This window comes from Panthera leo, chromosome D3 (assembly GCF_018350215.1).
Source record: "Panthera leo isolate Ple1 chromosome D3, P.leo_Ple1_pat1.1, whole genome shotgun sequence".
Classification (NCBI taxonomy): Eukaryota; Metazoa; Chordata; class Mammalia; order Carnivora; family Felidae; genus Panthera; species Panthera leo.
In genome coordinates, this window is record NC_056690.1 from 55,090,457 (window position 1) to 55,378,814 (window position 288,358).

Sequence of the window (288,358 nt, forward strand, 5' to 3'; positions counted from 1 at the left end):
AACAATGGAGATTGAAGTGTAACATTTTGTAGGCTTATTTTCCTCAGAGACTGTGCACATCTTTTCCTCTGTAGCAGCCAAGATGAAAGACCGATTATTTAGATTCCTCTTAGAGTCAAGCTAAGCTGATGCTCTTCTTAAGTTTTAATTAGTTTGGTGTCTCCAGTTATGTCCTGAATACCCAGCCTCTCACATCTGCCTCTGTAATGTAGTCACTATTTGAACTGGGAGAGGGTAGCTGCATACTTGAGTCACTCAGTTTACCAGTGAATTCAGCTTAGGGCCTTAGAATTCAACCACAACAGAATGCACAGGACTAAGCAAGTTCCCTCTGGTTTGATCCCACTTTCCACTCCTGTTTTCTTTGTAGAATTTGGGAAGGGAAGCCATCTATTGCGAAAGAATTGTTGGATTGATCGATTCAGTTTGGTTTGGGGGTTCTTCCAGATCTTGACAGGCTTCCCCAACCCAGTTGATGCCTTCCTATTCTTGCAGTCTATCCATCTAAAGCGGATTGAGTCTCCGCTTGTCTGAACTCAGACTTGATGTTCACGTCCATCTGTAGAACTTCCCGCAGACCTGTGTTCACCTATGCAGGGTTTGTTCCTCACCTGGCAGTGGCTATAGCTGTTGGTATTACCATGGAAGCAAAATCGTATTACTACCATCCTACATGACATCAGAAACAAAGTCTCAATTTACTTACTATTTATCTTTTTGTTTTCTAATAATACCATTAAGTTCTACATTTTCTCCGAGCTACAGTTTTGCACACATTTTATATATAGGTAGTTAGCTGTCATTTATTTTAAATCTAAATTTTGCAATTTCCATTAAGATGTTTTCTTTAGCCCATGACTTCTTCTTTTTTCCTAAGTTCACTGGACAACATTGTTATCAGGCAAGATGTAGGCTTTCATTTTGTGGTTTGTTTTTATATTTATTGCTAACTGGTCAATATATATATAATGCATAGGCTATTTCTCAATTATTTTGTAATTTGTTCAAGATGATTATGATGCTACTACAGTTACTTTTATCTTTTAAAATTTTTGAGTGCTTACAAAACTATAGCATCTATTTTGTGTGCAAATAATTCTATAAGTAGCTATCAATTAGATCAAACTCATTTATGATATCCAAAACTTTTAGTGTTTTAATATATTTCATGTCTACTAATAAAATATTTTTAAATCTCCAATATGACTGAATTTGTACCATTTTTCACTGAATTTTGTAAGTTTAGTTATTCTGTAGGGATCACGACCACTATATTATTTTGAAGAGGATAGGGGCGTCTGGGTGGCTCAGTCTGTTAAGCGTCTGACTTTGCTCAGGTCATGATTTCACGGTTCATGAGTTTGAGCCCCATGTCAGGCTCTGTGCTGACAGCTCAGAGCCTGGAGCCTGCTTCAGATTCTGTCTCCATCTCTTTCTGCCCCTACACTACTCACACACTATCTCTCTGTCTCTCCCAAATATAAGTAAGCATTAAAAATAATAATAAATTGGGGCACCTGGGTGGCTCAGTCAGTTGGGCATCTGATTTCATCTCAGGTCATGATCTCACGGTTTGTGAGTTCGAGCCCCACATCAGGTTCTGTGCTGACAGCTTGGAGCCTGGAACCTGCTTCAGATTCTGTGTCTCCCTCTCTCTCTGCCCCTCCTCTGCTTGTGCTCTGTCTGTCTCTCTCTCTCAAAAATAAACATTAAAAATATTTTTAATAATAATAAATTAAAAATTATTTTGAGGAGAGTTCCTTTTATAAAAAAAGGTATCTCTCTTTGATCCTTTTAATAAGCTTTTTGCCTTGAATTACCTTGAATATGTAAACTATTTTCTTTTTGTTAGTATTTGCTAGGATATTTTTCCTTTTTCTGTATGTTCCACCAGCCTGTGTCATTTTGTTTTAGACATGAGTCCAGTAAACAAAATATAGTTGTATTTTTAGTACAAAGAACTGACATGCTTTAACCAAACTCTATTTATTGTTATTGTTAATTTGAACTTATTCCTGCTGTCTTATTTGGTGGTTCATATTTATGATACTCTCTTTTTCTTTTGTTTTTTAACATTCTATTATTGGCCTGATTGCATTTTTTGTTCTATTTACTTCTCTCTATATATAGAAGTTTTACAGTCTATTTCTAGAATAGTGGTTTGCTTTAAATTTTTATATACATGCAGGATCGGATTTTTTAATAGCATCAAGATTTAATCTGTACTCAGTCTTTTTCATTTATTTAGTTTGCCATCTTGAAGCCAGATGTCTTTCCCAGATATGTGGGGTAATACTTAGCTGAACTTTTGGGGGAGATACAATTTTATTCATATGTCAGCAGTCATTTATGCCTTTAAATTTTCTCTTCTCCAAATCTGCATTTCAGTTCCCAATGCTTTGCTGAGTTCATACTTTGGTTCCTGAACTAGTAAAAATAGCAGTGAGATAAGAGAGAAATTTCCCACCATCCTTTTGAGATAGATACACAGTGCCAAAATCATGGCAATTAATAAACAGGAAAGAAAATGAGTAAGTATTTGTTTTACACACAAGCTTTTGGGTAAAGATAATTAGTTGCTACATGCTTAAAATTCAGCAGGAAAATATTTCAAGGAAAATATATCTTGCTGTAGGTTATATATAGGGATGACAGTGTAATATCTCTAAAACTGTAAGAAGTAACCCAAACTTCAAAGATTCAAGATGTATTTACTGAGTACCTATCATGGTCTAAGGACTGTACTAATGGCTAGTTGTAAAGAGGTGAACAAAACAGGCATGGTCTGAAGACTTTAAGCGAATAAGCACACACATAATGCATTTGTGGCAGGATGTCCCAGCAGAGATGAAATGTTTAGTTGTTGTTTTTTAATCTTTTGCTTAGACAGAGATATCAAAAACCACAAGAGAATCATGGAAGAAATCCCTTTGCTTTCTAATGAATAAGTTTAGGGACTTTGGAAGCAATGAACTATTCAATTCACTTTTCCAGGGAAAGTTAAAGTAATTAGGCTTTTTTGTTGTTGTTCTAAGGGTTGAGGAAAAAAAAATAGTTTTTACCTCTGAGGAGAGGATTCCATATGAAGAATATAATTCCACATTCTCCACCCCATCTGTTAAGAAATGTGTGTTCATCTGAGTTACTATAGGTGCTCATTTTCACTGGTGGAGTCAATGATTGTGCGTACTTAGGCAAATTTACTAGATATAAGTCCTTTGGATATGTTTAGACTGAAAATTTTCCAAATAAAATGTTGAAGATAGAAATGAATAAAGCACTATTCAGATAGTATCAGATTAGTAAGTCAGTGCAATATAAATTGGTGACAGGTGGGCCATGCCTTTCAGTGATAAAAGATCTGCTTTCTGGATGGGATTATGAAAAGCTGTGAAACAGGAATCATATATTTGTCGACATGAACAATTAATTAAACTAGTGTCATTAGCAAACAATTAAACCGGGAAAACTAAAGCCATGTTCATTAATCATTTTAAATTAATTATGACAATGATGTTAATAACAATTTGGCATTTGCATTTGTATGAACACTTTAGAAAAGAAATATGTGTATATTGGGGATTAAGGATTAGTGGCTCTTAAGATGTAATACGAAACGGAATATCCTTGAGAGAGAAGACTTGTTAAAAATGTAAATTTTGGGGTCCCATCCTCCAGAAATTTAAATTCATTAGATGTGAAAAGCGCCCATGAACGTGGGTTTAACAACCTCCTCCCTCTTTGCACACACACATACACATGTACACACACTCATATACACACAGAGAAATGTACATTATGACGCAGGAGACTGGGTAAAGAACACTTAAAAAACATTGCTTAGATAAGTAAAAACATTGATAAGAATAAGAATTGTTATCTATTGAAGAGTTAACATTTATTTGAATATTTTCTTCATATATATTTTATTTTAAAATAGTTATTTCATTGTTAGGTAGGGAGGTTTAATTATCTATAGATAGTAATACACATAAATTTATAAACTTATCACATTATTACAAAAAATAAACTAATATAGTGAACTTAGTTCTTGATCGGTTTTGTTTTAATATTTCTTTTTTTAAGTTTATTTATTTTGAGAGAAAAAGAGAGCATGAGTGGGGGGGGGGGGTGGAGAGAGAGGGAGAGAGAGAGAATCCCAAGCAGGCTTCACACTGTCAGCACAGGGCCCAGTGCAGGGTTCTAACTCATGAACCATGAGATAATGACCTTAGCCAAAGTCAGATGCTTAACCGACTGAACTACCCAGGCATCCCTTGATCTGTTTTCTTATAAGATGTTAAAATGTTTTAATAGTTTGCTCCCTCTTCCAAGAGTAACCACACACAAACTAGATAGGGAAAATACCAAGGAAAGAGAAGTGTAAAAGTCCTCTAGGGTAGTAAGGGGATTATTTTGCAATTGTGTGTTTAGGAGGCTGTTGACTCTAGACTTTAGCTAGGACAGAGTTGGCAGCCTGGGATTGTGGTGGGAGAAAAAAGTGAGAATAGTGTAGCTGGAGTTCTGCTTTTGCTTCCGCCCCACCATTGTCACAGTAGGGTTGATGCAGAGTTCTGGTACAGGTGTCTGCAGGAAGAAGTTCCCACAGGGAAATAGTAGAACTTTGGGTCATTAAATTAGCCAGAAGTGGAAAAAAATGTAGTCTCAATAGATGACACATTTGCTAAAGTTTGAAGCTATCTGGGGTAGGAAGCGAACAAGCTGTAATAGAAACCAGAGCTCAATTGTATGCAATCTCACAAAAACAAAGAACATTCAAGGAAGTGGCTCTGGTGAATATACCACGACCAGTGAACTGATGATCAGAAGCCAGTTTTACCAAGGGAAGATTTTACTGATATGGGGGAGTTGGTGCTATAGGCTGACTCTTGGCTTCACAGGACAGAGGGCCTTTGCAGGGAAAGCTAAGCGCTCAGCAAGCACACAAGATTGGAGAGACAAAGGCAAAAAAATGTGGGGTCTTGATGTCTTAAACACATAATTCTGAAGCTCTTCAGTGCAGAAAATTAAAAAGTTAAGCCAAAAACCTCTCAAAGAGATACAGAATTATCTGTCATCTTGCAGTGCTAAGAGGGCAAAGATTAAACAGCAAAAGGAGTCCTGATAAACACAAGCATGCTCTCATTGAAAAGCCCCAGAAGGCTAGGCTCTTGTGTCAGGACAAACCAGAGGTAGACTAAGGCTCATGAAAATGGCAACCAAGCACCCAACTTCTGCTGCCTAGCATTAGAAAAGGTAAAATACTCTGGACATGATAACATCATCAGAAAGAGTCAATAAAAAATTATTAGCTATGCCAAGAGATAAGACAATATGACCAAGCCATGGAAAAATGAATATAAAATAATAAAAGAATCAAATGTAGCCCAGATGTTGGAGTCAGCAGACAAAGACTTTCAAATAATTATAATTAACCTATTCTGGAGAATAGAGAAAAAGTTGTAGAAAATACATGAAAATGTTGGGAGTTTCACCAGACACTTGAACTAAATAAGAAAAAAATACATAACTGAGATTCTAGAACATAAAACATAATGCCTAAGCCTAAAGTCTATTAAATGTGTAATAAGAATCTTAGAAGAAAAGAAGAGAGAGAATGGACCAGAAGCAGTACTAGAAAAAATTCACAACTAAACATCCTCAAAAACCTCTAAGAATCCCTGAAAGCATAAATTAAAAGGTAACCTATTCTAGGCATAGCATAGTAAAACTGCTGGACACCAGTGACAAGGAGAAAATGCTAAAAGCAGCAAGAAGGGGGAAAGAGGGGTGCCTGGGTGGCTTGGTAGGTTGAACATCCAGACTCTTGATTTTAACTCATGTTATGATCCCAGGGGGTGTCAGGCTCTATACTGGTTGTGTAGCATACTCTTTCTAAAGAAGAAGAAGAAGGAGAAGGAGAAGGAGGAGGAGGAGGAGGAGGGGAGGGGGAGGGGGAGGAGGGGTAGAAGGAGGAGGGGGAGGTGGAGGAGGGGAAAGGAAAAACATATTACTTTCAAAGAAGGAATAGTAATAGTGGTGATGGGCCCTGGAACACAGTGAAGTGACACAACTGAAGAACTGAGAAGAAAAGTTGCCAACCTAGAATTTTTCACCCAGTGAGAATATTCTTCAGTATACCTTTATGAAGGTAAAAAAAAAAAAAAATAGAGACTGCAACTATATGTTGCCTGCAAACCTTCACTAAAAATATAAAACAATTAAACTTATAAAGCTCTGCTTTGTAAAGAGTTTAGAAGTCATCAGTTCTGTCCCTACAATAAGACAAAAGCTGAACATACTGAGGACCAATGACTTTTCATAGACTCAAGGTAGAAATGGGGACACAGAGCAAAACACCACCCAGAAAACTAGAGAGAGACGTGGATACAGAGAGTCACAATTCAGAACTGCTTACCTGGAGCTGAAGATACTAGAGCCCAATCTGGTGGAAACACTTAAATGGAAATTTTAATGAATTGCTGGAGGCTGAGGGTTCACTAGCTTTAGGGTGAGACACTCCTGGGGACCCCCACACTTTCATAGGTTTTCTCTCCATGGATCCTGCCAGATCGCAGCCCAGAGACTTAGGCCCACTTAAAGATCAATTTTAATTAAAAGATTATAGAAGGCTTCCCTTCCTCCTCACCTTACTACTACATCAACAGGCCTACAGTATAAGAACAATGAATTGCAGCTAAAATTGCTGCAAGATCCAGATCTGTTCAAGAAAGAATTCTTAGAGAAACCCAAAGACAACAGTGAAGAAAACACAAAAACACTAGAGAAAACTGAAGTCTCTGTGTATACAGCTACAAGAAACATTAAACACAGCCCAACTTTTTAAAATTTACTTAGTATCTATATCTATATCTATATCTATATCTATATCTATATCTATATATTATTTTTAGAGAGAGAGAGAGAGCATGAGTGAGGGAAGGGCAGAGAGGGAGAGAAAGCATCCTAAGCAGGCTCCATGCTCAGTGCAGAGCCCGATGGGGGACTCAGCCTTACAACCCTGAGTCATGACCTGAGCAGAAATCAAGAGTAGGACACTTAGCCAACTGAGCCATCCAGGTGCACACCTAAACATAGTGCAACTTTGAGCTAGATTAATATATTATCTAGATTAATATAAATGCTCAAACTAAAGGCTTATGTACCTCAGATCCTATTACTCAATATACCATGTTCAACTTTCAACAAAAAGTTACAAGTTATGCTGAAGAGCAAGACAGAACAATCTAAAGATATAAAGCAAGCATCAGAACCATACTCAGATATGACACAGATTTTGAAAATATTAGGGATTTTAAAATACCTATGATTAATATGTTAAAGGCTTTAGTAAGAAAGGAAATAACATGCATAGTAGATGAATAATTAAGGCAGAAAGATGGAAGCTCTAAGAGTCAAAAGGATATTCTAGAAATCAATACTGTAAAAGAATGAAGTGAGGCTCATCAGTAGGTTGCACGAAAAGGAAACCAGCAGTTTGAAGATACATCAGTGGAAACTTCCCAAAGTGAAATGCAAAGAAAATAATAATAATTATATTATTATTATTATTATTATTATTATTATTATGAATATGCAATTATGAGATTGTGGGGCATTTACAAAAGGTACAACATACATGTAATTGAAATACCAGAGGAGGAAAACAAAATAAAACAAAACAAAACGAAATATTTGAAGTAATAATCTTTGTGAATTTTCCAAAATTAATGTCAGACACCAAATTAGAGATCTGACAGATCTGGGAATTGCAGAGAACATCAAGCAGGATAACTACTCTATCTCTATCTCTATCATCTCTATCTCTATCTCTATCTCTATCTCTATATCTATATCTATCTCTAAAACCTGGGCCTATCATCTACAAACTTCCAAAAATTAAAGAAAAAGAAAATATTGAAAAAAGCTGGGAGAGAAGGGGGCATACTATATATAGGGGAAAATATGATGATTTCATCAGAAACAATGGAAGGAGTAAGAGAGTAGAGTGGTATATTTAAAATACCAACCTAAAATTCTATATCCGGCTAAAGTATCCTTCAGAAATGAAGAGAAAGAAGGACTCCCTCAGACAAACAAAAATGAGTGGATTCATTGCCAGTAGAATTTCCTTGTAAGAGAGAAGTTCTTCCAAGAGAAGAGAAATGATGTAGGTCAGAAACCCAGAGAAACCCAGATCTACATGAAGAAAGAAAAAGTGTTATAGAAGGCATAAGTCAAAGTAAAATAAAACCTTTTATTTCTCCTATTCTTTGCTATTAAATAAGTGTTCAAAGTAATAATAGTAGCAATGTATTGGGTGATTATAGTTAATGGATAAACAACATGAATGGCAGAGATGTTGTAAAGGGTGGGAAAGAGAAATTGGGACTACTCCGTTATAGTGGATTAGAATATATATAGTATTACAGTATTCAAGTGGTCTAGGACCTATTTTGAGGTATCTATACTACTCAGGAAGTGATAGACTGTCATTTGAAAGGGGACTTATATTAGTTAAAAAAGTATATTGCAAATTCTAATGCAACAACAAAAAATTTTTGGAAGTATAATCAATGTCAAGAGAAGATATGGGGTGCCTGGGTGGCTCAGTCGGTTAGGCGTCCTACTTCGGCTCAGGTCGTGATCTCACAGTTTGTGAGTTCGAGCCCCATGTCAGGCTCTGTGCTGACAGCTCAGAGCCTGGAGCCTACCTCTGATTCTGTGTCTCTCTCTGTCTCTGCCCCTCTCCTGCTCATGCTCTGTCTCTCTCTGTCTCTCAATAATAAATAAATAAATGTCAAAAAAGAAAGAGAAGATAGAAAATGGAAAAATATAAAATAGTTAAAACCAGGGAAGGAAGAGGATGCGGAGAAGATTTTAAAAAAAAGAAGGAAGAGGGGCACCTGGGTGGCTTGGTCAGTTAAATGTCCAACTTTGGCTCAGGTCATGATCTTGTGGTTTGTGAGTTCAAGCCCCACATTGGGCTCTGTGCTGACAGTTAAGAGCCTGGAGCCTGCTTCGGATTCTGTGTCTCCGTTTCTTTCTCTGTCCCTCACCCATTCACACTCCGTCTCTTTCTCCCTCTCTCTCTCTCAAAAATAAATAAACATTTAAAAAAATTAAAAAAAGAAAGAAAGAAAACTTGTAACGAATTGGAAATGCTTACAAACGTGGTACATATTAATCCAGCTATATCAATAATAACATTAAATGTGAGTGGCCTAAATGTGCAATTTAAAGACAGAGACTGTCAGAGGAAAAAGAAACAAGACCCAACTATCTGTTATCCCCCAAAAGCTGTTTTAATATAAAGTCGCAGACAGATTAAAAGTTAAGGAATGTAGAAAGATAAAGACACTCCATGCTAACACTAATCAAAAGCAAATGGGCGTAGCTGTATTAATTTCACCCAAAGCCGACTTCAGAACAAGGAAAATTAATCAGGGATAATCAGAAGAATTATACAATGATGAAAGGGTCAATTCTGCAAGAAGATGTGACAATATTTAACCTGTATGTATCTAAAAGTAGAATGTCAAAATACACAATACAAAAAATGATAGAACTGCAAGGAGACATAGACAAATCCACCCTTATAGTTGGAGATTTCAACACTCCCTTATCAGTAATTCCAACAGTGAAAAAAATCAATAAAAATATATAGTTGAATTGAACAGCACCATTAATCAACTCAGTCTATAAACTGACATTTATAGAATAATACATCCAACGATGGCAGAATACACATTCTTTTCAAGCTCACATGGAATAGTCAACAAGATAGACCACATTCTAGGCCACAAAACACAGCTTCACAAATTTAATACAATAGTAATCGTTCAAATTGTATTCTTAGATCACAGTGAAATTAAACTAGAAATCGATGACAGAAAAACAAATATATAGTGGAGATCAAATAATACTGTCCTAAATAACATGGGGATCAAAGAAGTCTCAAGAGAAATTTTTAAATATTTTGAGTTAAATTACAATGAAGATACAACTTAAATCTGTGGGATGCAGCAAAAGTGATGCTTACAGGGAAATCTATAGTATTGAATGCACATATTAGAGAAGAAAAATACCTAAAATAGAAAATCTGAACTTCTACCTTAGGAAATTACAGAAAGGAAAACAGTTTAAGCTATGGCAAGCAAATTAAGTCAGAAGTGAGCAGAAGAAAAGAAAAATCAAGGCACAAATCAATGAAATCAAAAGCAAAGAAATCAATAGACAGAATCAATGAAACCAAAAAGCTGGTTCTTTGAAAAGATCAATTAAATGTGTAAACCTCTAGCCAGACTAACCAAGAAAAAAATGTTTAGCAAAGGGAAAATGATTCTAAACAGCTACTTGGAAATGGACGACGATGAAGAGCAATAAAATGGTAAGTAGGTGGGTGGGTACTTGTAAAAGTACACTGACTATACAAAATAATAATAGTAATGTGTTGTGGAATTCAAAATGCATGCAGAATTAACCTGTGTGACAATATTCGGACCAACAGTGAAAGATCGGTAAATAGAATTCAAGTGTCCCAGAATCCAGCATTATCAGGGAAATGATAAAGTTAGTCATTTTTTTGGATGCATTAAGTTGCCTATCTGCTCTCTAAGATATCTCTAAAAGAATAGTGAAAGAGGGGCGCCTGGGTGGCTTGGTCAGTTAAGCGTCTGACTTCGGCTCAGGTCATGATCTCACGGTCCGTGGGTTCGAGCCCCGCATCGGGCTCTGTGCTGACAGCTCAGAGCCTGGAGCCTGCTTCCGATTCTGTGTCTCCCTCTCTCTCTGACCCTCCCCCGTTCATGCTCTGTCTCTCTCTGTCTCAAAAATAAATAAACGTTTAAAAAAAAAAAAAAAAAAAAGAATAGTGAAAGAATGCATAGCCAGTTAAGGATGGAAAAATAAAATGATTTAAAATGTTTTATTAATTTAAAGAAAGACCAGAAAGGATAGAGAAAGGAACATAAGGAGATCAGTCACATGTAAAGCAGATTGCAGGGTGGTAGGTATTGCTCCATGTATACGAATTATTAAATTTAAATGAAGCAAAGATTTCATTTAAGGAAGGTATCAGACTCCACTTTTAAAAATAACATGGTAATTAGAAGAGATACATCATAAATGCTGTGACACAGAACATTTGAGAATAAAGGAATGAGAAGCATTAGCAGTTGCTTGGAGACCTTTGATAATGATAAAAAGACAATCCAGCAGATAGACATAAAAATCCTAAGTTTATGTGTGCACAATTATGTAGCAAAACAAAACCTGACAAAACTAAATGGTGACCCAAACATATTTCAATGAACTTTCTTTAATAGCTACCGGAACAATGTAATGCAGATTTTAATGCACCTTCTTTAACAGTTAATTGAACAACATAAGGAGTCATCCCTCTTAATCTGACTTCTATCCAAAAGACAAAATTTGAAACTCTAGTAAGAAAATTTTTCACAAATGAAGAGTAATTATTTGTGGTTTTCTGGTGTCTGGACCCTCTGTAATCACAGACCATATCCTTCTCCTCCCTTGGAACGTACAGGGTTTTATAACCTGAGGTCTGACCTTTCATACTCATTATCACACAGGAAAACTGATACCTCCCAGAGGAAATGTCCTCACAAAATGAAACAAGATATTTGAAGAGAACAACTTTTGCAATGCAAAAGAATGCACTGCATGAAAGTCTTTCAGAAACAAAAGCATTGCAATGAACAAAGCAAAAATTTTAAACAAATCTAATAAACTAAGGTGTATTAAAAGATAAGGTATTTTAAATGTGAAATATAATAAGCGTACATTTAAAAAGCAAACAGGAAAAACTGTCTGAAAACAAGATGGTTGATATAAAGGGCAAAATGACTATACAGGCTGAAGTTATATAAGTGAGAGAGAAATTAGTAATCGGAAAGCTCACTTGAATATCCAGAAGGAAGAAGTAAAAGATAAAGAAAAAGGAAATATTTATACATGCTTATGGATATGGAAAATAGAATAAAAGGATTTTAAAATATATGGAAAATGAAACCCAAGAAAGAGAGCATAATAGAAACTGAAAGGAGGCATTTTTTTTAATAATGGAGAAAGATTCCTGGAATTGAAAAATAAATGAAACAATTCATACTGCAAGCATTCACAGATAATTTAAAGAAGAAAATAGGGGCACCTGGGTGGCTCAGTCGGTTAAGTGTCTGACTTCGGCTCAGGTCATGATCTCATGGTTTGTGAGTTTAAGCCCCGTGTCAGGCTCTGTGCTGACAGCTCAGAGCCTGAAGCCTGCTTTGGATTCTGTGTCTCCCTCTCTCTCTGCCCCTCCCCTGTTCATGTTCTCTCTCTTAAAAATTAAATAAACATTAAAAAATTAAAATAAAATAAATAAAGGAAGAAAATAAAGGCGGGCGGGTGGGGGGGGGAACCCTGGGAATTAAAGAATATATCAGAGACAAGAAACTTCTAAGAGTTTTAAAAAGAGGGAGCATACCAAGGGAAAAGATCAGATCAACAACACATTTTTCAATGTCAGTGGAAGCAAGAAGACGATGGAAGAGTATTTTGAAGGTATCAAAAGAAAGAAATTTGAACACAGGTTCTTAGACTCAACCAAATGAATTCAAATATGAAGACCTGGTAAAAAATATTCACATGAATTCAAAACTTTGGCTTTTCCCAAAAAAGACTTGCATTTAAAATAGCTTTGGTGTGCAGCAGCTTTATCAACAATAGCAAAATTATAGAAAGAGCCCAAGTGTTTATAGACTAAGTGGATAAAGAAAGAAGATTATATATATATTATATATATATATATATATATATATATATATATATATATATATATATATATAAAATCTTCATACACTCAATGGAACATTATTCAGCCATCAAAAATGAAATCTTGCCATTTGCAGTGATGTAGATGAAGCTAGAGTATATTATACTAAGCAAAATAAGTCACAGAAGGACAAATGCCATATGAATTCACTCATATGTGGGATTTAAGAAATGAAACAGATGAACACAGGGGAGAAAAATAAAGAGAGATGCAAACCATAAAACAGACTCAATAGAGAACTGAGGATTGATAAAGAGGACTGGGTGGGGGATGGGCTAATGGGTGATGGGCATTAAGGAAGGTACTTGTGATGAGTATGAGCTGTTATATGAAAATGTTGAATCATCAAATTCTACTCCTGAAACCAATATTACACTCTATGGTAACTAACTGAAATTTGAATTAAATTTGAAGAAAAATAAAATGGGAATGGAATAAAAAAATAAATAAAAGAGTTTTGGATAATATTTTTGGTAGCATTTTAAATCATATTCTTATCCTTCAATAAATCTATGAGATATTATAAGAAATATGAAAAGAAATTAAATATGTCAGTCAGTAAAATTTGTTTTCTTTAAAAACACAAGTGAGCATCAGAGAAAAGAAAATGTATACATATTAACCCAAAATTAGATGACATCAAACTCAAAAGGAAGGAGGGAAGGCATGGCAGAGGGTTGAGAAAATATGGTAAATAGATCATCTTGTCAGAAATGAGAGACACAGATAACAGTTGAAGACAATACATAAAATAAATTTAAAGTAGACATAGAAAACATAGAATAAGGTAATAAACCAAAATATTAGAGTTAGATAAAGTATCTTAAGAAATAAACTAATTGTCTGTTAAAGACATTTTCAAATTGGAGTAAGAAGATAACAAAATCAAGGTATGTGGTGTGTATAAGAGAAATATCTAAAGAATAAAGACATCCAAAAGTAAAAACTTTTTAAAAAGGGAAAACATTCCATTGAGTAGCAATCAAAAGAAATCTGATTTAGGTAAACCTACTATTAGAAAATTGTACTTAAAACCTAGTAATATATACACACAGGGTATAAACTACTTTGTTAGGTACCACTATCTCTCCAGCTTTTTGCCTAAAGGCATTTCTGCTATGTGATACTGGGAAGGGGAGCTAAAACCATGGCAGGCAGTATTACTGAGTGGAGGAGAGAGAGATCAAAATCCTAGGAGAAATTGGAACAAAGTCATTGGAACAAAGAGGAGGGAACCATGCAGGAAAAGGGCTCCAGATGTCAAGTCTGTCCAAAGAATAACCAAGAAGGTGTAAGCTGGGGGGTGCCTGGGTGACTCAGTCAGTTAAGCATCTGACTTTTGATTTCTGCTCAGGTCGTGATCTCATGGTGAGATTGGGATTCTCTCTCTCTCTCTCTCTCTCTCTCTCTCCCTCTCTCTCTGCCCCTTCTCCACTTTGTGTCTCTGTGTCTCTGTCTGTCTCTCTGTCTCTTAAAATAAATTAGCCTAAAAAATAAAGTAAGCTGGATATTTCACAGAGCTCACCCAGAGCTAGACACATGCATATTCTAGTCAGTCAGAAAACAGAATCTGTGAACACCCAAAGCATTCGGTAGAGACCCTGAAGGGGTGTGTGTTAGTAGATGGCTAACTTCTAGAGAAGGCACTATCAATGTGCCATAAAAATCTTTAAAACACGTTTCCAATGAAAAAATAGAAAATCTAAATAGCCCCATGTCTCTTTAAAAAACTGAATTTATAGGGCACCTGGGTGGCTCAGCCGGTTGAGCTTCTGATTTCGGCTCAGTTCATGATCTGGAAGTTTGTGAGTTCAAGCCCTGCATCGGGCTCTGTGCTGACAGCTCAGAGCCTGGAGCCTGCTTCACATTCTGTGTCTCCCTCTCTCTCTGCTCCTCCCCGCTCATACTCTGTTTCTCTCTCTCTCAAAAATGAATAAACATTTTTAAAAAAACCCTGAATTTATAAGTAAAAAGCTTTTCATAAGAAGACTGCCTCAAATGGCTTCAATAGTAAATTCTGTGAGACAGTTCATAAGGGATAATACCATTCCTATACAAAATCTTTCAGACCATAGAGAAAAGGGGAATATGTGCCTTAATGAGAAAGCATTGCCCTGATATCGAGACCAGAAAACTGTATTACAAAAAAAGAAGAAAAAAAAAAAGAACGTTATAGGCAAACGTCCCTGTTGAAATTAAAAGGACACTTTGTCAAAACAATATTTTATATTGTCCTTTTGTTAAACATTCAGATTTGATCTTCTCAGGACAATGCACCAAAGTTAAGTTTCTGAGTGGATGAAGAGCACATGAGAAAGAAGAATCGATATGGTTTTAGGAAATGGTCTTTATGCAAGTTCATGATTAGGAAACTGATACTGTTAAAATTCTTGTTACCCCGATGTACTAATTTTGTCATCAAACTGAATTGTTAGTAATATTGTACGAGTGTCTGCCCTGTTGCCTGAACACGGCTTAAAGATTCTTCAGAAAGGAGATCAAGTCTCCTAGGACTCTGTTCTGCTCTGCCTGTTAACTTGGTTTACACTTGTGTTTTATTTACCTTTCATTTCAACTAGAATTTTACTCCCCAACATAATAAGCACAGAGATAATTTCATTTAAAAATCTCCAATATAATGTTATCTTGAAATATTTATAATAGCTGTTATTGTTAGTTCATTTAGGCATGAGGATCCTGTACCCACCCAACTGGCTAGATGATGATCTTATCGTGTTGTTAGAATATTGGAGCATCTGCCTCCAATAAAAGTTTTATGCAAAGTACTTATCACAATTCCTTAAGGAGAGAGAGGTGGGACTTCACCAAGTCAAAAAGAATAGTTGCTTAGTATTTTTATACTTGCCCACTAATAAATATTTAATTGTGGCAGAATTTGTCTGAGAATTGCTTTTATTGCAGCATACAACACAGTAGAAGATTTGTGGGGAAGGTCTCTAAAGCTCTCACCTACCTGGGATTATTGAAGAAGGTCATGATTCTAGATGGACACCCTGGCTTGGGTCAGATCAGAGGACAACATTGCTTTTAAATCGGTAATAAAAAATCTGATTTCTTCTTATTCCCTTGCTTTCTTCCCCCTTCTATTCCTTCACTTCTCTTCCCATAAGACAGATTTCCAATGTATGTGTCTAGATATTCCAATGTATTTCATCTCCATTAAATAGGTGCTTAATGCTTTTTCCAGTTCTAAACAACCTCCTAAAAATTACAGCAGTGTGATCATTCGTAGCTGGAGCACCTCTTACGGCAATGCTACAGTGGCCTAAAAAATGTACTGATATTTTAAAATAACATAATTTAAATTTTAAAATATTTAAGCACTAGCAAAATCAATTTTTAAATGTTGATGAATTGCATTGACTTTTCCACACCTGCTGCACAGCGATTCTGCTTCTTCAAGTAGAAATCAAGAACATTTTTCTACGTAAAAACACATACTACATCTACTTCGTCTTTGAAACTGCAACCTTAGCTGCCAGCAGAAGTTCCTTGAGGGTTTTAAAAACATCAATCCATTTCATAGCTAGGGAGAAAGCACTTTTTCTTCGTGAACAATCTTAGCTGAAAGAAGAATAGGCTTTGTCATTTTCAAAGGCATACAGTGGGTTAACTTCAAGAAATTGCGAGAAACAACTTTTTTGCTCACAACGTACTTTGTGTGAGAGAGAAAAAAAGTAGAGTAGGCAAATTGACTAAATACTCTATATCCGAGTTACATCTTAAGACTGCAGACAGTGAGTGAGCTGTGATGAGGAACACGGGGCAGGCTGGGCCTGGAGACACTGTCATTTCAATCCTGCCGAAAAGCCTTGATGTAACAGCACTGAAGACAAAGTGCTTCTTTGTATGTGTAGGTCTGATTCTGCTTTTTGTTTGTTTGTGTATTTGTTGGTTTTGGTTTTTAGATTCTACAGTTATAGAATGAATAAATCATGAGAATAAAAGGTACAGTATAGGGATTATGGTCAATGGTATTGTAATAGAGTTGTATGGCGACAGATGGTGCTACGTTTGTGGAGAGCCCAGCACAAACGTTGTTGAATCGCTATGTTGAACCCCTGAAACTAAGGTAACATTCTGTGTCAACTATACTCAGGAAAAAAAAAAAAGAAACAAAGGAAAAAAAAACAGCCAGATCACTTTATGATTCCTACTTCTCTCTGAGATGATAGGTGTTTCAGCCTCAGATTTGAATCCTGAAAGAAAAGGAAATCTAAAATTTCAGGTGAAAGCATTGCCCTTTACTTAGTTTACAACTTGTGTTTTATTTACCTTTCACTTGAATTAGAGTGTTTTTACTCACAGATAAAATAAGTACACAAAGATAATTTCATACAAATCTCCATTATAATTTTATCTTCTCATATTTAATGCAGTATTATTAGTTCATTTAGGCAGGATGTGGTAGTGAATTCACTGTATCTTCTTGGCATTTTAAAAGAAAACAGGGTTTTTTTTTAAAGGATAATTATTTGACATATCCATTAAAGCTTGGTGCAGAGTAACTATGTTTTTGCCAGTATTTTAAGCAGGATAATTTCCTTCTCTACGTCATTGTCACAATATTTTGATCAATATACAGAAGAATCAAGGGGATACTTTTAGTCAATGAAGATAAACGTAGAAAGGTACTATTGAATAAAACTTGTTCATTTTTCATTGGTTCATACATATGAAAGACAAATACCCTGTTGTATAACAATTGAGCCATTGCTCATTGAAAAGTTTATAAATCTGTGTCAAAAATGTATTCATCGATGTGGCTAAAATGTGAACTAATAATTTGGTAATTAACATTTAATTTCACCTGAAGAATTGTTTTAAATAAATCACAGAGATTTCCCTCAGAAAAATCAATCAAACTTAGATGCAAAGAAGAATGTTTTATTTCTTTTGTAATTTAACTAACTTTTATGTCTGAAAATGGAAAAAAAAATAGCATCAATTGTGAAGATGGATTAATGTTAATGAAATCATTTGAAACCCTCATTTTTACATTTATTATGTAAATATAAGTTTATGACTGATAAGAACTGAGGGTTCTTTGAAAGAACAACTTGAGACTTTCAGTTCTTTATTACAGATGTTTGCTCATATTATTTGTCTTCTGTTATTGGCTCTGACTGGCTCTAGTCTGAAATTACACATTTTATTTGGAATTTATTTGTCAGAATTCTCTTTAAAATTCAAATGTGCTATTATTGCTATCATTTATTTAAATAGCTTACTTTTACCATCAACAAAGAAAATATGAACTGAGTTGGAAATAAAATAGCCTGATGATGAGTGGGGAGACAGTGGGAAAGGGCAAGAGGGACACGGAGCCTTGTAAAGAAGGAAAACACTAGTTGGCATTTATATGGAATGATTCTGGGCACTTCATTTTTAGCCCTCACAGATATGTTGGCAGGTAATTATTGTTTTCCAGCTTTTACAAATAAAGGAGCAGGGGATCAAGAAGATGAGGTAACTTGCCCCAGATCAATTAATAAAAGCAGAGCTATTGCATGCAAGCCAGGATTGGCTGACTCCAAAGCCTGCAAGATGACTGAATACAGTGTTTTGATCCTTCTGAGAACTCCTTCAGAGTTCTGTAAAGGTGAGCAAGGACCATCTCCAAGAGAAACTGAAGTGGACAAAGTTTCGGTTTCATGTTTCAAGGCTCTTTAATGCTTCATTTCCTATAACATGCCCCAAATGCAAACAAAGGCACTCTCGCGTTCACCCCAAGAGCCATCGGTAATGCCTTTCCAGTCCCTCCTGTTTCTCCCTGCCCTGCCTTTCACTATTCACTTATTTAATTGTTTGTTCATTTATGCATGCATTCATTCATTAAATATTGTTTACTATGTGTGAGGCACTGTTTTGGCACGGAGGCTACAAACATGAATAAAAGGGACCCCATCCTTGCCTTTGCAGAATTACCGTCTAATGGGATCTGAGAACAACCTTAGGGAAATATTCTAATTACACAAATAGCAAATATTTAAATTACAATCATTTCAACCTACCTATCTCCATCATCAGCCCCCGTCAATGTTGTTCCTCAGAAACCAATCTGAAAACTCAAGTAAAATGTAAATCTGTGCATTTTATCCTGTCACGTTCTCATAAGAGTCCAACTACCAACGGAAAGGTGCCAAGGGTAAGGACTGGGGGGGCACATATGAAGGGGAACCTCTAGAGTAGGACAAGAAAGGCAGTACTAATCAAAAAAGTAAAAGGAGATGGAAAATGCATAGATGATGGGTCAGGGCTAAAAAAAAAAAAAAAAAGGCAGAAATAGAGATAGTCCAGAGAAAGTGATTAAGGAGAGTCCTGATTGGTAGAATGAGCTGTGTACCATCTCTCTCTGCAAGGTTCTGAGCACCTTGAGGGAAAGACTGGGTCTTACTTTACTTTTACTTGTGTATTTATCATCATGTCACCTAGCATTCTGTCTGTCTTATACACAGTATACATACTCTAATGAATGAAAGAAGAAAGGAGGGGAGACACCCAACATATTAGCTTAATATTACTTATTAATATTAAATGCGAGTGATAATTGATAGGCAAGTTGTTAAGTACATAAAACCCCATGCCTTCTGACTCCCACAGTAATGGTGACTTGAGGAATCTGCTTTTGCCTTTTAGCTCTTTGGCCTATTTTCTGTGATAATCACAAAATCCATGAATTAGCCAGTGCTAAAGATTTTTTAGCTGTGGATTTAGCAGAGGAACATGAATGCCTATAATGTGCAAATTTCCTAACCACCATGACTGACAAAGTAGTCTCTTAGCTCTTTACTCTGATCCCTCAAACTTTCCAACTGACTAGCTGGATATTGTACATTTAAATCAGGCTCACCCAGGGCACCTGGATACTTTAGGTAACCATAACATGTAATGCTAATGGAATTGCATTTCAACCAGTGTTACCTGACATCTTGGTCAGACCTACTCCTCAGGAAGAAGAATTAAACCGTGACATGCCTAGGCCTGTCTGAATTTCCTGCCTATATGGGTGAACAACTTGAATCTTGAATTTTGCTTGATACTATTGTTGGATCCTCTCACTAGGAGCAAGCTCATCCTTGCCTGTGTACTCATATGCTCACTTTATTTTTTTTTAATCTTGCCTCCTTTATCTCCTCAGGTGTGGCTGAACTGTAAGGTCAGCAGAGGAACAGGTGTCCAGTGTTTCTTAGCCAGAATTTTTTTTTTATCACCATGGAGTCCTTCTGCTTCTTAAACTCTATGCCTTAATATCCTGTGAAAATATCTGGAAAACCAATTGACCCTCAAATTGGGTAGACTGTAGTTGGCCATTAGGATTTCCTATACCAAAGAATTTCAGACTTCCCTCATCTTTCTAGAATTATTCAAGAAAACTCTATATCATCCAGAACAACACCATCATTAGAATATTTCTTAAATCTTGACAATTCAACCTGATCCTCCCAAGAAAAATCTAGCAAAAGAGACAGAGTAGGTTTTACCATTTTAAAAGGATACGAATATAAGGCTTTAGCCCTAGAAAATACCTTACTACTAGAGGGAATAATAGAAGCCCTATGCTGTCTCTTCTCTCAGCTGGTATCCTATAATTCTCAGATTTAAAAAAAGATATAGAAGAAATACCAAAAAAAAATCTCTTTCATACCTCTCAGTATTAGTGAGTCGAATGTTGGCCTGAATATCTCTATGCATCTTTGTTATCGCTTTTCTCTTTCCAGAGGTACAGGAAATAGGAAAGAATTGATCGAGTTCAACTGTTACTTATTTCATTGAGGCCAATACAGATTTATCAAGGTGCAAAAATGTTTTCTGGTTACAACTGGCACCCAAATTAAAATATCTGAATACTTACCAAGAGGACTTTATCAATTAAGACATTTGCTTAAAAGAAAAAAAACAATTATCTAAGTCTACCCATAGGAATATTCTATTTCAAATTCCAGAATATCATTGTACCAACAGCACAAATTACCATTTTTTCGATATATTTACAAATATATATGTTTCTTTATTGCCTAAGGGGAATGTTATGTCTCCTTTTCTATTGAATAAATGCATATTTAGTTGTGTTTGTAGAAGAATAGAAGAACATTTGGGCAGAAAAAAAGGAAGGCACTCAAGGGCAAGTGTGACTTTCTGACCTGAGATTTATGGTCTCTCCTTGATGTGGAGACAGTTCTGCACGTAAATCTTTGTGCACTAAGAAGTGAATCTATTCCCTAAGCTCTGTGTTAGGTGGGGGAAAAGAGAGCTCAGGAAGAACAGATGTGGCCATTCGCTCAGTTACCCAATGAAAACGAGTAATTGCCATGGCAACTGGAGAATATCATGTGAGACACAAATGGACCTCTAAGACTCGAAGTGCTTTATGGTATAGAGATTGCATATGCATACTTGATTGTCATGTAGATTTCCTTCCTATGTGAGCCTACTACAGCGTTAAGATAATTCTTTTTTTTTCTTTCTCCTTCTAATACCCTCTAGTTTTATTTTGATCGAAAATGAACAAATTGGAAAGGGTGTATAGTCCTTGATGTAAGAACAATAAAATATAGCATTAAAAAATGTAAATAAATGGTGAACCGGCATAAAAAGATGAAAGGACTCTTTCTTACAAACTGCTCAGGAGATAAAAACCTCAGATTATGTTTGAGAGTATTTCAACTACTCTTCAAAACAGCTGCACACTGACCCAAAGCTGTATTCTTAGTCTTATTTGTTTAATTCCTATACTAACCACAGGTTCTTTCGACTGGAAAAGTAACAACAAGACTGAATGGATAAATTGAGTCCTGAATGGATGTGTATCTGTAATGTGGATACTCTAAAGGAAAAAGTAAGTAGTTAAAACAGGACAATTACATTGCAATTACTCCGTGGTTAACATTCTCCATGTTATGAACAACATCCAAAACTTAACTTTTGCATGTGGAAAACTGAATTAATTCAGCCTTTGCAAGAGAATTTCTCTAAATGTGAAAACAGTTTTCTAGGGGCTGAATTAGGGAAAACTTCTTCAAGTTAGAGTCATTTCTGTTCCTTGCCCCCTGCTGAGTGGAGTCACCAGGAAGAGCAGTGTGTGTGGAGGAATGTGCGTACTTGTCCTTCCTTTTAACTCACTGTTTTAAAGGGCCTAATATTAATCATGCTCTTTTCTTCCCTCATTACAAAGAAGGTTGGTGTTACCTAAAATCAGAGTCCTAACTGTCCAGTGTTACTCATTACCAGAAAGAAAGGAAGCCCACTAGTTAGAAATACCATACACTTGGATTCTAAAAAGTGAAATACATCCATTGGCTTTTGGAGCTGTTTTGGTTGTGATTTAATGGAAACTGACCTGAACTGGGAATAAACAGACATTGGTTTTGCCCATATACCTCCATGGATACTGGCTCTATGGCTACAACGTTCTCTGGACTTTAGTTCTATCATGTGCAAAGGGAGAAAGATGATCTCTAAAGGGTTCTTTCAGTGCTAAAATGTCGCAAGTTTGTGAATATAATTTTTAAAGTTCTGTATCTTTTAACAATTCAAAGCTCACTGATGTCATTATTCACAGAAGCATAATAACTATATTCCCCAATAAGGTCATTCTTTCAAATACATTTTCCCTAAAAGTTAAAGTACTTCTTTTCAACCTGAATATTAAGCTGGAATTTTAAGTCAAGAACTGAAGCAGGAATCATTGATAATTATGCTTTCATGATCAATCAGAAGAGACATTATAGTCTATATTTTTAATAATTAAAAATAAGTCATGTATATTACTCAGCCCATAAAAAAGAAAGAAATCTTGCCATTTGCAACGATGTGGTTGGATCTATAGAGTATAATGCAAAGTGAGATAAGTCATTCAGAGAAAAACAAATGCCATATGATTTATGTAGAATTTATGAAATGAAACAAATGAACAAAGGAAAAAGGAGGCAAGCTGAAAAAAACAGACTCTTAATTATAGAGAACAAATTGATGGTTACCAGGGGGTAGTTGGGTGGAGGCATGGGTGGCATAGATAATGGGTAAGAGTATACTCACCATGATGAGCACTGAGTAATGTATAGAATTGCTGAATCACTATATTGTACACCAGAAACTAATATAACACTGTATATTAACTATACTGGAGTGAAATTTTTTTTTAAAGTCATGTATATAAAATCCCATAATCAAATTTGAAAGATAAGCAGCACACTAACAAAGATATTATACCTAGGATATATAGAGACTTCCTATAGATAGATTTTAAAAAGATTAAAAATGCAATGAAACAAAGTATTTGAGTAGGGAATGCAGAAAGCAAAAAGTCTGAGGATCAGAAAAAGTGCAAATAATATCATAATGAAATCTCTCACTGGGTTTTGACCCATGGTAAATGTCTGACACCATTATGTGTTGGCAAATAAGTAAGGAAACTGGAACTATTCATGTAGAAATGTACATTGGCACTTCATTCAACACACCTTGTTCAGCTTGGTATTGTGTCTCTATTACCATGTAGGAAGTATTTTTCCATTAGGGTAGGTATCTTGAAAATTGTTGGGTCATAGGGTAATACATATACAGGATTGTTCACTGTAAAATTGTTTATAAGAGCAAAACCTGGCTGCCAGTGAGTAAATAAGTAAAAAAAAAAAAATAGGAGAAGATTAGCAAAATGGAATAGTATATAGCAGTAAATTAAATTAGGTAGTTTGGGGCACCTGGATGGTATGTCAGTTAAGCAACTATCTGACTCTTGATTTTGGCTCAGGCCATGATCGCACGGTTCACGAGTTCCAGCCCTGTGCTGGTTTATGATGTCTGTGCTGACAGCACCAAGCCTGCTTGGGATTACCTCTCTGCTCCTCCCCTGTTCACTCTCTCTCCCAAAAATAAATAAATAGACTTAATTTAAATAAGGTAGTTCTATACATTGGCAAGAATAAAGTTTTTATTTTGTTTTATTTAAAAAATTTTTTGAGAGAGAGAGAGAGAAAGAGTACGAGCAGGGGAAAGGCAGAGAGAGAGGGAGATCCAGAATTCAAAGCCGTCTCCAGGCTCTGAGCTGTCGGCACAGAGTCCAAAGCTGGCCTCGAATCCACGAACAGCGAGATCGTGACCTGAGCCACAGTTGGATGCTTAACTGACTGAGCCACCCAGGCGCCCCAAGAATAAAGTTTTTAAAAGCCAGTTGCAGAAGGACTGAATAATATGCTATCTATATAAAACGTTAAAATACCTACAAGTTATATTTTATTTATGGATGCACATAAATATGTGAAAATATAAAATAAGAACTGATAGAACTTACATCAAATTCATAACAATGAAGAAAGGAAGGGAAGGAAGTGGTGGACAATGGAAACGTTTTTGTTCTTGTTTTGTTTTTTGACAATGGAAATTTTAACTGTACCTATAATTTCTGTTTTGTTCAGGTTTGTGAAGCAAATAACATGGGATGCTAATGCTTATTAATTTTAGTATGTGCACAGTTGCTTTCCTCCTTTTTAATTTTTTCAATAATAATTTTAGATTTATTTGATTTATAATCATACTTAAGTACTTATATTCTTCAAAGTATACATGTGCAGAAACCTAAAAATCTATTTAATTGGGTCGGTCATAGAATCTATAACTAAATCCTTATATATTTGAAACTATTATCTTCTCATCCCCACAGGTGAGAGTAAAAACCAAAATGAACACATTGCCTCTTTACTTAATGTAGAATAGAATGACTTTATTCAACAAAATTGATGAGAAGGAAGCATAATCTGGAGACACAAAATCTACAGGGTGCCAAGAAAGTGTCTTGGAATTCTCAACTCCACCGACAGGAGAGGGGACCTGTAGGATAATCCTCCACATATTTGCATATTAAAAGAGCACCTACAAACTGAAGGACCAAAGAACTGGTGGTCTGATAAATGAATATTTCATATTAAATAGTATTTCAACCTTAAAGCACTGTTAGATTAGGACACTGACGTGCTTCACCTAACTGGAAGACTCAAATTAAGGACCTTTAAAATAAACATTCCATGTGTTGCATGCAAATGAGATGGCAGGTTTTACTGATAGAGGGTGATATACATCAGCCCAGTACTTCATCATAGTAACTCAGCGGAAGGGAAAGTAAACCTAGGTTCTAGGAACTTCAGGCAGAATGCAAAACAATCTCCAGGGATATGTGCCATTTATGTGGCCGAAGAAAATGTAGAGCAAAATATTGTGATTTTATGTAGGATATTCAGATATTAAAATAACAAATTAAAAATGTCTTAATTCAGATACTAAAACACTGCAAATTACAGTGTTTCCTGGATTCCAGGCCCTTCAAATAATCTGAATAACGTCTTTTAAGGAAGCAAGGAAAACATTATCTGTGCTTTGTAAAGAATGGTAAACGAAATGATGAGAAGTGAGTAGAAATCCATTAGAGGATAGTATTAAAGCTTTCTGTTTTTGAGAACTTACCCTCAAAAAGTTACAATCCATCAAGCAAGCAAGGGGAAAAAACTCCAGGAAGCTAGTTCCCAACAGGGCAAAGTTTTTTCCTTTCCTGTTTGTCGGAAACCAGAACCAATAATCTCGTTATTTTTAAAGTCAGTATTTCTCTGAGTGGGATTCGTCTAGTTATGAAAAGTGTACTTCTCTGTCAAAGAGCTTGTTTTCAAATATGGATCTCAAAAGAGTAAATATAAGGCTTCCATGACTGGAGCCAGCCAGTGCATGACAAAGAGACCAGGATAAAACCTGGAGAGCAAAGAGTAGAGTCAGAAAAAGAGAGAAGGAGTAAATAAAAATTAAGTTGGGATTGAAAAAAAGAGAGAGGTAGTTTGGGAAAGAATCCAAGCAGGGAAGAAAGAAGCAAATACATCTGAAAAAAGAGGAGAAAAATGCCTCCTAAGCCAGGATTTTGTTGACTTTTTAAGTAGTTAAAAAAAAACTGGCTTCTCTTAATTTTTTTTTTTTTAACGTTTATTCATTTTTCAGACAGAGAGAGACAGAGCATGAACAGGGGAGGAGCAGAGAGAGAGGGAGACACAGAATCTGAAACAGGCTCCAGGCTCTGAGCTGTCAGCACAGAGCCTGATGCGGGGCTCGAACTCACGGACCGTGAGATCATGACCTGAGCCGAAGTCGGACGCTCAACCGACCAAGCCACCCAGGCGCCCCAAAACTGGCTTCTCTTAAATGGGTGCAGCTAACAATGTTAGGAAGGAGCCAGATCTTCAGGTAAACACACATGTGGTAAAGCACTTTCTTCTAAAATAATTTCCAAATACCTGGGAGCCAGCAAGTTAAACCACATTCTGAAGATCAGGAAAGAGAGGATTTCACATACATTTTAGTACTTAAATTTAGTCTAATGAGCCCCCTCACATAAAAGTGTTAGACTAGAAATTCAGGCAGAAATTTCTGGAAGGATTCCCCTCACCCTTTATTAGCTACAAAATAAAACCCTCTCTAAAACTCCCTTGCTGCATTTTATTCAAATCTACTTGTGCTGTGTTTAAAGTGGGATGAAATCTATTTAAACTGGTTCAGAAGTCTTAGAGGATTCAGGTAACTTTCTCTCAATAAAATGAGTTTATCCTGACGTACTCATAGAAGTTACAAGCTAACAGGTAGATAGCATTTGAAGATTTTCATTAATATAGGAGAAAAAAGAATCAGGGGGAAAAATCTGTCCAGATACGGAAAGAACATCAAGAAAATTTTTGTCTATAGTGTTTTCTCAAATTTGACTCAATAAACCAATGGTGGAAGAAAACCCATGGGATGGGGGGTGGAGACCTTCCACATTAAAGATCATTATTCTAAGACAGTGACATTCAAGCTTAAGCCTGCATCAGCATCACCTGGACAGTTTATTGAAACATAGATTTCTGGTTGTATCTCTAAAATTTCTAATTCAGCAAATATCAGATGGGGCTGAGACTCTGTTCCCATGTGCTGATGTTTCTGCTCTGAGGTTTCCACTTTGAAAATCATTGATATATGGGAAGCCCATAGTTAAACAATGACAATTTTATAATGGAAATTCTGAGTTTCACCTAGCTATTTTAACAGAGTTTATCTTGTCTACTTTCAGCCTTCACTTTTGATGATAGAAAATCAGGAGGTCACCCAGACAGAGGAGAAGGATAATTTCTCCTCACTGAAGGACATTTCCCAATATTTAGACATAAAGCACTCAGAGGTCAAGGGGATATTCTCAGGATGATATGTTCATCAGATCCTCCAGGAAGATCTTCAGAAAACCATTTGGAATTGCCATGGATTATCATCACATAAGACCATCCAGGTATAGCAAGGTCAGTTTTGGGGAGAATGTGTGAGTTTAAGGAGGATAGTTCTGGTTAATACAGTTAGAGTTATCATTTAGAAGCAATGTGCCAGCTTCCTCCAATGTTGGTGTTAGTAGAACATGTTGAACATATCAAACCAGAGAAAAATCTAAATTAATCACGATTCTAACCACCACAAATAATTTATTGATCTGTGTGAAGAGAAAGGACAAGAAACAGGAGATCTCAAAAATGGATGTCCAGTGGGTAAGCACTTAGACATTTATTACATCAAAGCTATACTTCAAATGCCTCCTCTTAAGACATGTCTTATTGCTACTTGTGTTTGAGTCCTTCTCCCAGCTAGATTGTAGATCCCGGAAGGACAGAGCATGCCCAACTTGTCTAATATTTTGCCATGACCATAACTAAGCTATGAGTTTTTGAGAGGGAAGTCCTATTTGTGCAGTACAAGGAAGATCTCTTGTACTCAAACTCTGTTACACTGGAGCTCTGTGGGCTGTCATATTTTCTGTGGCACAGGCAAATTAAATTCCTCTTTTTTTTAAATGCTTATTTATTTTGGAGAGAGAGAGAGCACAAGCAGGGGAGGGACAGAGAGAAAGGGGGACAGAGGATCCGAAGCAGGCTCTGTACTGACAGCAGAGAGCCCAAATGTGGGGCTCGAACTAATGAACCATGAGATCGTGACCTGAGCTGAAGTAGGACACTTAACTGACTGAGCCACCCAGGTGCCTCCAGGAGGACTAAATTCTTAGCTTCCTGATTACTTCAGAGCTCTACTTCTGAAAGTCTTCTGGTGAAATGGGAGTAGGAAGTAATCATCTTTGTATTTTTATATTTGTCTGGTCTTACATTGGTTGTGGATCAGGTGGAAATATCAAGTGACCCAAGCAAGATACAAAAGCTAATCTAAATCCAAAAGGATATGCTCCACTACTTCTCCAAATATTACCTTCAGACTCTTTGAAATTGATGGCAATTTCCAACCAGTGATGTGCTGGGGCTGGATCGCACTAACCCACAAGAGCCAATAGTTCACATCTTTTTCCAACTCTGCCTTCAGTGACAACCATGCCAGAAATTAGAAATCAGACATGGTGAGAAGATTTACAGAACAGAACTGTCAAACCCCACAAATCAGGACTTCTGATTTTCTGGAGAGCCAATGGTTAAACACACTGCTTCCAATACAACACAATAGTACAGCATGTGTGTGTGGCAAGTCGACAAGTTTTGGGACTGAGTGTATCACTGTGTCTTTCCTATTTTAAAAATAGATTGTAGTGTTTGGTGAAAGTATATATGCACTTCAATTAAAGTACTGCTGACGCTTACTCAGGCAGACTACTTAAAGAAATATCAGGAAATCTTTCCTGTGAAGCATTTGTCGATTCCACAAAGGGATAGTGGACGGTCTATATTAAATAGGCAATGTCAGCTGTTTGTTTTATGCCTGTAGCAATAATTTATCCCCAGACCATTTAATGAATAAACTTTATTTGACATGAAAGCACTCTATTTTATAGGAAAAGTTCAGCAATACCAGCAATATAATCTCATGCCCTCTAATCTCTTAGATCCTTTGTTTTCTTATTTAAAACAGAAAAGAAAATTACTTCTTTGTCTCAACTTTGTTGTAAGAATCAGAAAAGGTAATGTAGATGAAAGTGCTATGTAAACTTTAAATTAATATGCAAATATAGTGTGTGAGAGGCATTTCTTAGAAGTAGGACAGATAGCCAAGCAATTTCTCTTATCTCTAACTCACATTTTGAAAATAACACATGTATTCCTATTGGTAAAATAAATTAAAAATGCAACCTTTTCTACTTCAGGATACTATTCGGGTACATCTATTAAGGTTACATGGCGACATCATATATTATTAATATATGATTTAAAGGAATTACTAAAATCATCCTAGATCAAAATAGCAATAGACAAATTTGTCCATTTAATATTCAGGGAGATAAGACAAAGAAGTGATTAATGTCAGCAGTATACATTTTCACTTGAAGGATTTCAAAATACTTTGTAGACAATAAAAGCCCTCACACCTTACAGTATTTATTGTGTTTATTCTCTTCCAATTTGCCTCATTTAATGAAAAAAGCCACTTACTTAACTTCCTAGTGCACTTCATTAAATTAACTCCAAAATGTCTTGTTAGAGGTAATTTAGCTAAGAAAGGGCTCAATATTGTTTTCATTAACATCCATTTAGTCAAAGAGACTGTGGTGGATTTACCCAGAGACTAGTCCAGAATGTGTAGAAGAACTTCAAAGACAGAGCAGTGAATTGATTAGGGGATGAGGCAAAGGAGTTTACTTTTAAAACCTGAATCACCTGGCCAATTAACATCAAATCAGGCTGTGCTTATGACTTTTGCAATCAAATGATTCCCAGTTCAATTTTCCAAAAGACAATTTTGCCTAAGGTACAGTCCTTAGCATAGCTACACCCAACTGTAAGTCAAATCGTGGAAGTGCATGTTTTCTTTAAAACTACCCCATGGATGATTCCATATAAAAGACACAATTAATGCAAGGAAGTTTCAGAAACGAATGAATAATTACCCCAACACTTCTAGTTTAATACAGTCACTATGAAGCCAATCACAGTTCTTCATGTAGGGATACTAGCCTTTTGGCTGTGCTGTAAATTGTAAATTTTTCTCCAGTTTATCACTTGTCTTTAGACTTGCCTTACTGTTCTTTGTCACGCCAAGGTTTTCTTTAATATGGTGAAGTTTACTAATTTTTCAATATGTCATCTGTTTTTTGAGTCCTATTTAGGATGCCCTTTCTATGCCCACGTTATTGGGGAACTTAAGCATATTTCCTTCACTACTCGTACGTACGTATGTTTTGTATTTAGGTTCCGGATCCATTTGGAGGTTTTTTCTGATATATGTTCTGTGACATGTATCTTCATCTTTTTCAAAATGGCTAGCCAGTTATCTCAGCACCATTTATTAAAAATCCTATCTTTGCCCAGTGATTTGTGATCCCATCTTTATTATGTACTTATTTTCATATGTACTCTGGTCTGTTTCTGAAATTTCTATTATCCACTAGTCTATTTATGGGCCAATACTCTACTGCTTTCATTATAGAAGCTATCTCATATGTTTTAATGTCTTGTGAGGCAAGTTTCTTAGAGTTGATCTCTTTCATTGTTTTTCTAGCTATTCTTCCATGATTGTTTTTCCACATGAAATTTAGTATCAAGTTTTCTAGCTGTATAAAACTAGTTTATTGGTACCTTATTGAACTGTATAAAATTTACAAATTACTTTTGGGAGAACTGACATCTTTATGATGTTGACTGGCTCTGTTTTGATTCCCTTGCACAAACCTATATTTGTGATGTTAGAAATATTTCAAGCCCCTCTTCATATTGGTTTCACTCATTTCCTATTAAATTTATTTTTAAGTATTTAATTTTCTTCAATGACTGAAAATGAGGTTTCCACTAACATTTTATCTTCTGGCTGGTTATTTATATATATGGAGATTATTGACCTTTGTATACTATTTGTGCATCCCACTACCTTACTCTTTTTTTTATTGTTTGACAATATGATAATTGATTCAGGTTTTCTAGGTAGACTATCGTATCTTTTGCTGCTAGAGAATTTTTTACTTCTTTCCTAGCTCATAGTTCTCTGTTTGATTTCTTCTAACTGCCTTGAGCAACACCTCCCGTACAGAGATGAGTAATAGAAAGGAGAGTGGGAATATTTCCCTTTTCCTGATTATGAATATGGATACCATGAGAGGGTGATAGCCAACCTTGCATTCTTGAAATAAATGCCGCTTTGTTGTCATTACATAATGGATTTATCTTCATGAATTTTTTATTCACTGGTTTGTAACTTTCTTTTTTGTGCTATTTTTATTTGGTTCAATTATCAATTTTAAACTAGCTTCAAAAAATTCGAGGGCATTTTTTGTTTGCTTGTTTACTCCACTTAATACATTATATGCAGCATTTCAAATATCTGTTCTTTAGATATTTGGCAGATTTCTCCTGGGGAGCTAACTGGACCTGGTGCTTTATTGTAGAGTGGTTCCTTATTAACTTTTTAAAAATTTCTACAGAAATTAATGTTTTTAAAGATTCTGTCTCTAGTGGGACCAATTTTGATGTTATTTTCCTATATTTATTAATTTAAACTAGGTTTTCAAATTTATTTGCATAGAGGTTTTCCAAGTAGCCTCTTCCATGATTTTTTAAAATAGTTCTTCTGTTTCAGTGTCTTTATCTTTATGTCATTTCTTATTTTGTAAGTCAATGTTTTCTTCACCTATTAAGTTAGCTTCAAGTTTGAATATTGTGTCATTTTTCAAAGAACAAAGTTTATTTACCTACTAGAGCTTTCACTTTTCCTGCTTTCCCTCATTAATCTCTTCTTTTAAAACCACTTTACTGAATTATGATTGACATGCAAAAGGCTGTACATATTTAAGGCATACAACTTTACGAGTTTCATATACTCCATGAAACCATCCCAAACAATGCCATAAACATATCTATCACCTAAAAAAGTTTCTTCCTGCCATCTTTATTATTATCGTTATCATTATTTTTGTTGTAAGAACACTTAACATAAGATTTGTCTTCTTGGAAAATTTTTAGGTATTCAATATAGTATCGTTAACTCTGGGTACTATCCTGTACAGTAGATCTCTAGGACTTTTCATCTTGCATAACTGAAGCTTTATACCCTACTTCCCTACTTCCCATCCACCTAGCCCCTTGCAAACGCCATGCATGGTTGTATCGCATGACAGTATTCTTTATGACACTTCTCTGTGAAAATCGATGATACCTTTTTTGCAAACTATGATTAATTTTTGCAAAATGTATGTTTAATATGTTTTAAGACAGAAAAACTGAGGAGCGGTCATCGACTGGAAAAGACTAATGAGATGCAGCTACTAAATGCAACGTGGGATCCTTACTTGGATACTGGAACAGAAATTATATGATTTATTTTCAAAGTTAAGGATTTTGTAATGCATGCCATTCTGTGTCTTTGATATAGAAAATACATACTTTAGCTTTAGTCTTTATTTGCAATGCTGCAATTGTATCATATATATATTTCTTATTTTTTAATGTGTTATTTACTTTTGAGAGAGACAGAGAGATAGAGTGTGAGTGGCAGAGGGGCAGAGAGAGAGGGAGACACAGAATCAGTGGCAGGCTCCAGGCTCTGAGGTGTCAGCACAGAGCCTGACACAGGGCTTGAACTCACAAGCTGAAGTCAGATGCTTAACCAACTGAGCCACCTAGGATCCCCTCATATTTTACATCAACTCTATATCTAGCTGTTCAAACTCATCCTATTTTATATTCATTATTTTTCTAATGTATTTTTTAAGTCTTTATAGTGTGATACTAGACACAATAAGTTCTTTCAGGTTGAAGATAAATAAATAGTCTTGAATATTAAAAAAGAAGACATGGAAACACAGTGTAAACATCATTACTTTATATCATGATAATTACTTTTATTTCCTTTTGTTTATCAGACATCCTCTCAGATCTGATCTAAAACAAGTTTTAATCTCTATTATCATGGTGTCAAATTTGATGTTTAGGTCTTCTGCGCACTGACCTATATTTTGTTCTTGTATTAAAAGTGGTATGTTAAAAATCTTTTATTATTAGCATTTATGTCTATTTCTCTTTCCATCTTTTGCTTTTTATTTATTTTTTTTTAATTTTTTTTTAGCGTTTATTTTTGAGACAGAGAGAGAGCATGAACGGGGGAGGGTCAGAGAGAGGGAGACACAGAATCTGAAACAGGCTCCAGGCTCTGAGCTGTCAGCACAGAGCCCAACGCGGGGCTCGAACTCACGGACCATGAAATCATAACCTGAGTCGAAGTCGGCCGCTTAACCGACTGAGTCACCCAGGCGCCCCATCTTTTGCTTTTTAAAGGTGAATACTGTGTTATTTGGAGCATAAATATTCATAAAAGCTATATTGATGTTGTAAAATGTGGGTTTTAGACTTAAAATATGTCTTTTATTCTCATGGCTTAGTGCTTTTTTATTTGAATTCTACTTTATTTTATATCAGAACTGCAAGCTCTGTTTTTATTTTGTTTTATTGTTTCACTCCTGTCCCCACCCTTGTTTTAGTTTTAGATCTACAACTATCTACATGAAATGCTCGCCATTCTTAGCAAATTTCATTCAAGGTGTGAGCTTCGAGGCTGATTTTCCTGCCTATGAATATCCAATTGGTCCAGCACCATTTGTTGAAAACACTATTCTTCTTCCATTGAGTTACATTTAAAGCTTTGTCAAAAACGACTTAGCTGTATTTATTTGGGTTATTTCCTAACCCTCTATTCTGTTCCATCTATGGATCTATCCCTCTGTCAATAGCACCCAGACTTATTAGTGTAGCTGTAAAATTTGTGAAATAGAGTAAACTAATTCCTCATACTTTATTCCTTTTTTTAAAACAAAATTTAGTATGTTAGTTAGTTAGACATAAATGCTAATAATAAAAGATTTTTAACATACCACTTTTAATAAAAGAACAAAATATATGTAATTCCTTTGCCTTTCCATACAAATTTTAGAATAATCTTATATATGTCTACAAAAAGACATGTTTTTCCTGCCTTTCTGGGGATATTGGAACATTTTTTAGAGTTCCATTTTTATTTATGCGTAGTGTTTTTAGTGTCTTTGTATAGCCTTTTTTTAGTGGTTACTCTGGGTATCACATTACTGTATTTATCCATATTTTTGCTTACTGTGTTTTTTCTTCCTTCCTAATATTCAAAGATTCCACCTTTTATCATTTCCTTTCTGTTTAGAGAACATCCTTTAGCCATTCATTTTTGTTAGGTCTGTTGGCAACAAATTTTCTTAGTTTTTGTTTATCTGAGAATGTCTTATGTATTTTTGCCAGGTAGAGGATTCTGGAGGATTCTTTTCTTTCAGCACGTTAAAAATGTGTTATTTCCCTCCAGCCTCCATGGTTCTTGATGAGAAATTTGTTGTTCATTCAAAGCAGTGTTCCCTTGTAAGTAATGCATTAGTTCTCTGGCTGCTTTCAAGATTTTATTCTTTTTGTCTTTAATTTTCAGAAGTTAGGCTATGATGTGCATAATTAGCATGGATTACTTTGGGTTTGGTGTTCACACAGCTTGAATCTGTAGATTTTTTTCTTTTGCCAAGTATGGGAAGTTTTCAGCCATTATTTCTTTGAGTTTTGTTTTGTTTTGTTTTCAGCTCTACCCTACTTCTTCTCTCCTAGAATACCAAATACTAAACGTTAGATCTTTTGTTAAAGTCCCACATATCCTTAGTCTCTGTTCATCTCATTTTAGTCTATTTATTCTCTGTTATTTAGATTGTGTAATTCTAATGTTTTATTCTCAAGTTCACTGTTTCTTCTGTCCTCCCCATTCTGCTGTTTAACTCGTCCCTTTATTTTTTAAATTACAGTTACATATTTTTGGTCTAGCATTTCCATTTTGTTCTTATTTATATTTCCTATTTCTTGCTGAGACTATTTTTTTCATTTGTTCAAAGTGTGCTTATAATTGTTCATTGAAGCATTTTTATGATGACTGATTTAAATTCCTTGCTAAATAATCCTGACATCTGTTTCATCTCTGCATTGGTATCTATTAATTACATTTACTTATTCAAGTTGAGATGTCTTGAGTCTTGGTATGAGTGAATTTTTTTAATGTTTATTTATTTTTGACAGAGAGAGAAAGACAGAGCATGAGCGGGGGAGGGGCAGAGAGAGAGGGAGACACAGAATCCGAAGCAGGGGCCAGGCTCTGAGCTGTCAGCACAGAGCCCGAAGCAGGGCTTGAACTCACAGACCTCGAGATCATGACCGGAGCCAAAGTCAGACGCTCAACCGACTGGGCCACCCAGGCGCCCCAGTATGAATGATTTTTGATGTATACCTGAACATTTTGGGTATTGTAAGACACAAACTTATTTGAATGTAATTTTTTTATTAATTTTTTAATGTTTATTTTTATTTTTTTAGAGAAGGACTGACAGACCGTGAACAGGGTAGGAGCAGAGAGAGAGGAAGACACAGAATCTGAAGCAGACTCAGACTCAGCTGTCAGCACAGAGCCGGAGGCGGGGTTCGAACCCACGAACCGTTAAGATCATGACCCGAGCGGAAGTCAGATGCTTAACCAACTGAGCCACCCAGGAACCCCAAAAAGTATTTAAATCTTGTGTTTTATCAGGTCTCCTCTGACACTGCTCCCATTGGGGAAATAAAGACTCAGCCTCTTTACTGCCACATGATCCTGGAAGGTCTAGATTCTTCACTCAGCCTCCTGGTGGAGGGGAGGAGTTCCTTGTTACTGTTGGACAGGGTGAGAGTACAGGCTCTCCATATAGCCTCTGCAATGAGAGTGTGGCTGCTAACTCTGAGCCCTGGTGAAAGTCCTGACTGTCCCTTAGGCCTCTTCTGACACCACCCGAACAGGGAAGGAAAAGAGTAACTTGTTATGACCAGTTAGGGGAGAAGGTCTGGGCTCCCTCTATGGTTTTTACTAATATTGCAGAAGTAGGGAAACTCTTTAATACTTGGAATGATTGAAAGTCCCAGATTCCCACTCAGCTTTCTGACACAACCTTGTCTTGAGACAGGGGAGATAAGAGACAAGGGGGTTTGGGGCACTTCATTATAATTAGGTAAGAGTAAGTATAGACTCCCTATGTGGCCTTTGCTAGCATGGATAGTGATGCAGCCAACAGCTTTTTTCTTGGGGTATTTGAATGGAATAGCACAGTAATTCTCTTAAAGTAGTCTGTCTTACTAGACTGTCCCTTTTCTGGCCTAGCTTGACCTTCTCTTGACCTTGATGGTTTTGTTGTTTGTTTGTTTTGTTGTTGTTTGTTTGTTTCCCTGTTGCCTTTGGTGTTTCTGGGTAGTTTACTTCTCCAATACCCTGTTTGGAATAGATGAGGCAAAAACAAAACTGAAGGAATTCATTGCTTTGGGATTTGGGTTCCAAAGTTTCTTACGAATCTTTCTCCTTCTCTCTACCTTTTAGAGTCTTCTTATGTTGGTTTTTATGTAATGCCCATAATGTAATGTTTTTAGCTGTAGTTTGCAAGAGGAATGGGGAAAAATATACCTTATCTATTGTATCTTGCCTGAATCTGCAGTCCCCATAACTACCCTCTTTATTTTATAGATCAGTTCAGTGTAAGCCTACATAGTTTTAAAAATATGAACATTTGAAATTAGATATACTCACTCTTTTATTTATTGAATATTGAGATCTTAAAAGTAACACTAAGGATAGCTACCAGTTATTAAGCACTTATTATCTGCCAAACACTGTGTTAAGAATTTTAAAATATTTTATTTGATCTTCAGAAGAAACCTGTGAGGTAGGGATTAAATAAATAGAAACTCACAATGGCTATACAAATTCCTTAGTTTACACAGTTGTGTATGGTGGGATTTTCTTCCAAATCTAGGTCAGAATCTGAAGTTCTTTTTATTCAGTAGTCCCTGCAGGAAATCATAATGCAATAGATAAAGATAAGCGCATAAAGTAACTTGACAATTACACTGAATGTGAAGTTTGGCTGAGTTTCACCATACTACTTTTCAAAGGCTTCACAAATATTTTAAATAATATCTTATGGGATATTGTAGCATTTTCCTTCTACATTGTTATCAGTCTCTTTCTTGGCTCTTTCTCGGAAGTGCTACAGGTGCAATCTCCTTAAAATTTGGAGCCAATTCTGACCGAGGGAAAAAGTACATAGCATAGCATTTATTATAACACCCAATGTGTTATAATTGGAATAGTCAAACTCATATGTGGGATCTAATAGCCCACCATGGCTACTATGTTCTGTCAGTCCTTCCCACTCCTTTCCCATCCAACTTCTCCACTGTGAGCTAAAGATCTATCAGGTATGCCGGTGCAAGCCCTTCAGGCATACTTGGCTTCTGTTTTCTGCATGCTCTATCTGATTGCTATCATCTTGATTTTTAATCTGTGAGCTGCATGGTACAATACTCTGTTACAGCATAAATGACAGTTTGTTTGAAGTATTATCATGCTCTTTCTTGCCAACCTTCTTTCCAAAGGGCTAGATCTGGTGGGTTACTCCTGGCAGATCTCCTTGAAAGATGCCTTCTTGAACCCTGATCCAAGGTGAGACTTCATGAAGTAGATGTTCTTCAAGACTTATTGTACTTCCTGATACTAAAGATTGCCTGAATCACATCCAAGTTTGAAATATCCTTTATAGCTGTGGTCTTTACAAAAGGATGCACATGTCCCGGGGAACCTGTAAGATCATGGTATGGAGGAGCTGGAAACAATTAGGTTGTCCTTATTTATAACTTTTTTTTCTGATCAAAGAAAGACAATGGAAAAAATATACACGTACCTATTTTTAATGCATAGGGTGATGCTGGTGTATGTATGAAAAGAATGAAGGAAAAGAAGAAAAATAGTGATATGACATGAAGGGCCTGATAGGGGCCCTCTAAATCATTTATTTAGTTTTAAGTTATTTAGTGTACTGTGAAGTAATGGACTGAAAGCATACACGATCTTAAATAGTAAAATCTTTATAACACCTTATAAAGTTATCAGGGCTGACCATGATACCATACAGGAAGATTATCCAAGAGATAATCCATAGAGAAGTACTTAAAAGAATCACTGAGCTTAAAGATGAGCTATGTATTTCCTTTTTTAATAAAAATATGTACCAATACCATACTGTCTTGATGATTACAGCTTTGTAGTAGAGGCTGAACTCTGGGATTGTGATGCCTCCCGCTTTGGCTTTCTTCTTCAATATTGCTTTGGCTATTTGGGGTCTTTTGTGGTTCCATACAAATTTTAGGATTGTTTGTTCTAGCTTTGAGAATAATACTGGTGCAATTTTGATTGGGATTGCATCGAATGTGCAGATTGTTTTGGGTAATATTGACATTTTAACAATATTTATGGTATTGGCACAAAAACAGACACATAGCCCAATGGAATAGAATAGAGAACCCAGAATTGGACCCACAAATGTATGGCCAACTAATTTTTGACAAAGCAGGAAAGAGTATCCAATGGAAAAAAGACAGTCTCTTTAACAAATGGTGCTGGGAGAACTGGACAGCAACATGCAAAAGAATGAAACTAGACCACTTTCTTACACCATATGCAAAAATAACTTTGAAATGGATGAAAGGCCTGAATGTGAGACAGGAAACCATCAAAATCCTAGAGGAGAAAGCAGGTAACAACCTCTTTGACCTCAGCCGCAGCAATTTCTTGCTCGACACATCTCCAAAGGCAAGGGAATTAAAAGAAAAATGAACTATTGGGACCTCATCAAGATAAAAAGCTTCTCCACTGCAAAGGAAACAATCAACAAAACTAAAAGGCAACTGAAAAAATGGGAAAAGATATTCGCAAATGACATAGTTGATAAAGGGCTAGTATCCAAAATCTATAAAGATCTTACGAAACTCAACACCCAAAAAACAAATAATCCAGTGAAGAAATGGGCAGAAGACATGAACAGACCCTTTTCCAAAGAAGACATCCAGATGGCCAACAGACACATGAAATGATGCTCAACATCACTCGTCATCAGGGAAATACAAATCAAAGCCACGCTGAGATACCACGTCACACAGGTCAGAGTGGCTAAAATGAACAAATCAGTAGACTATAGATGCTGGCGAGGATGTGGAGAAACAGGAACCCTCTTGCATTGTTGGTGGGAATGCAAACTGGTGCAGCCACTCTGGAAAATAGTGTGGAGGTTCCTCAAAAAATTAAAACAGAACTACCATATGACCCAACAATAGCACTGCTAGGAATTTATCCACAGGATACGGGAGTGCTGATGCATAGGGGCACATGTACCCCAATGTTTATAGCAGTGCTTTCAGCAATAGCCAAATTATGGAAAGAGCCTAAATGTCCATCAATGATGAATGGATAAAGAAGATGTGGTTTATATATACAATGGAATACTACTTGGCAAGGAGAAAGAATGAAATCCTGCCATTTGCAGCAATGTGGATGGAACTGGAGGGTATTATGCTAAGTGAAATAAGTCAGTCAGAGAAAGACAGATACCATTTGTTTTCACTCATATGTGGATCTTGAGAAACTTAACAGAAGACCATGGGGGAAGGGAAGGGGGAAAAAAGTTACAAACAGAGAGGGAGGGAGCCAAACCATAAGGGACTCTTAAATACAGAGAACAAACTGAGGGTTGATGGGGAGTGGGGGAGAGAGAAAAGTGGGTGATGGGCATTGAGGAGGGCACTTGTTGGGATGAGCACTGGGTGTTGTATGGAAGCCAAATTGACAGTAAATTATATTTTGTAAAAAAAAAAAACAAAGGTTCTGAGAGCATAAACAAGTCATTGATGGTCAAGGTAACTTTATTATGGACTCTTCTTGGCTTGAAGCAGCCATCAACAAAGAAAACAGGGAGGTGTTTAAGATCACTCAACTGCCCTTAGTGTCTCTCCTCCCCGCAGTTCTAAGGAGGGAGTGCATCAGGCACAACATACATTTAGAACCTTGGCTTATAGTAAATTTTCTAACTCCTTGTGAAAAAAAAATGTGTTCCAATTTTGTAGATTTTTTATATGATAATACATGGCTGTCAAAAGTATGCTATCTACAGGGGAGCCAGGGTGGCTCAGTTGGTTGGGTGTCCGGCTTCAGCTCAGGTCATGATCTCACAGTTAGTGAGTTCAAGCCCCACCACGTTGGTCTCTGTGCTGACAGCTCAGAGTCTGGAGGCTGCTTCAGATTCTGTGTCTCCCTTTCTCTCTTTCTCTCTCTCTGCCTCTCCCCTACATGTGTGCGCTCTCTCTCAAAAATAAATAAGTAAACTTAAAATAAAATTTTTAAAGTATACTATCTACAGAGATTAAAACATAAAAAATATACGTACTTAGTTATATTGCTCTAAGGTCCTATCTTAACAATAATTGATAAAATAGCTACTTTTCAAAAGAATCTCATAGAATAAAAGAGAATGTTGAAAATAGATGTTTGAAAATATTATCATTAAGTGAATTTTTTGCTGGAATAATATTAAATACTTCAATTCTAAAGAAAAGATGTTCATATCTGGTCAAATTAAAAACAAAGCAATGCTTGGAAACAGAATTTTCTAACCTGTTAATCTTCCAAGTGAAAAATTTTAGGAATTTATTTTTAACCACTTTGCTAAAATGATTAAAATCCAACACCTTCCAATTAGTTTGCTAAGGCAACTAATTGGCATTGAAGAAAATGGAAATATGTTAGGTGAACTTCAGCAAAAACCTTTTCATTACTGGTAAATGTAGTTGAAAGATGTGTATCATAATTTAGTAAATGCAGCCAATGAAATCTTTCTCCCATTAGTTTTATGCATTTTTGTGAAGTACTTTTTTCAGTTCTATAGCCATTAAAAATAGGGCTTGAAGTAAACCTAATTTAGAACTAATCTAGCCTTATTTCTAATTCAATTAGTTAATTAAGAAGTTAGCTTAGAATTAAACTGTTTTGTTAAAAATAATGTAATATTCTTAATTATTGTGCTCTCACTACAAACTAATATTAATTATTTGATATTCGATGACAGCAAAAATATTTGGTATCATTAAATTGAAAATAAAATAATAAGTTGCTGTTTTGTTCAGGTATTTGTGGTCTAAATTTTTTATTTAATCCTTATTTTTTATATATTTAATCTTTAGAAATTTCTTTTAACTTTGTAATTTATGTATGTTTAGTAATACATAGATTTGCTATTATATAAATATTGCATATAGTGGTATAGTGGCACATATAGTGGATTTCGATTTTTTTTTAAACTCTTTGGGACGTATGCTCAGCAAAATGTATTGCAAAACTCCTGCATTTGACCCTGTAAGTCCCCACTGGGTCTTGCCTAAAGCTAATTGTACTCGAAGACTCCACACCAATGTGTACAGGAGACAAGACAGTTTCCTCATCACAAACTCACAAATTCATGCTAAAGCTATTTACACGTAAAGAGACAAACACACATAGAGCAAGTGCAAAGATAACAATATGTTAGTTTTAATTATTGAATCTAAGTGGACTATGTACGTGTATTCATTCGGCTTTTAGCTTTGTTTAAACACTTTTAAGGTAAAAAAGGTGAAGACTAAAGCTCTTTATGCATACATCTAGCATGAAAAAATTAATTTTTAATAGTAATTTATTTCCTAAATATCACTTCTATTCCATTAGTAATTACTGGACCCCTGCTATATGAAAACGTGTATTTGAAAGGAAATTTCTCTACTATTTACCTAAATTTCCCACTTTAATCTATATTTCTCTGTATATATAGACAATCCTGTTTCAACTACAGCTAGAGTGGATTCTACACTAAGAAATGTCATAAAAAGTATTTTTTCCCCTATAAAACAGTTCTAATACATTAGCAATTCTAACAGGGGATGTATTCTTGGCAGAATACATTCTACAGCTGCTATTTATATTCATTCCATTTTAATATTTTCTTTATCAATTTGTAAACAGGAGGCCAGATAAAAAAGATGAAAAACTCAAGAGGCTTGAAGTTGCCTGAAAAAGGTGCTGAATACCTTTTGCCATGGGAACCATGCAGAAGACAAAAATGTACACACATTTCCAGAACAGCCTTCCAAACCTTCAGTTGCATTAAAGTTGAATTTTATAGGTTTTCTCACTTCTGCATATGTATAAACTGAGAATAGAAACTATTCCCTATAAGGAGGCTTCTATACATATATCAAAGGATTGTGATGACATTATAATAACCAATAGCGTGGAGCTGGGGCAGATTGTGATGATTCTGGAATCTCAAGACATTTACTTTCTGTTATAAAATATTAATGAAACAGCTGACAAGCCAACAAAATTCTAAAGGAGCACATCTCACAGGAGAGAAATTTGTTGACATTGACTTGGGCTCCGAAGTGGGTTTTATGAACTCACCGTTACGGATGTACCTATTGCCTTTGTGTTAATTGTGTATTCAAGGAAGAGACGCTGCACTTTCAGAGATAGACATCATCATAACCTCTTTTATTATTCAATTGTATTTCAAAGCTATGGGGCAGGACAGAGCTTGGGCTGATGCTATTTTTATTTGCTTTTAAATAGAAGTGACTTATCTTGCAAAAATGAATGTGAATAGGGTTTTTGTTGTTTTGTTTAGGCATTTGTGGTTTAATTTTTTTTTTATTGCTGCAAGAATTCCAAGGCATGGTGTTTCTTTTATTAGGAGGAAAAAGATACCTGATGATGATCAGAAACATTTTCATCCGTTGGTGGGGTGTGGTAGCGTAAGTTACTATAGCCATAAAGTTTAGGGCAAGAGGCTGACTCCTCACTGCTGGGAGCTGAGAAGCACTGGGATAATAATGCACCCCAGCAGCAGAATATATATATTTTTTCCTTCAGTTTTTCATGGCACCCTTCCCCCTAGCTCCAGGAGCCAGGATGATGTGCTGCAGTATGAAAAGCAGCCTGCGATTCTGCTGCATACTGGGAAAGAACAACTGACTTCCAGAGTATTCAACATTTATTTGGCTGCTAATTCAGCACATACTTACCTATCCCCTGGTTATCTTTGTTTTGTTTTGATTTACACCCAGCAAGGCAATAAAAACCCACCATCTTCACAATATATATTTGGTGGTACTGGGTTTACCTGAGTAAACTACTTACAATATTTTCTCTTTATAAGCAAGAATGTACATCGGCGCATCAGCAGGCAGAGTTAGAAGACTAGAAAACTCCCAGCATACAGAGGCACATATATTCCAAACACTTTGTTTGTATGAATCCAAATTGCTTTGTCTAAGACTTCAATATTGACCTCATGGCACCATCTTTTAAACAACCAAGTTAACTACAAACAAATAATTGTGTCTCAAATGATCTTTGATAAAGTTGCAAAGATACGTCAATGGAAAAGGAATAGTCTTTTTCAGCAAATTATTATACTGGAACAATTGGAAATCCACATGCAAAAAAAGAAAAAAAAAAAAGCACCTAGACATAGACCTTACACCTTTCATGATAATTAACTCAAACTGGGTCATGCATCTAAATGTAAAATGTAATACTCTAAAACTTCAGCAAAAAAAAAAAAAAAAAAAAGAGAGAAAATGTATGTGACCTTAGGTTTGGTGGTGAATTTTTAGCTGCAACACACGCAAAAAAACACAATCTATGAAAGAAAAAAATTGGTAGATTAGACTTAATTAAAAATTTAAAACTTCTGCCCCAAGAAAGACTCTATTAAGAGAATGAAGAAACAAGTTACAGACTGGGAGAACCTAGCTACGAAATAATATCCGATCAAGAACTTCTATTTAAAATATACAAAGAACTCTTGGGGCGCCTGGGTGGCTCAGTTGGTTAAGTGTCCGACTTCAACTCAGGTCATGATCTCACGGTTCATGTGTTCGAGCTCCACGTCGGGCTCTGTGTTGACAGCTGAGTCTGGACCCTGCTTCAGATTCTGTGTCTCCCTCTCTCTCTGCCCCTCCCCTACTCATGCTCTCTCTCTCTCTCTCTCTCTCTCTCTCTCTCTCTCAAAAATAAATAAACATTAAAAAAATTAAAATAAAAAAATATATACAAAGAACTCTTAAAACTCAACAGTAAAAAAAATGGACAAAAATTGGCCAAAAGATATGTATGAACAATTCACCAAATGAGGCATACAAATGGCAAATAAGCATATGAAAAGATGCTCAATATTGTCTGTCCTTAGAGGAATGCAAATTTAATCAACAATGAGATATGACTACACCCCTATTAGAATGCCTAAAACCCAGAAAAACAACTGGTGAGGATTTAGAGCAACAAGGAACTTTCATTCCTTGCAGGAGGGAATGTAAAATCTTACAGCCATTCTGGCACACAGTTTTTGGCAGTTTCTTACAAAGTGAAATAATAGTTTCACTGTATGATCTATCGATTGCACTCCTGGTATTTACCCAAATGTGTTGATAACTTATGTCCACACAAAACCCAAGTGTTTACGGTAGCATTATTCATAATTACCCCAAACTAGAAGCAGCCAAGATGCCCTTTGAATGATGATTGGATAAACTGTCATACATCTATATAATGGAATAGTATTCAGAATATACAAAAAGGAATGAGTCATCAAGCCAATTAAAGATATGGATGAAGTATAAATGCATATTGTTATGTGAAAGAAGTCAGTATAAATAGGCTATATACTGTACAATTCCCATTACATGACATTTTAAAAAGGCAAAACTATGGAGACAGTAAACTGATCAGTGTTTGCCAGGGATTCAGGGGGATGAGCCAGTGGTTTGAATACATGAAGCACAGAGAATTCTTTCAAGAATTTTACAGTATGATCCCATAATGGTGGATACATGACATTGTAGAATAACAAAGTGGAATGCAGAATACGACAAAGGAATCTAGCTTTATTACAAATGTATGAAACAATGTCATTAAAGGGGTAGAGGGCAACATTATTATGTTTTTGTTGAAGGTTCCCCCCCCCCCCCCCATGGCAGTGCTTGGTAATAGTTCTAATATAGCTTTGCATGTATACTGGAATTGAACAATTAAATAAATACATGGCAGATGGTGGGAACAAGGTTTCTCACTGTCGTAGTGGAAGGTTATAAATAGCCAAGGAGAGGAGGCTAGAATGATCCATGTGGTAATTAATTTCTTGAAGACTAATTATATGAATTCATGTTTAGCTTAACATACATACAGATGGTTACATTCAGATACAGAGATACATGTATGTACCTAGGTTAGTATTCACACATATATTTCCTTACTCTGTCAGTTGAGAAGGGCTAGAAAAAACACCTCAGGTGTTTTTCACACCTGGCACTCAAATCTTGGTTTCTAATACCATTCTCTCATATAAGAATGAGGATTTCTTAGAGAAGTGGCTGATTCTATGACCAGGACAGGAAATATACAAGATGAGACTAAAACATCCTACAGTGCTAGAAAGTAGAGATATGATTTAAAAAAAAATACAATAATAGGGGTATATCAAAAAGATATAGAGGTCATTTGAAAGAGCTCCCAATGGCCAATTTGGAACATTTTGAATACAAAAATAAATAAATTTCCTTTGGTTTATAAACTTTAATGATATTCATAATGATCAAATAAATAAAATGTGGAGGATATACAATTTGTTATGCAGAAATATCCAATAATGTACCTATCTCTCCTTAAGTGTGGGTTGCACATACTAACAACCTTTCAAAAAGTATAGTATGGAAAAGAGAGGAAAAAGAAACTTCACAGTGCAAAAATCCGACAAATTCCATCTCAGATGATCAAGGCCAACAACAGTGATAAATCACGTTGATAGCATGTACTCTTGTAACAATGTGATGAAAATGGTGGTTAACCTCTGTGATCTTCCTCACAAAAATCCCATAACTCCAATCTAAGCATGAGAAAAATATTGGACAAATTCCAGGAGAGGAGCATCCTACAAAATACCTGAAAATATATCTGTCCAGAAGTCCTCAAAAGTCTGAAGCTTATCAAAAACAAGGAAAGTCTGAGAAACTGTCACAGCCCAAAGGAGCCAAGGAAAACTTGATGGCTATATGTAAGGTCAAATCTTTGATGAGTTCCTAGAACAGAAAAAGGATGTGAGGAGAAAACTATGGAAATATGAAAGAAGTATGGACTTTCATTAATAACAATATATCAATATTAATTCATCACTTGTGACAAATAAAAATGGGTGTGGGGCATGGGGAGACTGTTTATCATTGGTTTTTCTATAAATCTAAAACTATTCTAAAATGCTAAGTTTATTAAAAAGTAATTGTCTCAAAGATCCTAAGAAAGTTAAGTACGTGTTGGATATTTTTTTTAATTTTATGTAGTTTTATTTAATTTTTTTCCTTGAATATATTTTTATTGTGGATGATTATTAGTCACAATAATTATTAAATACCTAAGGAAAGTATTGTGCTTCCCAGTTTTCAAAGCTCTTTCCCATATTACCTTATCTGGTCCTTTATCATAAGTAACAAATTATTAGTCTCATTTTATAGCCAATGAATTTGAGGCTCAGAAACGGGAAGAGAGTTGCCTGTGGTCACACAGCTAGGAGGGGCAGAGCTGACAATTTTCCACGCCGATGCAGCAAAGTCCATGTATATTAAAGGACTTTTACATGTGCACACATTTATATAATGCAACCTTATTAAGAATTATACTTTCTTCAGCAATTAACCTAATTTTACTTATTAGTATCTATTTATATCTTGTTGCTATGCTGGAAAATAAAACTACTGTAATTTCCTTACATTATGGAATGCACTTTCATTAAGTTGCACATATGTTATTTTAAATAAACATACCTACTCACACAAAATGAAGAAAACAGGGAAGCACATGCTTCTTTTACTAATGTATATGGATAAGTTATCTAAATAATTTAACTGACTCAGTATCTTTTTTTGTGGCATATATACTGCAGCAGAATCCTAGATATCCTAAAAATATGTAGCCTTATTTTCACTATTAAACAGAAGAGGCAAATATTTTATAGTAGAAAAAATGCACACTGACATGTTGAGGTGCACTTAACTGGAGAAAATTTTGACTCATTGCATAAAGTTTTCATCTCAGCTCTGTCACTCGCAAGTTGTATGAACTCTTGCAAGATTTACTTAATCTCTCCGCAATCTCACTCTCTCATTTTAAAAGGGGTATAATAATGTTGTATAACTCATAACATTCTTGCAAATTACAAGACAAGACCTTATAATAGCCCCTATGGCATAAGTGCTCAATAAACAGTGACTATTGTTACAGTTGGAACAACCCCAAGAACCATCCATTTCCACATATGTATAGTCTTTAACATGGACAAATATTTGACTATATTTATCCATAAAAATAAATCAATAAAAGTCCTCTTAATGTAGCTTTGTAGATGTGATAGTCCGAAAATTCCGTATTGGTCATTAAGGCATCGAAAAGGAAAGACCAAATCTATCTCCTTTCTTCTCTTCCCTTTCCACAACTTTCTCTCTCACTTTTTCCTTGTCTTTTTCTTGTTCTTTTCAAATGTGAGAATGACAGCATTTACAAAAAAAAAAAAAAAAAAAAAAAAAAAAAGGCAAGGGAAAATGGTGAGGTCTTATTAGAGTGTCCTGGCTTGATGGTTGCATTTAATTTTGCAACCCTAGATCCACCTGACGGTATATGATCCCACTAATGTGATGTTCGGAGACACACTACTTAATCAAAACAAGTGAGTAGAACAAATGCTGTCTTTGTTGTGCTTAGCAGTTCGTGTATTAGTTCATTCAGATATTGCTTAACAGCTGATATGTACTGAACCCTGGGCTAATCATAATGCTACGATGCTGGCAATAAAGACATCACCCCTTTCTTTAGAAAACGTGCAGTTAGGGGCGCCTGGGTGGCGCAGTCGGTTAAGCGTCCGACTTCAGCCAGGTCATGATCTCGCGGTCTGTGAGTTCGAGCCCCGCGTCAGGCTCTGGGCTGATGGCTCGGAGCCTGGAGCCTGTTTCCGATTTTGTGTCTCCCTCTCTCTCTGCCCCTCCCCCGTTCATGCTCTGTCTCTCTCTGTCCCAAAAATAAATAAAAAACGTTGAAGAAAAAAAAAATTAAAAAAAAAAAAAAAACGTGCAGTTAGTGGGGAGGGTGGGGAGCGTTAAATACTCAGTAGAAAAACCATTTGAAGATATAATGGCTGACACATTCCTAAATTTGGTGAAAACTGTGAATTCAGATGCAAGAAGCTCAATGAACCTCACACAAGAAACACAAAGCAAACTACCCAAAAACTTTATACTACAGTTGCTCAAGATCAAAGATGAGGGCTACTGCAGATTTCTCATCAAAAGTGACACAAGGGAGAAAACAGAGGAGAGCTTTGATAGGGGCTGCATACCAGCAGCTTCCTTCCACCTCTTTTTTTGGCAGAAACTGACAAGCTGATTCTCACATTTAGGTGAAATTTGAGGAATTTTGAATAGGTTAAACAACTTCAAAAGGGGAATAAAACTGAAGATTTTATACAACGTGATTTCAAAATTTATAATGCTATCATAATAAAAATGTGATATTGGTATAAAAATATATATATTAAATACAATATGTATATAGAGAGAATATCTAGATCTCGATCTCTCTCAACAGAGAGATAAAGAATACATATATATGTAACATAATAGCCCAGAAGAATATCTACATAATTATGGTCAATTGATTTTCAACCAATGTGCCAATACACTTCAATGGAGGAAAGGATATTCTTTTCAACAAACGGTACTGAAATAATTGGATATCCATATGTCACAACCAATGAACTGATAACTTTACCTCATACCATACACAAAATCTACACTAAAACTCATAATCATATACAAACATTTACATGCTGAAATTAGAAAACTAGAAGAAAACATAAGAACGATATTTGTGATCTTAGGTTAGGCAAAGATTTCTCCCCCCGCCCCCGAAATGTTTATTTATTTAGAGACAGAAAGAGGGAGAGCATAATGGGGGGAGGCAGAGTGAGGGTGAAAAAGAGCATCCCAAGCAGGTTCTGTGCCGTCAGCATAGAGCCTGATGCGAGGCTCGATCTTATGAACTGTAAGATCATAACCTGAGCCGAAATCAAAGGTCAGATGTTTAACTGATGAGCCACCCAGGTGCCCCAGGTTAGGCAAAGATTTCTTAGATATGATACCATATAGCTACTACATAAAAGAAAAAAAAAACTGATTAATTGGATTTTATCAAAGTCAAAATATTTTGCTCTTCAAAAGATACCATTAAGAAATTAAGAAAAGTCATAGACTGGGAGAAAATACCATAAATCACATAATTGATAAATGACTCATATAAAGAATACATAAGAACTCTTTTAAAAAAATTTTTAATGTTTATTTATTTTTGAGAGAGAGAGAGCATGCAAATGGGAGAGGGACAGAGAGAGAGAGGGAGACACAGACTCTGAAGCAGGCTCCAGGCTCTGAGCTGTCAGCACGGAGCCCCACGCGGGGCTTAAACTCACAAACAGTGAGATCATGACCTGAGCCAAAGTTGGAGGCTTAATTGACTGAGCCACCCAGGCACCCCGAATATATGAAGAACTCTTAAAACTCATAATAACATAAGTGACACAATAAAAATGGGAAGAATATTTGGATATTCATTTCATCAAAGAATGAATGTCATTTTGGACACTGGTTTGACAGTTTCTTAAAAATGTAAACATAGGGGCGCCTGGGTGGCTCAGTCCGTTAAGCGTCCGACTTCGGCTCAGGTCATGATCTCACGGTCTGTGAGTTCGAGCCCCGCATCAGGCTCTGTGCTGACAGCTCAGAGCCTGGAGCCTGTTTCAGATTCTGTGTCTCCCTCTCTCTCTGCCCCTCCCCTGTTCACACTCTGTCTCTCTCTGTCTCAAAAATAAATAAACGTTAAAAAAAATTTTTTTAAAAATAAATTAAAAAAATGTAAACATATATTTAAACTAAGATATAGCAATTTAAAAGTTTATATACTTATGAGAAGATACAGTAGCTCTACTTGTAGGTATTTATAAAGAAAAAATGAAAATATAGGTCCACATAAAAATTTCCATACAAAATATTCATAGGAGTAGTATTTACAATAGTCAAAACTGGAAACATTCCAGAAGTCCTTTAACTGGTGAATGGACAAACAAAAATGTATGTCCATGCAGTGGAATACCAGGTGGAAATAAAAAGAAACAAAGTACTGACACATGCAACAAAATGGACATATGTAAAATAGATTATGCTAAGTGAGAGAAGCCAGACCATTAAAGACTACACATTGTGTGATTACATGCCCTAGAGGTAAGAGCAGGGTTTGACTTCATCTGGGCATGAGGGTACTTTGAGGGGGTGATCAAAAGTTTCTAAAAATAGATTAAGTTTATGGTTGCACAGCCATATAAATTTACAAAAGTAAAAGCATCCGTCTTTATAATTACATTGGGTAACTTTGTGGTGTGTAAATTAGACCTCAATAAAATTGATAAAACTTTAATAAAATGGATTCAGAGAAACAGTAGGGTGAATTAATAGCTTTGCATGTACTACAGAAAGCAAGAAAAAATAAAATGCATTAGATCAGAAAAGCAGTATAACTTCTGTTATTTGTAAACAACATAATTATGGACATAGAAATTTTCCTTGAATCTATGATAACGCCAATAAGTGAATTTAGCAAGATGACACTATGAGATCAACATTCAAAAACCAGTTTTATTTCTATATATCATCAGTAAATAGCTCCCAAATAAAATTCAAATACGATTTCTGAAAGTATAAGAAAATATCAAAACTTGGGTATAAAAATAGAAGAATATCTTCTTGAAGCTGGGGTCAGCAAAGATTTCTTGGACAATATTCAAAAGCCCTAATCATAAAAGAAACAAATCAGGAATTGGACCTCATTAAATACCAGACACCATTACAAAAATGAATAGACAAGCTACAGGCAGGGGGAAATATTAACAGGCTATTAACAGGCCAAACTCATCTATGGTGATTGAAGTCTGAAAGTGGTTATTTCTCTGAGGTGTGAGGAATGACTGAAAATAGCGTAAGGAAACATTCTAGAAGTGATGGAAATGTTCTGCATTTGCTGTGAATGATAGTTACTGAGGTGTATACAATTATCAGAAGTCATTAAAACACTAGAGAGCTGTGCATTTTATTATATGTTAATTATACCTCAAGTAAAAAAAAAGAACAGAAATAAAAAGACTTAAAAAAATTTTTTACAAGAGCAAAACACTCCTTACCTGTTTAAAGAATGCAGTAATAAGCCCACAAATAGAAAGGGAGAAGGAATTAGTTTTATGAGATGGAAATTAAATAAATGTTTATGGGTGAGGCAGAGGAGTTGTGATCTAGACATTTCGGATCTTTACTACAGAGTTAATCACCTCTTGGTCTAAAAAGGAGGAAAGTCTCCAGAGAAAAGAATTTTCTGCTAAAAAAATGCGCATTGATCAAAGTTCTTACCAGCAACTCAATCCAGATATTGTTCAAATGCATGATTCATTATTTTGACATCTAAATGTCATAACTATCTTTGATCCTTTTCCTTGGGGATACCTTGCCTAAATGTGATAGAGAAAGTCAGGGGGAGTGGGTGAACAAGAATCTCTTTTTCTGGATCTCTCTATTCTCACATAAAAGGCAAATACGTTTAGCTCCACCCCTCACCCCAAGCGTCACTGGGGCAATGAAAATCCTGGGCAGATTTCAGACACTGCAGGGTCATTGTTCCCTCTTCTGAACTACCATTCCGCTGCCTTTCCTCACTGCTAGGTGAGACTCTGAGTGGAGGTGGCAATTTCTGTGCAACTCCCCACCCCCACCCCCCAACTTCTTTTCTCTCATCACATAAACCAGTAGACAATTGGATGGCATTTCCTTGGCTACAATGGGCTCCTAAGAGATCTTCCAGTTATTCCCGCTATTTGGCTAATCAATCATGTCACCCCATGGTTACTGGAAGTGTGTTGGCTAAGATGATCAGCCATGTCCCCTGCAATAAAACTCAACGGGAAAGCAATAAGAATTCTTCAGTTACAAAAGGAACTCTATTTCCCCACTTCACTCCATCCTTGTAAAAGTTGCAGAATGGCCTTGTATCTTCCTTTGAGTTTTCAGTGCTAGGCACAAATGAAGAGGAAGTTCCGCTACTAGATTAATACCTATGGTGTATACTTTATATACCTTACGGTAAAACCTACCATAGCAGGTAGGTGAAAAATTACTGGAAGAAATTACTGGAAGAAATTGGAGCCTCCAAAATTCTGTTTTGGGTGTCTCAACCACAAAAGTCACCCTTTGGTAAGTCACCCATTGTTCAAATGCATGATTCATTATTTTGTTATCTAAATGTCATAACTATCTTTGATCCTTTTCCCTGGGGATACCTTGCCTAAATGTGAATTTGAATCATTTGAATCAGCTGGTAAGAACTTTGATCAATGCGCATTATTTAGCAGAAAATTCTTTTCTCTGGAGACTCTCCTCCTTTTTAGACCAAGAGGTGATTAACTCTGTAGTAAAGATCCAAAATGTCTAGATCACAAGTGGAAACTGAGGCAAGCAGAATATCAGTAACACGGCCATTTTTCCTGTGAATTAGAGTCTGAGACAACAGTTGTAATCAGAATTCTAGTCTTTTCCTTTGTGAACTAAAAACATTCTTTCCACACAAAGATGAATTTAGCAGCATGTAATTTTCCTTCTTATCCACTGAATGTGGGATTGAATTAGAGTTTACCTAGAGAAATCTAATTTGTAGTTTTGAAAATAAGCAAAAAGCTGTTAGACCGTAATGTTGATATTCTGATCACGTTACATATGCATAAGAAGATAGTATCGAGCAAAGCTTTATTTACATTTCCTAAGTGTTTTTTCATTTTGTATAAACTAATGAGTGGTGCTGTTGGGGAATATGTGTATCCCTCTTTGTGTAATGGATTAAGCGTGAGTCCTGTTAAACACTAGGCCATAAATCAGACTGTGTTCTCTATGCCTAATTAAGGGTTTAAAGGGGGAAAAGGTAAATTCTTGAATGAAGGGCTCTACTCAGAAGCAGTGTGTGATTTCACAAAGGAAGTAGATAAAGCAGAAAAAAAAGAGCAATTTAAGTGAAAAAGAAGAAAACTATGAAAATATGTGAGCCACTTTATTCTACTTCTCCTCAGATTTAAGAATGCCTAAATCTCCACATAAAACATGAAAATGTTTATTTTTTAATCAGTGCGATGAAATGTAATAATAATACAGATTGACCAGAGAATTTAAAATGAGTGTCAAAATAGTGCTAATCAACTAAAAAAAATTACATGCATTGAGAATTCAAACAAAATCAGCTACAGAAAAGTTTTGAAGAAAATTCACAAGTGGTTTTTTTCTTTTTAGCTACATGTATATAATTATAGTGCACTAAAATCTCAGCATATTGAACTATTGTAGATTTCGAGTAAAGAAACAAAATAATCACAGTTAATCCACTTATTTCCTAGTGGAAGAATTGCCATGAGTTTTGATAAAATTAGTCTCAGATAATAGTGTTAAAACACTTCTGTATGTTCCTGGAGTGCAGCTAATGTTTATATTCATAGTATAAACTGACTTTGAATATATTGAGAGCCTTGAAAAGTGCATTACATCGCATATGCAGGATTAGAAAAGGAGAAACAAGGTCATAATTCATTAGCCTTTAGGAGCTCCAGTCAGTAATATCTGACTATACATAATTAATAATGCTGATATTTGGCTTTATTTCACCTCGCTTTGTATTACTCCTGATCTGCTCAGTGAAATATAGGAGAGGGACAGAAAAAGAAAACATTTTGCTATGATGAGGAAAAGAAATAGATTTTGATTGACTGGACTTGTATTTACAATAAAAGGGATCAATTTACTAAATTCCCACTTATTTTTTTTATTCAGTAAATATTTATTCTGGACCAGATGATGACAAGTAATTTGTTTCGTGCTAGAAATTCAATGAATTGGGTAGCAGACAAAGTAGACAAGGTGTCCACCTTCATGGAATTTCCAGACAAGTGAGATCCTGATTGATCATTAACAATAGATGTTTAGGAAAAATAAGTTTATTAAATGTTCTTATTTGAAGAATTCAGAGATTCTCAGCTTATACATAATAAATATATTTCAGAAACAAAACTCAGGTTACATGGTTATCAAGACCACTGAAGAACGCTTCCATCCCCCTGGCAACCCTTGCCTCCGTTCTCTCCTCTCAACTTTTATTACTTTCCCACCCCACCTTCTGTTCCACATTGTGCTGCTGGCTGGCATGTGTGTGTGTGGGGGAAGGGTGGAAGAGACTTCCATTAATTCTAGACTTCCACATGCAATGGGTGTGTGGGTTGGCAATGAAAGCAAACCCTGCCTCTTATTCCTGACTGCAACACACCTCAACTCCCTCATATTTGGTCAACACTTTGATGAAGATTCATGGTAAAACCTTGTATTTCCTGAGACCAGTCCTGATACTTCCATCCCCAAATTCTCAGGTCTCTCTTCTCTTAGTATTGGAGTCTCATATGACCGTTAACCCTTATCCAGCACAGCATCACCTGTATTTTGTCTTACATAAATTGATATTTATTACTGTTTGGGTTTGGTTGGTATTGAGTCTTTATCAATTGTTACACATCTCGTAATATAAAAATAACGTTCCTGGAGATGAAAAGGTCTGCTGGGATTGGTGAAGGTAGACATCCACAACGGGAGTGTGAATTGTTGAATTTTGAACCTAAAAGCAGGAATGGGAATAAAGAAAGCTGGGTAATGCAGAGAAGGAGCTGTTACATGCCAAATGAACTTTGGAGCTATCCCTATTCTGTCTAATTGGATGGAGAGCTCAGAAAAGGAAGAATCTATAGGGCAGTTCTCACTGGAAGCTCTGTTCTTTGTGTTATCCCTCCTCATTTTAAGGAAGGGTTCTTAAAATACAAGTGATCTTATATGAAATTGAAATGAATGCCAGCAGCACTTGGTATATTTCATCTACCCATTTGAGCATTTTTCTAGTTCTAAATTGTTCTGACTTTTACTGCACTTTATTTGGAAAAGCTTCTCCTCTGGCCTACAAACGTGAATGTTCAAATCCTTCCCATCTTTCAAATCCCACTCTAAAGGACATCTCTTTCTGAAAGCCTTCTTTAATGTCCACAGCGGAGAGTTATTTTTCTTAATTTTCACATAATTTTACTTGTACGTTTGTGACATTCACTATTTTCTACCTTTTAAAAAGATACTCATATAAGTTACTAAACTGTAAAAGAACTGTAATGGATTCATATGCTCCTTCCTTCCACTACATTTATTGAGAGATTGTCATAAGGAAAAGTATGGCCTGATGTGCAAATGTAAATGTAGAAGAAAGGAATATAACAACAGCAACAACTTCTAGACAATGGTGGCCCACCTCTGTTCTGGTGCTCTGTGAAATAAATTATTTTGGCATAGAACACAAGTCTTTAAGTGGACATACCTACCACAGACTATTTATACTCAAATATCCAAAAGTAGAGATAGAATCTAAGAGTCTTCAGAATATTGATTATTTATATTTAGCTCATGTCAAAGAACAGGTACACGAATAATAGCATTTAGTTTTAGGTTTTTTTTTTTTTTAACGTATAATCAATTTACATCGCTTAAGGGGGATGATATATGTTCTCTTCTGTGATAACCAGAATTGTTTATTAAAGAATAATAAGTTACCGCAAAGCAAGCGAAGAAGCATTTTCCTTTAGCTGGCTGCAAAACTTTTTATTAAGCACTATTTCACTGAAAATAACAAATTATATGCTATGGTCTGATTGCTTAAAATAGGTATTTCTGAATAGAAGAAAAAACATTAGTATGAGAGTACTTTGAAATGTATCATTTACTTTAGTTATAAAGAGAATTGTTGAAAATAAAAGCAGATGTGAACGTGATTCAAATTTAATATATTTGAAATGTAAAGTAAAAATATAATACACCTGGATAGAGTTATGCAAATTGCATGGGTAAATTCTTCCCCTAGGGATAACTTCAGTGTGTTCTCTAAATCCTTTTAAAAAAAGAAAGTAGGAAACTGGAGGTAATTTTGAGATGTTTCCTTCAAAGGATGCATAGCTTTTTCCTATTATAATGAATTAATAAAGTAAATCTTTTAAAAGAAATAAAATAATCAGCTCTTTATGGTTGTGAACGGCTTCTGCTTAATTTTTAGTAATTGAACATTTCTATTACTTCAGTCATTTGACACTATTCTCAAAGGAATCACCTTACTAGTATCGTTCTCATTCTTGGGCATACGTTTTTTCAGTAGATGTAGATGTTCATTTCTAGTTAGGGGTATTTATTTTTAAGTATTGCAGTTTAGAGTAATAGAAACAGCATGGGAGTAGGGTCAAAAGATTTGGGTTCGGTTCTTAAAACTGATTTAGCAAGAGATCTCACGTGCAATGTAATGTTTTTGAGTTTCACTTCCTCCGTGCAGTAGACATAAAGATCTATGTTTGAGCGCCTTGTTTTGAAAGGGTCAAATGAGATAATGTATATGAAAAAATGTCAAGTACTATTTACATACCATTATTATCACATTTAGGAAATAACCTTACATAAATAATCCAGTATGAGTGCCCTCTTTGTTTTTTAGATACTTAAGATAAATGCACGCAAAATTAATGTGTAGGTCATAGGACCCCTTCTTTTCTTTGCTTAACAGTAATTTTCTTGACCTAAACAATTTACCAGTGGTCTAAGAAGTTGGAAAGGTTATAATAAACTTTCAAGTCTTAACATAACATTTTGTAGTTCGCTAACCAGGTTAACAACCCAACTCTTCATGCATCCCAAACCCGGCAATTATAAATAATTTAAAAAACACGCAAGCGTTAGCTGTGCCGTTGTTTACATATGCCTCACGTTTTACGCTACGGGATGATGACCGTACGATATTTAAACATAATTAGCGCTTAGGCACAGCAAGGCACCAATCCACGGCCACATCTCTCTGGTCTTGCATTGTTTAAGACGATGTAGATGGTTAATGTTGAGTCAAGTTGCACATTCGATACGAGTTCTGTTAAGAGGCTGGTTTTGTACCCTTGCAGCAAGGCTCTGGGAATCCACCCAGCCAAGCAGAAAAGGGTTAAGAGTCCAGCAGAGGGAAGTAGTGCGGAGTGACTATGTGAGAATGTGTGTGTGTGTGTGTGTGTGTGTGTGTGTGTGTGTGTGTGAGTGTGAGCGCACAGGACAGAAGCCTCGAGTTGCGGAACTGACTTGTACACAAGTTCCAAAGGCTACCGTGTCTCCGGTTCTCCGCCCTCGCGGGCCCCGGGGCCACGGCCTGCACCCAGCGGGCAGCGCCCCGTGGACTTGGGGGGCTGGGCTGGAGGGAGAGGGGTCTCGCGAGGGTTTCAGGGCGTGGCTGGAGTGGGGGGCGCGCGGCGAGTGTGCGCGGGTGTGCGCGCGCGAGAGGGCGAGTGTGAGCGCGGCGAGTGTGAGCGCGGCGAGTGTGCGGCCGCGTCGCCATTCCCCGTGACGTCAGAGTGTATTGTTGTGAGCGGGGCCGAGCGGAGCATCCCCGGAGCTGTCACCGCGGCGGCCGCGGCGGCGGCGCAGCGCGAGCCCCGCACGAGCGAGCCCGGCCGGCGCCGCCCCCGCCCCTGTCCCCGGCCCCGCCGCCGCCGCCCCAGCCCCCGCCCCCGGCCCGCCCGCCGCGCGCCGCCGCCGCCGCCGCCGCCCGCGCGCCCCCACCCACCCCACCCCACCCCCTCGCTCCATCCCTCCCACCCGCCGCCGCCGCCGCCGCCGCCGCCCGCGCGCCTCCCCCCGCGGAGCGAGTGCGGGTCACCGGGTCACTGGGTCATTGTCTCCGCGCCCGAACCCCGAGCACCCCGTGGAATCCCCCACGTCATCATCAGAACCATCAATGAGATGCAAACATGAAAGACAAGAGGAAGAAGAAGGACCGCACCTGGGCCGAGGCTGCCCGCCTGGTACGTACCGCCCCCCGCCCGCCGCCCGCCGCCCGCGCGTCCCGCCGGCCCCGCCGCTCGCCCCGCGCCGGCCCGCGGCGGCGGAGACGGCCACTTCCAGCCCGAGCCGCCGCCCGCTCGCCGGGCTCCTGCTCTTTGTTATTCTGCGGGAGTGGGCTCGCCCAGGGGCCCCTGTGTGTGTGTGTGTGTGTGTGTGTGTGTGTGTGTGTGTGCGTGCGCGCGCGGAGGGGCGCAGCGATTATCTCGGGGAGCCCCGCGCTAGCGGCGCCCGGGACCGCCCGGGACACTTCTCCCGGTACTTCGCTCTCGGGGCTCGGCTGTGCCTTCGCCACGGGTGAATTTCCGAGCGCTCGGCCCGCTCGACTTCCCTCTCTGCCGATCCGGAGACCTTTGTGTGGCAATTACCACTCCCTCCCGGCCCCTCCACCTCCCGGAATTTCATCAATAACTCTCTGTGCACGGTCTGTGTGTGTGTTCGGCGTTTGTGAGTTCATACATTTTACACGTGCATGCACGGTGTGTGTCTGACACGGACTTGTGGGGCGTGTGCATGTGGGCTAGGTCGTGCGTGTCCGTGTGCCGCGTCGTGTGCATTATGTATGCACACTAATACGTGCATGTTTTGTGTGGATCAAGTTCGTTTGTGTTTTGTAGGTATTGTGTTCTGCTCGATGTTTGTGTGTACATTCTGTGCACGTGTGTGCAATTTGTGAGTGTGTGTGTCGGGGCGAGTGTGTGTGTGTTTGGTGAAGTTGGGTCAGTGTCGTTTGTAGTGGGAGGTTATTAAGAGTGTACAGCTAGGTGTGTTTTAATGCTGGCTTCCTGGGCGGTGTTACTTGGCTGCTTTTCTTTAACCTTTCGGAGCTTACGTTTTAATCATCGAAAGAATGTCTCTATAGAAATGCTGGTTGGCAGAGGGGCGTCGGCGTCTTTGGTTTGATGCATGTGTATGTGTGGGTTTCTTTCTTTCTTTTTTCTTTCTCTCTCTTCTTTTTCTTCTTTTAAAGGACAGCTGTAAACGGATTTTTAAAAAGGATATTTCTGTACTGTGTGCCTCACGGGAATGCAAAGCATTACATTTGAAGCTCAGCCTTTCAGGGTTTCGGCTGCATAAATTAAATATTTACTTAGCAACTTACTATCTTTTATAAATTGGCTGAAAGAAGGCAGACTGCATGCAATATGGGGGGGGCGGTAGGGGGGACGAGACCAAAGAACATGTTATTGGGTTGACTTTGTAAAGATTGTTTTACTATGACTGTGGGTTGGTTTTTGTTTTGTTTGTTTTGTTTTGTTTTTTTAAAGCTTTTGAGTAACTACATCATGCTCAAGGAGAACATTTGTCAAAAGTAATTATCTGAGTTTGGTTGAAGGGCCTTACTGGTTTGTCTCTGGATTGGAGCAAGGGGTTTTAAATAATTGACCCTATTACCCTAGGAAGAAGTGACAAAAGTCCTTTTTAATTGCAATCTAGTTATTGGAAGCTGGAGTGGCTAGGCCCCTTTACCTCATCTCTTAATTTGTAGTAGTGTATGTTATGATTTCTCCCCTTATCTGTGATTGTGTTAATTACTGAATCACTCACTGTCTGTGGATGAATGGGCAGGTGATAGTCATTGTCTAATGAACTGCATCTGGGAAAGGAAACTTATCTGTGAGGAATATGTGAAAAGTAAGCAGTACGTGTTAAGTAGATGCCAGATTGATGTTATCACTGAATTTTTGCTAGAGCACAGTACATTACTTATTGTTTGCTCAGCCATTAATTCAGAATTGTGTGGGGGTGTGCAGGGCTTCTGAAAATGCATTATTCAGTTTCCTTGGAGTGGCAATCAAGTATTATTATAGAGCTTCAGTGTATGTGTTTTAAACAAGCGAAAGAGTTGACTTATAAATATTTTAAAATAATGATTCATGAATTACCTATATCTGCTTGCAGAGAATTATTTAATAACATTATTCTGATGGAATTTAAAGCTAACCATTTGTATTCAACAGTATTTGTTACTGTTCCTGAAAGTACTGTGCTTTATTTGATCTAATCATAATAGATCTGTATTGATAAATCTTGAGATGGATTTTTGAGTCGCATCTTTTTGTTAAAAGTTGCCTTTTCCTCTTGCAAAGTTCATTGATGGGAAAAGACACACTAGGAGTCATCAACACAAAAGAATTAATGATAGACCAGATGTCTCTATTTTAACCAGACATATTGAACTAGTAGTTATGGTAATTTTTCAATTTGGTTCAAGTTATTTTTCCCCTGGTAGTTGCACAAATGTGTATGTATTCAAAATGTGACAGTTGAAATAAAATACTGAATGAAATAGCAAGTAATTGTACTGGAAATATCTTTCTCAGGAATTTGTGATTTGTAATTGTGGCTTTATGATCATTCTTGGCTTACTTCGTGAATAAAAGAGAAAAGGATCCATTTGGGCAATTGTGACTTTTAAGTATTTTCTTTATGATTATATGCATACATATAGACTTAAACTCTCTTACCAACTTACGTGAAAACCATTTTTACTCTTATAATTATAGTTTTAATTTACACGCATTTAAAAAGTAATGCCTTTTGGGAGGGCATTTCTGTGATATAAAAATACTATCGTTACATATTTTACACTGCCCCTGCTGCTTTTGCTGTGGTTGTTGTTATTAAGGACTTTTAGCCTTTTCTCGAGACATCAAGTGTTAAACCAGGTGTCTGATTTTAAAAGTAGAGACTAAGGATGAACGGAAAATATGCATGTGGTTCTTGCAATATGGGAACTGAAAGGAGAGAGTATCCAAATTAATATTAAGAATAACCTTCCAATCATACAGTATATAATATATATCTCCTACTGGAGTGTGTGTGTGAGAGAGAGATTATCTTGAAAGAGAGGGTTTTGGGAGAGGAAATGCAAAATACATTTTTTGAACTGTGACCAAAAGCTTATGTTTAAATGTAGTTTTGCATTCATTTTTAAGAAAAAAAATGTGGAAGAAGAATGGTTCTCTGTAGAGTAAGAACTTCCAGTCGACAACAGAAATTTTGTTTTCTTTCTTTGTGAGAAAAGTGTGTGGTTCGTAAATCTGCAAACTCTGAGTGGCAACTCCAGGGATTTTGCTTTAGATAGAGATGCAGCTATCAAGCCCTACCAGTTTTCTTGCAGAAGTATGTAGTGTTTGTATGTGGTGAGCTTGCTTAGCTCAGGAAAGAAGGAATGGTAGTATAATTTTTCTGTATTTTCAGGAATGTTGTGATTATTAACAGGGTGCCATTTTAAAGCAGTAATACCACATCTTTTTTTTTCTTTCTCTTTTTCTTTTCTTTCTTCTTTTCATTTTTTTTTCCTGCCCTGCATCAGTTGCAGAAATTTCAGCCTTCAGCCTCCCCACTCCCCCTCAGCCTTCTGCAGTTGTGGTGGTTACTTTGCGCATTGCCATTTAATATGGAGGCTGCTCCCAAACCAGATGCATTTTCATTCGTTTTATCTGCTCTTCTAAGGTTATAGAGTCTCAGAGGATCCCACAATCACATGGAAGTATCTTCTGTCTTAATATTTGTAGACCACAATAAGAATAAAAATCAAAACCATAACTCATGTCGAGCTGGGGCTTTGACTTTAATCCTTTTGACTTTTATCTCAAGTCTTCACTCTGTTACTATAAATACAGTTTAAACCATTGTGAAAGGATCTTCATGCTTCTTTGTAAAAAATGGGGATTTGACAAGACTTTGTTTTACTGCACTAAGGGGTTTCTTTGTTACTGGCTTAACACAGAACATACTGTTATTTATATATTTATTCTAGGTTAATTCTTTTTTTTTTTTTGACATGCGAAAATGTTGTTGCTTTGAGAAGTGCTTTTTGATAGTTTCATCACTTTGTTCTATAGGGAATGCTGCTGGTAAGATAATGATTCAATGTATTAATTTGTTCCCTGGGTTTCTTCTGTTTGTTTCATTCCTTACAATCTTTGTTTAGTCTCACTGGCACCTGAAAATAAATCTTAACAATCTTCAATAGCTTTGTGCTTGGTAACATGGCTGATTTATTTGCTTGTAGTTTAGGTACATTCCCAAAGATAATGACTATTAGTAGGGCTTTTTTTTTTTTTGTAGTTCAAGGTGACCTTTGGGGAAAAAAATTTAATGGCAAATTTGCCTCATTCTTAGGAGAAAACAGATACATATCTCTTTATGCCATAGCAGAGTTACTGAAGGTTTTAAGTAAATTGAAATTTTGTAAATCATATTCTATTAAAAATTAAGTGGGGCTTATTAATTAAAGGAAATCTGTGTGAATCTTTAGCACAGACATTCTTTTGCATAATGCATTATATGCTAAATAAACTCTTAGGGTTTCTGTGAAATAAAGCCAAATGGCATTGGTAGCTGTTAAAATAGAAAACAATTCATAATTGTTAACTTAACTGGTTGCCTTGTCTTTTGTCTTTGTGTTTTAGAAATAAATATAATTATTCAGGAATGATGAACATGGGATGGAGGAGAGAGCATTGGTACTGGTTTTGGCATTTTCTCACTGTGCTGCTGGTGCTTAGATTTCAGGTTTTGATCAGGCCTTCACAGTTGAGAACGTTTTGACTTGTGATCTGAGGTAAGCCCCAGAGGTGCACATGAGCATAATCGTGACGGTGATTATTGGCTTATGAGCCTGGCTAACGTATTTGGCAAATGGAGTTTTATTTTCATTCGCTTACATTTCCATTGGTTTGATTCAGCTGTTTTCTATCATCCGTACGTGTAACATCATCTCTTTATGTTTGCATCTCATCATCTCTTCTTTCAGATGTGGAACCTAAATTTTCGTTTTGCAATTTGAAAGATGGAAAAGAGTTTAGCAGTCTCTCTGCCTGTTTTGAGTTTCCAGTTGGGAAAAACGTGTTTGAAATAAATGAGAAATGTGAACTTAGGCCTAGTGTTTAGGTTGTTAATTTTTTATTTCCTGCTGACATGAAAGGGAATTTTAAGAATTGATTGTTTCTTAAGTTTTTCTCTTCTTCAAGAAATTCTTTGGTAGCAGATGATTCCTCGGATGTCAGAAATGGACTCTTGGCATGCTGTCACTTTTAGACTTGTAGAGTCATACCTGTAAAGGAATTTCACCACCGAAAAGCAAACTTACAAAGTAATGAAGTTTAATGTTTAATTATGTAATAATGTCAACTTTCACTGAAATGTACTGGGAATGTGTGGTATGGTCCCTAACCTTTTTGAGGGTTTCTCCATAGACAGCTCAAATGCTAGGGAGGATACGAAGATACACATCTTCAAGGAGTGTTGAGTTCAGTAGAGGAGACGAGGAACACTGGAGGAAGACTGAGCAGACACCATCTGTAGGTGTCACATGAATGATCAAGCAGGTGCTAGTTTACAGATTCACAGAAGGGAGAAGCCGTGTGGTATGAGGTGACTGCAGAAGGCTTAGCGGATTAGGTGAAATTGGGCTTGTCCTTGAAATATGAGTAAGATTGAACAGGTCATGAGAGGAGCACATTCTAAGAAGAGAGCCCCGCAGGCCAGAGGACGGGTTCAGGAGGCAACGCGCAGACAAGTCTAGAAATATCTGAAGACTTGAGAGGGTAGGCACCTCAATAAAGTTGAAAATTACATTGTGGCCAGATTGGGGGGAGGGGATTTGCAAGTGATTTTAGGACAGTTGGACCGTGTAAGTTGTTGCATGGGGCTGGTGCGATAGGTGCTAGTACAAGTAGGATTTTTTTTTTTCAGAAACACAAAATAGAATGACTGTCTCTTGTACAGAGAGGGGACACCAGTGGTCTGGGGATGTCTCTGAATGCTTCCGTTACTTGGTAATAGAGTCTGAAAACAAAATTGATGTTAGAAATATTTTATTTCAAATAACACAACTTTATTCTGTCCATTGCCTTGGCCAAATGATGCAAAGTAAACATCAGTGAGTAATATGCATTCCGTTTGTAGAAAACATACACAGGGCACTGTCTCTGGAGATCAGTAGGTAGCTAGGGTTATTTCAGTAACTCCGTCTCCAAATGTGTGGTTTAATGATATGCCCAATATCATCACCCTGTCTATAAGGAGCAAGGCTGGCACAGGATTAAAAAAAAATACTGTGTCGTGTCTCTCTGATTTGTAGAAACTAACACAGGCACTTTAAAATGATGTGAATTTAGCTGATTTGTTGCATGGAGACATAGGGAGGATCCAAGCCTACATCAGACTTATTATTTCCTGCTTTTCAGATTGCCTGCTTTTCATTTCTCTCTCTCTCTTTCCTTTTCATTAAGTATCTGCACGAAATTATTATTATCATTAATTTATAATTTAAAATCCTCCCGGCACCCCTCCTGCAAAGGTTGTCCATAGCAGATCCTGGCTCCTTTCTGATAGGGCAAGGAGGAGGGGCATCTGTATAGAACCACTTTCAGCTATTTGCCAGCACTGAGTGCCTTGATTGTTCTGCTTTTGTCCCTGCACAGTTGGTAGCTGTGGAAATCTAGCCCGGATTGAAACTTTCCCTGAAGAGCCCTTGGGGAACAAATAGAAACATTATATGATTAGCCACATTGTTTTCATTATTAAACAAATCTACATAAAAGGGTAGCAATTAACAGCTTTATCAGCCTGAACTTAGACACCTACCTCTCTTCTCCCCTCAGTATTCCCACTTGAAGGGGTAACAATTAACTGTTGCTGGTTTTAATGTCAGCAACTGACAACATTAAATTGGGAATAGGCACTTCTCCTGGTTGATTGACATATAGCCCTCTGACACATTCTTATGTGGTTTAAGGCAAATGCATGCCCTGGGGTTAGAGCCAAAGGGCTTGTCAGAACATTGGCTTTAATAGCTAAAATGTATAACTTAAGTGACATCCAAGACCTTAGTCTTTGGTGGAACTTTTAGAACCTCAGGAATCTTGCAAGGCAGTGCAATCTATACTTAGTGGACACAGTTAGAACTTGCAAAAAAATTTTCTAGGTATATAGATGTATAATTTATTTTATAATACTTATTTATCATGGGTTTATTTTGCATGTCTTTAGCATAAGTTAGTCCATGAAAAACTATGTAATGATGTTTAAAAGAATTCCAAAATTGCTATTTGACAAGGGTTCTATTCTTCAGTTATGTGGTTGTTGATTTCTGAATATATTATTTATGACTTAAGGGAGGGAAAATAGGATGGACCCTCTTCACCTTATTCAGAAGACATGACATTTCAAAGATTTTCTTAACTATAAGGCATTAGAACCTATTTTACAGTTTCAAAGAGTTAGAAATTGAGGTAGGATCTTTGGGCTTATTTTCCAGATCAGTCATAGAGAATGCATGATATAGTGAAGCCGTTGGTTATTCTTAGTTTCTTTTTAATGTCAAAGGTAAATGACTGCATATATAATTTGTACATATATGAAGACCTTTTTTTAAAAACAAAATTAATGCTTATTTATTTTAGAGAGAGAGAGTGTGAGCATGAGTGGGGGAGGAGCAGAGAGAGAGGGAGACACAGAATCTGAAGTAGGCTCCAGGCTTAGAGCTGTCAGCACAGAGCCCCACATGGAGCTCAAACTCACAAACCATGAGATCATGACCTGAGCCAAAGTCGGATGCTTAACTGACTGAGTTAACCAGGCACTCCTGTCAAGACCTTGTTGACAAGGCTGAATAACTGAGTTGTTGTCTGGACCATCAGGACTCTGTATGATGCCCTTTCAGTGCTCTGAAACTCAGTTTCAGTGAGGGAAGGGATCCTCACACATTCAACAAGCAGTTCTCAGACACTATCAGGGTATCCGAGTTTTCAACTCAGTTCTGGCATTGTCTGTCCAGAGACAGCATCAGATTCAACACGTTAAGGGTTCAGTCCTGTAAGCGTGGTCCCCTACCCCCTTCAGAAGTCAAGAGCAAGTCCCGGTGGCTGTTATTTGTGCTTCTGACTGACCTACCGACTATAGACTGGAAGTTCCAATGACTCCATGGACGTCAGAGGCCAGTTGCAAGTCTAGGTTGCTACCTGTATTTATAACCAGCTGTAAATCAGAGCTTCCCATGACCTGTTTCTCAGGTTAGATTAATTTGCTAGAACAGTTCACAGAACTCAGAGAAACATTTTAATTACTAGATCACTGGTTTATTATAAAGGATATAAGTCAGGAACAGCCAGATGAAAGAAATGCATAGGCTAAGATATGGGGAAAGAGCTTGGGGCTTCCATGCCTCTCCAGGTGAGGCACTCTCCGTCTCCACGTGCTCACCAACCCAGAAGCTCTCCGAACTCTGCCCCTTTGGGTTTTCCTGGAGGCTTCAGTACATAGTCACGATTGGTTAAGTCATTGGTCATTGGCACTTGATTCGACTTCCAGCCCCTGTTCCCTTCCCCAAGGTCAGGGGATGGGACTGAAAGTTCCAACCTTCTAATCATACGGTTGGCTCTATTGCCAACCAGACCCCATCCTTAGGTGCTTTCCAGGAGTCACCTCATTAGCGTCGTGAAAGATTCTTTTATCATTCGCAACACAAGAAATTCCAAGGTTTTGGGAGCTCTCTGCCAAAACAGGACGAAGACCAAATCACCCCTTCCAGCCTAAACTTCCCTCCACCAGGCACACACAATAGATGATCTTATTTTAAAAAGTATTTATAAGAAAATCTCTTTACTTGAAAATATGTTATATCTTCAAATTCTTGCAACCAGAAGCAGTCTTTTCCTAAATCCTTTCTGTTTAATTTCTTGTCTCTTTTAAAACAATCCAAGAAATTAAATTAAGTCATTTTGCAACAAACGTCTCTGATATTCTCCTTGTTCTCTTTCCATCACTATTCTTAGGCTTGCTTGCTTCTCCTTCTCTCAGTTTCCGCTTTAGTGTTGGTGTATCTCAGAATGCTGCCTTCCCTCTCCTTTTTATTTTCATTTTCCTCCTCTCCTTTGGCCATCTAACCCTTCCTCGGTGGCAATTCTCTCATGATGAGAGCTCAATCTTTGAGCTTTCCCTGTATTTTGGACTTATATTAACAAATCCTTTGTGTATCTCCACATATTCTGGAGATTTTAGATGAAATGTATCTAGTACAAACATTTATTAGATACTCCCCACAAAAGTGTACGTTGGGCACACAAAGAGAAATGTGACCGCATTCTTGTCTGGGATGGGGGAAACTTATCTATGTGTACCTAAACATATGGTGTCTGCGGGGAGTTGTAAATTCTGTCTTAATTATAGCTCACATTTAGCTCTTCCTCTTTTCATTCACTAAATTTTACATAGTTCTGACCTTCCAACTAATTTTGTCTCTACTTTTAAAAATCTTGCAGAGGCTGTATTTCTCTTTCTAGTAGATCTGATCTTACTGAATCATTCCTCTGCTTAAAAACTCTTGTGATTATCTTCATGTTAAAGAACAACAGGTCATAGGAAGCCCTTTTCAATATTGGAAACAATTGTGATTGCTTTTCCTCATAACATGAAGAATTTCACATGTCCATTATACATCACAACAAGTGTTCTAACTTCTACTGCCTTATGTAGATTTATTTTGTATTCTTTTAAAACACAACAGAGGTAGTTAATTAAATTTATCAAGAGGAAGTGAATTTTCAACATTTTATCTGCCTCTGTGCTCAGCTCTATTTCTTGAATCGTACTTTCTCTTTTTTTTTTTTTTTTGGTAAATTGCCTCCTGTAACAGCCTTTTTTTAAATTAAAAAAAAATTTAATGTTTATTTACTTTTGAGAGAGAGAGAGAGTGAGACAGAGTACGAGTGGGGGAGATGCAGAGAGAGAAGGAGACACAGAATCTGAAGCAGACTCCAGGCTCTGAGTTGTCAGCACAGAGACCTATGTGGGGCTGGAACTCACAAGCTGTAAGATCATGACCTGAGCTGAAGTTGGATGCTCAACCGACTGAGCCACCCAGGCACCCCCCCCCCTTTTTTTAATGAGGGGCTCTGGGTTTGTTAACAGTCTTTGTATATCTGAAATGTTTTTGTTTTGCCCATCCCTTAAGAGATCTTTTTTTATTATACTTTAACATTTTGAAGAAATTATAGACTCCCATGAAGTTATAAGAATTAAAAAAGAGAACCATGAGCAAATTGCTACATTCTCTCCCTGTAATTCATACTCTTACCCTAAATCTTTCCTATCCTCATAAATTTAATCTGAGCACAGTCCAGATTGGGTGTATAAAAGTGGCCAAGAGCAGCCTTTAGGAAGATTATCCCCCAAATATGTAGATTACAGTTCAAAAAGCGATCTCTAACACAGCTCAGCACATCTTTTTTCTTTTAAACTTAAGTATTTATTTATTTTGAGAGAGAGAGAGTAGGGAAGGTGCAGAGAGAGAGGGAAAAAGAAAGGGGGAAGGGTAAAGAGAGAGGGAGAGACAGAGAATCCCCAAAGCGGGGGCTTGAACCCATGGACCTGAGATCATGACCTGAGCAGAAATCAAGAGTCAGACACTTAACCGACTCAGCCACCCAGGTGCCCCTCAGCACATCTTTTATTAAAATAAAAGTAGAGAACTTGATAGGAAAAAACTAAAAGGTACAATGTTATCACCTTTGAGTGATAATTTAGCTAGTTACAAAAGTCTTAACTGACAATTTTTACCCTTAATATTTTGGAAATGTTTCTTCATTATGTTCTTGTGTCAGTGGTTGTGATACTGTGGCTGAGGTGAGTTTGTTAGTTTTTAAGAGGTGATATGCTTTTGTGTCTGGGAGTTCTTGCAAGTTCTCTTTATCCTTGAAGTTCTGTAGTTTTAATACTCTATCTTAAGTGTTTTTGGATAGATTTATTTATTTTCCATGATACTGTGTGTGTTTGTGTGTGTGTGTGTATTTTAGAGTATACTTGTGCTTTTTTATGTTTTAAAATTTTAATCATGTTGTAGTACAGAAACTTAATTTTTGCATTGTATCCCCACCAGATCATGAATTCTTTGACATCTTTGAGAGTTGACTCAACATCTAATAGTTTAGTATATTCAGCTTATGGTTTGGAAATGCTTTAAGAACAAAGCAAAAAGGACCTCCATAATACTGAACAGGATGCAGCAATGAATGTGTTAGCTTTATCAGTCAGAATTACAGGTTGAAAGCAACAGAAACAGAAAACAAGTCTTGGTAACTTAAGTAGAAAAGAGTCTTTTGGAAACCATAAAGTAGTTCATATAATTATTCAGAAAGATCCAAACACCAGGCTGGAAAAATAGGCAAGGATCAATAGAGGCTGGGTAGCAGACACACACACAGTCATGCTACAAGAATAGTCTAGTTGAGATATTGCTATGGGCATCATTAATGGTCACCATTGTGACTTAGCATTGTCATAGGACACTGCCATTGCTGCCAGTGCATCCAGGTTCAAGATTCAAATCACAGGCATATGCATTTAATTGTCAGACTCTGGCTCCTGTACCTACACCTCAGTTATTAGGCACTGATGAAAAGGTGTATATGGCCTCTTCAGTACCATAGTGGAAACCTCTCCATCTGTGTCTTCATAGCAGTGATAAAGTCAACAAGATTAAAACCAAATGCCTCATTTCTTCACCACCTCCTACTCCCAGCAAGTCTGCTCTTCCTCTCATCTCTCAGGGAAAGCCATCCTCACAGTTGTTCAAGACAGAAACATTCTTGTCATCATTAATTCCTTTTTGTATTTTTTCCCTTTTATCCAGTAATCACTGAGTTCCACAGTTCTACCTCCTTTTCTTCAAATCTTCAAATCCTTGTTCTTACATCCTACACTTATATCCGTTTCCACTGTAATTTACTTTGATACAGGCATATATAGGTTAGGAAAAGAATATAGAATAATGACAGGCCTGAAAGTCAGGCAGATAATGTTTCAGTCTCAATTCTGCCACTTACTATGTATTTGACTTAGGGCAAATTATTTAACATTTCTCAATTTTTCCATTGTGTATTAAAAGGGAATAACATAAAAGAGTGGTTGGAATATTTAAATACGGTAATGTGTATAACGTACTTAGTATAGTTTTGACATTAGAAGATGCCAGTTAATGTTCATGCCTGGTAGTTTTCCTTTTCTCATTAAGTGGCTGTAACAACCTTGTAACTGATTTCACTGACTACGGGCTTGCCTCCACTCAGAATTATTCTTCTTATTGCATCCATAACCGCTTCTTTAAAGGTGAAACTGGTTTATGGTACCCCTTGAGGCTGACTTAGTTTCTGTAGGAAACAGATGGCATTATCTTAAAGGGGTGATTAAGCAAAGTTAGGGCACAGTTAAAGAAAAGAACAAATCAGGGTGAGGCAAATCAGGGATATCACCAGCAAGAGGCTGTCACTCCCCTTAGTCTTGAGGGACCAAAAAGAGTAGGGAGTGGGTACTGCAGTGATGTGGGCTGTGATTATAGGAGAATTGTGCCTGACACAAACTGTGACCAGAGGTAGTGGGATATCAGCACTGCCAGCTCTCACCCCTACTGGGGGCACTCATCACATCAGTACGCCGACTTCTCTCCCTTCTATTTGCTGATCTCCACTTGACCTCCTGTTGGCTGAACCCATCCAGAAGTCAGAGGACAGGGATCTCTGTTGAGAAAATGTATAGATGTCAGTCTGCTGGGTCACAGAGCTGGGTGGAGGAAGGCAGAGAGTGAATCTGGAGTTGCCACATGGGCATATACAATATATACAAAGTACGACTTTTTCAAAAACCTTTGTTAGCTTTCCTTTATTTAGGAGTATAGCCCACTTGTGTCAACATCTTATAGGCTTGTTTCATTCATACTTCTCCAGTTTCACTGCTTGATTTTCTTCTCTAGTAATATAAAAGTACTGCGAATTTATCATACATTCCCTTAACTTTGTTCACGTTGTTTCTTCTCTGTGTAACATCCTCCACCCACCCCTTCTTCTTTTTATCTGGTAAATTCCTGTGCTTTCTTCAGATTTCAGTCTCCCTTGAGGAGCTTTTATGTGTTCTGAAAGCACTTTGTAGTTGTGACAGTGTATTATAATTAGTTGTGTACTTGTTTATAATTGTTTCCTGAGTGCCTAATGCACTACCTTATTTTAAGATGTTGCTGATTATAGTTGAATAAAGTGAAGAAGTCAAAGAGGGTTGTTCAGGGGAGCTGTTAGAGTTAAGTCTAAAAGTTTGCAACAGATTTGTAGAACTATAAAACTTATGTCTCTTTGATTTATTTCTGTGCCATGCTAAATTGGCACTGTACAATCTAGAGAAGGGATCAAATTTCCCAAGAATCAACTGGACAGCTGATGGATTTTGAAAGCCTGTGTCTACTTTCAGCTCACTAGCACCTTTTACTACTTTGGGATAATAATTTGATAGTCATCATGCTTAATGGCACTGGAAAATATTCAGTTCCTGCCATTAATATGTTAGGTGCCTTGGGAATGTAATAAGATATGGACCTTGACCTTTGGGAAATTAACTTTAAAAAAAAAAACCCTCTTAGGGCCCAAGAGATACTTTGCTATAAATTTAAAGTTATGTAGTGTAGTAGGAATTCAATAGCCTAAAAGTAACCTTCTTCTGTATTTGATTTTAATAAGGTACAATGATGATTTATAAAGGCTTGCTATGACTTCCAAACCAACAGAAGAATTTTCTAGTACATTGATTAACAGTGAAGATTGGAAATGTTTGCAGAGTAAATAACCTCCTTTTACATATAAGTAAAATATTTATAAGCTTGGTGTCATAGCTTCCTTTTAAGAGTATAAGAATCTTATATAACAAAGGAATGAGCCTTAGTATGTCAATTGTCATAAAATATTGCTGTTACTAAAGTGACACTAATTAATAATAATGGCTAGTAAGAAATAATGCTTATTGGGTACTGATAGGCCTGACACTGCCCTAACTTGTTATATGTGTTATATTGTTTAATCTTGAGAGCAAACCTACAAAGACACATTATAATATTAACCACATTTTTTTAAGTGAAGAAATTTAGACTTAGAATGTTTCTTAGTTGAATTTCTCTCAGTTGAAAGTGAAATAAATTTAACTCAAGCTAGTTTAAGTAAAAAGGCTCACATAACTGAGAAATCCAAGGGTAGACTTCAGTTCTAAGTGGATGGAGACATTTAGAGAATGCCATCAAAGTATTTGCTTTCTCTACACTTTTGTTTTTCTTTTTGCTTGTCTTCATACACAGAGTTTAAGACAAGTTTTGGGCAAGAGAAGGTGGTACCTGGCACCCCAGACCTGCCTCCTCTAAGCTTAGCACACCAGTATAAAAGGAATCAATCTTTCTCTCATTATTAATTGTATTATTATTATTATTATTATTATTATTATTATTATTATTATTATTTCAATGCTAATCCCAGGGAAGTCTTCACCATGCCCTACTTGGCTGATGTACTCATCCCTCCCAGCAGTGGCCAGGATCAGATAACATGATTGATTGCCACACAAGGATCACATGGAGCAGAGGAAAATTGCACAAAAGCACCAATAAAAAGCAGATGGAAAGTATACTGGGAAAACAAATTATAAATGCTCTTGTCTTTACTACAGAGAGGGTGAGTTAACTTGCTTAGCTAGTAAGTAGTGGAACAGTGATTCAAATCCACATCTGCCCAGTTTTGGGGCTCTGGTCCTTAAGTGTGTTAATGTAAATACTTCCTCATTCATTTGTCCTGGTATTATTTTTATGACATTCATTTCATATTTAAAAAATATTAAAGCCAAGGCAGCTTTTGCAAAGGTTCTAAAGATTTCTTTCATCTGTTTCCTCAGAAATTTATTTTCTTGACTTAGAGGCTAAAAACTACCATAGATGGTTTCTGTTCTATTTTCCCTCACAGACCAGTTTTAGCATTCGATATGAATAGTCTATATACAACATTTATAACATAGTTTAATGCAATTTAGGATCTGAATTCACAAAATATATAATTCTGGATGAAGCTTCCAGGTACTTTCTGGATGTAAGTAAATATTTTTATTCACCAACTAAATTCCAACTTTTCTTTATGGTGTTGACCATGACCCTTGGAGGATCTGAGCTTAGCAAAAGAGAGCGAACTTCTCTGTAGTGTAAATCCTCATTTATTTCTCTGAATATTGAGATGAGATCAGCAGAATGAGCCTTATTTCACGTAGAATTATATGGGCATCACAATCTTATTGCTGTCACTTCTTGTTTATTCATCTAATGCTATTTCTCTTCTTCTAGAGCTTAAGTGAAACAAAGATAGTACTTCAGGAAATATCTTCTTTTCCTTTGCTCCCACGTCCTCCATTCCCCCCTCAGTCTTGTGGAAATTTGGCCATACTTTCTCATTTTGGATGAAGGTGATGGTCCTGAGTGTTAATGTTTGTGTGGTCTGCTCTAGGCAGAGATGGTACTATGTATAAAGAGAAGAATACCTTTAATCCACCAGGATGTTTGATGAGGGAATGAGAAGAACGAAAGACACTACTAAACAAATGCAAAAGTGTTCTCCAGTTCTTATCCTTTCTCCAATTTTTACACGTGTATCTTGTCACTTTTTGGCTAATGCTGTCTTTACAAGCCAACTTCCAGTAACTGAATAAGAAAAACTGCTAGCGGGAGGTGGGGAGAATGAACAAATACAGATACTGCATTTTTAAAAATCTTCCAGTGACTCTGCCTTTTTTTTTTTTTCCAGACTTCACTGTTTACTGAGTTCACCTTCATAGTAGGAAATGTAAGATGCATGAAAGTTAAACATTTTTTTCCCATTGTTAAAAGCTGCAGTGAAGAATGAGGTTTTTTCTTAATTCGTCCCATCTTCACGCTCTATCTTCTCGTGACATTTTATCTCATTCTCTTTGGTGCTGGGTGATAGTGGTAGGCAGTTTGAGGGAAAAGAGCAACCCCAAGCCATGAGAGGTGTCATCCAGAAAAATGGATGATGAAGAAACAAACAATAGGACTTTAATAAACTTTAGTGTTTTGTTACAGTTTTTTCTGCGTGTTTGTTCGTATATCTTTAATTGTGTTGGATAGAGTCTACAGGGAAGAAAAAAGATGGTCTTCTAAGTTATTTGAAACAATCTTTCTCTGTCTTTAATGAATGGTTGACTGGCTATTTTGTTAGTCTGTAGACTGCTACACAGTTCTTTCATTTTTCCTCCTTGGGGACAAATGGTAGGGTTGCACTTCTTGCCCCCTTGAAGTTAGGCATTAACCATGTGAGTTGTTTTGTCCCCTCTAGCTAGTGTTTTATTCCCCTTATTTTTTGCTCGGTTGTGTTGATCACAGAAGCTGGTGACAAGATGGAATTTCAGTCATCCCGGTTCTTGGTTGGACATAGAAATGTTGAGTGAGAAATCAGCATTTGTTTTAATCCACTGAGATTTCAGGGTTCTTTTTTTTTTCTTTTCTTTCATTTCTTTTGTTTTTTCTTCCTGTTTTGTATCCTTGCCTATCCTGACAGATACAGCCTGTATAGCAAAATGGGTGTTTTTGTTGCAGGACACCTTTTACCTTTGTTTATGAGACACTAAATGCATAATTACATGCTTAAGAGGCAAGTGAGGCAAAGAAGGTTAAATCCCTTTTTTCTTCTCCATTACATGAAATTGCTTTGTAAAATCATCCTCTCTAGTATGTACTCTTTGATATTTTTAAACCAGTAAACAATAGGGAATTTTCATTACAAGGGAAACTCTTTTATATTCTATCTTAAGATAATTCTGTTCATATTTTTGCTTTATAAAATAATTGCTTTTCATTTTATCAGTCTGCTGAGGAGGAAAACTTTCTAACCAGAAGGAGTAGAACAATTATTGTTAATAGAGAATTGAATTCCAAGATAGTTGAAAAGATAGAAAAAGGGCACCTGGACATTTTAAGTTAGTTCAAGTTTCCAATTGCAGACAAATTGTGCTTCATTGAAAAGGTATGACCAGATTTCCAAACCATTGAGAAGAGGAAAGCAGACACTGTAATAACACCTCTTTCTTTCTCTTTCTCTCTGTCTCTCTCTCTTTCTCTCTCTCTTTTGGCCTAGGGCAATGCTGGTAGAGGGAGCACCCCCACTAAGGGATTATATTTCCCAGTCTGTCTCAGAGATTCCTGTCTACATTTCCCTTCCATTGAGGGCTCATTCACCCTCGGGCTGTTCCCACCGGTTTCCACTCTCCTCTAGATATAGCATACAGAAACTCCTGACAGCTGACAGACTCCCCATTGAGCCCTACTCCTTCATGTAGGAAAAGGGGGGAAAATGAAGAAAACTTGTCTTGAAAGCCTGCGGCCATTCACACCACAAGGAATGTGTTGACCATATGCATCTTAAAACCAGATGAACAATGTTTGTCCAGCCCTTCCGGCTCACCAGTGCACAACCATATCTGTTCCATGCTCTAAAGCAAAAACTCAAAACCAGATTTCCTACCAATTTTCTACCAATCTTATGCTCAAATAGGGATGGAGTTATTAGTGCATAGTCCCATACATATTAAATTATATTGTTCATTAAGAAACAATTTATCTGCAGGAGACATTGATTTTCACAGTGTATTCCTTATCTTTAAATTTTTTTGGCCTTTTATATGGGGGCATGTTAATTATAATTATCATAGGCAAGGCCACCTCTGAATTGCTGTGGTCACAAAACAGACTTTCATTTTCCTGTTTTAATTGCAGTGATATGGAGATAATGTGTTTTATGTTTATTTCCCCTTTGCACTAGGATACCTACAGAGTATCCCAATGTTTGTTCTCTTGTATGTTCTTTGTACCTGATGGCAGACTTAGTTATCTCGTAAAACCTGAATGTCAGAGTAGTTAATAGAACTCTCAACACTTTTCCTACAGATAGCTTCTGCGGGGAGGATTTGATTCTTTGTGGGGCTAATGCCTCCTGTTGTAGTTGAGTGAATCTAAGAGAAAAACATCTGGCCTAATTTATCTTCAGGCATAATTTAATAATGCTGAATGGCAACCTCTGGGAAAAATCTAAGTACGACTTTATGTAACCACTAATTTAGAGTTGGTTAATAGGTAATTCTTATTTGTGTTTCTTTCGAAGGAATAGATATTTTGATCACATCAGAGCTAATCATTTTTCTTCATTCTGACATCTAAATGTGGTATTATAGTATAATGAGCTCCCAGCCTATTAGTTTGCAGAACCCAACTGGTAAAATCAGGACTGAGGAAGTCTCAAAAGCAATAGGGACTATCTGATTTCATAAAGAGTCTTTTGTTGGCAAAGGTAAGTTTTAATGCTCCATTACCTCCTTAAAGAGACTCAGCCCATATTTCATATCAACAAATATCGGCTGATTGAAACCAGTTCTGTTTCCTTTGTGCCCTGATAAATATGGCCTTTATTCCTCCAGCACATAGTTTAAGAAACAGGACAGAAAGGGAGGTAGGATGGAGAGGGTTGGAAAACTTGGCTAATACTGAGGTGGGCAGTACATCAAGTGGAATATAAAAGTAATTGCCCCACGAATGTATTTACATAAATCTTTGTGCAGATACTCAAATTATGTCTTCATTACTTGAGTGCAGTGAATCTGGTGGGAGATCTTTGACTTGGTTTCTGTATAAACAGTTATGCTGGATTTTTCTGCATGATTCCAGTTAGAAACAGGGACGCACATATCACATAAGCCTTTTGGCCTTCAGAAGGCCTCTAGGTTGTATCGCTAAAATATTAGGATACCTGCTTCATATTTTTAAAATGTTGGCCCTTTTGCTGAAGCCTGGGATTGAGGAATGTTTTTTTAGCTCTTGCTCATCAAAGTTGTGTTCTAGATAAAAATCTCTTACTGATAGAATTATGTCTAGCTTTGCCTGGTGAGTTCCCACTTTTATACAGTTGTTTTAAATTTTTAACTGTGTCTCTGGATGGTTCAAAGTGCGTATTTCACAAAGCGCTAAACATTCTGCATTCCCAAGTTTCATTTCACTAAGAATTTGGGTTTCCGATGATGAAGAAGTAAGTTTTAGCAGTAGGTACTGTTTTATTTATCTTCTAAGGGAATAAAAAATTAATGTCAGGCTTACAGACATATATTTTGTACTTTAAAAAAATATCCTGTGAAAGGAACCAACTAAGGGCTTAGTAATTAGTATAACACACAGATTGGTCATGAACATTTGGTCATGAACAGTGACTAAAATCCAACTCTAACCAATTTAGTGAGAAGAATTTATTGGATGACGTGTATAAACCTACACCGGTATAGGAGAACAAAGGTCCTTAGCAACATCTGAAAAGAAGGCGTGAACATGTCCAGGGCTCCCTCATCTCTGTTTCTGTACAGAAGCCTTCTTTTCTGGGCCTGGTTTCTTTCACATAGATAGAAACTTGGCTTCTACCAAATCTGAGGCGCTCATCACATAGGGTTAATATCAGAAAGGAACTGAGATTTGTTTTCTCGAATTTTTAAGTAATGTGTCCTGGGGAAGATCAATGATTGGCCCTCCTTGTGTGCCTGACCCCTGCCATCCCACCACCCCATCATTAAGTATCTACAGGAATATGCATTTAAATCAAAGTAGGAAAGGTTATTTTTCAGAAGAAGAGAATAAGGAGTTGTGTCCACACGACAATAAATTCAGTACATCAATTCTTCCTTGTCATTTGTTCATCTTGTTTTCATTCCTTAGGCAAGTTTTTTGAGTGCCTACTGTGTGCCAGGTACTAGAAATAAAACAGTGACCAAAGAGAAAAAAAAAATACCATGATGATTATCATTACTTCCATGTAATACCACCACTGGAAATAGGGTAGGCAAGGGTCCTTTCTATATAGACTAAATTAGCATTTTGAATGAATATGAAAGAAGGCATATGGCTTGGTCTCCTTCCTTTTATTTTAAATCCATTTCTAAATAAATTAGCTGTTTGCCACCCTCCCCTCCCTAACTGTAGTAAACCAGAAGATGGGTGTCTCTAGAGGTGGTGGTGACACGTTTTATTGTGTTTCATTTTGGTGTATGTGTGTGCTTGGTAAATATTTGTTAAATCAATGAATTATTGAAGAGGTGATGTTGTTTTGTAACTATAGTCAGGAGAAAAAGGTTACTATTAACTGGGACAAAGAAAGCATCATTGTCTTTGTCATTCTTCAACATTTAAGTGGTCAGAATCAAATCATTCCATATAACAAAGTCATTTTCTACAATTATCTCAAGATATATTTTGCAACTAATTCCTTCTGGCAGCTACATCTGGATGCTGTGTCATTTCAAAACAGTCTGTGAGTATAACACTGAAGAATTTTCCTGACTCCTATTGAATGATGAGTAATATTTGCTTTAAAAAAAATTCAATATACCTAGATTTTATTTTCTCCACTGTGCTTTTCAGTATAAGGTGCATAATGGTTTTTGTTGCTGTTTGAGTATTCATTTTTATTATGTTTGGAACTGATTTTTAAATTATTGATTAGGTATATGTTATTTTATATGGTATATAGATTATATAAGTTATGTAACTTATATTATGTAATATTGACATAAATTAGCTAAATGACACACTGTATTAATATACAATTTAAGGATTATAAAAGGCATTTATGCTTCTACATACACAAATATAAATAAAAGTATGCCATTTCCTCCTTGAACTTTTCTACCACTCTCCAGAGTAATATTTAACTACTAGAATATTTTAATGTGTGGATGCGTGTGTGCGCATGTGTATGTGTGTAAGGACACCACATAATTTGAATACATGCTTTGTCTATACATCCTGTTCTTCGGCTTGTTTATTTTTACTCATCGCTTTCTCATGGACATCTTTCTATGTCAGTGCGTATTTTCTTTGCAATGGCAGTATATTATTTTATGGTATGTATGTGCCTTCATTTATTTACTTATCTCCCTCTTAGATTATGTCTTGTGCTTTAAAAAATTCAAACAATACTTCATTGAACCTGCAGAATGGGCTGTGGATTTCTGTAAGAAAAATTCCTAAAAGTGAACAAATGGGACCACCTACCTTTTACATTTTAGCAGTCTTGCTGAATTACCCTCCAAGTAAGTTGGCACCATTTGCTGTAAGATAGTATATTTTAATGGTGAAACACTTGGAGTCTGAGGGCATGGGTTGGAATCCCAGGCTGACTTCTTACTTGGGAATAGCTTGGTGTAAATGAACTAATACATCTGTGTCTCAGTTCTCTTCTCTGTAACACCAGTACCTACCTTGAGAGGTGGTCGTAAGAATGAAATATGTTAACATAATTCAAGTTCTTGCAAAAGTACCTAGCATGTTTCTATTACAGAATGCTTTCTAGCATTACATTATTACTACCCTCTGTTACTAACACAAACACCCTGTAAGAATTCCGAAAATAAGGAAATTTGGGGTCTCAGCCGATTGCTGCTTTAGAATGTTATCTTGAGGAGAATGCTGGCTTTGTCCATAGGTTTCCATGTAGACAATATTTAGCTTCCCATGTGTGGACAAAAATACACATTAATATCCTTAATTTTCATAATGTTGTATTCTCCTCTCTGCAAACCAGGTTTTTAGAGTTATTATGTCTATAGTAATAAAAAATAAATAAACTCCCAACTCATTAGAGTATATAATCTTAATCATATTGAACCTTGGGAAGACTACTTGGATTACTTTACCTAATTATGTTCAATTATATTATTATGTTTAGATTTTTATGAGAGGTTTTACAACAAAACCTATGTATGTTCTATGCTTGCTTTTGTGAAACTCATTGAAGATCTTCACTACCAACTGATGCGACTATATGAATTTCCATAGGAGACAATTCTCTTAGTTTAGAAATAGTAAAACCTTAACACCTTTGACAAGTGAATATTTCCTTCATTCAACTAACAGGAGTTAACTGACTGCCTGTGCGTTTTAACTGCCATGAAATTAGTCTGATGTTCACGGTCAGAGTGGTAGCACCTTTACTACTGGGCATGATTTCTCAGCTTTGAAATATTTCATTATGTTTTTCCCCTTTAAAATAGTGCAGAAAAAAATAATAAAGTGGTGCAAATTTCTTTTAAAGAAGATGTGATAAAGTCACATAGAAATTATATCCATCGAATCTAGATGAGATATGAAATGATGACATATGAGCTTGGGGACGAGACACCTAAAGCATCTGCACATATACTCAGGACTGCTGATGATGATGATCATGGGGAAAATCACCGAGAATGGGGGAGGAATTGTCCAAGAACTGAACCACCGCCCTTCAAATCTTGGCTTTACTACTTTGTAGCTGTGTGACTTTGGGAGAGCTAAATAACCTCCATTGCACCTTAGTTACCTCATCTGTCATAAAATGAGGGTGATAACAGTCCCTCCACAGTAAGAGGGTTGGTATGAGGATTAAGTGAGTTTATATATATGTTGGAATAATGCCTAATGCAGAGTCACCGCTGTGTAAGTATTTGCTGTTGTGATGATTATAAAAAGAGATATAAGAAAGTGTTTGAAGTCACAGATTATTGAGCTTTATCTCAAATCTCAGGAAAATTCTAGACTGTATTATTAAATAGATGACTGTAAGCATTTGCAAATGGAAGTAGTGATCCCTGGAAGGCATTATAGATTCTCCAAGTTAATTCATGTCAAACTAAATTAATTTATTTTTGATAGGATTATTAGACTTACATATCAAGAGGATGTTCCTGTTGGAGCTGAGTTTCAGCTGGTCATTTGGGGTATAATTAAATGAATTTCTAGAAGATTTAACATCTATAGCCAAGTATGTTGATTGGCTAATTGGGATGAGTGTGAAAGGAGATTCCAACAGCAGCTGCATGGTTGTGGCTTTGTTTTCCATTGCTTGGTTCAGCTCTATCATGAGTGACTTGAAGGAATACATCAGAGTGATGCTTGTCAAATGTGTGGGATATCACAAAATAGATAGGGGGAATCAGACAGTTGAACAAGAGAATGATGATTCCCAAAGAACTTTATAAGGTTGAACAAACAACCTTCATCTAAAGAGATGAAATTTGAGGTAAATACTTTTAAAATGTGTGGATACCATAAAGTTTAACTGGAACCTGGAATAATCAGAAATCTGGGAATAGTAAGATTTCAGAGCCTGTAAAAATTAATTGAAACAAACACTAGTGCATAAAGCAAGCATTTATGTCCAGCATATTTGGAAATACATGCCATAGAATTATACGTGTGATTGCAGAAACAAATGTTGAAAGATCTGGAAGTTTTAGTTGGTTGACAGCATGAGGCCTGCTAAAAAAGAGTGAGTGTCCTATTAGGTTGTATTAATGTAATTAAACGAGTTAGGGAAAGGGAAGTCATAGTTTCAGTATATTATGTTTCACTCAAACTACATTTGGAACATTTATTAATGGTATTTAGCTGATTTATTTCAATTAGTAGAATTCTTCAGGCACGTAAATTAGAAGTGACATCGGCAGACTCAATGTTCAAAGAAGAGTGATGTGCGAGACAGTGTCTGCAAACTATTTTATGTGAGGATTGGTGGAAGAAACTGAGGATCCATTAGCCTAGAGATAAAGGAAGACGGGTCTCTTAGCAGTGTATTCAAACAGGTGGCAGTGTATCATGAGTAAATGATTGGGCCCCATTTTGCAAATCACATAACACAGTCACCTGACTTTAAGCTTTCATGTTAGGAAAGCGTTTGTAATTTAACCTTAAATAATTGTGACATTCAAAGGCAAAGGCCAGGACTATTGTAGAAGTCATAGGAAAGCAGAAGTTTTACTTGATTCACGGAAAAAGCATTTTAATAATTGGTGGGTTTGAATAGAGTACCCTGCCTGGAGATTTCTGTGGGAGAAGTATTTCGTTTTCATTAAAGAGATGTTTTACTTTTAAAACAGGTTTCATGCACATCATTTAAGTAGTTTTTAATATTTTTCTTTTACATTTTTGAGAACATTGTAGAAATTCTGGGTATCTCTCACTTTGTTTTCTCTCTGTGTTAAAAGTAATGGTAATTGTTTCAAAAGATTAGAGACTTAATGAGGCAGAACAAAGTTACCAAAATCCCACAGAAAATTAGAAGTCACCTCTCCGTTGCGTAGAATTTTATCTGTAAATTCAGGCAGTGATCACGCTTTGAACTCTTTTAGGCCTTAGAAAGCCATCTTTCTACTCTCAGTTGTGCTCAGTTTTATGAGGCTGGTCAAGTAAAATCATTTGACAGATTTTTTTTCCTCATGGGTATTGTATGATACTACTTATAGTTACTTGAAAGTTTGTCTTTAAGTGCGTATGGTTGGAAGTAAGTTGTTACTGTTGGTATTCAGTATTTTTGCTTGATTTGTAATACAAACATAACAGGATAATTTGTCCCTGTAGCGTGCTTTTCTTTCCAGGTAACAGAGCAGTGTCTGAAAGAGTACCATATTGTATAACCCCTCTTGTTAAACACAGAAAGACTGTTGGATGATGAAACTGGACACAGCGTGTGCAGGTTTACCTGTGAATCTGTTGTGGGACAAGTTTGGCTGTGGTCACACGATGAGGAATGGCGCTGTGTAGCTAGCCTTATTTGCAGAAGCTCAAGTACAGTTGATGCAGGAAATCTCAAAGAGAGACAATATCTAACATCCATCATTTTTTAAATAGCTCTCCTCATGTTAGGACGTTCTCAGAGCTCTCCCTGCCAAACCAATAGTATTAACTAATATTTATTAGCACATATTGCCACAAGCAGTCATTTGGCGTATTGGAATCATAAGCGCTTTATATTCATTATCTCGTTTTGTCCTCAGAGCATTTTTATAAATGAGCAAGTGAAGAAACTGGGATTCAGGGAGGTTAGATATCTAAGATCAGATAGCTAGTGAGTAGGGGTTCTTGGTTCATCTGACATCAAAGCCCATAACCTTCTTTATTATTCTATAATCATTCCAAATATAGGTCGACTGAAAACATCTCCCCAAATTACCTTGGTCTCTGTATAAGCTTACTTAGTAGTGCTGCAATCAGCCGGGGTCGGGGGGCGGAGGGTGGACCTGAATGAGAACCAATGCTTGCAGTGTAGCAGGAAGAATATCATTAAACAGGCAGTTCTAATTAATGACTGCTTGACAAGTGCTCCAAGGGAAGGTACAATTTAAACCATTATCTGAGAGTTTAAAGAAATACTCAATGTTTCTTAAGTGATAGATTGCAGAAGTGGGTATTATGAGGTAGATACTGTGTGTAATATCTTGACTGGAGGTCCTCAGTTTCTGTAAAACCCCTGTGCTCATGAAGAGAAACAGTTTAACTTAGTAGAAGAAGCAGACTTCAGTGTCAGATGGGCCAGACCCATCATTTACTGGCTGCTGAACCTGGGGGCACTTGATCTTCTTGGAGGCTGCTTTCTTCTGAGTGAAGTGATCCCGATTCTCAAGGGTATTAACACCAAATTTCTGTATCTTTTAAGTCACACATTCATAAATGCTATTGAAGCATGTACTTTCCCCCATAAAATGCATGCAAGTAGAATAGAAAAACTGGATCATCTTTAAACCCTTAACTGGTAACCACATACGTTACAGTTAGAGAACAAGCTGACTGAGCTGCAGATACTGGGCAGTTGGGAAAGGTGCTGTCACTTTTTATGTGAGTGATTTCCTCATCTGAATCCTACCAGTGATCCAGATTCATGTTTCATCATAATGACACGGACCTTTGAGGCTTCTCAAGAAGAGTGGAAGTAGGGAATGTTAAATATATGAATCCCAGAGTCTATTGCAATATATGTAAAGCTCCTACAGACTTAGCACAGAATTATCTAATAAGTGTTAACTGTTCTTATTCCATTTAAACATTGTCATCATCAGGGTTACAATGTGTACAAGTCCTGTCCTTCCACTTACTTCCACTCCCTTCCACTTTGTGCATCTCCGAGAAAGTTAATCCTGCCTCCTTTATGTATCTCACCGAGTTGATGTAAGGGTCAAATAAAATAATATACGTTGAATGACATCAAGTAAAATACATTCTGTGAAAGCACTCTTTAATCATATAGAGAACTATATAATGGTTATTGTTATAACCCCTAAACCATTTACCTAAGACATGAGACCATAGGCAGCTAAACATTTAAATGAACTGCCTGCATGGATTAAGGGAAGATGCAATAATGTTAGAAAAAGGGAGAGAGCTTGGTGCTGGATACTCACTTAGGATTCTACAAATCTCACCATGTATCAATGACGTGATTTTAAATTGTAGAAATCTTTTTATTTTGCAATTAAATAAGTAAGCTCAGAGGACATCTCAGTGGCTTCGCTGGTTGAGCGTCTGACTTTGGCTCAGGCCATGATCTTGTGGTCCATGGGTTCAAGCCCTGTGTCAGTCTCTGTGTTGATAGCTCAGAGCCTGGAGCCTGCTTTTTGGATTCTGTGTCTCTCTTTCTCTTTCTCTTGGTCCCTCCCCTCTCTGTCTCTGTCTCTGTCTCTGTCTCTCACTCTCAAAAACAAATAGAAACATTTAAAAAATTAAAAATAAGTAAATTCAGAAATTTTTATTTAGGGTCTGAAGGATCGAGATTTTAACCATCAGATGAACATTGGTCTAATGTGTTTATCTAAGGGATACTTGAGATGACTTTTGTGTTTTGAGAGACACCCAGGAAATCTTGAGTAATCCTTAAAATGTTCAAAACATTTTATTTATTAGATAAAAATATTTGAACCTAAAACATAGAAAAATCCATTCCTAGGTTGGTCTGTGCCCTTAATGATAATGGCAAGCCATCTCTCTCTTCTTAACTGTATTACCACCCTTTCTTTGCAGGTTTTTTTTTCCCTCTTCCTGGGACATGTAGATGTCTGGAGGAGGAGGTTTCTGGGATGTCTGTCTTGTCTGACAGTAGCATGCATCTAGATATTCTCGAGATAGGCTCTGAGATAGTCACATAAGTAGAGAGGGTGAAATCCAGAAGTGTAGTCCTACACATATGTTCAGGTCCTCTGAAAAATACAAGAGGATCCCCTGCTCTGAAGGTAGCTGATTGTATACAGACTTGTGTCCCGAGCCATGGAAATCCCCCTTTCTGGAGAGTAGTGCTGAATCTGAAACCTACTGCAGACCAGCCCTGTGGAAGAAAGGAGGTTATGGAGATTGAAAGGAGTTTAGTGTTTAGGGCAGGGGCACGAGAGTTGCAAGACCCAGCTCTTAGACCGTGAGCTTGAAGTGGACTCACAAACACAGCTCTAACACTGGAGGACAGTTTGTTTTACAAAGAAAGAAAGGGCATTTTATGTAAAGATTGAACACTGTGGCAGACTGATTTGTATAGGGGAGACCTTGATATCTGGCCAGAGGTTTCTGATAGATCCAGCTAAGGGTATTCTTTGGGAAACTCGGAGGTTTTGGGGGCCTGCTTTTAAGGAGATAAATTCCAAAGCAGCTCAGTTTTCAGTAGATTTTTTTTTGAATGGGACTAGAAAGGATCAGTTTTTATCCAAAGTAAATAATATAGGAAAGAGAAAACATAGAAGTATTAGAAAGGAGACCCAATTCACATTATTTGTAGAAAATATGATTCTGTATTTCTGTACTGTGAGAACTAGTAAGAATTCAATTAGCTCTTTATATAGATAATAATTATCACAATTCAGTGGCTTTTGTATGTCTTAGCAATAAAATGCAAGAATATTATATGAAAAAGTGTATTCATAGTCGCAACTAAAAATATAAACAATAAAATGCTTATTACAGTTTATAAAACAAAACTTAAACACATGGAACACTGTGTAAATTGCTTGAAAATTTAATTAGATGTCTCATTTAATTCCAATCTAAATTTCATCTGGAAATATAAAGAAGTGAACAATTAAAAATTTAAGAAGGAATAATGAGATCAGTGGCCGATCCAGATAGTAAAGTGTATTATAATATCAGAGCAATTTGAAACAGTGTGGTGTTGGCACAGCAGTTGATTGAAAGATCAGGGGATCTGACAGGCCCCCAGACAGGCCCCAGGGACAGTGGTTTATAGTTTGGCCATTAGAGGGAATACGTATGGGGGCTCTGAGCATTCTCATCTCTACCTTAGCAAGAATAGCTCTGCTTTTGTGGATATTATATATTGGATGCCAACATTTATTTGGTTTCACATCCAAAAGAGTTTTCATTGTCCTAATATTAATATACAGTAGAGGGTGACTCAATAACCAAGATTGACTTATGAAACAAATTATGGTGGAGAATCTTATTTATAGGTGGTGGGGCGTAAGTTAGTGTTTCACCATGCTACAAAATGGTAAAATCCAGGTAAATTAACAAGTAAAACCAGGGGCTCCTGGGTGGCTCAATTGGTTAAGTGTCTAACTCTTGATTTTGGCTCAGATCGTTGATCTCACAGTTTGTGGGATCGAGCCCCGTGTTGATCTCTGCACTGACAGCACAGAGCCTGCTTGGGATTCTCTCTCTCCCTGTCTCTCTGCCCCTCCCCTGCTCACATGAGCACATGTGTGCATGCTCTCTCTCTCTCCCCCCCCCCAAAAATAAATAGACATACATTAAAAAAAAGTGAAACCATAAAAATATGAAAACCATATTTGTAGATATTTGCATGCTCTCTGGGTAAAAGGAATTTCTAAACATAAGACATGAGTCACGATGGAAACAACTGATGGAATTGTTCATGTGAAAATAGAAAACTTTACATATGTCCCTAAAATATCCCCAAAAGCAACAAAAATAATAGCTATTGTTAATATTGTTATATTGAATATTGTTAATATTCAATATGTGAATATTGTTAATATTCAAAACAACAAATATTACTTAACTATATAAAGAACTTTTTATACATTAATAAGGAAATATCTGGTGTCTATCCCATATGATACTCATTTGGGGAAAAAAACCCTTTGTCCTCATTAGTATTTACAGAAGTATGATTAGAATAACAATAAGCCATTACTTTTCTGACCTACTAAGTTGTCAAACACTACTCAAAGATAATGCTGAATACTGGCAAAGTTATGAGAGGCAGATTTAGTTCTGCTTGGTGAGAGTATAAATTGTTAAAATCTTTCTGGAAGCAATTGGCAGTGTATCAAGAGACATGACAGAGCTCACATCCTTTGACTCAATAATACTCTAAGAATGTTACATTCAATATATTCTTTATTTATTGAATTTTGAAAACAGCATAAATGCCTGTCCTTGGTGAAGTGTTAATTATGATGCCCATTTTGAAGAATTCATATTATATGGAGATAAGATAGGTAATGATATATGCACATATTTTTTATAATTATATTAAATTGCTATGTGTGGATAGAAAAAAATAGAAGGAAAACAAATATTAGGAATGGTTAGTATTCTTGTTTGTAGGCTTATGGGTGCATTTTGTTTTCTAGAATATAGGTATGAGTTTGCATTTTTCTAATTTTTACTATCTGAAAATAAGGTCATTTTAATGTCTATTTATTTTTTGAGAGAGAGAGAGAGAGAGAGAGCACAAGCATGAGCAGGAGAGGGTCAGGGAGAGAGGAAGACACAGAATCTGAAATAGGCTTCAGGATGTCAGCACAGAGCCCATTGTGGGGCTCGAACTCATGAACTGTGAGATCATGACCTGAGCCAAAGTCGGATGCTTAATCCACTGAGCCACCCAAGTGCCCCAAATAAGGTCATTTTAAATGATTATTATCCATAGAAAACTTCAGAATTCTATTTTCTGTTTTGTCACAATTAACATCATTATTGCCCTAGCCAGTTTCAACCTGTCATGATAATCTGAAATATTTATTGGCCCTATATAATCTTATTATGATTGTCTTAAAAATTGTGAGTAATCTTACTCTCTTCCCTGCTCTAATGCATCCTTGACCCCGGTTTCTAAAGAGGTAGGCACAAGATGGGAAACAAATTGGAGGAACGTGGTAAAATCAAAACAAGTGTTACATAACCATGAAGACATATTCAGATATTAGCTGTGCTTGAAAATGTCAGGAAGGATAATTGAGAAAGTTGAATTTTGCAGGGTGTAGGGAACGTAACACCTCATAGCCAAGAGAGTGTTGGGGCAACGGGCAGTTACTCAGTCTGCTGATGGCCTAGGGTGCTGGTTCACTCTGACTGTGGCTTCTTCCCACTGTAGTGTTTGAGTATGGCTGCCTGTGAGTCTGATTCGTGTCTCCACCATGTGTCACATTATTTTGATGGTATCAATGTTTTGTTCTGTGAAGGTAATTTCTCTCTCTCCTTTGTTAATGTTCACACAGCTAGTTCAGTGAAGCTTGTTCACAACCAGGAACTCTCCTTCTCTGTCTCCTTTCTCTGTCTTGCAGGAACGGAGGGTGGCTTCTGGTGTTTTGTGGCTTCATCATTTCCTTCCTGCCTCTCATCCACTTCACGATGTAATTCTTGGCACTTTTACTTCCTTTGTAGAGTAGGATGTGATGTCATAGAGAAGGGGACAGGGCTATCCAAATTCTCTCAATTGCTGGGAGGAGCTGCCCAGGTGTGCTGAGGGGCCTGTACTCAGGAAGAGAAACAGGGAATCCTCCACAGTGAGTAACCCCACTTTTGAGTGCACCCAAATTTCCGTTAAAACGTTGCCCAGTTCACTAGAGTTTCCTCTTCGGCCCTTTCTAGATTTAATCAGTTTGCCTTTTGGACATTCCCAGTTCAGCTCAATTTTCCTCCTTTCTCTCCTTTGTCCCCTCTCCCCCTCTTTCTGCCATCCTGTGCCTCTCCCCATCAGTTTCCCTCTTCCTTGCTTGCTTACTTGTGTATGTCTGTGTCTATCGACCTTCTGCCCGTATCTTTTATGAGAGCCCGTGAGTGTCCCCGGCATCGCCTATCATTTGGGTTGATGCCCACCCTGTATATAGTCCATGTGACCACAGCATCGCCTTTCAGTAATTCATAAGTGTGCACTGTTCTACTTATAGTTCTCATTTTACAAATTTTGTCAGCTGTTTTGTTTTCACGTCTATTTCTTTCCCGCCTTTCTTTGTGATCTAATCTTCCCCCTTTTCAGCTCTATGATGCAGTTTCCTTCTTGCCTTTTTTTAATGAACATTTTTACACGTTAGTCCTCTTCCCTATACAGCTATGCCTATGTTTCTTTATCCCCCTTCCCAGTTTTCAGTTCAGCTCTCCAGCGGCCTCCTCTGTGAGGACAGGTTTCCTTCTTTCCTACTGACATACTTGTCGCCGTCCCCTCTTTCTAGTGTAGCTCACATTTCTGTATTCTTTCAAGGACATACCACAACGGCTAAGGGACTGATCTGGACTGGGAAAGATGGGGACATTTCCTGGGAACGAGAGAGGGGAGAACAGGAAAGGGGCCCTAATAGTGAAGTGGGGCAGGCTGTATGTCAATCACCAGAGAACCTTGGTGAATAGAACCTTTGCTAGTGACCTGGTTGAAATTTGGCCATGGTAGTAGGAGAGACCACAGAGCTGTTTTGAACAGATTCAGAAGCCTTTTTAGTTGTTAAGGTGGCTCTGTTAATTCTTAATAATTAGGATCATTCCAGTAAATAATCATAAATTAGAACTCTACAATGTGCAGAAGCTTCTGTACAGCATCTTTAAGTGGGTATTGTCTACCCTTGGAGGAAGTCATTGTGAAGATGTGTGTAGACCTGTTTCTTATACCCAGAGGTGGCCCCTGTAGTCTGTGCTGGTGACAGCGTGGGCACTGTTGTTTACTGCTTTCCCAGCATGTAGTTAAACCCCTGGGTAAATAAAGGAACTTGATTTCCGGGTCTGATGGTCTAATGACCATGGAAATAATTAGCCATGTCCCATGTATCCCTCACACTTTGTTTAAAACAAGTCCCTTTCACTCAAAAATAAGGAGGCCAGAAGGGGAGAGGAAGAAAAATGGGACTCAGTTCATAAAACTGAGATGGGCTGAATGGGAAGAGGAAGGGGTTTACTTGAAATTAATTGGAAAAGGCAGAAGAAAGGAAACTGAGCTGAACTGGAAAACACACACTGTAATGACTTACTGGGTTTCTGTATGCTTTTTTCCATTTTGGCCATGAAGGAATTTTTTCCCTCTTTTTTTTTTTCCCTAATACAAAAGAGGTTGATCGAAATGTGAATCCAGTGAGGTTATTTCTAACCAGCACTTTGTTCTCTGCTGTTAGTATTGTCCAGGCTCCGTGTTTCCAAGGTCCTGGAAATTTAGGACACATTTTAATGACCTGAAAATCTGTCTTTAAGTATAAATATTAGCAACTTTTAATAAAGGAAATTATATACATTTATTAACTTGCTTTTTTTCTGTTTTCACATTTCTTTTTTTGGTGTGTATGCCTTTGTGACAATTTTTTGAGGAATGACCCCCCCATGTTGCAGAAATTGCCATAAATGTCCAGAAAAGAATTACATTCTCTCTTTGGACACCTGAACTGTAAAATTGGAACTTATTTTGATACAACAGCCCCTTCCCCTTTAAAATTTTAAAGAAGCATTGCATGATTCACATACATTTTCATTTTGTACATTTCCATATGATAATCTAGGAATTTTATTTTTATTTTTCAGGCACTAGAAAAACACCCCAACTCACCAATGACAGCGAAGCAGATATTAGAAGTCATTCAGAAAGAAGGGTTAAAAGAAACAAGGTCAGTATTCATATTTACATTTTCTATTTTCATTGATTAGTAATTGCTATTAATTGCAAAGCAATAGATGTATCTAGATTTTGATACTGTAGTTGACTGTGAATTAAGTAATTACCTGCAGATTCTTTTGTGATTGCCAAATATTTAGATGACCCAAGATTTCCTTGGAACTGCCTGTTGGCTTAATAAATTACATTCGGCAGGTTAATATAGAATGTACTTTGTTCACAAAGAGCCCTGCTGCATGAATTAGCCCTTCACTGGAGTTATTCCTTGTTCTCTGTCTCCTGTAAGAGGAGATTTTGTTTCTGAAAATGAATAAGAGGACCGCTTTTACAGGCTTAAGAAATAGATTCCAGGATCACTCTGATAAAACCTCAAGTGCCAATAAATGTGGTTACAAATTTAGCCCTCTTATATGTAGAATTCTCCTACTTTGAGTGTCATTGATCAGCTATTGCGAGTCTTTAAAAAAAATAACAGTTTTATTGAGATAGAACTCATATACCATAAAATTCACCCTTTTAAAAGGTACAATTCAGTGGTTTTTTAGTGTATTCACAAAGTTGTGCAGTCAGCACCACTATCTAATTTTAGGACATTTTCATCACCTTAAATGAAACCTCATCCCCATCAAGTAATCATTGCCCATTCCCTACTCCCTCCGGCCCCTGGTAACCACGATTTGACTTTCTGTGTCTGGTTTTGACTATTCTGGACATTTCATAGAAATGGAATTATACAGTATGTGTGTAGCCTTCTGCGTCTGGCTTCTTTCATTTAGCAAAATGTCCTCAAGGTCCATCCATGTGGTAGCATGAATCAGTACTTCATTCCTTTTTGTTACAAATAATACTCCATTGTATGGATGCATACTGCATTTTGTTTATCTGTGATTGTTCTCTATTTAGGAGAGTCTTTGATTGTCCAAATTTGACAATTTGGGCTTTAGCCATCAGTTTAGGGCCATGTTGATGATACCACTCAAGGAGAAAAAAGAAGTTGGTTACAAAGTAAAATAAACATTGAGCTGTCATCTGAGTGTGTAATCATCCATGTTACATAGAGTGAATGTTTTTTTGTATGAACTTGTCTACCTACAAGCCATTGGCAGACAGTATTTGCAGCTTGGTGAAAATAAAGCTGCTGAGCTACCTTTCGGATGTTTTTTACTGAGACTGAGATAGAACTGAGAGAAATGAGTATCCTCCTGAGGCCAAGTTTTCCTAAAAACAAATCGGTATTACCTGTAACTCTTACTGCTGGAAAGGGTGAGTAGCTTTTAGGTGTTTAAAATGGATCCTTTGCAAGTTCGATCCATGAACATCACAATTTAGAGGGGTGTAGGACATCTAGGCTCAAACTTTCATCTCTATGTTGGAGGCCTTTCCTGCCCGTTCTGAAGACAGAAGCTGAGATAATGTAATGACACCATTTTCGATCATTGTTCCCCCAACAAACTGGAGGCAACAGTGGGGAGAGAAGTTGCTGACCGAGCCGAACAGCTCTGGTAAGGGTAATCCTGTTCTTCAGAGCCGGATGTCAGTGTGAGGAGTTAGGAACAAAATGGGAACACCTGGAAATTAATTTTCTCCTTGTTGCTGTCAAAAACCCTGAAAATATTTATGCCATTTAGAAGGCACTGAAAGTGTTTGTGCAGCAGCCAAAAGAAAAGAGGAGGTAAAAATCTAAGGATATCAACTCCTCTTGAATGTGGGCTCTATGCCAGTGGAATCTGCCAACGTAGACATAAAAAGCATCTCCTAGAAGTAGACTTTTGAAATTTGTTCATTATGGTATCCTTCTCAACAGGAGTGACTACTCTGTGATCAGTTGTTATGCACCTTGAGATATAAAATTCCTGTACCATGCCTCTGAACAGCATTTTAATTACACTGACTATTGTAACAGCATTATTTCCTATTTTTCAAAATGCTGGTCTTCCCAGAATGGTATATTAAAGGGCTGTAAGCATATGTAGTTAACAAAACGCAAAGCAGCGTCTTTAAAGAGTGAAGAACACTGAAATGGAAGACGTAACCTGCTATTTCTCAGAATACATAGCCCTCCCTCTGCCCCCTCCACCCGGTTATTGTGTCCTTCTGTAAAGAAAAAAAAAAAATTGTTGTTACAAATACTGATAAACCAGTATGGTAGTAGTGAAAGTACCTGCAACGAATTCACAAGTTAAATAGGCAAGGGCACAGGCAAAGAAAGAGACCAGAGTTCTATTAAAGTTCTGTTCTGTAAAATCAGTTCTGCATTGAAGGGCCTCCAACCATACATTTTATGTTCTCATTTCTTTCTACTTTCTTTGACTCTCCTCTCTCCTGCCAATTGTGACCAGTTACTTACGGCCAGTGTGTCTGTGACCACTCTTACCTCGTTTTCTAGTTTGCTTATTGGAATCATCTCAAAAATAAAAGTACATGATTTCAGTGAGTTTTGGGCTTTCCTGCCTGTTATGTGTGTTGTTTTAGGGAGCAGATTCTGACATTTATTTTCCCTACTTAATGTACTGTTTTGCTACCTCCCAAGTTCTTAAATGTTTTCCAAATATTTATGGTAGCTGAGTAAACAAAGTATAACTGTATTTATTTTTCTTAAGTTACATTTAGAAATTCCCTCATCATAAGGTCATACATAGCTGCTTAATTTCTAGGTATTTATTAATGTGTTTTCCAAGAAATGCAGATTTGTGATATACCTGATAACATGGAGGGGAGTTATTGTGAACGGTACCAAGGTGGCCATGACCTTCTGGTGGTCTCTGTGGGTGGGAGGTGATGGTAGTAGTCCTCCCCCAAACAGTTCACCCTTGTACCTAGCATTTCCAGAAAAGAGAGATTGGGTCTTTATCCATCATCATTGTGAACCTGGATTTAAAGTAATGCCATTTGTTTCAAGTACCATGGGGGGTGGGGCTTCATTCTATGTGCCAGACAGCTCTCCTGTAGGGCTGACCTCACCGTCCTGTAATTTTGTCCTTGTTTGTCTACTTGCGCCCACCTGTGGGCTCTCCAGGGGCAGGGTATGTAACACTCCCAACACTCAGCAGATAGTCAATAAATATTTGTTGAGTAAACAATCTTTCTCAAGATGTTAATTTTCTGGGGCCACCTGGGTGGCTCATTCGGTTAAACGCCGACTTCGGCTCAGGTCATGATCTCATGGTTCACGAGTTCAAGCCTCGCGTCGGGCTCTGGACTGACAGCTCGCAGACTGGAGCCTGCTTTGGATCCTGTGCCTCCCTCTCTCTCTCTCTCTCTCTCTCTGCCCTCCCACCCCCACCCCTGCTCGTGCTCTGTCTGTCTGTCTCTCTCTCAAAACTAAAATAGGCATTAAAACAATTAAAAAATGTTAGTTTTCTTGTGCTTGGTGATGACTTGGCTTCCATTTAGAGTCAGAAGCTTCTTTTTAACATTATGTGTTGTATTTTTTCATCTTATTTAATAGTTTGTGTGTTTTAATCAAAACAAACTTAACAGTTTTGTGGGAACCCCATTAAATATATGCACGCTAATAGTCTTTGGCAGATTATATGTGAGCAAGTAAGGTTATTGTATGGTTGCCTGTTTTCAAACGCTGTTAAGTGCCTCTGGCTTAAACTTGTAATTTACAAAAAATACACCAATAATTTTGGCAAAGCTGATACGAGTATTTGAATGTGTTCAGTATATGTGATATTGTTAATTTATTTGACTGTGATGAAATTCTTGACGTTTTATGCTATCTTTTCCTCTTTTCAAGTGACACTTTAAATTGCATACTTTTCAAGTAGACATGATAAAAAGACGACAGCTTTTCTATATCATGCTCTGTGTATCTTTTTCATGTTATTGATGAACTGTGTAGTGTCTGATTAAATTCTATTTGGAAAAGCCAGACTGAAATAAGTTCTTTCCATGTGGCTGAAAAAGGTCAGAAGGACATATGGTTTTTGTTGAAAAAAATAACATCATGGCATGGTTGCCTAGAATTTTTAATGAAAATGTATTTGATAGGTTTTAATTCCCTTCTGTATAATAACCTAGAAGATTTTTATCAATACAGTTTTCCTCTGGTCCATCTATGTTTGCTTTGCTGATTCTGAGTATTTCCAGGCTTTTATCACTTTGTGTTTCTGAGTTGTGAACAATTGATAAGGCATAGCTGTTTGGAATGCTTTTTAGATGATCAGAATCTCAGAGTCAATCAAATAGCCATGTTGCTTGTGTAGAGGGGATTAAAATGTGCATATTCCAATCTGCTTTTGTGGATGGATATTTGATACGCCTGTTTGGACTGCTTGGTTAAACATTCCCACCTCCTCACGGAGTTAGGGTGCTTCTGTAGAATACGGTCTTGTCTGCAGTGATTTTAGTATGTACTGCCAAAGCGAGCACCTGTCTCCAGTAATTAGAAATATGTTTGTAGAAATAGAGGAGTAACTTTAGTTACCATGTTGGTTTGGATGACATTTGGGGTTGTCCTAATTCTGCTTTTCTGTTTATGGTTTGCTTTTTCAGAAGTTATAATTCCTTTACAAAGAGGACTGAGGGATTTTTAATGCCTCAGGATATATTTTTCTCTGCACATGTAATTTTTAAAGTGATGTTTCCCAAGAAGTATGTGCTTTCAAGTAGCGACATATCCAGGGGCCACAAAGTCAGGGAGTAAGGCTTGCAGCCCTTACGTCATGAGAGCAGAACAGTCACTCATCAGTGAGGGATAATTTCTTAGGTGCTGGGTGTTATCATTACAAGATAGCTGTTATTAATATAACATGAACTTTGATTTGGTTTTCATATTATTTGCTAATAGGCAAATAGTTTTCTAATGGAGGTGGAGGTATGGCAGTCATAAAACACACACACACACACACACACACACACACACACACACACACACAATACAAAAAAACCCTCTGTTGGGTGGGGGCAGGGTGATATTTATGAGGTACATTTTGCAAGATTATAGATGTCTTACTTAAATCTGTTAGATTTCATCAGCCATTTGCAGAGCAACAGTCTATAATCACATACCACAGTAGGGACATTTGAAAAGCTTTACAAACAGTCTCTGTTGTGTTTAGTGTTACTCAGAATATGGACATAGTTTTGATTTTGCAATGTGGAACATGCAATTGACAACCCAAGATTTTGTAATTATTCTGGTATCAATGAGAACTTTTTATTCCTACTGATAATTCTTAGAATAAATTTGTTTTGAGCTAGTAGCCTTAAGGTTTTGCATGTTTTCTGTTTTGCAATCTCTGTTATGATATGCTGAAATTAGAATCTCCACTTCATACTGTTGTTTATTAAAGATGTTGCATTTTTCTAGGGGGATAAATGTCAGAAAATTCTATTACCATGTATAGTGACAAACAATAAAATTTCTTGGCATTTCTCTTGGTGAGATTTACGTTTCTAATTAGTACTATAGGAGATGATTCTTTGTTGCTGCTGAAATGTTTTGTCTAGAGATAAGAAAGAAACACAAATAATTTCTACTGCAAAATCAATTCTTATCTCCAGACTCCATGTTGGCATCCCTCCTTTCACACTGAAATGGTGGTCTAGTTTGTGCTGAGGCATTTTAGAATTACAGTGTGAACTCACAGCGTTACCCCTGCCATTTGCTAACATCTAATCCTCTCATTGTGTAAATGGTGTGCACAGTCAGCTACTTAGCGGGGGCAAATGAGACAATGGTGTTATTAAACAGAAACATAGGGCAATCTGCATTTATTTACGTATGTGTATAGGTGTGTGAATGTGAGTGTGTAAGCAAGCCTTGAGAATAATTTACCTCTTAGCTGACATAAAATTTTACTCTTCATCATTACTCAGATTAGAAGTCTCAATCAGTCAGTCCCAACTCCCTTCGTCATGCCCCCATTGCCAGTTGGTTCTTAGGTAGTGTTAGTTTTACTGCCTAACTACATCTTTCCTTCTTTGTATCCCTACTTTTTGCCATTCATTCTGCAGTTAGAGTTTCTTAACTTCTTTTAAGAAATTTGCACTTATAATTTCTTAACTAGTTTTAGTGTAGTATCTTCTTATCTGGTCTCTTCAAATCCAGTCTCCCCCGTTTTAAATACTTTTTTTTTCCCCTGAAACAAACACTGCCATTTATGGTAGATTTCTTAACTGACAATCCATAATACTCCAGAGAATATATTGCACCTAGTAAACTGTGAATCAAAAGATATTGTCAGTTGTATGTTTGGTGATAATTAGATGAAATTGGGTATGGTACTTTTTTCTAGTTACATGTTATCTGAATAAATGCATGATATTCCAATAACGTAGGCTTTATGATGCGAATGATGAAAACACATTACATTTTATAGCTGGGATTTTGAATTTCCAATCCAGTCATTTATATGTATGTTTGGTTTTTCCCAAAATATGTCACTTAAAATGTCAGTCATTGGCATTGTGCATAATTAACTTGTTTCAAATTAAATGGTATAAAACTGAATAAAAAAAGAATTTAACATTTATACATGGATATCACTAATTGTTTAAAAATAGCTTTGCAATCTGTCATAAATTAAGCTTTCTTTAACTTTTTTTTTTAGTCTCAGGTGCACAACATAGTGATATGATAGTTCTCTACATTACTCAGTGTTCATCATAAGTGCAGTCACCATCTGTCACCATACGTTATGACAGTATTATTGACTCTATTCCCTATGCTGTACTTGTAACCTCCATGACGTAATTTTTTTAAGACAGGAAATTTATAACTCTTGATCCTATTCTTCTATTCCATCCTACTTTTTTTTTTTTCTTATTGTGAAAACGTGATTCAGGGGAATAAGATTGTATATTACTTTGGAAGCATTTCCCAGGTTAAAAAATAATTGTGTGAAACATTACCCTACAAGGTTCTGGCTCCTGGCACTACCTAATCAAACTGGGCTTCGGCAGCTTTAAAGCCTTAACAGCCAAGCATCTGATGTTGCAGCCACAGGTGACTACGTGCCTTTGGCTCTCACATTTCCCCCGTTAGCTTCTCGTGATTTTGGAAGTTAGAAGCAGAGCCCCATGAGGTGTTCATGAGCTGTGTCATGGGTGTGTGCATGCACATTTGTGTGCATTTCTACTGGTTGTCACGTTGTTTCGTAAGAGGCTGTAAGATCAGGTCGCTGAATGGAGAGGTTGCACTTTTCAGATCGAATGCCTCACGCTAATGTAATAAATTCGGAACAGGCCTCTTCCTAGTTCCCTGACTGAAGTCATATTAATAGTGATTGGCTTAATCTGCTCAGGCTGTCGTCACAAAATATCTTAGACTGGGTGGCTTAAACAATAGAAATTTATTTTTCGAAGTTCTGTAGGCTCAAGGTCCCAGGTCAGGGTCCAGCGGTGTAGGTTTCTGGTGTTGGCTTTTTTCCTGGCTTGCAGATGGTCCCCTTTTCAAGGTCCTCACATGTCCTCTCCTGGGTGTGTGTGTGTGTGTGTGTGTGTGCAGAGAGAGAGGGTGAGCTCTTTGCTGTCTCTTCTTGTAAGGACACTACTCCTATCAGATCAAGGTTCCATCCTTCTTAGACCTCATTCAACATTAATCACTTCCTTAGAGGCTCCATCTCCAAATACAACCACACTGGGGGCTAGGGCTTCACCATATGAATTTGGGGGACACAAAATTTCAGTTCATAATTGTGATTCAGAATTTGGAACTTTAGATTGCCAGAATTTATGGCATAACATAAGAATTATGTTCTAGAACTTTGAGTATCTGATTAATCTTGGAGGGTATTCATAACAATATGCTTAACACTGTACCGTGCTTCTGTTTTTATATACTCCTAATAATGTGTTTTCATATATTAGTCTTAATGTATAAACCAATAGAATACCTGGCTTAAATTTTGTGTTCAAATATAATGTGTATATTCATATAACATAAATTGATTTGGATTTTATTTGCAACCTTTGGTAAAAATAGCTCTGGTGACTACATATAACCCTCAAGGCATCAATATTCACTAAGGAATGCAATTATAGCTTTGAAATAGCCATTTCTTAATACATCTTTTTATTCTGTCAAGCTTTCTTTCTCCATTCTTCCAAATAATTGAACAAAAAAAGGTAATTTAGGTGATTTCAGCCTTATCAAGATCTAGGTATAATTTACTCCAGAAATACTGAGCTCTCTATAAATATTTCAGTACAGAAATAGAAGCAGAAATGGATGTAAAATTACATTGTATGTGAGTCTAAGTATCCTATGCAGATGAAAACCTTTGGAAAGGAATAGACATTAAACTGGGGTGATTTTATTTGATTTTTTTCTAAGTAGTATTTTTCTCTTTATCTCTTAATTTCATTGCTTGTGCTCTTAATTGCCACATGCCTAAATGATTTTAGTTTTGCTTTGTTGTTTTGAAGTTGACAACATAATTCAAATGCAAAACAGTTGATATGCTGACATGGGGACTTCTTTTTATAGTTCATTTGTTTTCAGAAGAATAAAAATTATGACATTTTGTTAAGCCAGGTTTTCTAAAAGCTACAGTGTGTAATTCCTAAGAACAAGCCTTAGTTCTTTCAGGACAATTAGAGACTGTTATCCTACAACTCCTGAGATGCTTGTGCAGAATCAAATTGACAATTGTGGACTGGGATTCTGCCAGCAATTCGGGTGATTTCTATCAATGTGTTTGTGTGTGTGTGCATGTGCATGTGTGCGTGTGCGTGTGCGTGTGTTTAAAGAAGTTAAGATCTGTTGTAGGTGCTGCGCGAGGCTTGTACGCACTCTTCAGTCTGACCAGGTTCACAGTACTCAGGTGTGTAGGTGAGAGCTTTGTCTGGAAATTGGTGGTCAAATTAGGACATCAGAGAAATAAAAATAAAGTTGTGGAGATGTAGATATCATAACATGATGTTAATCAACTCAGCACCTACTAAGTGCCTACTCAGCAGACAGTGTTAGGTCCTGAGGTTTTGTGGAAGCTTTAAGGCATGTATTCATGCTATCAACATTTATTAAGCTCATGCAATGTTCTTGGGACTGTAGAAGTTGCTGGATTAATCGATGAATAAAACGTAGTCCCTGTTTTTGAGGATTTAACAAGCTGGTTCCAGACCATTTTTCTGTGTCATTTTTCAGTTAGGTCTTTTAATCTCTTCTCTGTGACGCATGTCTTCATCCTAGTGCATGATGATCAAATGCATGTATATATATATGTATATATATATATACACACACACATATGTATATATACACACGCATACTTATATATGTATATGTATAGATGCACACACATATATTTTTTAAATTTAGGGATTTCTAATTCTCTCTTGGATTCTTCATAAAACATATGATATTCCAACATATCAAGAAGTGTTGTCTTTCCATCACAAATATAAGGCCATTATGGTAAGGAATACACATCTATGTGTTCATTAATTTGTTTGGCATAGAATTGAGACACCATGCTTTGTGGAGTATGCCAGGCAAATTAATGAGTAGGGGCTTGATGATTAAAAAAATTCCTAATGAAAAAAATCATTTGTTTATATTAAGCCCAATGCTAAGGACTTTACATGAATTATCTTTTTAAAAGATAATTGCGGTGCACTGTATTTCCCATTTCACTGATAGGAAAATTGAGGCAGGTGAAGTTAAGTAACTTGAGACAATTCATCCAGCTAGCAAGTGGCAGATCTGGGATTTGATGCCTGATTCAGAACCACTTGCATTTAACCTTTTACAATACTTGCAGCCTGAGCCTAAAACAATTTTGATGCAGGAAAGTACTGGTTGTGTGATTCTATTAAGTAAATACCCTCCCCCCTCATGGCATACATATCCCCATTAGAAGCTTTTTGGGCTAATTATTGAGTGTCTTATATGTTATTTGCAGAGGTTAAAGTCTAGCCTATAGATCGGTGTATTGAGACTCTTCTAGCTTATAACCTAATTATAAATAGGATTGAAGGGTGAAAAAGACATTTCCATAACCCATTTACATTTGGAGAATGCAAAGCGGCAGATGAATTTTTACCTCTTATGCTTGTCCAGTGTGAGGAGGATGACTATGAGTGAAGATTTGGGCTCACAGACAGGACCGGGGCATATTTGGATGCGCCCTCTTCCTGTTTGTTTTCCAAGGTAATGCTGTGAATGGGAAACCTGCCTCAGGGCAGGGGTGGATCAAAGGCTTCATAGGATTCTCACTCTGTTGTTGATATTGGACTTACAGATTGAAACTTGTTTCTGGGGAGCTTCCTAACTGTGACCAGTCAAAGCATAATTGCTAACAAAATGTAGATAACCCGAAAGGCAATCTTAGAGGGTGCCGCCTACTCCATTTCTAAAACAACTGAATGGAAATAGATGGGATTGAGTAAACTATGCTTCCATGGGGGTAGGCTAAGTTAGGAACATCATCATTCTCCTTCTAAGAGATGGATCTAGGGGAAGAAAAGGAGGCTCAAATGGATAAGTGAGTATGGTTTCAGAAGCAGCGGGAAATTATCTTAAGCAAAGAATGATCAGATATCCTTTACTGTCATAGGTAATCTGTATCATAACCATTTCTCTGTCCTTCTTCATCTCATCCATCCGTTGTATTTCCACTGGGAGGGGTAAAAATGCTACTCGTTCCTTTTTGTTTTTATTTTTCATTTTTCAAAAGGCAGATGTAAGATTTCCAAGCAGAGCACGTTCTCCGTCAGGCCACTACAGCTAACCTGAATTCATTACTTAGTGCTTTTCTAGCACGTCTGCATGAAATACAACAATTTGTACAATGATTATTATTCAATTTGTTGCTTAATTAGTGTTTATTGAAGGTGACCTGCTGGTTCTAGATACAGAAAAAAAATAACATTCATGAAGATGTATTGGAACAGGTTGTTGCTAGTGGGAAAATCTAAATGGCTCACATCTTAAATTCTGAAGCATTAGGATTAGCAAAGATTACTTTGGAATCCCCCTACACCTCCACCCTAAGAAGGAAAGTGCTGAATCAGGAATGCAGAAAGTACTATTTGGAATTACTTAGAACAGATTTTACTGCTCACTTATTTTATCCTGCCTTAATGTTAGAAGTGCTAACTTTTTTTAAATTAGAATTTATTTAGTTTGCTATTTTTAGATACCACCCTTTTGAGTCAGCCACCTATAACTTAATTTTCAAAGGTTTTTTTAATTTTTTTTATTTAAAAAAATTTTTTTTAAGTTTATTTATTTTTGAAACAGAGAGAGACAGAGCATGAACGGGGGAGGGTCAGAGAGAGAGGGAGACACAGAATCGGAAGCAGGCTCCAGGCTCCGAGCTGTTAGCACAGAGCCTGACGCAGGGCTCGAACTCACAGACTGCGAGATCGTGACCTGAGCTGAAGTCAGACGCTTAACCGACTGAGCCACCCAGGCGCCCCTCAAAGTTTTATAAATTAGTATTTATGTTGGATACAATGGTATATTCTTCTTTTCTCATAAAAGTGTGATGAAAAATTGTGAAATAGTGTCTATAGAAGTTTGAGTAGGAGCAGATAATTAACTAAATTTTAAATCTAGTCTTTCCCTTAGCCCAGTTTTGAACCACCTGGTCACTCTAGCAATTTTCTAGTCTTACCTAGAAGAGTTTCTTGTGATAGAAGAATAGGGGGCTGAATAATTCCTAACAGTTGAAGAATTACAGCCTTTGGTAACATCAGGGCTATTTTACACAAGGGGTCATTTGCTGTTGTCTTTACTATCCCAACTTTAAGCATTTCTTTTGAGAATTTATTTGGAAGCAAGCTTCCTTAAAAATAGTGCATTCAGAGCAGTCTCTACTGCATTAAGATGCAATGTAAGATGAGATGAAGCTTAACTCAGTACTATAACATTTTCTTTCTGGTAAGGACTTTGCAGATCGTATAGTCTTAAACTTTTATTTCGCAGATCAATAAACTAAGGCTTAGAGAAAATGAGTGGTCCATTATAATAAAACTAATAGATATTTGACTCATCTTAAAACTTAGAAGAGACCAATCAGTTTTGAATTTGAGAAGAAGGTGCAAAAGCCTAGTAGTAAGTGAAGGTAAGTCTGTGTAAAGAAAAGATAAATCTTCCATTCTAAGGTACTATTAGAAGGGACATGTCTTTCAATTGATTTTCCTGAAGCAATGGATTTTCATTGATCCAGTCACCCTCTATTACCTGATTTTATTTGCCTCCTATAGTACATATTTGTAACACTGTTGGCAGGAGTTAGGGGTGCAAGAGAGATTGTACTGTCATTTATACTTCTGCTAGTGATCTAAGATTCTTGAATCTGGCCTCAGTGGCTCCTTGTTGCCATCAAGACCTTGCCCAAAGGACTACGGGAAGAACAGGGGAAGAGGTTGCAATCACCTTACGTTCCTTCCTCTGTGGGCTGATGTAGGCAGCCAGTGAGCTCAGCAAATGCCTTAGATCATTTTATTGAATAGTCTTATTCTAGTTCTTCTTTGGAATGGCTGTCAGAGGTGGTAATATGTGAAACAAGGGTGAATGGATTTGCGTGTGGACAAGTTGATGCGAACAGGTCATCCAGCACCCATTGTTCTCTGTTGCTATTTTCCCTCTGGGCTCTTACAGCTTGCTCTGCTTTTTCATTCACACTGTGATAATATATTTTTGTTTATGTATTAAATTTTCCTCTGTTCTCTATTTTAAAAATGGACAGCAATTAAATATTTAGATGTAATCACAATAAAATTGAGTGGACTGAGAAGTCCAATGGGTAAATTGTAAACTAATGTGAACTTAAAGTAAAAATCTGGTTTTCACTTATTGATTCTTTTTTCTGGCATTGACAGATCATTTGACATTCTTTATAAATGGATTTTTAGTATATCAGTGCAGTATGGAATATATGTAATGATTATTTTATGGATTAAGTGAGGTTAAACTCAATATAATTTGGAGCTATCAAATTCTTTTTGTAATGAATTCATGATATTCTTCACTTACAATATGATAATATTGATTTCTGACTTTTACTCTGCCTAGGGTTGTTATATAGATTAAAATGTAAAAATAGATTTGAAAGCCTATTAAAATTGTATGTTGCTAATTATATTAAACCCTTTGCAATTAATTTAAATATGTTCAGATTATTTTTCTTAGGTTTTGAGAATTGAGATCCAAGAAACTACTTTTAATTTGTGTTTACAGCACAGCCTGTTTATATAAGCTAGTGTATAAGTTTGCCTGGGTATCATGGAATGTCGAAATAAGGGATTAAGAAAAATAAAAGTTAATTTCTCACATGACATTCTAAAGGTAGGTAGTCCAGGAATGCTGAGTTGAGGTACATCAGGATATCCAGGAAGTCAGGTCCTTCTGTCTTATTGCTCCCTTATCATTAGGATTTTGTCCTCATCCTGATGGTCTTAACATGGCTTGCCACCAAATCTATGTTCCAAGAAGCAGCTGGGAGAAGGGGCACATGCAGTCCCTTTACTGATATCTTTGGAAAGTTGAGTGCATCAGTTTTCCTCTTGTCCCTTGGCCAGATACAGAGTTGCACTTAGCTGAATGGGAAGCTGGAGAATAGTCTGTTGCAAGGAGGCATGTTCCCAGCTAAAATCTAAGAGCCTTAACTATAGGGAAAGGTAGTTTTTGAGGAAAATCGACCAACTTCTGTTATATCTATTTTTAAATTAAATCTCATTCTTGGGCTTGATTTAGGTTAAATATGTAGTATCATTTTTGACATTTGAAAAAGTAATTACCTACACTTGACTTTATGCAAACATTCCATATATTTTCAAGTCTCTGCTCAGCCTGCAATGACCTCCAATTGCTTGTCCTCCATCCCCCACCTCCAAAGCCCAATTCCAGTTTCCTATACCACTTCCTCAGTAAAGGATTGTTTAATTCTGGCTCTAATTCATTATTTTATCCACCCTATTCCATCATAACATAATGTGTGTGTTCCTTTGTTGTAGCATCTAATAAACTCGCTCAGATTTTCTCTTGTTATAATAGGACTGCAATTTCCTTAATGGTAGGGTTCATGTCTCATTGATTTGTCTCTTCCCCATGGTGCCCTTCATATAATAGGCTCATGATATTTTCTGATTGAGTGAATGGAAATTTTAATTCTCCATTTCTGCTTCTAACATAATGCGTTCTCCTGTATAAGTCATTCAGTCATTTTTTAATCTTTCCAGTAAATGGGGGGAAAATTGTAACTCTTTATCTGCATCTTAAGATTGTTATGAAAATAATGTAATTTGGAAAATGTGCTGTCAATTGTAAGATATTTGATTAATGAGATTTTACTGTTTGCTGCCTTATTAAGAATTTGGAGAAATTAATCAAGATTAGATGGGTTTCAAGTCAAATTTGTATTCTAAGATACTTCACAGTAATGTTTTGGCACACTGGTGCCAAAGTGTTGTTTTCAATAAGAAGTATGTAATGTTATTTAATACCCAAGTTTTTATCTAAAATTTCATGAGAAGTTAGAAATGGGATTTTAGTTTATGTTCTTAACTCAGACTCAGTGATAAGATTGAAAGCCATTGTTACTTGATTAAGCAGATCCTGAGTCGTTTTTAACATATCTGCCAGTGACCAATGCTGGAACTTTAGGCAAGGGTTTTCCCATTTTACAATATACCAGCAAGTAAATAATTTTTAGTCAAATGAGGTGCTTTGGGGAGGTCCTGTTTGTAACTGAGAAACTGTATTTCTTTAGTTAGCTTTCATACTTGGAACACTTTAGCCCTTTGAGCAAATGATATCAATGTGATATTTCTTCTGCTTTCCCACGTTCTAAGCTTCCCTCTTTTAACATGTGGTGTCCTGACAGTACCTCCTCCTGAGTATCTAATTGGTATGTTTGGAGGGGAAAGGTGTCTCAGAGTCCTGTGTTTTTGCACTGTCATCCAAATTTGGTTTGAAATGTGACTGTGAAACCTCAAATACACCAAATGAAATTTTGGAGAATAGACTTTACTGAAAAATCCACTTTGCTATCTCTGAGGAGGTCTCCATTTGAACATGTAGGGAATGATTAATTTTATGAAAAAAATCTGTGTGATTATTCATGTGCTTCTGTCATTAAGGTTCTCACAGTTTCGTTAATATTTATTGAATGTTCATAGTATACTAGGAGTTTTCCATTACACTGAAATAGTTTGACTGTCTGTTACACTAAATATAGGACAGAATATATTTTACTTTTGAGTAGTAATCTGATTTCCAGGATTCTACTAAATTACATGTATGCTGATGCCTTAGCTTCTGTTGATTATTAACCATTACTGCTGCCCTGCTACCTGCTTATCATTTAAGATGCAAATTGTCATCTCCCCTGGGAAACTTTCCCCATGATTCCCAGGCAGAAATATGGTTCCTTCTTCTGTATTTAAAGGGGGGTTTTAAATGTATCTTTACCACAGTTGTTTTTGTTTATATGTCTCTCTACCATCTAAACTATGAATTGCAAGATAGCTAGTGACCTGTCTCACTCATGTTTGTATATCCTGTGTAGTTCCTACATCATAGTGCATACCTCAGCACATGTTTATTCTATAGAACATATTTAATTATACACATCTTCAGCTGACATCTGTATAAGGGATGGTTTGAGAAGACTATTATACTTACTGCATTTGGTCAGCCTCTCAAGTTATACAACAGAGGGTCGATGTGTCAAACAAGAGGACTTAAAATTTTAGGAGGAGAAGCATAGTATATTGCTGAGCACCGAGTGGACTGTAAGTTTGAGCTATCAACCAGCTGGTCTCCTTTTCGGTATGGTATTTTGTAAGTCCTTTGCCTAGGTGATCCATTTAGGTTTTGCATTTTCCTTCTGAGAGCTATGTCACTTTTTATGAGATGCAGTGAAATTAGTGGGAGAGTGTCCAGGAAAAAACATAGGGAGTATTATGTTTGATAGGAACCTCAGATCCAAACCTATCTAACAGGTTTCTGGATATTTGATGTCAATGGAATAGTTGGCTTTGGAACCAAAGTAAATATTGAGTGGGTAGAGGAGGCAGTGCACTGGATGGACATTACCAAGATTTTTCATTTTAGTGTCTACTGTATGTAGCTGACAAGGATGGGATTAGTCTGGCCCGTAGAGCAAGTGAAATGGAGATTAGAAGACAGAATTCTATTAATTTTAAATGGAATTATATATGACAAACAGATAGCCATTTGCTTAATGCAAATAATAATTGAGGGTAAGTACATAGAAAATAATGCTGCAGTGATTTAACCCATTTAATTGTATTCCAGACACATTCTGGAAATAGAGAAACTTAGTAAGATTTTGTGCTGCAATTGAAAGTTTTAGTTTTCAGCATTAGTTTGAGAGAGGGGTACCAAAAGGAAATATATAGTCTTTAATATTGTAATAAAGGTCTCAAGAAGATAAAAATAGTGAATTCTCTGGTTTAATTTTGAAAACTCTATTTAATATCTATCTCTTTGTTTCTTAAGAGCCTATTCATTGAGAAGTGAGAGGGGAAATTGATATTTTAAATAAGTTGGTTTTTTCTTGCTCTTTAACATATAATAGCTCTTGGGGCTCCACTGATTTTATTATTATTATTATTATTATTATTATTATTATTATTATTCCTACCATTTGAAGTTGATAGTCATTGAAAGTTTTCTGGTTCTGTCTGCATGATGAGCAAGTAGAGGGTTCCTTGATCAGTAGAGATTCTGATAATGCAGTCAAGGCAGTGGTAGCCAGGATTATGAAAGTGGTGTCCACTTTGGGATTCAGGAGTAAGAAGGCACATGTTTGGTAATATGAAACAGTGTCAAGAGTTAATCTGGCATTACTCTCTCATCTCTCGAAAAAGCCAAGGTTTTTTGTTTTGTTTTGTTGTTTTTTTAAGCCTCAGAATAGTGTGATCCTGTATACCAAGCCTGGAAGATTAGCCTCAGAAACCAATACTGTGTTTTCTCTCTCCCCTTCAGGACAGAGTATATTCCATTTGGGACCACCTCAACTACCTTGCCAGGCAGCACCAGCTCTTCATATGCTTTCAGTTTACCTTCTACTATGAAAAGGATCTTTCCTTGAATGTTCATATTTCACCTTGAGAAGGCAATATGTGTGTGTATGTATGTATATATATACACATATATACATATACATACATATATTTATATATATAGGATGGATTAAGCAGCTATAAATAAATATGACATAGTAGAAGAGTGGTTTGTGGGAGTTTTACTATATATACACATATATAATATTTTCCAGTCTGGTTTCAGACCCCGGCATGGCTTGGAGACAGCGTTGGTGTGTATGAAGGATCTTCCTCGAATGAAGGATTTGGGACAACTTTCCATGATGATTATATTAGAGCCTCAGCTGCTTTCGTGTTGGTCATGAGGTGATGCTGAACCGAATGCTTGAACTAGCAGGAGTGGCTGGGATTGCATTGGAGTGGTTCCGTTCATTCCTTCCGGGTAGGTACCAGCTAGTGACGGGTGAAAATGGACATTGAGGGTCTTCCTGTATGGAACCGCGTAGTTGTCACTCATTCCCCTGTTCACGTTGAGTGGGTTTGAGAAGACAACTGGACGCCTGAAGGCCAGGCAGTGTGATTCGAATGACTGTGTAGAAGGTTATGAGGGTGATTCCCAGATGGATGTCGCTCACATACGTTTTTTCTGTTTTGTCAGTGTGCTAGTGCAGACTAGAATTGAAACTGAGAAGTGTGACTTGTTGGAAAGGGAAAATTCGGGAGGCCCTGGTGTGCTTTCTAATTCCTCTGTCTGAGTTACAGTTTGTGTAAACTGTGGCCATATTTTGACTACCAATTTATCTGTACATGCAAATCCTACCGCAACGTTAGATAGAAATGTTTTATTTTGCTTTTCGTTATATATCTGACCCTTCTTCCCTGTGAACGTTGACTGCATCTCCGTGATCTTTCTTGCTGAAGTTGTAGTCTGATTGTTCACCCTTGTCCTTGGGGTTCTTCTAAGCGAAGTCGCCTGACTACATTAATAAATATTCTGGAGGGTGATGGCTGGGTTTTCCCAGTAAATGTTTTGCTTTATCTTCACTAAGAGCACTTCGTTATTCTAACCCTGTTTTCCTAAGAATCAAATTGGGTTGTACTTTTAAGGAGTTTTGCAGCACAAATACTGTCTCTGTTTCTCTTTAAATTGCCCAAGCATTTAAAGTTTTTACAGAGAATATGCTAGAGTTTCTTCAATTTTTGAGCATGTGCTTTAGAAACTTGGTGCCTTTTCTTGGCTATTGCTTATTTATGAAATATTACTTCAGTTATTTTCCTTCAGGGCAATGAAAAGCTTGGAGGAAGTTTATTAAGCCTAATAGTAGAATACAGGTAAAAAACTGAAAAGAAGAAACACAGATGTGTGTGTCTGTAAATATCATTAGAACTGTCTGTTGAATGTCATTTTGGCAAAAGGGCAGGAAACTAACATTTATGCAGTAACTGATCAGTGTCAGGCACTAAGCCAAGCAGTTTCTATTTTTTAGTTCACTTAATCCACACAGTAACATTGAGAAGTAGGTGATGTTTGTTCATTTTACAGATGAGGAAACTGATGCTAGAGAAGTTAGGTATTTTTGCCTAACTTCACACAGTTATAGGTGGAAGATCTGGTATTTCAGTCTGGGTCTTGCTGATTCCAAAGCTCATTCTTTCCATCACAGTGAAATGTTAAGCCACAGGCAAATGTTAGACTTGAAGTGGGGGTCCCAAAGGGGGAAAAAAAGAAGAAAAAGAATGCCTATCACACGGCCTGAGCAAACCAAGGAGGAAATGAAAGACAGGAATGTACTAGCATCAGGATTGTTTTGAAAATTTCTAGAGTTTTCTTGAAACTCAGTTTAACAAGCTAGGTGACAAATGAACAATTTTAGAATTACCAAAGGTTTGCCACTTAAGGGATAAATAGGTTTAGAACATTAGATTTTTATCTGTTTGGACATTTGTTCATTCTCTCTTTTGTTTTGAAAATGAAGTTGGGATACCCCACATTGGATCCCAGAATATTATAAAGATCAATGCAAGGAGGCCAGTCAGGTAGTTAGTAATTATCTGAAAAGAGACAGCATTTGAAGACCAATTCCAGGTGTTTACTGTTTACAAAAGTTTTTTTTTTTTTTTAATGTGTCTACAAAACTTTTCTATGTGGAACCCCAGCTTACCATTGCCTTTCATGTGTAATGTGCTTATGACTAAAGATGTGAATATTTGTTTTCTGCTTAAATAGTAATATATCTGGGTTTCGGTAAATACTTGTTTTCATCTTTGAATGAAGTTTGAATCAATGCTATCAGTTTTCCTTTTCATATTGACAGGCAGCTTCTTCCCACATCACAATAGATTTATTTCAGGCATAGCCAGAGAGAATGTTGTCTCTGTGCTTATTATCTGGCATTTGGCAATAGGAAAGTACTGTATCATATATTAAAGTTGTTATTGTTATCCTAACGTGATATACTGTTATTAATTATGTTAATGGTACCTAATAAAACACCCCCCCCCCAAAGGAGGTAAAGCTCTTTAACTGTAATGATTTTCAATTTCAATGATATGTTTTATCTACTAGTGGCTCATGAAGTAACAGTCATAATTGAATTCAGCACCTTAAGATTTCCTGACTTAGCTTTAGTGAAATATTGATTTCATGGAATTAGGTGGCAGGTGCATCGAGGAACTATTTCCTGAAAGCTTTAAATGGCTATATAAAACCTCAAGAATATTAATTCAGGTTAAATGAGTGGGTTGGAGTTGTGCTTACTTAAGATGTTTGCCAAATGGCCAGAAGCCATGATATCTCAAGTTTTGTTTTTTGAAACATTGAAAAATGAAGGAAGGCAGATGACTATTTCCTTTATTGTTGCATAAACATAGATAGTTCTCTATAATTCTAACAACCACTTAATCAGTTACCATTTAGTTAGTTGATTAAATAGGGCTCCAGGTTGAAAATAATTTTTCTTGAATTACTGCGGCTCGCCAATTCTCTTCCTTTCTACTCCTATTACATTTACATATTTTTCTCCCTTTTTGTCACTGGAATTGTTGTCTGGAGGGTCTCTGTGTGTCTGGCTAGAACATTGATATTGCGGTAAAATAATGTACAGGAAGTCTTCTTTTGTCTAAAGATACATTTCTCCCCATGGGTCATCAAAATGCGCATTTTTTCCTAAGGAAGATGTTTATTTCTGTAAAACAGAGGTAACGCATATATAACGTATTAGTACCATTACTTTTGGAATTTATTAATATGTATGTGTGTATAATTTTATAGTTTTCCAAAACCATTAGCCTGAAACAGCATTGTTTATTCTCTTTTTACATTTGCATTGATCTTGGGTATTCTTAACTTTATCTTACTGTTTTTTTTTTTTTTTCCTATATGGATGAGTATCAATATGGCTTGTAGGGAACATAAGCCTTTCTGCCATCCCTGCTCCCAACTTCTGCCTCTCATGAATTATATTTTCCTGAGGGTGAAATTAAAGAACTAGGTGTATTAAATTTCTTTTAGGCTTACTGCCAGATTCTTAGATGTATTTTTAAGTGTCAAAACTAAGTCTGGGGAAGGGAAGGATGCTTAACTTCACTGGTCTTTGTATTTACTCTTCCTTTCTCAAAGCATATTGTTTCCATGAGAGATCTTGCCTAGAAGTTAGGCCCTTTGTAAAGTTTGTTTTTACTTTATAATTCGATATGAATTCTATGGATGTGTTTCGTGCCCTTCCAAGTAACTATGATAGCTGAATTTTACAAATCTTCTATTTTATAGCAGAAAGCTGTGCTTATTTAATATCTTTCTATGGTAATAGTTCTAATTAAAGCAGATAACTACCACTGAACAAATTGTCTTGAGAATATAAGTGGACAAAGAAAGAGGAAAAGGAGGAAGGAGGAGAGAACACAACTAAGTTAAGTTGACATTTGTTCTGTGATGTGAATGGCAATCTTAACAGTAGTGGTGGGTGCAGTTAATTTTAGACATTTCCTTTATCAAACATTTAAAGGTAAAAATTTCCCCAGAGCCAGCAAAACTCTGAGCTGAATTCTTTTGACATTCTGCTGACCAAGGAATTTCCCATGACTAGTACCAGATTCTTCCGCAGAGAAGGAATAGGAACATGAATCAGTTATGGGCAGGAAAACTCTGCTCTTCTTTCTGAACCATAGAAAGCCATGAAAAGTGAGAAATGTTTATTGAACATGTAATGGCGGTAGTTGTATTTTATGTTGAGGAAGATACATACGTGGTTGAAAACCTACCAACGAAAAGTCATACAATTGGGAGAAGGTTAGAAAAATTCAAATCTCATGTGTGAATCCACCTTTGATGAAGAAGTGACTTTCACAGTTAAAAGCTATAGAACAAAGTGCAAAGGAAAAGAAGATGGGCATAAGTGACTACATAAATTTTTATGTGCTCATATCAAAAATATTAAGTGACAGTGGGGAAAACATTTTCAATTAATATGCTGAAGGTATGATACAAAGAGACTATTAAAACAGTTAAGAAAAAAAAATGACCTCAGAGCATCATGGTAAAAGGACATGAACAAAAGAGCTCCAATGTAGAAAACTAAGGAATAAACAAGTATGTGGATAAGCATTTGATCTTACCAATAATCATAGAAATGCAAGGTAAAGTAACCACTGGAGATTGTTTCTTCGTTTGCCTAATGAATTAATCAGTCCACACACTTCACCTTGACTCTGAATGATGTTTCCCGCTCTATGTTACTGGTGAGAGTGTAAACCAAAATAACTCATTTGAAAAGCCAGTTGGCTTTGCAAAAGGTCATTACATAACTTAAACATCCCGAATTAATAATGCCACTTCTGCAAGCCTATCTTAAAATATTTTTGAAAATAAAAAAAAAAACATGTGCTAAGAGATTCATATTAATGCTGTCTCAGTTACAAAGGACATAATTTAAATGCCTACCAGTGATATCAGTGGTTCTCAAACTCGGCCATAAATTAGAATCATTTGGAAAGATATAAGAAAATGCTGATACCTGGGTGCCACCCAGAGATTTTTACTTAATAATTAGTTTGGAGTTGCCTAAAGATTTGCATTAAAAGAATTGCCCTAAAAATTCTAAGATATAGCCAGATTGAAAACCATGGTTTGAAACAAGTTGATAGAATATGTTTAACATTTGATGTATTTACAATGGTTTTATAGTATGGAGAGGGTATCATGTAAAATGAAATATTGTAATTCAATGCTTAGTCAAATTATAACTTGAAAATAGAAGCACACCAGTAAAATAGGCTAGAAGAAAATTTATAAAATGCTCAGAGTTGTTTTAAGGAGATTTTGAGTGATTGTTTTTCATCTTTTTATCCATTGACAGATAATTTTGTAATGTTCTTATATTACCTTTTAAAGAAAAACTGTATTTAAAAGAAAAATTCCTGCTGGTGAGATCTTCTAGGTAATTTCCTATTTATAAGTTATTTCTACCTATGAATACAGAGATTTATTCTGACTTCTAAAATCATCATGTCCTGAGGTTAGAGTTACACTTCATTATTATAATGAAATCCTTCATAAGATTCTTTTTTTTTTCCTTTTTGTCATCTCAGAAATATCTTCTCATGTAGTTTTCTGACTGTTGGAATATAATAATCTCAAGTCAGTCATTTTTCTCTTTTTTTATTACTCTACATCTGTGCCTATCAGTTTTCACCTTTCTAAATATCACCTATATGCTGATGGTTCCCCAGTGTTTATCTCTAACCCCAGCATTAACTCTGTGATGCATGTATGTATCTGAATTTGGATGCATACCTTTAAATTAGCAAGTCCAGCACTAAATTCACCATAGTTTCTTTCCCAAACCAATCTCTTCTCTGTTATCTGTCTTAACTAATTGTACCACTGTCCTCCCCCACCCCCGCCGCAGCAGCTAAAGCAATCCCAAGTTCCTTCTCCTGCCTTATCTCACACATCTAGTTAGTGTTTATGTCTCACTGATCCCTCCTCACACTGTATTTCTTCTCATGCATTTCTTCACTCTTTATCCCCATCTCTGCCCTACCATCCTTGCTCTGGTGACGTTCTTGTCATCCTCCCTGCAGTCTAGTATTGAGGCTCCTACTTGATCTGTCTCTAGGCATGTCTCATTCTAGATCTATCCTCATGGTAACAAAGGGACAAGGCCATTTCCCTCCTTAGAGTCCTCTGAGGCTCTTTATCATGTCTCGCATGAAGTCTAAGCTCTTGGCCATGGGATTTAAAGTGTGGTATAAATGTCATGTGCATGGCATGGTGTGTACATCTTCCCTCCGGAAGCTGATCCCAACCCTACTCTCCCTTCCATTCACTCTCTGGAAATATCAAAGAACTAATCATGTTTCTGTGCACCACATTCAGTTTTGTCTACCTGTGCCGCCTTCATGCTGCTCCTTCTACCTGGAATCACCTCTTCACCTCCATTTTGGATAGATTAACAAAAATTTAAGGATTAATACTGTCCACCATTTACCAGGGTGAGGAAAATAGTTATTCTCAGTGGAAGGTAGTTTGGAAGTAACTATCAAAATTTTAAAATCATCCTTTTAATCTAAAAATTCTTTTGGGAATCTATTCTAGGAAATAGCTATACATATTTTCTCAGTCTGTTTGGGCTGCTTTAACAGAATACCATAGACTGGGTGGCTTATAAACAACAGAAATTTGATTCTCTCAGTTATGGAGGCTGCAGCAGAGTCTAAGATCAAGGTGCCTGCAGATTTGGAGTCTTGGGAGGGCCTGCTTTCTGGCCCACTGGACATCCTACTTCACATTGAGTCCTTATGTGGGAAAGGGGCAGAAAACTGTCTAGAGTCTCTTCTATAAGGACACAAGTCCCATTCACGAGGGCTCTATTCTCATGACCAATGACCTCCTAAATGCCTCCACCTCCCCATGCCATTACTTTGGATACTAGGTTTCAACATACAAATTTTGGAGGTTGGGGACACAAACATTCAATCTATACCTCATTTATAAAGAAGTATATACCAGATTATTTAGTGCAGAACTATTTTAATGGGTAAAATTAGATACAAACCAAATATTAAATAAGGGAATACTTTAAAAATTTATGATATGCCCACTCTATGGGGTATTAAAAGTACTATATGAATATTAAGAATATTCAGTAATCTGTACAATGTTAAGAGGAGAAGATATTCTGTGAGAAAATCTCCTGGTTGCGTTAATAAGTAAAAAGCATGTACCTATCAGTATGCACTGACTGCTCTCATTTGTATTGAAAATAAAATTAAAAATTTCAAAAATAAATTTAAAATATATTAATACAGGCGTATATGAATGCAAATAGGAAAAGCTCTGGAAGAAAACATGATAGATCCTTAATAGTCATTATTTTAAGTAGGAGGTACAGTTGGAGGAAGTTGGGAAGGACTCATTACTTTTAAAGATTTTATGTTTTTAAAGTAATCTCTACACCCAACATGGGGTGCGAACCTAGACCCTGAGATCAAAGGTTGCATGCTCTAGTGACAGGAGCCCTAAGAGGAACTCGTTACTTTGAATTCTGTGTGATAATGTACCTTTACACTTCCCATATAATTTCCATGTGTTTATTTGCTTGCATAAAAATCTGTAAACAATAACATAAGTGGACACAAGGGAAGAATCTGATAGATTTAGAGAGAAGCCAAATTTCAGATAGAAGAACAAAATCATCAGTGATTTTCTGTTTTGAAAAATGTTGAAAATGCAATAAAATGCCACAGACCAACAACCAGTGGCTGGAGTTCACTGTTGTGGACATGTTGTCGTAGTTGCTTTGGATTTCTTTTAAATTAAGTCTAGCAGAAAGAACTGGAGCTTCTTTGATTTCCTTCTTTTTCTCAGAGGCAATCTGTGTCAGAGATTTTCTGTATACTATTGTAGCTCAGAAATTTATAGCTTTACTATGAATATATAGGTAAAAGTATATCTGTGTCTATAGCTGTAATCCATCGCTGAATATTGTTTATTGACATTTTTTTCCTCTTAAAAAAATCATGTCTCTTTGTGAACGTGCATGAGTTTTTCTAGGACCTATACCAAAAAGTAGAATTGCTGGTCTGTAGAGCATGCATACTTATGTTTTGTTTTGTTTTTCACTAGATATTGCCAGATGTCTTTCCAAATTGGTTGTGTCAATTTATATTCTCACCAGGGTATTTCATAGTTTCTATTTCTGGACATTTTCAAGCAGTACTTGGTATTGCCAAGGTTTAAATTTTGTTCTACTCTGTAAATTGTGAAATGTTACTTTATCAGCAGCCCCTGAACGTTTCGTGAGTGTCCCAGCCTGGTAGGGGCCTGTGAGGGGAACACAGAAAACCCTAAGGAATAATGCAGGAGTCGAAGTGGTACCACCTTTCCTCACTCTTTTCTTTGCATGTTTTGTTCTGCTTTTCTTTGGTTAGCTTTATTCTCGGCAGGCTCTACTTCTGGAGGCAGAGGTAGACACCAGCTAATCTTTTTTTTGTACCTTTTGTATTTCTATGGAAAATAATGTATGCTCTTTCCTCTTTCTTTCTCTATCAGTTCCCCAAACTCCCACCATTTGACCATTTAGTTCAGTCTGGCTAGCCTTTCCTAGTGGGGAAATTAGGACCATTTCACTAATAAGAAACCTGGAATCACATTACTGAGGCGGGAGAGTCACTAAGAGAAAGGAATGCATGGTATGCATGTATAAGATGGCCAGTGTGGCTGAGTGGAGTGTAGGGTATTTGGCACCCATGATTATAGTCATAAATTAAAATAGACTGTGGATGATATTCATTGCTGGTCCACAAATGCATGATTGTAGCAACCTTTATAGCAGTGATCGTCTCAACAAACATGTTCTGAGTGCATTGGTATTGCTTGTCAGATAGTACAAAGATAAATATATGCCTATCCCCTATGGAGTTCCCAAACTTGTAAGTAGTAGGGGCAGGAAAGTTATAAGCTTAAAAGTGTTGATGCACAAGAAACTATGAGATATTCAAAGTGTTGAGATTGTAATACACAGATGTCCTGGGATCACAAATGGTGTCACCATACGGGTGGTAGTTAAAGGTTTTATTTTTATTTATTTTTTAATATTATTATTTTTTTTTATTTCAGAGATGGGGGGAGAGAAAACGTGAGCTGGAAAGAGGGGCAAAGGGGGAGAGAGAGAAAGTGAGAGAGAGAGGGAGGCAGGGAGAGAGAGAGGGAGAGAATCCCAAGCAGGTTTCATGGTCAGTGCAGAGCCCAACGCAGGGCTGTATCCATGTCCCTGGGATCATGACCTGAGCCGAAATCAAGAGTTAGACGCTCAACTGACTGAGCCACCCAGGCACCCCTAAACATTTTATTTTGAGTGATAAACGGAGCAAGGAGTGGGATGCAGACAGAGGGTTTCATTCGAAGCAAACGAGAGATGGGAGACTGTGGAGGCACATGATTTACCGGGTTGGATCAGATTATAGGAGAGTGGTCTGAGAGTAATCCGAGAGGCGGAGAAGGTAGGACTGTGATTTCAGCCTGGGAGTTTGTGCTTCTGAAACCACCGTTTTTAAAATTAAATAAATAAAATCCAGTGTGTGGCCTTGCCTGAGGAGTCTAAGCAGTGTTTTTGTTTGTTAACTGAATAGAAGCATTGCTTTGGCACCAGTGGGTAGGCTGCGTTGGAGCAGGGAGATGTTGAAGGCACAGTTAGGGGAGCTGTAGCACTGTCCACCGGTGACGCAAACACTGCATGAATTAGGATGCGAGGAAGTGAAAAGGGAAATTGAGAGATGAACTTTGTTGAGGCACAATAATTTGAGGGGTCTGAGAAATGCTTCAGTCCTGTGTGATGAGAAGGAGGATAGTGAGAGAGATAGAGGATCAGGAGGAAGATCTCCAGTGGGAGGATGAGTAAGATGATATTTATGTTGGGTAATACTGCAAATATATAGTACTTTCCGTTATATTATTCAATGCTATTTCAAGTCCCTGGATATGTTTTTCAATTTTACAAATATACACAGTGAAAAATACTCATCACAGTGCATTGTTTTTTCCACAGAGTAACGCATGCTTTGTATACCTTTAAAATAAGATTTTAAGCATTCAGCTAATAAAATTAAACATTCCTGGGAGTTACAACTGCTAGGTAGATTTTTCTAATGATCCTAGTCATAAATATAGTATAGCATTTTCCCAAGTATATTTCTTGGCATACTAAAATAGGGTATGTTGCTAAATACTATGGTGGGAAAGATTTTTTTTTTTTTAATTGCTTATGCTTAGGCAACACTGAGTTAAGGAGGTTTCTTGAGTTAAGGAGGATTTTTTTTCACAGACTTTATTATATAATAATGTATTTGGTGAGTTTGCAAAGCATACAGTATGCTGCTTTTCAAAAATTCATATGACAGTCTTTGGGCGCGGCACTTGGGACTAATATCCTATAGAACACATTCAGAAATGCTGTAGTATTAGCCATTGCTAACGAGTTGGGAGAGGAGGAAGAGTACACGTAGAATATAGAAATTTAAATCATTATTTAAACTAATTTATCATACCAAATAGAAGTAATGTCTGTTTTTTAATGTATGAAGTTCACCATTTTGTTTTGAAAGATATATTTTTTGGCCTAATTGAAAATATTCTCTTTGAGATTGTGGTAACGGAGAAATAGTATAAAGTCTTGAAGAGCCACCAGTGCCCATGGGTTGGTTGCCCCTGCATTAGAGTTGGTGACATAAGAAATTGGCACATGAACCCATCTCAGTCATCTTCTTGGAATAAACTAAGGATAACATTTAAATTTGAAATGATTTTCCTCCTGTCGTGCCACATGCCTCAAGGCTCCTTTCTCCTAAATCCCTTGTCATTTTGTATGTATTCAGAGAATTCAGCTGAGCTCAGTCTGCATTTCTTTTATGTGCAAAGCGCTGTCAGAGTGCAAATTTATTTCAAGATTAACTTGACATATATAAGGTGCTCAATAAATGTTTATTCAATTAACAGATCGTGTTATTCTTTAATGATCCAATTCTACAGAGTCCTCTCAGTCATGGGCCTGAATTCTCTATCATATTCTCTCAAAGTTCTTTCTTCTTTAATTTGCAGAGGTAGCATTACCTAAGGAAGATGAACGGCGATGTCATCTTCTGCAGCCTAGTTCTTAGAATAATGGAATCTACCCAGAGGGCGTCATTGCTATAGGTGGCATTGAGTGAGGATGGAACCAACCACGTTTATCGTTTGCCAGCATCTGGCTTCTCTTTGTGTGTTTCCTTCAAGTGCTACATTTTCTTTTTTAGTATCCAGGGTTAATTAAGTGGAGGAGGCAACTGTGGGGAGAAGAATGTGGGAGAGTGGAAGAATTCTGCATGGGCTTTGGAATCAGAATAGAATTTGGATTTCAGCTGTATCACTTAGTTGTTATTTGACTGCAGTAAGATTTTTCACATCTCAGCCTCAGTTATATCTGCGAAACTGGAAATCATGCTTACCTCTCATGGTGGCTACACGGAATATAAATAATAGTTGTGAAAGCCCGGTCACATTCGAAATGCTCGGTAAATGGGAACTGTAATAACAGATATTTATTATTATTGTTCTTTCCCTACTACCTTTATTGAATATCTTATTTTCACTGTTATTCACATGTGAAAGGCGATGGGGTTGGAGTTTATGCATTCCACGTCTTCACTTATTTTTGCTGATGAAATGAAAATGAAATTAGACCAAATCTTAACCTGAACCAGTTCTTCAGACAAGTTACAAAATAGTTAAATTCTTTCCATTAGCCATCTTGTGTACCTCTCGATGTTGGTCTCTTTGAGGAGGAGGAGTATTCATAAAAATGATAGTTCACAATCTTTTGAACACTTACAGTATGCCAGACACATTTCTAAGTGTTTTACATGTTTTAAGTCATTGCTCCTTCAGAATAATCCCCTATGAAATAGTGACTCCTGTTACCACATTCTGTAGTTGAGGAACCTGAGACCCAGAGGGGTCAATTCTGAAGTCACACAGCTAGTAAATGGTGTAGCCTCCATTGAATTCAAGCTGACAGGCTCCAGAAGCCCCAGCCTTACTCCTTGTGCTCTGTTGTCTCTCCTGGTATAGCAGTGGTAACATGGCATGGGGAGAGACAGTTGTCAACGTCCAGCTATAGTGTGCTGTGTTGTTATTCAGTGTCTGGATTTATAGATGCCTCACCTCAGATTTTAGTTGGGGGCCTTTAAAAATTATAATTTGGATTATAGGCTTTAATTGACACTTGTAGAGGCCTATTTTTTTCTCCTTATAGGTACTATTTTAAAATAATACTGGGCATACTTTTGTCCTGTATTAATGTTTTGGGAACCCTGCCTCCTAAAACAGAAGGTCACTTTAATGAACGTGGTTGTATGAACCACTGTAGTCTACCTGGTGGTAGCTGGGTAAGGTCTCCAAAGTGAATAAAAGATCTAAGTTCAAATTCCTGTTTATCCTAAGAAGAGTATCTTTTTGTATTGTTCAGGCCAATCAGAGACATGCTTAGGTTTGGAAATTGTTTCTCTAGTTTTGAGAATTGCATGACATATGTCACTTGGTAATTATTTCATTCCTCGATATATCTACCTCCTGAGAGTACCAGTGCTGCATTTCTAATTTTACCATAGAGACATGTTGAATTTTGAAAATCATGTGGATATTCTTCACATGGAAATATGCAAAATATCTTCCTTTTATGACACATCTCTTGAGTTAATTGGTTATTCCTATTTATTTTTATATTTTTAAGACTTATATCTCATGTCTGTGCTGGTTAAAACTGTTCATTAGTGATTTTCTTAGAGGCACTATAAGAGTTTGGAACACTGTTTTTGTCTTCAAAATCAAATTTCAAGGTTGCGTTAGGTCATTCTTTGGCTAAATTTTATGTGCTGGGATTATTTAGGTAATGTATATAGCTTTTAAGTTTTTATTTTCAGTCATTTTCAAGAGTTCCAGGCTGGTGGTAATTTTTCTCAAGAGTAAGAAGTTAGTTTGGCCTTGACTTTCTAGAATTTTTTTAATCATGTAGGTTACTGATTTATCAGGTGTACAGTGTGCCTGTATGTGTTAAGGAGTCATCAACACTCACTGTTTATTCTTCTCCACTACTAATGACTTGCCCATTGAATATGTAAATGAATAGACAAATCCAAAAATGAACTGTTCATTTTTATGATTTTAAAAACATTTTGGTGAAGTATAACTATAGTTAGATGCACAAATCCTAAGTAAACAATTTAATTTTCACATAGTGAACACAAAGATCCTGTATCAAGAGCTAAAATATTACTTGCACCCCAGAGGCCCACATAATTTCCTCTTAAAAATATAGCCTTTACAGTTAAGATATTGTCTTTAAGCCGTCAATACTGGAAGTACTTGAAAGGAGCTATTAAGAATTTTTTTGAAAGGAGAGTGAACGTATAATTGTTTCTATTAATTTATATTAATAGCACTTAGCACATAACTGTTAATAACACAATAAATGCTGTTAACAGCTGCTTCTTGAATTTGTTGAGTTTTTAGACTTATGTTGTTCAGGGTTAATTTTTTGATGCTCCCATATTTGAAAAATTAGATTGAAAATGTTTTTTGGGAATAGCTTTTATCTGACATTTTTAAGAGATACTTAGTAAAATAGTCTAAAAGTTGTGTTACTTAAATATTGTATAGCATTATTATTTTATACATAAAGGAATGGAGTACCACAATTATGATATTTTCTTTGTCATGTCTATAAATATTCTTCCAATTGTGTTCCCTGGGTATGTTTCTTCCAGTTGTATTCCCTGGGTGTGTGTGTGTGTGTGTGTGTGTGTGTGTGTGTGTGTGGTTTTTAAAATTATTAAAATAGATAGGCTATCCATTCCCTTCACTAAGTGTGCACTATTAGTAAAATTTTATGTGTTCTGTCAGCAATTTGATGTGATAAAGCAATGGGTTTTCTGTAGTTCACACAGCACCAGGGCTCTGCAAAGCATCTCTGGGGGTTCTTTGATGTCTAGACAGTTTAAATTATGCCTGCTCCCCTGCCTCCAAATTCCACCCCTGTTCTGCTTCAGGGGTTGTGGGAAATGAAAACAAACCAGAAGGGTTCCACAACCCTACAGTCTAGGGAGAAAAACAAACAAGTAGAATAAGCTGTATATCTACCCTGGCAGGTGTATAGGAAAGGGCCCAATTAAAGGGAATGGCAGAAAGAAAAGAACGGGGGACAAATACTGTCCTTCTTATTTATTTCTAATTATATTTATGATACAGAAATACATGTGCATTGTGGACAGAATGAAAACGTTGTGGAGGCATTAGGGAAGGAAGTATGAGTCACCTTCTACCCCAGCTCCCCAGGTTTTCCTCCCCCTTGGCAGCCAAAACTACAAGTTCAGTGTGTGTCTTGTATATTGCCCTGTTTATTGAAATGGTAAGATGCAGAATTGTATTTAAAGTTGGAAAACTAACTTTCTTTTCTTCCTTTTTTCTTGGTTTTCCTTTTATAATTCGGGATATCACGATTCTTCCAACTCATCTTTTTAGAAAGTAAGTAACTTTTGAAAGTTCAGAGTTTTTTTTGTTGTTAAAATGTTGTTTTGTTATTTCAGATCATATACACACATGCATATTTTATTATAGAGTTTTTAACTTTTAAAGTTCCAACTGAGGTAATTAACGCTTGCCTTAACTGTGAACGAAATGTGTTTTTTTGTTAATTACAAATATGAAATGCTATGTAAAAGTTGTTCATGCTATCTAAGAATACATTTCTAACATATATTTGTCTTATCTTCTTTCATGCCCACAGTAAGTCATTGTAATATATATTAATACATAAACATATATAAATATATTTTCTTCAAAGCAGGCCAAGGCATGCCTGCTAGATTTAATTTTTTAATACGAAATTAATAAAAACATATAAATAAGACTTTTATTTACTACTGTTCAGTAATAGTTCGTGAAGACATTCATTTCTTCAGGAAAAGCAATCCAAATTTCTAGACTGTATGGGGTTGTTGAGGCTAATAGCAATAAATAAATAGTATGAAGGATTTTTTAAAAATGCATTTTCCTATGTCTGTTCTGCATTGGATGAAACAGTTGATGCTAATGTTTTATTGTTTTTTAAAAAAATAGACCTAATATAGGGTTTTTTTTTTCTGTAAAGAAATGCAGGTTGTAAGCTTAAAACTAAGTGACTAATCAGCCAGTGATTTGAGTTGTAAAATTTGCATTTCATTGCAAAATATTTTCTAATTCTTCTAAAATGCAAATGTTGTTTAGTTTTGAAATAAAACAGATTTCGTATGTTTATTTTGGGAATGATTTGGGAGAATGACGGTAGTCATTGAGACTTGGGGATACACTGTCATGTGATTGTGAAGTACATATTTTTAAATATTTCCATAGTAAATCTTTACTTTATGGAATTAATAAACAGTATAATTTAATAATATATTCATGCTCCACAGAGCTTATTATTTATATGAAACTGGGTGCTTATCACTTACATTTGCAGCAAGCATAGCATTAAACTGCTACTTAGTAGTCAATTTATCTTCTACAATTATCTTCATTTACTGCACCTTAGAAAGAAAATGTAAATTGTAGTGATGTTAAATTGCATTTGTTTAGCACTTTTTGTCTTTAAATTTGTAGTATTCTTTCATATTCTAAATCTGTGTTAGGACTTTAGGAAAAAGCAAGAAGAATGTGTGTGAGGTTTGCTGTTAGGTGGGCAATTTTATTGTTACATTTTTAAAAGTCTGCATTTTTTTTCATTTCTATGTATTGGATTCTATTTTACTTATAGTGTTAACATTTTCTTGCCAAGTCCCTACAGAAAGTCTGTGTTTCTGACAGTTTCACTAAATTAAAACTCCACAAATCTGGCATAATAATTTCCCAGCTTCAATTTGTCTGTGCTTTTATCTAAAGAGAAAATGACAAAAATAGGTATTTTGGAGTGTTCAGTATAACATGTACAGCATTATTTATCTGGAATTTGTTCATGAACAGAGATATTTCTGGGAGAGATGAATATATTTTACTGTATAAGGTATGCCTAGCCCACTTGAAATATGAGCAAAAAATCTTTTGTGAGGAAAAATAATGAAATGAGGTCTGTAAACTTGGAGAAGCCTCCCAAGGAAAGATATTACATAAATGCACACAGTAGAATTACCACGTATACTTTAGTGTTATCACTGCATTGTTCTATGACCAAATTTATGTTAGGGCTCTTGCTTCCTGTCAGATCCAATGGGATCATACTGACATGTTGGCAAAGAGAAGCCTCTTCCTAAAATGAGAGTGTTCTTCTTATTGTAATTCTCATAAACCTTTATGACTATGATGTATATATATGCAATATATACAATATATGCAATATACACACACACACATGCTGTTGCAACTTGGCAAATTTAGCCTTTTAATTTTATTGTGAGTTTTCATAGTAGGTAAGAGATTTAATAGTCTTCGTTTTTAGAAACTTTTAGTAAGCAAAACTATGTTTCTGTCATAGAAATTCAAATTTCAAAACCTTAATATCCTAGAGGTTCTCTTCTCTGAGAATATTTTGGATTAAATACCCAGAACCCATATGACACAAATGGGGTGGAGTAGGGCTTCTAATCAATATTGGTTCAATCAAATATCAATCTTTTAGCATATTAGGAAGTAAAATGTAAATGGCAACATTAGCAAATGAAAGTAATAATACTAGCTCTAACTTCTGGTTTGCAAAATACTAGTTTGCAAACAAAAAAAAAAGTTCTAAAGTCTACTCCAGAAAATACATACATATACATTTCATAAACATCTTTCTAAGTATAATGAATGCATTTCAATGTTTGTACATATGTGCATTGATATTTTTAATTATTAGTTTAATTCTGTTTGATTTCTTTAAAAAATCTGTTTTCATAATTCAGTCACTTGCAGTTTTACTACAGAACATAATTATTAACTGGGTAGAATTCCCAAACACATACTTTTTTATTGACGAATCTGAGCAACTGATGTCATTGTAGAAGCTGTATCAGAGGTATAAACACAGATAGACATTTTTATTTGGCCGTGTGAGAAATGCAGTCCTGTGAGTAACTTAAATACTTGTAATTTCAAATCAGTTCTTCCCTGGTTTCTTATTATTCTTTTGTTGCTTTTCAACCTATAGGATGGAGCTGTCCTTGAACTTGGTTTATTTGATCATTCAAGTGCAACCATCAAGTTGCCTGTAATATTTAAAAACTGAGGCTTCGTGGTATTATTTGTAAAATAACAGCACATTAACGTTTGGGCTTTGGTTTCTTGGAAATAAAGTGTTGGTTGCTTTATGAATAAAAGCATAATTTCAATTCAGGAGACTTTTTGCCTGAAGCCTATAAGACAGATGCATCTGATTAACTTTGGCAAAACTGGACTGGCCTGTTATTGTAATGTAGATGTTTTCAGGGTTGGAAGGATATTTTAAAAAGGCATGTGAGAAGGTCTTTTTTTGAGAGACTGAGAACAGTTTTGCCACAGAAACTGCATCTCAGACTGCTTCATTTTTGCACACTTTTATTTTCTAGTGGAACTTCTCCATTAGCCTGTCTGAATGCAATGCTTCACACTAACACTCGAATAGGGGATGGAACATTCTTCAAAATCCCTGGAAAGTCAGGCCTCTATGCTCTCAAAGTAAGTTGGATTGTTCTGCGTATTATGTCTGTTATTACTGCGTATCATGCGTTTTCTCAGACATGTGAAGGTAAACAAAATTAGATTTGGGTGAAGGGTAGAAAAGTGACCCCTATGCCTTTTAAATGTTTTCAGATGTCTTAAAAGTGACTTCATATTAAGAATAAACAATGACATTTTTCTTCAAGGAGAGCATATCTGTGGTTTCAGTCTAACATATGGTAACGGAAAATAGTTGTGGCTTCCTTAAAATTCTTGATTCTTAAAAATTTACATGGAGGAGTGCCATGAGGCATCAGCCAAGAGCTTAAGATGATCACAGTTGCCGTAAACTATTTGACTTAATGACCATCAGTTGATATACAGACTTCACACCTGTGTGCCTTTCTGTCTTTTATAAAAATAAGTTTATCCATCCTTCTTGAAAAGTTGCTGATTTAAATTAATCGTTCAGTTTTAAAACAGCAAGGGAATTTTAAATAATGCATTCTTGTTGTGTGAGAAGAATAGAGAAATGACATAAAAAGACTCAGATGATTGAGTCTTAATTATTTTAGTGTAATCCCCTTCCCAACTAGAATGAGAAGTGTTATCTAAGATGCAAAGTTCCAGAGGATAAAAGCCGATGGTCTCCAAATGGTTGTGTAACTTGGAACAATAATAAGTCAACTTATTTTTCTTATATTTTAAAAATAAGTCACTGTTTTTAATAAATGATGGATTACCTTTAAAGGTCATTAATTTCCTTTGAGAAGGCTGTTTTTAATGCTAAACGTTATACCTGGCAAAGAAGCAAAGGTTCTTTCTCAGCCATTAAGCCCTCATCACTGTGTGCGTTTCACAAAATAACCCAGGTTAATCAAAAAGACTTGTATTATTTCAGTTGCTTTTTGTAGGTACCTGGGTATTTAATGTACTGGTAAAATTCTGAGTTGTTAAACCATTTCCTAATATAAGGAGGAATGTAGAATTGAAAAAAAAAATGGAAGCAGCATATGTCACTTTTGAATAGATTTTAAAAGGTTATCTACAAAAAATCATCTGTGGCAGCGTACTTTTCCTAGTTTTTTTTTTTTTTTGAAGGACTAATTTTACATTAAGTAAATCTGTTGAAATTCCAAGTTATAAGTAACAGTAGTAATACTTTAGGACTCTGAAAGTATTTTAAATGTTTTCAGTTGCCAGTACATCTCCATAAATCATCATTTTTTAAAAATAATATAGAAAGAGGAGTCGTCATGCCCAACTGATGGAACATTGGATTTAGGCTGTGAGTCTGAACTGGATGGCGCAGAAATGGCAGAGGCCAATGCCAGTGGAGAAGGAAATGGAGGTAAGTGTGATGAACTTTAAGATATAAACCTTACTCTTAGAAATTACGTAGAAGTCCAATAATTCACAGATTGAATTCCTGACCATTATAGATATAATTTCTTCTCTACGTTTTTACCACTTGCTTAGATTCAGCATCAAGTAATTTTTATTCAAAAGATTATCACCTAAGAAAAATATGCATTTATTTGCTTTTTGTTTTAGTTATTTTTTAAAGTATGGACTTTTCTGGGTAATATTCTCAAGTGCTCTCAGTATATTTCTCCTGTAAGATGAGGGTGTTACTGGGGGTATCCGGTGGTTTTATTCTTATGTGAGACAGAGAATGCTGTTTTGTCTTTGATTGTGTTTCTTTTTTCCTGTGATCACAAGTAGTTTGATGATCTTAGTATTCCTAACAATGAAACAAGGACCAAATAAGTTATGTTCTCGTGAAACCCTTTTGAAAAGTGAGCAACCCTTCCAGAATTCTAAGGGGGCATTTTCTGCCTCTGAATTCTGCCCATGTTAATTCATTTTTATCTTTCTCAAGACATGTGCATTATGATTGCATTAGTGTATATAATTCCTGTACTGCAGTTTTAGCGAATCTTTGTTCCACAAATGCTGCTGTACTTTTTCCTACCCTACCCACTAGTCTCACAAAGTGGCCCAGATCATGATTCAGGAGGAAGACTGTGTCATTAAAGCCTCTGTTGGTGGACTCATAGAAATCAGTAAATTATCTTTACACAAACAAATCTTAAAGGATCCTTGCAGAAATATCGTATTTCAGTAATAGCCCAAAGCCATTCATTTTATTAACGGCCACACATAGTCCCTTTGTATTCTGACTGGACACTCCTGCCCTGTAAGTTGGTATGATTTCTGATAGTCCCCAGGAGACTGATTTTGCTTCAGTGCCTATCTGATCTGCAATAGAGGTTGTGAATTAAAGTAGGAAACACAGATTCTTAATAAAAGGGCTGAAGTTAGCTTTGTGGACTTTTTTTTTTTTTTTTGAAAACCAACTCTCACTGAATTTGAGGTCCCTATTCTTACACCTTTTGAAAACTCACCTCACCCCCATGCTATCGTTGTGGTAGTACTGTGAATTTTGACGGGGCCTTGTGGTTACAGAGAGAACAAGGCAGAGATGCACAGCAACTTTTGGCCTTCTGGAGGGGCTGCTAGATGGAGCAAACTGTTCTCCTTCAGAAAGATGAAGGGGAATCTTACTGGATTATCCCTCTTGTTGCACTACTGGCTTCAATGGGCACTTGTGTTTCCCTCTCTCCCTCTCTCTCAAACTATTGAGCTTCTATGTGTCCTGTACTATTTTCAACACTGCAGTTACAGCAGTAAAAACAAGAACAAAAAGAGACCTCCCCTGGGTCTTAGATGGGTAGAGATACAGACATTAAGCAAAATAAGTATGTAAAATGTATAGCTTCTTCAGTTCCAAAAAAGTGATATGGGGCAAAATAAATGAGATAAGAGTCAAAGAAAGGGGCACATTTGAGAAAGATCTGAGGGGAATAAGGAAGGCAGCAGGTATCTAAGGATGAAGAGTTCTAGGTGAAGAAGCAGCAATTACAGAGGCCTTGAAGCAGGAGAGTTCCTGGAATATTCCAAAAACATCAAGAGCCTAGTGTGGTTGGAGGCCAGGGTGAGCAAAGGAGAGGATGGTAAGATACAAAGTTAGAGAAGTTATGGGGCCAGATATTATGGTGCCTTGATCTTGCCTTTTGCTTTGAATTAGATGTTCAACTCTTGTAGGGTTTTGAGCTAGAGAGACAAGGAGCTCACATAGATTTTAGCAGAAGCTAAAGTATAGCAGGAGCACTAATTACAAATATATATATATATATATATATATATATATATATATATATATATATATATATATATATAGGGGAACAAGGACAAAAACCAGAGACCAGTTAGAAAGCTTTTGCCATAATCAGATAAGAGTTTGAATAAAAAGAGTAGCAGTGGATATGCTGGAAAGTGATTGGATTCTGGATATATACGAAGCTAGATCTAACAGCAGCTGCTAAAATTAGTATGGCTGTGACATAAAGAAAGGAGCTGGAGATAACCCCCAAATTTGAGTGTGAGCAGGTAGAAGAATTAGCATTATCTTCAACTTAGATGGAAAATCTGCAAGAGAATTAGTTTAGGAGACAGAATTGTTGATAGGGAACTCAGTTTGGGACATATTAAGTATGACCTTCATTTTCAACACCCAGGTGGATGTGTTAAATAATTGGATTTATCAGTCGTGGATTCATGGGGAAGATCTTGCTGGAGATACACGTGTAAAAGTGGTCAGTTTATAGATGATATTCAAAGATCATAAACAGATGAGATCACCAAAGAACTGAAGGCAGATAGAAGAGAGAAGAAGCCCAAAGACTGAGCTCACGGGCACTTGAATTTTAAGAACTTGGAGAAATTATAGGAAATAATTACAACAAATGCGACTAAAGATAAATGGATAGAAGAACATGTCTGTCCTGGAAACCAAGAGAAGAAAGTGTTTCTGGGGAGGAAGCACCTTAAATGTGCCAAATGCTTTTGATGGATCAGCTTATAGTGAAGACTGAGAATAACCATTGGATTTAGCTTTGTGAGGTTGGTGATGAACTTGGCAATGACAATTTCTGTCCACTGCTGAGACTGCAAGCCTGAGTGGAGTGGTTTCAAGAGAATAGGAGGACAGAAATTGGAGTCCCCAAAAGATGATTCTTTCAAGGATTTTTGAGATAAAGGGAAGGTGTGAAATGGGAAAATGGCTAGAAGGGAAAGTGGAATCAAAAGAAAGTTGTTTTGGGGCACCTGGGTGACTCAGCCAGTTGAGTGTCCAGCTCTTGGTTTTGGCTCGGGTCATGATCCCACAGTTTGTGAGTTTGAGACCCGCAGTGCAGAGCCTGCTGGGATTTTCTCTCCCTTTCTCTCTGCCCTTTCCCCCTTCTCTCAAAATAAATAAATACATTTTTTTAAAAAATAAAGTTTTTTTTAAAATGAGAGATAAATATTAGAATAATTCTAATTATTCTAGATAATGAGGATATTGAGTTGATATCCTCAACTGGATGAGGATGAGGAGAATCCAGTTGAGGAGAATTTGATAATGAGGAAGGTGACCTGTGACCGTGTGCTTGATTAGATGAGAGGAAATGGGATCTATTAAATGGATGAAGAGATTGGCCTTATAAGATTGTTTGATTTGGTGTTCTAGAGAAAATGAGTTAGAAGGATAGGTGATGTGAGTGGAATGCACGAAATTGAGGTTAGGACGATATTATGGAATTTATGTCTGAGATGAGAGGAAAGAAAGAAGGGGGCTAGGTTTAAGGCTGTCATGAATGGTTAGGCAGTGTGCGCCCTCTTCAGAGTGGCCTGACTGAAGGGACCATTATCAGTGGCTGAAATTCAGCAGCCCTCTGTTTGCTCAGCCTAGTGCTATGGGATGGAGCTGGGTCTCCTTGGAGGAAATGTTGCTTTTTCTTATTTGCACAAAGACGTAGAGGCTGGTGGTAGCCCAGGTGTAAAGTATTAGAGAATCATCTGTGTGGATATTGAAACAGGCAATTATGTTAGAACTAGCACTGAAAGGGTGTGACATTTAGGAGTTAAAATCTTCAAAACATGAAGAGGGGTAACCCAGGAGTTGGTAGATGAGTGCAGGAAGGAGCGGTAGTTGTTACTATGGTCTCATGGAGTGAGATAGCATGCTGGAGGCGTCTAATAAGCAGCAAGGGGAAACAGAGACCACCTATCCCATCTCCAGTCCCAGTAGTACAAGATGTATGGAAAAGTGAGGGACTTCTGCCTGAGAGGCTTCCAGGGAAAGTGGCAGTGTTCACTGGAGAGAGTCGGGTTTTGTTGTAGATCCAAGATGTGAGTGGAATATTCTGAGAAGAGATGGAGGTTAATGGGAGATTTTGCTAAATGACTAATTCGGAATTTCAGAAGAAACAGTGGGAGGGTTTTAGCGGCTGGAAAGGGGTGGAGACAGGGTGAGAGCACTCAGCCAATAACCAAAACAAAGCAGGATGAGTAAATTCCCCTAATTTGAAATGTGGATAGGTACTTCACACAATAACACATACCCACACATCTCCAGCTAATGTGACCGAGACTAGATTTTCTGGTTTCTCCTTTGAAGTTGCATTAGAGAAATTGCTTTGGGGAATCACTGAACGGACAGTAAACAGCTTATTTCCTTGAATATTCCTTGACTTTTACACTTTTGCATCTTATGGCAAACCACAAATGCTTCTTTTAGGATAACTATATTTCCTATCCACGTAAATACCATATTCTTCTGTTTATATCCCACGAACCTTGCCAGACCTAGATATTGAAAATATGAATGCCTCTAAGACCCAGCCTCTGTAAGTTGTTTACATGTATATGGTTTAACCCTCACAACATTCTTAGGAGATAATTAGTCTTTCTAGGCTCTGTTACTTTTATTTTTCTCTTCCTTCCTTCCTTGCTTGGAAGGAAAGGAATCTTTCTTTCTTTCTTTCTTTCTTGGAAGGAAAGGAATCTTTTTTTCTTTCTTTCTTTCTCTCTCTCTCTCTCTCTCTCTCTCTCTCTCTTTCTTTCACCTGTGAGAAGACAAACTTAGGTATGTTAAATATCTCATCCAAGTGGTAAGCCAGGTAGATGTATGTGACACCAAAAGCCAGGCTGTAACCACTGTGAACTCTCTTGGAATCACAAGGAACACTAACGGCCAGGAGTCATTGCTACAGTTTGCTTTTCCAACATTTGTTTAAATCTATTCTGATTATAGACTTGAGAATTTGACAAAGAGGAACCCCTGGCTTATCCAAATTAAGGAGTAGGGTATCACATGATTTCTTACAAATTGATAGTAAAGTCCTGAGCCAGCTCAGGTGGTTTCCTTGCTGAATCTGTTTCTAATACATATTTGAACCAGAAGTTAGAATGGATGCAAGTTCTGCACTTCTTACAGCTGTACAAATATACTTTGAAAATATAATCAGAGAGTGAAGGTGGGGATGTGTGGACCTGGGAGCCAGGGCAGAGGGGAGAGGGGGAGGGAAAGGGGAGGGTCCCACCATCTGGTTTTTTTCTTCTCCTCTCTCATTCCTCCTTTGGGATGAAAGAGCCGGAAGTGTTGATGTGAATAATAACTATCAATCGGTAACATCGCCTTGTGGCAATCCAGAGAATAAGCTATTATAGAGTTATTTCAAATGAATAAAGATCAACTGACATCCACTGCACCATTAAAGGGGGTAAGCAGAGAAATATTTTTTAAGTATTTTTAATATATTTTAAATTTGTATTTGTTTTAAAAAGCCCTTACAAAAAGTGGTAATAAGAAATCTTAGCAGCTTGATTCCAGTCAGTAATATTTGAATCTTTAGATTTGAGATAATAACAGTAATGCTTTAGTCCTCCTCTTGCAGTCAGTTGGCCAGAGAAACATTCTTATTAAATGGGTGATCTTTTGCCAAGGTATTTTGTTTTAAAGTTCTGTTGAAAATTTTACAGAGTGGCAAAAGTGGTATATTATCGATTATAGAATTTACAAGACACAGAACTATAGTTACGTTTCTTTGACTCCTACTAAACAGTTTGTCAAGTTCATAAGAATTAGACATGCAGACTCAAGAAGGTAAACTCTTCAGATTTTACAGGCTTTAGCTATAGAGATTGAAGAGTGATTTAGGTGAATCACTTGATACATCTTTGTTGACAACCCATGACCATTTATGCCAATATAAGTATAGATCTATGTCACCCAAAGAAAATATTTTGAATTTTATGGGCTATTTTAGTCAGAGATTTATGGGTATATTTGTGTCTGAGTTGTTTTCTGAGGATAATACATTGGTATATCATGAGTTTGCTCACACATATTAAGTTGACTTACAGTGCATTGCTGGCTGCAGAACCCATACATATTTTATATGAAATGATCGTATCACTACAGAGCCTTCACTCTCTTCACCTTCTATTTATAACTTGTTATTAACAAGAAAAAAATGAATTTCTCTTTTCGTGGCCCTAATTTATATTGCATGTTTAAAATCAAAAGCAACCATCCTACTATTTAAAAGGAAAAAACTGGAGAATGTACAATTTTCATCCACAGAGATCAAAAAAGGTTCTGCTTGTTATTAACCCTAATGGCTTTCAGGGAGGAAGCAGCACTCTAGCAGGGGAATTAGTATTTTAAAAGTCTCTATTTAGGAGAAAAATTATAGAGAACATATATCCTATGTTTTAGCCCTTAGATCCCAGGGTAAATAATGATTCCAACATTTGAAGAATTTTATATGGTCTTTTTTCATTATTCTTTATGGCCAGCTTTATAAGTGGGTTTCTGATTGTATGATTCTTGGCAGAGTTGTGTTAACTTAATGAAACATTATTCAGCTCACTCTTTGTTTTCGTTGGCTCAGAGGCCACAGTTTAAGGGGTCTTTTTTCAGAAGTGAAAAGTGCTTTAAGATGGCCTGAAGTGTGTGGATAGGATCTCTGTTGAGACATCAATTACATACAGATGAGGAGCTTCCTGGAGGAAGTGAGAAGTGTACTAATGAAGCTGTAGGTGCCCTCAGGGAGCAGTCACACTGACAGTTTATCAGTGACAATTTTATATAAGGGGTTGGGGAGAAGAAAATGAGGGGACGGTGGAGCTGTGAAGGCAGTGTCTTGAGCAACTTTGGAAGATTTTGCTAATGTAAGTGGTGTCTTTTTCCTTGTGGTGGTATTGGTCTGGTCTTGCTGGAGATTTTTCAGTAGCTAGTCTGTGATTGCTCCTGTGTGGTTTTACATAGGATAGCCTCTGTGTTCATGATTAATTTCTACCTGACAGCCATTCCTAGAATGAATCTGGCAGATGAGGGAATCTTGCAGATGACGCTTTCAATGACTGGACCAGGTCTCCTGCTTTTCTTAGGTTAAGCTAATTGGTCTTCTCTTTCACATTTCTTTTTCCTCAACAGCTTTGTTAGCTCTTGGAGACACCTGTTCTACATTGGTGGCCTAGAGAAACTTAAGTATATGAAAATTATATTGTTTTAGTTACGTATGGAAGGAAATATGGGGGAAAGAGAATACTCTTCACAGTCAGAAATGACCATTGGCAGGATATCAAGGCTCCTCTGCCTCCTCTTTCTTATTCTTCCTTCTCTCATCCCAACCCACAGCATTCATGACTTCGAGTTCATGCAGCCTGGCTCTCAAGCCAGCATTTGACTTAAACCAGTCAATTCAATTAGACATTATTCTAATAGTAAGTGTCCAGAGGGATAGGAATCTCTCAGTCTCCTTTATATTTGTCTCTTTGTTGATAAGCTTTAGAGTCAAGAATTTTTTCCTTATGCTGATTTTTTTTTTTTTTTTTTTTTTTTTTTTTTTTTTTTTTTGCTTTTAATTAAACTCATTCCCTGTTGTTTTTTTAACTCTCTGGTGATGGAGAACAGCTGAGCATCATCTAGACCCCACCCCCTTCATCTCCTCCAAATAACTTATCCCAGCTCTTTTAAACATTACTTATGGATACTATTTTTCATTTCTTTTACCCATTAGGGACTTCTTTTTGTTACATACTTCCCCTTGAACTGTGGACTTTGTTCCTGTATAAATGGATTTTGGTCACTTTTAATAGCCTAGAGTCATGGAAGAAAAGGAAGTTTTCTAAGTGCAGATAAAATGACCCATTTAAGTGTACTTTTCCCTTCTTTTCTCATGCTATGAGAAAAGTATTTCATAATATAAAGATTGGAAAGAGAGTATGATCTCATAATAAAAGCAAACTCCCTCTCAAATAAAACCAGAATTAAAGGTATTCCCTCAGTTACTCATATTAACTAGTGAAGCTTCTATCTGATTTATTAGTTTATAATTAGTATATAGGAACAAAGCACCTATTCTTTAAAGAGTAAAGCACTTTTTTTCATTGATGCCAGATTATCCATTCTCTCCTTTTTAAAGCAACAGTGTATAACCATTTCTCAGCAAACCACCTCGGTGCCTTATCTAGCTCCCTTTTTATTGTGTACTGGAGTTATCTTTTATGTGTCAAAGTATAAAGTACTTAGTCGTGATGCCCACGAGTGAAGGAAACATTTACCCTTGACCTGTACCAACGTTTTAATGATATTCTCCCTGCCTGCTTCTTGATATTTCTCATTTCCTAAGTGGATTTTGCTGTATTTCTGTGTAGATGTTTCAAGAACCTTATACAGTGTAGAAGATCACAGGTGTTGTGTAGTGTAAAAGAAATAGCTTCTACTGTTTCCCCCCCATTCAGGCAGCTCATTGTGTTATTATTCTCCCTAATTCTGAGAAAGGAATTTATATTGGTTCTGTGGTAGGAATGGATTAGGTGGTGAAAGGCTAGTACCTATAGAAGTGCTTTTCCTATTAAATCCTTATTTCTAGTTTGAGTTTCTCTTTTGACTATAAAGGGATATTTTTTTATGGATATCCAGAGATATTAGTGTAACTGAAAGGCTCTGGTGATAAATTGAGTGCCCATAGAAGGGATTCCCATAGTTGTACCTTCAGTGCGCAAATGTTCCTCCTAGTTACCTGTGGAGCTTCAGTGTCGTGTCCAGGGCAAACCGAAATATCTGTGAACCATTTACAGACATTGCAATGAAATTGCCGTCTGTCCAGTTCCATAATATCAGAGGAGCATCACTTACAGCCTATGATATCAGCCTGATTACATCTTGTTGGAGCGTGTTGTCACTGATAGACATTGCTAGCGTTATTATCATATGATTCACCATTCCCTTTGTTTTATTTTGCTCCCTTTTCTGCAAACCTCTTCTGACTAAAGAGAGGGCATTTTTGAGCTAATGATACAGTAAAAATTTCAGTTATATTAGCTATATCTTACTCATAGATGATAGTGCAAATATTATCAAGTATCAATACCTACAGTGTTTAGTAGACAATTTCTCCTTTGAAATTTTCTTAGGGAAAAATTGCTGTTTCCTTTATTTTATTGCTAGTGTTTCTCTATTTAATTGCTGGCCTTTCTTGGCAACTCATACACTTTGAGTTTTGTCTTTTATTGCAACGAGGGAAGTTGTTTAAATCCAGATATCTATACCCATCTTGCAATAAGGAATGCTTTTAGAGAGGGGAGTTCTCCTTAGTCTGGATCCAAAAATAATTAAGGAATTACCTTTTCTCTGAAAGAAATGGAGTCAAATGGATGTGATTTGGGGGTCAAATGGATTTGCCTGGTCATCATTAAGTCATTTAAAAGTTTTTGGCATGTATTTTGTTGCCATGTATATCTGGAACGTCTGATATGAACAATTTCAAATGTAAGTACGATACATAAAACACACATAATCCAAACATAAGCTTTTTTTATTATTTGTCATGTGGGGATACTTTTGAATTATTTACTTACCGATCTTTCAGAACAAATTTTAGTTATCACTGGTAGGTTTTCGTACACTTGGTTTTCCTCACATAGAATTAATATTTTTATATCCTTGTTCTTAGAAAAAATACATTTTTAAAAAGCTTTATCATCTCAAAGTCAGGTGTTGGGTTTTATTCACTGCTTTCCCCCTGCATTTTAAACAGCGCTTGGCGTGAAGGTGTTCAGTAAAAGTTTTGCGACCAAATGAATGATTCATAAATAAGCTTCCTCTAAGACTTCGTTCTCTTTTGAAATGTGATTGAATTCTAACCATGTGTCACTGTGTTATCCCTAACATACTCTGTGCTCTTCAATTTAAATTGTTTATTTATAAAACCTGTATTAAGCTTATAGTGTATAGCAGGATTATTTCTACAGAAAACTGTTTTGATTTGAGAGCATCTAGTTTGATCAGAAAATTGAAAGGGAGTAATTGGAGGGAGAACTGATAGAAATGGAATGGATCAAAGGCTGCTCTTCTTCCTGCCTGAGTTAGATCTTCAAACACCAGTTACCTCTGATAGCCTATTACTTACTGTGTGGTTTAGTGGGATACAGCAATTAATATCTTTGTTGCAGTGACTATATTGTGCACAGATCCTGGTCTGTGTTGTAGTTCTGCCCTCCTATAGCTCTGCCATTTTAAGTAAGCATTGTGATTTCTAATTTTGACTTTTAAATTATCTTTATTTTTATTCCACTATGCAAAACCTCCAAACTGACTTTCCTTTTAAAATAAGGCAACAAGTAAGGATGGCAGAAGGGAGTTTATCTGCATTGAATGGCAGGTCATGTGACTTTCCACTGACCTTCATAGGATGTTTTGTGGTTTGGTTTTCATATTTTCCCTAATTGACTTTAGGATAATTACAAACAGTTTCCTAAGATTAAAAAAAAAAAAAATTCACTTCTTGTATATGCTTTTCCATAACAATAAACTGTACTTTGCTGACATCCCCATTCACGAATTCTTATTAAAAGCCATAATTGGGGGTGCCTGGGTGGCTCAGTCGGTTGAGCGTCTGACTTCGGCTCAGGTCATGATCTCACGGTCTGTGAGTTCGAGCCCCACGTCGGGCTCTGTGCTGACAGCTCAGAGCCTGGAGCCTGCTTCACATTCTGTGTCTCCCTCTCTCTCTCTCTGCCCCTCCCCTGCTCATGCTCTGTCTGTCTCTCTGTCAAAAATAAACAAACATTAAAAATTTAAAAAGCCGTAATTGAAAGTTAACATTAAAAATAGATACTTTAGATAAATATAATGAAAATCAAATTTCACAGTTTAGTGTAATAAACTTTTATAGATCAACTGCTCTGTGCCTGTCTTTGCACATAAGTAAGTCCTGAGTTGCTGAAGCTGTGGCTGGTGAGGCAGGCAGAAGCACCAGTTGCGGTGAATGCCATGAATTCATACACTAAGTTCCAAGGAAACATGGAAGAAGGAGGAGTAAGCCTACCTCGGAGACTGGCACAGTCAGGAAGGCTTTGGGGGAAGCTGTTTGAGTTTGGTCTGCCAAGGTGAATTTGCTAGGCGAAGAGATGGAGAAGGGGATTCGAATGACGAATGATTAGAGCAAGCACAGTAAATACAGCAAGTCACTGTGTTCAGGAAATACCACAGGGTCTCAGTTGGCTGGATCCGAGACGATGGGAGTTGGGGAGGCAGACAAGATGTGAAACTAGAAAGAGAGACAAAGTCAAGGTTGCATTCTGTTTTCTCCCTTCTTTAGGTCTCGGTTTAAAGGTCGAAGCCCTCCTGTACCCTTTTCAGTGGATTAGTAATTACATTGTGGGGAGAATGTCCTATACCTTCTCTCTGTCACACAGCTTTAAAAATAGGAGCCCTAACCCGTATTTTCTATTCAATTTCATCTTCAAGTTGAATGGTGAATGACAAAGGGGAGAGAGGAGGACAGCATGGAGACTCTAGAGTCAGAAATCCAGTCTTGCTGGCCAGTCACCAGTTGCTCCAGCCTTCAGGACTGTTTCATGATGACCTGTAATCCTCCCTTTCTCTTTGCTCCTGAGCCTTCTAAGTAGAATATTTTGAATGAGGGCTTTGGGAATGTGAGTGTTAGTGAGATTGGAAGTGGTTGACAAACAAATACTGATAATCTCATTACCTGTTTGAATTTAAAGCTAGCAGATGAGCATTTAAGTATGTCTTTGGCTTTGCCTAGTTTTGGCAGCCAAGCAAATCGTAGACAGAAATAATACTTCTGTACCTTTTAAAAAAATGTCTTCTTGTCTTTGGTTTTTCCACCTATGGGAAGGGCAGGCAGTCTTGGAGGGTTTTGAGGTATAAATCCTGACATTCATTTTGTGATCATGCCAGTGAAGTTAGGGGGAAAAAATCTGCATTCGTTTTTGAATACCAAGAACATATCACTTTCTAAGCTGCTTGTCAGTGTTTGATATTTATTGGATAAAACATCTGCCCTAATTCTTCAGTTTCCTGGTTTCTGTTATAATTTCACATACAAGGGATTTCCCCTGGTCCTTCCTTTAACATTAGTTTTTCTTTGGCTTGTATTTCATAGGCCAGGCTCAGTCCCTTATATAAATATTCAGGCAACTGTTTAAAATGAGCCCTGTATTATTTATTTATCACATCTGTTATTAAGAAAGCTGCAAGAATTAAATAAAAGTGAAAACCGTGTGTTTTGTCAGAATATGAATCTGCGTGAACCTCCACAATCCAGCTACTTAGTGAGTGTTTTTCGATTCAGCCACCCTCACCAGATACATGGCAGAAGAATGAATAAAATCCTCATATGCGCGTGCTAAGGGTCTATTTTTGTCAGTGCACACATATACACACACAGCACACACAGGCACGTACACACCACACATGCAGGTGCATTGTTTGGAGCTTATGGATGCACTGCATTGGGCATTTTAGTCTTTCCTGTCTTTGTTCATTTTATTCTTGATGTTTTTCCTTAAAAATAAGGTATTTGGTTTTTTTAACCCAAAGGAACACTCACTTAGAGATTTTATTTTCTATTTTATTTACTTAAAAAAAATTTTTTTTAAATGTTTATTCATTTTTTCAGAGACAGAGACAGCGTGAGCAGGGGAGGGTCAGAAAGAGAGAGGGAGACACAGAGTCTGGAGCAGGCTCCAGGCTCTGAGCTGTCAGCATAGAGCCCAAAGTGGGGCTCAAACTCACGGACCGTGAGATCATGACCTGAGCTGATGCTTAACCGACTGAGCCACCCAGGTGCCCCCACTATTGTATTTACTTTTTTAAAGATTCTATAATTATGTTACTAGAAATAAATAATTAGGGGAAAAAATGGTTTTGTCCCAGGAGATAGGAGCAAGTTCCAGAAGAGGGGATCAGGGAGGAAATAAACTATATAGGAAGGAGTCCTCATGATGCTTCTCTCGAGTGTAGGATGGACTGGAAGATAGAGCAAAATAGAATTTAGTGGAAGGAAAATGAGTCATTTTGAGAAAAAAACTTCGTAGGATTCCTTGATGCTGTTTCGTTTTATCGCCCTGCCCTCCATCTGAAATTCTGGGCTTTAAGTTGAACAGAATCTTCCTTTTGGAAGCACAAAATACATGTGAATCACTATTGACATAGTGCAGTAGTGAATTTAAATCCAACAATGCAATATATTTTCTGATACTGAAATAGGTATCATGATATTCAGTGACTTTCTAGGTCAGAGAGAAATAGAGTGAGTTGTAAGGTACCTGTCATCCTCAGGAAGGAGAGCTGTGTACTGCTTATTGCTGCAGTCAGAAGAATATGAGGGGAATAGCAGGCTCCAATTACATACGTACTAATTCGGTATTTGTCATTTAAAAAAAATTAAAAATTTTTATTGGGAGGGACAGAGAGAGAGGGAGAGAGAGAATTCCAAGCAGGCTGCATGCTCAGTGTAGAGCTGCATGTGGGGCTCGATCCTATGACCGAGAGATCAGGACCTGAGCTGAAATCAAGAGTTGGACACTTAATCCAACTCAAGAGTTGGGCACCCAGGTGCCCCAGAATTTGTCATTTTTTGATCCTGCCTCACTGGAGTTTACCTTTGAAAGACTTAGGAATAAAAGTACTTCCTAATAAGCAAATTGGTAAATTTGTGTAGATGTTCAATATGCAGAAGCATTCTCCTGTTTTCCATAAATTCCCTAAAATCCAATTCCCTAAAATCCAAAATCTGCGTTTTGTTCTCCTTTTTAACTAATCAGTAAGTTTCCATTTGTCTAGGTGGAAATACTACTCTAAGAACGTGAAGTAATGAAATGCATTTGTTAATGCCCACTTTGCTTGTGGCTCGGCTTTGAGGCCCGTGTAGTTGGCATCATTTGACCTGTTGGCCACATTCCTCTCAGTTCCCGGTTTGTTACACTTCATAGAGACCTCAGAACATCGAAAAGACCATGTGTATAATCACCATAAAAGTCAATTTATCTTTGGAATGTAAACCGATGATTGATTTCTAATCTTTCTTGAGTAAGATTTGGCAGTGTGTTAAGATTTAAGTGATCATTTCAGGGAGAAAAACCTAGGAGCCATAGTTCATGCAAGCAGTGTTATAAAATGTTTCTTAACTACAACGTTTAGAGTGTTTTAAGGAAAAATGTCGTATGGTATCCCTGATCTTTAATTCAGGGGCTTCTCTGACTCCATCCATGGGCAAATACTTTTGCGTCTTCAACCCTAGTACTCTCTGGGCCGTTCGCTCTCATGTTTTTTCATGTCGGTGACTAAATGACTTGATCTCCCTGCCCTTATTAACTTCCTGTTACAGCACTTTCAACAGGATGCAACTAAATTAAACTTCTTTAGACACTAAGTTTTTGCATCAGTTGTGGGGCTTTGAGGCCGAATATTTTAAGTGGGAAACTATGGGTCTGGCCCAGGCTCCCATCTCTGCTATTTTGTTGGCTGTGATACTATTGACAAGTAGTTGAGCCTCTCTAAGCTCTAGTTTTCTCTCTCAAAAACAGAGACAATGCCTTTCCATCTTGCAAGGAAGCAGCAAGGAAGTGGCAAGGGTGAAATGAGATCACATATGTAAAGTGCTTGGCATTAATAACTAACAATTATTTCATGGTCCAAAACTTGTTCATTTTGTTTAGTAATCAGTACCTTGATTAATTTCTGTATTAAAAAAAAACTTGACTAATTCTTTTTTTTCCTAACATTCTCTTTCATGAGCCACATTTTTAATTTCTAGGCAGCATGTGCTTGAGTCTATCTAAAGCAGCTTTAGTGTTCTCAACACTATGCACGTGCATATGCTTCCATTTTTGACTAGAACAATTTTTACTCCTCCACCTGCCTCTAGAGCTCAGGTCAGAATCCTCTCAAGTTACTGTTCCTTGGAAATTTTCTTGGATTAATGTTAACCCTGGTGCCCTTAAAAAGTCATATTTTGAGCTTTTCCAATATGTTCTCAAGTTATTTTTTTCCATCTAACTTCCTCTTGCCTCCTGCCTTTGACATATGCCTCCATTCTGCCACTAATTACAGTGCTTCCTTACTTTGATTTTCCAAATAGCTCTTTCCCCTCTGTTGTGCATAGAAAAGGGCCAGCGTCCGTGCTGCTGCCGAAGTTACTCAGTGGTTGACCTTCTCTCTCGGGTGGAAGGTTTGAGGACTGAAGAAGAGTTCTAGCTATAATCCAGGCATCATAGAGAAGAAAGTGAATGTGGGCCTTTGTCACCCATGACAGCAAGACATTGGCTCTTCTGCAGCCTTTTTGAAGAAAATGTCCTCTGTAGAATAGGTGACAGGAAAGCTTGACTGTGGTACAAGTGGGCAGAGTACATGGTAATCTAAAGAGGGCACGGTTTCCTTGAACACAGTTGTCTTAAATTGACATCCAGAATCTCGGATTTTATTTTTCCTTCTCCATGGTAGATGTCTTGGCCCATAGGAGAAGGTAAACGTGTCACAGTAGGCCGTAGAGTCTGTAGAAGGAGGGCTGGTAAATTGAAGAACAACATGGAGGTTGGTAGATTTGAAACCGTTTCGTTAGTTTACATTGTTTCTTCAAAAATACTATGCATTGCCCAAGTCTTGAGGCACATGTTATGTTTTTCTTTTTTATGTCCACACAACAGCCCCATGACATAGAAATTATCATCAATTAGTGGGTAAGGAAACGGAGGTGTAGAGAGGTTACATGAAACTGTGGCCACACAGTTGTTAACCGATTTCTTCTCTCAAATCTAGATACTCTTCTTTTTACTGTGCTATTTGGCTTTATTTTAGGTATCCATTCTCAATTGGAGAGAAGCTCCAAGTGAGTTAATTACAGTGGGTATAAAAAAAGGAATTCAAATTAGTAATATCATTATCTCTCTGTGTCTCTAGTTTGTGCAAAGCAGGTAACTGATGAAGCATCTTCCACTCGAGATTCAAGCCTTGCTAACACAGCAGTGCAGAGCAAGTTAGTGTCTTCCTTTCAACAACACACCAAAAAGGCTCTTAAACAGGTAAGAGAGCTGGCATTTGTTCTTTGTTCTACCTTCTTAAGGTGTTATGTGGAGAAAGAAAAATAGATAAGAACACAGCAATCAGAAAGCAACAGACGTGTCCTACGTTCAACCACTTCCATAATATTCTCACACTAATTTTACTCTATGCTGAAAACTAGGAGAGGCTTGGCTGAGAACTTCGATGTAAAAAAGAAGAGGGAAAATGTCCTTGGAATCATAAAAACTTATACTAAGATTTTCTTGAGTAAGGTTTATAGTAAACATACTGGGTTCATAAATGCATTGCATATGTTGAGAATAATGCCTCTGTGGTCTCATGTCTAACTGATAGCTGATGTAAAAAAATAAATAGATAATTTCTTTCTTGTTACTGAGATGCATTAAGTTACAAATAAGAAAAACAGTAATTGTGGCTTACTTTGAGCAAGAATGTCCATCAGTGAGTGTTTGGTTAATTTTGCAGTATCATCTTGATATTACATAAGCAGTCTTGAATTCTGCATCCTTGCCCTGAGATGGTGATGGGAGGGAATGGTTGTAAGATTGGCCTCCAGGCTTTGAGATACCCTGGCTTGAATTCTTGCAACTCTTGGCAAGACACTTTTCTTCCCTGAATCTCGACTTTCTTCTCTAGAAAATGTGGAAAATAATAGTACCTTTCACATGGGAATGACCTGAGGATTAAGTGAGGTGAGAAGTTGAAAGCACATGGTACAATGAGTGACCCGTTATAGTCACTCAGTAAATGTTAGCTATTGCTGCCACACTGGCAGATTCTGAATTGTGTGTGCAAGAGGAAAGGAGATGCCGTGGTTAGATGGGGACATTGCAGGATGGTAATACTGTCAGTAAGTGGAAAGCTTATGTATGTGGCTGTTCATGTGAAAATTCATGGCTTTCCCTTGTTTAACTGCTTTTCTCTTACATCTCTTACATATTTTATTTTGATCCTTTTTTTTTTTTTTTTTTTTTTTTTGAGAAGGAGAGAGAGCCTGAGCAGGGCAGAGGGAGGGAGGGAGGGAGAGAGAGAGGGAGGGAGAGAATCTTAAGCAGACTCCATGTTCATTGTGGATCCCTACATGAGGTTCGATCCCATGACCCTTGGATCATGACCTTAGCTGAAATCAAGGGTTGGACACTTAACTGACTGAGTCACCCAGGCACTCCTGTTTTGATCCTTCTGTGACAGCCCCCTCAATCTCACCTCCTTCAGGCCCTTACCAAGTCTAGGAAGAGAAGTATCATTCTAGAGATAAATTTATAACAAGGAAAGAGAAATCGTGTTTGTTTGTTTTTTATTTTTTTTAATGTTTATTTATTTTTGAGACAGAGAGAGACAGAGCATGAATGGGGGAGGGTCAAAGAGAGAGGGAGACACAGAATCCGAAGCAGGCTCCAGGCTCTGAGCTGTCAGCACAGATCCCGACGCTGGGCTAAAACTCACGGACCGTGAGATCATGACCTGAGCTGAAGTCGGACGCCCAACTGACTGAGCCACCCAGGCGCCCCGAGAAATCATGTTTTTTAAATAAAGTTAATTTTTTTTAAGTCTCACTAACCAGTAAAGTTCTTAATAGTCATATCCAATCTCCTAGACTTAGAATGTCTCCATGTACCTTCTCCTCTACTTCAAACAAGGACACTTAGGAAAGAAACTCAACATTTTTGTACTGAATTAAAATTACTTTTCTATTCTCTACTAATTATCGAAATTGCAGTATTTCCTTTCATTGGTATTGTATTTAAGGTAATTAGTGTTGCATCAAATAATCTTTGGTGAGCTTGCCATTTCTGTCTTGTGAAATGTTTTAAATCAAAGAACAAAATTGAATTCAGTGTTGAGATCCCTTTTTAATTGATGAAATAAAGGACGGATGACAGGGAAGTCTGGGAAAAGGCTCATTCAGGCAGCAAATAGGATGCAGATAATAAAATACTAACCGGGATAGAACAAAGGATGTAAAGCTGAATACTGGTACTTGTAGCACTTAAGAAACATAGATACAATCATAAATGAAAGTCATACTTTTGAAGGGCAGTGATTTAAAAACTATGTACATTATGAAACATCCCTGTGTATGAATGTAAAGATAGAGATTCAAATCCATGTATTGTTATGTCCCATTATTTTTTACTTTCTTCATTTAGGTTTCATATTACTGGAACATGTTTCGTATTACTGGAACATGTTTTGCCATTACTAAAACATTTTTTAACTTTGAGTTAGTGTTTTTGTTTTGCTGTAGAGCATATGCTCATGGGAACTGCCACTTGCTTGCTTAGGATTTAAGCCTTGTTTTAAGAAACCTGTCCTGTAAGCTTCTTCATGTCCTAGAAGAGTATTAATTTCTTAAGATTTCATATTATATAACCAAATAGCAAATTAGCTACAGTGAGAATATGGCACAATATGTAAAAGATATGCTAATGTTAGATTAATAATCAAATTCATATTGGAAATACATTTAGAAAAAAGCTGTTCTTGCAGAATTTTGCCCAGATTCCCTGTAATTGCTGAATTTCTTAAGACAGCATTTCAAAAATTGACTGAACATGAAGCATTTTAAATTGTAGCAGCCTCAGCAAATTTGCAGCTTTCTTTTCTTTTGGATAGTTGGATGGCTATGACCAAATAGAATTCGCTCTAAGTGTATGTATGTGTGTGTGTGTGTGTGTGTGTGTGTGTGTGTGTATATACATATATATATATGTATATATATACACATATATATATGTGTGTGTGTGTGTGTGTGTTTTCTCTACTTGTGAATATGTTCTTGTGTGTATAAATGCATGTATAAGTCATAATCTCATGAATGCAGGGCCAGCTGAATGACCCTAATAATAATTACATTAGCTGATATTTACTGCTCTGAATTCTAGACATTATGCTCTGCATTTTATATATACTATGTCATTGAATCCTTATAGAAATCCTTTAATGTGTGTACTAGTATTCCCATTTTTCAAATGAGGAAAATAAGGCCCAGAGACTTTAGCTAACTTGCCCACAATTGTCCAGCTAGTGAGTTTGGGAGATGATATTTGAACCCGGAATCATAGTTTTAGATTCTTCCCTCTTAACGAATACTGCCTTTTAGCATATGGTATGTAGTATGTAGTATGATATCCAAGGACATTTACATTCTTCAGTATTTGTATAATGTAAGGAAAGCAAGACAGCAAAGTCATTAATATTATTTTTGAACACAGACTGCTTATGCTCAGCGTCAACACTTATAATGGTAGACACTCAACTATATCAAATATATAGCTCTTTTTTTACTAGAAGTATATTCTGAGTCAGTAGGACTCTAGTAATATAAGTGTATATTGGCCCATGTAGAATCTTAGAAAGAAGTAGGTGGAAAAAAAGAAAATAAACAAAACCCAGTAGCTTTGTAAGACTAAATGTAGCAAAAAAAAATAATAATAATTTAAAATAAGCCTTCATGCAAACTAAGCCAGACATGATTTCTCAGATCTGAGGCCCTGTCTCCGCGCCCACCACCACCCCCACCTGAAGCATGTTGCCATAGAGAGTGGCTCTTGTACTTCGCAGCACTCCGGATTGCAGTGTAATTATAGGCTGGACGATAGGGAGGCTAGAATGTCCCTTGCCTGTTGATACAGAATATTGTCATTGCTCCTAAATATTTGGGTCCCTTTTACTTTCTAATCATCAAAATGTTAGTTAGCATCATATGTTAGATACAATTACCTGAATAATATATTGTCATCTCAGTAGATTATTTTTTTCTGAATAAGCATATTCCAAATAAAACATATTCAGAAGCCTCTGGAGAGTAGCAGATTGCTGACTATTACCTTGTTCCCTGTCTTCTTTCCACCTTGTTTTTTTTTAGTTGTAATGATCTTAAAAAGTATGAAATGATTAGATTTTGAATTTTAAAGAAGGATAATTAAGAGAGATTAAATTTTGGAAGTTTTTAAACAGCAGAATCAAATGTAACATTAAGGAAGGATGAGTCTGTTATGGGATGTAACATGGTGCAGAGTAGAACCTTTCTATGCTGTTGCTGTTGTTTTATTTGAGTTCCTTCATTATTTAGGGTGGTAGAATTTTTTCATAAAGTGGCAGTTTTAGGCAGTTTTTCCCTCTTCATATCACAAAGCAGATATGGTCTTGGTATTTTGCTTTAGCTTTATATGTTTGACCACTACTGTGAAATTCCAAAGGTTATGTTGCGCGATGGCAGTTTCTGAACATGGGCGTTGACATTTATCATACTAGCAACAATGCAAGTTGGTGGTGCCTGACACAGCCAGCTGTTTTGTATGTGTGTATTTCTAATTATTTTAGCATTCACAGCGTGCGGTATTTTCACATTTTTCAGTAAAGGACTTATTGCATTCAGTGCATTCTTAAGTTACATTGTTAGTGTTGTTTCTCTATTCAAATAAAGCAGGCATTACTGGTTTATGCAAATTCCAAGTGAGCACAGAGCCTGTGATTTTAGGTTTTATTTTATTTTTCATTAGAGTAAAACGAGAACCATTCAATTTTTTTTAGAGTTATCTGACAAGCCTTTCTGTTTACAAAATGAAATGTTTATTTAAAGGCTTTTTTTGGGTCCCTTTTTACAAGAGAATATCACAATACATCTCTAGAGAAAAGGATGCTCAGTCAGCATCTTTTGATTTCTTTCCTTTTGCTTAAAGCCAGAATTGTAATTGATGTATGATAGGATCTTTACTTTTCCCTGACTGGTTTAGCTCTGTTTGTTTCCTGTTATGTTTTCCCTTAGAACTTACTTAGAAAGTGAGTTCATTTCCAAGTTGAAGCCTGTTTTTTGTTTTTTTTCCATACTGAATAGTACCTGGAAGTATTAAACTTGGTTGGTGCCATGTACTCTGTGTAGCTTGGGTGTGTTGGACATTATATACGTGGACAGCTGAAAGGTATATTCCTTCATAGTAGACTCATTTACACTTGCCATCTTCTTATGTTTTGATAACGTGTGTTCCTGGCTTTGAAATTACAGGGTTTAAACTTGTTCAATGAGATATTCCATTAGCATTTCAAAGTATAGCTAAGACTTGGTTAGTTGGAAGTACCTCAATGATATCATCCCCCTAAAATGAATCAAGACTAATACGTTAAGACATTACATAATGTCAGTGTCAAAATAATGCAATGTTATAGATTGATCAACAGGGCTGCCTCTAGCTAATTGAGACCTTTGGTGTGAAGTAGAAAAAGCCACCTTTTGTAATTTATCACAACGAAATAAAATCTCCCTTTTAGGGTACCCTTGTGAAGAACAAACCTCCCACCACCATCTAAAGTGACTCTCCTAGTCTCATTTTCTTAATCTATTATGTGGCTTTCTATTGTCCAGGCCTTGGGATATCCAAATTTAGATAATGATAAACTAAGTTACATTTAACTTCTGTGATATTTGTAGCAGAGTATAAAACAGGAATTTTCTTGTTCTTCTGGAATTTTAGCTAAAGCTCAAAACTGAGGACAATGGGATACACGTATACTTGTTGTAAAGAGAGGTGCCAGACACAACCTCAAAGGACTTAGTGAAAGAAGCCTAGACGGCCCTTGATCATGGATCAATAGTTGATATAAAAAAATAGCTCAAGATTTATTTGGAGGAGTATTAACCAAGGAGATTTTATTAAAGTGTATAGAGCTCTGCTACATCCTCTCTCTTGGTGAAAGGAGGCACAGTCTAAGTGAGAGAAAGACTCGGACAGAAACATTCATGAAGGATGGGATTTTATATGTATGTATGTATATATGTATGTATATGTATGTATGTATATGTATGTATGTATGTATGTGTATATACATATATATGTATATATGTATACATATATATATTTCTCATTTATATTTTATATGTTTATTTTTATTTGTATTCACACACCTACATATATACATATGTACATACACACTTTTACGTGTGTGTGTATATATATATGTGTGTGTGTGTGTGTGTGTATATATACATATATAGTTATAACTAGATGATAAGTACATAGGTAACGTTATCTATATAACTAGATAATGTATCCCATCCAAATCTAGCAGTTGGCCTCCTGCCTCCCCAAAGATTGTAATTCTGTGACTGTGGTAATACTGGATGAGACAACTTTGACCTATTATTCACCTCCTTTTCAACTCCCAATCCTGGGGAGCCCAGATATAGAGGAAGAAAATGGAGGAAGAGTAAAATCAGGAATCTGTTAACTAATGTAGTTTTTGACCCGAAGCATTGGTGTGATCTGGGAGAGCAGAAAGAAGGCTTTATAGTCAAACTCATGTTTTTAAGCCTGAAAAATGAGACTGTGTAAATACTTGAAGATGACCCGAAAAGCTGTATGTTGTATGTAAAGTATTGTCCAGAAATGGAAAAGGGAAATTGGTCAGAACACATATGAAGGCAACATTAGGAGAATAAAGTTATCTCTTGATTGTTCCATGCCAATCTCTGCCTTTTGAATAAACCAGTAATATAATTTACAGAGAAATAGATGAGAGCTTTTCTATTTTTATTAAAATTATTTTTATGAGTTTTTTATTTACACTTAGTAAATATTTACTGAGCACCTAGTATAGCCCATATCATCTTCTAGTCACTGGGAATATGTTAGTGAACAAAAAAAAGATGAAAATCCTTGTCTTTCATAGAGTCTGTATTCTAGGTTGGGGAAGAGAAGAGAAAATGACATTACACAGTATAATATACTTTCCATGGGAGGAGAATAAGGCATAGTGGGTGTTGGGGATGGAGAATATGGTGGGAAATGCAGTGTAAGAGTTTGTGACCTGAATGTTTGTGTCCCCCACATTTCATAAATTGAAATCTTCGATTTGATGGTATTTGAAGATGAGGTCTTTGGAAGTGTTAGGCCAATAGGGCCGTGCCCTCCTAAACGCGGTTAGTGTTCTTACAAAAGAGACCCTACCACAGTTCCCTAGCCCCTGTCTGCCTCGAGAGGATACAAAGAGAAGCCCATAGTCTAAAGGAGGGGCCCTCACAGGTTCACACTGGCACTGTGATCTCAGGCCTCCAGCCTCCAGACTGTGTAGAATGAATTTCTGTTGTTTACAGGTTACCCAGTCTGTGTTACCTTGTTCTAGCAGCCCAGATGGGCAAAGGCAATGAGTAGACTCAAGTATATGAGGAAATGAACCATTCAGATGCCTGAGGGAAGAGCGTACATGCACAGAAAAGAATTCATGCAGAGGCTCTGAGGCAGAAGTGTTACTGGAGTGTTAAAGGAACCTTCCCTAAAGGGCTCAAAATGCTCAGAACTGCTGGGAAGCTTGTCCAAGGTGTGGGGTGCAATGTACTGCATGCAGTGGAGCCTTATAGATGTATGCCGAAGAAGTGTGTAAAGACAGAGTACACTTATTTCTTGGAAGACACCCAGTGCTTTCTCTTTGCGAGGCCTCTTTCACATCTCCAGTGCACAAGTACCAGTGTGGTCACTGTAGGCTGTGGGAAGAGACTGGGGTTGTACAGCTGCCTTTTGCTTTGGCCATAAATCCCCTGTTCCTAATAAACCCTTGGCAATCATTTCGGGGAATTCTTTTCCATTTCTGTAATCTTCCTAGTCTTTTTTTCCAGCTACCCTGGCTATTTATTCCTTGAACCGCCAAAGAATTTTCCTGATAGGGGTCTCAATACTGTTTTTTAAACTGATTGGAGATTCTGCCATCTTCACGTGGCTGGTTCTTCTTGTCATTTGGATTTCCTCTCAACTGTCACCCCCCAAGAGGTTTTCCTTCCCACCCCAGTTATTCTCCCTCATCATCCTGGCATAATTTTCTTAGTACTTGTGTGTGTGTGTAAAACTATGATGTTTATTTTCTGTGATTCCTTGTCAGTCTTTTGCTAAAATGTGAAATAATGAAGACAAAAATGTTTTTGTCTTATTCATTGCTATGGATCAGCAGTGTGTATACCGGACTACAACAGTAAGTCCTCAAAAAATGCATTCGTTACAGAATGAGTAAATTAGATAGATATAATTAACATTTATTGAATATTTACTATGTGCTACAAATAGTGTTAAATATTGTTCTGTGATTTCGTATTTAAAACATCTTACCAACACTGTTGTCTCTGTTTTATAGGGACATTTTGCCCAAGTAATTTACCCAGCCTTACTCAGCTGGTTAGTTAATTCTTTCTCTGCCTCTGCAACCTTGCCCTTACCCAGTGCACCACACAGTCAGTAAGATGGCTCCGCGCCAGTCCCTGTTCCTCTACAGATCCTCACATTATAAGCCCTCTGCTGGGCAGTGGTTAGACTCATTTATCTGGTGAGGTGAGGACCATTGGGATCGGTGCGTAGTAGGTCTCGAAGGTTGGTGCCCTCAGCCCGAGTTTAGCTCAGTCATCTTTGTTTTGTCTGGTACATTGTTTAAAAACAGGAAGACTCACCTAAAAATCTAGTTGTGTCGCATCTGTTGAGTACTTACTGCCTCTTCCAACGGGATATGTGCTTTCCCACTCACTTCCGCGTCCCACTGTCATTGTCTCACCCCAGCCGATGTGCTCCAAAAAAGTACTGCACATTTTTCAAGGGATTGTGAGGAGACATGCAGCATATGTGTGAGTGGTGGATGTGCCCGCCGTTGCGGAAATAGAGTTATGTAACCAAACAACCCATGAACGACTAGCTTCGTTACTTGCAGGACAAACACCCTACAACAAGAAAACAGGGATCGCTATTAATACAGGAACCATTGTACTACAGCCAGCCTCATGGACATGACAAGTGCCAGAGTTTTCTTATTTGGAGCCCACACGATCCCAAGTCCCTCACTTAGCATGGTTTGCCTCTACCTCCATCCACATTTTGATCTGCTTGGAAGGTGTCCTTAGTGTCCAGAGTCAAATAAATCCTGCTTTCTGGGAAGTGAATTGGAATCTGCAAGTTAGCCTAAAGTGACCATGAATCTAGTAAATGTGATCAAGATGCTCCTTCTAATAACTGAACTGTGGTACTCCTTGAGTTTGCCTCATAGCCTGCTGCTTCACTGCTGTCACTGGCCTTGCAGTAAACAAAGACTTCCCAATTTTTGTTTATCTGCCCGTAGAAATGTTACTTGGGGTCAAATATAATGCATGTTTTTCAGAAGTAAAACAGGAAAGTGCATATTTTAAATACACTTAAAATAATTTTTTTAATTGGGGACATTTAGTTTTGGTCACCAAGAGACATTGTTTCATTTCAGTATTTAAAAATACTGTGTTAAGAAATATTCATTCAAATTTCTGTGTACGTATTTATTTTAAAAAATCATTGAAATGGTCTCAATACTGATTAGTATTCCTTTTTCCCTACCTTGGCTGCACCTTGACGCTCTGGGTGGTGCTGCCATGGCCGGTGGTGGTGGTTCTCTTCCTCCTGCCTCCCCCTCCCCCTCCCGGTCGTCGTAGTCGTCCTCCTCCTCCTCCTCCTCCTCCTCCTCCCCCTCCCCCTCCCCCCCCCTCCTCCTCCTCCATCTCTGTCATGTGTGCTGTCTGTCCAGCTGCTAATTTTTCTATAGTAGAGTCCTCTCAGGACAAAATGTTTATTACTTTAGTTATTATCTACCAAAAATGCTATGAAAAGACATGGCATCTTTAACTTTATGATTCCAGTTTCTAGGTAGCACCTGTGTTTAATCTCTTTTTCTTAAGCGGTATTTTCAAATATATACCTATCCACCCTAACATAAAATGAATATTTTTTAAAATACTCACTTGGATTGCGAAGGGAAATAGTCGAAATCTATGATGTATAGACTCCTAAAAATTAATCATTCTTTGTACACAGGTTATTGTTTTGTGAAGTCTTACGTAGTAGGCAAAAATGGTCTTGATTGTAATTTGAGGCACTGTGTTGCCTCATTTTGTTTTGTTATTGGATTGATAGGTTAATGTCTATAAAGGGCTTTGAGCTTTTACACCAGGCTATAGACATTTATGCAGTTATGTACACCTTGATGAAAAAAAGTAGTAAATGTCCTAAATATTTTATGGCACACATGTTCTCATTAAATATATTATTGACAGCAAGCAAAAGGTGAGGAGGAGGGCATTTTATTCGGGTTTGATCTCTTGTCCCCACATGGTGCCTCGTATTTGACAAAAGCCCAGGAGATGTAGGAATTGAAGGGAAGTTGCTTGTGTTACTAATAGCCAACAGTATCGTTTGTAATAGACTCCCCCAGCCACTTGCTTTGCCATCTGGTTCTAAATCTCATCTGAATCTGCTTTCCCTCATTTAAGTGGTGTTTAATTTTTCACTTCTGTAATTATTTGATTGCTAAATCTTATGGTCTACAAGTTGGACATTCAACTAATACCCTTTGCAAATACAGTGACATTGTTTCTGACAGCAGGGGATATATAGTCAGTGCAGTATTTTAGGAGGTTGTGACAACTTCTGGTCGAAGAACATTAATCAAGTAACTGAGTTGTTATAAAATTGGTAGAAATGACACAGAAGCCAGGAATAAAAATGTTTGAGACTGTCTGTGGTCAGCCTTTTAACCTTTTGAGGAATTTTAGCCTCCCTGTAACTGGGAATTTAATGTCTCTTCAGTTTCGTGTGCTGAATACCCTTTTTATTACAGGTAATTTTCTGTGTAAAGCGATCCACTGGATAAGCTGTATTTCAGAACTTTTAAATGTCTTTTATTACATTATCATCGCTGTGGTTGATTCATTTATGAAACACAAAGCACTCCCATTTGGAGAGATTTATTCTCGTATCAATTTTTTTTTTTCCTGGATTTGCCAGAACGCCGTCATGTTCGTGTTCTGAAGGTTAATGCCCAAAGTCAAGCAGACAGAAGCCGAGTGCTGCAAGGTTTCCAAGATTAGGACTGATTCCCTTCACAGAAATAAATGATTCCTGCCATGTTCAGTGATTTTGTGCAGCGCTCCCCACGGCTGAGTGAGTGCATCAATACTGTAGTCCTTACCTGCTGTACATACTGATGACACTCGGTGTTAACTTGATTGACTGAGCAGTGCACTGGAGAGGACGCACCTGCAAGAGAAGTGCAGACACATATATTTTTATCCTGGTCTTGAAACATTTATTTTGCATTTATTTTACTTGGGAGCCATGGCTTCAAGTTCCGTGGGCTCCCGAGCCATGCTGCCGAGGTAGAACAAACCTTTAAGTGCTGCTTTGTTTTCAGAATTACACCCCAAAACGCTCTCAGGTTGATACCCTTTGCCAAAGCCTGATTTTATGCTTTTGAGGGAAAATGACATGAAAATGACATTAAGAATCAGGATAAATTAGTGACTCTGTGGAATTTAAGTCTCTTAAGAGCTGGTATCTAGTGGTGGGCAAATGGACCGTTGAATTCGATCATGAGAAATCATTTTGGCTATAGTTTTATGTTATATTTTATTATCATGTTTTGTAGGCTTTGAGGCAGCAGCAGAAAAGAAGAAATGGAGTCTCAATGATGGTAAACAAGACTGTTCCTCGTGTTGTTTTGACACCATTAAAGGTGTCTGATGAGCAGTCGGACTCGCCTTCAGGTAAAGAGCTCAAATATTGTATGCTTGGCCAGTTTCTGCCCGAAGGAGACTTCCTCACTGTGAGAGATGGCACAGATTTGCTCTGCAACTGAATAATATTCCTACTTGAGGTTTCATTTTAATTTTGTTATACTTTTGACTCTTTCAGTGATTCAAACCTAACAGGGCATTTTGTTCTTAAGAAAATAAAAGGCACCAGCTCGTTCATCATCAAAGGACTTCATTTGCTGATGTCAATAGGTGCAAGAAAATGTGTGGGACCGCTAGGTGGATTTTTTTGTTGTGGCTTTGGCTTTTGTTTGAATGTTGAACTTTAATGGTGGACCCCATGCTGGTGTGTAATGCCATCAAAAGCAGTTCTTCCGTGAGTGTGAATTTGTTTTTCAGTCTTCGGCAAAATCGGGCATCCTTTATTAGTTTCTGTGTTCTGGGAACATTCTTCTCACCTCAGCGCAGCCCTGACCTTTTCTTCTAATTTACCTTCTGTCACTTTATCAGCTATGTACCATTCTATTGATTATAGGTTGATGTGTGTATTTTCTGTTCCTGTTTCAGCATAAAGTTATTTCTAGAGGTTTGCTCTCTCCTTCTCTTCAAGCCTCTCTTCTGCCTTCATGTTTCTGTCTCTGTCTTGCATGGTCTCTAAGTGGTATAGTATTGTTGAAGCTTATTCGTGTGTTTTTACAAAAGATCTGAGTGTTTCTTTTAAAAGCTATCAGATCAGAGAACGTGTTTTTGACTCCACTATTAGGCCATCTGTTCCTGCTTTTTGTTCTGTTTGATTGATTTATTGGGCTTTTCTCTTTATATCCAGTAGAGGAATCAAATTGTGGCCAAAGGTAGTGAATTAACTTATAGAAAAGGAGATTATATCTATGGTTTTTGAAACAATTTTAGATTTTTCTTTTCAAGGACAGCAAGAGGAAGATAATGACATAATAACTATTTCCTTTTTTAGGCTCCGAATCTAAAAATGGTGAAGCAGACAGTTCAGATAAAGAAATGAAACATGGGCAAAAATCTCCCACTGGAAAACAAACAAGTCAGCACTTAAAACGATTAAAAAAGTCTGGTTTGGGTGAGTGTTCAATAGCCTATGACATTTCACGTTTTAGAGATTTGTATCTTTTTCAGTGAAATTACAGAAAATTCTTAGGACATTTTTTTAATGGATAAACAAGGAAACTTAAAATTCTTTCTAGTTTATTTAAACCAAAAAAGATACTAAATAAGAAAATACAGTTCCAACAGATTGGTCTTAAGTGTATTGCCGAATCTGCACACGATATTATTGGGTGAAGCAGAGGCTAAAGGTTGGAGATTTAAAACGATCTGTGTATTCAAGAAATTATCTGCCAAGTCATGATTTTATCTCCTATGCCATGTTTTGTTCCTGCAGCCGGGTTTCAGTTTATTGGGATATACTGTATTGGGGGAAAAAGACAACTTTCTGTAAAGAGTTCATTGAACCATAGAGGACATTGTCAGTGGGGTCCTGCTGCAGTAAAACTGCTCTGCCTCGCTTGTCATCTGTGCTGCTTGAAATATTCAGCAGTGCCTGTCGGAAAAACAGTGTAAAACTGCCGACAAGTGTGGGAGACACAGTCCCTGGGTCCTGAGACTCAGCACCAGGTTTTCCTCTGCAGATTTCCTTCCTGATAACTTTCACCAGGAATTCAACAGCAGCATTCAGGGAAAACGTAATATGAGAATGAAAAAGATGAAAAAGAAAACACATCTGGGGCTGAACATTGTAATTCTCTACCGAATCTGCCTTGTTGGATGTCTGGACCTAATGGCTTCTTTCTTTCAGTTATTTCACCTCTGAGCAAGGGTAACGATAATGACCTGGATCTTTGTAATGTTTTGTAAAATGGTTGGTAGAAACTACAAAGTTACTGACCTGAACTTTTTTATTGGTTCTGCCACTTACTTTCTTGGCAACTTAGGGTAATTCTTATTTGCAGTTCATGTGTTTATAGAATTCAAGCAAGTGTTTAACTTTATAACTTGATTCTATATTTACATATAGAATAAAGTTCAGGTTAGTAACTTTGTAGGAAAGGTTTATTGATCTGGGTTTATTGATTGCCTATCAATCATATATACCAGGAATTTTGCTAAGTCCTGGGAGCGAGCTTGCTTTCTCCCTCTCTCTCTCTCTCTTTCTTTCTTTCTTTCTTTCTTTCTTTCTTTCTTTTCTTTTTAACTTTTTAAAGTAATCTCTCCGCCCAACATGGGACTCAAACTCATGACCCCAAGATCAAGAGTCTCATGCTCTAAACAACTGAGCCAGCCTGGCACCCTGTTGCTTTCAATAAAAAGTCTTTGAATAGGATTTATATATCTTCAGATAAGATCTCTTTGGGGAAGCAGAATTTATTTTTGTTTTACATTCTTGGCATGTAGTATAATTACCTCTTTTGCATTATTTCCAAGGCTAAATAATTTTATAATTTTTGTGTAGCCCCAATGCATGAATATGTGTTTGTGTATAACCTCAGTTACGTATATACTGATGGGTTTTTGTTTGTTTGTTTGTTTGTTTTCTAGTCTTTTGGGTATTGTAAAGTTTGTAATTTAATAGAAGTAGTTTCTAAAATAGAAAACTATACTGGGAGAGTGACATGTAAAGAATGTGCTAAAAAAAAAAAGTCATGTTATTGTATCGTAAGTAATTTAAAAGTCAGTGACCTTCAGTTAAAAATGGCCTGCTACCAACCTCAGTAAAGCCAATGCCATATCATGAGTTTAAGAAAATTCAAGGCACAGGGGCCACCCTATTTAATTACTTAGCTAACTTCAGTACTGGAAGTCAAGTGGAGTGTGTATTAGGTGATCAGGATCCTGTCAGGTGTTCAGGTCTTTAGTCAGGATCTCTTGTATTCCGGCTATTGTTACCTAGAAGCCCTACATGGCAGTAAACATCTTACATGTTAAAAATTGTGTTGTCAGAATATTTCAGCTGGCTTGTTAGCAAATTACAAAGGTGATAAAGAAGACCACCGAGTTCTTTTTAACCTTTTTTTTTTAAGACTGCAAAATAGTAGAATAATGAAGCTACATCATTGAGAAAGAATGTAGAAGTGAAATAATATTCACTGCCCATATTTAATACCATGGTCTAGGTATTTTGACAGAAGTTATCTCATTCAATACTGCCTTCAGTTATGTACAGTGGAATTATGTTCATTTTTCAGCTGAAGAAGCTGAGGCCCCAAGGGTTAAGGAGGCTTCTCGTAAATGACATGGCTAAGATAAAAGCCAAGACATAGCTAACTCCAGAGTCTAAACCGTTATGTTGGGTATCTGAATGTCAAATCATCTAGCCTGTACTCTGGACTTGACCATTATGTTGGGTATCTGAATGTCAAATCATCTATCCCGTACTCTGGACTTGACCATTATGTTGGCTATCTATGTCAAATCATCTAGCCCGTGCCCTGGACTTGACCATTATGTTGGGTATCTGAATGTCAAATCATCTAGCCCGTACTCTGGACTTGACCATTATGTTGGGTATCTGAATGTCAAATCATCTAGCCCGTACTCTGGACTTGACCATTATGTTGGGTATCTGAATATCAAATCATCTAGCCCGTACTCTGGACTTGACCATTATGTTGGCTATCTATGTCAAATCATCTAGCCCGTGCCCTGGACTTGACCATTATGTTGGGTATCTGAATGTCAAATCATCTAGCCCGTACTCTGGACTTGACCATTATGTTGGGTATCTGAATATCAAATCATCTAGCCCATACTCTGGACTTGACCATTATGTTGGCTATCTATGTCAAATCATCTAGCCCGTGCCCTGGACTTGACCATTATGTTGGTTATCTGAATATCAAATCATCTAGCCCGTACTCTGGACTTGACCATTATGTTGGCTATCTATGTCAAATCATCTAGCCCATGCCCTGGACCTGTAGGCCCCACTGAGGAGCAGCAGGACACTCTGTGACAGGATGAGTCTGCTGTCAGTGTTCAAATGCAGCTACACTAGTTACACATGAAGCGAAAGCTAGCCACTCTTAAGACATCCTGGCTGATCCTGTAAAATCAAGCAGATGGAAGAAGAAGATAGCACTTAAAATTAAGTCAATTAAGGTAAAAAACTGTCAAAAATAAGCTGATTACAGGGAAAGAAAGGTGACTGATGACTAACCAGCAAACAGGGTGAAATAGCTTATCCTGTGCAAGTGAAGTCAGCAGTGCTATGAAGCCTCCTGTAAAATAAACAGTGAAAAAATGTAAATGAAATAAAAGAAAGAGCCTTAATGTAACCATTTCTAGACAATGACCCACGTCTTTTTAAGAAAGTAATGTTTTGGGGGCGCCTAGGTGGCTCAGTCAGTTGTTGATTAAGTGTCTGGCTTTGGCTCAGGTCATGATCTCACAGTTCATGAGTTCAAGCCCGGCATCGGGCTCTGCCCTGACACCATGGAGCCTGCTTGGGACTCTTCCTCTCCCTCTCTCTCTGCCCCTTCCCAGCTCTCATGCATGCTGGCTCTCCCTCAAAATAAATAAAAACTTTAAAAAATATTTTTGATGTTCTGTGACTTTAGGAATCTTACAGAGTAAAAGATTCTCCATACTGTGAAGCATTTTAGAATCAGGATAGTATTGAATAGTTCTTCAGGCATATTTATTTGCATTTTGCTCTTCCCTCTTTGCCGCTAAGTTGTTAATTCCTTGGGAATAGGGACCTTCATGTCTGTCTTTGAGGTCCTCACACACCCATTATATGCCTCTGGTTTAGCAGGTGCTGGATAAGGTTTGAGTGGATTATTTATAAGTAGCTGAATGGGTTTGTAAGTTTGGATGAATGAGGCATCCTACAGGCTTCAGCATACTTACTTATCCTTCAATAAAAATGGTCCTGTGCTCCTGGGGTTCCGGTCATTCTTGTAGAGTTGCAGAACCAGTGCAAGGAAAGATGAACCCAGCCAACACCCAGGAGCCAGCCAGACAGGAAGAGCATTTTCCCCATCAGAGCTAGACCTCTAATTCATACAGTTTTAGACATTTAGTTTTAACTATCTTTGCCTTCTCTAGGTGGCAGTAAATGTATAAAACTCCTGTTGCTATCATTCTGAATTAAAACAAATGGTGTAAGTCTGTTCTAACTTAAAGTAAATCCAGTCCAAATCCAGTCTCAATTGTCATCCTTATCGTCAGATTTCCTTAGCAGGATATACAGTTCTTCTGATTGTCCCCTAGGTGCTTCCTTTTGCTGTCTGGCAATTACTTAACTAGTCAAACTACAAGATAGTCACCCTATTCAGGTATAGATGTCTCCTGGGTCTTGGAAGCTCATGCATGTAGCCCCGGGCACAAGGGATTCTGGTGTGCTTCCCTGAGGACACGGCAGTAAGAAAGCACCATAGACCTCTGTCAGGTCCCTTCATATGCCAGTTTCCCTGGAGACAGTTAGGAGCCCACAATAAAAAATAATTGAGCTTTAGTATCCCTCAGTCATTCTAGTTCTTCTGATAGTGAGGTTGAAGGTTTTTGTTTTAAATGTTTTTTTTTTTTAGTGTTTGTTTTTGAGGGAGAGCATACGTAAGCTAGCAGGGAAAGGGCAGAGAGGGAGGGAGACAGAGAATCCGAAGCAGGCTCCAGGCTGTCAGCACAGCGTCCAGTGGCAGGGCGTGAACTCATGAACGGTGACATCATGACCTGAACTGAAGTCAGATGCTCAAACCAACTGAGCCACCCAGGCACCCCAGTGTTGAAACTTTTATGAGAAATTTATCATGGGGCACCCAGTGGCTCAGTCAGTTAAGTGTCTGACTCTTGATTTGGGCTCAGGTCATGACCTCACAGTTGTGAGATCAATCCCCACTTCAAGCTCTGTGCTCACAGCACAGAGCCTGCTTGGGATTCATTTTCTCTCTCTCCCTTTCTCTCTCTCTCTCTCTCTCTCTCTCTCTCTCTCTCTCTCTTTCTTTCTCTGTCTCTCTCTCTTTCCCTCCCCCCCCCCGCCTCTTTCTGTTTCTCTCATGCACTCTCTCTCAGAATAAATAAGTAAACTTAAAAGAAATGCATCACTCAGAATGGAAGGCCATTACTTGTGACTTAGGGGTTTTTTTTTTGTCTTCTCTTGGTTATTTTTTGTTCTTGACCATGGTTATGTATGAAAATTTTGAGAATATTTCCCTGAGTATCTCTCTGATGGAATAGATGCGATAACATGGTGAGTTGGCACAGGTGGAAAAAATATTGGCACTTTGTCTAGGCCTTTGTCTTCTTCACTGTGTTGGGAGAGCCTGTGTTTCCTGCTCCCCGGAGTAATGGCTTCATTAAGAAGAGGTCATATACTTCTTAGTGCCTGGTGCTTTAGGAGATGTTTCTGGTGTATGCTATGTTCCATGGTTGGGCTGCTGTTTCTCTGAGGTCAGTCCTTTGGAGAACATCTCCTTGCCTGCAGTGGACAGTGTTTGGACCTTGTCCAGAATGTGCCAGATCTTAACTAGGTGTGTTCTGGTCTGCCTGTTAAGAGGCCTAATCTGTTGCCACTAGAGTTGAAGCTTTACAGCAGTCTGTGGTGAGCAGGCTTGGTAGGAGTTTGTGCTGGTCTTCTGGGGGAGGAACCTGCTGCTCTGTGTCTCACACTCATTTGCTCTAGTAAAGAAGCACCTGCAGAGTGCAGGGGGACAGGGCTTGGTTTAAGTGGCTCTGGCCTCCACTGTGGGTGCTGGGCTGGTCGCTATCATTCGGTCATGCTGATGGGCAGGGGAGAAGAATGGCACCAGCCCTCTCCATTGTCCCCGGTGCGTTCACACCCGCCACTGTCTGAAAAGTCCTCACTGGAGAGCAGACGGTCTCCCCTCGTGAGTCCCAGGGATCTGAGACATTTGTGTCAGGGCCGTCTGCTCGCTTAGCAGCACAGTAAACCCATGTTTTATCAGACCTGCTGGTGAGTTTCAAAACTCCAAACTTTAGGGATCCAGCGTGGCTCAGACCGTGCTGGTCCTCTGGGGGAAGGTCATGCCACTGAGGAGCTGATGCTGGTTTATCCTAGAAGGGCAGTCACACCAACACGCAGGAGCTTGGAGTTCAGAGGAAAGCACAGCAAAAAGCCCGAGTCCAGCTTAGCCACCCTCAGCAGGTATCACTATGCCTGTGCCAATGAATGGGGCAGCACGATGGTGCCTGCCAGTTCTTTTGCCCCCTGTGTGGCAATGCCACCTCTCCCAGATGCACTCCAAGAAGGGGAAACATCTCGCCCAGTGTGCCCCAGGGGATCCTCAGACTGCATCATCTACTCCTGGGCTTCTGCCTGCCTTCTCCACAGAAGCACTGCAGTGCCTGCTGGCTCCATACCATCCATGGTGCAGAACTCTGAAACTCCAGTCTTGGAGCTCTGCTGGTTGTAAACACTGAAGATAAGCAGCCCCTCTCATTTTCCAGTCAGTGGCATTGGAGAAGAGTTTTCCTTGTGTGAGCCCCTGTGCGATGCTCCCTCTGTCTTTTTCTCTGTCTCCTCTCTCCGTGATCAGGGCTCCCTCCTCTCCGCAGTACCCATGATCCTTTTCTCCCCCAAATCACATCTCCTCACCACCTACCCTCCACCATGTGGCCTCTTCTCTCCTCCTGGTCATGCAGCTTGTTCTGTAGGTCCTTAGACAGATTTCCTGGGTGTTCAGAATGATCCAGTTATTTATCTAGCAGTGTTCAAGTTATGAGGCAAGCATAGAGTCCTCCTACTACTCTGGCATCTTAACTCAAGTTCTAGACGCTGAAAGTCGGAGATCAAGGTGCCAGCAGAGTGGGATGAAGGACCTCTTCTAACTCAGATTTCTCTTATCCTCACCTGGTGGAAGAAGGTGATTTTACATTGCTTAATGTGTATCTACAGCCAGAGATCATCTTAGAAAAACTGTATTAACCATTTTAATTAAAAGTGCTAAATTTAATTAATTTTAGCTGAATAATAAAAAGAACAGAAATAAAACCAAAAAAACAAAATTGCTAAACATCGCCACAAGATACGTTCATTGCTACAAGTTGTCTCCAAAGATATTAAACTATGAAAAACTGATTTTTTTGATTACTCGTTATAATTTCGGACAGTATAGTATAAAGGACAGGGGAATAATTATAGTCCCTCCTACTCCATATTTTTGTTAGCTTTATTATTTTTAAACATCAACATTGTTAACATTTATATTCTGTTTTTTAACAATAATCCCCATAGTTTTTTAATGTCGGTACTATATTTTAATAGATTCAGTGCTACTCGATAGACTTTTTTATACAATTGCCTCATTTGTGAAGTTTACATTGCATCACATTGTAGATGATTAGCTTTTGTCCTCTGATAATTTCTCTCCATCCCCTCTACCTTACACTGACTCTTTGAATGGCTGTTTTTATTCTCTGTGCTCTTTTAGAATCATTCCTCTCTTATTTCTTTGCGACAATAAAGAACTCTTTCATTTTGAACTTTTTGTATTTCTTTGGGCAGTGCCTCTTCTAACGAAAGACCCTGGTCTGCTTCTTGCATGTGCCTCTTCCCTCTGGGTTAGTGTTATGTCTGTGTCTCTGTGCATTTTATGCATAAGTTCTCTGTGGGTTCCCTTCTTCGAAATAGGAGTCTTTAAGCCAACAGACTACCCATTGATCAACTGCTCCAGTCAGCAGCCTTTACTCAGATTGGTGGTCTTTGAACTCCCCTTGGGCAAAATTAATAGAGAATTTCCCTGACCCGATTGGATGTATTTCCCCATGATTTTTATCATGTGGCCAGCCTAGTGTCTTTGTGTATGTCATAGACTCTCAGTTTGGCGACTGATGCTTCTCATCCCTCCTTCTCCAGACTGCAGCTATTTTATAGTCTCTAGTGTCCAGGAATTAGACACTAAAATGACATCTTTTTCTTCCTCTGAATGCTGTAGGGAGATGAGGTACCAGCTTTAATGAGATAAGACAATCAGATATAATTGGATTGTTCTTAAGCCAATTAAGAGTAAGTGTGTAAGGATAATTAAAATGGAATTAAACATCCTGTATGGCTACAAATTTAGCAAGAAGTTTCTCTGCTCTGTCTTTGTTCCAAAATTATGGAACATATTCTTGCTTAGTTGGACATCTTTGAAATAGATCTTTTGGGTTTGTCATAAAAGATTATATACCTCTCTGAATCTTCCTTCATCAATGATATTCTTAAAGATTTTGAACCATACTAAATAGTAACCAACCACAAAGGTCCTGCTTCTCATATTGCTTATAACATGGTTCAAAGTCTTATAATTCTCTCATTTCCCCAACCTTCCTCCCAGTCAGAATCACTCTTGGTAAATGACCTCAACTCCTTCATATGAGAATATGTAGGCCATAAATGGGAATTAAGTAGACTCCTTTCCTATATTTGTCACCCTTTTTGTCTCTAGGTTTTATTTTTGCCTCTGTTGCTGACAACAGAAACTTCTCCCTAAGTCTTTTCTCCTTGTGGACTTTTTTTTTTTTTGTTTTAATTGTAAAAGACCAAACATACAGAAAAATACAGATACAGTACGAATAAAGCAGACACCTATATACCTATCTCCTTGACTAAATAAATGTCAGATTTGCTTTAGATTTTTTTTTTTAATTTTTTTTTTTTAACGTTTATTTATTTTTGACACAGAGAGAGACAGAGCATGAACGGGGGAGGGTCAGAGAGAGGGAGACACAGAATTGAAACAGGCTCCAGGCTCTGAGCTGTCAGCACAGAGCCCGACGCGGGGCTTGAACTCACAGACCGCGAGATCATGACCTGAGCCGAAGTCGGCCGCTCAACCGACTGAGCCACCCAGGCGCCCCAGCTTTAGATTTTTTTAAATGATACAACTTTTGTACCTTTTTTGTGTCTTTGTAAGTGGGGTTGGCTGAATATTTGTTCTCTTATACTGGCCTTGTTCTTTTTTTTTTTTTTTTTAATGTTCGTTTATTTTTGAGAGAGACAGAGACAGAATTCGAGTGGGTTAGAGGCAGAGAGAGAGGGAGACACAGAATCTGAGGCAGGCTCCAGGCTCTGAGCTGTCAGCACAGAGCCCGACGTGGGGCTCGAACTCACAAGCTGTGAGATCATGACCTGTGAGATCATGACCTGAGCCAAAGTCAGACACTCAACCGACTGAGCCACCCCTGCGCCCAGTTATTTTTTTAAGTTTATTATTTTGAGAGAGAGAGAGAGTGCGTGAGAGCGAGAGAGCGAGCAAGCAGGGGAGGGGCACAGAGAGGGAGAGAGAGAATCCCAAGCAGATTCCACACTGTCAGCATGGAGTCTGACACAGGGCTCAGACTCACGAACCATGAGATCATGACCTGAGCTGAAACCAAGAGTCAGGTGCTTAACTGACTGAGCCATCTAGGCACCCCTGTCCTTATTTTGGAATAAAGCTTATATTAACTTCATGAAGTGAATTGGAAATCTTTGTTTCTTTACCTATTCCCTGGAATATGTACAAAATGAAGTGCTAAGAGAGCTCCTTAATGTTTTGGTAAAAGTCATCTTTAGAGCTGTTTATGTGTTTTCTGTGTATGTGGGGTAGGGGAGGTTGCCTAATTATCCATTTTTTTAAAGGGTTTTGCAAATTTATTCAGGATTTCTATTTTGAGTTGGAGTATTTATAAACTTAAAAATAGTTAGTCTTCAAAGATATTGGATAAAGTCATAGTACTATACCACTTAACACCTCTTTTTCATTATATCTGCCTTGTATGCTATATCTAGATTTATGGCCCTACCTTTCATTCCTCTTTATTTATTTGATCTCTCACCAGAAGTATATCTATTTTATTAGCCTAATAATAAAAAACAAACAAAACAAGACATAAAACCCTTTTTTGATTGTTTATGGTCTTCATTGTCCTTCTGTTTCATGAATGTATACTCTTATTTTTGTAATCCTTTTTTTTCAAGTTTTTGCATAGTTCATTTGTACACTTAACTTTGAATTTTCAATTCTTTTTCTATTCTATAATTGGTAAAATTTACCTTTAAATCGAGCTGTGTTTCACAAATTTTGGCATTGTCATTTAGAATCCAAATTTTTTCTAATTTCCATTGAATTGTTTTTCTTTTACTTATGAAATACTTAAAAGTATGCTTTTGAATGTCCAAATAATGGGTATGGGAGGATTGGAGAGTTGCTGTTTGTGTTATTGCTACCTAATTAGATGAAGTTTTATATTGTTCATCAGTATTTGTGGAGACTCATAGGTCAGGTTTGTTTGTTTTACTGTTCCTTGAGTGCTGACAAAACATTGCTTTCTCTAACAGCTCAGTGCAGTGACCTATGTTAAATTCATTAGTTCAACATTGATTATTGAGTTGTTAAAGTTCTCTGTATTAAGACAAGTTTTTTTGTCTGATGTCTCAGTTTCTGGTAGGAGGTGTTAAGACTTCTCACTAGCATTGTGTAATGGCACTTTCTCTTTTTAATTCTCTCAGTTTTAATTTTTGAATGATGTGCTGCTTAAATGGATGCAGATTTAAGGTCATTGTATCTTCTCAGTGAATTACTCCTTTTATACTTAAGGAGTGATCTTTCTCATCCCCAATAAGGTTTTCTACCTTTGTGTATCTTGTCTGATGTTAATATTGTTGTATTATTTTGTTGTTTTGAGTCTCTGGCTAGTATGTCTTTATTTCATTTTCATCCATTCCTCATGATCATTAAGTATATTTCTTGTAAGCATCACATAGGTGGATTGCATTACTTTGTAAATCAAGTATGAAAATCCATTTATATTATTTTGATTTTGTTGGACTTAATTTTTATTGTTTTTCTACTTTTATGCCTTCCATTTGATTCATTGAGATTTCCTTCCATGCATTTATTTGGAAGTTATAATTCTTTTTAATTGCCTCTAGTGGTTACCTATAGAGGTTTTCTTTTCTCTTTACTTTTCTTTTTTTTTTTTTTACAGTTTATTTATTTTTGAAAGAGAGGGACAGAGCGTGAGAGGGGGAAGGAGACACAGAATCTGAAACTAGCTCCAGGTTCTGACCTGTCAGCACAGATCCCAATGCGGGGCTCATACTTGTGAACTGTGAGATCTATACAATTTTAACCAAGTAAAGAACTAGGCTATTGTCCTCTTCCTTCTCAAATAATGCCAGGGTTTGATAGCGCTCTTATTTCAATCACATCTTCACATCTTGCATGCAGTTATTTTCCAATTTATTTCCTCTTTAACTTATTTATTTTCTTTACTTAACTCTTACTAATTATTAGTATTATTTTTCACTATTTATATTTACTTGGAGTTGCTCTGATCTATTAGTCTTTTAGTTTACCATTGTTTCTGCAACCCATTCATTTCTTCTTCGATTTAATTTTTCATTTGTTGAGAATATCCACTACTGATTATTTAGTGAGATTCTCTAAAGGATAGTTTCCATTTTGGATACAAAAATGTTCTTTTCTCATTGCCATCATTGCCATTTTTGAAAGACTTTCTTATTAATGAAATTCTAGATTATAGCTCACATTCTCTTGCCCCTTTGAAGATATTCCACTGCCATCTGTTATTTAGTGATAAGATTTCTGTGTTCTTATTGTCATCTCTTTGGACATAATTTATTTTTGTTAAAATTGTTTTATAATATCCTTTTTATTGTTGATGTTTTATAATGTCAACACATCAGACGAAAGTGGGTATTTGTCCTTCTTGAGATTTGATGTATCGCTTTACCTGAGAACTCTTGCCATTTTTTTCAGTTCTAAAAACTTTGGTCATTAGCTCTTCAAATATTGCCGGTCTTCTGTCCACTGTTCTGAAACTCCTATAGATGTTCATTCTGACTGTTTATGCTATCCCCGTATTTCTTCACTATCCTGTTTTTTGACTCATCATTTTTTTATGCTTCATTCTAGCTATTTTCATTAACTCTGTATTTTAATTATTTAGTAATTCTTTATTGTGTCCATTACATTTTTTAACTGAAGAACTAAATTTTCATTTCTAGATGTTCTGTCTGATTCTGTTTCAAAGCTGCCTGTTCTTTTATCATGGTTTCCTGTTTATTAATAATGGCTTTATTCTGTCTTTTGTCTCTAATTATTTAAAACAAGAGTTGACAGTTTTTTTTCTGTTAAGGGCTAGAGAGTAAATACAGGTCATGCTATTTCTGGCACAGCTCTTCAATTCTGCATTGTAGTGCAAAGGCAGACCTCGACAGTAGCTAAACAATTGGGCATTTACTGTGTTCCAGTAAAACTTTATTTACCAAAACAAAAATTGGACTGGATATAGCTCATGGACTGTAATTTGCTGGCCCTTGATTTAAAACATACCCTGATAAAACAACTCACATTCAAGGTGTTCTTTTAACTCACGTGACTGAAAGTGACGATTCTTCTGTTTGATGCATCAACTGACTATTCCTTACAGTGGATTATTTTCTTGTATGTTATAATTTGAGTTGTGAACTCTACACACAGCCTTCTGTTGGAGGTCAGTGTACCTTGAGTTGTAAAATTATCCTTCAAAATGCATTGGTGTTTTAGACCTTGAAGCTAGTATTTTTTACAAAGAATCACTTTTTAAATTGTTACCCTCCAACTGCCCTGAATAGGAATCTTTTGAAACAACCCAGTGCTTAGCGTTCCACCTGATACATGGGGAATCACACAGCTATCAGCTAGCTATCAGTATCTCTGTTAAAATGAATAGAACCGTTCTTAATCCTAGGTCTTACAGGATTTATAAAAATTGTAGTTGTTACCATTTATGCTCCCACAGTATTTTACACTTCTGATTAATTGGAAGACCATAATTAAAATACTTCCTTTTCTAGACCTGGTGCTACTTTGAGTAGCATCTGTAAAAACTATGTGGACGGTATGGAGTGAAGTATACATTGTGAAAATAAAAGACAACTAAGACAAGACAGGAACCCAAAGAAGCTTTGGAGAGTTTTTCTGAAATGCCACTTTTAAAAGTGACAGAATTAAACATACTATCGAATATGGTTGATATGTACATATATGTGTATGTACATGTGCATGTCTTTCCCAATCTACAGGGAATTAATGCTCTTGCTTGTTTATCACAGGACACTTGAAATGGACCAAAGCTGAGGACATTGACATAGAAACCCCAGGATCTATTCTTGTCAACACTAACTTGAGGGCATTAATAAATAAACATACGTTTGCTTCCTTACCTCAGCATTTTCAACAATACCTCCTGCTTTTGCTCCCAGAAGTGGATAGGCAGGTAAGTAGGAGTTTTAGACATTTGATATTAGTCACTAGATATATTATTGTGAAATGGCAGTTCTGTTATCAAAGATGACTGATACATGGATGGACCGTTTTATAAAAATATAGTGTATTTATAATATATATATTCATTGCTAGCATTGGTGTGTTTCTTTAATTTACCAAAACAGAGCCATTTTTATTATCAGTAGAGAGCCAGTTCAAATTTTAAAATACAGCACATTGCTGTAGAGAGAAAACAACAGACCTTTCCACATTGGAAGGGGGAAACAAAGAAATCAAACATTCCATTATCAAATAAATCTTTGAAGTAGCTGCTCCTTTGCCTGGAGGGAATATTGAAGTGCAGCAATAAAAAGCCAGGGTTTCTAAGAAATTATGTAAATGTTTTTATTCTCAACTCTTTCCAAAAAGCATTTAAAATTTATGTTTGCAGTTGCCTTCTGAGAGTCTATCATCATGAATATGATTGCCTATAAATAATCACCTTTTATCTTTTTCTTTTTAGTATAACTGGAAATGCTTTAACTTTATTTTTGTATTTTGAAAAGCCTCTAAAATAAGGAAATACAAATATAGACCCATAATAGCAGGCATCAATCATCTAAAGCTGTTTCCTTAGAGAAGAAAAGGAAAAAATATTTCATCACATAAACTTTTATTAAATTTCACAAAAGTTATTAAATGGCAACTAGGAAAAATTTCTTTGTGATTCTTATTTCAATAAATTTTGACACCATGTGTAGTTTCCAGTTGATGGACATAGTGTGTGTGTGTGTGTGTGTGTGTGTGTGTGTGTGTTTATGTATTTGCATCGCAAAATGAGAGATACATCCGTATACTGAAATGGGTGAGATTGATTCAATATTTCCATATTACTTTGAATAAATTTTCTTAGCTTTTTATTTGATTCTATTTTCTTCTAACTTAGCTGTCTCCTTTCATATATATTTAAAATGTGATGAGCTATGGATTTCTACCACTCAAATGTATCTTTTTGGTGGAGATTATTGTTCATATTTAGGAAAAGATTATTTTGATTTTGGGTACATTTCTGTTTGAGAGTTTGCTTTCGTTCCATGGAAATTTGTTTAATATTTACTATCAATATGGTATGTTTTAGGTGCTTTGGAGTAATGGAAAGTTAGTAAGTGCCTGTGAAGTATTTATTAATGATTAAATATGCTTTGGTTGGATACATAGGCTGTATTTGTGAATAATCAAAATATGAGGTAGAAGCAGGTGTGCTTAGAGGGGAAAGCACAAAGTATATTGAGCTTTCCTATGTGGAAGGGAAAAATCAGAGACAAAGTTAAGGTCCTTGAATTGGGCCTTGAGATGTAGGCAGAATTTGAATAAGGTGGATGGAAATGTACCAAGTGAAAGGTTCAAAGATATAAAATCAAAAGCTAATTTTGTGGGAGTCTAGATTGTTGGAAGAACAGTGCGAAAGAATCTGGACAGACAAATTGGAAGTCAGTTTTGGAAGATTCCTTGAGTATGAGGCTAAAGAGTCTGAACAGTGTTCTCCCTGTGTTTGCAAAGCCATTGAGGGCTTTTGAGCACAGCTATAATATAGTAAGATTGTTGCTTTTTAAGAAAATTGTTCTGGTAGTATTGAAAGGAAATTTAGAGATGGGAGGCATAAAAGTGGAAAGAGTTGTTAGGAAGCAATTTTAGTTGTTCCAAAAAGGCAAAATGAGGGCTTGGATTTGGAGAATAGCACTGAAATTAAAGAGGAAGATCATGTGATCATCACCATCACCACCATCATCCAGTGGTAGCAGTTTTACATTTTGTCAAATAACACTTGATAAAATAGGGAGGAGGCACTAATGACTCAGAGGTTTCAAATTTGTGTGGCTGAGAACTGAGCTCAGGAGGTAAGGAAAACTTTATTTTGGGGAGGTGGGAGAGCCTGATCTCTAAGCTGCAGAACTGTTCCCTCTGCCTCAATGTGCTTGTGGTTTCTCGTGCTTACCATTCTATCCCCAGCTCCTGGAATAAGATTTAGCGTGTAAAAGATACTCAGTAAATCTTTTTGAATGAAGAAATGACAAATTGTCCTCGACTTAGCCGAATATTTTGGTAACCCGGAAGGCCATTCTAAGCCCAGTATTTTATTCAGCTTGTAACAGCAGTTGCTGTTCCTCATTTTTTTCTAGTCACTATAAGAAGTGTCAATGAATAAGGCACAATACCTGTCCTCATATCACATTTAGTCCACTGGTAAATTATTCAAGCAGTCCTGACAGAGCATGTATTATGTACTATATACACTTTGCTAAATACAGAGGATATTAGAATAAATCTTGTGGGGAAATAACAGCTAACTTCATGCTGAAATACAGTTGACTTAGCTCATTACTAGGTAAGAAGTCTAGTAACTGGGTAAACCTGGCCCAGATGATGTAGCAGAACAACTTAAACATCAAGATAGCAGTATAAAGAAAGCCTTCTGAAGGCACAGAGGATGATGACATTTAATCTGAAACTAGTATTGGAGAAGAGTTTATGGTGGATATAGGATACTTAAGTTGAGCCTTGAAAAACTAATAGGTGTTTTGTAAGTATAGCCAAAGGAAAGTGAATTTTGTAGAGGAAGAGCCTATCATTTATAAAGATTTGCTGCTTTTGTGTTCGAGAACATTTAGTAGTTCAGTGTGACTGGACCGCCCTGTGGGGGCAGAGGGGTGAGATATTCCTCTAAAGGGGAGTATGGTTTACAACGTCTCATGATGTGGTTGCATATTAAGTTCTTTGAACTTCTTCTGAAAACTGGGTACCGTCAGAGATTTTTTTCAAATGAAATGGGATGCATAGAATAATTTAAGCAAATATTTCTGTGCCTGGACATAGGGGAGAAAAAAGGGGTAAATAAAATGCATTCCATATTTTCTCTTAGGAGCTAGTAGCCCTGTAAATGATGGATAGGACAGGCAGAAAGATAAGACAAGAGAGACTGGGTAAGAAACAATTGCAGTAGTTGAGATGTGAGATAAGGGTCTGGCCTTGGGCATTGGCCTTGGAAATGAAAAGAAAGGACTGAATTCCAGACATAGTTTCAACCTACAAAAGTAGGAATATATGACAGATTGCCTGAGGGATAAGGTTGTAAAAGGTCCAGAAGGCAACTGGAGATTTTATCTAGGGCGACTTGGGAGGACAGAAAGGCTCTGTGGGCCTATCAACATTTGATACTGAGAAATTTAGAGTTCTGTGTCTGTGTGCCTTGTTGGAGGTGAGCTGAGCCCTCTCTCCTATCAGAAAGGGGCAGGCGACCTGATGCAGCAAGCTCCCAAAAGTGCTGTTTCGCGACAGCTTAGAAATATCTGAATGGGGATGAATCCCACCATTTTCTGGGACAGAATGAGTAGAAAAGGAATGTGAATAGAATCTGATTACATAGATTTATTTGAACTCAGTAGAAAGTACTATAATTACGTGAAATACCTCACAATTTTGCTTGTACGAAAGCTTGTCTTTACATATTTTTACAGAATTTGAAAGCCCCAGGTTTCTCGTTTCCTTCCTTTGCCAGATTTCTACCAGATTTCTCCCCTAAAGCAGCCCCTACCAGCCTCTGACTCTGGACTGTAGAGAGCTGGGGATCATTCAGTTATTATGTCTCCAAAATATGGAAGCTAGGTTTCCCATTTATCTTGCTTGCCAGTACCTACTGTCATTATGCCAATGTGTCTGGTATTTTGTTTTTCCATATTTCTAGTTTTTTTTTTTTCTTTTACAGAGGCCTGCTTATCCTAGAACACACACACACACACACACACACACACACACACACGTATATGTACATATATATATATATATACATATATATATACACACACACATTATATCATATCTAAATTACACATGTATATTTTTTAACTTCTAGTTGTTGTATACCATTTTCACATCTAGTTTTATATTTAATTTTACTCTCCTTCACACATTAGACTGCAAGTAACAAAATCAAACTCAAACTGACTTAAATATAAAGGGATTTATTGACTGAGGTAATTGGAAGATAGAAGTTAGAGTGGGTTTCTGGTTGTTGGTCCTGGGATCCACTTATTGTCCAGAACCCATTTCATTATTAATGAATTAATTTTAAAAATAGTCTTTTTTTGTTGTTGGTACTATTCTAATCCCTTTGTGGTAGGATGGTTACCTGAATCAAAAAATGGGTACTTGACTCTTGGTTCATATTCATGGGGAAAATACTTCTGTCCCAGTGTTTAAAGGAAAAGATCTAAGATTCACTCTAATGGTACTACTTAGATAACATGAACACTTGTTAACACTTCTAGCTAAGGAAATGTAATATGCAAATTGGTTTAAAGCAGCTAGATCTATTCTTGAACCTCGTGTGCTCACTGTCTCCTCAAGTAAAATGGTGTACTGTGAGAGAGGTTAAGGACACTTTAGAAATCTAGTTTTTAGGAAGTTGTGTTAGAGGATATGCAGTTGGGGGTGAGGGAGAGTCTTGGTAGTCCATTAACAATGCCCACTGTAGTGGGATAGGTATTGAGTTTGGTTTTAACATGTTGGGTTGAGATGCTTCTACATAAGAAATGTCGAGAAGCAATTACATATTCAAGTTTTAAAACTGAAGAAGTTGGAGTTAGATTATAGCTACATAGAACATCTACGTAGATTATGGTGTCAACTATGGGATTTGATAAGACTGCGAGATATAGTCTTATATAAAAGACATATTCATGAAAGGATGTGGGTAAGAAAGAGTGTGGGAAAGAACCAGGGAACGGACAGAAAATAGCAAATTCTTAAGAGATCATCACATGCAGGTTGTATACAGGCAACAGTGTCAAATGGACATTAGGAGGTCACTGGGGAGTAACTGGGGTATCTTTCCTTTGTCCACCTAGATCCACCTTTCAGCCTTCTTCACCCGCTTTGTTCCAGGAAGCTAAACCATGTATGAACTACTGCATCAGGAGGACCTATGCCTCCCATATTGTTTTTTAGTTTTAAACAATCATAAACTTTTTAGAAAATTGGAAGATACATTAGAGAATTAGTTTGCATCTGATGATCCATCCAGGATCCCCTTCCTTGAATATTTTATAATGGTAAGGTTCTATTTTCTACAAACAGGGACATTTCTCTTACATAAGCAAAATCCACACAATCAAGATCAGATTAACAGTGATCATTTTTACCATGTGATTGATTCTTAGGCTGTATTCATATTTAGCCAGTTGTCCCAATAATGTCGTTTATAGCAGCAAGATCCAGTACAGAATCTGTCAGTGCATTTAGTTGTCATGTTTCTTTAGTCTCATTTCTAGAATAGTTATTCAGTCTTCCTTTGACTTTCATGATTTTGACACTTTTGGAGATTATAAGCCAATTTGAGTTTGTGTGCTATTTCCTTGTGATTACATTCAGAATACCTCTGGAATAGGATAAATGATGATGTATTCTTCTCCTTGAACTTCTTAGTTGGCACATATTTTTGATTTGTCCCAATATTGATGATGCTCATTTGATCATTTGATTAAAATTTGTCTGCAATCTTCTCCAGTCCAAAATTACTTCTTCTTTCTTTGTAATTAAATAATATTTTGTGAAGAGGCTCTTTTAAATTATGTAACTATCCTTTCTCCTCAGACTCTCAATGTATTCATTTATTTGTATATGTACGAATTCAGCCTTTTCTATTTTTTCAGTAGATGACTACGCTTGAATTGTCCCACACTTGGTCACTGGGAGCCTGTTCAAGCTGAGTCCTGTGTCTTCTGACATGTCTCCATTCCCTCTGATCACTCCATTACTTTGAAGCACATCACATTGTTCCAGTCTTATACTTTTCTTGCCCAGACACTGGAATAACCGTTTCTTAAAGGAGCCATGGTTCCCTTTAGTGGACGATGGTATTTAGGAATCAGGATCTCACAGCACGTGTACGGTTAGTGCATGTGTGTGTGTACGTGTGTGTGTGTGTGAATACTCCTGTGTCTTGGAGACAAGGATCATCATACAGAAGAAAGAGGATGAGTCTTTTGGAATATATAAACATAGCATAATTTACATAGACATTTATTTCTATATGTATGTGTACATCTTGTAAACCATGAGTTTACACTAATACCTCCAGTCCTAATCTAATACCCATGGTTTATTCTAGTGTTCTCTCTTTCCGTAGCTGACACAGTGAGAAACCCAGTTTTTATTACCCTTAATATATCTAAATATGTGACTAATCCCTTTATAGGTAGTAGCCATGCTTCTATACAGCTCCATGTGGTTGGTCTCCTTCACTATACTCTGGCTCAGACTCCATGACAGGCCACCTATCCACTCATCCAGCTTGGGCACCTTCCCCTTCCTGCTTGACCTCTGACATTGCATATTGGGCCCCTCCTCCATGCAGGTGTTCCTCACTGTGCAATGCCTCTGCACCTCATCTCCAGGCTTCCCTCCGTGGATACCTCCCTCACCAAATAGGCTCTGTGATCCCACTTTGGAGCATCATGGGTCCCTCTGCTTTTCTGGCACAGAGGCCTATATTGTTTTAAGTTTCAGGCCTGAATGACTTGTAAGGGGGGAGGAGAAGGCCCCATGGATTCTAATTGGGTTCAGCTATTAGGGAGCCTCAACAGGAGTTTGGGTGAAGGAAGAAGAGTGAGATTGAGCCCTGTACCTGCTCTGTGTGGTCAGCACAGTCTGCAAACATCAACCAGCTCCTATCAGAAGGTCTTCTCCGTACAACCCTCTGTCTGTCCAAGTTCTGATAAACTCTTTCTCCTGTTACCCTTCAGGTCAAACACAGCTCCGTATTATTAGGTTTCGTTTACTGCACTATCCTTGGTGGTTTGCACCTTGACCATATTTTTCTTTGTAAGTAGTCTCTTTAATCTACTGTCTTCAAATGATGCTAACTTGAATTAGCCATCTGTGCCTGCTGGGACTCCTCACTGACAGATCTATTGAAGGAGTAGAATATTATGTATATAGGCAAATCCTAGTGGTTTGGGGAAGGAATGGAATATATAGTTTATGCATTCATTCATCCAACCAATGTTTACTTAACACCTATTATGTGCCAGGTAAGCACTGATAATACAAACGTACAATAAGTCACAGTTCCAACCCTGAGAGAAGTGATGGTTATAGAAGTGAGAGAGAGATGTAAAAGCCTGTGTTGTTATAGAACTGTGCCATGGTGGAAATATATGCATTGTGTTATGGGAGCAATGAAGAGATAATTTTATGGGCGTTACAGAATGCTTCAAAGAGAATGTGTCCTCTAAACTGCATCTGGATATGGAAACCAATTTGACAATAAATTTCATATATTAAAAAAAATAAAATAAAATAAAATAAACTGCATCTGGAAAGATGGAGGAAGTTTACCAGGAAAAGAAGTGTGGTGGGCCTTCCAAATAGAGGAAACAGTATGTGCCAGTAGTAATATTGATTACTTATAGTGCTAAGCCTCCTACATAAATTATCAGTAATCCTTACTATAACTCTCCAAAGAATTCGTATTTTTAACCCCACTTTATCTATGTGAAAATAAGGATCAGGGAGGGGGGGGGGGGAAGATTTACCCAACTTCTTCCAAGTAAAAACATGAGAGCCAAATTCTGAACACAGATTTGTCTGACTGTCCCAAGTTCATGCTCTTTCTTCTACCTGGTGTTCCTTGCCCCCCACCCAGACACAGGCAGAAAAGTATATGCTATCTGTCAACATATATTTTGAGATGGTGGGTATGGGGTTGGTAAGTTGAGGTTAGAAGGGAAGGTTGGAACAAATCTTTAAAAAAGGCCTCCTGTGTTAGTAAGCAATGTAGGACATACCAAGGTTTTATGTTTGGAGCATGACATTATTAGATGTATACTGTAAAAGAGGACTCCATTGAAGGAATAAAGCATGAAGTAGAGGAGAGAGATCTGGCACTCCCCACCCGACCATGCTTTAGCCATTCCGTCTTCCTTCCTGACCCTCACATCGAAACCTCCTGTTCCTAACCCCTGTACTTCCTAAGAGCTCTGCTAGGAATGCTTTACAGCAGCTTTCAGCAAGGCCAGCTAATTCTTATCTACCCAGTTGGTGTCCTCTCTTCATAGAGGCTTTTTTCGTCCTCCCTCCCATCCAAAGTGTCCTCTTCAGTTGTTCTCTGACTTATTTTCCTGATTATTTCTCTCCCAGAACTTAACCATAGTCAATAATTACTTGCTTATGTAGTTGTTCATTTGTCTTCCCTCATGAGAATAAAAGCCCCAGGACAGTGGCTTTCTTCTATTCACTGTGCCTGGCATATAGTAAGTGTTCAGTAAATGTTTTTTGAATGAATGAATGAAAATAGGCTGCGAATCCACTTGTAAGCTGGTGTAACATGGCTGATAACAATGGCTTTAGCCAAAGCCATTAAAGAATGAAAAAGAAAGGCCTACTTCCTGAGACACTGTATTAGTTTGCTATTGTTACCATAACAAAATACCACAGACTGGGTGGCTCAAAAAACGAAATTTATTTTCTCACAGTTCTGGAGGCTGTAAGTCCAGGATCAAGGTTCTGACATGGTTGGTTTTCCCTGAGGCCTTAGCTTGCAGAGAGGCTCCTTTTTGCTGTGTCCTCACATGGCCTTTTCTCTATGTGCCCACATCCCTAGCGTCCCTTCCTCTTTTTATAAAGACATTAGCCATATTGGATTAGGGCCTTGCCCTGTGACCTCGTTTATGCTTAATTTCATCTTTAAAGGCCTTGTCTCCAAGTACAGACACATTGGAGGTTAGGGCTTTGACACAGGAATTGGGGGGTGGGGTGGGGTGCACAAGTCAATCCAACACAGACATTTTGGAAATAAAATCATCATGACTTGGTAATTGGATTTAGATGAGAAGGAGGAATTGAGTATATATATATATATATATATATATATATATTTTAGGCAGTAAGTATTTATTGTGCATTGGAGAATAGCAAAAGATTGTTATGTCTTAAAAGCCAGGGTAGGCTTAAACATGTTTTTGTCCTAAAAATTGAGGCAGTTGATAGGAGAAATTGAAGATAGAAGAAAGTGAATTTGATTTATTGACCAAGTTTTAGAATGGATGGTATGGGATGGACTATATTGGGGAAGAGGCTGGTTTAAGGGGGGAAAAAGTACTGATTTCTGAGATCAGAGAGAAGAGAAGCAGGAAGAAAGGAGAGGAGAAATAGCTAAAAGTGAAGGGTACAGTGGGAAGTGAGGGGTTTTCAGCCGGTGGTGGTATGTTTACCTGCTCAGACACTAGAAGGTTAGGGGTCTCGGGAGAGCTTTTGGCAAGCAGCCTGAAGGGTTGTACTGTGGATCCGTCCTGGGGCAAAAGTGTTTGCTGAACAGCATTGAGACCCCATTTTAGGTTAGATGGCAGTGGAAATCCAAGTGGTCTACTCAGGATCTTCAATCCAGCAATGCTAAATATTTATGCATTTAGTTTGGTAATAGATGTGCCAGGAGTTGGGTTTTGCCGAGATTAGAGATTTTCAAAGGCTCACATGGAAAGAGCTGAGAGATTTTAGAAGACATACGATATGCTTGTTGGAGTGGTGATGATGGGGTCCAGGCTGTAGGGAGAGAAGCTAAGGTCAGAGGAGCTGGAGCCAGTTGGGAGGTCTCAGGGGGAGGAAAATAAGGCTTTAAAGGAAGAAAGATATATTGTTGAATGAAGTGGTGTAGGATCTCAAAATAACACATTTCCAATATGATCAGGTTTTGGCAAACACATAGGTCGAAAGCTATTTTTGGCCATAGCATTTTGGTCAGAGATCAACTGCAGAGAAACCAAGAGGCGAGGGCAGCATTAGTTAGTGCTAGTAAACAGGTAGAATTGTAGCTAGTTCTTTATTCAGTTCCCATGTAGGAATATTACCTGAATAAGTTCAGTGATTGTGTTTGCAGCCAGACATGGCTTTGTGCATACTTCTCTGCAAAATATGATTGGGGAATTTTTAGAACCTCCTCGACCACACATAGCAGATCCCTCCTTTCTTTAAGAATTTGTACTTCCTAAACTATACCTACATAGAACCATTCTGTGACCTTTTAAAAATATATAGCAGCTGGCAGAATAAATGTCAACTAAAGTGGAGTCATATTTAGGTTTTTATTACACTTTCAAATTGAACATCACTGATGAATAGGTTGTTGTCATTTCTGTCATCTGTATCATTTGTAAGTGGTGTTCATCTCTGCCTCCATTTGGTGGTTTTGGGGCTATTAGGGCTGTCTCTCCAAATACTTACAAGACCATTCCCCAACTGCTTCTAAATAAATTATGCCTATTATTTTTCTCCAAATGGTAATTGCAGCATTTCAATCCATCCTTACTAATCTCCCAATTTTGTTCTGCATTCATATCTGTGTCTCTATGGTCTGTTAAATGACTAGCCACTGAAGGATATGTACTGTGTAGGCTCTTTAAAATCCTATCTAGCTTTGTGCTCTTCAGGTTTTTGCACTCACTGGCAATAATGCACGTAATTTTAACTGTGGAGAATGTCATTAAACTAAAATGGAACATTTACACAGTTCCTTTTGCAGAGAATTTTGGACTAGGAAAATGAATGTGTGTGTCAGACATTTTACAGCACATGAGAATGTGATTTATTGATTTCTGATGGCTCTGTTGGCATCAGTGTATATATTTAAAGAAGTCACGCAGCCTTTATAAATGCAAATGGGAAAGGGCTTTCCATCTTTTTCCTCCATGGAAATAGCTCATACATTTGCAATAACTCAGGCTCCTCTTAGAGATTGCTCTATGTACTGTATATATTGATTTAAAAATTATACCGTTATTTTATTCTACAAATAGCGTTTATAATGAAATGTCAATTTACCTAACAGATTATAAAAATTCAGAAGTATTAAAGATATGAAAAAATACTAGTATCTTTAGCCTTTAGGTTAAAGTAAGTGTGTACTTGAGATGTAATTATTTTAATGGAACTGACACTGGCTTTTTCCCTGCTTCTGAAAGCATATCTTAAAGTACTTAGGAAATCCAATATTCCTTCTAGTCCAAGTCACTTACTGGTGATAGTAAATCATACATGGCCAAAGATATCCTTGCAGGCCACTCCTGATATTTCCATGCTCGCCATTTGAGCTTTATGCATATGGAGGGAAGTAATTCCATCTGGATATTATCCATTTCTTAGCTAACTGGAGAGTTAACATCAAATCCTGTTTATCAGTGTCAGCTTCAAAGTATGTCAAATAATGTGCAAACTGGATTGAAGTACCTATGTACAAGCAATTGCATGCAGTAGGAAATTTGACAAATGGAGTTTCTTTCAATCCTGTGCATAAGGAAGTTGAGGAACACACTCATTTAACCAGGAGAACATCCTACTGTATGCATTAAACCACTTTCTTCCTCCTTTGTATAAGATACTGAGTGGCACCCTCATGGCCTGAGAGGGTGTCTTTGGCCACGTGTGATCAATTACCACTGGCATACTGGATGATCAAGTATTAGATTCTGTAATCTAATGTTACAAAATTACTTTGTTATGTAAAATTTAAATTAATATGTGTACGTGTAACACTTAATTCAGTTTATATGAGAACAAAGAGTAAAAAAGTTTACCTTTGTTTTATCATACAAGGGAGTAGAGTTTGAGAAAGGGAGTCATGCAGATGGCAGATTACACATTAGTGCCTGGCTTTTTAATAAGGGACATCCTAATACCTGGATCACCACACACTGTGATAAATGGTTGTCCTCCAGTGACTCACCCCTAAATTAGGCTCAAGGGTAGAAAGGAGAAAACGGATTTCACTCATTAAATCACCTTTAGAACTCCTGGTCGTTATTAAGCCCTATTCAAAAAATGTAGTTGCCTGAGATATTGGCGCCCTCTGGAAAACTTATTAAAGATCGTTGTAACGAAGTAAAGAATCAATTATAAGCAGGAAGTGAACAGTGTAGTAATGTTTGAGGCTCTAGATTAAGGTGGCAACATTATATAATTCCCTCAGCTGCTTCTAAATTCTCACTAAAATGACCCTGGCTTTTCCCAGTATATTTCTTTATCAGTCCAAAACCTAGAGGAAGAATGCCATCCAGATGCCAAAACCCGGGAGTAAGTTCTGCAGGAGGTAAGGAAGGTGAGACAAGATTGGGCTAAGAGATTACTAAAATGAAAGTGGTTGCCTGGGGAAGAACACTCTGTGGGGTCTCACTGAAAGGGGCTGTAGATTTCTCTCAGACACAACCAGCAGCGAGTGGTCAGGGAAGAGGAAAGGGTGAGTGGATCCTTCCAGAGGCAAAGATCTCTATACTCACGCCTGCTCTCTGAGTATGTTTGCTAGCATTTAGTCTCTGAACAGCAACCTACCACTGCAGATGATGTTTCCGGTCTGTACTTGCTGGGGGGTTGCCTTGTGTTCTCTGTCCAAAAGCTAGATGTTTTGCTAGCTAAAGGGAGGCCTAGCTTCATTGATGTATCCTTAAATATATGGTTAAGATGTTCTTTATTAAAGAATCAATCCCTACTCCTCACATCTGCCAAACCTCTACTTGAGCAAGCATCAATCAGGGAAAACATGTTTCCCTGATCCCTTATCTGAGCCTGAAGGATTTGTACCAAGTCCAACAAAGTTTCTTCTAGAAACCATCTCAGCAGCTAATACTGATCCGACACCTGCTGACCAAGAGGTCAGGATGGAAAGATAGGGATCAGTAATGCGGCACAGGAAAGATTCAGCTGTTCAAAAAAGAGCCCCAGTGTGACAATTCAGAGAACAAGAATAAGTGTTACTAAAAGAGGGTAAAAATGATCTTGACAACATCTGTTAATAAACTCAAGGAGATTTATGAGAATCCAGTAATTTTTACAAGTATTAATTGAAGATTTATAGTGGGCCATGCAATGTGATGGCCATTTGGGCTATCATATTATATGAGACTGCTGTGTATCTGCCTTCATCAAGCTTAGCATCTAGCATTGGAAGTAGTGCACGTTCACGGAGCCCCTGGGAATATAATTTTGTAGACAAAGCTTCTGAGGAGGCATCTGAGGGAGCCTCATCTGTTGGGTGACATGGAAACAGTTTGATGCCTTAAAACCTTAAGATACCTTCGGTGGAACCAGAACAGTGTTCAATCTTTGGCAAATTCCTCTCATAGCTGAGGCATGTGTTTTTCCAGACTGACAGGTGGGAACAGACACTGTGAGCACTGGGTCCTGTCACCTCTATTCATTTCAAGTAGTTCTTGCCTAGCCTCTGGTAGCTTCCTCACATTTTCACACTGATAAACACTCCGCGGAAGAATGCCAGAATTTTCTCTCTGTTGTGCTCTGGTTCACTTCCTGTGAACAGTAACTGCCTTGGTTTCTTATCTCAGCTTCAGTGTCTTGTTAGCTCATCAGTTGGATGGTGAGTTTTACTGAAGTAGGTAAGGCTGGAGGAGCATGTTTTCAGTTGTGGAGCATGTTGTATCAGGTGCATTTGAAAGATCTATGTGGAAATTTCGAATAAGAAGTTGGTTGTATAAAGGTGAAGGTTAAAATAGAGTTCAAAGTTGGAGTTAAAAAAAAATTGAGAGCCACCAACATCTAGATGTTAATTAAAACCATGGATATAAGTGATACGTACTATAGAATAGAATGAGAAGAGAGCCCAAGATTAAGGCTTGTGATTTCCACATCTTAATGGCTGAATAAAAGAGATTAAGGTGGCAAAGGCGACTGAAAAGTAATAGCCAGTGAAGTAAGGGACCTGAACACTAAGTGTATGTCACTGAAGTCAAGGGAGTGAGTATTTAAGAAGGAGGATGGGATTTATTAATACTTAAGTATTGAATACGATGAGGATTGAAAGTTAACTAACTTATTTCATCAATGAAGTTCACTGATAATCTTGACAGGAGCAATTTTGGAGGCATGGTAGGGAGGATATACCAGTTTGGAGGGGCTTCCAAAGAGAATGGAAGGAGAGAATTTGGATAGAACACCCATCTTCCCCTTATACGTAAAGTGAATAGAGAAATGGAGCAGTAGATCTTAGAATTGCTTGTTGAGTACATTGAGGCCAATGTGTTTCTAAAAGATTGCTATTGAAAACAAGGTCTTTTCTTCCATAATACAGTTGTTTAGTTTGGTATATAAGAAAGCTGTATGTTTCTTAGCCATCCTATTACTCAGTATTTGATAACTTTCAGTTGTTTTTTGTTTTATGCTCATGAGTTTCCCAGCTAATCATATCACTTACTAAGAATGGTGATTATATCTCCATTCTAATTAGTATACCTTTTAGAACCAGTTTCATTTATTTGATAGTAAGAAGGCCAGTTCAGTGTTCAATGAGGATTGAGTTAAAGAAGCAAAGGAGAAAATATAGACACATGCCTTTTAAAAAATTTGGTTATGAAGTAGAATAATCATGAGGATAATGGAAACAGCATAATTTAAAGATAAAGGTGGAGTTTTGTTTATTTGATTTATTTGTTCAGTTGGGAGAGGAGTTAGCATGTTTAGTTATCAAAGGAATAGAGATCCTGTTGAGAGGGAACTGTTAAATAATCAAGATGAAAATGGAAGTTGGTTACTTACTATAGTGATCCCTTAAAAGGCAGGGGAAGAGAAGGTAGTGATTAAAGTACCAGTGGAGAGATTTTCCTTAGAAAGGAGGCAGTGCACCATTTCCCAGAAAACTGGAAGAGACGAAGAAAGTGGGTGAAGAAGATGGGTGTTTCCTATATGATCAGTATGGGTTCTTTATTTCCTCTACAAAAGAAATCAAAAGCATGGACAGGTAGTGATGGGTAGGATGAGGACAGGGAGGAAGGTAAAAAGCTTGAGGAGAATGGAGTTTGGAAAAGTCACTGAAGAGTGAGAAAGTGAGTTCACTGAAAAAGCACTGTAGGCTAGCTGGAGAGTGATAAGTGACCGAGAGTTGAAGACCTAAGTTTCAAACCTGATTTCTTAGAAGAGTGAATTTTTACCACAAGTAGATGTAGAATGGTAAGGTCCGCCAAGGATTGGACCTTTGTCATATGTGTATCCAAATGATAAGAGTAAGAATCTTAACACAAGAGATCAGAAAATCTCAACTGGAAAAGGAAGGGAATGATGCAAGAAGAGGGAAAATAGACTGAGTGGAAGCAAAGGGATGAGTGGATAGCAGGTCATAAGGAGTCAAGAATGGTCCAAGTAGGGCTGTGTGAACAAGCAAGCCAGAAGGAGGGAGGTGGGTCTGCATAGTATTCATATAATTAAATGCTATAGTGACAGAGCAGTTTGAAAGATTTTCCTATTTTCCCACAAACGTCTGTAGTCTTTTTAATTTTTTTTTAGTTATTAGTATCTCTGCAAAACATTTACATTTTCATTTGTAATTATGGAGTTTGGTGTCTAGCTTAAGAATATATTCTTTACATCAATATGAAAAGAACAAATATTCTCCAAAGTATTTTAATCTTTTTTTTTTTTTTTTGAAACTTTTCCCTTTGTATTTTTAGAATTGTGACTCCTGCAACTGTGTTTTTCTTTCTCAATATTGTTTTCTCTATTCTGGGACCCTGAATTTCCATATGAATTTTAGGATGAGCTTGTCATTTTCTGTAAAGAAACTAGAATTTTGATAGGAGTTGTCTTAAATCTGTAGTTCACTTTGGAGAGTATTGGAATCCTAATATGAAGTCTTCTGATCTATCAACATAGGATGTCTTTCCATTTACTTAGATCTTTGATTTCTTTAACTCTTTGTTTTGTTTTATTTAAAGAGTAAGTTTTACATTTCTTTTGTTCATTTTATCCCTTCCTATTTTATTCTTTTTAATGTTATTGTGAATGTTGTTGTGTTTGTTTGTTTTTTTCCTTCATTTTTGGATTGATGAGAAGTCAGCTGATAATGTCATTGTAGTCCTTTTGGACATAAGTCATTTTTCTGCTGCTTTCAAAATTTTCTCTGACTTTCAGCATTGTTACTATGAAGTGTCTGGCTGTGACTCTGTACTTATCCTACTGTATTAATCCATTTCTTTGAGGCTCTGGTTTGTTTTTGTGTTTTGGTTTTTTTCCACTCTGTTCTTTAGAATACATAATCTCTATTGCTGTGTCTTCAAGTTTGCTGATTCTTCTGCCTGTTCAAATTTCCTGTTGAGCCCCTCTAGTGAAATCTTCATTGTAGTTTTTTCACTTTTCAATCCAGAATTTTTCACTGGTTCTGTTTCATAATTATTATCTCACAGATGTTTTTTTTTTGTTTTGTTTTAATGTTTTTAAATGTTTATTCATTTTTTGAGAGACAGACACAGAGCATGAGCAAGATAGGTGCAGAGAGAGAGGGAGAAACAGAATCCGGAGCAGGCTCCAGGCTCCAAGCTGTCAGCACAGAGCCTGACTCGGCCTCAATGTCAGGAACTGTGAGATCATGACCCGAGCTGAGGTCAGACGCTTAACCACATAACCGACTGAGCCACCCAGGTGCCCCCCAGATGTTTTTCTATTTGATGAGACATTTTCATCATACCTTCCTCAATTTACTTAAAGTTTCATTTAGTTATTTAAAGATATCTATCTTTAATATTTGAAGCTTTTGAAGCCTTTTTTTGTTGAATCCAAAGTCAGGGTCTCTCACCACACTGTTTCTTCTTGGTTGTTTTCCATTCCGGGGGTCATTCCTGTTTCTTTGCAGTTCTCTCCCTCCCCCTCCTACCTTTCCCTCTCCCTGCCCTTCTCTCTCTCTGAACATTTTAAGCTCTATCTTGTACAATCTGTATAGTGATCCCTCACTCCCATCTCTGGGAATGTTTTTGTTGTTGTTTTATTACTTATTTGTTTAGAGTCTTGGCTGGATTATTTTATTTAAATTGATTTTCCCTGCAGTGTGAAGCCTCTGACATTGCTTCTCAAAGAGCACAGCCTTGGCGGAGATCTCAGTTATGCTGGAGTTCTCTTTGTCTTGTTCCCTGTTCCCTGATCTCTCTGTTAAACCATTATAAATACCTATGTTAAGGTATGTTTTTCCTTAAGGAAGGAAGAGTATTTCTTTTGTTTATACCTTTATTGTACCATTATTTATCATAATTTTGAGGGGTTTGTTTGTATTTGCTTTGGGAAATGAGATAATTATATTAAGTTTTCAATGGTCACAATGAAATTACGTTTGCCATTCATAAACATTGTGAGCCTGTTCTAAGAGTTCTGTTTCCTTGGAAAGCAAGGGGGATAAAATTAATGGGTAAATACAGACTGTGCTCAAAAATTTTACAGTCTCTTTTGGTATCACACCCAACCCTTGGGCTCCATTAATTGTTGCCTAATTACTTCATTGTTTTCAACAATGCCCTGGGGCATAAATTTCTCCAGAGTCTGATCCAATTAAATTAGAGCCTTTTTGCAGGGATAATTTTTAGACCAGTGTTTGAGGTTTGTTTGGCCCCCCAGGAGGGCTCTTCTTAGCTACTTCTGTCCCTGGTTCTCTCCGGTAAATTAGTCGGCCTTGGTTTAGCTTGTTGCTCTCAGAGAGCTATCAGTCTCCTTTAATTGCTCACCAGCAAAACCTCCACTGGTTTCAGGACCACCCTTTGTCTTGAACTTCCCTATGTTCTCTTTTTATCCCCGCTACATTCTGTTTTAAATAAAATCAGTTCCTTTTGGGACAACTTGGAGACTCTGTTCTTATGACCTCCCTCTCTGCCTGGTCATAGAGCCACTGCTCCAGAGCTGGGAACAGGTGTGACCTTTCTGCTTTCATAGCTGAGCATTGGGTAGGTGTGGCAGCCTGTGGTCTTTCTTACATTGCCTCTGCTGGGATAGAACCTTCAGCCTCTAGGTGAGCTCAAGTGAGGGCATTTGGCGCCCCACTATTATTGGCCTGTTACGCCAGTGGTAGAGCCACCACCCTAGAAAAGGTGGTGAAAAAGACCCCATGAGTCCTTGGCTATACTTCTCAAGAATTTAGCCTCTGCAACTCAGGGCTAGAGGGCATGAGAAATGAAATTGGCTTGCCCCTTCCTCTGAGAGACTACATTCCTTGACTGGAAGCTGAGATTTCTCTTTTTGGCTACAACTACCTGCAAAGGAATTTCCTCACAGAAACCTATTGAGTAGAGGGAGTGTGCTGGGGCTTAAGTGGCACAGACTTTTGCTGTGGTTACAAAGATTTGGTAGAGGTTTTGAGTAATTGTTTCTTCATCTGCTATATGCTCTTAGGACAAATTTCAGAAACTTTATTAAAAACAATTTTTTTAACATTTTATTTTTTGAGAGAGAAAGCATAAGCAGGGGAGGGCCAGAGAGAGGGGGAGACACAGAATCCCAAGCAGGCTCCAGGCTCTGAGCTGTCAGCACAGAGCCCATTGCAGGGCTCAAACCCATGAATGAGAGATCATGACCTGAGCCAAAGTCGGATGCTCAACCAAATGGGTCACTGTGGAGCCCCTAAGTATTTTTTTTAAAAAAATAGTTTTCACTATTATGGTTGTTTCACTAGGGAAACATGTTCATACAGCTACTCACAACACCATTCTGGAAGTGGAAAATTACTAACTAGATTTTTAATGTAATTTTTATATACGGTAATAAATACTGAGTTCAAATTGCTTTTTTCTGCTGGATTACCAAGTATGCCAAAGTTGTTCATTAAATAAACCACCCTTTTTTTTTTTTTTTCCAAAAGTGACATATTAGTAATGGATGGGTATTTTGATATATGCTATTATGTAGTAGGTAATAAATTTTTCAATGAAATTCGATGTAATATCTTATTTCTAAGAGTAAAGATGCCTCAAAAAAAACCTGTTTTATATTTGTCTTATCATCTTAGATTATATTTCACATTTATATTTCAGTGAGAAGTTGCAGTTTTGCTAAGCTTTTTTTTTTTTTTTTACATTACAGAAGCTTATAAAGACAGAGTTGTATTAAAGCATAGATTATCTGCAAACAGTGCAGAGAGCTTGGCAGTTACCATTATTAATACCTATATTAATTACCTGTAGTAATTGTTTAAAGTACTTTTTCCTCAAAGAAGGGGGATATTTCTTTTGATTGTACCTTTAATCTATCATCATTTTTCATGATTTTGGGGAGTTTATATTTGCTTTGGAGAATGGTGTAATTAGTTTATATTAGGTTTTCAGTGGTCACAATAAAATTGCATTTTGCAGCCCATAAAGCCTATTTCTAAGTATCCTGTTTCTTTGGTAGAAGTGAGGATAAAATTATTGAATAGATGCCTGTACTCAAGGATTTACAGTCTTTGAAAATAGTATGATAAGTTCTAAAACAGAAGTATGTCATTGAAATGTGGGAGTTCAGAGGTGACAGTGACACTTAGAATATATGTTTCATTTATTTTTCTTCCTAGAGTAATCAAGCCTTTATAGATATGTTTTTATTAATTGGTGTTTTAGTGCCAAAACTTTGGTTATTTCAATCTGGTGTTTTGTACACAAAGATCATTAAATAAATGGTGAGTGAAAGGAAGAAAGAAAGAATGCATTAATGGACGGTTGAGAAAATGCTTCAAGTGGTTCAGTTTCCCCATTTTCTTTAATCTTCTCTTGGGATAGTTTCCAGAATGTTACTTTTTGTACTCTGTGTTCTCATTTAAATTATTCATCTAATGTTTTATCTATTCAGAGATTCCATTGAAAGGAAAGGAAGGATGCTAGGAAAAAAAAAACACTCTATGAAACAGAATTGAATAAACTCTTACTAATGTTCAGATATTGTTTGATATGTTTAATAGCTTAGATATATTAATATATTTCAATACATTATATGCATTTGTTTCTTAAGAAATGAGGAATATGTTTGCTCTCTGGATATCTTACAATATATATGCCTACATTTTATTTTACTAAAGATTACTTTACAACAATATGAAGCGACCATTTATTTTTTATTTTAAGTTTATTTATTTGTTTTGAGAGAGAGAGAGGACAGAGGGAGAGGGAGAAAGAGAATCCCAAGAAGGCTCCACGCCGTCAGCTCAGAGTCCATGAACGATGAGATTGTGACCTGACCCAAAATCCAGAGTCAAATGCTTAAGTGACTGAGCCACCAGGTCCCCCCATTGTGGTTTAAAAAAAAAAAAAATTATTTATTTATTTTGAGAGAGACAGAGACAGTGTGAGCAGGGGAGGGGTTGAGATAGCAGAAGAGAGAGGGAATCCCAAACAGGCTCTACATCATCACCTCAGAGCCCCACGTGGGGCTTGAACCCAAGAAACTATGAGATTATGACCTGAGCTGAAACTGAGAGCCCAAGGCGTAACTGACTGAACCACCTAGGTGCCCCCCACTTTGTGTTTTTAACATCCATTAAGAGTGTGTTTCATTGGGAAATAAAAAGTATTGGGATACTATCCCACCACTGAGATCCACTTCCAAAACGTGAAGATAACACTGCAATTTTTTTATGTATATAACTGAAACTATATGCTTCTTATGCCACATGTGATTGGCAACTTTATTTAGATTTAAAAATGTGGTCAGTTAACTACTCTAAGCTTTTACTTTTATATAAAAGGATCCATCTTCAGCACCAAAACTGTTTGAACTCTAGATTTTTTTGAACATAGGCCAAACTACAGATAATTATAGAAAATGTTAAGCTTACGTTACACTAAACAAGCCCCCAATGTACTTTTGGTCATTTCTCATTTTATCAGTAGCAGGTGTTCCTTGGTTACCCTCTTTATGGAATCCTGGCTGTTCTGTATGTCAGCTATTTCTGAAATTGAGGGAGTAATGGAGGGAAAACATAATTATTCTTTTATATTTATGTAAACATGTTGCTGAAGTGTAGCATGCACACAAATGTGTGTATGTTAATTGTGTCATTTTGTGAATTTAAAAAAAAATGAGCACACCCTTGAATTGGCAAACAGACTTTTAAAAAAAGAGTGAACCTATTCTGGTACTTCAGAACTCTTTTTTGTTGTTGTTGTTGTTTTGTTTTATTTTGTTTTTTGCCCCCTTCCATTAATACTCCGAGAAACCCACTATCTTGACTTTTGTCACCATCAGTTTTATCAATTTTTTTTTAAATTTTTTCAAAATGTTTATTCATTTTTGAGAGAGAGACAGAGACAGAGCATGGTGGGTGGTGGGGGGGAGGGCTGCACAGAACCCAGAACCCGAAGCAGGTTCCAAGCTCTGAGCTGTCAGCATAGAGCCTGACAAGGAGCTCGAACTCAAAAACCATGAGATAGTGACCTGAGCCAAAATCAGATGCCCAACCGACTGAGCCACCCAGGCGCCCCTAATTTTGAACTGTGTCTGTATGAAGTCATTCAGTATGTCGTCTGTTTTATTCAGCTCAATAGTATGTTAGCAAGGTTCATACCTTTTGTAATGTGTAGCAGTAATTAATTTATTCTTATTGCTGTATAGTATGTCACTGGGTAATTATAATTTCCTTATTGATTCTCTTGGTGGACATTTGGATATTTTTAGTTTGAGGCTTTGAGTAGTACTGCTCTGCACACTTTCTTGTCTATGTTTTTGTTTTACCAAAGTACAAAAGTCTTTGGGGTAGATGACTGTGAGTGTAACTACTGGATTACAGAGTTTAAATGTATTCAACTTTTTAAAATAGTGATCAACAACTTTCCAAAGTGCTTACCTTAATTCCATCAGGAGTAGGTAAGCATTCAGACTCTTTCACATCTTTACCATGATGGGTTATTGTCAGTCTTTATAATTTTGTTTGTGGTTTTAATTTCCATTTCTCTGATTACTAATGGTTTTGGGTATTTGGATATCCCTTTTCATGAACTACCAGTTCAAGTCTTTAGTCCACCTTTTTTGTTGGGTCACCCTTTTCTTACTGATTTCTGGCTGTTCTTGGTGGTATCTCACATTTTGGTTTGTCTTTTGATTCTCCAGATGATGTCCTTTAATGAAGAGAAGTTCTTAATTTTAATGTACCCCAATTTTTTGATTTTTGTTAATAAGCCTTTTTGTGTCATGATGAAAAATGTCCTTATGATACCTTTAGATTTAGATCTACAGATCCCCTGCAGTTGAATATAACTGTGAAGATGAGGCACAGATTGTTTGGTTTCTTTTCTATGATATTCAATTTGCCAAACATGTTTTATCATGAAAAAAAAATCCTTTCTGCCACTGCAATGGAATGTCACCTGTATTTAAAAGAAATAAGTGACCAGGGGCACCTGGGTGGCCCAGTCAGTTAAGCATCAGACTTCAGCTCAGGTCATGACCTCAGGGTTTGGGAGTTCAAGCCCTGTGTCGGGCTCTGTGCTGACAGCTCAGAGCCGGGAGCCTGCTTGGGATTCTGTGTCTCCCTCTCTCTCTGCCCCTCCCCCATTCATGCTCTGTTTCTCTCCATCTCTCAAAAATGAATAAACGTTAAAAAAAAAAAAAAAGTAAATGACCAGATACCTGTGCATCTATTATGGACACTTCTTTTACATTGTTCTTTTGTCCTTTCTTGCACCAAATCATCTTATTTTGATAATTGGTAGGTTAATATCGGGTAGAGGCAGTTGACCAACTTTTTTTTTTTCCGTTGGCTCTCAGTGGCCCTTTGTATTTTCACAGAAGTTTTGGAATAATAGTGTAAGTTTCCATAAAAGTGCATGGATTTTGATCAGGGAATGCATAGAACGATTTAGGGAAGAATTGAAACTTTTACCACATGCTGTCCTCTCACCCATGTATGTACTTTGTCCTAATTATTTAGGTTTTCTCTAATTTCTCTCAATCATCATTGATAGTTTCCTTAGGAAAGGTCCTGTGCACCTTTCAATAGATTTGTTCCTACATGCCTGCTGATTTTTTGCTACTGTTCTAAATTGATTCTACTTCTTGTCAATAATATGGGCCTAAACTTTTGTATATTGATTTTTCCCAATGAATGTGCTAAGTCATTAACTGTAAAGTGTAGTTTCTTTTGGATTCTGAGTATACAATTGTCTATAATAATTATGATTTATTTATTCTTTTAAAATACTTGTCCTTATTACATTGTTGCACTGAATAATATCTTAAGTACGGCTGTTGAGGAGAAGTGGTGCTGGCTGCTGTCTGTTTCTTGTTTTCAGCTCCGGGGACAAAGATTTTACTGTTTCAGCTTTAGGCAGGAAGCTTAATGCTTTTAAATGCTTAATGGTTTTTAAAAGAAGCTTTTTATCATACTAAGGAGGTTTCATTCTTTTCCTAGTTTTCTGAGTTTTAATCACAAAGGATATATTTTTGCATTGAGATGATGATTGTTTTCTCCTTTATTATGTTAATGTAGTAAATGACTGATTTCTTTTCAGATATCAAACAAACTTTGTATTCCTAGAATAAACAATACACATGTATAAACGCAATTGGCTGATATTTTGTAGAGGATATTTACATTTATGATCAAGGGAGCATTTGGTCTTCCATAGTCCTTTCTGCTAATGTCCTTGTCAGGTTTTGCTGGTAAAAGTAATGCTGTGACCTCTTAAAATCGCTTAATAAGTATTCTGTTTGATTCACGGTTTATATAAGGTTATTGTTACTTTTTTTAAATGTTTGGAATAATTAATTTGTAAGCTATGTAGGTCTGGATATCTCTTTGTGGAAAACTTGAAATTACAGATTCAAGTTCTTTAGCAGATGTACAGCTTCTCTTAGATTCAGTTTTTGTAAATTATGACTTGGTGAGAATTAAAAATTTAAGTTCCTTGAAGTATAATTAACATAACATAACCTGCACACATGGAAAGTGTCCAAGGCGATAAATTTGGCAAACGTATATATCCATGAAACAATTACTACAGTGATGATAATGAACATATTCACTACCTCCCAAGAATTTCCTCATACCCGTCTGACATTTGAATAATAGTTAAGTCTTCCAGTCTGTAAGCATTGTATACTCTCTTGCCCCCACTTACTTAGATTGTTAATTTTTGAAATTTTTTTGTAGTTTTCAGTATACAGCAGGGTTTTAAAACCTCAGCACTAAGGATACTTTGCGCTGGATCATCTTTTGTTGGGAGGGGGTGAGGGCGAGGCTTGGAGAGGACTGGCTTCTGCATTGTAAGATGTTTGTCAGCATACCTGGCCTTTACCAGAGGTCAGTCAGGTCCCCCACTTCCTGTGCTAATAATCAAAAGTTTTCTCTAGATATTGCCAATGTCTTGTTAGGGGCAAGTTTCCCAAGGCTGAGAGGTTGAGAACCACTGGCAGAGAGGTCTCATACATCTTTCATTTGGATTTATTTATCCCAAAGTATTTTTCATGCTATTGTGTATACTAGTATCTTGATAAATTTCTGTTTTGTCTTTGGGGCTGCCATTCATTGGTGACATTGAATTTGGTGGATTGTGATCCAAAAATTTCATTACATTTTCTCATTAGTCCTAATCATTTTTATCACTTTAGGCAAAAAACATGAGTTGGCACTTCAGAAAGTATGTTATGAGAAAGGCCCATAAGCATTTAAAAAAGGGGGCTCAGCTTCATTAGTGATCAAGCGAACACAAATGAGCCATGACACAGTACAAAGACACACCCAGGAAGATGGTAATATTACAGACAAAGCACCCTTCATGGGTCATGACAAGTATCGATGAAGAAGTGAAGCACACAGCACTGTCACTTGGGTGGGAGTACACAACCACTTTGAAAAATGATTTAACAGTATTTATTAAAGTTGGTTGAACATTTAAATTCCCACATTTATAGCCAGTGGAATTGTGTGTGTGTGTGTATGTACATATATATGTACATATATATACACATAGATATATATGTACATATGTGTACATATACATACATGTACACATAAATATACATATATGTACACATATGTGTACATACACACACACACACACAATTTCCCAAAAGACATGAGCAAAAATGTTTATTGCAGCCATACTGTTCACAAGAGTCAAAACCTGGAAACGACTGAAATACCCACAATCAGCAAAATGGGTACATTTCTGTAGAGTATTTCAGTGTTTGAATTTACCACAGTGAGAATGAACAGTCTAATGCTACACGTAGGAGTATGAAGGAATCGCAGAAACACGTAGAACAAGAGTCCTTGACGTAGAAAAGTGCATGTGCTGTTTAATTCCATCACTACACAGGTCAAAGGCAAGCAGAGCACATCTATGGTGTTATATTATCCTTGGGGATGAGGACCTGGGAGGTGGCACTTCTGAGTGGTGTTCTGTTCTGCTTCTCAGTCTGGGTGCTGGTGACATGACAGTGTTGAGTTTGTGAAAATGAATCAATCTATGTAGTTGTGATTTGTTCACTTTCTATTTATGTTACACTTCAATAAAAAGTTGCAAAAATTAAAACCACTGTTCTTCCGTAATTTGGCTGTGCAGTAAGCCTATCTGTTCTGTCACACATGCAACTAGAGTCACCTTGCTTGTCCTTCCCTCCATTACTTCCCAGTCACCTCCACACCCACCACTACCCCTCACCTGCCATGTCCTGAGGTTGGTCGGTCTGACTTAAAAGCTGAGTCATGGCTTTTGTTCTGGTTGAAATGTGTTATTTTTCTCCTTGCTGTATCGTGGGTACTTCATTAAGGCCAGCCAGGAAAGTGTGATTAGCAATAGTTTCAGTTTAAAAAATTGTGTCCGCCATTGGAATGTCTTGACCAAAAAATGTTTCTCAAAATTAGCATTTTTTTTTAATGAGGCTTTTCTCTTTCATCTGATCATAGTTCACTTTGAAAGGGATGCCTATGAGCTTTGGAATATATGTCAAAGACACAAAAAGTAGATTCTCCCTCTTAGTCCTTTTAAAGGTATATATCTCTACAGTTGGCTTTTTAAATAGTATTGATTCCAACCAATGTAAAATTTCCTTGAATTTTTGTCCTTGATTTATCTAATTTACAATTCCCTGCTCATTTAAATATGGGTCTGTTGGTGAAGATTAACAAAGTTCATTTTATCCTTTTTTTTCTTTCAGCCATAAGAGGTTTGTACCTCAAGTTATTGCCTTTAACTATGTAATGAAAGAAATGAAATTTCACTTTGTTCTGACCACATTGAACTTTTCATTCTATGTCTTTTCCTGAATACTTGGGAAATTTTGTTTGATTTTTTTGAAAAAAATATTTTACCAACCCTTTCTTTTATAAAAATTTTTAAAATGTTATGGTAAAATAAATATATATATATAAAACACATTAAATTTCATGTGTATCATTGTGTTGTTTTCCACAATGTTGTTTTAAAATGTTATGTTTTTCATTTTTTCAGATTTATTATTTCATTTAGATTTTCAATTTAGTTTCCTGTATTTTAGCCCAACAGAGCAATTTTGTCATTTGAGATGAATGTGTTGATATCATGGTTTTCTTGAATTGATTTCTAAATTAACTAAACTACGTCTTATTTTGTAAACAGATGTTAGCATTTATTTTATTGCCATAATTTCTGTATTCCTTTTGGCGAAATACATCATTTTTTTAATTTCTAATCTCAGCATTCGCATTTGCTTTTTTTGTCTTTATAATTGGGTGAGTATTCTTCCCATCTAATTTTTAATTTGATATTGTGCCATATGCCTTAAACAGGCCTTCAAAATATACATGATTTTCTTCTAAACTTTAGTTTGGCTCCCTTTCCTGAATTGTATGCAGTGTTTTCATAACTCCATTGTATTCCTGTTTATGAAGTAGAAGCCATACCATGGACTCTCTAAATTCCCAAATGACTAATTGCTACCTTGTCAGTGTACAGTTATTATTTAATTAGATGGAAACACTTTTCAGTTATTATGATAATGAATTGTGTCACTGGTAACTGATTTTTAAACAGCTCGGAATTTTAAAAGCAATTTCTCCCCTTTATCATTTGAATAAAATTTGGTGGTTGACTTGATTGTTTGCACATAGGTCATATGTGTCCTGTGGGTGAGAGCATATGGTATGATTGGATCCCTCTGTGTTGGGGGCAGGGGGGTAGGAATCTCTTGCAGAGATAGTGCTGCATTTTTACAGTGTTGCTTCCCTAAGAATTCTTTTCAGGGCTCCCACGTTCTCACGTTTGTGGTCTAGTCACTTGAGTATCATTCAGCAATGCAAAACTTCTGTCAAAAAGATTAAAATTCTATCCGTTCCTGCAGTTGCTGGAAAAACTGGTGATACAGTCATAGAATATGAAATCCATTTTCATACTATATGAAATTAATTCATTAGTTCCACATACTGTTGCAATTTCTAGTTTATGGACAATAGATTATTTTGTAGGTATTATGACTTGCTATGATGAGATAATAGAAGAAAGATATAGAAAGAGAAAACATAATATTGTTTTGGCAAAAATTTGAGAACTAATGTTGATCTTACAGTTGCTATTATTTTGATAAAATTCTTCTCGTATTCTTTTTAAAGCCTGTTTGTAGTGGTTAATCATAAGTTTGTCTTTGGCTCTTTGTTTTCTAGTTCATATGCCTGTTGTAAGATGTTTGCTTTTGAAACTCACCCTTTATAAATGACTGAAAAAGAATATGGATGATGGCATTTGAGTAATTTCCTTCATTTAAAGAATTATATTACAGTTTTAGAGTCGAGATGATTATTACTTGGTATTTGCATTAACACAGCTAAATGCACTGTGGCATTCATTAAGATTTCTTGCTTGCAGGCCTGAAAATAGAGATAAGAGATTTGAAAGAATTTAGGTTATTGGGGAAGGAGCCAATCATTGAATCATACTTTTGTATTTCAGAGTGCTCTCATGTTTCACCTATAGATTGTGATACTGGCTGACGAAATGAGTTTCTCTATGTCTGCTCCAAAACAAAAACTCCTCTGATATTTTTTAAGCTAGTTTTCCTAAGAGACTCTTTAGCTGTGCCCAACCACTGCCATGTTTTTAGCTCAGAGCATCAAGAAAGGCTTTAAGTTCTATGAAATTCTGAAGTTTTGTGTCGCATTTTGCCCCGTGAGTATGTGTGTGTGTGTGCGCGCGCATGTGCATGCACATGCATGTGAATTTGTCTTTCTGTTGTTTGTTTTCGGGATGCCTCAGTCAAGGTAGAAGCTATGTTGCTGTAACAAAGAGTCCCAAAAAAGGGCAGCTTAAACAGGGTAACAGTTCTCCCCTTACATAACAGTGTACGAGTAGACAGTTCGTTAGCCTCTGGTGATTAAACAGTTCTGCCCTCACAGTGGCTCATTCCATAGTTGAAGCTCACACATGTGTGTTCCAGCTCGAGGATTGTGGAAGGTGAGCTTACAGAAGTGACCCACAAGAGGCACATATCACGTTTGCTTACATCTTTACATGAGAACTCTATCCTGTGGTCACAGTGAACTGTAAAAGAATCTCAAAATATTATGGCTAATGCTGCTCAAACTTGTGGGAGGTGTTTGTTACATACGAGAATGAAGCACAGAACGGATACTTAGGAGACGGTAGCGTGTCACACACAAACTACCGTTTTTTTTATCTGTATCTGTATATGTATTTTTTATCTGTAGTTTTTACCAAATACAGAAAAGCCACTGTAGACCCAAAACATGTAAAACCCGTGATTAAAGAATGAAAGCTCTGGGGGTGCCTGCGAGGCTCAGTTGGTTAAGTGACCTGACTTCAGCCTAGATCACGATCTCACCATTCCTGAGCTTGAGCCCCGCGTCGGGCTCTGTGCTGACAGCTCAGAGCCTGGAGCTTGCTTCAGGTTCTGTGTCTCCCTCTCACTCTGCCCCTCCCCTGCTCACACTCTGTCTCTGTCTCTCTCTCAAAAATAAACAAACATTTAAAAAAATTTTAGAATGAAAGCTCTGAAGGTAGTGACCCTATTCTAAAATACATATTTTGTAAAGTCCATTGACAGCCTTTAAAGTCACAGAATATGTAATTTTCCCACACACGCATTTTAAACATGTAAATAACATACAGTAACATATAGATGAGAGAAATAAAAAAAAAGACATTATGATTACTAAACCTTCTATGTTCTAGTACATCAGCGGTCAGACACAAGCATCCGTGCAGCCATGGTGGGGAGTAGGATTACTACACACACATGTGGGATGGCTGTGGTGGCTGTAGCTGTGGGTGGAGACTGATAGGTCGTCTAGAAAACCGGAGTTAACTCTAGCAGTGCAATTTTCCATGAACAACTTCTATAAAAGCTTTGAACACAACGATTTCTGTATTCCTTCAACATACATGTTAGGTACATTCCTAGAAAGAAAATACAGTATATATTAAAATCCATGCAGCAAGATGCAATGATAGTCTAATCTTGGATCATCCTAGCAGTTGTATAGGAAGTTTTCCACACTTACATGCTCTCTTAAGTCATTTGTAAGGCCTGTGGAGCACAGGGAAATTCCCCATTGTGTGTGTGACCGTGAGCGCACAACGTGGCCTCTGTATCTTTCCTCTCTGACCGCTAAAGACCAGCAACGCCCCCCATAATTGTTAAAAATACTCCTCCCCCCACAACACATACATTTCAAGTGTCATGTCTTGTTTTTATAAGGTTTCTCCCCCAGAAACTCATCCTGCCTTTTGCTCTTTCAGTCCTTGACACACATGCACACCCTAATCTTTTGCATCTCAGCAGGGTGGGTTCACATGTTTTAGTACAGCCGCCTTCAAGGGTTCAGATTACCTTCAGTACATGTGGCCACCAGCTCATAGCATCACAACACTCATTGCACTTGTAGGCACCTGCTTTCTTCCAACCCCATTTTACCCTGTTTTAACTGTTGCTTCTTTGGGCTTGATCTTTGGGATTACTGTCATTTATTTTCCCCCCTTTGCTCTACCTGTGCCGTAGAGCATTGGGTCTGGAAAAAACATTAGCGATCTTTTATTTTAATCACTTCATTTTACAGACCTTTTATATGAGTTCCAAATGGTTACAGCAACTTGCCCAAGGACATATGGTTAGTTCTGACTCTAAAGTGAGCCAAGGGTATTTCTTATTGCTTACATATTTCCCTTGAGAAGCAGGCATCCTTTTTATTCTTTCCAGGTTTTACCCAACTTGGCTTTAGACTACAACTTGTTTCCTGAGTTAGTAGGTAGATACCAGAAGAACGTGTGTTAGCTCTACTGTATTTTGGTTTGCTTTAATTTTCTCATTAGTGTTGAATCCATTTCTTGGTAGGGACCTTTTCAAGATCCTTGTCCATTTTGATGACTGGTCTAGTTAAGATTTATAATTGGCAAAGTTACTTAACCGGGAAGAAGTTGAGTACAACACTTTTTTACCTATTCCTGCTTCCCAGTGAAGCTCTTCATGGTGTCCATATGCTGGTGCTAAGTACCATGTTACAGACCTGCGTGAGTTCACGGAGCTAACTAGCTTGTGCACATGTGTACATTTAAAAAATTAAATTTGCATGAATTTACCAAGACTTCTTAAGCTGTCTCTTCTGTCCAGATTTTTGTCCTGTTTCCTGCTTTTGAACCAGAAAACTCTCTAAAAACCCTACAAATTCATTCCTGACATTGTGAGACCAATCTGGCACATACGGGTCTGCCTTGTGCATTAATGTATTAAAAAACCTCACAGGAGGCCTGTGCATCAGCTGGAATATTATCTCTCTGCTTGTCACATCAACCTTTTACATACATATCATGTAGACATTTGATCGCATTCAGCTCTGCTTTCTATTATCTCTCAAGCCGTAGTAATTGGAGGAAAGATGATTTTTCTGCAGGGAGTAGACCCACTGTGGACTTAACAGTTATCAAAAATACATGTGATTAATTCTTGAAACATTATCTTTGAGTAATATTGTTGTCATTAGCAATGACGTTTCTGTTTTTATGTGTAGTTTTAGGAAGGTTAATATATTTCTTGGTATTTATGAAATGTTTACAGGAAAATAAAGAATGTTAAAACTGGTTTCACTTTTTATGATCTCTTTACATTTAAAAAGTATCGGGATACATAGGATTAAAAAGTGAAATGTTTGAGATACAGGTAAAGAGATGCATGGCAGCTAATAAAGAGAGGGGGTACGGTAGGGTCGTTATTGAGCATAAAGGGAATACAGTGTGGTCATTACTGAGCATGTCTTGAGTGAAGTCCCTGAATTTGAGCACACAGCTTATTTTAAAGATTGCTGAGATCAAAGACAAAAGACAAGCACAGAAAGTCATATAGACAGACCTCTTTTTTTGAAAAAGGAGTCATTGGTTTACGTGGAGCAAGTGCCAAACAGCATTTGAATAATGTTTCAATGGCAATTTTGTAAAAATGGTGGGGATGTAGTTCACAAAGGTCATTTCGTATTCTGGCCTTTGACAACAGATTGAGAGTTCGTTAAATTGGAATTTATAAAGATGTGTCAGTTCAGGAATAGAGTAATAAAGTAGAGTCTAGCTTTGTGATTCTCCAGTGCTCTAACTTGCTATAGTTGCCACAGTAGTTGCCTTGTTACTGTAAGGCAACATTTCCTGTAGTGAACACAATCAGTAGAACTTCAGTTCCACAGAATTATCCAGTAGAGAGCTGTAGCTCTGGCTTTACAGGAGTCTGAGAAATGCTTTACTCATTTGCATAGTAAAGGCTCCAAAGCTCGGTAGTGGATAAAATTGTTGAACTTGGTGTTAAACAATGCTTCTCAAACTTAATTGGTGATAAAATCTCTTATTTCCCTAGGAACATCTCATGGATTACTATCATAGAATGTCTTTTGGGAAGTGAAGAAATAAAGGAATGAAGATTTAGCATGTATGTCACTAATCCGTGACATAAGTATGTCAAATTTTAGGTGATGGGCAGGCATTCTCTATTACTAACAACAGGAGAATTGTGTGTCTTAGGATTTTCATCTAGGTGCTTGGTGTCCATGTGATTTAGGTGGCATGTTTGGATTTTGTTAGGAAAATTTAAAAGTTGATTTAGAGCCTTATCTGTATGAAACTGTACTCTTACAGTGTGCTTTAAGTTGAGCTGCTGGCTCGTTATTAATTTGCATTGCAGTCCAACTTTTTTCATGGTCTTTGGCTGTTTTTGCAAATGGAATTTCCTTCTCCAATGAACTGCACACTCTCTTCAAAGTGGAAAATGTTTAATAGATTACTCAGTGTAATACTTTCTAGTTATGTTAGTTTGGCCTTTCTCAGGTTGCAAGAAATAGAGATCCATGGGGGGCAAGGGGAACTTTAATTGCAGGGGAGGAAGAGGGAGTTAAACCTCTCATCTCTTTTGCTCTATCATTTTAGGGTATCTTTATTCTTCTTAAGGATATCTTCTGGTATTTCCAACCTTATCTCTTTCCCTTAAACAAGGAGAAGGTGATTATCTGAAGTCATACTGTGTTCCTCTGTGACAACTTTGGCCGTGTACTGGTCTCATGGCCAATCAGCTATGGCGTGGGTAGTAGAACTGATTTTGCTCCTGGCTAAGTTGCTGAGTTTTCAGGGAGGTAGTAGAAGTCATGTGACCAACTAGCAGTAAGGCAGCAAAGCCTACGCCTCTCCAGCTGTGATGCCTAGTTTCAGAGTAGATAGTCCCCTCCAAATGTTGTTTCTTAGATATCACAGTATCTGTGTTCAGGTGATGTAAACTTAAGAGGACATACTTGAGAATTCCATGATTTGAAAGATCACAAACTAAGCACCGTATAAACAATGGTTGGCATTATTATAAATTACAAAATCTTTTAAATTCTCATGTTTCATATGTAGTGTCTTACACTTTCACTACTCACTAGGTAGTATATTGGGTTCTTTAAAATTATTACTTGGAATTCATATAACAGCTTTGCAAGTGTGTTTGATTTTTCCCATTTGAATAATGAGACAAACAGAGACTCAAAGCTATTACAAAACTGGAGCATCTTCAGGTGGCTATGAAAAAGCAGAGCTGGGATCAGCAGCTCAATTTTCTAACTTTAAACCCAGCCTGCCCTCTTTCCACTGTGGCATGCGGGGTTACTTACCTAAGGAGAATACCAGCAAAAAGGTCTCCATATATCAGATTTTTTTTTTTTTAATTTCTAGGGCGATATGAGAGGAGCCAGGTTATACACACAGTTTAAAGCCTACTTGGCTTCCATTTTCTGGTTTGCATACAACAGATTGATTGAACTTGAAGAGATAAATTGTTCACACTTTGGAATGTTATGTTACATTAACATAATGGTAGTGTTGATGATCCCTAGGCAAAAACTGAAATCCTTTGTCTGCCTTTTTTCCTCCTTGTTACTTTATATTAAAGAGTAACTGAAAGTGTCTTCTGCTACCTGTATGCTCCTTACAAAATCAGTTGTCTCCTAACAAAAGTGTCTTGTGGGCACTGCCTCATCCAAAGACTGGATAGGGTTTCACATAGATGCATCAAATAATAAATAGAATTAAACTGCAACAAAGTAGTTCATTCAATAATATTTACTAGGCACGTACTCCGTCATGGCATGCAAATCACTGCCCTCATGGAGATCAGTCTGCTCTTATATTCCATTATCTTTGATAATCCTTTTATTCCTGTGTTCTCTCCTCCTATCCCCAAGACACAGACACACACACACACACACACACACACACACACACACACACACACCAATAGATAATTTTCTCTCAACTGATAAAGAAGAAACAATCAAAAAAATTTTCCTCACCTCTCCTGTATTAGTTCTCTGTGCTGTGTAACAGAATACCACAAATTCAGCAGCTTGAAATAGCGCATATTTATTACCCAACAGTTTCCATGGGTCAGGAGTCTGTGCACAGCTTAGCTGATTTCCCTGTTCAGCCTGAAACCAGGGTCTTGGCTAGCTGCATTCCCATTTGCAGCTTGAAATCCTCTTCCCCGCTCATTTAGGTTGCTGGCAGAATTCACTTCCTTACAGCTGTAGGGTTGAAGCCCCCAACTCTTGAGGTCACCTCTCTCCATAGGCAATTCACAACATGGTTGGTTGTTTGCTTCTTCGAGGCCAGCAGGAGAGTGTTTCTGCCTCTGTTGGTTAAGATGGAGTTGTATGTAGCATAATCAAGAGGGTGACAGCCCATCATCTTTTCTGTTTTCAATTGGCGAGAAGCAAATTGCAGGTTCTTACCATACTCAAGGGAAGGGGATCATACAAAGGTGTGACTCACTAGGGTACCCTAGGGTGTGTCTGCCATACCTTCTACTAAATAATAATGATTAGTATTAGAGCTCCACTTCTTGACCTCTTTCCCTAAACCAGCACTGTTCAAAGCATTATGCGTATATTTATTGAGCTAATAATCACAAAAGCTCTTTGAAGTAAAGAGTTGGTAATTCTTAGTTTACATGTGATGAAACTAAACTGTAGAGAGGTGGACCTTGTCAGCTAAGACTATCCATCAAAAAAATGGGGGGGGGGCGGTAAACAGGCAAACACAATAGCAACAAATCTTGGTGTCACATACTCCTTCAGCTACCACCATTCACTCCATTTTCCTTTATAACATGGTTCTTTACCTCCCTTTTCAGAGTTTGGTGGCTTCTCTCTCTCTCTCTCTCTCTCTCTCTCTCAACATAAAATTGGTACTTTATATAAGTTTCAGGCATACAGCATTATAACTTGATATTTTCATGTGTACTACAAAGTGATGGTCACAAAGTCCAGTTACCATCCATCATCACACAGTTGACCCCCTTCATGCATTTCACCCACCTCCACCTCATTTGCCTGTGGTAACTACCAATTTGTTCTCTGTGTCTATGAGTTTGTTTTTGTTTTGTTTGTTCATTTGTTTTGTTTTGTTAGATTCCACATGAGTGAAATCATTTGATATTTCTTTTACCATCTGACTTCTTTCTCTTTGCATAATACCTTTAAGGTCCATCCGTGTTATTGCAAATGACAAGATTTAACCTTTTTTTAATGGCTGAGTAATATTTTAATGTCTGTGTATACACACACACACACACACACACACACACACACACACACCATATCTTTATCATGCATTGATGAACACTTCTGTTGTTTCCATGTCTTGGCTATTGTAAACAATGCTTCAGTAAACAATAGGGGTCTATATCTCTTTTCAAATAGTGTTTTTGTATTCCTCTGATAGACATTCAGAAGTGGAACATCTGGATCATAGTGTAGTTCTATTCTTAATTTTTTGAGGAACCTTCATATTGTTTGCCCTAGTGGCTGTAACAACTTACATTCCCACCAACAGTGCATGCGGGTTTTCTTTTCTCTACATCCTTGTGGACATTTGTTATTTCTTCTCTTTTTAATAATAGCCATTGTAAAAGGTGTGAGATGATATCTCATCGTGGTTTTGATTTGTATTTCCCTTATGATGAGTGATGTTGAGTACCTATTCATGTGCCTGTTGGCCGTTTGTATCTCTTTCTTAGAAAAATGTCTATTCAGGTCCTCTGCCGATTTTTTCATCAGGCTGTTGTTATTTTGTTATTGTTGACTTGTATGAATTCGTCATATATTTTAGATATTAAAGCCCTGTGAGAGATACCACTTGCAAAATCTCCCATTTAGTAGGTTGCCTTTTTGTTGTGATGATGTTTTTTTTTCACCATGAGGAAACTTGTGTTTGATGTAAACACAAACCATTGTTTGTAAGGGTTTTGTTTGTTTTTGTTGTATTTTGTTTTGTTTTTTTACTTTTCTTTTCCTTGCCATTGGAGTCAGATCCACAAAACTATTGATAAGGCTGGTGTCAAGCAGCTTACCTCCTGTGTTTTTTTCTAGGAATTTTATGGTTTGGGGTCTTACATTCACACCTTTAATTCATTTTAAATTAATTTTTTGTGTATGGTATAATATAGTGGTCTAGTTTCATTCTTTCACACGTGGCTGTCTAGTTTCCCCAACACCATTTATTGAAGAGATTGTCCTTTTGCCGTTGTATGTTCTCGGTTCCTTTATTGTAAATTAATTGTCCATATATGTGTTGGTTTAATTTTGGGCTCTCAATTGTATTCCATTGATCTGTATGTCTGTTTATACTAATACCATACTGTTTTGATTACTGTAGCTCTGTAGTGTGTTTTGAAATCTGGGAGCATGAGTACCTCCTGCTTTATTCTTCTTTCTCAAGATTGCTTTGGTTATTTGGGATCTTTTTTGGTTTCATACAAACGTTAAAATTATTTGTCCCAGTCCTATTAAAAATGCCACTGCAATGTTGATAGGGACTACATTAAATCTATATTGCTTTGGGTAGTACGGACATTTAAATAGTATTAATTCTTCCAATCTATGAGCATGGAATATCTCTCCATTTATTTGTGTCTCCTTCAGTTTCCTTTATCAGTGTTACAGTTTACAGTGTACAGGTCTTTTACCTCCTTGGTTAAATTTTATTCCCAGGTATTTTATTCTTTTCGATTCAGGTGTAAATGAGATTATTTCCTTAATTTTTCTTTCTGATAATTCATTATTAGTGTATTAAAATGTCACAGATTTCTGTATATAGATTTTGTATCCTGCTACTTTATTTAATTCATTTAGTACCTCTTCTAGTCTTTTTTGGTGGAGTTTTTGGTTTTCTATCTGTGGAATCATGTCATCTACAAATAGTGACAGTTTTACTTTCTTTCTTTCCAATGTGGATGACTTTTCTTACCTTTTTTTTTTTTTTTTTTAATTTTGCCTAATTGTTGTGACTAGGATTTCCAGTACTGTGTTAAATAAAAATGATGAGTGTGGGCATTCTTGTCTTGATCTTAGAGGAAAGGCTTTTACCTTTTCACCATTGAGTATGTTAACTGTGGGTTTGTCATATATGGTATTTATTAGGTTGAAGTACTTTCCCTTTACACGCACTTTGTTGAGAGTTTTCGTCATAAATGGATGTTGAATTTTGTCATATGATTTTTATGTATTTATTAAAACGATCAGGGGCACCTGGATGGCTCAGTTGGTTAAGCACCTAACTCTTGGTTTCAGCTCAGGTCATGATCTCATAGTTTCGTGAGTTCAAGCCCCACTTTGGGCGCTGTGCTGACAGCGAGGAACTGCTTGGGATTTTCTCTCTCTCCCTCTTTCTCTGCCCTTTTCCCATTCGCACTATCTCTGTGTCTCTCAAAATGAATGAATAAACTTAAAAAAAAATAAAATGATCCTATAGTTTTCATTCTTTGTTTGTTAATGTGGTCTCTCACATTGATTGCTTTGCAGATACTGAACCATCATTGCATCCCAGGAATAAAGCCCGCTTGATTGAGGTTTATGATCCTTTTAGTGTATTTTTAAATTCAGTTTGCTAATATTTTGTTGGACTTCTACTTTACTCACCTCAGAGCTCATGCCTCTCCATCCTCCATTTAAACATCTCTGCTTAGATATCAATACTTCAGAGAATCCTACCTGCATACAATTGCACCTAGAACATTCTTTTAAATTATTTATTATTTTTCCTTCAGGAATCTTAACACAGTTTGTTGTTATAACTTTATAGGACAGGGACCATATATTTTTTATTGGTGTATTTCTAGCACCTAGCATATGAAGATTTTGAGTGGAAGAATGAATGCCTGCATGTTAATTAAAGGAAGACATATGATATAAAGAGGTATCATTTTGGAGGGTTAAGTCCTGCTTCACCACTTACCTACCCTCAGGATTTGTTGTAGGTATGAAATTAGTGACAGTTATTATAATTATTGATTTTAGTTGTTATTATTATTGACCAAAAGTGGATTGAGAGCCATTGTTAAACTAGAGAGAGGAGGAAGGAGGTACCTTCGGGCATGAATATTAACAGATTACAAAGGGGGAATTAAAAACATCCCAGACACCCAGGCCTAGGGGTTCTCATAGCGTTTTTTTCTTCTCTGGGTCCTATACTATTGAAAGGGACTTTACCCTTTCTTGTCTCACTCTAGGAGCTAGGCTTTTGTGGCAGCAGAAGCTGTCCACTTCATGGTTCCTGGCACGTAGTAGATGCTTATGAAATGTTTGTTAAAGAAATGAGTGACTAATAGATAGTCACTTAAACACAGCTGTTCAGTGTATTACAAGTAGAAACAGTGAGTCATTGCTTCCCACTACATTATGACATAAGCTTATTTTATCTATACAAGAACATGAGCTTGATTTTCACTAAATAAAGCATTAGTATTCTGTTTCATGGTTGGATACCTTGGAAGTTTTCTTTATTTCCTGCCCACAGAAGGAACGTTGATGAAAATACAGTTATAAGAGAGATCCTCCTTTAAGACATATACACATTCTCACGTATGCTAAAACTTGTTCCAATTTTATTTATCTGCATTTGTATAAAGAAATAATTTCTCATCAAGCCCTGTCAAATTGTCCCAATTATCCACAAAATTAAATAAAAGAGATGAACCATATAAACATGAAAACATACTTCTCTAGTTTTGAGAAGTTGAACAAAGCTTAATCTGTCAGTGACTTTATATTTGCCATCAGACGTCGTTATTTCATTTATTCTCACCTGTTTCATCACAGGCTCTATTTCTTCTGAGCAAACTGCTAAAACATTAAAGACAGTACAGCATTTTGAAAAGAGGTTCCTCCCTTTAAAATCTGAAAATGGGATGATTCTTAGAAAAGGTGGCAGTATGTAAAAACGTAGAATAAAGTCATTAGAAAATGATTATTGTTGTTAATAATATTGTATGGAAGATTAAGGCATTTCCCATGTAAGTATAGTAATTAAAACTCAATGATGGAAAACTTTTAAGAATCAATATAAAGATTCTTTCTTTTTTCATATATTTCCCTTCAAAAAATGTGGTTTTCCTGGTTGTATATGCAGTAATTATGAGAAAATTTTTATTTTTCTCTTATTGCTAAGGAATTCTTTTTTCCCATTGCTTGGGTCTCGCGAAACTGCTTGCAAACATGTCGTACTCTAGGGGATGGCCTTACAACCTCTGATTGAACATTTCCTCCGTGGACTTAGAGGCTTGGGAGGTCATCTGCTGGGAGAGACAACCTTTCTCTTAGAATTTAAAAGAGGACCATTATCTTAGCCAAGTGGTTGGAATGCTTACAAATTGTGTTTCCAGAGGAAGGAGAAAATTTTGTGTTTGTTGGGTGTGTATGGTATACACCCAACAAACACACACTTATATGCATATATGTATATGCATGGATACACATATATACCCGTAGAGATACAGATACACAGATTCATATGCATATATGTTTCTGTGCGTTTGTTAATGAGAAGGCAGTAAGCAGTTCCCACAGGATTAGTTACCATTACGCCATCCTATAATCTTCTTTAGTTTCAAAGCCCTTTGCAATTTATGTACACAAAAATCTCGTTGAATAATTAACTGGTGCTATGTACTCCCTTTGTATTCCTCTGCTTGAAGAACTTCATTCTAGTTAAGCCTTACTCCTGGCCTCGTTCAGAGTGGGGGGGGAGCTTCCATCCCCCAAGCCCTTCCATGCTGAACTTCTTCCCTTGTCCTTTTTGCCCTAGTGCTCAGCAGTGATCCCCTGAGCAGCAAGTAATGGAAAAGGCATCAGTTTAGTTTAGAAGAGAGGCTTTGATGATAAAATCACCTTTAAAGCCCTGTCATAACAGTGATGACACAAAAGCCTCCTACTTTTCTGTCTAAATGTTGATTTTTTTTTGAGGTAATATATTCTCTCTAGATTTCCTTTTTGTTTAAGCTTAATTCTATGTGGAAATTGAATTAGGTGGAAAGAGGATGGACCTGGTATGATATTCTTTCTTCTTTAACCTCCATGTAATTCCAAATCGTCTTGGTTACAACTTTAAAATCACAATCTCTATTTTTTAAAAGAAAAGTTGTTGTATTTACTTAAATTCTGATGTGTTTTTTATAACGAAATGCCAAATGGTTGTTTTCCTGAAGTGGGCTTTGAACTTGAAGTTGTTTAGGCCTATGGTCTAAAGCTTATTACATCATCCGTTACATTCTTTGTAAGTGTTCACTACTTTAAAAAACATCGCTTAGCTGCTCCTCTGTTTGATGATTGAAGTACAGTTGACATACAGTGCTATATTTGTTTCAGGTCTACAACATAGTGATTCAACAATTCTATACATTACTCAGTGTCACCACAATGTATATAGTCACCCTCTGTTACCATACAGCATTGGTACAGTATTAACTATGTTCCCTATGCTTTGCATTTCATTGCCGTGATTTATTTCTTTTATAACTGCAAGTTTGTACCTCTTACTCCCCTTTACCTATTTCCCCCATCCCCCACCCACCTCTCTTCTGGCAACCACCAGTTTGGATTTAAGAGCGTGGGGTTTTTTGTTGTTGTTGTTATTCTTTTGTTTTGTTTTTAATTCCACATGTAAGTGAAATCAGGCATTTGTCTTTGCCTGACTTATTTCACTTAGCATAATATTCTCCAGTTTTATCTTCACTATTTTATTTATTTACTTTGGACATTTGATTTCTGCAATGTAACAAAAATTATCCTGTGTCCAGATCTGAGAGAAATTTTTGTTCGTTTATTCAACAGGGATTTAGTATCTATTCTGTGTAAATTCATTGTGCTTAGGTTTATTTCATTTGATTGCTTCTGACTGACTTACAACTCTTCATGCATCATTTCCCAAATTATGTTCTGGAGAATACTTGTTCCCTGAGATATTGATCATTGTTCTGTCAGAGGATTACAGGGTTAAAAAACTGGGGAAAGACTGCATGATAGATATATTCTTGGGTGTTTAAAATAAATTATAGTATATTAGAAAATACTTTTGGTAAAGAAAACTATTTAATCACATTTAGTAAATACAAGCCATATTTGTTGGATGGCAGAATCCATTTCCTTTTAGATGGATTACCCATTAGAATTAAAATTACCTATTAAAATTCCTATTTTGCAAAATACAGTTTGGGGAATATTATCTTAATGCAGTTTTGGAAATAGCATTCCAAAGTTACTGGCCAAATTGTCCTTAGTCTGTCGTTGGTCCTCTTCCCCTTACTGACACTCTCTCTCGGCAACCTTCTTTCATTTTTCTGTCTAACTTCATGCATAAGAATTACATCTTCCCTTATGGATAAACCTTGAGCATTTGGAGTCTCCTGAGCCACCTGAATCCTATTAGATGATAAGGTAAAAAATGAAAAATTACCCTTTAGAGACCATGAATACACTGACTTTAATTCTTACTGGATACATAGTACAAGAGCCCTGGGTGCTTGATCAGGTATAAGAGGATCAGTGATGACAACTTATATACTTCGTCTGCTCATCACTCTTTGGCTGTTGCGTTTGTCTTCTGTTTGGTCTCCCTCTACCTGGCTTGTCTTTGCTCTAAAGACTCTGTGGAATTTTTTATTGGACACAGCAACTTCTATAGTCTGCTGCACATACTGCTGACCTAAATAATTCTACACGGCTTGGTAAATACTAGCACACACACAGTACGGATCACTTTCTTCCCTTGCCTCTCTACCCCTTGTTCTGATTTTCCTCCTCCCCCGACAGCTTTTGCTCAGCTTTCGTAGCCAGATCTATGTTTTCTGCCCATTCCTTCTAGATTAGTGTTCCTAGGTCTCTGCTTTAAAGTCATCTTTTTTTTTCTTTTTTTTCTTTCTTTTGGTAAATTCTTCTTGCATGGTCTCATCCATATCCATGTTTTCAAATACAGGTTCTTTGCTAAGAATTCTTAGTTTTCTTTGATTCATCCCTTGCCATTGAGCTTCTTTCTCTAAGTCTTGGTTATTGATTAGATACCTTTACTCGAATGCCTTCAAGATATCCTCATATCAGCATATCCAGAGCAAAAACCGTCATTTCTTTGTCCAGAATACTGCTCTTCCATGTGCCTTTTCCTGTCCTGATTTCTGCTGCCACCATCCACGAGATTATCCAGGCCTTATGCCTGGAACTCCTCATTTACACCTTTGTCTTATTTACCACCCACAGCATATGCACTCAGCTCCATTAGTCTGGTCCCTATACCTTTTTCTTGAACAGGTCCCTCCTCTTTACTTCCATTCCCTGACAGTCTTTTTTTTTTTTTTAAATGTTTTATTTTATTTTTGAGACAGAGACAGAACATGGATGGGGGAGGGTCAGAGAGAGAGGGAGACACAGAGTCTGAAGCAGGCTCCAGGCTCTGAGCTGTCAGCACAGAGCCCGACGCGGGGCTTGAACTCACAGACCGTGAGGTCATGACCTGAGCCGAAGTCGGAAGCTCAACTGACTGAGCCACCCAGGCACCCCCATTCCCTGACAGTCTTAAGAGTTCATCATTTATACCTTGGCGTTCTCTTGATGATTCTTGACAGAGGAGTCCCTGTCCCTAAACTTGCCTATGTTCAGGGCATCCCCTACACTCTATGCAGAATGATAGATCTGAGGTATCTGCTTGGAATCATAATCAGCATCTCAGCCTTAATTGGTTTAAAACCAAACCTCCTCCCATTTTCTTCTCTCTCTCTCTTTTTTTAATGTTTATTTTTGAGAAAGAGAATGTGAGTGAGGGAGGGACACACAGAATCCAGAGCAGGCTCCATGCTCTGAGCTGTCAGCACGGAGCCCGACGCGGGGCTTGAACTCACAGACCGTGAGGTTGTGACCTGAGCCGAAGTTGGAAGCTCAACTGACTGAGCAACCCAGGCTCCCCTGTCTTCTTCCTTTCAGTAAATAGAAAATTTCATAATCGTAATTGACAAAGTCAAATAAAAAGTCTTTGTTGGCATCCTTGCCTATTCTCTTTCCCTCCCACCACACATCCAATCCATCATCAACTTCTGTGGGTTCAACCTGAGTTGAAACTGAGTTGATCCTGAGTCAGGATATAATCATACTCAAGCATTTCTCATCATTTCTCCTGTTGCCACCCTACTGCAAGCTACTGTCATCTTTTTCTGGATTATCACAGTAACTACATACGTGTGTCTTGAGAAGTCTCTATCGTCTAAAACTGTGTTGTCCCATGCAGTAGCTGCCAGCAGCCACCAGTGGCTGATGAGCAACAGAAATATGGCCAATCTGGACTGAGGTGTTTTATTTTATTTTATTTTTTAAATTTTTTTTAACGTTTATTTATTTTTGGGACAGAGAGAGACAGAGCATGAACGGGGGAGGGTCAGAGAGAGGGAGACACAGAATCTGAAACAGGCTCCAGGCTCTGAGCTGTCAGCACAGAGCCCGACGCGGGGCTTGAACTCACGGACCGTGAGATCATGACCTGAGCCGAAGTCGGCCGCTTAACCGACTGAGCCACCCAGGTGCCCCTGGACTGAGGTGTTTTAAAATATACACTTGATATTGAAGAATTATTATACAAAAACAATGAAAAATATCAGAATTCATACTGATTATAAATTTAAACAGTAACATTTTGGATAGTTTGGGTTGAATAAAAGGTGGTATGAGAATTAATTTCACGTTTCTTTTTATTGTTTCAGTGTGGTTACTAGAAAATTGAAATCACACATGTGGCTGACATTTTTATTGCTGTTGGATGGCACTACTCTAAAGTCTTTTTTAAACACAGCAGTAGAGCTATCCTTTTGAAATGCCAGAACTTCCCATTCCTCAGAGCAAAATCCCTCCAAGGCTTTCCAGCTCACATTGGGGAAACGCCAGTCAGTACGCTGGGTCTGATGCCCAGCGTGTTTCTGTCCATGCAGCTCCTGTCCCACTACTCCCCAGCATGTCTCCAGGTCTTTGGGCCGTTCACTTAGCGCACTCTTCCCCACCTGGCTGCATGACTGCTTCCTTGCTGCTCCCAGGTGCCTCTGTGAACGTCCCGTACCAATCGTGAGCATTTGAGAGGCCCATCCTGAACACCCCATCTCAATCAGCAGCCTGCTTACCTGGGTGCACTCAGCATGATGTGGCTTCACTTTGAATGGCCACCCATTGTCTGTAGAATGAAATCCACATTGCTTAGTATATCTCGGTGTCCCATTATTGTCTGGCTATTTTCTAACTCTCCCGACACATCTCTCACTGTTCCACTTTGCAGCCCACATATCATGCATTCTGAATCACTTACAAGAAACCCAAAATAAGAAAAAAGTGATAAAGAATGTATTAGACATTTAAAGGATTATTATTAAACATAGATGTATCCGTGTACAGAATTAAAATTTGTCAAACTTCAAAAACTGGATAGTGTGCAAGTAGCATTGGCATTTTAGCCCTTTGAATTCCACTGACATCCACCCCACAAAATGGGTGTTGTTAAAATCAATATCAAAGGCAAATGATACACTCACCAATAAGAAGTTTAAACCTTTGTGAAACGATCTCTGCACGAATGCATTTCCCTTTACTAATATTTATTTTCCTCTGTAACAACTAAAATGTTCAAAGTTTTTTTCCCCTCCTAATTAAAAAGGAAGCATAATTTATCAACAGCTTAGTTAGACACTTCATTATGAGAGGGTTGAGGGAGATTTTAGAATGAGCATTTCTAGTGTGGGTATTCTGAAAAACAAGAATTTATAGCTCAGCAATAAATAAATAAGTAAACCTTTCAGAAATGTTTATTGTTCCAGCTCATTAAAATGTTATGTCTTTTGGACAGTATTTCTTAAAGGCCATAAAATTAATAGTGTATTTTAAAAGTTTTATTGGCTTGTATTTCCTGGGTCCAATTTAGCCCTAGTGTTTAATTGCGCTGTCTCATACAGGCTGGAAGTCTGGCAGTTAATATTATTTTTCTGTTTTAAAAGAAAAACATTTTCCTTCAGGGCTGGCTTCCATATTTTTGAATGTGTTTATTTCACACTGCCTCACATCCTCATGCGCTGAAATCTTGAGACTCTGTCAGAGCTAATCTGGATCTGGTATTTCTTTGTGTCTTAAAATTATGCCGAAATTTCAATTAATAACTAATCATGCCCTTGGCCTGGGAAATACACACAACTAAAATCCTGCATATCAGCTACCAGAGTTAAATTTTAAATCTTTCATTACACAAAGCAAGGGGAGCAATAAACATTTATTTGAGTACCTTCCATCTAGGCAACCTAGGAATTGCATGGACTCTAGAAGGTGATGAGACACCATGCATGTCTTCAAATATAGAAAAATTCGGACCTATTCATTGTACCTTCTATAAATGCACTTCATAGCAAGTAAATTTCTTTACCTCTTCAGGGGACTTGCCTTCCACCTACTAGTCCTATTTAAAATCTGCACAATAAGAAAACCTCTTCCCTTTTAGTCTTCCTAAGTGAAGTTTTTTCTCAAGGCTCCCAAACCATCTACAGACATTCAGAGTCAATATTCACAGAACATTTCAGGATTCTTAGAGGTATCATTCTGATGGACTTTCTCTTCATCCTTTGGGCTTTGCCAGACCTCTTTCATAGCGCTGCCTGAAGACTTGTTCTGAAGCTTAGCTGCCGTTTCATCCACCCCATTTCCAGGAAGCATACTGACCCCGTTTGGCATCTGCTGCCTTTACCTGCTCAGTCCTGAAGCCCTGCACCCAGTCCTGAATATCTCACATTTGCCTTTCTTTTATTATCTTTCATGCAAGGATTCCATTACCTTCTAGCGATGCCTTTGCATCTCTACATTCCTCTCCATTTCATCCTTTTTAAAGGTGACAGAATTATCATTTTAAGCACAAATCTTTGGGGGCTTTTCCTAGGCTTAGACCTTTTTAATGGTAGTTCTCGTTACCTAGAGCAGTGCTTTAGACCTTTCTCCCGTTGTGGCACACACCAAAAAGGCAATTAATATACAGGGGTATGTCAAGGAGCTAACTTGGATCTGGAGGCCACTAGCCTGAGGCACCGTGCTGATTCAACCCCTGCCTCAAGGCTCAGGTTTACCTTATATGGTACATTCACTGGACCATTTCCACATAGAGGATAAAGCCCAAACCCCTTGGATTCAGTCTTACTTAGGATCCTCCCCTGCCCCTTCCCTCCAAAAGTGGAGCCTGGAATAAGAACTTAAGTATAGTCAGTTTGGAAGAAGAAGCCAGGGATTAGATGATGCGAAGACAAGGAGAGGAAAAACCCTCCAGATAACCAGGTCTCGGTTCTATGGAGGACTTTCTAGGAAAATGTGTAGAACGAGTCCCAAAACTGTCCCAGCACTGCAGGAAAGCAGGACCTTTCACCATGACAAACCCTCGTCTCTCATAGATTGGGCGTTGCCCCAAGGACCAAGATTTGCACTTCCAGGTTGTATCTGCATCCGAGAAAGTCCTAGAGTTTTGTAGGCATGAGCCGGGCAAGTGCGCTTTGTTGCCCCAGATATTCTGTATTCCTGTAGGCTAGATGTGGAATCACAAATGTCCTGTCTGGTCTACCTCTGTACCACTCAGACCTTGTTGTGGTTCATGTTAAGTTCACTCTGTCACTTTAATTAGTGGCTGCTCATACTTTGGTGTGGGGGTGGGGAGGGGGGGGCAGACCAAGACTTTTGACCAGGGGGTTAGCGGACCAGCTGCAGGCTCTACTGGTCTCAAGCTGGTCTTAAGGCTGTAATTGAAGCTTATCATTTCCCTTCTCTGACACCCATTTCTGAATTTCCTTACATTCGGCCAGTAATTCTGCTAGTTTGCCTGGCTCAGTGGCCCCAACTGCCATCCTTGAGGAGTCTGAGCCCTTGGCTGCCTTTCCTATTCTGACTGTCCTTGCTATAATCCACGTTCACTGTTACCACCAGACACAGAAGCGCCAACATATGTCCCAGGGAATCTCCAGCATTCCCCCCCACATCCTTCTCTCTGCCCCCACACTATGGCAGCAGTCCCCCTCCCTCGTGATGGTTAGGGCTGATTATCTCACCTGTCCAGTAAGTCCTCCCCTTGCCCGCTGATACCTGAGAGACACAAAGTAACCAGGCAGAGTTTTGGCTCAAGTGGAGCCCGTGTCCAATAGTGCGATGATTCTTACCTGGGGATGAGTTTGCCTCTGAGGGACGTTTGGTAATGTTGGAAGACGCTTCAACTTGTCACAATTGCTACTGGTATCTGGTGGGTAGAGGCCAGGGATGCTCTTCACCAGCCTATAACACGCAGGGCAGCTACCACAATAAAGGAGTCTCCAGACCTAAGTGATGGTAGTGCCTAAGGCTGAGAAACCCTGACATAGTAGAAATGATTCTCCCCCGGGGCACGGACTTTTAATTTTACAGGGTTTGGCACAGTCTTGTGCCTGGTTCCCAGGCCCATGTAGTCCAGCTGCTGAGAGCACACGACCAAACAGTATCCATCGGTTCAGTGCATATATACGGCATTCCAGAAGCCGGAGTCCTAGAATTGTCCAGTCAGAAGGTGGGAAGGCTGGGTAACTTACCCATTCGGATCTTGGGGCTGTGGGAGGACACTGAGGTGGGATGCTGGCTTGGTGATATAACTGTATTACAGCCACGCTGAACTCAGGCAGGTGGAAGAGATACACGGGGACCCGAAGTATCTGCTATATGTAGAACATATTCGACACACGGGCAGGGGCTTTTTCTCTGCTGCCACTGTATACAAGAGCCGGGTACATGGGTTCACGTGAGTGGCTTAATAAGCGTCTGTTGACAAAGGCTGAAGGAGCTGTGAGTGAGTAAACAATAGTTCAATGAATGAATGGAGTCTTCCCTGAGATTTGTGAAGTGTATTGAATATTTTAGCATGGTTATCAGTATCTTCCTAGATGAAGAAACTCAGAATGTCAGCTCCGCGGTTCCCTGTGGATGTCGTGATGGCAGCATTCAACATCCCTCATGTTTATTCACAGTGTCTCTCTTCTGAATTCGATCTACTGTTATCCAATTTAGAGTAATTATATAATATTTACTTTGAGATTCAGTGTTCTGCTTTGCTCCTGAACGATGCTTCAGCTGACACATTCATGAAGGTGTCATTTGAGTGAAATTTTTAAAAAGGGGTGGTATTTCAGGGGTGAACATGGAGTGTGGAAAAGGCCACGAACAAACAAACATGGGGATGAGAAATCTCTGGGCACGCTTTCAGGTAGCAGTGACAATTGGGGCTTAGTACACGTGAAGTGTGTCTATGGCCATAAGAGGAAATCTTTGAAAATCGAATTGGAGCTACAGTTTGCCAGGCCTTTGACCAGCAGGCTGAAGCACCTCGCACCTTCTTACGTGGTCCCGTTACGGTTATCTGTGATGTCCTGCCTCTGCAGTAGAGCTAGCTCTTGGTCACGGTGACGGTAACACTACGTGCTTTATTTCTGAAACCATTCTGTTCAGATCCTATCTTGCAAGACTCTGCACCGGTTTTGCCTCTGGCATCACATTCTTCCTCACCATTCTTGTCCACCTAGATGTCATCCCTCAGCTTTTATTGTTTGCCCTTCTTAATTCCCACCCACCTAATGGTGTGCTGTTCCATGTTTACTCCTCAACCGCTTGGGCGGCCAGCCAAGGGCAATGGCCGATTCTGTCATTCTCTGTGTCAGCAAGTAGACTACATGCACACGGAAGGTGCAGTAAATAATTGGAAAGGTAAAAGCATCCAGTTTGATGATGCTTATCCGAATCCCTTCTACATGTGAATTTTAAAAGAAGGAGTATGTTTGAGGAAAAAGGTTAGTAGCATAAAGTTGCCCCTGTTTTACACTTTACTATTTACCTGTTTTTTTTGTGTGCTTCCCAGTTGGAGACGAGAGAGGGGCGGGGTATATCTGACAGTGTGAGTGTATTTGTTTTAATGTTTTAGAACTTTTTGTTGTCTAAACCTCAGCCGGCAAAAGAGTCCAAGTGACCAGATTGGATTTCTTTAGCCTCCACAGATTTTAGAAAACTTAATTTATAAACACGATCTAAAGGTATGAACATGTTGAGTTTTAATGTGGTACCATTTAAGGCATATTGAAATGATAAAAGGTATAAAACTGTTTTTGATGAAATCCCACACATCGGGGGGATCGGTGGTTATACTCACCACCTGTGATGGAAATGCCTTATAAAGAGTTCCTTTAACTTCATGTATTTTTGTCAATATAATAGTCGATGTAGAGTGCACTTTTCCTACCAGGAGATTCACCTTCTGCAAGGTTCCTGTCCTCCCTTCTACCCCGCGCTATTTCTCTCCTGCCCCACCCTCAGTTTTCTCTTCTTTCCTGTGTACTTTTGTTTTGAGTTATTCTTGATGGCGTCTTGTTTTCTTCGGCTTATTTTCCTAGATGGGAAGTGATGGAATTTTACGCCTCAGTTCTTCAGCTCTGAATAATGAATTCTTTGCATATGCAGCACAAGGATGGAAACAGCGACTGGCAGAAGGTAAATTTCTCTTTTCCATTATTATTTGACATGTTTGAGTACACACACTGTACCGAGCTTCACGCCTTTCTCTGATTTCCGAGCCTTTTTCTCCCCTGAAGTAAACTTGAATTTAGCAAAAACTCCTGATCTGTTCCAAATGGCTTCACTAATTCTTTGTTATACTTGGCATTTTTGATGTCTGATGTTTTTGAAGGAAACGTGAGGTTATCTGGAACAGAACAACAATTTTTGATGTAGCTCGACTCCCTTTGGAGTGGGAATTTTAATCGCTTGTTTGAGGCATTATGTATTCTCTTAATGTCCTAGAACCTAGAGAATCTTCGTTTAATACTCTCTTCCCCTAAAACCACCGCTTCACCTTATTCTTCTGTTAGTCATTAAGCTTCTTGAAAGACTCAAAATAACCAGTGCTTCCACATTTCTACTCCCTAAACTGCTCACATTGTTCTAGGTGGGTGTGGCAACCGAAATAATCCCTCCTGGAGAATACTAAGGGTTTTATAATGGCAAAGGCAGTGTCCTCTTCTTAGTCTTGACATTGCACGTTCCTTCTGCAATCTCTCTCTTTTTTTTTTAACCTCATCCAAGTTGAAACCATGTACCTGAGATGTTCATAATATATTTTAAATTGTTTCCTGCGGCCACATGGCTGAAGGCCATTCCTCAGCCTCCTGCGGGAGCTGTGCTCTTCCGTCTGATGGTGCATGTTGATATCTCTGCCATTTTCTTCTCTGGTGTTTTCTCTTGGGGCTGTGCACATCTGCTAACCAGCCTCCTTCCCCACCATGGTGTATGGCCCATATATGCCAAAAACCTTCTGGCTTTGGCTCCTCTTTCCTAATCCTGCGTTCTATTCCACATGCCTGCTGGATCACCCTAGCCGATAGCACGCACCTTAAAACCATAATGCCAATATTAACCTCACCATCCTCCCTTTACCATCTGCTGTCCCTTTTGTTCCCCATCTCTACTAATGTCACCACTGTCCTCAGAGCTCCTCACTTTGAAACTTGATGATCTCTTTGGTCCTCTTCTTCTCCCCAGGCTGACTTGGTCATGAACTGTTAATTGTGCTGTGAATCTGAATCCCCTTGAGCATTCCCACAGCCGCTGGCCTGACTGTCCTCTCTGCCTCTCCTCTGCTGTTCGACAGCCTCCTGGCTGGAGTTCTCTTGTGTCTTCATCTTGTCTCTAAGCCACTTATTTGGCCATATTTCTCCCCGAGTGAATGCCATCAGGGCCTCCCTCTGTCACTTGTAGGGAAAATGTAGAACTCGATTTATTTATTTTCAACTTTTTTAATGTTTAGAGAGACACAGAGTATGAGCAGGGGAAGGGCAGAGAGAGAGGGAGACACAGAATCTGAAGCAGGCTCCAGGCTCTGAGCTGTCTGCACAGAGCCTAATGCGGGGCTCGAACTCACAAGCTGTGAGATCATGACCTGAGCCAAGTCAGATGCTCGACTGTCTGAGCCACCCAGGTGCCCCTAGAACTCTCTTTAAACCATGTATTTGCTAATTGGCCTCAGCCTACCTTTCCCATTTCATTTCCTCCTACTCCTACATTCTGCTTACAATTGGCCACTCAAAAGAACATAAATACACATGTTCATATCTCTGTGCCTTGTGAGTTAATTACTTTATAAAAGCTTGGTCATCCTTCAGAAGCTAACTCAAGAGCCATTTCCTGTATGTGGTCTTCCCTAATCGATTCAGGCAGAATTAAGTGCCTTTTCTTCTACCTTTATTCTTATGGCCCATACAGGGCTTTCGACATTATATTATAGTCAATTTGTGTGCCTTTTCTCCCACCAGACTGATTTCATTAAGGGCACTGAATATACGCTATTTCATCCGCAGCCCCTACCATACAGTATATTTGCTGAGGGTTTTAAAGTTCATCTAGGGCTAAATGACTATTTGAGCGATGTCCATAAAAAGAGAAGCTGTAGAAATATTATCAGTACTCAGCCTTTTACTTTTCAACATCCATAAAAGTTTACTCAAATTAATTACGTGTTTTCTTTATTAATTGGCAGAAGCTATGGCCACTCTTACTCCATACATAAACATTTTCTTTCTAGGAGAGTTTACTCCAGAAATGCAGTTGCGGATAAGGCAAGAAATTGAGAAGGAAAAGAAAACAGAACCTTGGAAAGAAAAATTCTTTGAAAGGTTTTATGGAGAAAAGTAAGTACGAGAGCATTTTTTTCTCATTTCTCTCTGAAGGAAATGAAAGTGTAATTCTCTGCTTCACATGGCACACGAAAAGCTGTAAAGCTTAATAAGGCTGCCATAAAAGGCAATAGTCCCTCAGTGTAAGAAATCGCAGGTAAAATTATAGCAGCGTATCAGCACTTAAAGTTTTAAAAAATGCATTTTCAAGGGTTTATAACCTGTCCATGAAAATTCATTTCGGACTGAAAATTGCACATGAAATCTGATAGAAGTCCGTTATGGCTTTCTTAACTAGATTTTAGTAAAAATCTCCTGTTTTTAATCCAAGCATATTCATTAACAGATACTTCAGAGATAAATAGTTTTAGACACATTCGATTCTCACATTTTTTCCTAAAATGTTGACTGTGCATATACACGTGTGTAGTCCTTGTTCTGGGGGACAGCCTGAGGTATTACTCTTCACTCTTTCCATCTTCCTTTGTCAGTGTAATCAGCTTTTAGTTTATTATTTTTCTGCGTGTGCATTTCTTTTTAAAATAAGCCACATGGAAGTGTGGTAGTGACTGAATTAAATTGAAAGGAGTTTTGCCTCTGCCTCACATTTAGAAGGGACATATCTTACTGGAGCAGAATTAGAGCCTCTGAGACCATAGGGTCCCTAAGGGAGGAGGAAGGATTTAGGAGCTGACAGTGGACAGTGGCCTTAGATCCTCCTTAGAAAGGAATTTGTGCTTGAACTCCCATATGCACAATTAATACTTAAGAGTTGTCGTTTCGTGTAAATGATACTGAGGTGGTGGCAAGTAACAAAATCCGTACCATTTGATCTAATTTCACAAACTTCCCCCTGTAAACAGGGAGAACGATGTCAAGAGGCTCATCTGAGTGCTCTTCTTGAAAAGGAATCCCATGGGGCGCCTGGGTGGCTCAGTCGGTTAAGCGTCTGACTTCAGCTCAGGTCGCAATCTCGCGGTCTGTGAGTTCGAGCCCCGTGTCGGGCTCTGGGCTGATGGCTCAGAGCCTGGAGCCTGCTTCCGATTCTGTGTCTCCCTCTCTCTCTGCTCCTCCCCCGTTCATGCTCTGTCTCTCTCTCTGTCTCAAAAATAAATAAACGTTAAAAAAAAAATTTAAAAAAAAAGAAAAGGAATCCTATGATTAACAGCCTGCTTAACTCAGAGGAGGCTAGCATTGGTGGAGTGTCCTAACTAGCAGTACCCTCAAGGAGGAAGGCTTGTGTTCACTTGCTCTCCTAGAACCATGGATGCGTATACATATTTAAACAGAACTAACAGGAGATAATTCATGTGTTTTCTCAAAAATTAAAAATGCAGCAGACTACTTCTATGCCTTCGTATTTTGTCACCAGCATATTGCTCAAGCTTGGCTGCATCAAAGTCCTCATTGGAGATGTTAGGTCGTGTTGTGTTGTGTTGTGTTGTCCTGTGCTGTGCCGTGTTGTGTCATGTTATGTTTATTTTGAGAGGGGGACAGAGAGAGCACATAGGAGGGGCGAGGAGAGGGGGAGAATCTCAAGCAGGCTCCCTGCTGTCAGTGTGGAATGGGTTTTGATCTCACACACCGTGAGATCGTGACCTGAGCCAGAATCAAAAGTTGGACGCGTAACTGACTGAACCACCCAGGCACCCTCTCGTTGGGGCTTTTAAAAATAGATACAGTTTTGGGGGCGCCTGGGTGGCGCAGTCGGTTAAGCGTCCGACTTCAGCCAGGTCACGATCTCGCGGTCCGTGAGTTCGAGCCCCGCGTCAGGCTCTGGGCTGATGGCTCGGAGCCTGGAGCCTGTTTCCGATTCTGTGTCTCCCTCTCTCTCTGCCCCTCCCCCGTTCATGCTCTGTCTCTCTCTGTCCCAAAAATAAATTAAAAAACGTTGAAAAAAAAAAAAATTAAAAAAAAAAAAAAAAAAATAGATACAGTTTTCCAGGACCCATGCCAGACATAATGATTGGGAGTCTCCAGGAGTTGAGCCCAGGAATACGCATCTTTAGGCTCTCTCCAGGTCATGCTGGTGCCGAGCGGGATTAAGCACCCTGGAGGATGACCCTGAAGACCACTCAGGAGGCTTCCTCACCTTTTGTCGACAAAGGAAATGTTGAAAGCACCCATTCCAGTGCTGGCAAAGATAACTGAGCCAGTTACCTCCAAAGCACTGGTCCTTAGTTGTTGTTGAGTGTCGGGCCCTCTTTTTTTTTTTTTTTCTTTTTTTTGAATGCAGCAAAAATTGTTCCAACATCTCATCTGTGCCAGACACTGAGGTGCGGACGTTTGTAGGGCTGCCTAGGCTCTGCCCTCAGGCGGCCTGTACCCGAGGCACCATGTGTTACAGAGAGCTCTCCTTCATCCGGGTCGTCATTGAGCATGCTGGGCTCTGATACGTTTCTAACAGCTTTTCAGGGAATATGTCGCTTAACCCGCCCAACAGTCCTATAAGGTGGATACCGTTATTATTCTTACGTTAAAAATGGGTTTAGGAAATTGAGATGCAATGAAACTGATTTTCCCAGGTTTACACAGTGTGGTTCAGTAATTTGCTCAGTGTCTTAATGCTGCAGTTCCTTCTCAGAAAAATTCACACACATATATATTTTTTACATAAAATTTGGGGGGCTTTCAGACTCTCATGCATATGCCCTGGGGAGTGACAGCTACAATACTGTAAGTAAGCGTGGGTCCCTGTCATCATCCCGGAGTTCTGAATACAAACGGTTCTTTTATTTGACCCTTTTCTTGCTGTAGTTCATCCATAGAGTTTCTGTCCGCTTACGTCACTGAACTTCTTCCTTGACTTTTTCTATCTTTGATTACACATTGGATTAACGGATGTATTTTGGACATTTCATTGACTGCCCTTCTAATTTGGTCACTTCTAGATTACCTACGCTCCCCCAGTATGTGAGAGATTATTTCTCCTAGTGTCAGATAATTTTCGGTTGACCTGTGACTTTTCCCTGCTTTAAGTTTTCCCAGGAACGTTGCCGTCCAAATTCCCCTCAGTTAAGATTTGTCTACTTTGGTTTTCAGCTCTTTGAGCTGTTTATTTTGTTTCTTACTGACTTACTCTCCTTATAACAGAGTACTGTCCTGTATTTTCTTTAGTTAGAGATCAGCCATATGTATGCTAAGTCAGAATTATGGGCATCGGTCTGCTGATTTGCAGTCTATATTTCTGGACTTCAGTGTTTTCCTTTGTGGTGCTATGTGCTGTGCTGTGCTGTGAAGATCAACCTGCTATGCCTTGTACCATCTTAAATCTCTTTTTTTTGAGAAAATAATAAAATGTTGACATAGGCATATTTTGTACGGTGCTGTTTTCCATATATACATATGCATATATTATATACATATATGGTATTTACTAATATTAACTATATTTAATACAAGTTAATACATGTATTATATCCTTATCAACCAACTAGCAGAAGTTTGGCTGCCAGTGGATGGATACTGTATATTCCACACCTAACCTACTATCGATGCTTGGCCTAGCCCCAAGGGACCTTATTTCTAGTTGATTATTCTGCTTTAAATTTATCTGTAATGTAGTTGTTCTGTTCCTCTCAGTGTAGGATAGTTATAAATTATAGCTTACTTTGAACCCATCTCAGGGAAAGTTGAAAGAAAAGAGACTAACTTTGAGGGTACTATCTTCTGTCTTCTTTTAAGACCTTCTGAATTTTAGTAAAGAAGGCAGTGACACCCCAAAAACTGTATTCAACTTTATTTCCCTTTCATTTTGAGGATTTTGGTAAGCAGTTGAAGATTTCACTGAGGTATATTCCTGTCTCGATACTATTATAGCTGTATTTCTTCGCTCAAATATGTCTTCCCCAGAAGAGAGAAGTGTTCTGTCTTCTGCTTGTCTTTGTAATTTTCTGTACTCTAATTTAACTTCATTTAGAACAGCATATTTCTCTACCATGTGAGGCTGACATCGTAACTTAGTACATTAACTTAGTATAACTGAGTATGGCATACTTAGTATGACTTAGTATGACAGGAAATAGTGATTTACAATATCTTTGTAACTCTGATGAACTTTCCTTATGACATGAATATCAGATTGGATTTTTTCTTGATACTCTTTGCTATCTTCTCTGGAATATCTTTACAGAAAGTGATCACATGAAAGAATTTTGCCTCATACAAAATTGCCTCATACAAATGTAACCTAGCAGAATCAACTTTGTCGACCCCAAATATGTTTGTTATATTTTAGTGAAATTTCCATATTGTTTTTTTTTTTTTTTTTGATGTTTGTTTATTTTTGACAGAGAGATAGAGAGACAGGGCACAAGCGGGCGAGGGGCAGAGAGAGAGGGAGACACAGAATCCAAAGCAGGCTCCAGGCTCTGAGCTGTTAGCACAGAGCCTGACGTGGGGCTCGAACTCACAGATTGTGAGATCATGACCTGAGCCGAAGTTGGACACTCAACCGACTGAGCCACCCAGGCGCCCCCGCCCCCATATTATTTTTAAGTTAGACACTTAGAGACTAAAATAAGGTAACACCTCTTACATTGGTTTAAGAGAAGTTAATCTTTGGAAGTCATTTCAATTTCAAGATTTTACACCATACCCATCTTCCGTTGATCTTACTTGCTTATGTTGCATCCTTTGAAGACTGTGCTGCTTTCGATTAGAATTGCTACTTTCTGATAAGAAAAAAATTAGATCTGGAGTGCCTGGGTGGCTCATTGGTCAAGTGTCCAACTTCGGCTCAGGTCATGATCTCGCAGTTTGTGAGTTTGAGCCCTGCATCGGGCTCTGTGCAGACAGCTCAGAGCCTGGAGCCTGCTTTGGATTCTTTCTCCCCTTCTCTCTGCCCCTCCCATGCTCATGTTCTGTCTCTCTCTGTTTCTCAATAATAAATAAATGTTAAAACTTTTTTTTAAATTTTAGATCTTATACATTCTTTTGCTTTTCTGTCCAATATTTTCTAATCTTTTGTAGTACATTATTTTTTTTTTATTCCTTTTACCAACACTTGGCAAAGTTCATATCTCCTTACTTACAGAATAAAAATCTATACCAAAAATAAATAAGTTGGTAGATAAATAGGTAAATATAAAAATGCATAATACATTTCTTAACCAGAAGGAGAGTTTATTTTAGTTACGATTATAAAAGCAGTAGAAAAACTAAGTCATCATAAACCAGTTTACATAAATGAAGCGTATTATTTAGTGATTATAAAATCAATTTGATTCATTTACTTCCGTTGAATACTCTATACATATCTCCAAGTTGTCCCTTTCGTGTTTTGTGGTTGGACAGTAATTTAATATTTCTAATTTCTGTTCAGGTTGGGCATGTCAAGAGAGGACTCAATAAAGCTTACTTCTGGACCAAACAATGATGGCGCTGAAAGTAGTTCTTCATGTGGACCCACTGGCTTCCCAGGTCTTTCTGCACAGACTCCCTTGGAAGAGCAACAGCCAAAAAGCATGAAAAGTCCAACTTCACCAGAGCCGGAATTCTGTGCTATGGTAGATGTAGGTAAAGACATAATGGCAGAATCAGAATCAGAAGATATCTTGATCCCTGAAGAATCTGTGATTCAGGAGGAAATTGCTGAAGAGGTAGAGACTAGTATCTGCGAATGTCAGGATGAAAATCATAAGACGATACCTGAATTTTCTGAGGGGTCTGAAAGTCCAGCCAACTCTCACGAAGAGCCCCAGGTAGCACCTCCTGAAGATAACTTGGAATCCTGTGTTATGATGAATGATGTTTTAGAAACTTTGCCTCATATTGAAGTTAAAGTGGAAGAGAAATCAGAATCTCCCCAGGAAGAAATGTCGGTTGTTATTGATCAACTAGAGGTCTGTGATTCTCTCGTTCCTTCCACTTCATCTGTGACTCATGTCAGTGACACAGAACATAAGGAGCCAGAAGCTGCAGTAGAGACCAATACTCCAAAAATAAAGACAGGGTCGTCTTCTTTAGAAGGCCAATTTCCCAGTGAAGGAATCGCCATAGATATGGAGTTACAGAGTGAGCCTGATGAACAGCTTTCTGAAAATGCTTGCATCTCTGAAACTTCCTTCTCTTCCGAGAGCCCAGAGGGAGCCTGTACCAGCCTGACATCCCCAGGAGGGGAAACCCAATCCACTTCAGAAGAATCATGTACTCCAGCCTCCCTTGAGACAACGTTTTGTTCTGAGGTGTCCAGCACTGAAAATGCAGACAAATATAACCAGAGAAACCCCCCTGATGAAAACCTTCATGCATCTTTGATGTCAGAAATATCTCCAGTATCCACTTCACCTGAGATATCAGAGGCATCTCTCATGTCCAATTTACCTTTAACATCCGAAGCATCCCCGGTATCAAATTTACCTTTAACATCAGAAACGTCACCCATGTCGGATTTACCTTTGACCTCAGAAACGTCTTCAGTGTCTTCCATGCTTCTCACATCTGAGACCACTTTTATATCCAGTTTGCCTCTTCCTTCAGAAACATCTCCAATTTCTAATTCTTCCATGAATGACAGAATGGTGCATCAGCAGAGAAAGTCCCCTTCCATCTCTGAAGAACCACTCTCCCCACAAAAAGATGAAGGCTCTGCCCCTGCCAAGCCCCTGGGCGAGAGCCTTCTCTCTCAACAGAGGACTCTATCAAATACTCCTGAACCCGTCAGTATGGGTTCTTCCGTTTCTCCTGAAGCATTTCTATCTGAAGAATTGCACAGTAAGACTCTGAGTCAGCAGCCTTGTAAATCACACGTTGAAACTGAGAAGCCCTATCCTGCTTCGATTCCAGAACTTCCTTCTATAGAAATGATAAAAGTTAAAAATCATAATGTCCTGCAAAGAACAGAGAAGAAAGGGGCATCTTCACCATTGGAGTTACCGGTCTTTTCTGAAGAGACAGAGAGTAAGGGAAACGAGCTTCCATCAGCTAAATTACAGGACAAACAGTATGCCTCATCAGTGGATAAGGCTTCCTTTTCAGAAGGCTCTAGAAATAAAACCCATAAGCAAGGAAGCTCACAGAACCGATTGGAGACCTTGCATTCTTCCAAGTTGTCCGAGCCTTCCAAGTCACCCGACGGGATAAGAAATGAAAGTAGAGAATCCGAGATATCAAAGAGGAAAACAGCAGAGCAGCACAGTTTTGGAATCTGTAAGGAAAAGAGGGCTAGGATAGAAGATGATCAGTCAGTGCGGAACATATCGTCCAGCAGCCCCCCTGAGAAAGAGCAGCCCCCCAGAGAGGAGCCCAGGGTTCCACCTCTCAAGGTATGGAATGATAATAATAACAATGAAGACAATTCCATAGATAGGCTTTTCCTATTTTTTGATGCTTAGTTTTCTAATTTTAAATAAGGTTTTCTTCCCTCCAGGTTTTCTGTAGCAGTTTACAGTCTAATAGTCCAACACCAGTCTAATATTAAATGATCTTTTTTAAGGCTGTGCGCTGAGCTCATATGATAATTTTAGATACACACATATATGTACTTAGACCTCAGCATGTAAGGAAAAAGAAATGAGGAGGGAGAACAGGGCCTGGAGGAACCTATAGGCCATGAGATACAGGGTCTTTCGGAGACTCCAAGGCATAGGACAGAGACCTACATACAGTTGGGGCAAGTTGAAAGATACTTCAGTGTCCTAGAAAAGTCCAGTAGGACTAGGGAAAGTAGTCAAAAGTCAGAGGCGTGCACTAAGGAGGTGAAGGTATAGGTAATCGGTTTATTTTCCAGCAAACATTGACCACCACCACTGCCTAGCAGAAAGGACCTGACATATGGAAGAACCTCATTAAATATTTCTTCAATAATTCAGTGAAATTGCTTAACACACCCTGAGGGAAAATGCTGTAGATGTAGAGGTATACAGATCCTATTTATTCGTTTGTTTGTTTGTTTGTTTATTTATTTATTTATTTATTTTTATTTTCAAGAGAGTAAAGAAGTATTTAACTTTACAAATAATAAAGCCTGTAGTCAGGCATTCCTATTTATGTATTTTCTTTTGATCCCAGGTAGGAATTAAAGGTGAGAAAACAAGCCTTTTATATAAATTGACTCTGCCTAAGTAAACTGAAAATTGAGGTTAATTCAAAAGAAACACTCTGTTTAATAATAATAAAAAAAAATCTTACCCAATATAATCTATATTTATTTGGTGCTTTCATCTCAGTCCATTTATATTGTCTTACAATAAAATGGATTATTGCACCATAGGTTTGGTCTAGAATTATAAACATATTCTAGCTTTGTTTCTCTTAATCTCTTTCTCTTTATTTTGCTCTAACCTGACATCTATTTTTTGTATGTGACTCATGATATCCATAAGGCTGACTTCGAAGAGTGTAGCTGTAGTTATTCTATTTAATAAAGTAACACCTATTAAATAAGGTTCTAGAGATGTGAAAGATGAACATTAAGCTGCAATTAAAACTCTACTGTGCATTTTAATTTCTGAAGCAGTGGGAAAAATATAAGCAAACTTTTCATAGGAAATATTTTTAAACATAGCAGGCTAATTTTTCTTGTCAAAAGCTTATTTTCAATGTAATACACACTTTATGTAAAGATAGATACCATATTTGATGTTTGTTCAACCTTGAGCTCTTCAGTATATCCAGGCTTAATTGTTTTTTAATGTTTTTAGAAAGTTTGGTTTTTTGTTTTTTTTTTTTAATGAAGGAAATATTTAAAAGTAAAAAACAAAATCTCCTCTCTAAATTCATTTTTCCCCTCCTTTGGAGCCTTTCGATTAGAAGAGAGACCTCGCGAGGTGGAAAATGAGAAATAAGTAGCTCAGTAAGATAATTTCTTCTACCAAAGTTCCAAAGCATAATTGGAGACTGAAAGGATCCTCTAGTAAGTGTCAGGGGTTTATAGTGTAAATACACATGTGTTCAGAAGAGAGCTAAGTGTTCTAGGTAAAGCTTTGTCCAGAGAGACAAAACCAAGGGCAGCACAGTACTGTCAACAGCCCTGAATGGGGAGCCTGAAGACTCTCACTGTCACTCACTAGTTATATGACCCCAGGGCAGCCTCCACGGGCTCAGTTTTTTCAACTGTACAATGAGGTGCCTTAACCAGAACCCTTCTAGCTCTACAAATCTGTGACTCTAAGGATGTTTTTAGTGACTGGGGCATCCCAGCCATTGCTATGGGATGTTGGGTGTTGGGCCTTGTGCCTCGTGAATTTGGTGATGACTGAGTCTCTTTCATTAGCATGAGGAGGTGGTCACTGTGGGTTGGGGTATTTATGGAATTCAGCAAATTGAGGATTACCAGTATCAGAAGAAACTGCCCAACCCATAGTTGCTTTTAGAGGCAGAAAACCAGAGTCACCCTTGCTTTCATGAAAAGATAATGCTTTCAAATCCCTCTGGAAAGCAGAGCACTCACACAGATACAGTCTCATTCCATCTTTATAAGAGCCCTGTGAAGGAAATAGACCAGAAATAACTAGTCTCATTTTACAAGTGAGTTTGCAAACTCTTATTGTGTGCTTATTACACATGTATGAGGCGGCATGCTAGGTGGAGTGGGAGTACCTAAAAACCACAGGGTCTCTGGTCCAGGGAGGTCCTTGGAGAAACTGAGGTACACGGTGAGTTGCCTAAGATCACGGATTTCCTTTGAGTGAAGCCAGGATGAAAATTCTAGTCTCCTGACCTCTTGGCTAAGGGTTTTTTTCTCTGTGTCACATTAAGAGGACAACTCATGTAGAGTTAAGGTCCCAGTTTGCTATGCCAGCAAGGAAGATAATTTAAAAGCTAAATATCTCTAAGTCTTTTTTAGCTAACCTCATTTTAAGAAGCATGGATTTTGTTTCCATTTATATGAGGCATTAAGAAGATGTTTCATTTCCATACCAAATGAAGTCACCGGTTGATGTTTCTGTAGATGAAAAACAGAGATTAGAAATTTTAATTTCACGTTCATGCTACATTTATTGTTGCTTTATACCCTGAAGGCCCATTCGGGGATTTAGGTGTAGTTGGTGCCACATTAAGAGAGAATGCAGCTCCTCTTTCCTCTTGCGTTATCACATTCCTCATGCCTCCTCTGTGATCCTGTATCAAGCGCTTTATCTTTCCATTCTCCCCTTCCCGTAGATCCAGCTTTCCAAAATTGGGCCACCTTTTATTATCAAGAGCCAGCCAGTCTCCAAACCAGAGTCTCGCGCATCCCCTAGCACGTCGGTCGGCGGTGGGAGGAACACAGGAGCCAGGACCCTTGCAGATATCAAGGCCCGGGCCCAGCAGGCAAGGGCCCAGCGAGAGGCCGCGGCAGCCGCTGCTGTGGCTGCCGCGGCCAGCATCGTCTCCGGAGCCATGGGGAGCCCAGGAGAGGGTGGAAAGGCGAGAACCCTGGCACACATCAAAGAGCAGACAAAGGCGAAGCTCTTCGCAAAGCATCAAGCCCGAGCCCACCTCTTCCAGAACACTAAAGAGTCCCGGTTGCCTGTGCTCGGCTCAAAGGATGGGCCTCCCAGCTTAGAAGTCTCTTCTGCCCCTGAAACAAAAATCGAAGGGTCTACCGGCGTGATTATTGTCAATCCAAACTGCAGATCTCCTAGCAACAAGTCCGCGCACCTCCGGGAGACCAGCACTGTATTGCAGCAGTCTCTTAACCCAGCTAAACTTCCAGAAACTGCCACTGACTTATCTGTGCATAGCTCTGACGAAAATGTACCTGTGTCGCATTTATCTGAGAAAATTGTTTCATCTACCTCTTCTGAAAATAGCAGTGTGCCCATGCTTTTTAATAAAAATTCTGTCCCCGTGTCTGTTTGCAGCACTGCTATGTCGGGAGCAGTTAAAGAACATCCCTTTGTGAGTTCTGTTGATAAATCCTCCGTTCTAATGTCTGTGGACAGTGCAAACACTACGATTTCTGCTTGTAATAGAAGCATGTTAAAAACCATCCAGGGAACTGACACTCCGTGCATAGCCATCATACCAAAATGCATCGAAAGCACTCCTATCCCCCTCACGACAGAGGGCTGCCGTGGATCGAGCCCCATGGATGACAAGCAGGCGCCACTGTCCAGCAGCAGTGCTAGTAACTTAGTCTCCAGTCAGTACACCTCTGTGCCAACTCCCTCCATCGGGAATAACTTGCCCAGCCATCTCTCCACTAGCTCTGTCTTGATTCCCCCAGCGGGAGTTAACAGCAGATACCCTTCTGAGAAGATAGCCATGCCTGGGAGTGAAGAACAGGCCCCCGGACCCTTGGGTACCACTGTGAGAGCCGCCCTCGGCTGCAGGGAGTCGGTAGCAGTCACAGACGCCCTGGCTGCACGGCCACATGTCGCAATGTTTACTGGAAGCATGCTAACAATAAACTCTTACGAGAGTCCTCCCAAGTTGAGTGCTGAAAGCTTGGACAAAAATTCAGGGCTTCGAAACAGGGCAGACAGTTCTGGGAAACCTCAGCAGCCTCCGGGGGGCTTTGCACCAGCAGCCATAAACAGATCGATTCCATGTAAAGTCATCGTTGACCACAGCGCCACGCTGACCTCCACGTTGTCTCTGACCGTCTCCGTCGACAGCGCGGAAGCCAGCTTGGACCTCCAGGGCAGGTCAGTGAGGACAGAAGCCTCCGTCCAGCCCGTGGCGTGTCCTCAGGTATCTGTCATCAGCAGGCCTGAGCCAGTTGCAAACGAAGGCGTAGATCACACTTCCAGTTTCCTTGCTGCACCCGCGGCAAAGCAAGACTGTAAACCGTTGCAGGCGGCCTGTTCAGGTCTCCGAGAAGGACCCCTTGTTGTGCCAGATAAGTTAAATGAGGCGACTGCTCCTAGTAATAGCTTTGCTGAGCAGGCACGAGGCCCAGCCACTTTCCAGAGTGAAACAGACACCACCTGTAGCAATCAGTACAACCCAGGCAACCGGATTTGCTGGACTGAGGAGGGGATGAGGGGCCCAGGGCAGCCTCTGGTTAGTCACTCTGGTTCAAGTAAACAGAAAGACTACCTGGAGCAGAGCTGTCCAAAGCCTATCAAAAGCGAACACGCTGGCTACTCACACATGTCAGAGCTTCACCCCAGGAATCTCATGACAAATGTCCCTCTCCCGGTGAAGTCTGAACCTCATGAAGTGGACAAGGGCTTTAGAATGGACACCGAAGACTTCCCCGGCCCCGAGCTGCCTCCTCCGGCCGCAGAGGTCGCCCCTGGTGTGCCGCAGGCACAAAACGTGAAGGCCTCCACCTCCGGCCCCATGGAAGAGGCGATCTCCTTGGCTGTGGACCCCCTGAAAAGAGTCCCCAGCGCAGGGAGCTCCGGCTGCCGTCTCTCATCCGTGGAGGCTAACAATCCACTGGTGACACAGTTGCTCCAGGGCAACCTGCCTTTGGAGAAAGTGTTGCCTCAGCCCCGATTGGGAGCCAAGCTCGAAATCAACAGACTTCCTCTGCCTCTTCAAACTACCTCAGCGGGTAAAACGGCACCAGAGAGGAACATTGTAGAAATGCCGTCCAGCTCTCCAAATCCAGACGGGAAGGGCTACCTGGCAGGGACCCTTGCACCGCTGCAAATGAGAAAGCGAGAAAACCACCCCAAAAAGAGAGTCGCCAGGACTGTGGGGGAACATACGCAAGTTAAATGTGAGCCAGGGAAGTTGTTGGTGGAGCCAGATGTTAAGGGGGTGCCTTGTGTCATCAATTCGGGCATGAACCAGCTAGGACACGGCCAGCCTTTTAAGCAAGAGTGGCTGAACAAGCACTCCATGCAGAACAGAATTGTTCACAGCCCTGAGGTCAAACAGCAAAAGCGGCTGCTCCCCTCGTGTAGCTTCCAGCAGAACCTATTTCACGTCGATAAGAACGGCAGCTTCCACCCCGAGGCTGGCATCGCACACCGGCAGCAGTTTTACCAAATGCCCATGGCTGCCCGGGGCCCCGTCCCCAGCGCCGCGCTATTACAGGCCTCTGCCAAGACCCCAGTGGGCTGTAACGCGTTCGCCTTCAATAGGCATCTCGAACAAAAGGGGTTGGGAGACGTTGGCCTTTCTTCAGCACCTCACCAGCTGAGGTTAGCCAACATGATATCCCCCAACGTGCCCATTAAAGAAGGCGATGACGTGGGAGGGGCCGCGCACTCCATGCCGAACAAAGCACTGGTGCATCCCCCGCCCCCGCCCCCGCCGCCCCCCCCACCCTTGGCTTTGCCCCCGCCTCCCCCACCGCCACCTCCGCTACCTCCACCTCTTCCTAATGCAGAAGTCCCCTCCGATCCGAAGCAACCGCCGGTTGCCATGGAAACCACTAAGCGACTTAGTTGGCCACAGTCCACGGGCATATGTAGCAATATAAAATCGGAACCTCTTTCTTTTGAGGAAGGTTTAAGCAGCAGCTGTGAACTGGGCATGAAACAAGTTTCCTATGACCAGAATGAAATGAAAGAACAGTTAAAAGCATTTGCGCTAAAAAATGCAGATTTCTCTTCCTATTTGCTTTCTGAGCCACAAAAGCCTTTTACCCAATTAGCTGCTCAGAAAATGCAGGTGCAGCAACAACAGCAGCTCTGTGGAAATTATCCAACAATACACTTTGGTAGCACGAGCTTCAAAAGGGCGGCATCTGCAATTGAAAAGTCCATTGGGATTTTGGGAAGCGGCTCCAGTCCTGCCACGGGCCTGCCTGGTCAGAACGCTCAGATGCCCGTGCAGAACTTTGCCGACAGCAGCAACGCGGATGAGTTGGAACTGAAATGCTCTTGCCGGCTGAAAGCCATGATCGTGTGCAAAGGCTGTGGGGCCTTCTGCCACGACGACTGCATAGGTCCCTCCAAACTCTGTGTGGCTTGCCTGGTTGTGCGGTAAGAGCTGGTGAAAGATGCAGTATCCCTTTTCAACACGGAAAAGCCAAACGGCGTCAGCAGCAACAAATTGAGTAACTCAGTGGTTTATATCGTGATAATTTATTTTACTTTGGAACAGATTATCTTTTCGCTCTGGGATTATTTACTTGCATTTCCCAGAAAGGGGAGGTCACGTCCCAGCAGAGTGGCTCATCAGCATGTCTTTTACAGATTAAGTTGCCATTCCCAGCTTTGGAAAATTTCTGTCCACGTGTATACAGGTCACTACCCCATTCGTTATTATTATTATTATTATTATTATTATTATTTTTAATCCAGGTGTAGATAGGAAAAGGACATTTTTAATTACTTACTGCTAACCAGAAATGCAGATGTAGAAAGAGAACGGGAAAAGTGATTTAAGGTGGTTGGTGATTCATTCTCTTGTAGATTAACCATTGCAACAAAGGCTTTCACGGTTGACTCTTCCGGACCTACCTTTACCACAGTGATGCAATCGTATTTGGAAAGGGGAATCTTATTTAAATGTACGATTCCTTGTATTTGCTCCTATCTCAAAAGATACATTAAAGGAGGTATGCCATTCATGAACTCCACTGTCCTTATTCTCTTCCCTCCCTTGTCACTCTTTTCAGAGCCTGGCAGGATGTCTGGCTCTGCCTTGGACCTTGTGCACACATTGTAGTGAAATGTGTCTTCTACCTGAAGTTGCAGTGTGGGCCTCATGCCCGGTAATCTGGTTCGAGCCCTTTGACACCTGATACCGTCAGATGAGTTGACCAGCAGAGGGCCATGGGCCCGTAGGATTTCAGAGCGTCATGTGTAGCTTTAAAGAGCAAGTATGAAAAAAAAATGCCCTAAAATTAAAAGTAAGCAAATAAAACGCTGTGTATGCAAACACGTACAAATGGGTTGTAATGTTAATACTGGTTCATTCTGTTCACTCTAAAGACAATTACTAAACACTAAAAGGGAGGGGGGGCAGAAATAATTGTAGCCCTTTATGGATGACACCAGTACATTCTGGCTTCCGACTCTGCAGAGGTTGGCCACCTCTCTTTTAAAGTGTCATTGATGACAAAAAGGAACTACCGAAGGGTGAAGTGTTGATAGATTTCTGAATAATGTTTTTCTCATGATTCACAATCTATATATTTGACTCGAAAATAGCCCTTATTTTAAAAACCTGTTCTAGGTATCGCATGTTTTGGGGTTTTTAACCCCCTCAGGTGAATTCAGTACATTCTTCATATTTGGGGGAGTGGAACTGCTTTTGAAAACGGGATACTGCATCTTACAATTATGGTCCGTGTTTATCCAGTGAAGTCTGAATGTTGAGGATGGGAGCTACATTCCACATGCTTTGGCCACCCTCATGCCAGAGAACAGCTGTAGGTCAGCAGGCTCTGTTCCTTAAAGCAAGTTCAAAAGCACATGCACATTGTGGAAAGATGAAAGGCAGCAAAAACCACGCCCATTTAACTTCAGGTTACAGAGCACAAAAGGCGGAGTGCCATTAACCCACTGATTGACTGTGGCCGTAGAATTAAAAAAAAGAAACAGAACATGGGGGTGGGAGGGATCATCTGTATCCAGGGTAAGAATGACAGACATTTTCGCATCAATGTAAACTTCTGACATTCCCTTAAAAACGTGTCTTAAAAATTACCTGGAATGAGCAGAGATTACATTCCTGGGGGGTGGGGGGGGAGAAAGAACACTTGTGATTTTTTTTAATAGTATTCCACTATGGTACATGTATTTTTTTCCTCCATATTTATTATTGTGATGTTGCCAAATTTTGTTAGGTGATGCAGACGTCACATTTATTAAGAAATTGCTAATAGTGAAAGATACTTAAAAAGAAAGAAAAGCAAAGAAGGGTCTGCCTCCGTGGCTGAGATTTGGTGCTTCAGTACTTGTGCTTCTGTTTTTCCACACTGAAAGGAACAAAGTTTCATGACTGAGAAATTAGCAGGTGCACTTAACCAGCCGGTCCAGGGAAGGCAGGGTAAGTTCCAGTGGATCCTTACTTAGTCCACTCTGCACCAGGTTGTGTTTGGGTGGCGTCCTCTCTGTGGGCTGCTTGGCCTGCAGTAGTATCTTGGTTCAGAAAAGCATGCTCTAGTCTCACAGAAGGGCACCCCTAAAATGGAGACACTTGTATGCCAACTCCTTCCAGATCCAGTTGCCGCTCTTTTGGTCAGGTACTGTCCACACCAGCAGATTCAAAATCACTACATCAGTAACTGGCACGGTGTTGAAAGACACTTCATTCTATAAAGCTTTGCACTCTGTATACGACGTACAGTTGAGCCTGAAGTGATGCTGAGCTCATTATCAGTTCCATCTTTGTGGAATACTGCCTGCAAGTTACTGGGAATAAAGTGTCCTTCTGTATGTTTTGATTTTTCACACAGTAGGTGATTTTTCACATAGTTTGGGAGAATTGATTGTTGATCGGGCATGGATTCAGTCACCCAGGTCCAAAGAGGGTATTTTTTCTGTGCCCTTTCTCTTTTTTGCCCCAGTTTATCTTCACTGTGTTCACATATGGTTTATATAACTGAAAAGTTGATATCTTTGGGCTAAAATAATGATGGAAGGAAAAATTCAGAAGTAAAATGTGGGTCAGATATTTTACAAGTGTCCACTTATATATATATATATATATACACACATATATATATGTATATGTATGTATATATATATATATATATATATACACACACATATATATGTATACACACACACACACACACACACACACACACACAAGCCAGTGTATTTGGATTAGGTAAATAGGTTACTAGTTTCCTGATTTCCACAGGTGTCTGCCTATGTGCAAAGGTAGTATGTTATTTACTACATGGTTATTGTGTAATGTGCAAATGTTAGTGTGTGCATTATCCTGATTATTGGACACTATGATATCCCTATCAGGAATAGAACTTGCACATGTAACATGTAATTTTTTTTTTTTTTTTATCACAAAGGATGTATTTCCCTAAGTAGCACTTTTGGAGCAGGGGAAGGAAGAAAATGGCTATTCCCTAATCCCCCTCTTCTATGATATGCATATGCCTGAAGTGTATAAAAACATTTAGGTAGATAATGGGCATGTTAATAAGAACGTTCTGATGCAAATTCATTTTCAAAATGAAAATATTTTTCCTTTTCCAAAGTGAGAATAGCAGAAATGTTGGTGAACCCAGAGCACCACAGTTATATATAATATTTGTCTGCTAAGGTCTTAGTTTGAAGGAGAAAAACTTGAAAACAAACCTCTGAGGTTGAGCCTGGTTGCTACAAAGACTTTATGGTGGTATGTGTTTCTGGGATGAGCTATTATAGCAGGTTTAGATGACTTCTAGACCTCAGATGTTCTTAGTCGCTCAAAATAAGCATTCAAAGCCCAAGAAGCTCGTGCATATGGTGCTCCGTAACGCAGTCAAGAGTCCGAATACGTGACGCCGCAGCCCCATTTTTAAACCCTCGCCCAATGTCAAAAGAGGAAGTTACTGTGGCCTTGGTTTCCCAGTTCCTTCTTGGTCTGTTGAGGTGCCAGGGTAGAGAAGCCGAAGCCAGGCTTAGGGTTGCGTCGTCTCTCCAATGTGGACGCCAACGCCCGCTGAGCATGCAGAGCCCAGAGTCACTGTCTTTCTGTGTTTCTAGAGAACAATGTGAAGAGTCCTAGAAAAGGAACTCATCAGACTGTCAGGGGCCTATGTAGCCAAAATGTCACTGAATATAAAAATCTTCAGTCCTCATGCTTTGTCACTGTAAAGCGAACAAAAAGCATTTTTACTATAATTTAAAGGAGCTGCTTTTTTATAGCACATACTATTTCGCTTTGTACTATATTTGATAGTTGCAGAATAATTTAGACTGTAGAAAAACTTTGTTGTATTTGTACTGTTCATGAATGTTTCAAAGAAAAGTGCTTTACTTGGTTGCCATAATTTTCTTGTACTGCTGTATTTTCCCCCCTGCTTCCTGGAAACCTAATCTGATTCATATTTTCAGTACAGTACAATTTTTTGTTTTTTTTTTAAATGTGTGTTTGTGTGTGTGGGTTTTTTTTTTGTTGTTTTTTTTTTGGTCAGTATTCTGAATGTTTACATCTGTTTGACATTAGCCATTTAATGCCTTTTTAAAAAATAAAAATAAAAAAAAGGCGGTATTACTCCTACAGTGTAACAGCAAAATGTGAAATCAACCCAAACATAACATGCATGACAAACACAGATTGGGGGCGAAGGCCCTGAACATACAGACATTTTCTATCAGCATACAGAAAAGAGAAACCCTCCTTCAGTCCTCTACCAAAGAATATATTGTTCCCACAGGAAAAACTCAGAAAAGGTGTGTAAAACCCTCAGAAGGGAGAGCAGTTGGTTCAGTAAGACTGCTACAATTTAATACTGTTATGCTTGCTTTGATACCTGACTAAATGTGACTGAGTGCAACGAGCATTTAAACAATTTTTAGACAGTGTTTTGTTTAGAATTCAGGGATCATGCATTCTTTAATGGTGCTGTTTGTTTTTTTATTTCTTTTCTACAAAGAAAAAAGTGTTGCCTACAAAAGTGACTGCTCACAATACCATAAGTTAAATGAAATGTTTGTCTCTTCCATGATTCTCTGTTTATCCCTTTCTCAAAGTAACAATTTGGGTTTCAATATTAAAATATTCTGGAGAAAATAAAGAAATTCAACAGTAAATCATTGTCATTTTTAATTTTTTAATGAAATGTAGTTACATAAAATGTGTTAAATACATTGGAAATTTCACTTAAGATTATAGGGAGGAAGAAAAACACATACTGTTAAGTTATCTATCCTTTCTGGTTTGGTGAATTGTCAACATACAGTTCCAACTACTGTTAAAACTGTCCAAAACTGAAACCTATTTGAAATTCACAGTATCTGTTGTGCTTACCATTTAAAAATATATCTGGACCTTGTTTTCATTAAAGATCTTGCTAATTCTTTATACTGAAAGACATTCAGGTCAAATTGTTAACTACCGTATTTAATTTTAACTTTCCAAATGAATTAACTTTCCAAATTGTTTTTTAAAACAATTGGGTTAATTTTTTTCATCTTGCATTGAATGTTAACAGCTACAGTTATTTGCAGAAAATGCTGTGAATCATTCAAACAAAATCGCGTCAGTTATACTGGTTAAAAAAATACTCATATCTTTACAGTAAGATGAATCAGAAAGCTTTAAACATGATTGGCTAAATTTGAGTTCAGCTGTTTTCATCTACATGGAAAATGCTGTCTTTGGCCACCAGATGGCGAAAGAGTATGTTTACTTTTGGAGGGGGGGAAGAAAAGAACAAAATATGCTACTTCCTCCATTTATAAAAATGAAAGTCCAACTTATCCAAGTAAGTCAATGGAAAATGGATAATTCTAACTGATATTTTCACTACAAAGATGGCAGTCCTTTTTTTGTCCTATTTTTTCCCTTAAAATATTTACAAAGTGCTTTCTTAATTTTATTTAACGTGGAAGTTTTTTTATTTTCATTGCATTACTCTGCAGGCATCCTTTATTTCAAAATTCATTAGAGAAAGTTGAACAGTCCAGAATTTTAAGCCGATGTTTATTGAAACTGATCTGAATGCTTATATAGTTTTGACTCATTTATTCTCATAAAATTGGTACGGTTATGCAGTTTTTATATAAATATTCTATTATTCCTAATAGTGTGGCCTGGTTTGAGTAAAAATTGCTCTTAGCATCTGAAGTACTTATTTGTATCCATCATAGGCCTTATCTGAGAACAAGTAATTTGCCCAGTGATTCATCAAGTTTCACATAGACGCTTCATTGTCATCAAAGATAAGTATTTTATTTTGAAAGAACTTAGCCAGAAGAGAAGTTGATACAACAATTTGGGCTTTTTTTTTTCTCCTGCAGAAGGCAATTGAACAGATATCCTAGAAAATGTATTCGAAGACTTTAATTATAGGTTGCCTAGACTTAATGTTTCAATAAATCATTCCCGAGTCTTTAGCCTTCATTGTCTGAATATGAAAGAGATATCACAAATTATCTTCATATAAATAAACTTTTAGAGTTTTAACAGTATACTAAGCAAATACAGCAATTTCCCAGAGTTGTTCCCGAAAGGCAGATTGTACTTAAAAACATAGTAGATAATACTTGTGAAATGCTAGTACGGAGTGCTGCAAAGCACATTATCACCTTTATCCTTAGAAAAATTCTTTAAGGTAGGCACTGTTATTATAACCATATAATAAATAAACCCGAGGCTTAAAGAGTTTAAAGAAAAGAATACACAGCAAAAATCTGAAGTATAACAGCATTGCTCAGAGACCAAAGCCTATCCTCTTATTTGCTACGAGATGCGATGGCCACTGTGCAGACTTCTATATACTGGGGATTCTGAGAAAAATAAGAGGGTCCCAAACTTAAAAAAAGTACTGGCTGGTGGGAAGGATGATAAAATAATTTTAATATGACAAGAGTATAATCAAGACATGTACAAGGTGCAGTGGGGAAGAGAGAACCAAGTGGGTGAAACCAATCAGGGCTGCCGCTGGATGAGAACAAAACCTCCAGAGGAACATCCCTTGCCCACACCTGACATAGTATGGGGGCGGGGGCATGCTCCTCCCTGTCAGCCTCCCCATCATTTCTGCTGAATGGGGCTAATCACTAAAGACACAGTCCCGCCTGATAATGATTTCTGCAACGTGTATAGTCTTTTACACATTTTAGAGCTCTGTCCCCAGACCCTTCTTACATGGATCTAGGATTTTGTTTAGATGTTGGTAATGTTGATTTGTAAAAGTTAACGACATATGGAAACACGTTTGTGGCACCAGATGTCCTTGGTGGTCATTGACCTTTTAATACTTTTATTAGATCAATGTGACACACATTTCTACATTAAAGAGTCAAATTGTATTACAGGGACTACAGCAAAAAATTGCCATGTCCTGATATGAGATGCAATGTGGGCTATTCTTTTTTTAAGGGAGAAGACATTGCTTTTGACTACTTACGTTATTCAATGGAGTTCAGATAAGAAAACAAAGAGCGGGTCTTGCACCTGTAAGTTGCGGGTTTGGATTGAAGTCAGGAAATTCACAGTGCCTCATCTACTACTTGTAAGAAATCAAAGCTTCCCACATTGCTGGTGATCACAAGAGGGAAATGTTTTGGTCACGGGGGAAAATGAAAGAGCATAGATGAGACGGCCGACAGATAACACCAGGATATATGGTGCCACAGATCAACTTCACCTATATCAATATTTTTCCAAGCAAACATTGACTGGATAAGTGAATCCTACTGCTTCATTCTTTCTAGCCTGTAACTGGGAACATAGTGGTAGCTGTTACCATACAGAGAAGCCTGTTCAGTAGTTCCCAGTGGCCTCTGCCCTCTGCATGTTTTCACGCCACTAGGGTAGGAGCACGACTTTGGGCTGTTCACATTCCTATTCAGTGTCTGACTCACCATCTTCCCCAGAGGACAAAATCATCTTTGATCAACTCTTATACTATTTTTCTTAAAGCCACCTGGCAAGCGAATATTTTAAGTATGTTAATAAGTGATTATTTGATGAAATATCAAAGTAATACATTAATAAGTGTATATTGTATGAGAAATTTGTTATTTCCCCCAAAGAGATGCTTTAACTTTCTTTTCTACCTACGGAGAGTATGTCGGTTCACTGAATACAAGCAGAGTGTACTCCTTGACCCTCAGTACTTGTAAGGGGATTCCAACAACTGGGTCATTTTTGGTGCCAAGATTTACCCAACTTACGATGAGCAAACTTGTTCTGTTTGATCACCCCATCTAGGTGCTGCATTATAGGGGACAAAAGATTTTACTGGTGACTTGAGTCTTCAAGAAAAATAGTTACCAAGCATTACTTTAGTGCTTCAGAGTTGTATCAAAAAACACGTCATAAAATAAAAGGAATTTTCTCAGAAAATGCCATTTAAAAAAACGTAACTTTAATTCCAGTACAAAATGCCATTTAAATATATTTTTTCCAGGAAACATCCTATTTTCCAGAACAGCTTGGGTGTAGAATGGGAGAATAATTGAGCAAATGGAAGTTTTGGAGAGAAAAATCTCCTCTGAAGTCATAATTTAACTTAACTACTTTAGGTTCAGAGTCAAGATATTTAGGCAATACAGGAAGCAAAGTACTCTTCTGCATCTTCTACTGGGGGAATTATGCTTTCTTACAAAATAGAAAACTAAAAAGAGGGAAATCTCCTTTGTATGGAGAATGGTCTGTCACCCAATTTGGCTCATCTGGAGAAAACAACACAGATGGTATGGTTTGCTTCAGGATTGTGATTTCGTGCCCTGCTTGATTCACCAGACAAGGTAAGTCAGCGTCTCCTCATTTCATTTTGGATTCCACCGTCGCAGTAATAGGTTGCGATGTACATTAACAGTGTTTTGTCACTAGACCTTAGCAGGAAAATGAACGTTATCTTCTAGTTAAACTTGAGGTTATTTTTCCTATAATTTTACATCCAAATTAATGAGGGGATGCTTAAAAAAACCTTTGCAAGCTTAATAAAATTTTGGATGACTTAGAAATCTCTCTGGCCGAGACCTAGTAAATCATGTCTTTTTTTTTTTAAGTGAATATCAAACTAATTTATCAGAAAGGAAAACCTGGGCTTTACAATTGGCTATTCTTACACATGGTCATTTATTAAACTATTGTCATGGGATATTTCTTTGTCTACTTTGCCTGTGAGGATGGATATTCAAAACATACTTCAGCACATAGATTGGACCTGTTCTTAAGGTTTGCAGTTGGCTCATATAAATATGGCCAAGAAAGAATGATAACTTTAATAATGGGAAATGTGATTTCCTGACCCATGGTTCAGCAAATAGATTTATGCAAATCTGAAGAGGCTCGCTCCTGCATGAGAAACAAATATCTCCCTTGACTGTGCACAATACAGATTTCTGCATTCTTTTGCAATCATTTCCTGAGTTATAGTTTATAGAGAGCTACCATTCACTCATAGTGAGCCTTGTCTATGTAACACAACTGAGACCTACTGAACAGCTGGTGTAGTATCTCATCTATGTTGGTCTCTCTATCTGGTTCCATCATGCATAACGGAGGATAGTCTATTCATGTGCACAGCAGTATTTATATTGTTGACTTCCTCTGTACCAGGCTGTATCATGGGTGCTATAATCCTGAAATGAACAGTCAAAATTCCCAACTTTTTATTCTTGTGTCGGGAGACAGGTAGCAACGAGATAAATATATGACATATATAGTAGGTTTGAAAATGGCATGTGTTACAAAGGACGGTATATCATGGTAAGGGCATGGAGTATTGTGGTGTGGAAGTTGTAAATGTATACGGGGTTCCCAGGGAAGATTTCCTCACTGAGAAAATGGTATGGACTGTGTCTCCCCTCAAAATTTGTATGTCGAAGGCCTGACCCCGTATGTGACTGTCATAGAGATAGGAATTATAAAGAGGTAATTGCAATTAAGTGAGGTCATAAAGGTGGGGCCTGATACCATAGGTTTAGTGTTCATATAAGAAAAGGTATCAGTGTTTTTTTTTCTCCATCCCAGTCCCCACCATGTAAAGACATAGCAGAAAGTGACATGTACGATCCAGGAAAAGAAATCTCACCAGTGACCAAATCAGCCAGAACCTTCATCTTGAACTTCTAAGCCTCCAAAACCATAAGAAAATTAACTTCTGTGTTTAGGCCACCCAGTCCATGATCTTTTGTTGTGGCCGCGCAAGGTGACTAATATAGAAGGTTATTTTTAAGTATAGAATTGAAGAAGGTATGAGGGTAGAGGAGCATGCCAAGTGGATATCTGATGGAGAGGCCTTTGGGTTATGGGTAAGAGCAAATGTAAGGCACTAGGTCTCACTGTGCTCTGGTAGATAATTCACACTAACGTCTCTCTCATTCTCACAATGGCCCTCTAAGTAGGAGAGGTTCTTACTAAAGGCAAATAGTCAACTTCCTACGCCTTGCACTTACCAAGATTTTTGCATGACTGATGGGATCAGCTGTTTCCAAAGGCCCGCCATGAGAAGAAAGTGTAAGTTTCCTAGTAAATGATTAAAATAAGTTACTTTTCCTTTTGCCCATGTCATTAGGCTTCTCATAAAACGTTGGATTACGTGTCCACCAAGCAAGATATTAAAAGGGCCTCATGTGTTGTATCATCTGGTGCCTTGCCAGGACGAAAGCCACCTCTGAGAGCTAAGAAAGTAGTATGATGCCCATTTTCAGAGAAGAAAAGTAAAGTCAGACAAATTAAGTCACCTGGAAAGGGTTCTCTGTCTCCCAAACCGACCCCCTTCTTACACCACACAGTTCTAGCTCCACGTCAGTTTGGGTGAACTACATCAGAATGTGCTTCTCTGCCACAGCCCCCTTCTAGTTGTGAGTAGCTATACATTTTAAAGAAACTGTCAGCAGGGATGTTTTTGTCTGGTGGAGCATTTTACTACATTTCCTTCCAAAACCTCTAAACAACACATATACCACTTTAGGACCTGTAGTTAAGAATTGCACCATATTAAAGCAACCTGGCCATATTGCTATGAGGGATAGCAATACGTGTAAATTGCTTAGCATAATGTTTGTTGCTTATAACAGTCACAATAAATGATCTCTAGTATTTAAAGAAGCGTTTTCTTGCCCATAGTGTCTCGAAAGCCTGCATTTTAAAGTTGAAAATGGGCTCAATAAACACCAGTATTCCCTTGACATCACTCCAACCTTAGGACATGTCATCATTTCCCCTTAATAAGGGAAGAAATGGAGACGAGTGAAATTTAAATGTTTCTCCCTAGTTTGTGCACTTCCTTATTAATGTTATTGTTGAGATCCTCTGACTATATAGTTTGAATCAGAGTACCAGTGGTTCTAAACTTTAGTATGCTGTTAAATAGCTCACATAAATATCCCAGAAGTCTGGGCTTCAAACTTGACATTCTGACTTAGGATCAGTCCAAGTAATGCTGATCAGAAGGTTCTGATTCGCTCTCAGTTCAGGATCTCTCCCTATATAAAATATTAATTTACCACTTAACATCGGAAACCTGAAAAACATCCGCTATCTTGACTTTTCAATTAGCGACAGTTGTCTGTAAATGTTAGAAAAATTGGTAAATAATTGGTAAATGCTTAACCAGAAGAAATTGCTTATGAACTAGTCTAACCATATGAGGGAATATTATTCATTTGCTACATACAACATTGTAAAAGATATTTAATGACATGGGGAAATAATTCATACTGTATGAAATGAAAAAACCCAGCAGTTTAAAGTATTATGTAAAAAGAAAGACTTTATTGTTGAAAAAAAAGTACACGTCAAAAAATACTATATGTGTGTGTATATATGTATATATGATATATATGTATATACTATATATAACATATACATATATAATATATACGTATATATAATATATACGTATATATTATATACATATATATAGTGACTGTCAATGATTAATTTAGATTTGAGAGTTTTTAGTAATTTTTTTCTTTGTCTTTTGTAAATTCTTCAAGTTTTCTTCTTTGAGTATGTAAGAGTTCTGTTAGCAGTTTTATAAAGCTCTTAGAAGTAATGCCAATTTTTAGTTATTTGGAAAATAACATGTCCATCTAAAGTCATCCTGAGTAATATTAAAAATGTATATTATAGTCATAGAATATTGGCTCATAAGGTTTAATGTTTTATATTTTTTCTCATAGTTGAATATGCTAGTTTACATTAGAGAAATAAGTGAGTGAATTTTATGTATCGCAAGACATTTTGTGGAAGCTAATGTTGTCTTTTAGTATGCACAACAGTAAGAGATAGAATAAAACAATAAGAAAATACATTCATGCTGTGTATTTTTCAAATTTCTGCTGCCACCCAGTGGCTGCCCAATCTGTTTTACATATATCATTCACCTAGCTAATTGAGCAGCAAAGTTGCTCTTGAGGAATACATTCGTGGGCAAAAATCAGCCTATCTTGAAGAAAGAGTGATTATTTAGCTCTAAAAATGACCAGCTAAACTATATCAAATAATAGAAAAACGTTTCAATAGATCATCACTAAGACATTTTGGGTCCACATGAGTGATTTGCCCATATACCCTGTTTGTTCCACAAATTCTGGAACCTCTTTCTTGCTATATAAGAGTGCCTCTTAAAGCTAATGTTTCAGGAGTCCTATGCAAGAGACATTTGCCACACAGTGGCAATCGTTAACACCTGTACACTGAGTTGGATCCAGTCACTTTTAACCCTCAGAGAAAAGCAAAGCTAAGGATGAGGCCAAATTACATTTGGACATCCCCAGAAGGCAGACAGCTGCAGTTCAATAGGGCATAGCTAGACAAAAAGGTACTGGCAGGTCAGCTAATAGCTGAAGCAAAGAGTATGATTTAAAAGAAAACATGCAAAAGCATGAAAAAAAATAAAAAAGGAAAAACAATATAGGAACAGTCCCAATCCCGGTGCAAATAAATTTTAGAAATCAAGCCACATCTAGAAAACCAAATAAGAGTAAAGGTCAAATATATAAATCAGTATTTGCAGAGGTTTGCCAAAACCTTGAGGTAAGAATGGAGAGATACACATCAAAATATTATCACTGGATACATGATGTGGCTGGAATAAGGAAAATGATCTTTCTTCCCTCTCTATTTTTTTAATTGTTAGAGTGAATAGACATAACAATAATTTTTTTTTGGAAAAGCTTATAAAATATTTATTGTAAAATGAAGGAAAATACAATAATAACTGGTCTGGTGGCTCCTTCTTGTATTTGGGTAGGAGGGTAAAGCAAACTTGAATTGTCTTCAGGGCTGTAACAGGGTTGTTTTTCCCAAAGAAGACATGAATGCAGGAAAGGATAGAGGTTGAGATGCCTCAACACAAAGCAAGGCAATTTGGAGCCCCAGTAGAACCAGGTCAAACAAATATAAAATGGAAATATCTTTTGATTGAAAAGTAACTCACACAGTTGAAGCCAATATGAAATCAAGTTTTTGAAAGGGCAATGTCAAAAAGTAATTTAGGAACTAAAGGGAAATGAATAAAAAAAGTACTCATAGGGAAAAATGGCATATTTCAAATTCTGATTGAGCCACGGTGACCTACAACGGTTGCTCCGAACAGGACAGAATGGAAAACCCTTCAGGAATTGTGAAAATCCTACAGATAAACTGGTGCCTACGGGCTATTCATTCTGAAGCAGGGAAGTGGACTTTGGAGGATTTGGAGAGTAGGGCAAGGATTGGTCAGTTATAGAGATTTGGGTCTCGGAATCTTTTATTCCTGTAAAGATACTTTCTGAACAAAGCTGTCATTTGAGTTTAGAGGGATATGCATGATTTTCACTTAATTTGTATGTGTATATCCTAGGACTCTTGTCTCTATGATACCCTTTTTGTTTGGCTTGTTGCTGTCAGATATTGATTTTGAAAGACTGTAACCGCAAAGATATATTGAGATCTGTTTTTTCCTTCTTTCTTCTTGGAGAATTAACTCCTTTCATACTGAAAAGAGGTAAACTTTTGATTGACTTCTATTGACCACTTTAGAAACATAGGCGATTTATGGTTTTAAATTAAGAACATGTAAAATAACTTAGCACATATTTGTTTAAATTACATTTCTGAGCTGTTTGAAAAACAATTAATCAAAATTTATTAGTGTAAGACTTTATTTAGTGTAAAAATTTATTAGTGTAATGGTTGATATACATTTATTTATATCACTGATGAAGCTACTAACACTGAGTAAAAATCACAGGAAATGTGTTAAGACCAATTAAAATTTTTGTTTCTATGTGTTTATAAGGTTAAATGTTTGCCGACCACCTGTATAAAATAGGCTTCCCCACTCACCTCCTTCTCTTCTCCTCACCATGCTTTATTTTCCTCTGAATAACCATCATTACCAAAGACAAAGCTTAAATAATGGTTTGGGATAACAATAAAAACAAAGCAATCAGTTATATACCATAAATATGGCACTGTTTATTTTTCTGATCTCAAAATCAGTTCAAATATGAGACTGTTTTGCTTTTTCTTAAGAATGAAAAAAAGAAGGAAAGAAGCATATTTTTAAATGCAAACTGTCTTCAACCAGTCTGAAAACATTTGGGATTTGATCCCTATCACTATTACTTAATTTGTATTGTGCTGTTCTTAGACATATTCTCACTTAACTTTGTGAACAAACAAATACAGGTGTTAGTTGATTAAACTTTTATATTTTATTTGTTACCACTTTTAGTTCCTATTCACTAGTTTTATGTCCTTTTAAAAAAGTTTTTATTTAAATTCCAGTTAGTTAACATATAGTGTAACATTAGTTTCAGGTGTATAATACAGTGATTCAACTATCTTACATTATAATCAATTATATTAGCATGAAGCAAATGTCTTAAGTATTAGTGTGCCAAGAATCAACTTGGATGCTCATTGATAAGATAGATTCTGGGTCTCTGCCATCATAATTGGTATATCAGGAATGGAACTCAAGAATCCATATATGCAATGGGCAACCCAGGTGATTCTGATATACATAGTCTAGAGATTTGAAATATGTGATTGTCATCTGCTTTTACTATAGTCTGGCTGGTAGTGTAACACTAATAATCTCTTTTAGAAGTTAATAATTCCTGGAAAAAAATGGACAGTGAAAGCCATAATATGGATACCTCTGACAGGTAAGCTTACATTGAGGAGGATAATTTGTTGAACTTGTGGGAAAAGCATATGGGCTGGGAATTTCCAAATATATGGAATGAGTTCATTTCACAGTGGCGCACATTGACAAATGATATTTTTCCTTTTCCTTGCTTTTTTAATTTAGTTTCAGATCCTGGGTTTCTGTGTTTTCATTTTGCCTTTATAATTTATCTGACTGTTCACCCCATAGGCTATTTGAGTCAAGGGATAAAGGTAAGTTTTTGACAAATTAAATCCACTGAATGACTTTTCATGTACTTAATATTGTTTTCTATTAGCCTTTTAACTGAAGAGCATCTTACTTGAAAAACAAATGTGTTCTGCTGGTTAAAAGTGAAGTTTATTAGCTTTCATTTATTTTCTAGCTTGTAATCAGCTCTTATGCTAAATCAACTAGAGTTAAGTAATAATTTATTTTTGTAAAAACTAAAAGTGTATATTTAGTGAAAGGAAATTGCCATCGTTTAATAAATATGTATTATTCTAGATATCTTGTACCATTTTTGTTTACATATATGTGAAATCATATACTATACCTTTAATATGGAGTTAATTTTATTGCACTTCATTCATAGGGTTAATATTATTATAGTCATAATATCCTCCAACTAACTTTTGAATTTGCACAGCTAATCACTAAACATGATTTTGACTAATTGTATAACATTTGCCTTTGTAACTACTAATAGGCAATTTAAACAATTTTAAGTTTTGTCTTCTCTACTTTTACTATTCATGCTTTGAAATAAGTACTGATGGTTAGAATTTGAAAGCAAGAGGATATTTCAGATATTGGATACTTACTGCAATGTTAAAAATTTACTGTGGTAAAGTGAACTAATTACACTTTTCTTAGCCTTTAGATTATAAAACAGTAACAAACCATAACAATTTAAATTACAGGTGAGACCTTTAAGCTTTTGATCCACAATGACCAGAAGACACTGGGAAAAGCTCATAAAAGACACAGCAATAAAGATTCTCTTGATGTGAATAATTGAGTTCACTTTGTTCTCATTTCATTCCTGACTATGGTTCTTTGAACCATTACAGAAATGAAATTGACTCATTGTCTTCACTATATATCTTGCATGTTCTGTGTCCACACTGTTTCTCTCTGTACTGTCCTCCTGAAATATACAGCCTGCCTTTCTCAGATTATCTGAAATTTACTCCTTCACATATTCAACAGGATTTTCTATAAGCATAATGTAGCTTGCTTGAAAGAAGAGTGTGTTATTTTTGGTTAAAATGTATTGTCTTTATGTTGTAGCTGAGGGAAGTTCAGAAATTAAATTTAGTCCAACATGGTATCTTAGTCTGATCTAATTATTTGAAGGGTTTTTTTTTTTTTTTGGAATGGATTTTATTTTTTAAAAATAATTGTTTATTTATTTATTTTTAAGTGATCACTATACCCAGTATAGGGCTCAAACTCATGACCCTGAGATCAAGAGTTGCACACTCTACTGACTGAGCCAGCCAGGCGTCCCAGTAATTGATTTTATTTTTTAGAACAGTTTTAGATTTATATAAACATTAAGTAGACAATAGAATTTGCATATACCTTGTGTTCAGTTTTACCCTATTATTAACATCTTATTTTGTATGGTATATTCATTATAATGAAACTATATGCATTAGTATTAACTAAAGTCCCTAGTATTTCTTTAATTTTACCTAATGTCTTTTTCTGTTCCAGGATCCCATCTAGGATATCACATTACATTTAGTCATCATGTCTTCTTAGGCTCCTGTTGGCTGTAACAGTTCCCTGGAACTTTCCTAATTTTTGATGACTGTAAGAGTATTGAAGAGAATTGGTAAGGTATTCTATAGAAATCCCCACTGCAATAATTTGTCTTATGTCTTTTTCATGATTAGACTGGTGATATGGGTTTTGAGGAGAAAGAACAGGGGTAAAATGCCATTCTCATGACACAATATTAAGAGTTAACACTATCAACATGATTTATCACTGTTGATGCTGACCTTGATCATGTGGCTGAGGTAGTGTTTGTTGGGTTTCATTACTATAAAGTTAGTCATTTTTTTTTTCCTTTCTGTACTATACTCTTTGAAAAGTGGTCACTTTGCAAATACAACACTAAAGGAGCCTCCATCTGTGTTAGTTTCCAATGCTAGTTTCTTTCCATAACAAATTATGACAAGGTTGGTGGCTTAAAACAATAGAAATTTATTTTCTCACAGTGTTAGAGGCCAGAAGTCTGATATCAAGGTGTTAGCAGGGTCCCTCAGAAAGTTCTAGGGGAGAATCCTTTTCTGCATCTTCAAGCTCCAGGCATTCTTTGGCTTGTAATAGCATAATGCCAATCTCTGCTGTGATCCTCACAGAGCCCTCTCCTCTGTCTTCTGTCTTCTCCTCTTCTTATAAAGACATTTATTATTGGATTTAGGGCCCACCTGGATAATCTAGGATGATTTCATCTTAAGATCCTTAACATAATTACATCTGCAAAGACCTTTTTTCAAAATAAGATCACACTAACAAATTCCAGGCAGATATATCTTTTGTCAAGCCAGCATTCAATTCACTACATCCTTCTTTTTTTCTTCTTCTTTTTTTTAATGTAATGTATTGTCAAGTTGGTTAACATATAGTGTATATACAGTGTGCTCTTGGTCTTGGGGGTAGATTCCTGTGATTCGTCGCTTACATACAACACCCAGTGCTCATCCCAGCAAGTGCCCTCTTCAATGCCCATCGCCCATTTTTCCCTGTCCCCCCACCCCCATCACCCCTCAGTTTTTTCTCTGTATTTAAGAGTCTATTATGGTTTGCCTCCCTGTCTGAAACTGTTTTTCCCCTTCTCTTCCCCCATGGTCTTCTGTTAAGTTTCTCAAGCTCCACATATGAGTGAAAGCATATGATACCTGTCTTTCTCTGACTGACTTATTTCACTTAACGTAATACCCTCCAGTTTCATCCACGTTGCTGCAAATGGTAGGGTATCATTCTTTCTCATTGCCAAGTAGTATTCCATTGTATATATAAACCACATCTTCTTTATCCATTCATCAGTTGATGGACATTTGGGCTCTTTCCATAATTTGGCTATTGTTGAAAGCACTGCTATAAACATTGGGGTACATGTGCCCCTATGAATCGGCACTCCTGTATCCTTTGGATAAGTTCCTAGTAGTGCTATTGCTGGGTCATAGTGTAGTTCTATTTTTTAAATTTTTTGAGGAAACTCCACTCTCTTTTCCAGAGAGGATGCACCAGTTTGCATTCCCACCAACAGTGCAAGAGGGTTCCTGTTTCTCCACATCCTCACTAGCATATGTTGTTTCCTGAGTTGTTAATTTTAGCCACTCTGACTGGTGTGAGGTGGTATCTCAATGTGATTTTGATTTGTACCTCCTTGATGATGAGTGATGTTGAGCATCTTTTCATGAGTCTGTTGGCTATCTGGATGTCTTCTTTGGAAACGTGTCTATTCATGTCTTCTTCCCATTTCTTCATTGGATTATTTGTTTTTTGGGTATTAAGTTTGTTAACTTCTTTATAGATTTTTGGATACTAACCCTATTATCTGATATGTCATTTGCAAATATCTTCTCCCATTCTGTCAGTTGCCTTTTAGTTTTTTTTATTGTTTCCTTTGCAATGCATAAGTTTTTTTTTTTTTATCTTGATGAGGTCCCAATAGTTCATTTTAGTTTTTATTTCCCTTGCCTTCAGAGACGTGTCAAGCAAGAAATTGCTGTGGCTGAGGTCAAAGAGGTTGTTGCCTGTTTTCTAGAGTTTTGATGGTTTCCTGTCTCACATTTAGGTCTTTCATCCATTTTGAGGTTTTTTTTGTGTATGGTATAAGAAAGTGTCCAGTTTCATTCTTCTGCATGTTGCTGTCCAGTTCTCCCAGCACCATTTGCTAAAGAGACTCTTCTTTCCATTGGATACTCTTTCCTGCTTTGTCAGAGATTAGTTGGCCATACATTTGTGGGTCCAATTCTGGGGTTTCTATTCTATTCCATTGGTCTATGTGTCTGTTTTTGTGCCAGTACCATACTGTCTTGATGATTACAGCTTTGTAGTAGAGGCTAACGTCTGGGATTGTGATGCCTCCCGCTTTGGTTTTCGTTTTCAACATTACTTTGGCTATTTGGGATCTTTTGTGGTCCCATACAAATTTTAGGATTCTTTATCCTAGCTTTGAGAAGAATGTCGGTGCAATTTTGATTGGGATTGCATTGACTGTTTAGATTGTTTTGGGTAGTATTGACATTTTAACAATATTTGTTCTTCCAATCAGTGAGCATGGAAAGTTTTTTCATTTCTTTGTGTTTTCTTCAATTTCTTTCATAAGTTTTCCATAGTTTTCAGCATACAGATCTTTTCCATCTTTGGTTAAGTTTATTGCTAGGTATTTTATGGTTCTTGATGCAACTGTAAATGGGACTGATTTCTTGATTTCTCTTTCTGTTACTTCATTATTGGTGTATAGGAATGCAACATTCATTTAGTATCCTGTGACTTTGCTGAATTCATGTATCAGTTTTAGCAGCTTTTTGGTGGAGTCTTTTGAGTTTTCCATGTAAAGTGTCATGTCATCTGTGAAGTCAATTCACTATATCCTTCTTGAAGTTGGAGTATCTATATAAATTATTTCAAGAGAGATTTGTCTCTTTTCTCCATTTATGTATTTATTCAATCATTTATTTATATCAGTATGGACTCATTGATATTTATTTTATATTTTAAATTATAATCCAGTACTACTGTATTTATTTTATTACACAAATTGTTTCAGCTTTGGCCTTGCGGAGCTCCTTTAGCTGTCTCTTGTATTCCTTTGGAATATTTACATTAATGTAGAATTTTGTTTTTGTTTTTTGGCAGGGAGGATGGGGGGCATTTGCTTACTTTTTGGTACTAAAAGTTGCTGAAGGCTCATATTGTATATTTTTTGCTCCAGTCCTAGAATCAGCCATTTCTCCAAGGAATCTTTATTCCTTTTATTGGAGAATAGTATTGGAAACCAAGATCTAGTCAGTAAGTGTGCTCATTGCTGTTGGGTTGTCATTGGTTCTAGAGCATGTAAAAAAGGGGGTATTCTAACTTATGTGCACCTATATAAAATATTTTTTTACGGGTAAGTATCCATTTCTATATTAAGTTAAATGTAACTTCGTTGTAATACCTCCAATTCGAATCCATTATTCCATGGATCATCCTAGTCTCTTCTCCTTGCTTATCTCTAAATTCTCACTCTACAGTGAGAAAGCTGGCTCCCTCCATCTGCCATCCATTTATTTAATAGCCAGCTCCAGTATACACGTATAGCAGTATCAGAAGTGCATTCCTGTGCCAAAATAGGAAGCAATTTTATCAACTAGAGTACAAGGCAAGTTCATCTTACCTTTAGTCTAACAAACCATTCATTTCCAAAGTCACTTAGGTCAGCACCTTTTCCTACAACCCTTATCAGTGAAGTTGTTTTACACATTTGTAATATCCTGCATATATTACATATATACATTTATATATATATCCTATTTCATACATTACACTATCCTGAAATCCCCTGGCCTCATAAATTATTATTTTGTAATTTGCTTACATTAGTGTCACTCTTTGTTCTATGCATTTTGATAAATGCATGTTATATATCCATCATTACAGTATAATACAGAATAATTATACTCCTCTAAATATACCCTGTACTTCACCTATTCACCTTTTTTCTCCTCTCCCAAACCCCTAGCAACCACTGATGTTTGTACTGACTCTATAGTTATATATTTTCTAGGATGTCATATAATTGAAAGGAATCTTGGCTTGATAGCTCATCTCTTCTTATCACCAAATAATATTGCATTGAATGGATGTACCATAGTTTATCCATTCATCTATTAAATAACATCTTCATTGCTTCCAGTTTGGATGATTATGAATAAAGCTGCTCTAAACATTTGCATGCAGGTTTTTGTGTGAACCTAAATTTTAAATATCAGTTGGGTAAATAAGAGCATAATTGGTAGATTACATAGTCAAGCTACATTTAACTTTATGAGAATTTGCCAAACTATCTTCCAAAATCTAGTACCATTTTGCATTCCCACCAGTAATGAATGAGAATTGCTGTTGCCCTGCATTCTCACCAGTGTTTAGTGTTGTCAGGTTTGAAGTTTAACCATTCTAATACATGTATAATGGCATTTTGTGGTTTTAATTCACAATGCCCTAATGGCATTTGATGTTTGTATTTTCATATGGTTATTTGCCATCTCCATATGGTCTTTGGTAATTCCTCTGTTCAGATTTTTTTGTCCATTTTTTGACTGAGTTATCTGTTTATTGTTGAAGTTTAAGGGTTGTTTATATAGTTTCAATACATGTACATTGTCAAATTGTGTTCAGAAATATTTTCTCCAAAACCATGGCTTGTGTTTTAATTATCCTATAATGTCTTTTGCGGAGTAGGAATTTTTCATAAATCCAACTTTTTCTTCTTCTATGAATCATACTTCAATACTGTGCATGAAAATCCATCTGCAAACCAAAGAATTCCTTTCTTCTTCCCCTGCTCTTTTCTAAGATAGCTTCTGGGCATCTGGGAGAAGGGGTATATGTGATTCTATAGTAGAGAGATATAATGGAGTCCTTATATATGTTCCCAAGTTTTTGTTGTGCTCTGTTTCTTATCATGTTTTCCCAGAGGTGTCACTTGCATACCTGATTAGCAAATGTCGACAGCTGAGGTCTGTGGCTGGTGGGTCCATGACCTTTGGTAGTCCTCTCTGCTGACCCAGCCCCACGTTAACCTTGATGAAACTTCAGACCTGCACAGCCTCTTTAGGGATGTATCTGACCTTCCTTCCCGTAACTCCAATCAGGGCAGAGGCTCATCTGGGAGACAAGTCTTTCTCAGAATCTTAGTCAATTGGCCAAAAGCCCCTCTGTCCCTGACTTTCCCCCCAACATTTCTAACAATTTTGTTTGTGGACTTTTATCTCAAAAGGAGGGAGGCCATGAGAATCTTGTCTCTTTATCAGCTGTAACACTGTATATCCTTCTTCATCCCAGGAATTGCCCAGGTCCAAAAAGTCTGGACTCTTCTCTTGTTCAGTCATTTTGCTGTGGCTTTACCCTACAGGATGGCCTCTTTCTTCCCAGTGGGTCATTCATCCCTTTTCTTTTTTAGAAATTATAGTGACAGAACACCACGTAGAAATATGACTCAATGGAGGGAATAAAATACATTGGCTTAATATTCTCAATGGCCTCTCAGCTTTACAGCTATAAAATAGGTATATCAATATCTACTAAAGCGTTCTCTTAAAGATGGGATAATGTCTCTGCAAACCATTTGCAAAATTCTAATCATCACAAAAATGAGGTTTTATTATTTGAGACTCTAAAAATAATCACTAATCACTGTCACATAAAATAATACTAATCCTATAATTCAAGAATATATATTATGTGTGTTTGGGCACTGAATGGAAAACTTTCAGCCAAGAAGTAGCTACCATCTAGATTTCTAGATATTCTTAAACTGGATACTTTAATTATGAAGTAAAAGGATAGTAGCAAATATTAGAGAGCTATCTCAATAATGTTGTAGCCTATTACTCATTGTAAAGTTCTTTGTCTTCCCTCAAAGCATTAATAATGGATAAAGTTCTGTGGTGGTTGTTGTTTTCTCCCTTGGAGAACTATGCCTTAGGTATCTTTGGGGATATCTCAAAATAATCCTGAGAAGAAATAATAGAGATTCCAAAATGGAAACTCATAGCAAACCAGCCACGATGTTTTTGATTATTCTAAAAGTAATCAAAGAAACAGTATGCTGTTTTGGGAATGTTGTGAATCTTCCATCTGGTTCAGTTAGACCACAGAACTAGACTCATTTTTTAATAACTAAAACATAGAAGAACAAATTCCTCAGGAGCAGAGCTGCCATGGACATTTCAGCAAAGCTTTAATGGATATTTCAGCATAAAGCTCCTATTATAGGCAAGCCCTTGGGGTAGGCTACAAAAATAAGCAACTAATTACAAATGGTCAGTGTACTCAAGATGTTTTAGTTTAGATGAGAAGATGGCATTGAAACAGAAATTTAAAAATAATGTGATACATACTATGATAGAGGGGTAGCTATTGGAGCACAGAGAATTATCACTTAGGTTAGATTTGGGGGTGAAAATCGCTTTTGGAGAAGCAATGCTGAATCTGAAACTTGAATATTGAGTAGAGCTTATCCAGGCAAAGAAAATGGAGATAAATATTCCAAGCAAAGGAAGAGTATAAAGATAGATGAGAGTATGGCATAGACAGGAAATTTTAAGCAATTTATTGTTGCTGGAGCATAAAGTACAAGTAAGGTTGGTGATGGGGTGGAGGCTGGAGAGGGATACGGGAGGCGGGGACCGGAGGGCCTGCTGTGCCTCACTTAGGAGTTTGGGCTTTATCCCAGAGGTGGGTGTAAGCTGGTGAGGGATTTTCAGCAATGCTGAGACATGGTTGGTTTTATGTTTTGGATAAACTACTCTCTTGTCACTGCAGAGAACAAGAAAAGTAAGGACGGAGGTGCTCATAGAGAACCTTGTGGTAGTTCAGGAAAGAGATGGTAGCAGAATTAATAAGAGATAGATTGGGGAGATTTGAGAGCTAGACTAAATAGGATTTGGGAACCCCTTTAGAGGATGAGTGTTATGGAAAAGGGGTGGATAAAGGACAGGGAAGGATGAGACCACAGGAACCCTGGGCTTTCAGTGTTGACCGTAGAATAGCATCAAGAGCTGGGTTATCAAACAAAGGGGGAGAACCCATGTAGGGAGATGGTGTAAAATTCAACTTGATACATATTGTCTTTGATGTGCTTGTGAGACATGAAAACTGTAATTGTAGTATGCAAATGAACAAATGATTCTGAAGCTTTGTAAAACCTAAATATTAGAGTGTCATCAACTTATAATTATTCATAACATTAGAATCAATGAGAATGTTCTTGGATAGCGTGTAGAGAGAAGAAACTGATGGTCTGAGGACCGAACTCGGGGAACCCCTACACAAATGGGACAGGATGCATAAGCACTCCAAAATATGACTAAGAAGTGATGGTTTGAGTAAAAAAGGAGCAAAAAGACATGTCGTAGAAGGCAAGTTATCAGCAGGATCATACGCAGCTAAAAGCACCAGTAGAAGTCAGGATCTAAAGATGTCCAGAACATTTGGAATCATGGGGTTGAGATTTTCCAAAGCATTTTGTGATACATTTTATACACACACACACACACACACACACACACACACACAGAGTTCTACAATAATTCAGAGGTGTTTTTTGTTTGTTTGTTTGTTTGTTTGTTTGGGTTTTTTTGAATGGCCAGAGGCAACAACACCAGTGGTGAGGAGTGAGTTAAATGTGAGAAATTGAACACAGCATATATGGACAAAACTTCCCAGAACTGAGAAAAAAAAGGAAGACAACAATAGAAAAGGGCTCATGGAAAGTTAAGAGGGTTTTTGGTTCTGTTTCTGTTTTGCTTTCTTTTTTATTTTTAAATGGAAGAGACTTTCACATGTTTATTGAACTGAATTTCCTCCAGGGCTGGGGAGGGGGGTGGGGGGAGTTGTTGGTGGGAGGCAGATGTTGAAGATAGAGGGAAGTGAGGAGATACTAGAGGAACAAAGAACTGGGAAAAGTGGAGTAGAAGTGGGTTGTTAATGTTGGCCTTTAGAGGGATTTCGATTAGAAGAAAAGAAGCTAGGAGAGCACAAATACAGAAGTCTGGGGGGCAGGGGAGAGCACAGTCCACTCGCTCTTGGAAAAGACAGAATCTGCGGAGAGTGAGGGGGTGGGGCATTGACAGCATATGTAAATTTTTCATGACTGTTACTGTGTAAGGACTGCCTATTAAACCATTTAATTAGAAGCACTTAGTGAATCAATGCTTCAGAGCTCCAAGGCTTTGTGTTCTCAAAGATGCTCAGAATTAAAGACTTTTATCTGGAATGTCAGGCAGAAATATAAAAACATGCAGGCCTAATACTGACTTTCCTTCTGATTAACCTGCATGTACTGTTTTAGAGGGCAGAAGACACAGTGCATTGTGTTGCCCAGCTGTCCATCTCCCCCTGGGCTGTCCTATGCCTGTCTTCGTGTCTCCCTTTAGAGGCAGTGTGGCACAGTGGGAAGAGCGTGAGTCACAAGGACTGGGTTGCATCTCACCCTTTCTATTTAGTAGCCGAACGTCCCCAAGTAAATGGCTTCACGTCTCGGAGCCTCGGTGTCCTCATTTATAAAATACAGTTCAGAAACCTCCTGCATGTTTGCTGCAAGACACAATCCCTGAATATTGTCCAGGGCTTGAAACTCACTAGGGCTGTCAGTCTCAGTTCCTTTCCTGGGCTGTGAACCATGAAAGGCAGGGAGTGTCCTACTCCTAGTTCTCAGCTCTTAGCATAATCCAGGGTATACACACACACACACACACACACACACTTAGTGAATGGTGGTTGATTGGTTGAATGAACAAATAAATGAATTAAGGATGTTCTACAACTGTTAGTATTTTATAATTAAAAAGAAAATCTTAATGAGAACAATACACCGATTTGTTTTGAACAAAAGTAGAGGCTTTTCAGGTTCCTGACCTTTCCTCCCTGCCTAGCACAATGGTATGCAGTAACTTTCTTTCAAGATGGTATCTTTGTGCTAACCATACCTTTGACACCTAATGAAATATAACTCTATCCATTTCTTTTTAATTTTGGTATATTCTCTGGTAGGACAGCTAATGGATAGTGTAAGGTAAAGAAGAAAAGCACAGCACATACTCTGTGCAAGTATATCCCTGAATAACAAATAACAGTGGGCTGTATGTGGATCTGTTTTCCGTGCAATTTTTCTCATTATGGGGTTTCTTCTCTAGCCTACTGGTGAGACCTAAAAACAACACTTATTGAGATAATATGATGCTCCCTGCTTTGTGTTAAAACTTTCCCAAACAGGGGTGCCTGAGTGGCTCAGTCAAATAAGTGTCCAACTTCAGCTCAGGTCATGATCTCACGATTCATGAGTTCGAGCCCCATGTCGGGTTCTGTGCTGACAGTTCAGAGCCCCGAGCTTGCTTCACATTCTGTGTCTCCCTCTCTCTGCCCCTCCCCTGCTCGTGTGCATGCTCTCTCTCTCTCAAAAATAAACATTAAAAAAAAAGAAGAAGAACTTTCCCAAACACTGTAAGACAGGGCTCCCAAGGAAATCTGAATAAAATCTAGCTTGGTTAAAAGCTCCTGTTCCTGAGTTATCAAAAACTCAGTGAGGGGAGAGTTTGCAATACAGAGAATGTGCATGCTAACCCTTGCAGAGAAAATACTTTTTTTTTTAGTATCAGGCCATATTTCCATGGTTACAGCTAATTTATTATTTATTCTTCATGTACAGAGAAATTCAGTAACAGCACGGTCACTGAGTGGTGGTTGCCGTGTTTTCCATGCACAGAATGAGGTTGAGTGGGAGGGAGCACAACATTTGCTTGCAGAGGCCTTGTCTGCACTGCCGGCTCATTAGTGGATCCTTGCAACACTCGCCATTCTCTACTTCACTGTATCTGGACTTGCAAGGGGAAATTTGGTGAAAGTAGACAGCTAGATTCTGATACCCTTCTCCTGTTCCCACTAAAGGGATCTGGGTGGAGTTGCTACCCATATCTCTCCCCATAGTTCAGTTTGTTCCCTCCATTTGCAATTAATTACTCTGTTGGTGAAATGGAAATCATAGCTGACATTCTGAATGTGTCAGAGAGGACAGTCGACAGGGACTGTCAGTCCTTGCTTAGAAGGCCTCTCTCTCCTGGGCTTGGCAGGAACAGTTGAGCAAAGGCTCCAATGGGCAGAAGCAGAGAATTGAATATCTCAGGTGTTTTTGTTACTTAAGAGGGGATGGCCGGTAGGTCAGGCTCCTTCTCATCTCACCATGTCATATGGTGTCCCAGGGGAGTGTTCCCCTCGTGGCCTCATTTTAGGAGGGTCCATTTCTCTAGCCATTGTGACTCCACTCTCTACAGGAAGACGGGTGTAGTACAGTCACTGAGCCCTGGTAATTTTGGCAGAAAACGTCTATAAATTGGACTTAAATTTGGATTGATTCCATGTTATAAAAAGGGGAAAGAATGCAATTTGTTTGTTTGGTTTGGCTTTCTGTAGTTGAGCAGTACAATATGAAACGGGGGTTGTTTGTTTGTTTATTTGGATATTTAGTAAACAAATCTACCCCGTATATAAGGACATCATTTGTTTTTAAATTGTCTACTATTTTCCCAGCCATCAGCTTTTTCTGTCTCTGAGATCAAAAGCTTTACTCTGCTCTTTTGAAAGTATATTTTTCCTAAAACTTCTTTTCTGTATCCAAGTCCTTTTAAGATGGTCTTACCTTTCAAGAAGGGAATTGATTACCCATTATTTCAATCCAATTTCCTTGGTATTGATTTTAACCACTTCAGAAATGTAAAAGTAAAATTGGCATGTCATTACCCTGATTTATCCTTTTTATGTATTATTGCACTGATTTTTGTCTCTAGCCATATGTTAGTTGTTAATAATTAATTTTTTCAATTTAATTTTTTCTGGTCCTTACCCTCTTTCTATTGGGATCAACAGTTCCAGAAAGATAGTGATGGTTTCTACAAATTACTGAGTATATACCTATGCAGTGTCTAAGTGCCTTGCAAATATACTCCTTTATTCCTCACAACAACTGTGAAACACAGAGTTGTCACTATGTCCACTTTACACACAGCAGGTGCATCACCCACTGGGGATTCATGGCTACATACACCTCATAAAGCCCCTGTTCTTTCTACTGCACTTGACTGTAATATTTCAAGCATTTATGATTATGTATTAAATATTTTAGAAACCAAAAAAATTGGCCCAAAAGAAAGCTTAACCACAGGCTATTGTAAACAATGATTAAGGCATTTATATGAATAACCACTAGGTAGAAGACATGAAAGCTAGAACATTAAGGGGTGCCTTGGTGGCTCAGTCAGTTGGGCATCAGAGTTCTTCTCAGGTCATGATCTCACAGTACATGAGTTTGACTCCCACGCTGGGCTCTGTTCTGACAGCTCAGAGCCTGGACCCTGCTTTAGATTCTGTGTCTCCCTCTCTCTCTCTGCCCCTCCCCCACTCATGCTCTGTCTCTGTCTCTGTCTCAAAAATAAACATTAAAAAAATTTTAAGAAAATTAAAAAAAATAGCTCGAACATTAAATCAGATGCAATAGCTTCACCTTATTCCTTGAACTTACAAAACTGCCCTTTTATCTATTAAAACCTACATTTTATGTCTTAGAAATCCTTCTTTTAGAAATGTTTAAATATATAATTATAAGAATATTAAAGGCAGTGAAAAGTGGAGGCAACATAAAAGGTTCTCAGTAGAGGACTGTTATAAATTATGGCTTACCAGTGCAATGGCTCTCTCCATAGCAATTAAGAAAAAAAATCTGTATGTTTTGATTTGGAAGGTAATAGCGAGCAAAGCAAGTTAAAAGCAATATGTGTTGTATTCTATTTTTTAATAAATATATAGATATGATTATATGAACATATGGCTATATCCATATAAGAAGTAGCAAAAAATTCCAGGGGAGAAATATTTTAACTTATGTTCACCAAAATGTTAATAATGATTACCTTTGGGGTCTGAAATCAGTGATAATTTTACTTCTCAGCATAAATACTTAAAAAGGAAGTAGGGAGATTTATAGCTTTTTGTTTTTAAAAATTAACTTTTATTAGTTTCAGTATCTGACCTTTACCTTAATAAAGGTATTTTTCTGTGCTTAGGCATGGACACTCTATATCTGTAGTCTTTTTTGATAATCCTTACTCTCACTGAAACAATAAGACATCTCTAGGCAACAACAGCAACAAATTTTTTTTCAATGTTTATTTATTTTTTGAGAGAAAGAGAGAGACAGAGCGTGAGGGAGGGAGGGGCAGAGAGAGAGGGAGACACAGAATCCAAAGCAGGCTCCAGGCCCTGAGCCGGCAGCACAAAGCCCAATGCAGGGCTCGAACCCACAAACCGTGAGATCATGAGCTGAGCCGAAGTTGGACACTTAACCAACTGAGCCACCCTGGCACTCCCTTTCCCCCACCCCACCCCCCTTTTTTTAAGATCATATATTTCTTTAAAGCTAGTAAAGATCTTTGGATACCAATAAACCTAAAAGAACTAAAGTCCAGAGAAGCAAGCCCTTTCTACGTGAGAAAGAGACAGCTCATGTGTTTGTAGTTAGGACAGTTGCTGAGGGAGGCAGTAGGACTGGTAGACGATCAAGCTTGCACAGTGTTTGCTTGGAAAAAGAAGAAACCAGCTACCTTTTAACATGCCCATGTACTAGCATGCTGGATTTGAAACTGCCGGAGCTTCAAAAGCAGAGCCAATTCTTTCTACCAAGTATTGCTATTACATAGGAATTCTGATGAGTCAGGGGAAGCTGGGAGTGGGGCTGAAAAGACGAAAATCTCTGCAGCTTTATGATCCACATTCCTATAGTCTTGAAGCCTCCTGGTCTCATAATCTCATGGTTTCACAGATATGAAGTCTTTAGGTCTTCCAGTATTGTGCGTTTTGGATCCTACTGTAACTAACTCAGTGTCAAGCCAGTTGAAGCCGGAGATGAAGGGAGTCTAATCAAAGTCATAACCAACTACTACCCAAGTCAAATTATGATGAGATCAAATATATCAGTGCTGTTTGAAATGGGACTGACAAGCAGAGAGAGATAGAGAGATCTATTAAATTCCTGGTGTTCTAATTCCAAAGCTCTGCTAAAGGAATTAAAGCCACCTCATTCCAAACCAACTCAGCCTTTGACCAAATCAGGTTGAACAGCTTTTTACCCTATATCACCCTAGGTATGTAACATTAACAGAAAAAAAGTGGTCTTTTTTAATACAAAAAAAGGAACAGATAATATACACACACAGTCTTTAGGTGGACTACCCAACATACAATAAAAAAGACATGCAAAAAAGCAGGAAAACTCATAGTTAATGAGAAAAATTGGTCATAAAATACAAACATATAGATAAGATATAGAAATGATCAAACAAAACTTTCAAATAACTGTAATAAATGTTAAAAAATCCTTAGAAAAGCATAGATACAGTGAATGAAGAGACAGAGAATTTCAGGAAATAATTTGAAGCCCTATAAAAAGACCAAATGGAGAACCGAGAACTGATGAATATATATTTGGAATAACAATATCTACTGGGGTGGGGTGGGCAGGGGGGCTAACACCAGACTAAACAGAAATAAGGACCACTGAAATTGAAAACAGGCCAACAGAAATCATCCAATGGAAGCAAAGAGAGAAAAAAATTAAAACCGTGAGAACAGAACCCCAATAGGCTAATATCAAGCAGGTTAATATTCATATAATTGGAATAGGAGAAAAAAAAACAAGAGAAAGAATGAAAGGGAAAAGAATATTTGAACAAATATAGGATAAAAATGACCAGATTTGATTTAAAAAGAAAATAACAACTCCCGTATTCAGGATAAATACAAAGAAAACCACATCCAGGCACATCCTAGTTAAACTGCTGAAAAGCCAGTGATATAGAGAAAAATCTTAAAAGTAGGCTAAAGAAAAAAGCCAACAAAATGCCTCCAATCCCTGCCTGCCCTTCCAGAATTGTTTCAGCTACTCTAGCTCCTTTGGCTTTGTGTTTAAATTTTAGAACTAGTTTATTGATAGATATGAAGAACAAAAAATGCCTGCAGGAATGGTTCTTGTTATGCCTCAGTCTCAGTGTCTCAGTTAGGCAGACACTGTCCTTGGGTGGCATGAGGGTGGCCTTCCCAGGGCACCTGTCTCCCTTTAAGCTGTAATTCTGGGCCCAGCACTGCCCAACTGCCAAGAGGAAAGGTAACTTTCATTTCCTTCCCCAGATACAAAAGTTTCTGTCTAGTGTTCTAAGGCTGTCCACATTGACTTATCCCCATCCAGCCTCATTTAACACTTTGGTTCAGTAGGGGAGATGGGGAGAGAAGGACCTGGGTAAGATGTCATGCCTTTCTTGCAACAGCCCTTGCTCCCCATCCATAACTTCTTCCCCGGAATACTTGTCATTAATGTTCTAATTATATTCTTTCCAAGTTCCTGACCCTTCAGCCAAATCATTAGCAGCTGCTCAGGAATCACATAGATTTGGACTTCTGGCCCTCTCACTCCAGACAGAGTGAACACCAGATGAACTGCTCAAGGTCCTGCCCATTGCAAAGATTTCTTTCACTAATGTCACTAATGTCGTTCAGGGCTTCTAGTGGGATGTCCTGTGGGATTCAAATGCTGTATTTATCCCCTTTAAATTAGAACTATCATCTTGTAAAGACCCATTTGGAAACCAGACTTGAGGTGTTTTTTTTTTCCCCCTTCAGACAACTGGTCATAGGAAATATCCCAGGAGGCCACAGGTATGAATTTGAGAGGCAACGCAACATTACTTGATGTTGAAGGAGTCCATGCCACCGCCTCCTGCAACTTACCCATACCTTCTAGACCTGCCCAAGCATAGTCTCTTATACACAATTTTTATACCATCTCCACTTGATGATAGATTGTTGTGGCTGCTGGTTTCCCACCTTAGGGCTGTGTGGCTCCAACAAACTAGTTCATGAAGGTATACTCCACCCACACAGTCACCTGATGTCCCACTCTGAGGTGTTTAGTCTCTACCAAGGCTCAGTAGAAAATCAGAACAAGAATCTGTTTTTGAAGAAAAGAGTAGTCATCTCTATTAGATATAGCTATAAGTCTATATAGATGTATAGAAGTATATAGATGAAGATATAGATATTCCAGTATCTTAGAGATACGCACTGTGGTTTTCCCCTGTGGTTCTTGCCAGGGTCTCCATGCAGCAGCCTTATTTGCTCCTGAGTACCATAAGACAGGCTTAATCATAAGGCCAAAGTGATAGAGGAGATTGGGCGGCACAATGAGCTTGTACCAGAGGCTTCTCTGACTCTCGTCTTTACCACAAACTGGTGTCTCATGGACGAGTCTCTAAATGTATTGAGGTCTGCACTCAAATGTAATATAAGTTACCAACAAAATCTAAAAAGGCCTACTGAGTATCTTTTTCTCGTGGCAGGTGATGTAAGGTACAGCAATTTATCTTTCACCTTGAACGAGGTATCTCTACGTGCTCCAAACCACCGATCCCTCAGAAGTTTCACTGAGATGGCCCCTAAATTTTTGTCCACATGGCCCCCTCTAGCTCGCATATATCTTACTAAGGCATCTAATATCCTTGCTACTTTCAGTTGGTTACCTCTAATATGCAAATACCATCAATATAGTAGACCGATGCAGTATTTTACTGAATGTCAAGAAGATCAAGATCTTTACAGATCATACTTCTTCCAAGAGCAGGAGACCTAAGAGAGGTCTCTGAAGGTATACTTCTGGCTTGACCATGAATAGCTACGTATGGAGTGGTAAGACCCATGCTGTTCCAGTGAAGATATTATGTCTGGGATAGCAACTTCCATTGAAATCACCACCTTAGTAAGCTTACAGAAATCTATATTCATTCTCCAAGGTCTGCCTGATTTCTCTACAGGTTTAATTGTGGAATAATATATGGATATTACAGATTTCACCACTTTTGCTTCATTCAAATATCTGATGATGACATTAATATCTGAAATTCCCCCAGTGATGCAGTGTTGCTTCTGGTATCCTACCTTTGTAGGGAGGGAGAAGTTCCAAGGGCTTTCTCTTTGTCCTTTATATAATAATGGTCCCAACTCTATGAACCAGAGAGCCAATATACGGATTCTGACCATTGCACGTCTCTCTTCTAATTTTACATTTAGGAGCTGGGTACATACTCACAAGATGGGTCTAGGGACTAACTTGGATCATTTTAAATTGGACTGGAGCTAATATTCCATCTATCACCTGACCACATTGGCATTTTGGGTCCCCAGGTATTACCTTCAATTCAGAGCCAAAGTCCAGTTATTCTCCAAAGGTTTGGGTATTTCCAGTTCATGAATGCACAATACCTCTAGTAAATGACCACAGGTCCCTGCGGGAAGCCTTCAGTAAAGATTTATAGTATGCAGCTGTAACAATGGTGCAGGATCCTTCTTCATGGGGACCAGAATTTTTCTTCAATCCAGGGGCTCTGGGTCTGTGAATTAACTCAGGGCTGGAAACTGGACCCAACAGGAGAGTAAACCAAGTCAGATTTCAAGCTACCTGGCCCAGAGTTTTGTTTTGTTTTTTTTTTTCCCCTCATGCTAAATCTGTATTATTACCTTTAACAGAGAATGTAGTGAGGGGAGGGTCTAGGGAGAAATAAAAGAACACTTTTTACTTATTCCATTTACACCCAGGGCTAAGATAGAGAGCCCAAGGAAGAGACCCAGTCCTGGAACCCAGTATCCAAAACTTGTCACTCATGGCATGGTGTAGGTCATTGCAAGGCAGAGAAGTCACCAAGGTGCTGTACTGGTGGAAATTGCTGGTACTCTGCCCTCTGTCGTGATGGAGCAAGCTGCCCTCAGAGAACTGACTACTGAACCCATAGGACCTCCTGTGGATGCCAGGGGAACTGCTGGCTGCTGGGTGCTGGAGAAATCACACAGTGCAGGAGCCTAGAGGAAAGAAGATACATCGGAACCTGGGAAGGAGACCTTCCTCTTCCAGTATCTCTCCAATACATTCACCTGACAAAGCTTAACATGGTGTCAGTTCACAAAAGAAAAATATTTATAGGTCAGCTATATTATTAAAGAGCAGCAGAAGGGGGATGAATTTGGAGCCAAGTCAATACAGTGATATCTAGCATAGGAGCAAGTGGAAAGATTCTCATTTTGTGTATGAAATACTATACTCCATCACAGTGGATTGCCCTAGTTTCCAACTCCAGTGCCTCAGAAAATTAGCCTTCTTTTATTTGAGAGCTCTTTGATAACCCTAACTAGAGTAAATGCCTTAGAAGTATAAACTCTGGTTCATCCATTAAAAAACAAACAAACAAAACAAGCGAACAAATGAACCAAAGTCAGAGAAACAAGGCAAAAAAAAACCCCAGAGAGAGATAAAATGAAATCCTAATAGTCCTCAATTAAAACAAAGAAAGCAGGAAAACTTAAAATTAAAAATTTGAAATATTATGAATATTAAAATAACTTTATACCAATAAACTAGATAACCTAAATGAAAATGCAGTCCACATATAACTGTATTTAAATATTTGTAGCATCCTACTCATAGTAGCCAAAAAATTGGGAGCAATCCAAATGTCTGTTAATAGATGAAAAATATTTACAGCATATTGATACAATGGAACACTAGTCAGCAATAACAATAAGTAAGATACTGATACAGTCACATAGATGAGTCTTTCAAACATGTTGGGCAAAGTATGATAAAAGAATATATGGGGCGCCTGGGTGGCTCAGTCGGTTAAGCGGCCGACTTCGGCTCAGGTCACGATCTCGCGGTCTGTGAGTTCGAGCCCCGCGTCGGGCTCTGTGCTGACAGCTCAGAGCCTGGAGCCTGTTTCAGATTCTGTGTCTCCCTCTCTCTGCCCCTCCCCTGTTCATGCTCTGTCTCTCTCTGTCTCAAAAATAAATAAACGTTAAAAAAAAAAAAAAAAATATATATATATATACTGCATGCTTCCATTTATAAGAACGTCTGTAACAAAAAAAAGAAAGAACTCTATAACAGGTGAAATCAAATATAGTTGCAGAATTTTGATCATTGGTTGCCTATTGAGGATGCGAGGGGAGCAGGGGATTGTTGGCATGAGAGAACTTTTTTGAGTAATAGAAATGCTCCATATTTTGATTAAGGTGGTAGTTATATAAGTATACACAATTGTTAAAACTCATTCAGTTGTATATTTTAAATGTGCAACTTACTGCAGGTAAATCAAACCTCATCACAACTTATAAAATTTGTAATTGAATAATGATTTAGGTTCTAGTACATGTAAGACAAAATTTTGGCTACAAAGCCTTAACATACCATTTCCTGTTCCTCACAAAAGGTGATTTTTCTTTGCTCTATAGATATTAGCCTCTCCTAAAACTATGTTTAGTGTTCCCTCCTTCCTGCCATCTACGTTTCTCACCCACATGCAGTATCACTTATCTCTGCCTTCGTTTTTATTTATTCTATTTTGAATATTTTATTTTTAAGTAATCTTTATACCCAACATGGGGCTCGATCCCACAACCCTGAGGTCAAGAGTCGCGTGCTCTTTCAACTGAGCTGGCCAGGTGCCCCAAGTTTTTATTTTTACTTTTTTTAAGGCGTTTTGATATAAGGAACAATCGATTTTAAGAAGTTTTATTTGTTTTGTTAGTTTTGAAAAGATGTCGCCACATCTATGTTTAAAAAACTGGTACACTTAGAGAGATGAACAGGTAAGCGCCCAGCTTTCATTGTCATTCCTACAAGTTATTTCATACAATAGTTACTTGAATGTAAGTTTGTTTTTGTTGTTGTACAGATGAAAACACTAAAGCTCAGGCCAAATAATGTTCTCAGACTCACAACCCATGACACAAAAACTCTAAGATTCAGGTGTCATGATGCCCTCCTTTCATATTTATGAAAACTTAGTTTTCATTGTATAATTTTATTTATATACTTCAAATACTTGTCAATACATTTCAGGAATAAGTAGTGCTACTCTTGTCCGACTATAATCCAAATCATGAAACTGGTCCCTCCTTTGTATCTTAAATATCTGTTTTCCTTTTGATGTTGCTGCATTAAAAGAAAAGATAGGGGTGCTTGGGGGGCTCAGTCGGTTAAGTGTCTGACTGGGGCTCAGGTCATGATTTCATGGTTCGTGAGTTCCAGCCCTGAGTCGGGTTCTGTGTTGACAACTCAGAGCCTGGAGCCTGCTTTGGATTCTGTCTCTCTCTCTCTTGCAAAACTAAATAACATTAAAAAACAAAACATTAAAAAAAGGAATAAGAGGAAAAAATTGGAGTGATTTTTTTTCATTCTTTTCTTCACACTTCACTTTTATAATCTATAAATGTTGGATAAAATAATCTAATTGTTCTTTGGAACTTCAGTAGATTGGGTTCAACAGGCCCCTAGAGCTTTCCCCATTCATTTCTGGGTTTGTTTCTCTCCATTTGTACACTAGTAGGCTTCTAATGTGGTTAGTATGACCCAGCAGAGAGCCCAAACATGAAAATTTACACTCTTATCATTATGCTTCATTTATTATATATGAGGAACATAAGTTGTATGTTATTTTAAGTATATGAATACATGTGTTTGATATGGCAACTGGACCAGCTACTTCACGAATGCTATTTAAAAAATGTTGTTTGGTTTAGTAACAACTTTGTGGAGTTATTACAAGATTCTTAGAAATGTTAAGGAAAAAGAAATATACTTTGATTTTGCAGAAATGTCCCGAATCAATAGTAATAAATAATTTATCTCATTGGAAATGTTCTCCAACTTAGACTAGCTCACAATTGCATTATTCTTTTTGATCAACATGCATAAACAAGCTATAGGCAAACACTTTGTTGGCTTTAGGCTCTGAAACGGACTTTTGATCACTTGCCTTCAGGCCCATCTGATCTTTGTTCTACGCGGTTGACTTTTCTGAGTGCTTGTGATGATTAAAATAGGAGAATCAAACACATCGCATGTTCTCGTGTATTTTCACCCATGCTTCACAATACTCCTCTTTTTTTCTTTCCTTCTCAAGGCTTACTTATTTTGTGTTTCACTTGCTGGAAATGTACTACCTCTCTGATCAACCAAAGCCTTTTCCTTTACTGTTTTCAGAAAATAGTCAAGTCAGAGACTTCTGAGGATTACATGGCATATAATTAATATGCTGAGTTTGAGAGAATCAAATGATTTGGCATATGAAATAGCCTTATGTAGTTTATATTTTCCCACCTAGACGCGCATGTGTGTTTCAATCAAAACCAATGTCTCATCCATTACAAGAGACTTCAACAGCACACAGAAGTTGTGAACAAGGGGTCAAATTCTCATAAATGCCTTGGGGCCATGTTTCTCCATTCCCTGTTTGTGTTCCACTTTCTGGCCTGTATTCCCTAAAGCCTGACCTGTGTTGCCACTAAGCCTTGGGACAGGTCTGCTAAAAACCTCAGCGTAGCCTATGTGTGTTTGTGGAGGGTAAGGGGGAGTATCCAGTAGGAGGGAGAATTAAATGTGACTTCACTCTTGTGTCAGCAGATAAAAACTGAGCTGGCCAGTCTCAGTGCATAGTAAAGGGATATCTATACAAGGTCATAAAACACTGAAAATTATCTCTTTTGAGGGTGCTTAAGTGGCTCAGTCAGTTAAGCATCTGACTTTGGCTTAGGTCATGATCTCACAGTTCATGGTTTAGACCCCCACTTTGTGCTGTCTGCTGTCAGCATGGAACCGGCTTCCGATCCTCTGTCTCCCTCTCTCTGTCCCTCCCCTGCCTGTTCTTTCTCTCTCTCTTTCTCCCTCTCAAAAATAAATAAAACATTAAAAACAGAGAAAACGATCTCTTTTTGCAAAAGGTGCCTGTCCTATTTGTTTACAAATATATTTTGCCTCAGCCTCATGTTTCTGGTCATGGTCTGAAAGCTTTGAGCAGTCCCTGGTAGAATGTTCATCTGGCCGACTGGCATCTTCCATTCTGGATCTGTAAATAGGTATTGTTGATAACATAGAAAATGGAAAATTAGACCTAAGTCATTTTTTTCTCATTATCATCCTCAAAAGAAGGCAGAGGAAGGAAGGAAGAACTAAAAGGAACTGTCCACAAGCCAAATATAATTATTCTGATTTTCACATGAAGGGGCTGAATTAAATGACCTCTGGAGGCAACCGGGGGGCAAATATCACATGACCCAGGGTAAGAATCAGTGCAGATGGACTGCTCCTGATCTCCTAGGCCACTTGCGTCGTCAGGACAGGCTGCCTGAGTTACCTGGTGTCACATGACTGACCATAGTAAGGTCAGGATTTTGCTCCAGCAGGTGCAAAACCTGTTGTTTACTTAACAATGTTGGCCGCAGCAGCTGCCGCTTGTGCCGTCTCAATGCAATTAAAGAGTGTGCTGTTTATTAGTTTGCCAGGTGCCGGCTTCCCCGCGCACTATGACAGGTGGGGCAAAATTTCATGGAAACACCTGTCAGCCTCTGAGACAGACCTGTGCTAACTGGCTCTTATGTACATAGCATTTAATCTTCTGTGGGTTTAGCTGACAGAGCAGGAAGCATAGCTACAATACCCTCCACCACGGCTTGAGAGATATGATATGTAAGCACTTTCTTGCTTGCCACTGTAGACAAGCATATTTTAGATATTAAGTAGATTTCAGGGCTTTCCATTTATCAGCTGTGTTTGGAGAGCATAGAAAACCCTCCAAATAGAAAAAAAAAAAGGTTGTCTAGAGATACAACGTTAATTATTAATTATGGTTACCAAACTGACTTATGAAGCAATAAATACTATCAAACACTGTTCTCCCAGTGCTGAAAAGCTCCTCACTGTCTTTCCCTTTAGTTACGGTTTTGTTCTTACACTAGTTGACATAGGAAAAGTACCTTAATACTCGTACTAGAGATAAACGAGTGAAAAGAATCACTACAGTTTTGGATTTTCTTTCTTTCTTTATTTATTTATAACACGTAAGTGACTTGGGCTCTTTAGTTTTCCTTTTCACAAACAGCGGAAAGCTCCTTGGAAAAGAAATAGAAATCTGGAGGTTTTCCAAAGGTTAGATCACAACTATTTTCTCTTTGGTAAAATAAACCCAGGTGACAGGAGACACATGGACTTCCTTTTAAAACATACTGGACAAGTGTTAGCCACCTACCGGGAAGGATTTCCTCCATCAAGTTTAGAACTGTGGAAACACAATAAATTCTATAAAGAAGTCTAAATGATGGTATCTTAGAACAATATTCTTTATATTTCTAATATTCCATTGAGAAGGTGCTTGATATTCTGTCCACAAGGTAGCCATACAGAGCTAACAGTTTGGTATTTAAAGTGTGTTTTCAACCTACCCATAATGCACCCCTTTTACTTTCCTCTATTCAAAGTTGCCTTCCAGAAAGAAGTTGAAACAGGTATTCGTACTAAAACATCAATGACTGATATAGAATAGTCTGTAAACTGTTTCTAGAACATTTACATTTTAGGAGAAAATACTAATATTATGTCAAGAGTAAAAAAAAGCAACAACAACACAAAACTACCTTATTCTGCCATGTTAAGGATCAATGAAGATAAAGAGTTGGTATTTGGGGACACAAAGACATTTCTGGTTTGCATGCACTTACTTAATGCTTGGTCCTTCTGTGTCAATCGTTAATGAGGCTCACTTGTGTTTTCTGAGGGGCAGCTGAATGTTGGATAGAGCAGTGATTTGGTTTTTGTTTTTACTTTTTTTTGAGTATAGTTGACATACAACATTACATTGGATTCAGGTGTACAACATAGTGATCTGACATCTCTATACGTCATGCTGTGCTCATCACAAGTGCAGCTACCACTGTCACCCTATACAACACTATTATAATACCATTGACTGTATTCCCTATGCTGCGCCTTTTATCTTTGTGACTTAATCATTCTGTAACTGGAAGCCTGTATCTTCCCCTCCCCTTCACCCATGTTGCCCATTCCCTCACCTTCCCCCCTCTGACAACCAAGTTTGTTCTCTGTATTTAGAGGTCTGATTCTGCTCTTTGTCTCTTCATTTGTTTGTTTTTTAGATTCCAGTGATTTGAATCCTCATTCCTCTATTTGCCAACCAAGTGTAGCATCTTAAGCCTCTGTTCTGTCATCTACATAAACAGAAACAACAGTATCAGCACCTTCAATAGGTTACTGAGGGGATTTCAATTAAATGACAATGTATGAAACCACCCAAGACAGGATTGGACACAGGTAAAACACTAGAGAAATTGTGGTCTTCTTTCTTTGATTACATTCAGATCTGGTCAAAGTTTCTTCAGTAAAGTCCATTCTAAGAACACCCTTGCTGGTTCGTGTTCGCTGAGGTGGAAACTGGCCACATCTTGGCATTTGTAGTTATCGGGGACCACTCAGCATAGGATTTATTACTTTCTGTGGGAAAAGACTGCTGTGTGAAATGTGAGTCTTTGATGATCTCCTCCCCATCTTTCAAGGAAATAGTTCATAACCATCTGATTTAATGCTTGTGAAACTCAAAGTTAGTTTTATTAAGTATATCAAGCTTCCTGTGACCTTCAACTTCCCATTTCATCTGGCAAAAACCTTCCTTAATGTTCACCATTGTGATTAAGGTAGCATTTAAAAGCTGTCACTGAATAATCTAGAGGTTATTATACCTTACCATTTCCAAGTTTCTGCTAAGAACCTACATTGCCTCCATAAAAAAAAAATATATTTTAAACCATGTTGAGAAACTGATTTTTTAAATCAGGAAAAGCACCAGGTGGCAAATATACATTTTATATAAACTAGAACTGGCCTTTTGCCATTGTTGGACATGGGAAAGAAGGATAAAAGGATGTGGCATAGAAGCAAGTAGAATTTACACAGAAAAATAAAATTCTTTCCATGACAGTTCAAAGATATACTCCATCGTGGATGCTATAAGAAGTTAACATTATCAGACAGAGATGTGGGACAGTTGATCTTAAAAGGAAAGCAGGGCAACGTTTTTGTAGGAAACAACATAAAAGAGTCAAAGTCAATTTCTAGGTAGGGAAGCAGGAGGAAAAAGAATAATGAACTATGTGGTGAACAAAAAGATTGTAAAGAAGATAGAGAAAAAATATGAAAAACTACATTTAGAAAGCTCCTAAGGTTCCATTTCTAAGTATTAGAAATAAAGGGGAACACAGTACTGTAGGTTTGGCATGTGTTTGTTTTCGATGTTCATACTGCAATTTTTATTTATTTATTTATTTATCTTGAGAGAGAGAGAGAGAGAGAGAGAGAGTGCATGAGCACGTGTGAATGGGGAATGGGTAGAGAGAAAGAGAGAGACAGAGAGAGAGAGAGAGAGAGAGAGAGAGAGAGAATCACAAGCAGGCTCCATGCTGTGAGCACAGAACCCAGCACAGAGCTTGATCCCAGGAAACATGAGGTCATGGCCTGAGCCAAAATCAAGAGTCAGACACTTAACTGCCTGAGTCACCCAGGCTCCCCAATACTGCAATTTTAAGTGGATTTATTGTTTTACTGGCAGCAACTGCAACTGAATAAGGATCCTGGGTGCAGATTGGACACTACCATACACTTCTGAGTAGAATGTTGGGAGCAGTCATGGTAAGAACAAAGGACCGACCTGATCCAAACTAGCTTTGATTTCTCGCAAGTTCAGGGCTTTGGGTGAGTTATTTCCCCTCTTTTTCAGTTTTGTCTTTAGTAAGATGAGATGTAACTTTATACCTCATAAGTTTACTGAAAAGGTTAAATAGATAATGCAAGGAAAGCATTCTAAAATAAAGCCTGGCTCTCAGTAAATAAATACTAATTGCTAACTATTGTTATTAGTTATTAGGATTAGATTTTAGCTCATTTACTTGCTTCTAACAGGTAATTTTCTTAGAAGAAATCATTTCTACAGAAAGCACAACACACCGTCTTTTTCTTCTGGCTTGCTTTCTGACATCCAGAAAGTAAGTTTTCTCTCCCTTTTAGGTGAAAATGTGGAAACCCCACATTGCAAATGTGAAGAGATCTCGAAATTGTTTTCTCTGAATGCAGTTATCAATGAAGATGAAATTGAATTTATATTAATATGTTAATATCTTAATATTTTTGGACTCTCCATGTCAGATGGCCAGTAAGAAAAGAAAATGAGTGCTGAGAAAAAGTGATTTTTATACTTAAAAGAATGATATTAATGCCTAAGGACTTGTGGACATGAGTGGAATGGAACAGCCAATTAGAAAAGGCATATTACCTCGTCATACGGAAGTTACCATCCAAGTTGGCTTAAATGGTTTTGACTTACAGAAAAAACAAAGAAAATCAGGCCAACATATACACAGAGGGTGATTTTGGGTATGATCGTCAAAGAACTTTGTGTTGAAGTAGGATTGTGTTCTGCTAGAGACTCTGTTATGTTTTACTTGTAATCTGCAGGAGAAAACTAGACCCAGAGGTTTGAGTGTCTTTCAGACTAACAGAGTAGTTGACGTAATTTACCTGTTGAAACACAAGCCATTGGCCAGTTCATTTTCAATTTAAGTGAAAACACTCCACTTTTTGTCGCAAATACATTCTGTAGACAAAATTGTAAATACAACGTTTTGCGTGCCTCATGAAGGTCGAGTGTTCTGTTCCTGGAAGATGAAACAATAACGATTTAAAATCCCAGGAAAAACAAACACTAAACTAACTTACAATTCCCACTGAATATCTCCTGGAGATTTCTGCTCTTTTTTTAATATTATAGTGAGGACATAACAAATGTAAATAGTCTTTTCTCCCTTCTGACTTGTCTCTTATCATGCACTTAGTTTACTCTGAGTCTATGGTCACTGAATATAAATATTCTAACTCTGTCATCATAACTTTGAAATGTCAAAGTATCAATAAATAATAGTCTTTCCTCCTAAGTTTATAAAATATTTCTGTGATCTATATTTTAGTTTTAACAACACTGGGTCAAAATTTTAAGGTTATAATTTCTATTTCCCAAATGTGAGTATTAAACTCTTGTAAAACTTTAAATGTTAAGCAAATCACTCAAGAGCATAACCAAGTATCCAGTGACATGTTTGTCCTTTTCCTAGGCAGATCCAAAATATGGAGTCAGTGCCTCTTTGAGATTTATTAACCAACTACAAAGGAAGGAAACCTTTTTCAGACAGCAGATTCTCTCTTTGAATCTCTTTGAATGAGGTGGTCATTGGATGATATCCATGATTTACTCTACAAATGTACACAGCAAAGAAAACCACTAGGTTTTTAATAGGGCACTATAATGGTATTCCTGGAATTTCTTTTCCAAAGAATTTAGGTCCCTGGGTTGTTGAACCATCATTGCACTCATCACAGTATTTACTGCTCACAGATTCTGGGGTATTCCGTACCTTGATTAGTCTACTGTCATGAATTTTATTTATTTATTTGCTTATTTTTGGGAGAGCACAAACAGGGGAGGGGCAGAGAGAGGGGGACAGGGGATCCAAAACAGGCTCTGCACTGATAGGCTGACAGCAATGAGCCCAATGCAGGGCTTGAACTCTTGAACAGGGAGATCATGACCTGAGCCAAAGTCGGAGGCTCCACCGACTGAGCCACCCAGGTTCCCATACAGTAATGAATTTTAACACAGAGGGAATTCTTCATCTTAACTTTATTGTTTCAATTTGGAACTTTGAATCTTTGTTTTCCTGGTAGTTCTCACCTTCTCACTTTCTCCCCATATCCTTGCTCTTCATGAGCTTCTCCCTCTCACTGATATGATTCAAATAAACAGAGGATCGAAGCTGATTTTAAGACAGAGGAACAATGCCATTTTGTTCTTTACGTAAGTAGTAAATACATTCTTTTGTATAAAAGAATCTAATAATACGTAAATAGGCAAAGTCCAACATAATTTTTTTTTTTTATTTCTCTTCCTCCAAAGAGAAACTGTCCTCTTCAGAGGTAGCCACCATTAAAAGTTTGATATGTAAACTCTCATGTATATGGTATCTACATATACCCAGATATGCTCATTTCATTCATATGGTGATATGACTTGCTTTTAGGGGGGAATCTTTCCAAGTCTGTATACATCATTCTAATTAATCCATTTTAATAGCTGTATAGTATTACAAAGTATGTATGTTCGTTTTTGGCAATATTTAAAATAAAATATATAAATATTTATGCCCATAAAACCCTGTCCAGTTTAAGAAGTTGCATGTTACCAACCTTATGGAAGTTCCCAGTGTAACCCTCCATGATTTTATCATACCCCCTTCCCTCCTCCAATAACTCCAAACTTGAATTTGGAGTTGACTATTCCTTTGCATTTCTTTGTACTTTCTTTATAATTTTTATTATATATTTATGTATGCCTAAACGTATTTTTTCTGCATTTCTAAACTTTATATAAATAGTATCAAAATATATTTGATTATTTCCTTAGCAAAATGTTTATGATATTCATCAGTATTGCGATAGAAAGTTCTAGTTTGTTAATTTTTTGATGTAAAGTAGTTTGTTATATAAATATAACACGATGTATTTATTCACTCCCCCAGTAATGGACATTTGTATGTTTTTAATTATTCATAACTAAAAGTACATGTTGAGAACTTCTGGTTTCTGGTCCAACATGTAAAGAGCTTGGAAATCATTGCTCCCATCCTCATAAAAGCTGAACACACTGAAAATCAAAAACGCAGAATTCTTAGCTTCATAAGAGAATTGGGGTCACAAGACAAATTGCTAGCACCAAAACTATTAATAAAGAGACAGGTGTACATAGAATAACACATCTTACTGGAGCAGAAGCTCAGGGGCAGAAATCTTCTAAGAAATAAGTAGAAAAGCCTAAACTGCAATGGACACTTTGCTGGAGGCTCAGGATAGACAAATTTGAGTGTTAAAAACTCTAGAGGATCCAGGCCCAGAGAGACCAGAGATGACAGTGAGGCTTACCTTTAGAAGCCCCACCAGGTTTGCACAGTAAAGATCCAAAAAAATTCCCTTGTGCTTGTGGCATGGAGAAAGAGAAAATAGCCATACTGAAGGATGTCCAAAGCGTTTGGTTCTTAATAAAGCCTGTCATCAGGGGAAACTACTTTACCAGTGTGTAATTAACTGGTGTTTTATCAGAGCCTAACTGACCTGAGGCAAGGCAAATATCCCACTCCAGCCCCTCCTAGCCTTCCTGATTCATTAAGGGGGGGAAATCTGAGAAACATGGGTAAAGGTTATAGACCAGAGGCTTACTTAAAAGCCTGAGACCTAATTATAAGACTATAGAATGCTCCTCCTCTCCCTATATACACTGCATCAGTAGCGTTCCTGTGTAATAACAGGAAAATATAACAGAAATTATTACATGTCTAAGACTTTATTTAAGAAGAGGTCAATAGGGAAATCCAAAGACAGCAACAAAAACAAAAATAAAACCAGAGGAAATTTTAGCCTTTGGCACCCATAGCTATAGCAAACCGTAAACACAAACCGTTGGCCAGACAAATATAAAACCTCATACTAAAAACTATTTAACCGAGTTCCTTTAACTAGGTACATCATATCTGGATTTCGACAAAAACTATAAGGCCTACCAAGGGCAAAAACATAGTATGAAGAGAGACAGCAAGCATTGGATCCAGTCTCGGATATGGCAAAGATGTTGGAATTAATAGAAATTTAAAACAACTATCATTAATATGATGAGGGCTATAGTGGAAAAGTGGGAAACATGCAAGAACAGATGAGCAGTGTAATCAGAGAAATAGAAAGTCAAAGGATCAAAAGGAAATGCTAGAAAAGAAAACCCCACTGTAACAGAAATGAATTAATGGAGTTTAATGGACCCGTTAGTAGACTTCAATGGCCAAGGGAAAATTTTCTGAGCTTGAAGAAATGTCAGTAGAAACTTTCAAAACTTAAACACATAGAGAAAAAAAATAAAAAGGACAGAACATAACATCCAGGAACTGTAGGATAATTACAATAGATGTAATAATGGGACCACCAGGAGAAGAGAGAAAGGAAGAGAAATATTAGAAGCAATGATGTCTGAACATTTTCAAAAAGTGATGATAGATAACAAACCACAGTTCCAGGAAGCTCAAGGAACAACAAGCAGAGTAAATGCCAAAACAACACACGTAGATTGCAGAAGAGCAGATTCAGATTGCAAAACAGCAAAGACAAAGTCTTGAAACTAAGGAGAGGAGACACATAATGTATGTGTCTTATGTGGTATAAGAATTACATCACTCTTCTCTTAGTAAACCATACTAGCAAGAAAAGGAGTGAAACATTTAAGGTGACGAAAGAAAACAAACAAACAAACAAGCAAACAAACACCAGGCTGGAATTTTTCCTTCAAGGGGCACCTGGGTGGCTTGGTGGTTGAGCGCAGGACTCTTGGTTTTGGCTCAGGTCATGATCTCGTGGTTTGTGGGTTCAAGCTCTACAACAGGCTCCACGCTGACAATGCGTAGCCTACTTGGGATTCTCTCTCTCTCCCTCTTTCTCAGTCCCTCCCCTTCTCGTGCTCTCTTTCTCTCTCTCTCTCTCTCTCTCTCTCTCTCAAATAAATAAACTTTTTTTTAAAAAGGACCTTCTAAATAAACAAAACTTGAGGAAAGGTATTGCCAGTAGACCTGCCTTGAAAGAAACGTTTAAAGAAATTCTTCGGAGAGAAGAAAAATGATCCAGAAATTCAGATCTACATAAAGAAAAGAAAAGTATTAGAAAAGAAATAAAAATAAAATCAGGGTCACCTGCGTGACTCAGTCGGTTAAACATCCAACTTAGGCTGAGGTCATGATCTCACAGTTTGTGAGTTCGAGCCCCGCATGGGGCTCTGTGCAGACAGCTTGGAGCCTGGAGCCTGCTTCGGATTCTGCATCTCCCTCTCTGTCTGCCCCTTCCCTGCTTGTGCTTTCTTTCCTTCTCAAAAATAAATAAATAAATAAAACAATTTTTGAAAATTAAAAAAATAAATAAAATTAGTTTTTCTTAATATTAATTGGTCTAACAGACAACTGTTTAAAATATTAATAACAATAATGTATGGCATATGGATAAGTGAAATTAATGACAGCAATACTCTAAGGGATGGGAGAGGGGTATCAGGAATATTTTGTCGTTGTAAGGTACTCACACTACTTGTGAAATGGTATAGTGTTACTTGAGAGAGGATTTGGATTACTTGCAAACGTATTTACAAATTCAAGGACAAGAAAAGAAAACTACATGTTCTTTCATGGACATAGATGCAAAATTTCTCAGCAAAACATTAGTGAATCAAATGAATGTCAAATTTGTCAAGAAAAAAAGTGACAAAATTCAACATCCATTCATGATGAAAATGCTGAGCAAGCTAGGACAGAACTTCCTCAACTTGTTAAAGAATATTTCTCCAAAACCCCAAACATTACCTGCTTCTGGATGATGGGGTCCATGGTGAAACAAGTAAAATTTAGGGTGATTATAGTGTCAAACTTCTTTAACCATAAAAATGTTCCAAGGTCAAAGATGATAGTATACTCTTCATATATATATATATATATATATATATATATATATATATATGTGTGTGTGTGTGTGTGTATACTCTATATATATATACATCTTATTCTATTGCAACAATAATGTATGATGCATGCTGAATCTTGGATTCTGTCTCTAGTAAGGCGCTGGGACCAGGAGAAACATTTCAAAAAGAAGAAGGGGTGGGGCTGCCTGGGTATAAATTGCATGCCCTGCAAACCAAGGAAGAAAAACATGTCTTGATGGATTGTTCAGGTAAACCCTCAAGAAGCATGTGGCCAGCTTGAGCCGGCAATAATAAATGTAAATAGATCCTTCATGTAAAACAGCAGCTATCATGGACCAAATACGGTTATTGATTCTTGTTGCCTGTCTCAGAATAACCGAGTGCTAGAAGGCAAGTGATTATTGTAAATGGAAATGTATTCTATTCACAATCAAATGAATGAGGTGGGCCTAAAGCCAAAGAATTCTCTTGATTGGACTCTTATTTTATTGCCCTAAATTTAGCTAGCTAAATTTTGTTCAATTTTTGAAATGGAGGCTTTGGCATTTATCATAAAATCTCATTTTCATTGCAGAGATATCATAAGGCTCTATAATTACCCACACAGAGAGTGGTCTTTTTTCATTTTTGTTTTTTTGGTACAATATATGTAGCACATAGAGAAGTTCCAAATTACATTATTGTTAACAGGTTGCCCTGGAGGAATCCAGACGTAAAGATTTGGAATCTTGATGACAGGAAGTGGGAAAAAACTGTCATTTACAAGTTTCCAGTGGTTCTTCTCTTCTCTAGAAATCGAGCCTTCAACTCACATTTGGAACAGACTTGTCTTTTGCGCTAAGGAAATTCCAGGAATTAACCCTTTAGTTACACAAATATAAAACATTTAGTTACACAAATATAAAACATACATATATGTTGTGAGGCAGGATGCCATTTCCTTCTTGACCTTAATACAGTTGTAAAATGTTTATTTTGGTCATATTATATTTATATATCTGTGAGCATGAGCTGGGGATAAAATGTTTTGGAGTTTATTAATTAGGACCATATTTTCCCTGAACTCTCCCATGTTTGCAAAGAATTTTTTTTAAATGTGTATTTTGGAAAAATTCTAGACTTAGAGAAAACTTGCAAAAATGCCACAGTTTCTGTATACTCTTTAACCAGTTTTCCCTAACATTAATATCTTGTATAACCATGGCACAATTAACAAAACTGTGACAGTGTCTTTCCTGATAACTTTGAAGAATATTAATCAGGTTTTTTTTTGGTTTTGTTTTATAGGATGTAACTCAATTTGAGTTTGTCTGATGTTTTGTAATGATTAGTTTGAGGTTATGAATTTTTGGCAAGAATATCCCAAAAGTGATGTGACTTTATTGGTACTTCATCACATCCCAGGGTATGTAAGTTTGATATGTCTTATCAATGGTGATGTTAATCTTTGTCACTAGACCAAGGGTTTGTCAGGTCTCACCCTTCCTTCTCAGTTTGCCACTATATAAATACCCATTATTTTTAAACTTTTACCCCCATTGGGGGATCTTGCCTATAATAATTATTACTGTGGCATTCTAAAGGTGATTTTCTCTTATTCCTTCAACGTTCATTAATCAGAATTCTGTAAGGAAGAATTCTCCCCGCCTCCATAAATCCGTAATTTATTCACTAATTTACATATGTCAGTATAGACTTATGGGTATTATTTTATGCTGTCTTATAATTCAAAATTATAGCTATTTATTATGTGCTCAAATCACTCCAGCTCTGGCCACTGGGGGCTCTTTAAGGTTGACTCCTGTGCCTGTTCAACAAGCCCCATTCTATTTGAGAAATACTTAACTTTCTGGCACTAAACTATGCCCCAGCCCTAGAATCAACCACTTCTCCAGGGAGCGCTCGTTCTTTTTATTGGAGAATAATATTTATAAACCAAGATCTGGGCTCCTAGATGTGTTCCTTGCCACTTCAGGGTCATTACTTATAAACCTGTCATCAAACAGAGGTTGGAATATGTATATGTGCCCTAATCCACGTATACAAACACATCTATATTTATTTCTGCATCTATCTCTAAATATTTTTTTTTAATGGCAGATACTCTTCATTCCAATCCAACATCACAATGTTCATTCCAAACTTTCCCTTTTCCTTATTTGTAACTTCTTTGTACCACAGTGAGAAGCCTGGCTCTCATTATCTATATTTACATGTTTGTCTAATTCTACTATATACATAAAGTACCTTCAGAATTGGTAACCCATATTCTCATGAAAAACACATCTGCTAACTAAAGTACAATAGTTGTATACAGATCTTTTTGTCTTCAGCCTTTGTGTATCTGCTCAAAATATTGTTTTCCTACATAAGTATGGTAGTTCTTTTCTTCACCAACCCTTTGGCGCAGTCTTATTAACTATTAATTCAGTTTTTTTTTAAGTAGGCTTCACCAACATGGAGCCCATTGTGAGGCTTGATTTCATGACCCCAAGACCAAGACCCATGCTGAGATCAAGAGTCAGATACTTAACTGACTGAGCCATCCAGCATCTCAGTTCAATTTTTAAAATAGACATAGAGCTATTCAGCTTGTCTATTTCTTCTTGTGTAAGTTTTGGCAGCTTGTGTCTTTCAAGGAATTATTCAATTTTTATCTAGGTTATCAAATTTGTGGGTGTAGAGTTGTTCATAGTGTTCTTTCATTATTCTTTTGCTTTTTATGGGATAAGTAGTGGTAGCCCCTCTTTTATTTCTAGTATTAGTAACTTGTGTCCTCTCTTTTCTCTTTGTTCGCCTCTCCAGAAGCTTATTAATTTTACTTATCTTTACAAATAACCATATTTAGGTATTGTTGAGTTTCTCTAATGACTTCTTGCTTTCAACTTTACTGATTTTGCACTAATTCTTATTATTTCTTTTCTTCTGAATCCTTTATTTTAGTTTTTTCTTCTCTTGTAATATATACATTCAGTGCTATAAATTTTCCTCTAAGCACTAATTTCACTGCATCTAGCAAATTTTGATAAGTTGTGTTTTCATTAACTACACTTATGGTGAGCATCTCATAATGTATATAATTGTCAAATCACTATGTTGTACACCTTAAACTAATATAATATATGTTAATTATACTTCAATTAAAAAATAAAACTAGTGACTGAAAAATATATTTTTAAATATAAATTCAAGTTAGCTAATATACAGCATAGTATTGGTTTCAGGAGTAGAATCCAGTGATTTATCACTTACATATAACACTCAGTGCTCATCCCAACAAGTGCCCCCCTTAATGCCCATTACCCAAATAGCCCATCCCCCAACCCAACACGCTCTAGCAACCCTCAGTTTGTTCTCTGTATTTAAGAGTCCTTAATAGTTTTCCTCCCTCTCTATTTTTATCTAATTTTCCCTTCCCTTCCCTATTTCGTTTTTTAAATTCCACATATGAATGAAATCATATGATATTTGTCTTTCTCTGACTTATATCACTTAGCATAATACATTCTAGTTCCATCCATGTTGTTGCAAATGGCAAGATTTCATCCTTTTTGATCACTGAGTAGTATTCCATTATATATATGTGTGTGTATATATACCACATTATATATATATATATATATATATATATATATTTATATATATATATATGCACACACACATATATATCCATTATATATATATATATGTGTGTGTGTGTGTGTGTGTACCACATTTTCTTTATCCATTTGTCAGTAGATGGACATTTGGGCTTTCTCCACAATTTGGCTATTGTTGATAGCACTGCTATAAACATTGGGGTGCGTGTGCTCCTTTGAATCAACATTTTTGTATCCTTTGAATAAATATCTAGTAGTATAATTGCTGGGTCATAGGGTAGTTCTATTTTTAATTTTTTGCTTTTGAGATATCTTCTTCGACCCATGTGTTATTTAGAAGTAAGTTGATTAATCCTCACATATTTGGAGATTTTTTAGTTATCTTTCTGTTATTGATTTCTAATTTAATTCCACTGTGGTCTGAGAGCAGGTATTGTGTGATTTCTATCTTTTAAATGTGCTAAGGTATGTTTTACAGGCCACATGGTCTATATTGGTGAATATTCCATGTGAGCTTGACAAAAATGCATATTCTGCTGTTGTTGCATGAAGTAGTTTATAGATGCCACTTATATCCAGTTGATCGACGCTGTTGCTGAAATGAACTGTGCCCTTACTGATTTTCTGCCTGCCAGATCCGTCTGTTTCTGAAAGAAGGTTGTTGAAATTTCCGACGATGAGAGTGAACTCCTCTATTTGTCCTTGCAATTCTATCACTTTTTGCCTCATGTAGTTCCATAGTCTGTTGTTTAGGGGCACACACGTTAAGAATGTTTATGTCTTCTTGGAGAATTGATCTCTTATCATTAGGTAATGTGCTTCTTATTTATCTCTGATTACTTTCCTTACTTTGAAGTCCACTTTGTCTGAAATTAATATGCTACTATTGCTTTTTATTGTTATTGTATCTTTTTATAGTTGCTATCGTGATATATTATCTCCATCTACTTACCTTTAATCTTTGTGTATCTTAATATCTAAAGCAGGGTTCTTGTAAACAAGATAAAGTTGGGTTGTGTTTTTTGATCTGCTCTGATAACCTTTTAATTTGTATATTTAGACCATTGGCATTCAACATGATTACTGATAAAGTCAGTTTAATGTCTACCGTATTTCTTGCTATATGCTATTTTTTGTTCTTGTTCTTTGTTCCTATTTTTGTCTTCTATTCTTTCCCAGCCATTTGTGGTTTTAACTGAGCCTTTTATTTTTCCATTTTTCTCTCCTTTCTTTGCATATCAGTCCCTCTTCCTTCCTTCCTTTCTTCCTTCCTTCCTTCCTCCCTCCCTCCCTCCCTCCCTCCCTCCCTCCTTGCCTCTCTCCTTTCTTTCTTCCTTCCTTTTCTTTCTTTCTTTCTTTCTTTCTTTCTTTCTTTCTTTCTTTTCTTTCTTTCTTTCTTTCTTCTTTCTTCTTTCGTGGTTGCTCTAGAGTCCACTTTCAAATAACACTATACCTCTTGACAGGTAGTGTGAATATCTTATAATAATAAATATCCTAATTTCTTCCTCCTATCCTTTGTAGTATTGTCATTTATTTCATTTATATAAGCATATGTGTGTGTATATGTATATATGTATTATATATATGTATATCTTATATATATGTATTATATATAATATATACATGGGTATAATTGAATACATGGTTCCTATTATTTTGAATAAACTATTATGTGTTAGATCAATTAATAAGAAAAATATAAGTTTATATTTTGCCTTCTCTTATTTCTTCCTCAATATTCTTTCTTTTTTTATGCAGATCCAAGTTTCTGACCTATATTCCTTTCCTTCTCTCTAAAGAACTTCTTGCAAAGCAAGTCAATTGGCAACAAAGTCCCTCAATTTTTGTCTGAGAAAAATCTGTATTTCCCCTTCACTTTTTCACTTTTGAAGGATAATTTTGCAATGTAGGTTGGTGGAGTTTTAAAAATATTTCTGTCTATTCTTTTCTTATTTGCATAGTTTCTGAGAAGTCAGATTTAATTATTCTCTTTGTTCCTGTATAGGTTAAGGTGTTCGCCCCACACCCACCCTGGCTTTTTTCAGGGTTTTTTTTTTTCTTTATCTTTGACTTTCTGTAATTTGAAAATGGTATGCCTAAGTGTATTTTTTATTTTATTTAAACAAATTAATGTTTATTTATTTTTGAGAAGGGGGGGGGAGAGAGAGAGAGAATGAGAGAGAGAGAGAGAGAGAGAGAGGGAGAGAATCCAAAGCAGGCTCCAGGCTCTGAGCTGTTAGCACAGAGCCCAAAGTGGGGCTCCAACCCACGAACCATGACATCATGATCTGAGCCAAAGTCTGATGCTTAACCGACTGAGCCACCCAGGCTCCCCTGTATTTTTTATTTTTATTTTTTGACATTTATCCTGTCTGGTATTCTCTGAGCTTCTTGGATCTGAAGCTTGGTGTCTGACATTAATTTGGGGGAAATTCTCAATCATTATTGTTTCAAATATTCCTTTTTTCTTCTTCTTTGTTATTCCTATTATGTGTACATTACACCTTTTGTAGTTTCCCCATAGTCCTTAAATATCCTACCCTTTTTTTTCACTCATTGTTCTCTTTGCTTTTCTGTTTTTGAAAATTCTAGTGTATAGATTCTTTTTGTTTCTAGGTTGTGTCCAAGCCTATAAAATGCATTATTTCTGTTACAGCTTTTTTTTTACCTCTATCATTGCCTTTTTTTTTTCTAAGTTTTTCCATCTTTCTGATGTCTACTTTATCCAGTAGAGCTCTCAGCATATGAATCACAGTTTTAAAAATTCCCAGTCTGATAATTTCAACATCCCTGCAATCTCTGATTCTGATGCTGTTCTGTCTCTCCAAATTATGCTCCCCCCCTTAAGTTTCTTTATTTATTTTGAGAGAGAGCATGAGCAGAGAGGCAGAGACAGGGAGAGAGAGAATCCCAAGCAGGTTCCTCACTGTCAGCCCAGAGCCCGACGCAGGGCTTAAACCCACAAACTTTGAGATCAACACCTGAGACAAAACCAAGAGTTGGATACTTAACTGACAGCCACCCAGGTGCCTCTCCAAATTGTGCTTTGGCTTTTGGTATGCCTTATAATCTTTCTTGACAGACAAACATGGCATTCAGTACTGGGTAAAGGGAACTGCTATAAATTGGCCTTTAGTAATGTGGTGGTGAGATGTGGGGGAAGGGGCATATTTTTTAGTCCTATGATTAGGTCTCAGTCTTATACTGAGCCTGTGCCTCTGGTCTGTGAACTTCACAAGTGTTTCTCATCCCCTCCCTCCACCCCCCACCCTCCAAAGGTTATAGGTTGGCTTGAGTGGGTTGGCCTTGGGTATTTCCCTTCCTTATACCAGTTAGGCTCTGACAAAACCCCAGCAGGTCAGGCTTTTAATTAGTTCCTCCTGATGGCAGGCCTATTTAAAGAGGATGGAGTAATCTGGCATATTTCAAAATGGTTCCTTTTACTCTCCCTCTGCCTGATGCCTAAGGGGATTCTTCTCTATTTACCGTGGGAATCTGGTTACACTCCTGGAGTAAATCTCACATACTGTGGAGGCCTCGTCGTGACTGGGTCCCCCTAGATTTTGTAACTCTCAGAATTGTCCACACTGAGCCTCCAGCAGGAAGTCATTCAGAGCTCAGATTTTCCTGACCCAGCCCTGGATCTTACAGCAGATGCCTTTCAGCAGTCCCTGCTCTGGTAGGTCGTTATTCTATTTTTCTGTTGTTCTCTCCAATCCTGAGGCTAACAGTTTACCCTGTGTACTCCCCTTTCTTAGGGACCCAAGAACAGTTGCTGTTATGTATTTATTTATTTATTATTTATTTATTTATTCATTGATTTATTGTCTGTTCAGCTTTTATTTATTAGGATGGAATGGAAACTTCTAAGCTCCTTACATGAGGAGCTGGAAACAGAGCCTGATTTCTTCAAAAAAAAAAAAAAAAAAAAAAAAAAGTTTACATACAGTTAAATTCACTCTTTGTGGAGCACAGTTCTTTTACCTTGACAAATATAGACTACAAAATAGTTCCATCAACCCCCAAAATTCTCTGTGCTGCTCTTTTACAATCAACACAACCCTCCATCCCTTGTAACTAATGACTGGCTCCCATCTTTAAAGTTCTGCCTTGTCATGTAAAGGGAAGGAAAGCATGGAAAGCCTTTCGTGTCTGGCTTCTTTTCCTTAGCAAAATGCACTTAGCGGTCATCTATGTTGCTGTGTGAACCGATAATTTGCTTCTTATAACTGCTGGGTAGTATGCCATTAACATGACCGAGCACAGTTTATCCATTCTTGGGTTAAGGAATTCTGCATTATTTCCATATTTTGACAATTATGAATAAAGCTGCAATAAACAGTAATATAAATATAGGTTAAACAGAACTTTTTTGGAGGAACTTAAGCTTTCATTCTTTTTGGTAAAATACCCAGGGGCTGAGTTGTGAGTTACATAGTAAACGTCCATTTCACTTTATCTGAAACCACTCAACTGCTTTCCTGAGTAGTTGTGCCATTCTGCTTTCCCCATCAGCTGTTCATGACAGTCCCAGTGACTTTGCATCCTCATCAGCACTTGATATTTTAGCTTTTTCCCCTGTAATTTTAGCCATTTTGAAATTAGAATTGACACAGTGGTATCCCATGATGGTTTTGATTTGCATTACCTTAGTGGATCATGATGTTGAGTTCTTGTGTGAATCTTTTCTTAAATTGCTTTTTGAGCTGGTTGGTAA

At 37.6% G+C, this 288,358-nt stretch overlaps 1 protein-coding gene across 2 annotated transcripts; it reads left to right on the top strand.

Annotated features, from left to right (window-relative positions):
* Positions 1 to 57,723: 57,723 nt before the first annotated feature.
* Positions 57,724 to 233,603, top strand: ASXL3 (ASXL transcriptional regulator 3). 2 transcript variants are annotated; one of them, XM_042911003.1, is made up of 13 exons: positions 57,724 to 57,782; positions 90,221 to 90,303; positions 101,285 to 101,287; positions 124,872 to 124,980; positions 126,205 to 126,313; positions 142,067 to 142,188; positions 153,611 to 153,728; positions 154,687 to 154,806; positions 167,785 to 167,948; positions 216,929 to 217,025; positions 219,112 to 219,217; positions 224,526 to 226,467; positions 229,307 to 233,603. In XM_042911003.1, the coding sequence occupies exons 1-13, from the start codon at positions 57,729 to 57,731 to the stop codon at positions 233,015 to 233,017; spliced, it is 6,738 nt and encodes a 2,245-aa protein (XP_042766937.1). In that variant the 5' UTR covers positions 57,724 to 57,728; the 3' UTR covers positions 233,018 to 233,603. The 2 variants fall into 2 exon arrangements, with proteins under 2 accessions (XP_042766937.1, XP_042766938.1); XM_042911004.1 differs by lacking the exon at positions 57,724 to 57,782 and adding an exon at positions 87,751 to 88,074.
* Positions 233,604 to 288,358: the final 54,755 nt, after the last annotated feature.

Coding starts and splice junctions, on each gene's coding strand:
- ASXL3 (XM_042911003.1), top strand. CDS start 57,729: ATGAAAGACAAGAGGAAGAAGAAGGACCGCACCTGGGCCGAGGCTGCC. Junction 154,807..167,784: donor ATTAAAAAAGTCTGGTTTGG/GTGAGTGTTCAA, acceptor TGTTTATCACAG/GACACTTGAAATGGACCAAA. Junction 217,026..219,111: donor GAAACAGCGACTGGCAGAAG/GTAAATTTCTCT, acceptor TTTTCTTTCTAG/GAGAGTTTACTCCAGAAATG.